Genomic DNA, 261,772 nt, shown 5'->3' with positions numbered 1-261,772 from the left:
GATAGAAGAGGGGTTTCAATGAACAGGTCAACTCAAAGTTACATCATTCTAAACTCTTTAGTGTCTCTTCACAGAGTTAAAAGCCTTTTAAAAAGTGCGCACTCTATTATATGAGAGGATTTTTGGGAAACTACTATAACACACCTGCATGCACATGCTTGGGTTTGTGTCGTAGGAATATTGATTTTGCAGTCTTGTAAAAGAAATAGTGATTCATTTTATAATGAGTGTCAACATATATGCTGTTCTTTTAAGTAAAGTGGCTACATATACTTTTTTTTCATGAAAGAGTTTCTCATGGGAAATTCACCGACATCAAGTGTTTTGTTGACAGCTACAGAGCAATTGTGTTGATGTTGATGAATTGACTCATTCTAGATCAAAAGACCAGGTTATCCTCTCCAACAATCTTTTTGGCAGGTGGGTGGTTGCCATTAACATTGCTAATAATGAACTATAATCTTACTTGAAAATTACTTTTAGGAAAATCTAATTTTCTTGCAATGATGGTGGAAAGCATCCAGTGTGACCCTGAACTGCCCTGCGTTTAGCCTTTGTGTGTGTCGAGTTCGGAGAACCTCCCACACAATCCCAGAGTGCCTTGCTCTTGATCGGAGGTGCAGTGTGTTATTAAGACCGTCTGAACCTATGATAAAGGAGCTCCTGTTACAATAAGTGGGAAGTTGTTCTTCATCGGTACCCATCCACCATCCTCGTCTTGTAGTCGCATTGATCAGACGATTGTGGGCATGAGAGCATTGGCTCTGACCTCTGTATGACAGTAATGATAGCGCCTTGACCCCAGGCTTTTTTTGTCAAAGTGATGAGGACCCTGCATGTATTTTAGTGAGACATGGAGAAGCAAGTTCTAAGGCAGAAGTTTGGGTAATGAGATGCACAACACACCGTGTGTATGATAAGTAAAAGAATGGTTTAACCGTTAGGGATATGATCGAGTTTCACTCACCTCACCCTTGTTGTTCCCCTCTCTAACGTTACCCCTGTGGACTGTAGGCCTACTTTAAACCAGCAGCTGCGCTTTCAAATCTCATATCCCAGTATGCACGCATGGGAACTTGTCCTTTTTCCCCAGCAGTTCCCCCTCCTTGCATCCCCCATCAACTTCCTGCTATCTCCAGGGCCAATCTAAAGCTGTGCTATTACGAGTCCTGTACTCAGTGTGTTGGCGGCCGATTTAGAACATCAACACCATCAATCAACCCGCCGATGGGGCCAACCAGCTGGCTGAACCATCCTGTCCCACTGCCGGACAATTTGTCATCCAACGAGGCCAAGTTGCGTTCATGTAACTACACCCAAACCTTTCTCCTCTCTGTCTCTCCCCTCGCTAAAAACCTCTCTTGATGACTTTTTGACTCGCCCTTTTCATCTACTTCCTTGAAGTCTCGGCACCTCAGCTCACTGTGGCTTCTTTACCAAAAGCTTTACAATTGTTTTCACTCTGTCGCCTCATATGAGGACAATAAACACTTATAGACAAAGCTCACTTTGGTTTCTCTTGACTGATGGTTTTGTTTTCTGTTCACAGCCTGTTTTATTCACAGTTTTTTGCAATTACTTTAGCTGGAAAAGAAGCTGTGCATTGGCCATTACAAATGTTTCCCCTTTTGCTTTATGTGGTTTGCAGAGGTTGGTCATTATGTACCAAAATATATGGCCAATAAATAAACAAACAAATAAACATGCAATGGAGAAACCATGAGTCATTGTCCTATAAAACATTGGATATGGCTATCCTGCCTCACTATGCAAACATTTGATTTTATGCATGTTTCCTGTGTACTTGAGCGATAATAATAGAGCAGAACAGACTTTATGTGTTCATAAAAGTCGTAGACATGGTCGATTAAAGGGGAGGTTTTTCACAAACTGATAAACAGAATCAAGATTTATGATCTAAATTAATTTCATCAACTAATATGCAAAAAAGGAGACACTGCGGCTTTTTGGTAAATAAATAAGAAAACTGAATTACTGCAGCTATACATGCAACAAATTGGCTTTTTAAAATTTGATTTAACAATGATGTCATAGATTCCTCATCACACCAGCTCCTAACACACACACACACACACACACACACACACACACGCACACGCACACACACACACAAGCACACACTTCCCCTCGTAATTGCTCAGTGTTCACTGCTTTGCCTTATTACTTGGTCGCTCTCACTCTCCAGGCCAGCTGAGAGGCCCCTGGGGGCACTGTGGGGGCCTTAGAGTTGTCCAAACACCCCAAATGAAGGTCTGGGGAAGTTCCTTGCTCTTTTGTCTTTGTCGTCTCTTCCAGGGAAACAAGTGCAGCACAGTGCACAGACTTGGGAGTGTGTCTGCTGGGGTCATGATATGGCTGGTCGGCGGTGCCTCGCAGTCACGCTACCATTTCTCCTCCCAGCACCCCACTGCCCTGACCAGCCAGACAGACAGCCCCAGCTGCACAACTAACTGCCCTTTACCAGCTCAATCAGCCAAGGTCACCAACAATCAACTAGTGATGATGCACATCTGTGTCTGTGTGTGCTGGAAGAAAGGTATCCAGCAGCATGCCTCCTCTGAATCTTTGAAATATAATGGTAATGTATCTCCCACTACACACATACTATTGTTATTGTTGCCATCTGCAGAGAGCTGTGTTACATTTAGATGAGTGTGCAAAGGATTAACAAGAGTCTGCAGAAATTTACAGGCCACAGTGAAAATGATTTCTGCTAAACAGAACCATACATCAAAACTGGGCGGCTTTTTTCACGGTCTCACGCAACTTTATTTGCCTGTAAATAATTTTCCGACATCCCATTCAAGAATTGGAGCTTTTGATTTCAGTTTTATGAGAGCATGTTTTACAAACCCTACGCAGGCCAAGATAAACTTTACCTGGCAGTCATACTGAAAAAGGCTTTCCTCACCTTCTCTCTGTATTAATGAGCCCAGAAAACAGCTCGGATCCAAAGCCAAAGTAGATTACATAGAGTGCGAGGCAGTTGCCAAACAAATTGGATGACAAACATTGGTGCAAATGCTGCTGAAAAGATGCAGAACTGGATTCCATCACATTAGACGGAGACTGAGAGAACAATTCATGTTTAAAAATCAAAGTCGAAAATGTATATTAACATTATAAAAGCATTCCTGCATTGTGACGAATCTGATATGTTTGCATGTAATCACATACTGCCAGTTGCAGCTTGTGTGGTGTTCTTTGGTTACCTGGAAGAAGAATGTGTTGAGGGGCATGGGGGAGCGATTGGAGTGAAATTGTAACAAGCATAAATTGGACCCTTGGCATTGGCCTTTCTTTGAAAAGTCTTAATGACAAATCACCACTTTCCCTTTCACCTCCTAGTGTTTCATCTGGGCTTTACCCAGGGTGCTTTGCTCCCCATCCTAAGCGTCATTGGTTGAGCGATATTCTCAAAAAAACTTCTGTGCTAAACCGACATTTACTGTTACCACTGGCTGTTACCGCAATTTGAAAATGCAGACTGGCAAAAGTATGTGGGAACTGTGGTGATTTTGTTGTGGTGCGAGGATTGATTCTGTGTCATTAATACTTCTTGCAGACATTATTCCTTAAATGATATATCATACGTGTCTCAAAATATTTATTGCTCCTCTAATTTTTATGTGAATGAGAACCAAACTAAGGAAACTTTAAAATAATTATACATGTGTGGAGTATATTGTAGCCTTTCCTCTCTCTTTAATTTATGTTTATTTTCTCTTTTCCCCCCTGAAACTTGTGAAATTGACGATGAACAGACACACTGTGCATCTTTGTTTAAAAGTCATTGAAGGAGAAGAAACAATTAAGAAACAGTAATTACTTTAACAAAAGTGTGTGGGGGGGGGGGGGGGGGGGGGAGTTCAATGCCTACTCTTGCATACCTTCCTCTCTGTTTTATCATTAACTTCACCCATTACAAATAGCAATACATGTGATGGGAATTTAAATTGATACCAAGGGGGTACAGTTAACAAGGAATGAGAATGCCTAATTAAAATCTTGTGGACAAAGTGGATTGCAAACATGCAAATTCAAAACACACAGGATTGTTTCCTGGTTGTTGTGGTTAGTGGTAATAATTACATATTTTTCCCTGACCAGGCTAAACAAACACACAACCTTTAACCTTCTTGCAGAAGAGTGGATTGTGTCCCATTCACAACCTGAAACCACAGTCAGACCTCCAGACCTGACGGATGGCTGCGCGATGCTGAAGCTAAATCCAAACCCAGGTGACCACCAGCGGTCCCTGTCTGCAGCCCTCATTTTGAGGGTCTAACTACTTAATAAGTGGCTGTCCCAGGTTTCCTGGACATTGTCCAGACCCTACAGAGGCCCCCTTCGAATGGACGCCCAAAAGCATAAGGAGGGCTTCATTTATCAATCAGACCAATCACAGACTTTTCCGGGGCTAGGGACGGCCACATGTTGGGATTAGGCACACGGAATTCAGAACAACCAAATTGTGGATGGTTAGTCAGTTGGAGATTATATCAAATCAACAATGAAAAGCGTTGGATTACACTACAGTTGCTCGATCGATGGGCTGTGGGTATCACCTATCAACATAAACTCAAGACACAGGCTGCAAATAACAATAGTGGGTAATGCTAAAGAAGCTAAGATGCTAAGCTATTGTAACAGTAGTATAAAGTTACGTATATGTGGCAGAATAAATATACAGTTATTTGCAGTTTAAAATGATCAAACATGGGCTGACGGACTTTCTCCCGCCGCATCCATGGCATCACAACTCAAATGTCAAAGTGAGTGTGACATCACTGCATCACAAATAAGGTTCATCTGAAAGCTTCAGAGTTGATAATTATTGTTACCCAACCAGCACACGAGCCGTGAGCCGTGCAACTGATTGAGAAGCCGACGGAGAGAGGTGAGCCGTCAACATCACCTTCGGCATGTTGTGTCACTCCTGCTCATTTCCATCTCTGCACACAGATGACAGATGAGGCCCTGACAGGTGTCACACCCACCCCCACGACCCCCGCAGTGTGGGACATGCACACTTTTATATACCGTGACTATAACAAGAAGGAGAGGTAGGTGTGTCTGTTTCTGTGTGTGCTAGATAGAGAAATAGAAATTTACTGGGGAGAGGAAAAGGAAGAAAAATGGAGAAAAGAGACACATGGGTGATGATAGATAGGGAGGCATAATGATCCTCTTAAAATATCAAACAGACAAAAACATTGAAGGATAATAAAGTCTCAATCATTTGGAGAAAGCTACATACTTTTTAAAGAAAAAAGGTTAGAAATTCAGGTCGCCAGCATTTCTCAATGGACATCTTTCACAAAGCCCTTTTGTGGTGCTGACCTTGGGACACGTCACAGCACAATAGATGCAATTCAGGCCCAAGTTAGCAAATGCTCAAAGTATGCAGGAGAGAGAACATTAATCATTCTACCTTAGCCTAAATAAAGAAAATTAGAACCACATTGCCATTCAATTATTTTATTTTTCATGTGCAATTCTGAAACATCACAGAGCTCAGTCATTTGAATACACCTGAACATATATATTATGTAATATGTTATATCTGGGGCTAGCACTGTCGCCTCACAGCAAGAGGGCTGCGGGTTCAATCCCCGGTCGGAGCGGTCCTTCTGTGTGGAGTTTGCATGTTCTCCCCGTGGCAGCGTGGGTTCTCTCCGGGCTCTCCGACTTCCTCCCACAGTCCAAAGACATGCTGCAGGTTAATTGATCTCTAAATTGCCCATAGGTGTGAATGTGAGAGTGAATGGTTGTATGTCCCTACATGTGCCCTCGATGGACTGGCGGCCTGTCCAGGGTGTCCCCTGCCTTCGCCCTATGTCAGCTGGGATAGGCTCCAGCGCCCCCGCGACCCTAATGAGGATAAGCGGTATTGAAAATGGATGGATGGATGTTATATCTGAGCATTCAACTATTTAATTTACTTGTAATTTATTTGTAGCATTCAATAAATGTGTGTCAATTTACCATGCACCATAGCCAAAGAAATTAACAATGATTTTACACAGAGGACAGCTTAAGCTAATGACTTGGTGTCAGCATGAAGATAGACTTTGCAGATAATGGGTACTTCCAATAAGAGTGCTTTTCACAGAGGGGGTTATCACCTATGGTAAGAGTGTGTGAGTGCTTTTGACGTACAGTATAGGCCCATGGCATTGGACCATGGACACAGAGTTAGTGCACTATTAGCACACATTACTGGAAATAAATTAGCATGTCATTTTATAATTTTATTAAATTCTATTTGGAGGTCTAAAAGTTGTTGTAATTGTGATTGAATGTGTTAAACGGCAGGATTATCATGCATTTATGCAAATAAATTTCAAATCTAAAATGGTTTGAGTGGAATTTGTACCACCTCAGAGTTGGTAACAAATATTAAAAGTACATTAAGTAATATTAAATAATATCAGCAAATGGCTATTGGGAGTATTGGGAGTCATATGGTGTCTATTCCAACCCTATTGACAGTCTAGCTCCCCCAATAGAGGTGTCATTGTTCCTCAACTCTAGATTTCAACTGGGAGCTCAGGCAAAATGGAGCTGGACCCCCATATTTCATTTCCTCCCTCGCTGATAGCATTTATCAGCAGTGTCCTGATAAAAACAAAATATGCAACTTAAGCCCGAGCAGGACTAAGCCGCCGAGGTGGACAGGATTACCTGGAGGCTAGCCGGGACAGGCATCAGATTGTACTGTCATAAAGGGCCATTAGACTCTTGGCAAACTGTACCTCAAGCCCAAGATGACAGAGCTTTTCAAGACGGACAGGGGGGCGGGGGGGCGAATATGAAACTTAAATTCGTCATGACAGACATACTCAGTGAATGAGACCCACCAGAAAAATGGCTCTGTAGATCAAAACAACATAAAATAGATACTTTATTCTTATTTTCATTTGACACCTATGACAATTTAATTGATTGTATTGTATACAAGTTTGAAATAATCAAACATCCACTGTTCTATACTCGATGTAAGTATGTATATGAAAAGAGAGACTGGGTTTCCACACAACACCACAATGGAGTAGACTTACTGACTGGCTGGATTAAATTTAATACAGGATCTTGACAGACATATCCTGAATGCATATCACTCTCTCTGCAGATTTCCTAGAAGCAAAGCTTACATGTTTTTTCTTGGATTTGCCTCATTAATTGTCTGGTTAAGTCCCCCTAATCCACGATGATCACTTTCTTGTATGTTTTAGGGCATTTATTTAAGATCATCTAGTTTCATTGTTTTTAAACTTCACAGCTTTCAAAAGTAAATAAAGCTCAAACACAACGGGACCTTTGTAAGGCATGCACACGCTCAGTTTTCTGAGTGGCACCATAGGAAGCCTCCATTTTGAAGGCAGAGAGAATGACAATGCAAAGTGTAATTGTTGCGAGGAGTTGTCCAGACAAAGTGTCCGTAGGTACAGCGAGTATACATAGACGACTAAGCAGACAGCCGTGTGCCTTCATATGCGCTGTCACTTTCTCTGACATGTGGAAGAAGAGGTCTTGTCTGTTATCTCTGGGAGGGGACCTGGATTATTTGGTGACACAGACTTCTCCTTTCTCTCTTAAAAGTCCACCCATTTACTAACATCCACCTCTCACTGTGCACCGCCTCAAGGCCATATTATGAGCGGGGGCCTGTGATAGTGGCTGGGGTGATGGAGGGGGGTCAGACTGGTCAGGCCCTGTCTGCCCTGTCTGTCTCTTTCAGTGTACTTATAGCGGCTGTCGACCTGTCCTTTCCCAGTGTGCTTTGTGAAAGGACAGAAATGTGATGCTGCTACTCAGACACACGTTGCGGTGCAGTCTGTCTGCGGTGGCCATGTTTTATCTCCCTTCTAGCCCCCCCCCCATTTTTCCTGAGTAGAGAGACTCCAGGCGCCAGGCTCCGTGTAACTGCAGTCTCAGGTATGCTGGATGGACCGTTGCAGCCACTTCCCAGGGCTTCACCTGCACCTGAGACTGAGTGACGCGGACACCAGAGTCAGCTAGAGAGGGCAGCTCAAAGCAAGACAGGCTGTCATTCATAAATCAAGTACTCAAACGATGTAAATAAAATTGCCTCTACGGTTGTCACTTTATATTTTATAGCCTTATTATATTTGATTGCACCCATCATAGTGTCTTTAAAAAGACAAACTTATTCTGTTTTCAGAATATTGTTAGTCAGGCTCTGACAGCATCTAATCTATCATGGCTATCATATAATGGGTACTCTATTTATTGTGCAGCTAGTTCCATAATTGATTAATATTTTTTTAGCAAAAATGTAAGTAATGTCTTTATTCCAGCTTCTTAGTTGTAAGGATTTATTTGTCTCATGTGACATTAAACAGAATATATTTAGGCTTTGGACTATAACACAAGACATTAAAAGATAGGTATTTTTCAATAAAAAATTGTTTAATTCATTTAGAAAGTTATCTGCAGATTAATCAGTAATCAGTGAAACACGTTAGTTGCAGCCTGAACAATATCATTAAGCATTTAGGTCTTTTTTTCTTCATTCATTCAAAAGAAAAAGTATTTAGAAATGTTAATAAATTAATGGTAGACGTGATCTTTTGTTGTATGGTCTGCATGCATTTCTTTGTCTAACAACAATCAAGCTATTTAAACACAATGGCATTTACTTCCTAAACTTTCTCTCTATGTCTTGTTCCTCTTTCCTCTAAATGCTGTGGCATTGTCATGTGTAAAGGCTTAGGATGATTACAAAATAATTTGAAATAGAATAAGTACGTAGAGCCTAAGTTGAGGTTTGCTCCATCTGTCAACATATGACAGCTGCAGAGCAATTTTCATTGTGGTCCGAGTGGTTTTGTGGGAAATGTGCGCTCTCATTTATCTAAAATACATCCTAAGCTGTGGCTGCCGCTTCATTATTTGAGCAGGCCACACGGGTTACAATGTGCATTTGTTCCTAAACGTAAAATCTTTGCTGAAATTTGACTGACTTGTGTGCATATGTTTTGAGGACTGCACAGGGCTTTTGTGGTGGTGTGGAAGAGAAAGAGTGTGTCTAAGAGAGAGTGAAACATATAGCCTACAGGGAGAAATTCAGATGGGCAGAGAGAAATAGTTTTCTGTTTCCCCAAACAATATTGTTTAAGCTGTGCTCCACCCTTTCAATGTCAAACAACTGTTATTGAAATTCATATATGCTCAAGACAAGGAAACACGCAAACAGATGCTTTAGCTGTTGCTATATCTGCAATTTACTTTGCTGATGAAGGTATGCATGCTTTTTACAACAACAGTCATTAAAGAGTATTTAAATGATCATGACACCACAACCACATGGACCGGTGTAACCTCTGCTAGTCTTACATATTTTCATCAAATATTTTATTGCAACATCTACAGTATGACAAAGCCAGTAAACTGGTGACATCAGTTAGGCTACTGCACATCCAGAATTACTTTACTATTAAGTAGAGATGAGAGTCACATGTCATTAAAAATGATACACTATAATGCCCTCCACCATTTTATTAAGCTCATGATTAGTTACTGTATTGTATATTACAAATTAAAATAAAACTAATATCCCTAATACTACTAATATACTATTAATAATATTATGATATGTGTGTGTCCGTCTGTGTAAATAGTGTCTTGGGGATGAACGTGGTGGTTGTTTTAATACTCTCTCTAAGTGAAGCACATTGCGTTTCCATCTAGGCAAATGCTTCACTGAATGCTGCGCTTTTCTGCGCAGTCTGTAGTCGCTCGAACATCCTTCATCGTCCCTTAAGTCCTGCGATAGATAACCGTTCATTAACAAACAGCAACACAGCGCCAACACAGCTAACATGTCAGACAAGAAACAGACCGTGGACCTGGGCTTACTGGAGGAGGACGATGAGTTTGAAGAATTCCCAGCCGAGGGTAAATGCTACGGATGATGTTTGAAGTCACATTGCGCTTGTTTACTTCTCTTCCTGACACTGGGGTCTCTGTTTTTGTCGGTTTTGGGCCCTGCGACAGTGACTCAGCTAGCTAACCTAGCCGTGCTAGTTTTAGCGTGAGCAAGCAGGGAACTCATTTGCTCGTCACAGACGTCTACTTGTGCAGCTCGTTGTCTTCTGTTGTCGTGGACTGTAATTTAACTACTTATGTAATATCCATTACAGTGAGCGTGCATGTTATTCTGATAACTCATATACTGTATCTCCCTCGCTGGTGACAAGCTAACGACAGTGTTAGCCTTACGCTGTAGCTCAGTGGACGTTCACAATCAAATACGCATATTGTGTTTGAACGTTTCCTTTTGTCACCACTTCGAGGTTTTGACAGTACTCTGTTTTTCTCCTAGACTGGACGGGGCTGGAGGAAGATGAAGACGCTCATGTTTGGGAAGACAACTGGGACGATGACAACGTAGAGGATGATTTTTCCAATCAGCTGAGGTGATATTAACACAATAAAATACAGAACGTTGAGCTGCAGCCCGTCATATCCTGTCAGTGTATCTGATACAGCAGGTCAAACAATCAGAGGTCTAAAGCATCGCTTTAAGTAGTAGGGGGCGAAGTTATTGAAGTCAGTCTTGGTGTGGACTTATTTCTTACCTTTGGTGCCATAGAGGCCACATTATCTTACTTTAAATGCACCACATGAGACGCATCTCTTTTAGTTATTTGATTTTAACTAACTGCAACTGACCAACATTTGAAACACTAGTGACAGGCAGACCTTTCCTCCAATAACTTGCACCACAGCGAAGGAATGACAGGATACTGGTCCTTGAAAGATTTCCAAATATCATTGTGTATGATGAGCGACTTCGGTGACTGATTAAACTCAGGCCTGTGTGTTTTGAAATTGTTGTTTTACAGCATTAAAACTAGAGTTTTGGACATGGCTATATGTGTATATATATATATATATATATATATATATATATATATATATATATATATATCATTTGTTTAGCAGTCAACATCATAATACAGTTGTGTCTATGAGCCATAGATTATTTTTCCAAATTATTGATAGTAAAGGGACATAGTTTTTAACAAATATAAAATGTGTTATACACTCCAGATGATAAAGGAATACATTCAGTGTGGAGCTTATGGTCTCTTTAAAGTTGAAGGACGGTTTCTCCAATCTTCAGCTTGAATTGTAGGTCCCAGAACTTGCTCCTCCAAAAATGATGTTTAGGAAGCTTCTTATTTCAGATAGCCATTTGATCAATATTAATACATCTTGCAATTAAGAAACCGCCGGACGCCAACAGTGCGCTTGCATTCTTGGTTTCTTGCTTTGTATCTGTCCTGCAGCTTCTCTCTCTAATAGCTTTGATTGTTCATTTTGGTTGGCTGTTGCATCTTTCACTTGTTTCTGAAATTGTGCCAATAACACCATCAAAATTATCATAAAATCCGTCATACTTACATTCACACTTATTTGATAATCAATAACGGATGATAAATAAGTGGCTGGTCTGTTTTTGTTTGAGACAAAGCACTTACACTTTAGAACGTAATATGCTATTGTTTTATTGAGACCAATTATGATAGCCATGCTATTAAGTTGTTTCTTAAATATATAATTATTGTTAAAGGGCACAGCTGCCACATACATTTTTATATATGTGTAATCATCAAATCCATAGCTGCACATATTATGCAATATTTATGTATTTCTCACTCCCATCTCTTAATGGGTTCTTGCAATCAATAGCAGAGGGTACTTGTGCCTCTACCACCCACCTGTAATCATCTCCACTGACTTGATCTTTCTATTTTCCTTTTTCTCCCTGCAGAGCTGAGCTGGAAAAACATGGTTACAAGATGGAGACGTCTTAGCGGCTAACGAGGCCTTTCAGTAGTCGATGACATTGGATATGGACATTTATATTTGAATATTATTGGTTGACCCCACACCACCGGAAATAATTTGAGGATATTTTGTTTCTTTTTTTGTAAGAAATATTGATGGAAGTAAATTGTTTGGAGTAAACCGTTTCATTGAGTGTTTTTATCTCCTGACTATACTGCAAATATTTAGATGACATTTATCAATGTTTATAGATGTACTTTTGCTATATTTTTTATGCATTAGATTCAATTTATTTATTTATTTTGCTTAATATTATTTAATCTGATCTACAGACTGCTCGTAACTGAAAATAATGGATTGCATTTCTTTCGTAATCACCGCAACATTGCTGAAGTTATATTGGTTAATTAAAACATGATATTTGCCTTCATACCTCCCAATTCATGCCGCATAGTAAATGGCTATATTTAACTGATGAACTGGTGATTACCAGAAACCTAGCTCGCATGCGTCCATTTCATCTAGTCCTTGGATGGCTCTTATTCTTTGCATATACTAGATCCATCTTTGCAGTTATTTGTTTTTGTATGTAAGATGACACAAGGTTTGGCTAAAATATCCACAAATTACAGTCTTTGTAAGAGCTGTTGATCTTCACAGAAGCACACCTGCCAAGTCAACACAATCTACCTGTAATGGAAGGCTTGTTATTGCCCCCTGACACATCGTGCATTTATTTATTGAAATTGTCAAAGTGATGCTAGCATGACAGAGGAAGAGCGAAAACGTGTACATGGGGAAATGGAGATGTACATAAGCTGCGCGCAGTGGAAGTACACAGAATACAAACAAGTGTGTTTGTGGTGCATGCTGCACACACAGAGGCAGTTCCTCTGCACTGTGCTGTATAACAGCCCCCTTCCCTCTCAGCCCCATAGCGCTGGGCCGAGTCCCTGAAGGAGAGATTATCCACTGCCGTGTTTGTCAGAGGTAGGGAGGGGGGTCTCAGCATGGGGCCTCCCAGCTTGCCTTGCCTGGGCCTGCCCCTACTGCCAGCCAGGCCCTTCTCTTCCGCTTGGCACAGCAGGGACTTTCGTACTGAACCAGAGGCCAATTTATCCCCGCCACACTCCCCCGGCAAAATGATTTCTCTGTGTTTTGTCGACTCTCAGTCCCAGGGTCCTAATGAGGTGAAATAGATGCCAGTAAGACCAAGGCTGCAAAAGCAGCTTTCACCCTTAAACAACATTCATCCTTTGCCTCTAGAAGTAGAAAGCAACCTAAGTGTAGTAACTCAAGCAGTGTATTTACGTATAGGTTTTGTACTTGTTTGCGATAAGGTAGTTTTAATCCACTATATCTAATTTATATAACTACTAGTTACTTTGAATAATGCTTTTTTTTGTCATTCAGTGTACTGCTATCACATTAATGTTCAGACTCTGAAAAACCCAATTCAACCCCAATGGTCTGTCTATAGTCAAGTCTAAACATTTTTATTTCCATCTAAAATGAGTTTTAAAGAATGCCATAAAGTGGGCGACTTAAACTTGTTTCCAAAACAATCTACTTGTCCAAAGGATTTTCCAAAACTTGATCAGAACTTGACATATTTAGACAACTCCCTCCAGGAAGAAGTTGCTTTACTGTCTAGTATCCTCTTATGTTGCTGAATTATCAATGGGACATGCATCTGTTGATATTGGGAACCAGTCATTCTGCACTTCAAAGTGTTGTATTTAGAATTTGGCATTAAAGGCAGGAAAAGGTGGAAGTGGAAATCCGTTAGCTCAGGTCAAGCGTTTACATGTTGGCCACTGAAAGCACACTGACAAGCATCTGACAGTCTTGTGTTCTCTTCTGGGAAAATGCAACATCCCTGTTTACTATTATTTTCCCAATCAGCTCTCCTGGGCCCATATTGTGATTGAAAGATAATGCTCCAGCTGCTACTGATCTAATGTCAATAAAGAAAATAAAAATGTTGTTGGCAAGTATGCTGAAGAAAATAAAACAAGGTCACATGTCCATCAAGTGAACTCGAAGAGCTGTGACTCATACATGGTGATACTCAGTTCTGTTTATGCCCTTGAAACTAAGGACCATGGGCCAGATGATTATTCTAAGGGTTGGGAAGTCGGTGAAGTGAGAAAAATCGGTAAGTGAGAGCAACAGAGGAGGACCTGTGACCATTTTGTTTGTGCTGAGAGCATGAGATTGGTCCCTTGTGTTTGACGGCATGAGGGCCTCGATGGGCCCTCAATATTCAACCTTGCACAGACTGCCAGGCTTTTCAGTGTATGCATTAGTTCTTATTTGATCCCATTTAACCGTGACTTTAATTTGTGCAAGCATTTTTGTTGTTCCTTTGTGACCCACATGATTCCCCATGACATGTACGAGAAGGCTCACTGTGGCTGATATTGACTGGCGTACAGAGGCCTGAATAACAATCTGCTGGATGAATACTTTCACCCTATTGAAAGGTTTCATTTGAAATCTTTTATACAATGGATTACTATTTTAAAATGGCTATCCTTGTGTTACAGGTGGCAACGTTCCGTCTTCATACAGAAATCCATACCGTGTCAAAATTACATTCTGGATCGGTCTATATGGGAACTTTATTCTGTAAACTGATTCTTGCCTTCATGAAAGACTAGATTCTTCAAAAAGCATTTTCTTATTTGCAAATCATTTCCCCTCGGCCCACGCAGTTCCGAGACCACATGCCTCCATGCAAGAGAGCAGCCAATGGAACTGTGCCGAAGACTATTTCATAACACTTCATGTTGGGAGATGGCAGATCCATTGTTCTCGGGGCCTATGAGCCTGTGGGCGAGAGTCCCTGCTGTGTCTCCACCGAGGAAATACACCAGCCTCCCAGGCTATATTTTCCTCTCAGACACTCTTTCCTGCAGACACTGGAAGCTACTGTGACCATTCGAACCATCTCCCCACTGCTGCAGGCCCTGCTCTCACCACTTCTTACCCTCTCCAATCCCTTCACCACTGAGCCAGGGAGAAGACGAAGCTGTCTCTGCACAGCTAGGAAGCATGCAGCTGCTACTATAATAGCCCTAATTGCACGTTTCTTTTGTTGGGCTGAAATTAGCAGCGGGGCTACAATACTAGCCTAAAACCCCCCAAAACGTCCACGTAAAGATGGAGGGGAGAGAGGAAAAAAAAGACACTCAGGGTGCGTTCCCCAGTGGGACTGCCAACCCACTGCCGAATGGCCCACACCTGCACGCTAGCACCCCCGCTAACGTAAACACAGATAATAAGGTATAATTACTTTAGAAAATAATAACGAGGAGCAACCCTTCAGACCCCCTACTCTCGTTGACAAAGAACTGCCTGTTTATTGTCGGGGGGGGAAACAGCCCCAAGGACGATGGCGAATACCCTATCAAAAGACCTGAGGGCCCTACTGAGGGTCCCTTATAGGACAGCCATCAGTGTCAAGGAGGACTGGGGCTTTTAAGTCGCTTCTATCCTAACTGCCTCAATTAACCAGTATGGATTGACCACAGGCTACTTTTTCTGCTCTATTCATTCTCATCAAAATTATCCTGTGTTGTCTTGAATGGTTCTCCACCTTCTATGGGATCAGAAGAAACCCAGAATATGTATTGTCAGATACCATACCAATAATACCATGTGGTGTCTGTTTTCATGGATATTCTCAGAAAATAGATGCATTAAAATCCAGACAACATGCCTTTCTGAAGCCGTGGATATAACATGTAGTATAGAGTGTCATTGATGTTGCTATAGGAACTCCTGCATCCTTGCTATCTTTAGGGACTCAAATTTAAATATGTCTTCAAGTTTTGTGATTAGCGAAAGTTTAACATTTTGGGGATGACACTTACTCACTTTCTGATGGAGAGTTGCACATTGTTCTGTTAAATATGAAGCTACAGCCAGCAGATGGTTAACTTAGCTTAGCATAAAGACTGGAAACAGCAGAAACAGTCTGGCTAAAGTTCACCTTTTGAAATAAGATGTGATAAAAAAAATGTGGAAAAACTGATGTGTTGCAGGGCGTTATTGTCACACTTTGACTTGGCTTTGAGCAGTGCCCAGGGAACCAGTGAAGATACTAGGAAGTTATTGGTTCCTGCCAAAGAAATGTCTGGCACAGAATTTTCTTGTTGTTTTTTCACTATGTTTTTTGTCCGGATTAGACAAACCCCTTGAGCTTTAGAGGTGGATTTACCATTTGACAGAGCCAGCTGTTTCCCCTTGATTTCACACGTTGTGCTAAGCTAAGCTAACTGGCTGTAACCTTCCATATAAAACGACTAAATAAGGGGCCTCATTTAAGACTCTCCCCCAGAAAACAAATACCCAGAATTCCCAGAATGTTTTTTTAACTACCTTCCTCTCTTAAGTAAGCTAACTAAACTAATTTATAAACATGGCTGCAGCCCAGACCCTGCGCAGTAACTACAGATTCAGCACACATCATTCCATACTTAAATCACAAATTAAAAAAACAACACAAATTGAAACAACTGTCTTCAGTGAGCAAGAGCAACATACTTGGAAATGAGGATAAAGCCATTTGAGCATGTGGACATGACACTGGAGATTTGAGACACAATGGGATCACGCCACGGCCTCACCGTCAATTAAAACTGTCAGAGTTTTAACCCAATCTGACATGTTGGCATAGAGAAAGAAACAGATGGGTATGTTTCAGTTTAACGCTCTCCATGGTGGGTGAGTCACTATGAAAACACAAGGCTTTGGTTTGATGTCAGGACGGATTATGAGTGCCCTGTTTCAGTCGAGCAGTTTATGACATGATCCATCTCACAGGTCTTTGACAGATAACAGGCGAAAAACAGAGCACAGAGAATGTCTAGGACTCTGTACTGCCCTACAAATTGGATAAGGGCCATAATATGACCAAAAAACATTATGCTATAGAAATGTGTAATGTAAGAAACAAAAGTATAAATTGTAAGAACCACAAAATTAAGTTGAAAACCCAAACTGCTCTTCTCAGTTGGATAGCCTTACCTTTACAGCTGATCCACTTACCTACTTCTTTACTGCAATTGAAAAATGTTTTGATGCCCCAGCATCTTAGTAAGTGTGTTTGTTATTCCTCTTAAATAAGACACGTGTGAAATCACATCATGGCCGAACAAAAAAAAGTAACACCAGATAAATGACCTAGTGCTGCTAAAATGTTATGTAATATGAGTTATGTTGTAAACACGACACTGCAGGGACCATTGTAATATCCCAACAAAACTAATACTGCTTTATTCATCCATGAGCAACCGATTAGTCATAAACCAGGCTGATAGTAGCCGACAACCAGCGTACACGGGAAATAACACATATGTTGAAATTCTTACTTAGTAAATGTTTTGCATCTATTTAACACAAGTCTTGTGGAGTCTTGTACTTTTATCAACACATAGGGGGATAAATGCTGTGATTAAGGGACTCGTGTAAAGTGAATCAGTGTTGCATGTGAGTCATCCTCGTGCCATCATTAAACCACAATGTGCAACCAAGCCAAACGGCAGCGTGTTTTTAACTGTGACGTCTGTGGCAACAACACCCTCCTACTGCGTTTACTTCCCGTACACCCATGATACCTGGCAATTAGGTTGTTTTTTTGTGTTCTTTTTTTTTTTTACCCCAATCCCCTTCAAAACCTCCAATATTTAACACATCGTAATAGCCATCTACCTGTCCTGCTGCACTTAAAAGCATTGGACAGTGAGGGAAGAGAAAAAGAAAAGGGGGGCAGAGACTTTTTCCACCAGAGCAGTAAAGCACACTTGATGTTATTATCATCTCTGGTGAATTATCTGGTAATTAATCAATCATCAGGCTCACTCATGCAATCCCAATGAAACCCAGCATCACTGTTGATCAACCTGAGCAGGGTTGACCTATGAGAAATCAATGTGCAGCCATGATTCAAGGCAAACGCTTTAGAGCTTCTTTCACTTGGATAAAATAATTAGAGCACGGTAAATTACATGTCACAGTATCTGCATCACAAGGGAGGGAAACAATTGCAGTCCATTTAAAACCTTTAATATTGCACGAATAAATTTAAGGGAACATTAAAAGATTGCAGGACAAATCATCCCTTGAACTCACATCGATCATTTTCACCACATTTGACCAAAAAAACCTCACCACTTCACTGTGAGGCCAAGTTCAAAACAATCACATATGTTTAAAAAGAGAGTACAATGACAGACAAACTCGTAGAATAGGACATTACATTCTCTCTCTCTCTCTCTCTCTCTCTCTCGCTGTCTTTGCCTTTCATCACTCTCATCATAATTCACTCACACACTCACACACTCACACACTCACACACTCACACACACACACACACACACACACACACACACACACACACACACACACACACACACACACACGTCTGGTACGGCTGGGTGGGAGGCCTTGGCCCAGCCACAGTCAACTGGTCCCAGCCCCAACAAGGAAACAATTAATCATGTGTGAGCGGCTGTCTGAGTGTCTGCTTTCTGGACAACAACAACACTCAGCCATCTATCTCCCCTCAAGGCAGGACAGCCAGCCAGCACACCACGCAGGCATGCACTCTCTCATCCTCACACACTCACAGATGTGGAAGAACAAGAATAAAAGTGCAAATCCAAATTCCAAATACACGCAAATGTACAAAAATGTACCCATACAGGCGTAAAGACACATGCACAAACGACACGCTAATGCATGGACAACAGATGGGAATAACACACACACACACACACACACACACACACACACACACACACACACACACACACACACACACACACACACACACACACACACACACACACACACACACACAGAGACACAGAGGTGCTGCCTGTTTTGTCATCCTAATCAGATAGATGTCAGCACTTCCTAATGGTCATGATGACATATACAGGAGCTACATGTTGCTGCCTCACCAAATCTCTGAGATCAAAGGCAGACTAAAAGAACTCAACTTTCTTTTGTAATTCATTTGAGAGCAATGGCTTTTACCACGGTTGCCTTTGATTTTGCTGTTCATTACAAAAAAACAGAATGGAAGGACTGGGGTATTCTTCTTGCACTCTTCTCAGATGATGGAGCAAAGTTGAGTTGACAGTCATTTCATTTCAGGAAATGTAGTCCTTTTTTAATTTAACTCTTGGTCTTCCGACATGGCAAGGCAGTTTAGGAGTGAGGTAAAGCAGACTCAATGAATCGAAATAGGAAATGTGTCGTTCCATTTACATTGCTGCATCTACCTCAGACAGCGGGTGGTTTGTGAGTGTGGGCGTGTGTACATGTCGTTGAGTGTGTCCGAACATCATGTTAGTTTCAAAGTGCGTATTTTTGGTGTAAGCATATGTTCATCTGTATATGTGTTAGGGTCCAACCTGGTGAAAAAAAGGGCCCTAAACCTCAAGTGAAGCAAACAAAGAGGCCGGTGTGTGTTCCAGGATGGGGCATCTGGATGGCATCAGGTGAGACTGGCAGATTGGTAGTGACATAGGTTACTCCCGAGGTCCCTGGTGAGAAACACATCGCCGTAGTCGGCAGTGGAAACAGAGCTTTGAAGCGCCACCACGTAAAAGGAGGCTTCTGCATTTCAATGTTTTCATGTAGCTAGTTTTTTTTTATTATTACACCACCAACCGCTGGCTGAAGATAGGCCTCCTTCGCAGGTGGACCACAAATGACAGTTAGTTAGCAAATGACAAATAAGTGAAAATCAGTCAAGAAAAGAAATCAAAGATATGTATACACAGTGATGTCCATGCCCCAATCATTGAATGAAAATCCTTACAGTTACGTTGTGTGGGAATACTTCCATTTAATACATGATGGAGTGCAGTTGAGAGAGGAATCAGTATTTGAGATCATGAGTCATACTAAACAAGCACAGTTGTTTCAAAGTCCTAGTTGTAAACCTGCATCTGGTTAGCTTAGCATAAAGAATGAAAACTCTCTGTCTAAAGGTAACACAATCTACCTATCAGCACCTCTAAAGCTCACTAATTAACACATGAACTCACATGGAAAATGAAGTGAAAACCACATGTTGTTGTAGTCGTTGTCCAAAGCTAAGATGAAAGGCCAATGGCTGAAGCATCATTATTATCTTACAGATATGAGAGTGGTTTTGATCTTCTCATCTAACTCTCTGCTAGAAACAGTCTATTCCTGACACAGGTGTTAGTCTATAGATAGCAGAGTGACAGCTTAGCGTCTTGGATCAAGTGGGCTGTTAAGATGAACACCTAACCCAAATCTATACAAGAAATCCTTCAAAGACATTTAATCACACTATTCATGTTCAATTCTAAAACTTCCTGCACCAACTTGAACTTCAATTAAGTAATTTAGACGAATGCAACCATTCTCTCGCTCCCTCCTTCCCTCGCTCAGTCCAGGTGGCAGCTTGACAGGAAGAGTAACAGGAAAGGACTTAAAGATTTGCTGCTGCTCGCATTCTCCTTCAAAGACAAATGCCCCTCTGATCATTTCCCACAATGCTCCTTGCACGGAGGCCTCTGTGATCAGTGGTTATGAGAAAGCACAGGAAGCACAGGACAGATAGCTGCCTCAACTTGGGGAAGAAGGGGGAAAAAAGAGAGGTACGCCTCCTCTTTTTCTGCATCTACGACCTGCTCCCCCCGCCCTCATTCCATCAGCCTGGTCGCTCTGCTTGTGCGGGAAGCATCTGGGTTCATTTATCCCAACCCAGGCAAGCTGGAGGACCCCTGTGCCCTCTCGGGTTGCAGGGTCTGAGCATGTTTCAGTGTGGGTCCTTGTTGTTGTCGAAGAGAAGAGCTTGAGCCTGCCCGTTATCCAGTCTGGACCATCTCAAACCTCCCATCCACCCCTTTCTTTGCTTCGCCAGGCCCACGGCCCATCCCAGATGCCCCGGGGCATGGTTAGTGTAGCGCTTCATCTAAACTGAAAGATACTAAACAGATTCATGCAGAAGCTTCGGAGAAGACAGCCCGCCTTGAGGTTTAGGTTGGCAGAAGGAAAGGAGGGAGAATCTGCAGCGGAAGCAAAGCTGGTACTTCAAATAAATGTGTGTGTGTGTGTGTGGGGGGGCTGATATTAACGTTACGTGTCTCACATGTCTATGAACGCACACGTCAACATTTGCATGCATAACGAGCCAAGCGGATGTACACTGCATCCGCAATACGTGCACAGGAAATGCACTCCCATGTCTCAAGACCGCAGGTGAAATGCCCTGAGAAGGCCATTCGGCCCTACTGTTTGGTTTAATCCGCAGTCCACTCCTCTCCAAACGTCAGTCCAGGTTATCAATCTGCACAGATGAATGGAAGCAGAGTGAGTCTGGCTGGTTACTTAAAGTCATTGAGAAGTTGTTCAAACACCCAGTTATTATAGTGTAAACAAAAGTGGCTTGTCACACGCTATTACAGATATGGTGTTTACAAGAATGCCACTTTAATGCAGTGCATGTTATGTATGATGATTAAGGATAGTGTTTGACAACCAACTGATTGGAGAAATGAAAGTAGATTATAATAGACAGTGTTTTGTTGTTACACAGACAGCAGAGACTATGCAGAGGACTCTATTATTTTGCTAATAGCTTTTATGTATTAGCACAAATAATGTGTTTCTCATGAAGAGATAGTGCATCATAAAGAAGAACAAAAGGGACGTAAAACATCAGGATAGACATATTAATCACTTTTTTTGTCTTGGAAGTATCAAAAGGCTAATTTTCTCCCATTATTATTCTTCTCTTCTTCTTTTACGTTATGCAAAACAGATTTGTTTGAGTTGTACAATACAATCTGGGCAGTCCATCTGTGTGGTTATATATATATATAAAATAAAAAAAAGAAAAGTTCAACAGTTATATAAAATTCCCACTTGGGCAAGTGTGAAGTTTGCAATGGTTTGTGAAAAGGGGCGTTTTCATCTGTGTCGTTCAAATGCTGAGCACAACTGGAACGACTCTGGCATCAATCTTGGCTCTTAGATGAAACATTCTTAATTAGAGGGGAAGTAATGTGGTTATAATCAAGTGGTTGCAGGTTTGTAGCCACTGTGTCCATCAACAGCCATGTGTCCTGCTGATGTGTCCTTGAGCAAGACATTCAGCTTTTCACAAATGACAGATCAGAATAACAACGTCTGTTGAAATTGCAGCAAAACAAGGACCACCCAAATTGGGGACAACAAATTTGATGACACACTCTACTTTTAAATATTTTAATGTTGTACTTTTAGAGAATAACTCTTCTGTGTGTGCCCACAAACATGATCCTGTTTGCCTGAAGAATTTGACATGACTGCATACAGGCATTTATGTTAACAACCTTTCTGTTTTGTTCTACATATGCCACATTTTGTTGACTAATGTTTAAACAGCTCAATTTGATATTATCTTATATTATTCTAATTGTTAAAAAATCCCATAAACAAATGTATTTCTTTCAACAAGCTCGGCACTGTAGTTGTTTGCAAATGTTACAAGTAAACAGTGCATATGTTTGGGCCAATTTCAGCAACGGATTCACACACATTTTTTGCTTTAAAAAAACCAAACACTTTGCAACGGTGATCTGCTGTTAAAGTCGTTGTTTTCTATGGCAGGAAGAGAGGAAAAATTGTGCTTTTAGAAATATTCAGTTAAATCACATTGGTTAGTATGAAGGTGTCATAATACACATTTATTGGATTTTTGCACCACAAAAACAACACATTTATGTTAGGATGAGAGTGCAACAATATAATCTCAATACAATTGCTAATGACTCTCCATCAACCGATCAATATATTCCTCAGTTGTTTCCGGATTTGAACTCTTTAGCATGTATCTCCATCCCACACATTTAAAAAGGACGTTAGGAATAGGGAGAGTCAATGTGAAACTGTATTCTTGAGCTGTGTAAAACAGCCATTGCCACAATCGGCCTCTTTTTTTCAGGTCAAAAATGTTAAATTTTAATTTCATTACCATGTCATGAATACGTCTTTGGGAATCCATTAAGCCTCTCCTGACTAAAACTACAATAGGAATTCACATTTGACCAAAAAAAGCAAAGAAAGGGTTGGGAATAAGAATAAAGCCCTATCAAGAACATTACTGTAAAGCTGTTACAGCTCTTTCAGTCCACTTAAGAGGAGGCAGCAAAAAAAGAGAAAGATGTGAGTGACTGACAGATGATAGCAATAAAAGTAAGAACAAACTGGCCATTTTACTGCGGTAGGGCCATTTGAGAAGGGATTATTAACTTGTCAGCATTTCAAACTGAGACACAACTTTTTCTCCTCTAAAACACATCCCCATGTCTCTGTTACTTTTATTAGAAAGTCTTTAAAACCTTTTGACCCCAGAGGGCCTCCGTTATTGGCTGTTAATAGGGACTCGCTGGTCAGTGGGGAGAACCTAAGTGCCCTATTAATCATTTGTTTAGAGCTCGGGTCTATTTTGGAAGCTCTGTGTTTAGTGTGAGTTAAAAATAGGAGGAGGCAGATTGAGACAGCCGTCTGCCACTCATCGCTCACGCTGTCAGGACGCGTGGGCCCTTGGGGACGCGGGCAGGAGACCCCTCAAGCCAATGAAGTTAAAAGGTCGCAAGGTTTATCATTATTACCCACTTACTGTGGCGGCCGACAGAATCATTGTTTTTTTGATTTCTTAAAATAGAGGCCGGAAGGCTCTAAACAAAAAAATTAATTCCGTTGAAGGTACGTTTTAAAGATTATTTTCACATAAACAACCAAGAGTTGCATGTAAAAGCTGCTCTGCACTGTTGTTTACATGACACAAAAACATTTTGCCTCTCATGAATAATACTCAAGCAAAGCAAATGCTGTGACATGCTTCCTACAAACTGCCACAAGTAAGTGAGTTGTTTGCTGGCAGATTGACAGCGATGGGAAATAATATGTCATGGGATCAAATCATTAATCTTGTCAAATATTGTCATATGACAGGGGAAAATACAGGTGTGGAGATTGCATCCACTGATAAAACATTACTTACAGCCATTTTTCCAATAAGCGATGGACTCGGTGCTGTCAATATTTGCAGGGGATGCGAGGTATGCCCTAGCGAAGGCCATTTTGCGAAGAGCAGAGAGCCTGCTGGGAAAAATACAGTGGTTCATGCTGGGTCTCTGGGAAGCTGAAAAGCCACCGGCAAAAAGCTATGAATTATTTTGAGCGCAAAATACATTTTCTTTGAAGACTGTCGGGCCATTAGAGCCCTTTTGCTCCCTTTTAAATTGTTTTTATGCTGTGAGTAATGTTAACCTTTGCTTTTGTAGTCATGAAATTCTCTCTGCAGCTTTTTCCCTCCTGGCACAAAGCACAGATGGGCTAGAAGAGCTGGAAATAAAGTATAGGAACCATTTACGGCAACGAAAGAATAGGTAAAAGAAAGGAACTGAGGCTTTTATTCTGACGTCTATTAGACCTCTGTTCCTCAGTAGACTACTAGAGAGACTCAATGTGCATTAGAATAAATCCACACACGAGATAACCACGTTTAATAAAGTTTTAAATATGTTGCTGCTACTGGGGGACACAAATCAAACATCATAGGAGCTATAATTAAGAGCCATAACACAAGGACTGTTGATTTTGATAATGAGATTTTCAAGAAGAAAGTGTTTTTTTTATGTGATCACCGTGGATGGATCATGAACTAATGGGCACCAACACGAAAAAGGCCCCGTCCCTTCATACCAGATCAACCCAACACATTGTTTGTTGTTGCTTTGCAGGTTTTCAGCTGTATTTTAATGGTAAATCTTGGCTCAAATGTTGGTTGAATACCATTGAAAATATGATTTTCAAACACCCTTTTTCCTGATTTCTTAAAGCAGAGCGATTTCAATTTCTTTAATAGTTTTAATTCATGTTTACTGGAGCCTACTGGATTGACTAAGACTTGTCAATACTGAAGGCTCATGAATAAACAAAGTGACCAGAATGTCCTGATGATAAATGCTTATTACAGTCACATTGAACAGAGTCTAGACTTTTCCGCCCATAATGGTCACACATTCAGGGATGGGACAGAAGCAGATTTGAGGCATATTATTATAAACACAGAAGGATAGAATATAACTGAATAGGTCACGTCTAATACAAGACACAGGTACGACGGACACTTTCTCTCTATCTCTAAGCACAAGCACATATTATCGGATCAGTGGGTTTACCGGTGGCTCTGATACGCACAAGCCTCTGACCAGTTGACCTCTCGTGCCCATGCGCCACATGCTCAGCTTATCCTCCTTTCCTGTCGCTGCACCCGTGCGTGATCTCTGTGGGGACATCCTCACGCAAGAGGAAGTGTTCGGGACTAACTTGTTGACGGTGATCTCGATCCTATCATGGCAGCAAAGGTAAGCTGAGTTTTCCACTTTGGTTTATCCCCTTTTTTTCTGAGGGGGCTGTCTCCTTGGCGCTGGTGTGCTCGGACCCGGGAGTGTCTTTCACGGGAACTTTCCACAGGTCAAGTTACATGCCGGTTAGTCTGCTAAGAGGATGTGCTGGAGGTTGACACCGACCACACGACAATGACATCGGGTCTTTACTGTAGCCGGTTGAACCAGTTTGATGTTGTCGAACGGTTTCTAAGCCCCACGGACTGAACTGTCATTGCAACAATGATGCAAAGTGCAGCCATGACACTGTTGCTGCTTTTTCATCCCTGCTGCTCCACTGAGGCCCAGTCTCCAGTTCACTGCTGTGTCTCTGTCTGTAATCACAGGTAACCTTGGTTAGCAGCACGCTGCATGCTGTCACATCCAGGGGCCGCAACTTTATCCAGGCTATTTAAACATGACGGTGCTGTCATTGTTTGTATGTTTCAGAAACTGGTTAATTTCACTCTCTCACACGTCCCACGACCACCATTTCTGCGTAATTGTACAGTCCACTTTGTTTTCTATTTAATTTTTTTATTATTCACCAGCAACATCATTATCTTCTCCAGGGGGATCCCAACCAAGAGTTCAGGGCCCCCAAGTCGCCACAATACACATCTGAGGGGTTGCAAGATTATTATTAACAGAGTTGAAAATGACAAAAAACACATTTGGGATAAATATACAAGCTTTTTCTAGAGCTTTCTAAATCTACCGTCTTTTTCAGTGAGTGTATTCGGGATAGAAAAGCCCCATAGAAAACGCTAGTAAATTAACCTTGAGTTTAGATTTTTATAATAAGGTCAGGAATGAGTGGCCAAGAATTATTTGTAATTTGTAATTGTTGAGGTCTTTCTCTTTGCTTGTGAATTACTGGATAAGTTTACATCTTTATCCTCCCGAAAGTATTCAAATATAACGTTCTGAACCACTGCTGAACAGCATTCCTCAAACGATGCAGGATGCAAAGTGGGGCATTGTGTATGAAAGTTGTACTCACAGATGTTCACTTATTGTCTTGCAGGCAGTTCTGCCTAGGAGGGCCGAGCCCGCTGAGTTGAAAGCCATTTTTGAAAAGGTAGGTTTGCTTCGTTTTTCATCAAATTCTAAAGCTCAGCGTGCATCCTTGTGTCTGTATCTGTTTTTCTCTTTACAGTATGCTGCCGTCAAGAAGAATGACGAGCGCTTCATGTCACCACATGACTTTGTGAGCCGTTTCCTCCATGCCCACACAGACATCCAGCTTTCAGACGAGGCCTCGAAGCTGCTGGCTGGAGTGGTGGATCAGAAGAAAGATGGGTTGGTGTTCTGGTGTTTCTTTTTTAATATTCGGTGATCTGATGTTTCACACATGTTAAGGTGTTGGTACCCTGTGAATTTGGAGACGTTAGAGGGTGTATTTATGGAATAACTACCATTATAAGTGCAAGGATGGGTCACACATACCGTACTATGATAGATAGACGACAAATATGTATTCTTTTCATGAGGCTTGTACTGTTTGAAAATTACTGTGAAATTGCTATGCTGAGTCTCGGTTTAAGCCACACAACTATCTCTTCTCATTAATATCAAGCCAACTGCTAAGTACTAAGCTTATGAAAGACTCTTATCAAAGCTATCAGTACATGTATTATGTATGTCTTTGATCTTGTGCGACTCCCTTTCTAGTGGTATTTAGCATTTTATAAACAAACCTATGACTGCATCCTTTGGTGTGAAAAAAAATAAGAGAAAAATCACAGAAGGATGTTCATTCTTGAATTATATGGCAAAGAGACATCAAACCACCAAAGGCCTCTTTCAGGTGTTTCCTTCTTTGTAGATACACCCCCAATTTCACACTTACTCCTCCCCCCACCCCCATCACCCCTGTTTTTTCACATTAATATGTATGTATTTAATGATACATAATGATGGGTAATAAAATGTAAGGGTAAGTCAAAAAAGGCTTTTTTTTTAAACACATTGCCATGGTAACCACCTGGGCTTCTACAAAGAGCAAAGTGCACATGGCTGTGTAGCTTCATGTTATTACATCTGCTTTAAGGTCTGTGTGTGTGTGTGTGTGTGTGTGTGTGTGTGTGTGTGTGTGTGTGTGTGTGCACACACACACACACACACACACACACACACACACACACACGTACACAAAAAACACACACATGCACTGTAATTGCCCATGCTATTCAGGAGCACTCCGTTGCATTGTGCGGCTTTGGAGCAGGATAAATGGTGGCCGTGGCATCAGGGTAAATCTATTAGGAACCCATGGCCCAGGCTTTGTATCTAAACCTCATTTTGGTTTTGTGGAGGGAAATGGAAATGATATAGGGGTAAAACAGGAAAAAGTCTGTTTAGACCTAGTTTTAGATGCTATTCATTTTTTTTTTACAGTTGACTTTGTAAAGGCCTCATGATGTTCATATTTTGCGATGTGTTATTTTCCACCTGAACTTTGATAGATAAATGATTTGACGAGACACAGAATCTGGATGATTATTCTGCAAACCTGTGTCTCCTGAACACAAAACAAATGGATAGAACAAAGTAGAGATGTGGCAACATCAGCACCGTTAGTGGTAGCTGGAAACACAAATGCATTGTTTTTCAAGCGCGCATCTGTGAAAACCTTATGAAAAGAACCGGGCGGAAGACAAAACAAACCACTTTAGTGACTGTATTTTCATCCAGCTCGCCCCGATCTCATGCAAATATTGTGAACAATACGTTTCGCTTGGTACATGAGCGGAGTGTATTTGACGCTAGTGTGCCTGATGCTGTTTTTTGCCAGATAGGACTCCATTTCAACAAGATGTGTCAGGGGTAATAGATTTAGCAGGGGGTCGGATGGCAGCCAGCATGCTCGCTTACTTTTCTGTGAGTATTTGTGTGAGAGAAATCTGACTTAGATGCCAGTGTGTATGTGAGTGGTTTGTTGTGTATGTGTTGAGATGTAAACAGTGAAAATGCATTTGTCTGCCTATCTGCGACTGTGTAAATCAGGAGATATAGTGACAGTCGTAACAATCTGTTATGTGGAAATCACTTTTCTCCCTCTTATTCTCGCCGCTCCCAGTGAGACAGAGAAACAGATAGATACGAGGGAGACTTTGGAGGTGGAAGAGATGTCTCAATTTCCACGAATCAAATGTTTTGTGTATGTGTGCGCTGACATACGGAGCTACAGGATGGTTTGAAGATTTTCCTCTTTGACTCGACTTATTTATTTCCTCCTTATTCGCTTTTGACTTTCTCTGCATTCCTCTGCTCTCATGACTTTCTTTACACCCTCTCGCATACCATAATGCACTCTGAGCTTCCTTCATTTCCGTTGGACTGCTTCCGATTCCCTACCTTTCTGCTTCTCTATTCCTTTCCCCCCCCTGATATGTTGATAGAAGCATCTGTTCAAGTGTGAAAAACCACCACTTCAGTTTAAACCTCTAGGAGGTTTGAAGAAAAAAAAACTTTGTTAAGGGAGCGTGCTGGGAAAATAGCAGTCTGCCAGCTGCTGTGGGTATGCTGGATTTGTACTGTTGGGTGTCCACCGAACAGATACTCGCAGCTAGCATTCATCTTGGTGTGTATGTGAGAGAGTGTTTTTGTGGTGCGTCTGCGTGTGTCTTTTCGGTGTGCAAGGACGCTCTCGGTGGGTGGAAGGCTGTCAGTAACAATGCCAAGATGCCAGGCACAGTGATTATTGAAGCCCCTCTAGGCCCCTCTCTCCCACTACTATCAACGAAGGAAAGCTGTCTTCCTATCAGCCAGGCCTAAACAACACCATGCATTTATGTTACTTGTAAACAATGTTTCTAGGCCTGGTTTTCAGGAGTGTATTTAGATGCCTGCTGAGAGGAGTCAGAGATAAAAGCCAGGTGGCAAAGATAAGATAAAAACAAAAAAGATATATGGAATATAGGGTGGAGTTTTTATTCCAGACAGACGTAACGAAGACAGTTTAAATTGCATTGTATTGGCATCCTAACAAAAACATCATTCAGCTGTCATCTGCCGAGGCACTTGCTAGAATTAAGTCTTTGTTTATGTCTTGTGTGTTACATCTCTGGTTTGATACATGTCACGGATATGTCAGCGACTACTTTACGATTCAATAAAATCCAGCGGAGTAAAGCAAGTACACAGTACACTGAAGAGACGCCATGCGACAGTATCACATTAGCCCGTCTCCTAAAGTTCATCCCAGGCTGCATGCATGGATCGGCTAGCCCTGGACACATGCCATAACAGTTGATGGTTGGGAGATGCTGTTGGTTGATTTGATTATTGAGTGTCTCGTTGGGGTTGGGTCTGCATAGCAAAAACGATGGCTTCCCCCTCTCATGGTAATCATTTTGCAGCCGTCATGGCGCTGCTAATCAACCATCATAAGCTCCATCCTCGGCCACAGAGCTGTGTGTAGATGCTTACGAGCACGTGGAATGTTTTTTTCTCTTGTGTGTTATGGAGATGCCCCCTGGATCTTGTCTGGACTCCCTGGTCTAAACCTTGGTCCAATCCCTTCATGATCAGCAGCCCTCTCTGTTACACTAATATGCTGATTATCTACGTCTGGAAAAATGCAGACGGGAAGACCAGCGCGCATGTTAATTGATGTGTGTGAAAAACGAAGAAATATGCCTTTTCCCCTCAGTTCTGCCTGGGAACACTATACCACTATTGCTCTGTGAGTCCTCGCACTATAGCCGGTACCTGCTCAGACTCCTTTATAACCTCTCTGAGCTATAATTTCTGTGTGTACATCTGTCACAAAAGACTGATCATTATTGGAGCGTTTGAGAATCTTCCAGCAGCGTAAGCGGCAAAGGTATTAGCTTTGTTTTTAGCAGTGGATCCACGGTCACAGCAGTGTGCTTTTGTGCCAACTTCCACCTACTTGCCGTCAGCAGGCCCCCGCTCTTAAGCACCAGCTGCTTAATACAACCTTTAGTCGTGCCTTTAAGGCGACAGCTGATCTAATTTGCTACTGAGGAGAATCGTATGCTCACTTCTTTTGTCTTAGTATCTCTCTTGCTGTATCCATCACACATCTACTATTTTCGGTAAAGGTATTGATGCCATAATACCATTATGTTTTTGAAAGTGTTGATCTGAGCTGTTTATTTTGACTGTTTTGGTCTTTTACATGAATATCTTTGCAGACTAAAAAAGGCCAGTAAATCCTGCTTTTTTTCTTCTTTTTCTTTTTTAACCTTTATCAGGTTTCTTTGGCAGCCATGGTGTTATTTTGATAAACAATATTTTGTCAGTCTGATTTTGGACAGAAAGACTGATATTTTTCTCCTGGACGGTATTTTTTTCAGCACATGAGGATGCACATAAGCACATACAGATCTGAACCACGCAGATTCCAAACAAACACATCTAAATTTCATCAGTACCATAATTAATTAAAAATGTAATCATTGCACCCCCCCCTCCTTCTCTGTACTCCCCCCTTGGAAATTAAAACAGGTTTAATAGAAGGATGCACCAGGACCACTCATTAGCACTGACCCCTCCTGTAATTATCTGAGCCATTTGTGATATTCATAATGGTCTTGTGGCAACACTGAACAGGGCCGAAATAAAGGCGAGACTGCGTGGTCCAGTTCCCCGCAGCAGAACTCTCCTATGGGAGCTCTTAGTGGGTTCACACAATACAGATGTTTATGTTTATTTAGTTTGTGTTAATTATGCATGTAGGCATTTGTGTTTACTATTGAGAGACAGGAGATGAAATAGTATTGTTCAAAACACTGACACACTTGGAAGCGGAGGCAGTGGTATTTAGTGGTAATAAGACAACTGATCCGTTGTGTTTTACTTTCAACTCATAGCTTATATCTCAGTGCTGATGCAGCTTGGCTGTTCCACCTGACATTTACTAAATCGCATATCTATTGAATGGAATTGTATTTCCTTAAGTGTCTATACCAACTCCCTCCTCTCCTGTCTACTTGGTTTAAAATGGCCCACTAAAATTTAAACCTTCATATTTAATAATTTTTCTGGTTGTAAAGTTGACTCTCTCTCTCTCTCTCTCTCTCGCTCTACCAGCTGCCAGCTCAGACTGGGAACACACACTGAGCCTTTTAAGCTGTTTTATTTTCTTGCTGTCAGACTCAATGAGTTTATGACATTACATATGGAATAACATACTACTGGATAAAAGGCCTCTTGAATGGTGCGTAGCAGAGACTGATTGGTTGTCTAAGTGTGCTGCTTTGTCACCGTGTGGCAGTAATTACAATGGAGTTTGTATTTTAATGCAGTGTTACATTAGCTTGTTTTTTGTATTTAATATTTAATTTTATTAGTGCAACATAAGTTCTTCTTGACTACATGAACATCAAATACTCTGTCTCACATGTGTTACTGATAAAGTATTTATACAGGGCACTTGAAACATGAATACCACATTAATAAATCAACTCAAATGTCTAGCAGTCTATCACAGTCCGACCTATCTTTTCTTTCTCAGGTTGATCTCCTTTCAGGAGTTTGTTGCGTTCGAGTCGGTGCTGTGTGCCCCGGACTCCCTCTTCATGGTGGCCTTCCTGCTGTTTGATAAAGCAGGCAGTGGAATGACCAGCTTTGGTAAGTCCTTCATAGAATATGAATAAATATTACTGTAGTCATGTTTGCAGAGAGGGAGTCTTACTGAACAATTAGCATGTTATGTGCCCTACAAGAGACCTGGAATTATGTATTGATAATTGAGGAGTTCAAACCACAGAAACTCATGATCACGTATGTTAAAGAAATTTCGTGCTCATTTTCAAATATTGGTATTATGGTTTTCATTATGTCTTTCCTCCCCGCTTTTTACTTTTTTCCTTATTTAATCTCTCTTCAAAAATCAAGATTACTATTTCATACTACCTTCTGTGTGGAGGACCAGGGAAATAATGCGGAAATAATGCATATTCTTTCTATATAAAAAGGAAGTTGAGACGATTTGTCTGTCTATTTATAAGGCATTCGCAGGTCTATGTATTTTAATTGTGATTTTGTATGTATTTTATTCTATTAATGATTTGTACTATCTGGACCTTGAGTCTGAAATAAAAAAATTTAACTGAAAACTTTTTTTTAATTGATTTAAAAAGATTATTAACTTCACTGTTATTATGTAAGTTCAAGTCTAAACACTGCTTTTCTTTGCATTTGACATTAAACAAATACTCATGAACACACAATCCTGAGTGTGCACGCTCCTCTTAAATGCACCTCTGAAAAAGTTTTTACACAAACTCCTCGTTTATTATCTGAGGGTCTGACCTCCGCTCGTCTATTCTGTTATGGTTGCATCCACGAACAAAAAAAATCCTGTACGTGGTACGGTACCTCGTCTGTAGAGACGATAAGGTTAGGTTTGGAGGTGGAGAGAGCTGGTGGCAACTAAAGGATGGAGCTGAAGGTGGAGGAGGGGTGGGTAGCTCTTTGTGCACGATTGGCACCATCACTCTGATGCCTGGAAGCTCCGAGGTGAAAAGGGAAGACATTTGTACTCGTTGCTTATTTCACATTTGCCTAATTGATTTAAACAAGTCTAATGCCAGCCTTCTGTAGGTGTGCGAGGCTTCAGCACATTACGCTTGATTTGAAATGCAGCGCACACATCCCGCTAGCAAACAGGGAAGAGTAAGTGAATTTCATTTTAATTGTCGCTGTCGACAGGTTGCAAGATCATTGCGGGTGATTATATATGCACATATGTAAATTTTCATATTTAAAAGGATCAATTAGAGTGACGTTGTCTTGCTGGCAATTAAAAGGTCTGCTGTTTTCCTGCGTCTCCCAAAGGTTAATGAATATCCCAATGCCTGTGAATTATGAGACTCACACACAAGTGGAAAATTGCATGAAAAACATACCACACATCATGCCACGCACAAACACTGACTACAGTGTCTGCCACTCGCATCGCTTTACCTTTTTACCAAAAGCAAATAACTTGTGACTGAGATTATGGACTGGTTGCTTTATTAGAATTCTCCCCTTTTCCCAGATTAAAGAGCCTCACCAAGGCACAGAATAAAGAACTCTGTTTTATTACCTATTAAAAAACATTAATAGCTCAGGCTTATTTCGCATTAAAGGCCCGTTTGTTTTCCCATGTAATAAATGTCTGTACTCTGATTTCTTTTTATTTCATTTTCTATGAAGCCATTTTTATTTGATAATAACCTGAGTAATTTCTGTTAAGCACAGTGCTCCGATTTCTTGGCACTTAAAAAAATAAATGCATAATTTGGTGGAATGTTGAGTTCATAAAAATTGCAACATAACATGGCATATGAAATGTAGTTGTGCGTCAGCCAGAAAGACAAAAAAAAGACAAAAAACTAAAGAGGACTGAGTGTTGACAGGTCTATAAAAGCTGATAATATAAACGGCGGGTTCTGGAGCGGCCTCTCCTTTAAAGAGTTAAAGGCTGTATATTTATTGCCTCATTACAGTGTAAAAAAAACAATGCACAAGCTGTCTTCCCTCAGAAGGTAAGGCTGAGCTGAAGTAAATGTCACCTTTCTCTTTCTCTCTTTTTTTCCCTCCCTGTCTGTCTTTATAAAAAAATTGTTTCTTTCCTCCTTTCCTTTCTCCACTCGTTCAGCGCAGCTTGTTTGGTAATAAGAAACAGGTCGCTCTATTGGTTTGTTTTTGTTTCTTTAGTAAGGCTGTAATTTAGGACTCATGTTCAGTGTCTCTCCACTCTGCTGGCTGCAGAGGCTTAGAGGGTTCAGGCAGAGGAATATAAGTGAGAAGAAAAAGCTTTCCTTCTGAATACAGAGCCTACACAGCTCAAACTAGTTCTGCCATGTGTCATTCAAGACTGATTTAGAGTTTAGGGACTTAAGTCTCAATCAGAGCAGAATTGTGTTCTGGAGATTGACGTTGACGTTTTGTCACAAACAGTCACATGCATTTTTTTCCCCCCAAAATCAAATAATTACTAATGTTAACCGCCAGATAGGAAACACATGCTAAGACCTGACTCACAAGCCTTTGTAACGACAGATTTGAGATCTTTATTAGAGCAAAGTAAAAGAGGAAGAAGTATTTGATCATTGTTTGTTATGAAAACATGAACATACAGAAAGGAGAATATTGAAAGGATTTTAATGGAGGTGAAGGCCTTATTGATGGATTGTTAATGGATAGTCGTTGGCCTTGAAAGTGGCGCGTAATCTGTAAAATCTAAACAGAACTGTAATTTTATAGTTGTAAACGATGTGAGGAAAAACTGTTGTTGTTTTAGTCTCTTTGCTTGCTGATTTTTGTTTAAATGATCTATCTACATTCATCAACACAGCAAATCTGATTGTAAGACTTTGAACTTAGTACATTACTGTACCTGAGTACAATTTTGAGGTAATTGTGCTTGAGTGCTCTCATTTTATGTTAAGTATATCATACGGTGGAAATTAGCTCCAGCTTTACCAGCTACAGTAAAATGCTATTTACACATTAATGCACAAGTAAAAGATAATGTTGCTGATATTGCTTCAGTACTGTTACTTTAATGCAAGACTTTTACTTGTAGTACAGTATTGCGAGTGAAATATCTGAATGCCTCCCCTAATTCTGGTCCACTATGGCATGGAGTTGTTGCATCTTGTGATTAGGCTGTCAAATGAAACTTGTAATCACTCTGTTGTTATTAAAGACGCAATCTTGTCTCTTTTTTTTGCGCGTCTCCTCTGCAGAGGATGTGAAGCAGGTCTTCAGCCACACCACCATCCACCAGCACATCCCCTTTAACTGGGACTGTGAGTTCATACGGCTGCACTTTGGCACACGGAGGGACAAGCGGCTCAGCTACGGAGAGTTCACCCAGTTTCTCCTGGTAGGATTCATGTTGACCACCCGCCCCGCTCGCTCGCTCTCCTGCGTGCCGTTTCCCCCACTCTGCTCACATGAAATCACTTTCTTTGGGTCTTTGTTTTTCCTCTTTGTCTTTGTGCCTTTCATGTCCTTGGCCCTTTTTTTGTGTCGGTCTGTCTAACTAACTCGGTCTTACTTCCATTATCCGGTGACCATCAATGATAGTCAATAAATCCGTATCGACCGAGTTATGTGTCTGTACACACTGCCTTAACCTCACATATTGTTTACAAGCTGTTCCTACGATCCTGTCATCTAAATGTAATGTCATACTTATCTAAGCTCGGGCAGACCAATGTGTGCACATGCGGACGCACACAGGTTTGCCTGATCCCTCTCAAACACAGCCCTCCATATTGACCAGATTAGTTATTAATGAAACACTGAGCATATATATTATGGACATTTTTGGGCATTTGTTTTCCATTAACTGACGTACAGCTATAGCATTACTCCCCTCCACCTTTTCTGAAGCAGGTAGAGGTTCTACCTCCATAAATAGTATAGCTGGAATATTCCTAGTGTATTTGTGGTGTGTGAGCCATTTTCCAATATGATGTCTAGACTTAAATCAGGCCTAAGCAGGGCGAGTTGGTGGTGGGGGTGGGAGAGAGGGCCCGAGCTGTGCCAAGTTTGCATCCACACTCACCATGTATCTGAATGAGCTTTTTATATTACACTTAACTTAGACCAGATGGCTTACACACAGTGGGCAGCAGAGCAAGGATATTGAGACATTGTTATATGTACCGTGCGTCCTTGTGTGGGTATGTGTGTGTGTGAACATTCACTATGTGTGTCTGTACATTTGTGTGGTTCTGCGTGTGCATGTTTATCTTACTTATCTGCTTCACCCTATATGTGTGAGCAGTGGCATGCAAGCGTTGTGTATCTGTGTTTTATGTTTATGTTTGTGTGCTTGTTTGTGTGTGCGTGTGTGTGTGTGTGTGTGTGTGTGTGTGTGTGTGTGTGTGAGTGTGCATGCGTACAAGTCTGTGGCGCTGTGGCCAGGAGACGCTGTACTTTGCATTGACAGCGTGCCCAGTCCTCTCCGAGTCAGTCACCCAGTGGTTTCCAGCTCCTCACAGCAGCACACTCGTTGCTCAATATGAAAATGCACTTTTTCCTGCAAATGCTATTTGATAATTTCTCATTGCTTTTGATTCATACCTCAATAAAAGGCGGCACAAAAAGTGAATTTCATGTTGTTGCAGGGATTTTAAAATTCAAATTTAAATATTGTCCTGCTTTTCATCTTTTTTCACTTGGTCTCCAAAAATTCATGAACATTTTTTTATAATATGATAAAGTATTACATTACTATTATTTTGAGAGGTCTAATGCTTCCTCGGGTTCTATGTAAGTGTGTCAAATGAATAAGACACATTGATACCACTGTGGTGGCGTATTGCTTACTTCCGTTACAGGGCTTAGGTGCAGGTAAAAATGTGTTATCACCAACTCCAGTGACTGATGACAGGGTACAACAACATTTCCTGAACCAGAATTTAAACGTGTGCAATTACTACATACTTTGTGATTGTGATTCCACGACTACCCAACGCGACTTCTGTTAACAGACAAAGCATTCGTAAATGTCAGTCGGAAAAAAAGAGTTTGTGCAGCTATAAAAGTTATCAGAGAGTTGTGAAAACCACACAATGACTCTCTCTATCTCTCTCTCACACACACACACACACACACACACACACACACACACACACTATTCTGAATATTTTACAGTTATTTTATTTTTATAAAACACCCGGCTTCCCCCACCAAGAATGTTCCCATCCTTTATTTCCTCCCCTTCCTGCCGTACATGCATGTGTGTTTATTGTGTTTTTCTGCCATTGTAACCACGCCACTGCCAGATGCTCACAAGATGGGATTATCGGGGGAAAACGTTTTGCGCCGCATATTTCTCACAAGGGCTCTCTCTGGCCAATTACTGTCTTGATGGAAGCCAGAGATTCTCACCAATTACATGCATTTTTCACGTCTCACGCGTGGACGCTGGCCAAGGCTCAGCTCGCACTGTCGGCGTGGTGTCGTCTCTGGCAATGGCATTATAGATGTCCAGAGAAGTGGCACATACTAGTAGCCCATATTATAGATCCTGGCAAGTAAAGGGCTTGATTTACATGGGGGGGACACCACATATCCCACTTCTTTCCTCAGCACTTGTTTTTTTGGCATTGTTCAGATTTTAAAAGTCCCAATTATGTTTGACTCCAACTCCAGCTCTTAACATCACTATAGAGGGCCGACTGGCACATGTAAATGGACATTTGTGCTTAAGCTTCTCCTTGTATTGCTTTAGCCCTGTGCTGATAAGAAGCAGCGATTGGAAAAGAGAGATACCAATCCTGCTGCACTCATTTCTATTGTTTTGATGAGAGGAGGGGAAAGAAAGGAGCCATTGAAAACAAACAGAGGTGGGTTCTCATGTGTTTTTATTTTCATCCAAGGACAATTAAAGCAACTGCAAATGCCTCACTTTTGTTGGCTGCCTGCCTCATTCATTCCTCTCCCAAATAAAAACCATGTCCCTGAAACACACATACAGTTGCAACAAGTTACAGTTTTAAGAGGCTGAGAATATGAGCTACTCCATCCCCGGGGCCACAGTTGTGTTATTGCTCTATGTGGTTGGTGTGTGGTTTTCGAGTTTCGACTGGTCCAGAGAAACAGGATCACATTTCTTTGTTGTTGTCATTTACTGACGAACACAAAGACAAAGATAAATGCTCTTCCTTATATTTGCATATGCACGCAAAACATTGTGTTCTTCACTTTTCTTTTGTCTTTTATCTTGAAATATTCAGCTCTTCTCTTCCCTTTCCTCTTCCCAGTTTATTCCCACACCAAAGTGTTTTGACCTACTCACAACTGACCGAAGAAGTGAGTCGTGACACTCTGGATTGCGACATCAACATATCTCACCTTATTTACCATGGGAGTGTTTACATGTGTCAATCTCTCTTCGTTTCATTGCCTTGCACTCACTATACACTCTCCGGAGCCCCTGCGGTGCTCATAGGTGATACTGACACATGGCTGCTACATTTGCTGGTTTTGCCAATCTGAGTCTTTTGTTACAATGTCTATTCTTACTCCCCTTCGGTCTCCACTCAGCTTTGTCTTAATGTCACTCTTCCCCCGTCGTTTCTCTTGGGTGCTGCAAATGTAGAGTTCGATCAGTTAAGCTGTCAGTGAAATATCACTCAAACTCAACACAACAATAAGTCGAGGCCTCATAGGGTTTTGTGTTGTGGTATTACCCCTGAGTTCCATTTATAACAATAACATCTGAATCAATCCAATTGAATAATGCCATGCATGTTCAAGATTCAAAGAGTCCCGCTTCAACACTTTTTGATCCGACATGTGGCTTGAAAAAAGGATGTCCATTCTTCTTGGACATATTATTAATTGAACTTATTGTAAAACTACTTGCTTCAACAAATGTGATAACAAACATTTTCTTAATGAATCTGCATATGCACTTAAGTTTTACCTATTTCTTTTCTTTATACGTGTTCCTATTTGTCATGAATTGACTTAATATTAAGTAAAATGGCTTGTTAAATGGGAAAATAATTTAATAGTCTTGCATTTAATGCATGTAGAGCTGCTACTAATGATTATTTTAATTTTCAGTTAATCCACTGATTCTTTTTTCAATTAATTGATTAATCATTTGGTCTATAAATAACCAAAAATTAGTGAAAAATTCCCATTACAATGGACATGCACATTGACCTATGCATATTGATTCTTATTCAGTGCCCTATTGCAGAATCAAAAGACAGGCACACCATCTGGGAAAAGGGGACATAGTTAGAAATCTTCTTTCGATCCATTAATGGAATAATTGTTTCAGCTCTTCATATTTGTGTGAAAATTGCAAAATACAGAACGGCTTAGTTTCAGTTTAACACATTAATAAAAAAAAAGCTTGAATTGGTCATTCAGTTTGTTGGTAATGTGTCTCAATATGTCAGAAACCTCATGAATAGGAGAAGAATAAGACTTTCATTTATTTTTTTACCCAAAGACCATGATACACTGCAATCGTTGTGGATTATTATTGTTCTGATATCCCTGCATGTCTTTTGCTGTAACCAAGTTTCTTGTTGTAAGATAGAGGAAGTGACGCTGGCAGTGATTTGTTCCCAGCCTCTCCGTAGACTTGTGGTTGCAGGTACCGATAATGGCTGCTAATTTCAAAGGCCTTGTGGGACTTGTCCCCACCACCACCGCTGTTGTCCCTGTGGACCTCTGTGCGTATGTGTGTATGTGTGGTGTGTGTGTGTGTGTGTGTGTGTGTGTGTGTGTGTGTGTGTGTGTGCATGTGTGCGCAAAAGAGACAAAGTGAGCAGTGAGATGATTAGCTGTCTTGCCGTGTGTGCACATCTATGTGTGTTTGTGTGTTTGTGTGTGTGTGTGTGTGTGTGTGTGTGTGTGTGTGTGTCTGTGTGTGTTTGTATGTTTGTATGTTTCTCCCTCAAGTGGTTTAATGGGGATTTTGGGAGGTTGTGAAAAGCTCACACCTCACAGTAGGCGACACCTCACAGTAGGCAAGCGGCTGTTGGGAGAGAAGGTGAGCGTGAAAGCATGGCCAAACGAGGGCTCCCCTGTAACTGAGAGGGAGAGATGGCGCCAGGGGGCCCATCAAAGCAAATGCTGTGTTTTTATGCCACATGTGTTTATACGATGTGAGTTTATGTGGATTTTTAATTTATGAAGACAACTTAAAAAGGTGTATAACCCGCATATGTGTCCAATAATATGCATTACTGTATGATCTAACACCACCCCCCCCTTCCACAGGAGATGCAGCTGGAACATGCGCGGCAGGCTTTTATCCAGCGGGACCAAGCCCACAGTGGCTCCATCTCAGCCCTGGACTTCAGGGACATCATGGTCACCATCCGGCCGCACATGCTCACATCCTTCGTGGAGGAATGCCTCGTGGCGGTGGGTTTTTGTTTGGCTCTGCGGTTCCCTTCCATTTATTTTACTGTGGTCCCCGAGAGCCAAAGTAGGGCTGGTTAAAAATAGTGAGATCGCTCACTGCTGTTCACCTGCAGTAATGATACTGTGTCTTTATTGTACAAATAATGTAGACTTTATTCGGCAGCCACCTAAGTAATGAAATATTACATTTGGTAATTGCAAGACTGGGCTAATTTAATGTCACATCACAGCTGTTATTTTTTTTTAATCATGATACATCTATTGTCATAATGTGTTAGGGATGGTGTGCTATAAAACATTTTATTTATTTATTTTCAACCCAACCTTTGAATGGCCAAACGTAAATTGATGCACACGTTGGAATGCCAGAAACAAACACAATGTTAACGAGTGCTTGTACATATAATTACTTTAGACGCAATGTTTGCCACTGATTCAGTTGCCGATGCCAACTAGGAAGGCAGTCAACCTAACATTACTCTATTCTCCATTAAAAGGGTTAAAAGCAAGACTGTTTTCTTCCATCTCACTTCCTCTTTCTTGTCTCTTCTCTTCTCTGTGTTCATTTCTTTCTCTCACACCCCACAACCAAACAGCGTGGCTTTCTCTCTCCCTCCAGCTGTCCATCGCTCATTTCGTCCTCTTCCTCTTTACCTTTTTCTGTCACCTCTCATCTGTCCTCTCTCTTTTTTTTCCCCCCTCCCTTCATTTTTCTTTCTTCTTCCCTCTCTCCAACCGCACACTCTTTCTCTCCCTCCCTCCCCCGTGTCTCTGTCTCTCTCCCAACATGTCATTAAGTCAACCTCTCTGGCAGTGTCAAAGCCAAGCAGGCAAGCCGAATAGGAAGATAGAGACAGAGATAGATGGAGACTGGAGCTTTACAGTCCATCATCTTTGCCTACTGTACTCTGTTTTGAACTCTGAGATGTTTGTCTTCTTTTGTGTCTTGTCTTTTCTTTAAATGTGTAGCTGTTTTTGTTGAGCGTGTGCAAGTCTCGCGTCTGTGTCCATGTCTTGCCCCGATTTCATAAACACCTTGTAGACTCTGTCATTTTCTCCGCTGTGTTTACCTCACCGACCAGACATCTTGGTGTGCTGTTAGTAAATTCTCTCACACACACACACACACACACACACACACACACACACACACACAGACACACACACACACACATCAAAAACCCCATAAACACTGCAGACACATTAAAGGCGGTATTATAGCAGAACACAAACAGTGAAACGGCAACCTTTTAATTCACTCACCAAGATGGCAAATGATCAGCGCCACACTCTTTTCACCCAAATATTGTTCTCTTCTCCCCCTCTGTGAAGGCCTCTGTGTTGGCTATCGTGGAAGATCCATGCCTATGGCCTCATAGATATGAACAGATACAAAAGTGTCTCTCTGTTAGGGCCAGTTTCACCCAAGCCAGCGCTTCCCCCCCTTGCTGCAAACATAGCGAGCTGAAAGCGACCTTACTGAATGTGTCTGTAAAGCAAACAGTGCCATCTAGTGAAAGGAAGCTCGGCCTTTTCTGTTGCATGAACCTCAACACTGTGATACTCTGGCCTACGCTACCCAAAACAGCAACAACAACATGTATAAGATGCACTGAAATGCAGCGTTTCTAAACGGACAGCAGTTTGAGCTGCTCCTCTCAGCGTTTAAGAGCCTGATTTGATAAAGATGGGAAGCTGGTTCACATTAAAAGAGTTTGTGTGCAGTCTGGAATGTCCTCAAGAGCCCAGCGTCTATTTTTAATCCGTTACCTTTTTATTTTCTGTTCTTTAATCACTTCCTCCACCTCATAAAAGAAAGTTAATTAAACTCCCTAAGAGTGTTCGTTGTGTGATGGAAAAGTGTAGCGGTTGAGACAGGTTTACTTTTACCCGTGGCGGCATGGTGAAGAGGAACGTTGACGATTAACCACCGGTTTCCTTTTCACGTGTGATGTTTTTGTGCCTTTCTTCCGTTCTAACACATAATCTTAATATCTAGGTGCATTCATTCTGTTTTGAGTGTGGCGTGATTGTGTTTGTCAATGTGGGTTGTTGTAAGATTTCATTACATGTTTAATTCAATACGTGTCTCCATCCTTGTCCAGGTTGCGGGTGGCACAACCTCTCACCAGGTCAGCTTTTCATACTTCAACGGCTTCAACTCGCTTCTCAACAACATGGAGCTGATGAGAAAGATCTACAGCACTCTGGCGGGCCACCGCCGGGATGTGGAAGTCACCAAAGGTACACAGGGAGAAAAAAAAACACACAAAAAGGCTCATGCACTAACAAAATCAGATGCCCGTGCATGAGTATATATGCACTCACATTTAATGAGGTTCTCTGACATACAGGACACACACTCACAAGACAAATGTGAGCGTGTTCTGTTTGTTCTCAGATGCACAAACTGTTGCAGTCCTACACTTCAGGCAGTATCGTTTTCCAGATAATGTATTTACGTCTGTGTGTGCTTTGAGGGTGGAAACTTGTTTGTGTTTGGTTTTCTTCCTTCCCGGTGGCATTTAAATGGGCACGCTGGATCTGACCCAGCACACGTACTGCATACCCACAATCCCTGATGGAGCCCGTCTCGTCTCTGAGACATCCTGGCACTTATCTGAGGACCACTGCTTTTTTGTCTTGGGGGGGGTTTTGTTTGCTAATGAGATTTTCAACGATTCAAAAAAATGAGGAACGCTTTATTTGTTAAAAGTCATGCACTTTTCAGGATGAGGTGCTGTCTCACCCTGTAGATCAGTGTCCACGTTAGATAGTTACGACTATAGTATATGATTGTTCTTTACTCTATCATTTAAATTACTGAAGAGCAAAGTTGTAAAGCTACAAGGTGATGGAAATGTGGTATTGATCCGAGAGCCCTATTTTATTTTCTCTATTCCTCTCTGACTCCCATGGTTAGTTTCTTTAAATCGTTATCGCTCTTGCTTCCTTCCCACTTGCTGTCTCTCATTCCTTTCCTCAGTATTTGGCAAAAAGCCCAGTTAGCTTTTTCTGTCTCTCTACCTTTCTCGCTCTCTTTCTTTCTGACTCCCCCTCTCCTGCTCTGGTCGTCCATTCTGACCTCTCTCCCCATGGCCCAGGGCCACTAGTGTAGCCGTATGATGCTATCTGAAGCCTTATCAGGGGTGTGGACCATAGCCGACCCAAAGCAAGAACCCATATGCTCCCAAGCTGTTCCCACCATGGGTACACCGAGGCTGGGCTTGGCTCGACCTGTGGTGGCCCGTAGCAAACCAGACCTCCACAGCCACCACCCATCAACCCTCCACTCCCTGAGTCATTATGGCATCCTCTGGGACTGCAAGTGCTCGGACCCATGTAGCGCTGGTCGGCCAACACACACATACTGTACGCACACCCGCATGTATCAAGTGTGTGTGTATTTTGCACCGCCCAATTTCAAACATTTCTCACATACACACAAGCATTCAGATGCATTAACACAGCCAAGCATGCACACATGCGTAGTAATCCTGATTTATTCCGTATGTGCAACAAGGCCACTGTTTGCCTCGGGGACGCCATTATAGTGCTTAACGCCTACACAACAGCGAGTGCACACATGTGCGTGAGCCTTTGTGTGCGTACGTGCACAGGAGACTTTTACAGAACACCATTTTTATTGAGCCAGAAGTGCACACTACATGGCAAATAATGACCGTGCATCTTTGTGAACAGGTTAAAATCAGACATAATACTTTAAATCCATCTCGACTACATAGTGCCAGAACTGATGATATGTGAGCCAGTCCACTTCTGAAGGTCATTTGACACCACACCAATGATTGTTCTCAAATAAAGATTGCACTCATCGGATTTCTTTACTAGGGTTTCTTGACCATGTCACAAACTCAGGTTGTTTTTTATATCAGATTTGTTTCATTCCAGATGCCAGGAAATTGTTTACAGACATTCGCTGTCACTCGATGATGAAGCCTAAACTTTGGTAATGGCCGAACTTTCTGTCTAGCGCCACCAACAATTTGACATTTTGTAGTTTCAAATGTCTAAACAACTGTTGGATAGAGATCTAGTGAAACATTAATGTATTCCTCAGGATGAATTTTAACAACTTCCCCTGACTTTTCATAAAGTGCCATTATCAGATCTAAATGTAATGTTGATACTTTTGTTTATGACCAAGTACCTGCAAAGCTAATTCCATTTCCTATCAGCCTCAACTGTCCTTTGTGTTCAGAGCGAATCAGTTAATGTTTTTACTTGCTTTTCTGTAATAACATTTCATTGTTTTTTCTTTTATGTTTTAGGTGTTTGTGTGTTTCTTCTCTTTTTTTAACCAATTTGTAACGTGCTCTGTAAAAGTACTGTATAATTCACAATTCATAATATAATACTCCATCAGGCACTCATTAACAACAAACAGCTATTGTTTTACCAAAGGATGCTTTAGAGAGTTTACATTGAACAATCTCTCTTTTTAAGTGCTCTTAAGTTGTTAGGTTTCAAGATGGAATCTCAGTAGCAATGCCAACACTGATTTTATTTACTGAATATTAGGTTTATAGAGGGGAGTGGGTGATTTTTGTTCAGCTGACTGCTGCACAGGTTTATAACTTACATATATACTATCAAGGAACTAGACAAAGCAATTATGTGGGAATCTGCTTATCATTTAGTACTCTGTGGACTATACCACTTCACAGAGAGGCAGGTAATCATAAATGGGTATAGAGGTCAGTCAGGTGTGCGTGTGTGTGTGTGTGTGTGTGTGTGTATGTGTGTGTGTGTGTGTGTGTGTGTGTTGTGTGTGTGTGTGTGTGTGTGTGTGTGTGTGTGTGTGTGCGTGTGTGTGTGTGTGTGTTGTGTGTGTGTGTGTGTGTGTGTGTGTGCGTGTGTGAGAAAGAGAACATACCTCAGGGGTAAGCTGAGCCTTGGCGGGGTGAATGGCTCCAGTGTAGGACGACTTTGTCACAACCCCAGCCTGCTGCTCCTTTGAATAAAGCAGGTCAAACAATGCTGACTCCTCCACTGTAAGCCAGCCTACAGTCAACCTGTTCTTTATTCCACCAACAATAGATCCGGTCTTAAGTTACGGAATACTAAAGCTGCCTCAGAAGAACTCTTGAAGTCCATAACTCTCCACGGCCACATGTTCTATTCAGTTTTCTGATGATTAATTCAACATGCTTGACACTTCTCACTTGTACGTTCCAATCAGGTCACATACCGAGTGACAGAGCGTCAGGGAAAAATTAACATGAAAAAATAAAAACATTTAAAACGTCTTCTAGCAATAGGTCCTGCACGTTAGCAATATATGTTTACCTTCCTCCTCTTCACCTGCAGTCCCAAGAGCACAAATAACATCACAAAATGCAACATTTTACTTAGGGGCATTATCCAGTGTTCTAATGACCATTGACCTGACCTTTGATTCAAAGTAGCATGCACGTGATTTGTTTTTGGAAAACGCAGAAAATCAATAACTGATGTAGGTGTTTATCAGGCACCTTTGGGGAAAATGAAGAAAAAAGGACTTGAAGATCCGACAATGTATGCAACTGGAATTATTTTCCCTTTAAGCAGTACATTTGCAAATTGCACACTTATTACACGTATTATGTTGGTGCATTGTATGTTAACATAATATCAATTGATGTTACTGAGTCAATGATGCAGTATCATGAATGGTTCAATGTAATTATGAATCAGATAAGAATAAAAGAGATGTCACTCGCAAGAAACTCTTGTTTGTGATCACAGATTGTGGCTTTAAGTGATTCATTCATCTCAGTTCTACATATTTTGGACTTATTAAAAAAAATCACCCAGCTCATTAAAAATATCATGACAAAATGAACGTACCGACTGCAGATAGGTAATAAATGTAACATTTTGTTTACTCCAAGCCAAATGTGCTCTATTGCTTTAAACCAAAGCCCTGACAAATCAAGTGTTGTTGTGTAACTATGAATTAATTAAGTTCCTATGCCACAGCAATATCTTGATCCTAAACAAAAAATAATCTGGAATTATAAAATCTCTTTTATTGCGCCTTTATGAGAAGCAATACACATTCTGTATTCTTGTTGGAAACAGTGGACCAGCTATTCACACTTGCATGGAAGCTGCTGGATCAAAATAGAGTACCCAGGGCTGTTGCTCACAGCCATCCAGTCCTCGCTTAACTGCACTCTGAGCTTAGATCCGGATGACGGACAATTTCCTGCTTTGAGTTAAGAAATAATTGCTATCTTTACTTAAGTAGTTGATATAAGTAGATATAAGTTTGCTAGTGAGGGTATGGATAATGGAGCCTGAGATGGACAGCCAGATGGGTCTCCCCGTTCACAGTCTTGCGGATGTTGTACCCTTGTTCTCCCGTGGTGACTGAGGCTCCTGAGTTACCTATCAATCTTTGCTCCTGTACCGGTGGTCATGAGCTCTGAGTCCGTATCTGTGAGTTTAAATATTCAGAAGGAGCTCAGAGTTTGCGGCTCCTTCGCATTGAAAAGAGGCTGGTTTAAGTTGATCAGTGATCTGATCATGAGGCTCCCTGAGTGCCTCGCTGTGAAGGTCCCCAGACCCAGAACACACTGGAGGAATAATATAAATCCCATCTGGCCTGGAAATACCTGGGGATTCCCCAGATCAAGCCAGAGACTGTGGCTGAGGAGAAAGTCCTCTCGGTTGTTGGAATATCTGCTGAGTTTGCTGCCAAAAGGCCTTAAAAACAGATTAGCAGTTGGAAACATGGGTTTGCAAATTAGATATTTTTATGTTTGCATTTTTGCAAATGTTGGTCTGTATCTTAACGTGTGCTGCTTTCAATAGATAAATAGATATCTGTCTTTATTGTAGAGGAGTTCATTGTCGCAGCTCAGAGGTTTGGTCAGGTGACACCCATGGAGGTCAACATCCTCTTTCAGCTGGCTGACCTGTCAGAGCCCCGTGGGTAAGACACACACACACACACACACACACACACACACACACACATTAGCGATTTTGATAATATGACCGTGTTTTGTTAATTTTTTATCTTGTCACTGACAACAAGCAAATAAGTTCAGAATATTCTAGCTGTGTGACAGCTGTAATGGAGGAATAGCATCTCACAACTGAGTTCAAACTTAAGTCATTTAGCCAGGGAGTTGTGGTGGGACAGTCCATCCCACAGTTGCCCCCCAAAGTGCACCTTAAGTGCCAGGGTCCATACCTCAGAGAAACGAGCACTTTCTACCTCCTCAAACTTCTCTGCAAAGGATTCAAAAGAATCAGCCATGACTACGTCAGAGCCAGAGAATCCTCTTTCAGTCCAAAACCAATCCAAACTCCCATTTCTCTTTAAAAAAGGGCAATTCCAGCCCCTATGATCCGTGGCACACACAACTGTATGAGTTTCACATTCCCCCACTTCCTTTGCGTCTGCCTCGCGGCCCAACCAGTGCTCTCGTAATTCCTAACCCCGGCCTGAGACGCCACCTGATTATTATTTCTGGGCAATGGGATACTTTAATAGCCCTCTCCCCTCCCCTTGATTGGAGATGCGAGAGATAATAGCCTCAATATTCCCTCAGCCTGTGAAATCTGGGACCGCATAGAGATGCATGGAAAGACTCAAGCAAGGCAGTAGTTTTACATCCAAAGGTTACATATCTTTGTTATACTTGGATGACGGGATAAAGGAGTGGGAGTTGTCAGGTCCTATAAATCGGTTGTCTTACTCAATCATGCCAAGCACAGGCCTCGGTTTTTTAATGCCACAATATTCACATGGAACGATGGCGAAGTATCCGTAAACGTCACGTAACTTCAGACTGACAGATCGTGCTTCTAAAGGTCATGGACTTGATGATGCATTGATGAAATATTATACCTCTCACTCTCACTCTCTCCATTCTCTCTCTTCATCAGATGTGTTGGTTTAGTGGACATTGAGAGGATCGCTCCGCTGGAGGAAGGCGCCCTTCCCTACAACTTGGCTGAGGTCCAGAGACAGGTACAGAATATGAAGACTTGTTGATGTGTTTGGTTTCCTCTTCCACACTGGCGGCTCTTTTTCTTTTTCTTGATGTCAGAAGAATAAGATTTATAATTAAGGATAATGATATCTCCTGTTCACAAGTAATTAATCCCCCATTGATTTGTTATGTTGGATGAATTGCACAATTCATTCATTGAGACATTGTTTTAGAGTTACATGTCGGTAAAAGAAGAAAGAAATACAAGAAACACAGACAAGTTTAGTCAGAAATAAAGTAGAAAGTTTGCCCTCAAAACCAGTGTTTGTCATTCCTTCTCATTTCCAAAGGTTCATACCAAGGTTCAGACCAAGTTGTGTTCAAGTAACCTCCCATCACAGACTTAAAGCTAAAGAGACTTTCTTGAGAGTCAGTCTTCTTCCTGACATGTGTCTAAAAAAAAACATAAAGAAAAACTCACAAATCCAAGAAAATAAAGACAAGAGCCAATCATCGAGGCCTCGTGAACTTCAAATATGGTTCACGACGCAAAAGATTGATGTGAACAGAGTTCGCAGCAGCTAACAAGAGCAATTTGTAATGAAGAAGAGGATGAAGGGCAGCCAAACAGATGAGCAGAGCACTGTTTTCCATCTTTGGCTGGTCAGAGTTGTGTTGCCTGGTGGGTTCCAGCACTACAGAGAAGGCTTGGCCAGGCCATATTGGAGCAGGCGGGGGCCAAAGGGGAGAAAGCAAAGGGGCCCCAGCACTACACAGACGCCAGTCCCACCACAATGAGCCACTTTAGGGCCCTTGTGGTTTGGCCTCAGGGGCTGGCCGCCAGCTAGCTGGAGCTCTCTCCTCATCTTTTGCTGCTTCTCTCTATTTCCTTTTTTCATCTACTTTTTTCTCCCTCTCTCTTATTACTCTACATGTGTGTCGGTTGGCCTTTTCTCTCTTATGTCCTGGTAACTTCTTCCCCTCTTCTCCCTCAAACATCTTGACAGTTAGTATTGCTGAGTTGTACCAGAGAGGATGGCTGAGGTGGAGAAGTTTTGTGTATAAAGGAGACATTTGGACACTAAGAAAACCTATGGGGATGAATTGTAGAAGGGGGTGAGAGTTTACTCTGACAGGTGGACCTGTTCTAGAGACCCCCATCCCCCTCTCACACACACATACACACACACATAAATGCACCTACTTACAACACCCCACTCCCCACTCTCCCCAGGGTCGAGAGGCCAGTGCTGGGCATACCAGACAAGGCAACAGGTACCTCAGGTGGGGGAGGGGGGGGGGGGGGGGGGGGGGGGGGGGGGGCAATGTTACTGTCTGGCTACTAGCACTCTTCTGCTATTTGCATGTCATGGTGATGATCACATGGTTGTATTAAGATCACCAGTTGATTGCTCCTCTTACACATTACATACATTATTTATATATGAGGCGACTGTGTGTCAAGTGGTTAGCAGGTCCGTCTTTCAATCAGGGGGTTGGCGGTTCAATCCCCCTCCCTCATCGATGTGTCCTTGAGCAAGACACTTAACTCTGAGTTGTTCCCTGTAGCTGTGTCTACGGTGTATGAATGTAACATGATTGTAAGTTGCTTTGGATAAGAGTGTCAGCTAAAATGAAATGTAATGTAATATATCATTACACACCAGTGTAGACAAGCTTAGTTATGTGTGCTGAATTTTCTTATTAAAGTGAGGAATAAAAAATGTATTGCTTGTACAGGGCTTTGTGTTTGCTTTCATCAGTTATTGTATGTAATCCCTGAAATGATTAGTTGATTAGCTGAATCAATTTGTCAATTTGTATAATTAATTATTATTTTAACAAATTATTAAGTAGAAATCCCTGTCTAGTTTTCAGCTTTTTTGTTGTTGTCACAGTAAATTGAAAAGCATTGTGAGGCCATCATCTTGAGCTGTGGGAAATAATGGTGGACATTTCCCTCTGACATTATATAGTCTAGAAAATTAACCAAAATAATTAACACATTCATTGTTTAGGAAAATGATCATTAACTACAGCCCTAATGTTTGTATTAATATTATACTACAGGTTTATCATAATCAAATACTCAACATCTTGAGTGCATATTAAAACATTTTCGTATATTATGACTACTTGTTTATTTGTGCATTACCTCACCAATAACAACATTTACATCGTCTTGTAATGAGGTAGCTTTCCACTCTCTTTCTGGTCCGCATAGTTTTATTAATTGACCCATTATGCTATGTACCAGGGTCCATCATGAAATTGGGACTTGCTGTCCAAACACTATACAGCAGGTGTGACAAATGATTGATTTAATAGCTGGTAATTAAGCTTGCAAGGAGGTGGAATAAGATATGTGGCATGCAACGTTTTCTAAGAAACATTATTCAAGTGCATGTGCATTGGTGGAAAGAAATGATTGTCCGAAAGCAGTCGGTTGTCTCGTGTCATGTCTCACTGTTATGAATTAATTGTCTGCCCTGCTGCCCTAATGTCTTCATCGTCTCTTTCCCGCTGTGTGAGCAGCAGTTGGGCAGTGACGTCTCCCGCCCCGTCCTCGTCCAGGTGGCAGAGTCGGCCTACAGGTTCACCCTTGGCTCAGTGGCAGGGGGTAAGAGTCACGCCCTATTGGCTCTTTGCATACATTCAACCCCCCCCTACCTGCCCCACGCCCTCTGTCTGTCCTCATAAGAAAAGGGTGACAGAGAGAGAGGACAATGGCCCCTCTATTGCCCTATCCCTTGCTAACAAGAGCAATGGTTGCTCCCCTGCTTAAAGAGAAGTGCTCCCTCTCTCTCTTCCCTGCTCTTTGCCATCCCTCTGCCTCGCTCTGTCCTGTCTCTCGACCTCTCTGCGTGGCATGGGGAAAACTCTCCTCTGTGGATTCTTTTGTACCTGTGTGGGTGATCAGAAGAGAGGGTGGGGGTGAAGGGTGGGGCCTCGGCCTTGGTTTGTCTTCAGACTCCCCACTGTTTTTCGACTCCTCCTCCTCACTCCCTTCCTTCATTCCTCCCTTCTCCTCCTCCTTCTATCCCAATGGAGACAGCTTAATAAGGAGGTATGGGTCCTACCATCCCTTCTTCTCTCTCAGTCTCTCTCTAATTAAGTCTGTCGCCTTGGTCGGTTCTTTTTGTTTGTGTCCGTCTGACGGGCTGAAGACACTGGGACTCAAAACACTTTGGCGTCTTTCTTAACATTACCTCCACTGACTTCACCTTCCTCCTCCGCCTTTTCCTTTTCTTCCTCTTACAGGGTCACACAAATCACAAAGACATTATTTACTCACCTATCTTCATTGGTGTTTAGCAAAGCTAAGTAAAACATCATATTCATATCTAAATCGTTAAAACGTACGGTTTTGTTCGTACAAGACTTGCCATTTTTAATACCAAACTTTCTTAACGGGACAAATCGTACATCTTTAGTTGCACTTCACACAGGTCATTATTAATAGTTTCAACAGAAAAGGAAACTTTGAGTGATTTTCATCAAATAACGACACAATCATGTCTGTCGCATTTTTCAATGTTTTCTTAATTCTTTGTTTATTTTTAATTGTTGTCTTCACATGCAAAACACAAAGATGTAGGCAAATGGGTGGGAGGCAGTTGCTGGATAAGTTAAGGGGAAGACAATGGTGGCATGGTCATGGACAATACATCACTTAGGTGATGATGGATATTTAAATAAACAAAACGTTATAGCCATGAACTCAGTGTCTACATAATGGTATTATTCCCTGCAGCTGTGGGTGCCACAGCAGTGTACCCCCATTGATCTGGTGAAGACACGCATGCAGAACCAGAGGAGCAGTGGCTCCCTGGTGGGAGAGCTCATGTACAAGAACAGCTTTGATTGTTTTCAAGAAGGTGGTCCGCTACGAGAGCGTGTTCGGCCTTTACAGAGGTCAGTATGCACAGAGACAGATTTAAACCTCACACGTTTCAATGTGTAATGTCAAATAATCCACATACTGTTAGTAGTTGATGCAAATTGCTGCAGTTGATCTCATCTTTTGAGGAATGTGTGCCGCATTTATCCTGCAATAATAGTGCAGCAGCATACTGTAGCTTATACGTGCTATTATCCAATCAGTGTAATGCATCACTTGTACCTTCCGGATCTTTTTTTTCAGCATGTGGGAAAGCACTCTCAATAAAAGTATTTCCAAGATCATGCTACTTACCGTGGTTATGCAAGAGAGCAATGTACCAACGGTTTAAAAGAAATCCAAGTTGTATTTACAGGACAACTTTCAGGAAAAAGAACTCACGGGCAGTCAACCCCAAAAAAAAGGGGGTTTGAAAAAACAAAAAAGGGCTGAGATGTGAGAGAAGAAAGAAGAACTAGTGAGTAGTAGGGACCAATTAAAGTGAAGAGAAGGAAGAGCGAGAAGAAAAGTGTAGGGTGGACAGGAGGACTGTGTGAGTCACCTCTCTGCTGACCTGTCTCCTTTGAAGTGATTCCGGCTGGCTGGGGACTTTAAGAGTAGGACAATGAACGTCAGACGCAAGGCCACATACCTTTAGGCCTGTGTCACGATGTGGTGATGTCGCATGTCTGGACTTACACACTCATACGGACGCAGACAATGAGCAGGTGCACAAGTATGCAGGCATGCACACACGGACATGCAGGCGACTGCTTGGGCCTTCAGGTACGCACATACCAGGGCATGACATCCCTAATGACTACCTGCCCTGTCTTCAGAAACTGGGGTTAGGGTGTCTGTGTCGGTATTGTCGGGGTCGGATTGAAGATGGATTGAAAAACGGTCCCTCTGGAACAGCGGCAGGGCCCTTTTAAAATCCCTTGATTCTGATTGACAGCACCGGCTCCCGAGAGGAAACTTGAATGCTTGAATTTCTGAGGGATACACAAAGGCCATCAACAGTGCAATGGCTTCAGAGACACAGAGACAGACAGGTCTGGCTCCAGATAGATGGCCAGACAGGTATCCTGACAGACAAACTGTAGTTATGTAATATAAGTTGAAAGTGCCTTCACTGAAAACCTCGGGAAAAAATCTGCTGAGGGAAGAAAATATATTGTCACAGTTACTTATGCAACATAATGCAGGGACCCATGAACAAAACAGTACGAGAGAGACAGGAGCATTTTGACTCCTGTCTCTCTCGATGGTTTAGCCAAAATAAATGTGTATTTTATTGTATTTGTCCCACGTTGAGTCATGTATAGTTTGTCTTGAAGATAGTATGTCAAAAGAATTCAAAAATTATTTTGGTTTGCATGTTTATGAGGTCCAGGCATCAGATCCTTTCGCCAACTTCCTAATGATGTGTATGATTGTGTGTGTGTGGCCTCACTACACACACACTACTGTAGATCATTAACTGTGTTTGTAACTTGGAGGGTGTGTGTGTGTGTGTGTGTGTGTGTGTGGTGTGTGTGTGTGTGTGTGTGTGTGTGTGTGTGTGTGTGTGTGTGGTGTGTGTGTGCGTGTGCGTGCCGCTGGCCTTCGGGCTGGGTAGGGGGCCAAGTTTCATTGTGCTCTGTTGTGATTATTTTGTTTATTTTTATCCTGCCCTGGGTTGTAATTGAGGTCTGCATAAACTTTTGGTTGGTTTGTTTTATACTCTGCCCTTTTTTCTATTCTGGGAGGCAGTTTCTCTCTCTTCATCCTCTCTTACCCTTTCTTCCTCTCTCTCTCTCTCTCTCTCTCTCTCTCTCGTTGCTATACTCTGATGTCCCCACACTCCACATCAATAGATTTCATTAGCGTCTGGAGGATCTTGCCGGGTCAGACGCATGCATTGGGAAGCCACACATGTGGAGTGTGTGGAAGTGGTATATGTGTATGTATGTATGCGTATGTGTGTGAGTGAGTAGGGGTACCACAGCACTCTTTTTTTCTAATCATCTCGTCATTTTCTAATGATAGGTCTTGTACCACAGCTACTGGGTGTGGCGCCCGAGAAAGCCATAAAGCTCACAGTAAGTCACTGCAAAGAAAGCACACAGAGACACGGATGCACATTCACAAAGACGGATATCCATGATGTTCCTACATTGCTTTAATCTTCTTAATGGATTTATATAATTAGATTTGACACATATAACACAGAAATATATTGTGAAAACTTAACATGCACATAACCTGATTTATTCTGTTAACTTTCTAAATTGTTAGGTCCTACGTAAAATATTGTTAACAATGTATTGACTTCATATTTATATCATGTTCTACCATATACGCTTCAAAAAAATCCACTGCCTAATATTGTAACCTTTGTGTTTCCAGGTGAATGACTTTGTGCGAGGAAAGACCAGACAGAAAGATGGAAAAGTGCCATTCGGAGCTGAGCTCCTGGCCGGTGGATGTGTAAGTCCTCTTACATTTTGTCATGAGAACTTATTTGCTAGTAAAGTGTAAAACTAGGTCAGAGGTAACAACCTGGACAGAATTTATGACCGGTTCACTTTTGACTCTTATAATTCAGGGCATTTTTTTTCTTCATCCCATTAACTTTTAAAATATAGAAGGGGAATGAAAAAAAAGATATTAACATGCCTGTTTAAAATCCCTTTGTCAAACGCATCGCGTTACTCTCAGTATTTATTAAACAGCAACTTTCATATTTGAAAGTAAACGTTACAAGTATGGTGTTTGGTTCTCAATGTGAATACTTCATACTTAATACGTTATGGTTCATCACCGCTACAAACTGGAATGGAGCGTGGATCAGGAAATGCGCATGCATTAATACAAAGTCACACAAGCAAGAACACACAAGACACGCAATACGAAACTACACACAAGAGCACATGACCTGTTTGCTCGCTCAGTGAGTACAGAGCTGTGCAGCTTTTTTAAAGTTGGTGCTGTATTTCTGAAAGAGCTGCAGCTCCTCACATTGTGATGTTGCACTGATTTGTGGCTTTTACAGAAGTAGCTGATCGCCCAAATACAGTGTGTCAAAAATGGTATTGTACAATCTTGTGTGTCCAGTACGAGTCCACAGCTGTCAGGGAAACATGGAATGTATGTCCGAGGCTTAAAACAGGAAAGGTTCCTCACTCAGAGTCTCTGAAAACCCAAATCTCCATGAGAGTGTGGTGTGATGGTAATTTCCACCACAGTTGTCAGTATGATTATGGCCACAGATATTCACCATATTTGCAACAGTACGCAAGTACTTTGCTCAAATACAGTCAACATATTTCTTGGTTGACTTTCTTTTCCATAAAGGCCCAAACATTGCGTCTCTCTCTCTCTCTCTCTCTCTCTCTCTCTCTCTCTCTCTCCCTCTTCATCATCCTGGCTCCTCAAAGTGCACTGTGCTGAAATGATGCTGCACAGTGCACAGACCGTGTGTCTAGTACTAAGGCAGCATACATCTCTTAACTATGTTTACCGGTTTCCTGAGCGCCGCCCCTCTGACAGTTGAGCGGACAGACATGGACCTGTTTGGAGGCCAAAAGTCGCTGTTTGTTGATGGAACGTGTAAAGATCACACATGAAAGAGCGAATGAACTGTACACGCTCGCAGGAGTGTGTTCATGTATGACAAACAGAAGAGCATACAGGTGCACAAACATGCACACACACACACACACACACACACACACACACACACACTTTTCCAGGGAGAGGATGAAGATTGACAGCGGCTGCTACCTGAGACCCCTGCCAGTCCTTTACCTGCTACCCTCCCATCATAGGTTTTGATCACTGAGCTGTCACAGTCTACCCCCAACGCATGCACGCGCACACACACACACACATACACACACACACACACACACACACATACTGTGAGTCCACTAAGGCCGGCAGCTTTAGCAAATGAAAGAAGGTCTTTCACTCAGCCCTCGTTTGATGCTGATCACTAAAGCAAAGTATTTCAGGATACACAAGTCATTATGGGTTTAGCTCCACTCAGGCACATTCAATTGACTTTATTTGTTCCAGGAATATGTTTCATAAATGTTTTAGCACGGTACATTTGCTGTACATTTTGTGAGTGATGTTTTTTCTTTTGTGACAGAGAAAAATAAAAAAAATATCGTAACCACATGAAAGCAAATATACGAAGAATATATATATATATTGAAGAAATTATTTTCAGCACTGGACTGGGTGTGAAAAGTAGTGGTGGCTTTTTTTTTTTTTAATACAACCCATATGTATTCAGAAGCAGAACCATAACAGATGCATAGGCAGAGGAGAGGATAAATGTAGAGGAGAGGAGTGTGGATGGATGGACTTTTCCTCTTTTCCTCTGTGAGCCGTCGTGACAGCTCCTTTCATCCTGGCTGAGGCCCCAGTGTTAGTGCTGGCAATGCACTCTGCCTGCCACTTTATCTTACACACACACGCACACGTACACATACAATCACACACACACATACAGACATCGAACCCTCCTGAACCCTGTTTTAGTGAGGCTCCAGCCGCAGCACATGGAATCTGTTTATGTCATTTGGGAGCTGTGAAAGTGTTGGTTTAGACCACAGTGTCAGCCTTAGGTCCACAGTCTATAAAGCAAAAGATAGAAAGAGAGACAGACAGAGAAGACATTGGGAATAGTGAACGTATTTGTTCGCTTCCCGTTTCCTAAATGTATCGCAAAGCATTTGTATCTCCTCTTATGTGTCGTCTCATCCTTTTCTCTGCACCTCTTGTCTTTTCTTCCTTTTCTTATTCCTCTTAAACATGCTCTTTTCCTCTCCTCACCTCCTCCCCTTCTTACACTCCCTAAACCTGTGGCTCAGCACCATTAAGCTCCAGCGCGGGTTGCCAATTTCTAATGATTATTTGGTAAGAATGGCATGCTCCGTTGACTGAGCTGGCTGGATGCTTATCTGGCAGTTACTGGTCTGCATTTTAGGACTTGAGTTACACAAAATACTTACTGGGTCATTGCTGAGAGGGGAAGTGGGGTAAGAATTAGAGTCAAAATACAGGAATACTTTGTTCGTGTTCATTGTGAATGTAGCACAGTTTGCATGGTTGGTTTTGTAAGTCTTTGTAATGAGTTTCTTATTCAGGCCTGATGTGAACTATTTAAACATTATCAGAGAATCTAATACACACACACCCAACCCTGCACATGTAGCATGAAGAGTGTTAAGTTAAGTTCAAATGAATTGTTATTTATGGAGGGCAGCTAATGTGGTGAGTGTTTGGCATGTGTATTTATGTTGGGTGGGGGGGTGGGGGTGGGGGGTGGGGGGGGGGGGGGGGGGGGGGGGTGGTCCTCACACCTATAAGCTCTTCGTCTGCTCTCTGCAGCACACACACACACACATAGCCAGTGTGCATAAGGTGCTGACGTTCCAGGTTTCTAAGGATCACCTTGCCTTGTAATTACCTGGGAATCATCAGAGAGCCGCCGACGCTGTCACTCCATAATCACAACCCTCAACCTCTCTGCCTCAACCTCGACCTTCCTTCTCTCTCTTTTCTTGTTTTGACTACTCCTCTCTCTTGTTTCTGTCTGTCCATCTTTCTCTCTCTCATTAGCGCTTTCTGTTTATTGGTCTGATCCTCTTGTTTCTATTTGTCTCCCTCTCTTGTCAAAGTGGTTTTCCACAACTCACTAGGAACGTGATGAGGAAGCGCTGCACCATCACTCCTAATTGTCAGCTCATCTTTCTGAACAATGTTGTTATTTACTCTCCTTGAGTAAACAACATCTCTATCTTCTTCGTCTCCAGTCACATTAGTATCCAAATTGAAGCAGCCAACACTGCTAGGGGCCGGAACCAATAGCCTCTTGATGCGCACGCTATTAGCCAGCATGTAATCAATTTGGTTATTTCCATAAAACAAGTCATAAAGAGTTAGCTGTGAGATGTAGCAGCTTTAGAGCAGCAGCCCTCCTGCCTATTCACAGCCTCTCGGGTCTGGAAGGGAAGCTGTAGCCCTCTATGCTGAGGGTTATTTAAAAAGCGGCTGCACACACCTTCAATGAGACTATTATGATCTCTGTCTCCCCTCTCTTCTTGTCGGCAATATATGGTAACACTTAAATCTAAGGGGAATTGAGCCAAAATAAAAAGGCCCATGTTGCAGATTGGAGCTTGATGCCTTCCCGTAAGGCAGGAGGCGACAAGCACAATCCATCATTCATAACGAAGCGACTGAAGGCGGGGGAGAAAAGGAGAGAAACAACAAACAGACCAGGCCTATTTAGGACAGAAATGGCACCATGGCAACCGATTGCTATCTAATTGCGATGTGCCGCCCTTTTGCGTATAGCTACAGTAACCACTGGCAACCGTAGCCAGAGAGAGACAATATTAGAGAAGATGAGAGAGATCGTTTGAGAGGAGGTCAAAGCAAGTAAAAGGAGAGGGACAATACTGGAAAAGGCTTCGGGAGGGAGACAAACAATTAATTAAAGGAAAACGTAAGACAGAAGTCAGAAAATTCCCACTGACGCGCCAATATAAATCTTCAAACGGTGTAAGCACTCCTCCGTATCAAGACGCACTCTGAAGGTGCCGTCATGTCCCCCGACTAGACACAGTTAACCATTTGTCTCGCCACAGCTCTACCACAGCAGTTACCTCTTCTTCTACTTAAAAGCCCCGTCGACCTGAAAGGCAAAGGAACCGGTCTGAACTCGTTACAGTATTGTTGCCCTCACAAGTACAGGTTTGGGGAATGGTGTGAAGCGAGAAGTCGGAGAGAAAGAGAGAAGTTCGTGTCCCCGCAGGGTATTCTGTGATGAAGACAAACAGCTGACAGACTCCACTGCATCAGCTGGATTTCCCGGCACTCTCCTCCTCTCTACATGTTTGTTTTGCAGCTGGCTGCTGAGGTGGCGCTATTGTTAGGTTGCATCATTTGCAGTTGAAGCAAGCGATTGTATTACAATCATTTAAGTTTCATTTAATCAGTGTGTTATGTTGAAATGAACTCTTTGTCTTCAGTGGCTTTGAACAATGCACTCATAATCTCATATTTAACACAGACGAAATGTATGTTGAAGTGAAGAAATATGAACTCAGTGTTCATGTTTTACTTAAGTATCCAATCCATGTCTCTGTTCTTGAAGTTTATTGTTTTGATTTCTTGTTGTCCTTCTGTTCCTCCAGGCTGGTGGCTCCCAGGTGATCTTCACCAACCCTCTGGAGATTGTAAAGATCCGTCTGCAGGTGGCAGGAGAGATCACCACGGGGCCGAGGGTCAGCGCCCTGTCCGTCATCAGGGGCCTCGGCTTCTTTGGACTTTACAAGGTGAGAAACATTGTTGGGGTCAGAGGTGCATGTATAGTGCACATGTCCGAGCCGCAAATCCTTCTTCAAGTGCCTTTTTCACCCCTCTTACAGTATTTAAATGCCTGTAGACTGTTTAGATGTGTTGTAATATGCTTGCATCTTATCAGAGAATACAGACTTTTTGCATATATATATATATATATATATATATATATATATATATATATATATATGAGAGGGGCATTTTGTATACGAAATACAAGAAATTATGGTTGCATCTACTATCTACTTCTTCTGATGTGTTCATTTTGAACTGTTTCGTTAAGAGATATTAAGGCTCAAACCCCTCTGAGGTAAATCCTTCAGAATAAAGATAATAAAGATATGACATGGGAAAGTTTGGTGTATGTTACAGCTACTGAAGTGACACTACAGGTGAATAGTGTAAGAATGACAACTTCACCAGTTGATTACTTACATCAAGACAATTGTTTTTTACATTACAAGTGTTCTGAAATGTTATGTTCAAACGTGCAAATAAGGCATTATCCAATGGGAACTTTGGTGAATTTAGTATAAATCTATAGACGCAAATAGACAAAGTGTAGTGAAATAAACACCTATATGTGAATTTAGTCTGTAAGAAGAATAAGCAAAATAGCCCACAATCTAAAATTGATCAATGCATGAAAAAAAACTATGTTTCTTTTCTGTAGTGTAGCCCTAATTAGACATCAAGTATTCAGATTCTATTGTATTTTCATCAGCCTCACATTTTCACAGCAATCCATTATTTCTTATTACTGTTATGACTAAATAATATGTGATTTTCTATTAACTATTGCACAATTATACATTATTTTACCCCACATCAGCCATCATTTAAATCAACATTTCCCTGCGGTCTTCTGTTCAAGAACAAGAAAAAGACACAAATTATGCTAAAAGCTGTATTTAACCTTAATTGCCATAATTGGTATTTTTCCATGGCACAGGGCTAAAAATTGCAGCACACTGTTTGACCATATTAGAGTTGTGTGATATTATGCACCCAACACATTGTAAAGCAAGTATTATAGCAAGAAAGGTTATAGTGACATAAGGGACCAATATAAAACCTATTGGTGCATTCTAAAGAGTGTTTTCTGTATTTTATAATAATAATAATTGAAACTATAATCTTCTAGCATCAGTCTCTTCAAACCAGATGGTGGAGAGCCACATAGTGTTCAGACTTCAGAGGTATAGGAATCAATGAATGAGCTGTGGCTACAACGAACATTAGCAGCTTAACTGGCTACATGAGGACATTAGCCCGCAGGGTAAAACAGAGCATGTCTAATTAAATTACATAAATAAGTCCCAATGGAGCTCGACAGGGGACGTTCTGCTTCCACTGTAAACATAATCAAGGGTGAAAATGTCAATCTCATACCTGTGGTTGTTTTAATTTGCAAGTTAGATGATGAAACTTGTGTTGTCAAATTCCAAGTCGTAAACTGTTGAAGATCAAGTCTGCAGGAGACCGGACTTTCATTTTGCTTTACTCCACTGGATCGTATCACTCTGAAGCTGTGTCCAAAATCATTCCCTACTCTCTGTCGAGTGAGTATGGAACGATTATAGACCATAGATTATAGTGAGCTCATCAGCAAAATGAACAAACAGTTTCATACACTACTTGGGTTCTTTTCTATGCATCATGGTATATTGTGCTTGTTTAGTTACAATCGGTTGTACTCTACTTTCTAACATGTACTGTGGGGTAGCTTGAGTCCGCTATGTGGAGTATAATAATTATCTAGACATTCGGACAGCCTATAAAATGACAAACTAGTGGTGAGTGATTTCTCCCAGGTCCCAGAGTTTCCCAGGTTTGTCTGTGTGGTTTTCTTTCTGTCTGCTGATGTGACCACCTGTCAGCTCAGACAACTTACATGTCAATCTTGTGGGTCTTTTAATAAGGCTGTAACATAGTGTGGAGCCTCCTCTTGTCTCTGTCTACCTGCCTCTTGTTCCTGTGTCAGTGTCGTTATGCACTCACGCCTTGTAATTTACGACTATGTAGAAAGTGTGTGTGCGTGTGTGCGTGTGTGTGTGTGTGTGTGTGTGTCCACATATCGACTGTCTCCATTCAACTGTCTGCTCAATACTGTGCTACCCATAAAAGTGTGTGTTAAGCTGTGCATTCTTGTGCACATACTTCATTGTGTTCATCTCCTGGTTCATGCATAGAGAGGAGACAAAGTGCATTGAGAAAGCAGTAGCGGTGTTGGCGGTGGTGGTGGTGGTGGAGGAGGAGGAGGGGTGGGGGTGGTGGAGGTGGTGGTGGTGGTGGAGGAGGAGGGGTGGGGGAGGCGGGGAGGAGACGAGCTCCAGCCTGCAAACCCCAGACGGGCTGGCTCCGGAGGGGCTGCACCCAGGCACAGAGCTGCCTTTGTCAGGGTAATTATCTTGACGCTCACCCTCTGCTGGTGGAGCTACAGGCTGGTAGGGTGGCTAACACACTAGCGCCACCATTCATCACTGGGGGAAAGTTGTCAGTGTTGAAATATCAAACCAGATGCTTCACGTTCGTGGACCTATTGTATTTAAATTTAAATTGTTTTTGTATGCAGGAGTACATCAGAGGCAGTTTGCCTGTTCTTACTCAACTAAATAATATTTAAATAAAATCTTGGTGTAAAAAGATTGAACACACACTCTCTCTCTCAGCCGCTGTTCTGCCGGTGCATAAGCCAATCCAACGGCTTGACTCTGACATTGAGGCTTTTAGTCCCGGCCCCTGTGATGCTGCTTGTCTGTCGTGCCTCGATAGAATCTCCCAGCTGTCAGCAGCCGCTCGGCCCTCAGCCAGCCGGCAGGACGGACAGGCAAGCAAGTGCCAAAGGAAAGAGAGGGAAAGAGATAGCCCAGGTATCTGCCAACTCTCTCTGTTTGTGCATGTGTGTGTGTGTTGTGCGTGTGCACGCATGTGAGTCTGTGTAGGGACCAAAGGATTATCCCATGGGAGTTAAATGAAGCCTGTCCAAAACAGGGATAACCTGCCCAGCTCTTTAAATGTCTCCTGTTGACTGTAGTTGCCGTATCAAGAAGGTGGCAGCGAGCCAGCAGGATTTAAATACAGCGGGGAACTCAATAGGCCTGATGATATAGTGTTGTTTACAGTGGCGGATCTTCGTCAGCCAGTCTGTCTTTCGCCACTCTGCTTTGCTTTTAGGCCTGCCTCCCTCACCTGCTGCTGAGGACACAGGTTGTTTGCATATGGAGAGACATGATCTGTTTGGCATGTTGTGCATCGATATTTCACTCTGCTGTAAGAGTGGTAACATCAGTTGATGCTTGAATATTTGGTTTGGAAACAGACATTTACACTTTGTGGAGAGAATAAAACCCACCCACCTTGAAAGACCCGAGGCAGAAGTTACGGTTTGAATCCCCCCCGAGCGCCATCACTCTTTCTCTGCTCTTCTTTCTGTTCATGCTTTCTTTTTGTTTTCCCTTTTCGAGAGTTTGACTCTAAACCCGACAATATAACCTAAAACCTCGGACTCTTTCTCAGGGTTCCAAGGCCTGTTTCCTGAGGGACATTCCCTTCTCAGCCATCTACTTTCCCTGCTACGCCCACCTCAAGGCTCACCTCAGTGAGGCGGACGGGAGGATCGGACCAGCCAAGATGCTGTTTGCTGGAGCGCTGGCAGGTAAAATACTGCAGCCTTTATACTTCAGCTGAAAAAAAATGTGAGAATTAGTATCAAGTTTTGAGGCAAAGGTTAGTTTTAAGTTCCCAGATAACAATAATAAAAAAAAAAACAGATTTAGCAAGAATTGTACCCACGGGATCCTGGACTACAAATCAAAGGCACCGATGTGTGCTTAGAGCTTCTCTAAAAGTACTGAACATACTGTGTATGTCCACAAGAGGAGCAAGAAATGAACGCAAGAACATTTTGTAACAAATGATGATGTTTTTATATATAAATAGTAAAAACTAGTCTGAATTGGTAGTGTACTGCATCTGGCACTATTGAGACTGAATGTAGCCAATAAACACAATTTATTGTGTTTACCATAGTTGGTGTGTTAAGGGCAAGTAGGCCTATAAAGATCATTCTTTGTGGGTCCATCACCCCTTTTACATACTACAACTAATATACATTATAGCAGCTTTAAAGCTTTAATTGCGTTAGGATGATCTCGACCACCAACAGAAAAAGGTCTCTGAAATCTCAAACTCTGTAATTGAGTCTGTTTATGTCTGAATGACTGTACACATCTCTGGACATTACTGTCGGCATGAATGCATCTCCTGTTGCCAGGTGCAATAATCAACCATCTCACGGTAAAAATGTAAACGTTTAGTCTTTAAGAGTGCACCGTAATTTGAAAAACAGCGGGGTGTCTCGTGAAAATGTTTCACTATTCATCGTGAGTCAAACAGCTTCAGTATATATATATATATATATATATATATATATATATATATATATATATATATATATATATATAGCACGGACGTTTATGAAACTCTCCGGTCGGGTCCAGGTCTGAACTGCGTGTGAGAGCGGGTCTCTCTCTCTCATCTCGTCTCCACCGGCCTGCAGTAACAGTAGCTCAGCTCTCAGAGTGGAAGCGAGGCCTCTGACCGCAGGCTCCGTGGCGGTAGCTGCTAATTAGAGCGCTGCTCAATGATTGGGTACGGGGGGGGGGGAGGGGGGGGGGGTTTGGAGCTCTGTAGCAGGGAAGCGCCTAAGTTGCCTGCTCAGGCTGCCAACCATGCATGTGTGTCCAATATATTGGACACACATGCATGCACAGCAAGCATGCTCTATGCGTGTTCACCCTGCAAGAATGCAGAGAGGGCTGTCTTTAGGTTTGTCATGACAGTCAGCGAAGAGGGCAAGAAGACCAACGTCCACGGATGACTTCACAACTTTATCCTCTGCATGAAAATATGATCCAAAGCAGAGTCTGACTATTGGATTATCCCCAAAGTAAACACTAATAACAGACCGGCACTGCCCAGCCGAGTTAAAAGGTTTTAGAGCATTTGCATGAAAACCTTAATATTTGTTTTGAATCTTCGGAGATGTGTCAGCAGCACTTCTTTTTTTTGACGCAGAGGCACGGCACAACACGGAAAAAATCATAAATCCTGCCTCCCTTCTGTATTTTTACTGGTCTCTCACCACAAGACTGGCAGCCTTGGCCCACAGACTCCGAGCTGAAACGAGCCTCATGATTTCTTTCTTTTTTTCGTAACTTCGACACATTTATCCTCCCTCTTTCACATTTATTTATCAGCGGTTGCAGCATTCTGGCAATTAGTGTGTTACAGTCAGCACAGGAAATTAGATTACACGCTCAGTTTGCGCTGCATTAACTAGCTGGGCATTTCTCCGGTTTGTGACGCGCATAGTGGTGGCCATCTCGAGCTCGCACTAATTCTTTGTGTGAGTCTGAAATGTTGTCCTCATTGTGAGGTGTAGGAAGTATCCATGTTGTTCACTCTTTTGTCGTGTAAAGTTGAAAAGAAATCAGCCAATTCGTTAATTAGACGATTGACAGAAAATGTATCTGCAACTATTTGGATAATCGTTTAGTTGTTCAAGCCAAAATGTCTTATGTCTTCTTAAATCTTAGTGTTATCTGTTTTCACATCAGTGAAACAGAGTAAAGTAAACAGTGTTAAAGTTAAAATTGAATGATTATTTTGCTCATTTAAATCTGCTGTTTTTTTATATTTGCTTTTTGAGGGTCAGCATTTCTACATCAGCTTAAACATATAAGATAAGATAAATAATCCTGCTTTCCAGTGAAAGTCTGAGGTTGGAATTTCCAACTTCCGACCTCAAAGCTTTCCAGGTGCAGCAAAATGCCAAAACGTAAACAACAAACATGGTTGCCCGTGAGAAGCTAATGTTTCTTTGACAAGTATACACACAATTGATCTCTCTCAGGAGTAAAGCCTCTTTGCATATAGAAAGGAGTGAAAACATTGCAGAGGTGACAGACGTCATTATACATTTCATTTAAGGGTAGATGGATTTGCCCCGAGTTTAGGAACAAGGTCGTGATTGCACTTTTTCTTGGAGGTCGTAAATGTTCAAGTTGTCTAAAACGCAGCATCATCCTTGTTCCTCAACTTTTTGTTGACTCCATTAACTTATTTCCACCACATCTCCTCAAAAAGCTACAAAAAGCAACAAAACAAGCTCCTCTCCTCTTTCCTCTCTCCTCTCTCCTCTTTCCTCAGCTCAGTGCAGGTGGTCAGTCTCCACCGGTTGCCAGTCTGCTACCTATTGCTGAGTTGATTAGGCTTGCTGAATAGCTCGTTTGGCCGTTACAAAAACCAAGAAGTCAGAATAAATCGTCAAGAGGGCAGTTGATGGTAATGACTGAGCCATCAATGATTGAGCCCATTCATGGCTGAAGTGGCTGGAGTGGGGGCTTTGCCTTCAGTCCCTTCAGTCAGCCAGTCACTTTCCCCGGCACACGGGTCACAGTGTGCATTGCTCTCATTACCATCTATTGTCTGGCCCCGTTCAAACGGCTGGAGGAAAAGTAGGAGAGGGAGGAAAGGAAGAAAAAAAAGGTGGAGATTATATAATTGCCTAGCTGGTGGTATAGATTGGTTGGTGGTGAAGTGATAGAAACTGGCCCCTACTTGTGTATCGTGTATGTATGCGACAGACTTACTGCAAGATGGTCAAGATCCAAGATGGCGTGTATTAAAAGAGGGAACAAAGAACGCTGAAACCACTTCATCAGATGCAGTTACGATGATATTGCAAGATTTCATTCGGCCGCTGATGGCTGCTCTCTACAAATCATCTCATGTGTTTGGGGGGGCTGATGTAAAATGTCTGCTGTATTTAGAATCAAACACATCTGACTGTTTAAAAAAAAGAAAAGGAAAGCCTCACTTGACCAAATAGCTCTTCCTCTCCACAGGCATGCCAGCGGCCTCTCTTGTGACCCCAGCTGACGTGATCAAGACCAGGCTACAGGTGGCGGCACGCGCCGGTCAAACCGCCTACAGCGACCTTGTGGACTGTTTCTGGAAGATTCTCAGAGAAGAGGGGCCCCAGGCTTTCTGGAAAGGAGCTGGAGGTAAAGTTGGCTACAGCCGACATCCAATGATGGAAGTGGGATTGCACTTTTCACCTGTCAGGTTACATGCAGGTTGCTATGCAGTATGGGTGGACATTTACAGACATGTCATTTGAAAGTGTGTAGATCTATCTATCCTTTCCTGCAGCTCGCGTGTGCAGATCCTCGCCTCAGTTTGGAGTGACCTTGGTGACCTATGAACTCCTGCAGCGCTGGTTCTATCTCGACTTCGGAGGACAGTAAGACTCAGTTACAAACTGAGATGCCTGTTTTTCTAAGTTGTTACTGTACTTACAAAACTGTCCCAAATCTTCCAGTGAAACAATATGAATCACAGAGCTATTTCTGACAGAATATTACAGCTCGTTCATCTGATTATCAAAGACCACCTGCTCCTACAACAATAGGGTTAATCTCTACATACAGTAGTACGTGTCCTCCCTCCTCTACCGCAGAGAGAAAGAAATTCCACAACACCCAAAATAGTTTTCGTGCACGTTCGCTCTCAGACTGAAGCTCTCACTCAAAACTCTGGATGTGACAATTTTCTCAACTCAAGAGTTTTTGCCGCATAGTGATCAGGACAGGCAGCACCCATTTGACTTGCACATGTACTTCCTCCACTTCTGGGATTGAAACAAGCTCATTTTCCTCCTCAAAAATAAGTCCCTCAGGAACAATTCAGTCATTTTCTGAAGTTAAAAAGGTCCAGTGGGGAAGAGAGGTGGTGAACCTCTCAAAGGACTGAGAAGTGCTTCTTTCTATGGACAGCTGTGTTGCACATGCATGTATGTCATTGGTTGGCTCCCGACTTCTACATGTTGCTCCCTCTCTCCAAAAGACTCGCAGTGAAACAAAATCAACTGCAGATCCAAGGAAAACGTGGTGTGGTTTTGGGGCCAGTTGATCTGTGCTTTGCCGTTTACGTTGGCAGCCAATCACAAAGCACAATGTGAAATCAATGAGGGATTTGATTGGTTCTGCTGTTCCCCTTCTGATTTTTTATTAAGATGTTTATGTCTGCGGTGAACAGTGTCGAATATGATATTAATTCATGATTTAATAATGATAAAAGTACTGTCTGTGCACGCTCACTTTCGCCACTATTTGGTTACAATAACATCTTACACTGTGTTTATGTTGAGCAAAACAGTTTTTCCCTTTAACTCTTACAACTCCTCACCTTTTACTTGGTTATGCAACGGTCTCTTACTATGCCTCTTGGCTTCGTTGTCCCGTCTCTCTCTCTCCCTCTCTCCCTCCCTCCCTCTCTCTCTCCCTCTCTCTCCCTCTCACCTCACCACAGAAAGCCGGCTGGCTCAGAGCCCACCCCAAAGTCTCGGATCAGCCTGCCGGCGCCCAACCCCGACCACATCGGAGGCTTCAGGTTGGCCGTGGCCACGTTCGCTGGCATCGAGAGCAAGTTCGGTCTCCATCTCCCACGCTACAACGGCGGCGTCGGCAGCATCAGAGGCCCTCTCCGATGCGAGCGCCCCCCTGAACCTCCGTGGGTAGATGGGGGGGAGTGAAAGACGGGGCTTGTATGTTTTTACCAATTCATTGTAGTGTTATAAGTTATTATAAGTTACTTGCTTAAAGTTGTATATAATGTGTTTTCTTTGAATTATATACTGTAAACGGTAGTCTACATGCAACCGTGAGGATTAGTGAGCTGATTAGCGCGGGTACTTTGAAGGACTCGTGCAGTGTTTGTTTTCACCATTGATTGACATTGGTTTAGTTGTATTATAATGTGGTTTTTGTTTTTCATACAGTTCAGCTGGTTCAGTAGATTGCACACAGGAAGCAGAAGTTTAAACACACTAAACTGATGACTTTTTTTGAATATATCTTTCAAACACGACATACAGATTGCAGCTTTTTTCCAGTGTCTTCCTTTTATTGCTTTAGAACCAAAAGCACATTCCTCACATGATCATATAGCCGGTTAAAAAGAAAGGAATTGATCTGAACTTTGAACTGAAATGAGGGACTTAATATATATGAGAAATCCAGAGACATATGTTCATATCTATACAGATATTTGTGTCACAAGATGCTCATTTCCCGCACGAATATGATCAAAAAGAACTGTAAAGTAACATTCTTATTTACACAATGTTTCCTGTAAGATGTTTGGTTTCAGGTCTAAATGTATCCATATGTGTAAATATCTGAGACAGCTGGCATTGACTGCAGTTCTGTGTCACGACTGAGTATATACATTTGTACAGTACAGAGAACGTAGGAGATACATAAGGTGTGTAATAATCGTGCCTTACTGTGTGTATGGCAGCAACATGTGTACTAAGAGTAAAGAGAAACTTATATTAGTAAACTTAATGTATGCTGGAGTTTTCATTTTCATTCCAAGAGGAAAAGAGAGACACCGGGGCATTAGCTATGCTTTAATGGTAAACACAGCATGTTTCACAGCCAGTACTCTGCATTACAATAAATCTCTTGATAATTACCTGTTCATTAAAGATTATACAGTTGTCCTCTTTGAGAACAAAAGACACAGTGCCAACACTACACTTAATTTAGTTGCTGCCACCTTGAAACACTGACATGAAGCAGCCACAAAGCCCCACGTGTGGAAACGTCACCACAATAACTCCATGTTTATGTATCTGGTATATTTCAGGAATGTGTCGCATGCAGGCATAGTACAGAGAAAAAGAAGCACAACATAAAGTGAACATGACATTTTGTAAACAATACATGGCTAGTCTATGGACCCTGCATCATTGATGCGCTAGTGCAAAGCATCGTCACAGTACAGATATCATCGTAAGGCTTTAAGAGCCACTTTGTATGTACAGCAGGCTCACGGGCTGCAAGCGACAAATCACCTTAATTCATTGAAGAAGGAAATAAGAGTGGATCAATCAGTAGAGGTCAATAGTTTAACCTTCAGCAGTTTGCATTAACATGAGAGTAGATGCAAGACTACAAAACTAAATGTGGCCTAGTTGGACAAGACACCGAACGTGTACATAAAGGTGAAGAAACAAAACCGATTGAGACACACATGCTACAGTGCCACCGATAAAAAGCGCACCAGATGGGTGTACTAGGACGTAACTTCAACAGTGGGCTTTCTTTGCGACTCGTCAAAACCTAAAACCCCAATCAGAGCTAATGGGCATCATGCGTGATGGCTATCAGCTGTCTTTGTTAACCCATCTTCTTCATCAGGCTCTGTGCGCGTTTCAGTCTTCGGCACCAAAAGGGATCGATAGCGTGCCGCGTCCTTGGATAGCAGCGTAAAGCGGACCAGCAGCGAATCAGGAACCAGCATTACAAACTTAATTCAAAGTGGCATGTTGGGTTTTTGTGTGCCTTTATCATTCTTTTGGTGTATGGGTGATATGCTGTGTACAATTATTACCTGAAGCAAACGGGCACAAAAAAATTAGACGAGCAAGACCGGAGGGGGCCGGCTCCACCAGACTTCACAATGGACGACATGAAAGGACCTTCTGTTCAAAATCACCCTCATGTCCCCTTAAGGCTCCAGTGATGGCTGTGTGCAATCTACTATACTTATGACCACTGGGAATCCTATAAAGGAATTATACTTCATCTCGTGTGCAAGTAGACGTCATAATGATTATAATGAACTGCCAATGTCTGCAATCTGGGATTGTATAGAAAGCTTCTTTTATAGTCAGTGTGGGCAAAACGCCAGAGAACACGACGAACATATTCAGTAGTTCAGAGAGCACGAACAACCTGTTTATGTTGAATTCAGTATTCTTGCTTAGGTTTTCTAGTAGGTTCCTCATTCGTGTAATTTCCGCGGCTTGTTCGGTGGTAAAATTAACATACAGCTCACAGAGTTTGCATATATATATAACACGTATTCCTTCAGCTGAGAATCTTTATCGCTCTCGAAGAATATCTTCAGGAAAAGCCAGCGGATCTAATCCGTCTCTAAACTCTCTCCCATGACGAGAAGCTGTTCGCATTGTGGCACCGACGGGATTTTGCAAGAATGGGGAGAACACCATTTCCAAAAGACTTGAAATGTGAAAGGGTGGCGCTTTTTACCGCTGATTCTAATCCAAAACGTTGAACATATTCTCCTCCATAGCAGATTAAGTGGCCATCATAAATCACCAGGGCAATCTAGCCAGGTTAAAATAGAGCCACGTTCATGACATTGAAAACTTTAGGCTCAACATACCTCGCGAACCCTTTTAATTTCGCCTCATAGTACACCCCTCTGGTCTCGAATTCCCTCCTCTTTGGTTTGTAGTCCTGTTCTATGAAGCCAGCTCCATAGGCCCCTCCTCCTCGCCGTCTGCTCGGTTAGCACGAATCTCCATCAGGGTACGAGCGAAGCGCGCCCAGTCATCAGTGTGAGTCACTGACAGCTGTAAGAAACACAGGTGACATGGCATGAAGCTCTGGGTGGACACATCTGTATAGCTGCTACTCTCATGGCTTGTTGTGAAACACAAGAATCCTTTCTGAGGATGCATGAACATTTCTCTCTCAGGATGTATATTATTAATGATGTCACAGGGCACAATGATGGGAGAATAACACAAATAAGGTGGGACAGACTTGAAAAACACATGAAAAGATGCAGCTCTCTCATTCATTTGAATGGGGCCGGCACGTGTTCACTCACTCACAATTTCAACCTCACCCAGACTGAACCCCAAAAACGACATGAAATGTGTGCATTATATTTTAATCTGGTTGTTTTCAAAGCTTTCGCTTTCAATAGCCAACACTTAATACAGTACTCGGCCACTGTGTCAAACTTGGCCCCCCCTGACAACCGTCTGTTGGGTTAAGAAATTAGTTGCACGGAAACTAGTGGAAACTCACAAGTTTTGCGGGAATTACATTCAGTCATCAATGCTCGTCGTGTTAGGTCAAGTTAGGTCAAGTTAGGTCAAGTTAGCGGCCTTGGTGTACAAATAGACAGTTTGTGTCTGTAGCTGTATGGTTGAGGAGAAAAAGAAGGTTTGAGGAAAAATGTATAAACTCTTACTTCAGCGGACCCCGGGGGAACAAACTAAGTGATCTGGACACAGGTGGATTCAGTGCTCAGGGATATTCATGTTAGAATCAGAATCAGAATCAGCTTTATTGGCCATGTATGTGTGCACATATATGAAATTTGACTCCGGTTTCACGTACGCTCTCATCGTACATACATATTTAAATTACAAATGACAGAATAATATAAAGACATTAAAGACAACAATAGCAACATGTACAGTATGTACAATATAAACAACAACAGTAAATTGGGGATGTAGTGCAGAAAGTAGTTATTATGGGACCAGTCTCAGATCCTACGACTTCCTGTGCTAAAGGAAAAGTCAGAGGATCATCAAAATAATTTTTGATTCATCCTCTGGTGACGATGAATTATAACAATCCATTAAATAGTTGTTGAGATATTTCAGTCTGCTGCTAGCTGCACTGATCAAAGGGCTACAAGATGTCACACTAAATGTCCTTTAGGTGTTGAGCTGCAGTCCTACATTGTGGGAGTCAGAATGAGGGGGACAAAAGCTGCGGCTGCCACCCAAGCTGCCGGTAACCGCTTTGCGTGTCCAGGCTGTAATTAAACAGGAACCAGGGGGAGGGAAGCAGCCATTTTGAACCCCCCACAGAGCTGGGCTTGCCGCAGCAGGGGGCTCCACCAGAACATCATGTATATGGTGCAGTTAGCATTAGCAGCGTTATTTTTAACAGACTCCAAGAAGCTCAAGTGTCAAAGAAACGCTGTTGGATTTCGTGTTGTCAGGCTTAAAAAAGCAGCAGGTCTGAAACATGTTCATGTTTTTTTTTAATCTCATTGCAGCCATCTGAAAGACTTTTGTCTCTACAGATCAATACCAGTAAAGGACAAATCAAAACAGTTAAATAGTACTGAAATAATAGTATTTGTAATTCTGCTTTCCCTGAACCATCTCAAGGGTTGCTGTTGGTCCCATGCTGGTGTCTCTTTTTTAACATGCTGTTCCTCATTTTGGCTATTTGACGGGTGTTTTTAGTAAAGTAGATTCCCCCATCACCACCATCACATACACACTCCTCTTTGGAATCATAAAACCTTTTAAGCCTGCTCACTTTTATAATGGCCCTTCGTTACAATTCACCCAACGTGGAGGCCACCAGCTTAGCCGAGCCTCTCCAACTTACCACACAACAAAAAGATGCTAAATTTAGCCTAGTGGCTAGGCTAACACAACCTCACGTGGGGATCCTAACCAGAGCCCTCCAAACATGAGAGGACATACAGGCGCAGGCGGGTGGTTGGCCGCTTTGTGGTGATGATAAAGTCATGCGGAGGCCATTTTCACAGGGACACGAAAGAGGGAGGAAAAAAATAATCAAACGCATACATTCATGGCAATTCTGACTGTTGGGTAAACAAACGGAGCTAAAAGATCTCAAATGAATGGTTGTGGTGCATGTGGAGGATTTACTGTGAAACAAATACACTTATTTCTACTCCTAAAGTCCATGTCCGTCCCCAAAGCCAGTGCATGAAACACAACAAGACTCAGCAAATAGAAGTATACATTTGTAAAATCATGATTCAGTTCAAATTACATACACCTTTATTATTTTCAGCAGTTTTTCAAGTCAGTTTATTTTGGTAGCATAAGGAGTGACACAGGTATATGATCTCAATCTGCTGTTCTACAACTTAATTTTGCGATTTTGGTTATTGTAGTTTACCCATGCTTTTCACACATAGGGTGTAATTACGTCTTTGATTGCAAACGAGACCATCAGCAAAGTTTGGCAATCGTTGTATAGTTATCATTCATGCTTGTCACTGGGTACAAGGTCCCTGCAGCATCAGACAAAACCAACAGACCAGAAGAGCCTCTGCTTACAGTTTCACATTGAGTGGTACGTTGCCAAGTTGCTTGGCTGCAAGACATTTTTCTTGAGATAATTACATTTTTCATTTTGTGGTTTTGGCCGATACTGGGGAAGGGTCAGCAAAGAGAACATGATTGACCGCAGAACAAAAAACAAGCTAAAAGGTACAGTGAGCACGGATACAAACAAGAGACTTAGTTGGTCATTCAACGGATGGAGAGAATTGCAGGATTTGAAAGGATAAAAAAAGTATCCTGAATCGGTCCTCTTCCCCCAAGACTGGTATGTAATATGTCTGTTTTTTATTATATACATTGCTAATATTTATTCTAGGAATTTGTTCAGTTGCGGGGGAAAAGGATTTTGTTGTAGTACCTGTGTAACTTCTGAAACTAGTCCCCGGATGTAGACTGTGGGTATAAGACACTTCTTATCTCATGCTGCATTCTCTTCCCATATTGCTATCTTTTTTGCAAGAGCACCTTTACCTTTATTATTATATCTAAACCAGGACAATAATGTGAGCAGCCAGACCTTTCTTTAGCGCTGTGACACAGGGCTGGTTATGCGATACTAGGAACCCCCCGACTCGCTGCCAGATCAGCAACACTTATGTCTAGGTCTTGTCTCATATGTGGTCTGGGAAACAGGACGTTCATTAAATGCCTCATTTAACTTTTTTCCAATCTACTGTAGCTGTCCTATTTCGTGCCGCTGCTGCAAAATGTGTATAACAAGAACAAGAGTTTCCAAGATCTGGTTTTACATCAATTCATGAATTCACTTTGGTGGCTAGAACAAAGGTACCGAACTCTTTGGCTAAAGTTTGTTAAATGTAGCTACCTTTAGCAGCAATTGTTGCGTCGAGCAAGCACCACAGAGCTTTCTGTGCTTATGAGCGTGATGACCAACATGCACCAGGCAATCAACAGTAGCTTGAATAAATAGTTGAGAGCCTAGACCCCTGAACTGAGTGCATCTATATTATAACCAAGTTGTGTGCTCTTTCACTCGCACCAAAACAAATGCACGTGACGCGCTAACCAAATAAAAACCTTTGAGACACTAGTCAGTGGTGCTCATGGAAAACACGACCGCTTTTGTCCGCAGAGGCTGCCAATTGACACAAAATGAAAGTTCCCTGTAGTCGCTTTAACATTATACTGAATGAGAAACATCACTTTTTAAAACGTCTATTTTAAAATGTCAGCTATCATTGAGTAAGACTACACCTGAAAAAGAGGAATGCTCAATCCGCCCTTATCGCTGGGGACCAAAAGATCCTGCTCACAGACATGCAGTATGTTCCTGATTTACTGCAAATGTATTATGTGATTCATCCACTTTAAAATGACACAATCATTAACTACCTCTCCGGTATCGTAGATCCAGACTCGGCCCTCTGAGTCACCCACGGCCACCTCCTTCCCCCCTGACGACCAGCGTACCCTGTTGAGGGCCGAAGCGCCCTCGATGGTCACACTGGCAGTTGGTACCTGGTGGGTAAATTAAACAAATGTTACATTTTTGTATAAATATTGTAAACTTGTGTACATGTAAACTGTATAATTAACACAACGACAAGGAAGTGGTAAGACCTATTAGAGCTTACTAAAAAGCAATTATAAAGTCAAAGTGTAGCATGTTGAAAGAAATCCTAAGAAAGTCATAGTATAGTTTGAGAGAGGTTAGACTAACTTAGCTGTCAAATGTACAACTTCTTCAAATATCGACACACACAGTTCTAGTTACTGTATAATACATTAACTGCACCCATATTTGTTGTTGTGGGTGAGTTGTTGCTCTTGTAAGGAAACAGCAGTGCTCATGTTGCACCTTTAAAAATCCTCAAACCATCGACAGCGTTTCCATAAACTGTTCCCGACATGTGGCAGGCGAGTCTGACACATGTCACCAGTGGAGACAGAGGACTTGGCATCATGTCGCCTCACACACCGAGCTTCTGGGTATTTAAAGCAGCGCTAACCACAGACTGACTGCCATTAGCCTGCTAGCTTCCACCGCTCCGCCCGAGTGGATCTGAACTGAGCGCTTTAAATTGGCTGTATATGTCTCCGTACGTGTGCTGGAAATGAGAACCAGGCGCTGCACTGCTCCATTCGTGTCATGTGTGCTTTTAATGTGACGGCAACAATGGAAGTCTGTTTCTATTAGACTGACTGTGTATGAGTGAATCGTGTGCATGTGTTTGGTACATCCGTTTGTGTGTGTGTCTGAGAAAATGTTTCTCATAAAGCACATTGTTAGCCAAGTCAGGTTGTTGTTGGTAATGAACTTGTCCTCTGTGTAAAGGCCGCTGTTGAGGGAACCATGGGAAAATGGTCATCTGTGCTGCAGAGGGAAGACTGAATGCGATGGGATCAGAGGAGAGAGAGGAGAGATAGAAGAGAGAGGAGAGAGAGATTAGATGAGAGAGATGAAACTGAGCTGTAACATAAAATCCTGGGAGATAAGAAGTGCATTTTAGATGTGCTGGACAGTACGAAGGGGTCGCAAGACAATGAGAAGAAGTGTGAAATGGCATTACAAGAGAGGGAGGAGAGCATCTGTAGAGATGCAGACTTGTATTAAGGCTGAAGGCAGTGAGGGTGTTGTCTCCATGGAAACCAAGAGAAAAGGAAATTGGAGGATCCTTTTATCTCAACTTTTACCTGAGTGATCAAAGGTTTAGTTCCAACTCTCATAGCAGAGTTGGAATAAAGATATCTTTTAACTATAATGCAACTTGTTCTTACTTAGTTCAACATTGTGGGAGATACAGTGTAAATGTAAATCTCTTTAATAAAGAAGAAATTGAAACAAACGTATATGGGTTGTACAATCAAATTACCATAAGATCATTTAGCTAAGATTGCTACTGTTTTGGAAAAATAGGTATGCCATATATTGAATTTCATATTATATTTGTATTATATTTTATTCAACATTTTGTGTTGTATATAATGAATCTGAATAATAAGACAATATAATCTTTACTGGCCTCAAAGGCTCTCTTCTTAAAAATAAATCTTGCCCCACAGCACTGAGGGACTCAACTTTCTCCTTTTATTATTTCCATCTACAGCACGATTCTGCGGACTGAGGGCTGGGACTCTCTGCTCGTGGTCTCTTGCACATCTGTGCACTTCACTGATGGAACTGAGTGTGGGAGGCAGATGAGACGAGATGGTGGGGTCCTGAGGTTGCCTGAACGTCGGACAGAGGTTGCAGGAATGTTAGCTGGGAGCTGGGATGAGGAACTGTCACCCAGTTTCATTTAAAGTGAGGGCTGTGGGAAACGCCCACAGGGGAATCTTGAATCGTGTGTGTGTGTGTGTGTAGGGAGGGATGTGAAGGGGTTGGTGGTGGTGGTGGTTGGGGGGGGGGGGGGGGGGGGGGGGGGGGGGGGGGGGGGGGGGGGGGGGGGGGGGGGGTGATGGGAGGGGAAAGGCTTGCTTGGGTGTTTGGTTGTGCGGTTCGAGCAGAGGCCCAGCAACAGGCCCTGAGGACACCAAACACACACACGCACACATGCATCAACACACAAAGAGATGACAGAAAACACACCCATAATAACCTGGATTCACCCAGCAGTGCATACACACACACACCATATGAGCACAAACACACATACCTCAGTGTCGTTGTTGAGATTCCACAGGTCTAAGCGACCCATGCCATCCACAGCAGCGAAGACTGCAGGGTGTACGGGCGACCACTGACGTCATACACATAGTCGGCGTTGTCCTCAAATGAGTACAGAGGCTTGTTGTGCTGAAAGAGAGAAAAAGAGGTTATCTATAGAAGTGTGTATGGTGTGAAAAAGCACGGGCTGTCGAGAAAAAGACAGAGCGTTCGGGATTACAGAAGATGACACAATGGAGACGGAAAGAAAAGAGAGACAGACAGAGAGAGAGGGAAGAAATGGAGAGAGGGAGTGAGTGAGCGTCAGACAGAGTGGCGCTGCCTCAGCCTTGGGGCCTGTCTGGGTGCAGAGCCTAATTAAAAGCCTAGCACATTCACACAGCACCATAAAACCGCTGGGAGAGATGAAAGGGTGGGCCCCTCCACAAGGTGTACTGTAACCTCAACACAACAGCTGTCTGAGAGAGAGAGGGAGAGAGAGAAAGAGAGAGAGAGTGGAAATGGGAGGAAAAGGAGCGGTGGATAAGATCAACAGATATTCATCTTTTAACATTAACAAAAGTTATTTAAGAATTGTTTCCAAAAACGTACTGAATGAAACAAACCTGTCAGTGCTCTCTGGTGGACAAACCTTTTAAAGGGGACACTGTTTATAAATTGTCTAAAACTCGTTTTTAGCATTACATTTTGCAGTTTCTTGTTAGTTATCAACCGAAAAACAAACGGATGCCGATATATCTGTGATAATCGGATAATGATATCGATCTAGCCTGTTTATCGTTGTGTTTTTGGAGTTATGGAGCCCAAATGCCGGTACATTTTTTTTACTGAGTAGGTTATAGGGAGTAAAGGTCTTTTGAAATGTACTAAATTAGTGAGCACACTCTCGTAGAAAAGCAGCTTTTGCACCAACATCCTCCATTATATTGTGTATGGCTTTGTTTTTTTTCTCTAAACTATGACCTTGAGTCACACTGACTTTTGAGCAACACTAATGCCGGAAGGTTACCGATGTGCTGCAATTAAAGATGTTTGTGGGAATACGAGTGTATGTGTGTGTGTGTTTATGTGTGTGTGTGGTGTGTGTGTGTACGCCCATCTCTCAGAGCGGCTGTTAGGATTCAGGAGGCTCACAAACTGCATTCCTGACAGGTAGAGAGAGAGGAAGGGCTGGCTGAGAGGAGACAGGTTGGCTGGAAGAGCAAATGAAGGAATGTAGTCCTCTCTCTCTCTCTCTCTCATTCCTTCTCTTTCTCTCCATCAGCTTTACTCTTTCACTCCTCGGTTGCTCTGAAAGGTTGTGAGACCTGCAGTGCACACTCAAACCAAACACACACGCACAAACACAAACAAACAGAGCTGAGACAATTTCAAGCCTCGATTTAACCTGTTTTCCAGCCAGCGGGGTCACAGCACAGGTCATTTTCTCCATCTCACAGTTTCAGCATTCGATCAGCTGAGCGATTGCTGTTTATATTCTCTCTCTTTTTTTAGTTTGTGTCCCCATTTTACGTTGCAACCACACTCTTTTACTCATCCCCTAGTTCTTTTTTTCACATTGATAACATTTTCAATGTAATTTTTTGCGATGGACTCCCGGCTGAATAATGCTTCTTAATCTGGGTTAATTTTGTGAATGAAAACTGTCACAACCTTTTTCCATAACTAAGACAGGATGATAACCAGGCAGCACAGAAATCATTGATTGATATTTGACTAGATCGACTGAAATGTTCAATATGATGATAATGATGACAAAAAATACTAACGTGAAACTATACAAAAACGTTATGGTTTAACTCTAAGACTAAAAGGCCCAGACTTGTAGTCAACTAAACCATGACTAAAATAAACATGATGAGGTTGACTAAATATGATAAACGAACACGGATATTTGACGCAGGACTATGATGTTAAAAATGACAAAATGACATCACATTAGAAATGAGATGAATAAAGTCTTGTGTATGTAAACTACCATTTGACTGCAAGATGTCCGCAATCTTATCTTAAATAAGGTGATTTGGGTAAATAATCTGCAGCAACAAAAGCTTAAAAGTAATCTTAAAATGAAGCTTAATCCTTGTGGCGCCGCTCGTGATGTAACTGGTTGTCATTATCTTTCCTGTGCGGAGAAGCTGGGGTGCTTGTGGCACGTTTGAACTAGAAAACCATTCCTGAAACAATGAATACTGATAGTTAACATCACAGTGCAATGCCACGTGTTGATATGGAGAGATGCAAGTTCAGTTCAGCAATAAAAACTTGAGATATTGATGCTAAATATGCTTCTGGTTTGCCATAAAAAATAAAATAAATCCCAAACACATTATACAACCTATAAATTCCTTTCTAGGCCTACAACCAACACTTTTTTAGCATCTGCTGTCTCACAATAAAATATCAATAAGCGTGTCTTTAAACAAACACCACTTCAGCTTTCAGAGGGATCCAAACCATCTCTGCAGCCAGTCATATCATTTAACTGCTTCCAACCTGGCTGCATCGCAAATACCACACGAGATCAAAAGCTTCACACGGATTACATAATTCTTCAATTCAATTCAGTTTATTTTGTATAGCCCAATATCACAAATTACAATTTTTTTTTTATTGCCTCAGAGGGCTTTACAATCCACTCACTGAGGGGACTGAGAAGATGTCCTTACATTGCAAATTGTTTCACAAACGGTGCTGAAAAACTAAATCTTGAGCCGAAGACCCAGAGTACAGTTTCATTTTCTTTTTCACATGAACTGACTGTGATCGAGGCCTTTAATTAACTTCTTTAGAGAGAAAAAGTGGAACGATTATGCTCCATCCAATCGCTTAGTAGATGCTGGTTTTGGGTCAAGAGAGCAAGACTGTTTAAGTTATGCACAATCATAAACCCACTCCTAGCTGCCGCGACGTCTTTACACTCTGACCGACTCAAAATGTTTTCACTAACCACAATATTTGCACCGCCGGGTATAAAAACATCAGCATACTTCTGTGCAACGGCCTTTTTGAACTGTGAGGGCAAACGTGAATGCAAAGAGAATTCACTGCAATATACGTGTCTGTATGCTGCAACAGTTGGGTCGAAGGCAAACCTCAGGGGGATTTTAGGTAAGTAAAGTCGGCTTACTCAAGTGCACGTGAGGCATGTGTGTGTTTTTATATTTGCGCACACACACGCACACACATGTACACACACACACACAGTCAGGTATTCTGCCTGCCCACACAAATATCGGTTATGTGGGATAAGAGACAGACACACATTCCTGCGGTGTCCCTCAAAGGAAAGGGAATTCCCAAATCCTGAAAAATAACACACTTTTCTGATGAAAATCTGCAGAAATGGTTTAATATGTGTCACGGGACCCTTCGCACAAGATCTACGGACGAGCTGCATGCAAACATGAGCTAAAACTCATCAGAGCACTTTACTGCCTGTCACAGCCAAGTATGAAAGCTGTAACTGGATCTCGCATGAAGCTGAAGGTATTATGCAATATGCATTATGTATTTTCCTCACATTGAACAGGTCTCTCTTTGATTTTCCGCTGTGTTTGCTGTTTGACGCCCTGCTCATGTTGATCCCTCTGTCCTTCAACGTTAGCATCACCTCCATTATTAACCACCATTTTTTTTTGTCTTTAAAACGCCTGCTGGCACTTTTCCCCTCACTCTCACTCCCACTAACTCTTCTATCCATTTCCCTCTCACGATTTCATTCCATTCTTTCCTTCTTTCTGTGTCTACATATTCTGTACATAGTTGTGATATTTGATCTTGCTATCCCTTTACCTTTTGTAATTTCCACATAAGACAAACTTCATTCTTAACTTCCTATCTTTTCAATATTCCCCTTTCTTCTTCGGACAAATTCTTCCTCTTTTCCACGCCTCAATTATATGAATTTACCGATGAATAATCTCTGTTTATAGTCTTGAATTTCTCCTCTTGTGCAGTATCTCAAATGTCTCCTGCATCTCAGCATCATCACAAAAGTGTCCTTGAATCTATGAGCTAATTTTGCCATTCTCCAACACTCCTTTGGACAGAAACAGTTTTTTACTGCCACTCAACTTCTGCCATCACAGCGGTTTTAAAGGAGAACAAATGCCCTGAGTGGACGAGGTCACTCAAATACCACACACCTTTAAAGTGTGTCTGTGTCGGACTCCCTGAGTGCAGCTCAGGGAACGTAGCTCCCTGAGCTGCACGATGTTTAAGATCTGTGCAGACCGTCCGATGTGAGCAGCTGATCTGATTCACCTCCGATTCCGAATGAGCTCTGTGAGCAATTCTTTTCAACAATAATCAAAAGCTACTCGTAAATAAAGTGAATGAGGTTGTGATTTTGAGGGCAGAATTATGTATATCACGATGTACATTATGTTATTTCTCAATGAAGGTATTTATCACGATACAGCTTGCTTTCTGGTTATTCAATAATCAAATAGTCTTTATGCCGAGTCTAAATACTTGACAAATGAAAAGTACTGAGTATTTTCTCATAAGATTTGTAGTGCAGAATGAGAATTGAGTTAGTATGTGCTTGTTATTATCAATTTAGACAACATATGTGTACCATGATATCTTGATGTACGATTTCATCACAATATGATTCCATTAAAAGATGATACATTGAATTATCGGCCAGCATATGTTTTGCTCTCGGTTATATATCACAGGCATACCTTCCACTGTTCACCTGTTCTGTGCCATCTATAAAATGACGGCATTGTAAATCTTACTGAAGGTCGCACACAGACTCGGAGGAAACTGCCTGGCAAGCCAAATGTACGTAAAAATAATCAAAGTATAAATATCATAAAAGCTTTGTCTAACTCTAATGAATGAGAAGGAGATTTACAACAATGCAACCTGTCAGACTCTAATTGTGACACTCTACTATTGTTTGATGAAGCGACACACAGTAATAAAACTAACCCAACTCCCAAGGAGGAGACAGACAGATGCTTATACCTGTCGTACTCAGCTTTTCCTTCTTACTCACTAGTTTATTCTCGCTCTCAAATCTCTTTTACACATATTTTCTCTCCACAAGAGTCCACAATCAACACCCCACACACATCCCCTCTCTCCCTTCCTCTCTTGCACACACACAAAAACAGACACACACACCTTGGTACTCCAGAGTTTGACGGTCCAGTCAAAGGAGGATGTGATGAAGAGGTGGGAGAAGTCGACGGTGCCCACTGCGCCGTGGCAGCTGACGCCCGTCACCGGCCCCTGGTGGCCCTCGAACATCTCACAGATACCCGCCTTGCTGCGGAGTGAAGCCAAAGATGAGATGTTCTTAACCACAACTCAGCTCTGCAGGGTTTTGTGGTCCTAACTTGTGTCAAACTGAAATAAATGTACAGATGGCAAATTAAACAATTCATCGTTTCAAATATATTGATGGGAAAATCCTTCTAATATTACTTGTAATTCTTAGACTTTGTTCTCGGTGTCATTTGCTTTCTAAATGTGTTTTTCTTTGCTAAATTATTTCGCCAATTGTGATGTTGTAATTCTCGATTATCCAAGCAAATAAATGACGACAGTCCAAACATACTTGAGTGATCCAGCAAAGAAAGGTCTGTAATGTTTTCTCCATGTGTGTGTGTGTGTGTCTCCACCAACCTGCCGTGTCTGGATGCAGTGTACACAGTGCCCTCCTCACTCCCAACCACATAGTTGTTAACGTCTCCCGTGGGAAAAGCCATGCCTGTCACCGCCACGGGTTTGGATTTATTGTACACCAGTTCCATGGTCTCCTACAGTGTGCACACACACACACACACACACACACACACACACACACACACACACACACACACACACAGCAGGTAAAACTAATGTGAGCCTATATGCAACTCACACCTTCAAACACACAAACATGTAAATACACATTCATCAACATTTAAAAAAACAATACATGTGGAATACCAGATGCTTGACCACTGTGTGTTGTGTACCTGTGGCTGGGAAAGCATGTCCAGGCTCCAGGAGCACATCTTGCCGTCTGTAGACACAGTGATCAGGTTGTTGGCATTCTGTGTGCCGACCACGTTCACGCAGTACACTGGGTGCTGCACACACACACACACACACACACACACAACAACATGAGATGGATGGGGAATGCTCATTCTGCCTCGTATTATGATCACAATCATATATTCTTATTTGTCTCATTGATTAGAGGCATCAAATATTTCATTCATTTATTTAATATAATAAATATATATTAAGTGAGTTAGGAAGAAAGTAAGCATATTAAAATAATTTGATATGCTAATATTAATGGAATTTGATTCTTAACGGTGCGCCTAAAATGATAATGTAATTTTACCCTTAAAACATGAATACTTTGTACAATTGCAGCATGCTCACATGCCAGTGTGCAGTCGTTCCTTACAACAGGAGTGTGTGAAACCATTATGTCATTACTGGGCAGTAATTGATTTGTGTACTGGGCAGCACAAAGAATCCATTCAGCAATCAGCACCATGGCTGGAGAGGACTGGAGCGGAGGCCTCACATGTTGGAGTTTAGTGTGTGTGTGTGTGTGTGTCTCTACATGTGTTCTGTAACCGTGATTATAAACGGCCTTGAGTCTTAAGATATTACTGGTCAGTAATCTGTTGGGGTTCATTGACTTCACGAGAGTCTAAACTGTGCTGCCTTTTTAGTTACGTCTCGAATTTGACTGCTCCAGTCAAGAGTGTGTCAGTGTGTATGTGTGTGTGTGTCTGTGTGTGTTTCTATTGTGAAAATAATCAATGTCAAAGCTGCAGTGTTATCATGTAAAATGTGAAGCAGCAGTAATGTGATCTATTTTAATAAATATACATCAGAATGGTTATATATGACACATTTGAAAATAATGTTCCTACTTAATAATTTTCATTATTGTTTTATCAAACTAATTTAAACACAACAGGGAGCTTTTCATTTAGGTCAGAGCTTATTTCAACAGGTCTGCAACAATCATTATTGACCTTTTCATCATTGCTTTCTTAATCATAATTTCACAGGGCCATTGGTGACGTCTTAAAATAGAGTCCACCAAATCAACACTATCAACAATATGGAAAGATATTCAACTTGTAATCATATATAACAAGGAGTACTGGGATATGTTATGCTTTGAAAACTGGTGCTTGCAATAAACAATTTTTTTGGGTAAATGTGTCAAAACTGAAATAAAAACCCAGCTGTGCCTCACTCTACCAGAGTTTTGATTCACAGACTGGATGTCTTACAGTGTGAGCAGCAGCAGACAGAGGAGTCCTCTGGACGGGGGTCCGACGGTGACTGCGGTTGTCCCACAGGACGATTTGTCCCGAGTAAGTCCCCCCAACAACCAGGTTGGGATGAAACCTGGCGAAGCCCACAGATACTACGGGAGACTGAGGAAAGAGGAGGGGAGAGGATGAGAAAATAGAATCACTGCATAATATTCTGGTGTTTTATTTAACTCATCAACTGACAGAGCATGGTCAGATGAAAATGTGTAGATAAAACAGCAGACAGCGAGAAAACAGCTAAAACAAAGAAAGATATGAAGCGAAAAGCGGTAACGAGAGACGGAGCATGAGTGAGAACGAGTGATCAAGGCATCGTGATGGGTGGCAAACATCGGGAGAAAGACGGCGAGGGAGATGATGAGTTTGGCCATGGTGAGGGTCCACTGAGGAGAGGAGAGAGGGGTGACGCTGGGGCGGAGACCAGACAAAGAGGGGAATTGTAGTCCTCTTCCCCCAGCCGTTTCAAATTACAGCATCAAAACCCCAGCAGCCACTAGAGCGCTCACTGTAGCCTCCATCATGACAAGCGCACCCTTGAACTCCCTCCCTCCCCAATGGCGTGTTCATTGAGTCTTGGTTCCTCTTCACTGATCGTCCTATATGGGCTTCCCTCACCCAGAACCACTGAAGCATCCGTGCTGTGGAGTTATGAGAAAATGTTTCAGCATTGTATTGCTCCAGGAGGGTAAAGTGCTGTTATGCATTGTCAAGTTCACCCCTCCCTTCATCCATTCATCCATCTAGTGAAGCTGCATAATCCTAATTTACCGGCAGGATAAAGCCAATAGAGCATTAAACAAGTAGCTTTTTTTTTAGATTAATTTAAAATCAGTTTTTACATCACATACATGCTTTAGGCACAAGGCACTAATGTGCCAATATTCAATGTGGTCATCATGGCAGTTTTGGGGACCAGCTGTTACTAGATAGGGAGCAAATCTAACAATCGCAGTTCGTGTTCCGAAAAAGCTTAACATTCGTCTTATTTTTTCTAAATACCTCTCTGTCCCTGCAACCAACACCATGTGCGCCAGCGGCCAACTCCAAACCCCAGTTGTTTTGAAAGGAGACTGGAAAACAAATCAGAGGGAAAGAAAACCACTGCACACTTTTTCACTCTTTTTTTTGCTTTCTTCTGAGAATGGCTCGGGAGTCGCTCAGATGGTCGGTGGCTCAAAATAAACTGAACTTTGGCATTCTCTAAAGTTTAAACACGGTCATGTAACACAGGGATCTGGAATTTTGGATAATTAGCACCTTTAACACACAAGATTGGACGGCCATGAGGTATTATTCACATGACATGTTGTGAATGCTTTGGATTTCTTATTCTATACATATATATCATTTTTTGGGATTTATTACGTGCAGTAAAAGCACCAACAATTGCATTAAAATATAATGTCTACAACATAAATAACTGTCCAAAGAAACATCAAAGGAGTAAGACTAGTAAAACTTGCAAATGTACCCTTTTCTTTGGACAATTAAAGACAAATATTCCTAACCTGGCATACGAATACCAAAAGTTAAAAAAAAGTATTGCCAAGAAAGTTTTTAACAGTAAAACTACTTCAGGCCAAATGTCAAGATGAGAGCTCTCATACTTAAATACACATGGATGTGTGTGTCTGCCTCCAACACTTTATTTTAATATTCAAAAGTTTTGGGGATGACGGGCTGCTGTATGAAGTCTGCCCCCCCCCATCAGACTTCCATCAGTGGGTTAATGGCATAGCTAAATGTTTCTAATTCTGAAATCTTAAAAAAGGAAATACAATAAGATTACTAGCACTTTCACATGTGTTTATTAATTAATTAAAGGGTTTAGTGGCATCAACTTAGCTTAAAGTTTCTCCATCTCACCAGTCTTTATGCTAAGCTAAGCTAAATCAAGCAAAGTGTCTTTTTCCTCCATCATCACTTACTCTGTTAAAGCTTATCTTTATGCATAACGACATAGAAACCATAGGACTGCTATAAAAGAGTCATTTCTAATTTGAAGTTGATATATCTTAGTCTATGTTGTACTGAGACCTCCTCTCTTTGATCGTTGCAGGAAAAATGAATATGACCTTATTTAATAGTTTTTTACTATTAAACACCATCAAAAATAAACAAACAAATTCCACAAGCACACAGACACAAATAGGAAACATCCCTGCTCTCTTTATCAAGCTAAATAAACATCCCAACCCCACATGAGTAATGACAAAGAGAAGCCAAATCAAATCAAGAGCCCCCTCTATTCGCTCCATATGTTAGTTTAACTCCTAAGCCCTATCAGTGTCTCCATCTTAAGAGGAAAAATCCTGACTAAACTCTGAATCCACTCTTTAAGAAACCACACGTTATGCCATCATTCTCCTCATGTACTGTCAAGCTTAGTGAAAGAGCTACTGAAAATTATCCCGGCTTTGTCCCGGTAGTGTACTTTGAGGCGCCTGCCAGCAGCAAACTTGGACTTAACATAAAAGAAATTCTCCCTAAATGCTTCTAATCAAAATATCACATCAGCACATGTGTTTTGGAGTTCTATGTCATATAAATGTACGGTATGAAATAAGATCAATTTGTCACGCGCTATAAGGAAGTTTATGATTTAAGCTCAAGGGGAATTGGTTGACACTAAAGTGGATTCTCGATTTAAATGTCATATAGGAAATTAATGATTGAGTTTAAAGCTGAATTATGGAGGGGTGGCTTATTTCTGTCTCTCTGTTAACTTTCTATTCATCAACGATTCCCCCCTCGCTCACCACACCTCAATGACTCAAATGATTTTGCATAGATGCAAAATATATAATTGATCACACAGTGTAAACATGTCTGAAAAGCTAATATTCTGAATTAAAGAAAAGATTGACATTGAGAAAATAAATGAGAAACTATTCTCACGTCCGTGCGATAAATAGGGCGGTGAAGGAAGGAGTCCTAAAACCCGGAACATTACTTGTGGTTAACACAAGTTTTAAGAGATTTTCATGTTTTTGTTATGCGACATAAAACACTGTCGAGTGTAAGTGGAAAAAATCCCCATTGGCCAGGACCAGTTCCAGAAAGTACCTGGTCTGCTACACAACCTTCCAAAAGAAGGCCAGTTCTTGGTTTCTGTACTATCAAATTAGTTATATGCCAATTAGTGAGCTTTTAGAGGTGCTGTTACCTTGGTAACCGCCGTGCAAGCTGTTTTCCTGTTTTCAATCTTTGTGCGAAACTGAATCAGCCTGTTGCTGAATGAAGAGTAGCATCAATCTTCTCATCTAACTCTTGAATAAATATATATTTTCCCCCAAATCTCAAACTTTTCCTTTTAAATCAAACACAGCCAACACTCCTTCTATCCCCTGCAGCTCCTCTCATTTTCAGATTGATAGGTTTTGGACATATCAGTCACACAAGCACCACATCTGCCTAAATAACACCTCAACAACTCCCGTGTCAACAATGCTCCCGCATATCCAGGGCTGACTCGATACCGAGCCTGACATTTCATTTCCAAAACGCAGAGTGGCTCTGTGGATGGTTCTCATCTGACATGCAGCGCGGGTCAGACACCTGCCAAGTCACCTCCTGCCAGCCCAGACGGAGGGGATGAGGGGAGTGACAACTCCCGGAAGAAAAAGCAGGGGAGAGAGTCACTTCGGTGTATTAGGCCCGAGATAGATTGTGGAAGTTTTACAGGGAGACGCTCTTGCAGTCGGAACAGTGGGTTTCATTTCTTTCCCCGGGCACGGTCTGCTGTGTGTTTGTGTGTGTGCGCGAGAGGGAGAAAGTCAAACACACAAAGTATCATCTACCACATCTCCCATAGGCTCACAAGGCTAAGTGCTTCTGGCAGCCCTCATTATTGATGGGAAGTGTTCTGTAGAGGATAATACACACATGGTAGGCACTGATGAAAGATGGCACCCAGCAAGGGATTAGAGTGGTTCGAAGGAATGACAGAAAGAGAAAGAAAGCTGGAGGAGAGGCGAACACTCCCTTCTTTGTTGCCTCCTCCTCTCTTTCGTTCTTTCCTCGGGCAACAAACTGTTGCTTAAGTCGGCTTGGGAAGGCAGAAATGGAGCAATAGTGCTATGGTGAGAAGAAAGAGGGAGGTCGGCGGCTGACAGTGCACGCCAGACAGTATATCCTCTCAAGTAGATCCATGCCCCCCCCCCCCCCTCGCTCACCACACTCATCTGTTTTCCTCTCTGCCTTATCAGGACCAGATGGATCCGACTGTCTTCCCTTGCGTCCCGCTTCTCAACTTCCCCCCTCCTCTCAACCACCTTTCTCCTCTCTTACCTCCCCTGGCTTCACTCGTTTACGACACCCCACGGATTTTGTCACTCTGTGGTTTCTGGCAAACAGAGAGAAATACCATGTCGAGTCTCAATTTCAGCCGGCATAGAATGAGGGTTTGAGGGAGCGAAAGCATGAGGAGGAGGCTCTGGGAAGACAAACAGGCCTTTCTCTGCCTCGTAGCGCTCCAATCCCTTCATTTCCACATCTTGCTTGTTTGCTTGGCTCATTGTTTCACTGTTGCTGGTTTGTGGCTCATCCATACAGTGATCTATTCTATTCTGATATTGAGTTCTTCCTCATGTCGGGGTTCCAAACACATTTATATCAATCGCAATACTACCACACGCACCAAATTTCTCGATATTAGTGTCAAAACTAGACCAAAGATTCTGTACTGATACAATACTATATCAATACTACTTTTAATACCTGGTTTTGGAGAGTATGTGCGTTTTGGCTTTCGTGCCCGGCCACCTCAGAAAGACGATGTCAGAAGCCAGCCAAAAGACCAAAACTGTTTGTTCTTACACTGCAGTTTTTGTAGAAATTGAACCACCAAGATACAACATGTTAATTATTGAGCTTCAGAGGAGCTGGTGTGTTGATTACAGTGAGCAGTTTCCCTGCTGAATGGATCAGTATAAAATAAAGAACCAGTGGCTAAATGAAATGAAAATGTTCCCTGAATAGCTATATTTTGGGGTTTAATACCCAGACTCTGAGGGTGACACATAACAGTGTCTTCTTTTATAATGATTTAAATGTATTTCTATAATACCAATAAAAACACCTGTGATTAGCGTAGCCAAAGTTGTACAAAATAATAAATGTTCTTGCTAAATTCAACACTATATATTATAGTCAGTAGAGCAGGTCCCACAGTCTAAGCCCATGTGTTCAGCGGGCATTTACAGACTTCTGTGCTCAGCTTTCTGAACACAATGCAGCTTCATCCTCCAGTTTAATACCACATGGGTTCCCACTTGTAAAAGATATGTGAATAATGTCGTTGGACTGTTCTCTCTTCTCTGGCCTCGCCTTCCCTCCCACTCTCCTCCTTCTCTGCTCCTATTACCCAACCTTTCTGGATGTGGTAAAGGCCTAGGGACCGACGCAAGGCAGCAAGATATTAATAAAAATAGGACTGAGTCCAATGGAATATGACAGTAGCGGTGGGGGTTGTGACAAGGAGGCATGTGGTTTGGGGGGGTCCAGCAGAGGTTTTAAGTCAAACGGGCCCTTTAATGTGGTGTGACTTTGCCCACTTGAGAGGCTGGTGTGAAGTTACAAACTTGGACCCAACTGAGATGGGAGCGATGATGGGTCCAACTGCTGAGACGGGCCGTGATGAGGGGAGACACGCTCAACTGGGACCAGGATCCCCAGTAACGGCAGCCCCTTTACCTAAAGTACAAACCCAAACGTCACGCTGATGGATCACACACTTCCTCCACTATATTACAGATCAATGGCTCCTAAAGTGGGGTCAGTTAGAGGACCATGATATACTTAATTTGCTTAGTGCAATTTGTAATAATGAAAGAGTTTAACATAAACCAGATGGACATCATTTAACATCCCAAAGAACAACAAATAAATAAATAACCAAATATACCTGTGTAAAGTATATATATATATATATATATATATATATATATATATGTATATGAACACCTTTTTGACCTGATTTTGTAATGTCTCCAATGAAGCTAAATATTAAACTAAATCTGCAGTCAGTCAGTTTTTGATGCTCTTAATATTTTACTTTAGTAAACAGGAAGAAGAGAAAGAAATATAACATTAAATACATAACTGTCAGATGTGTTTAGTCCACAAGGGAACAACATTTGTCTTACATATAATAGTATATATAGTTAGACAGTCTAACTATATATACTACTCTGCTTCATTATGCCAAAAATGTTGGTGCACAATTCCTTGATTGTAATTGCCTAAAGTAGACACACCGAGACTCCTCCCAAGATTAAACCAACACCAAAGTTTAATGTTTTACTTTGAAGACAAAGAAATAAATCCAAACAATGCTATTCCAAAGTTTTAAGAAACAGCTGATTAAGAACTAATTATTGTTTAGTATTCAGTGCAAAACAATTAATAGCTAAAAAACAACAACAAAGGACAGGAAATAACTGATTATTATCAAAGCCCTGTCAGGAAAAAAAATCCCTGAATAAGAAGTTGTATTTTCTTAATTTTTTTAATGAACAGTGTTTTGCATTGCTCAGACCATTGACCAAGCTGCACACAGCCAGGCAAGAAATGTAGAAGCTTGACTTCACCAAAACCCAATGTGAAACATGAAGCCTTCTATAAGCCATAACCTTATACAATAAAGACCCTGCTGCACCAGACCTCAACCACAAAACCCTAACCCTCCAATACCGACCCAGCACTGTCATTCTTTTGTATACACACAGACACACACACACACACACACACATCTGCCTTTACACGTGTGTACGATACTCACAATAACACGTGCATACACACAAATATCTACCAACTACATCCACCAGATGGAAACTTGCAACAAATGCAGACAGAAAGCATGCGAACAGTTGGCCTCTCTGTTCCTTCAGCTGAGGATGGGGAGGTGGAAGGTGAAAGGAAAAATAGGAGAAAGTGGAGAAAGAGAGGGGGGAGGCACCCAGCCCTGTGGTTTTGGGGGGTTAATCGGCAGAACATGCTCGCACATTAAGAGCCATCTGATCCGCAGCTAACTAGGGAGTCGCGAGTTTTTTGCAAAAGACCCCGCAGAACGAAACAGCAAGAAAAAAAGTCTACTCCTCTTTCCTCTCGTCTAACCACTCCTGTGCGCCTTTCATCCAAATGCAACAGTGACAGGGGAAGTCATGGCTGATTCTTTCTTTCTATTTTGTCTCCATGTATCCTCTACGGTTCAAATGATTTATACGTCCCTGTTCATTTGCTACCCACTCTATCTTTCTTTCTCTGTTTTTCTGTCATTCACTTTTCTTTCTCCCTCATAAAGAGACCATGGCTCAGCCCCAGGCCACGCTAGCTCACTGACTAACATGGGGGCGGTAGGAAAGTGGGGCACTTGGGAGTTTCTGTTCTCTCTCAATTTTTCATCTGTCTTTTCTCCACTTGATATCACTTCATCTCATGCACATCCACTGTGTTTGAAGAAGTGGGTTGTATGAGTTGCAAAATCAAAAACAAAACAAAAAACAATTACAATTATGTTACAGATTGATATTTCTGTTTTCCAATGCAAAACTGGCGCCATTCTATTCCAGATCACATTTCCACTTGAGCACGTTCACCTCTGTTGTACACATTAGCAGCTGATAGCCCCTTTTTAATAAACTGAGCATTTTATCAGCTGCTAACACAAATATCCTTGTTCCCAAACGGCTAATATTACGCACTCATGATTCACAGATCAGCATGCTCAGAAACCACGTTGTTAATAAAGTCAAACATCTGACTTTATTAACAACGTCAGAGAACCGTATGGAAAACTACTGAATCGTACAGCTACACGACGCATCACTGTAATCTATGCGTAAGACCACATGGATTTCAGCAGCGGCATGAATTATAGTGCAGTGAAAGAACGGAGTGCTTTAAAAATCTATTGTGGCGCTAGACTTGTATGGCATGCTCCATATTGAAATATGTGCACGCAGCATGTGGTCTGCATGGATATGTGGTTCTGTATGTGTTTGAAAAAAGGAGAGAAAAATCTATTTCCGTTGTTTGAATGAAACTTCAAAATGTGAGAGTACGTGTTTGCATTTCTAAGATTATTTCTGAGCAGTGAGGTGAATGCCTTTGACATTAATACGAGTACAGGTGTATTTATACATTCACAGTGACGTGGTCGAGGAAGACGTGTCATTATTGAAAACACAGTGCGGCTGAAATTAGACGCAGCGTCAATGTGGGTGGGCTAACACACACATGTGGCAGCGTAGGATTAGGAAGTGGTTCGGCCACATCATTTTACGACAGAGACGTCTCTATGTGGCCTCGCCTGTCTCGTGGGAGCCGTGAAGCCCTCACACCCAATCCTTCCATCCCTTCTCTCCTCCCTACCGTTTTCTCAGTGTCACTTGATATTAGCATCTCACCCATCAATGTGTTTCTTTCCCACCAAGTTTCTTCCATTAAAACCTGCCTCCACTGGCAGCGTTCAGCTATAATCCAATCTGGAGGTCAAATGAACGCTCCTTCTCATTTCCCTTTCCTTCACTCTTTATGTTTCAGCCACAAAGGTGCTGTCATTATAGGGTGGAAAAGAGGGCCAAGATTACCCAATGGACCGCCTGTTGGGTTGCTATGTGAGGTATGAAAAGTAGAGGAGAATAATGGTGCTTTTCAGTGTAAAATTCTGAGACGCAACACTGAGAGGAAAATGGAAGATGTTTTGTTCTTTTTTTCAGCATGTAGCTCTGTGGCAGATGTTTATAGGTTCATGCGTACAAATAATCACCCACAACACAGAGGAAAAAACCAAAGAAGACTAATAGACTAGACTAACTACTATTCTATAGTTATGAAAATATGTGAGAGGTTTGATACGTTTAAGTACCTGACAGTGAAAGATGTATTCTGGTGTGGCCTTCTTAAATTTCATGTTCCATACTAGCGCAACACCATCCGGTTCATGAGGAGCATCTTCATTATTGTTATAGGAGGCAACCAGCAACTCAGGATACTGAGAGGAAAGAGAGAGAGAGAGAGAGACAAATGAAAGTACATCTTTTAATAGTGATGCTTAACATCTGCATAATTGGTGTCAAGATTTCAAATTTGGGAAAGTGTAGTTTTGGAAAATGGATTGTTATGCATTGTTTGAGTTCAAAGTGACTGCTGGCCTCACCTGAAGAGACCAATCCAGGCAGGTGATCACGCGATGTTTCGACCAGTGTTCGTCGTAGAAGAGTCTACTTAACGACAGACTGGAGCCGCTCCCCGAGTCTCTGAAAAAAAGAACATAATGTGAGATAACCTGCCAATATAACATAATATCCTTCTGTCTGAAGGGGTCTTTTGTGATCACTGCTAAGGTACCTCCAATCTGGATATTCACAAAGTGTACAAGCCACAGTAAGTACGCAGGAAGTGCAGCATCCATCCATCCATTTTCAATACCGCTTATCCTCATTAGGGTCGCGGGGGTGCTGGAGCCTATCCCAGCTGACATAGGGCGAAGGCAGGGGACACCCTGGACAGGCCGCCAGTCCATCGAGGGCACATGTAGGGACATACAACCATTCACTCTCACATTCACACCTATGGGCAATTTAGAGATCAATTAACCTGCAGCATGTCTTTGGACTGTGGGAGGAAGCCGGAGAGCCCGGAGAGAACCCACGCTGCCACGGGGAGAACATGCAAACTCCACACAGAAGGACCGCTCCGAGGAAGTGCAGCATTCTTTTTTTATTTAATGCATTGTGACTAACAGACACTATTTGCTGTTTCAATGACAGAGCTGCATTACACCTAAACTGATTGCTAAAAGTGGAATTTATGCATGTATCATGACATATATCAGAAATACAAATTGATTGAAAATACACAACTTTAGTCAAAAGTAGTTCAAAGTACAGCAAAGAAGAAACAAACAAGCAAAGGATGTGTTTGTGTCTGACATAGTATTTCTGAATGAAGCTCAGTGATTGAAATAAAATGTCATCTAATGTCCACCGTTTATGAAGCCTCACGTTTAATGAAATGTATTGGCTCTAGTCAGCCCCTAACAGCTCAGCATATTTAATTGACATCAGAAGAATCTGGTGAGAGAGCAGTCTGACCGGCTGTCGTGACTCAGTAGTTTCAGCCAACATGTTGCATGTGGTCAACTAGATCCTGTGCAGATTGTTCCGTCATCTCAGAAAGTTGTGTCATCAAAGTTTTGTCTTTGTGTCCAAAGTCAACTCAGTTACCAGACCTTCAGTTATAAGTAGATTCTTATTTGAGTGCTTATTACCAAAGATTATGTATACTAATCAGTCCAAATTATCTACTTTGTCTCCCATGCTATGTGAGAATTAATAGTGTTGAAAACAATGTCCGTGGAAAAAAGAAGAGGACTGATGGTAAGCACTGGGCCACGGCCTGTTTTAGACATCATTTCTATTTGACCACAGGCTTGATGCTTCTCTGGGGCTGCTGCAGTGGTCGAAGCCAAAGTGAGCTGCATTCTTCTATAATGGCAGAGCAGTATACTAAAACAGCGTTGCACTTATGACTCTTATAACTTCGACCAACACTTTGATTAACCTCCATTTGGAGGCGACTCTTCAGATGGCAAGACAATGCTCTTGTGTCAGTTCACCAGAGTTTTTAACAGCAGGAAGACGTGTATTTTGAAGAACAACGACGGTCCCAGGCCCTTCGATGGACACAGTTGGCATGAGTCAGTCTTTGCACATCTCTCAGTTTGAGGAAGTAAACACTCACATGTGATCTCATATCCAAACACAGACTCTTTCCTCTCTCACTCCTCCTGCCCCTCTCTCGCCCTCTCTCTGCTCACCCCTCTTTGTCCTCCAGGTCCCGGCCGCTGTAGTCAAAGAAGATGTTGCTGTCTTCAGCCAGAGCTCTCTCCATCACCCGGATGCTGCTGTCGAAGAAACTCTGAAACTCAGAGGAGTGCAGGATCTGCTGCCTCTCCTCCTCTGTCAGTTCCCGCAGCACTGGAAAGGAGCCTGGAGGAAGGAACATAAAGCATGTGAAACAGTCTTATGTGCATACATTGTGCACCCACACCTGGGTTTACAACACTTACTTTTTCATTATTGATTAATCAAACAAATATTTTCACAACTATTACTGTTTTCTAAAATGTCAGTGAACAATGCCCATCCTACTTACTTGAAGCCCAAGACGTCATCTACAAACTCGGCCCAGTAGTCCAAATCCCAAAGATATTGCACTTATTATAGTCGAAGAAAGGCAGCAAATACTCCTAACTGAGAAGCTAGTTGGGAATGTTTGGCATAAAAATTGACTTATATGAATAGATTATCAAAGTACTTTATTTCTGGCATAAGTTTCTTATTATAACAAATATAAATGGGCCTACATTGTTACGGTTCCATTTTCCATTGTTTATATTTAAAGTTACATTACACAAAGTCTTTTTATTTTTTTAGGTGAAGCTTATCTCTATTGTCAATTACATTATTTGATAAATTGTTTCTTGTTTGACCTCCATCCTGTGTGTTGACTGGACTGTGAGCCGGGTAATGACAGGGATAAAAGTACAGGTACCTCGCTGTATCTTGTTGTACTGTACGCAGTAATTGTCATGTCTAATTCTGCACAAAAAAAGAGAGAAAACTTACATCACGTGTTTCCAAAGTCCGATTAACATTCACTTCATCTCTATCAAAACCAGAATCCCATCCAGGACATAATAAACTACAAACAGCTCCTAATGCATCTTTTCTAATAAAACCCAACGGCAAGAACTTCATAAACAAGAGAAAAACAAAGCCCTTTGAGCAGGACGCCTCCCTTTGAACGTAATGGCTGCACAGCACGGCGTCCGGTTTTTGAAGTCACTGTCCCCAAGCACACATGCAATTTTACACACACAAGCATGCACAGACACACATATATCGACCTTTACCCTGCCTCTTGACTTTGATCCCCCCCCATCCCTTTGTATTTCTTACGAGTTGTCAGAAAAGACCCAGTGAATCGAGAGGCAGAGATCAAAGGCCAGACCTTCTAATAGGCCAGGATGGAGAGAAGACGGATGACTGTGTGTTTATGAGTGCGTGTGTGCATACATATGTCGATGTGTGTGTTTGAGTCACATTCAGTACAGAGTTATGCTTATGCGTGTGTGTCTGAATATGAATATGTCTATGAATCTGGGTGTCCATTGCATGTTGTGTGTTTACCCACTCAAGCTCATTTTTCTCCATATTCTACCACACTTCACCATCCACATAGGCATCCACAGACACACTTCACCATTCCTCTCAACTTTGAAGTGTGGTCGGGGGTCAAATGACAGGTTTTTAATCAGTGCTGACCCCCACATGCCATGGAGCTGATATGCTGGACCCGCCTTAACCCCCGTCGTAACCTACCCCCATTCCTCCATCTGATACACCCACTGACTGGCTGAGGGTGTCACACACAAGTGGCCGTGTTTCGTGACAGTTTGACCAGCAACATGTGAGAAGTCGAGAAGAAAGAGACCGGAAGATAAAGAATGGGACGTTTTTTGTTCGCAGTAATTGGGAGTACAACAGCGACATAAAGTATTGTCATGCAGGAGGAAACCTGAATTAATGAGGTGATATATATATAACAGCTGATAATTTTAACTCTCCCATCATCCATCAATTCTTTGTACCTTCTTTGTTTTCCCTGTTGTCATCTTCATCCTGCTGCTCAGATTCAGGGCCTGGCTTCACCTCCAGCATCTCTTCATCCTCCTCTTCCTCTTCCACTGAAAGAGAGTTAAAAAAAAAAGAAAGAAAGAAAAAAAGAGCACTCATGTTAATCAACAGCTGTTCCAATTTTCTTCGACCTCCCGCTGTGTACTGCTTCCCCCCCTTCTTAGCAAAATAATCACTGCCAGACATGCCCCGGTACACCTGACTAACTAACAGTTGGTCCAAATGGGTTTCATTTACAGACACACGCACTCAGATTTATATTTTCATTTTTCATTTTTAATAAACACAATAAAGTAAATACTTTATATTACTGTTGCTAATGTATATTAAGTATACATGGTCTTGGAAAAATAAATCCAACAGGAAACAAGCCTTTGCCCAAATCTGTGTTGAAGCTGTAGCATGTGTTCACATGGTCTGCATGTGTGGACATTGTGCATGCAATCACACACACACACACACACACACACACACACAGACAGCAGGAAATGTCAGAGTTGTGTGAGCTCTCCTTTTTTTATTTCACCTTTGACCCCAAGCAAAAAGATCCAATGATGTGTGTGTGTAAAAGGGGATTCCCTCTGCATTCCCTCCAATCAGGCTCTGCAATTACGCTTGCCTTTTCAGGATTTATTGTAAGTGTGTGCAGTGTGTGTGTGTGTGTTTGGAAAGAGGTGGGGTTCAAGTATGAAGGGTTACTGTCAACATAGGCACCTGCTTGTCAGCTACTGCCCCCCTCACCCCCCCAACCAGCCCCACTACCCTCAGGGTATGTGTTGGTAACCCTTGCCAACCTCTCCTCCCTTTTTCTGCCGATCCCTCCCTCCGAAACAGATGCCGAGAGTTGGTGGGCCTCTCAGAAGACCCCTTAACACCCTGACACCGTGACCAGACACCTGTGGTTTGCCAACACACACGCTACACACACACACACAGTCTGTCTTTCTCTCTCTCTCTCAAACACACACACCCGGGGCCCTCGCCTGCAGTGCCAGGGGTGGCGAGAGGTTAACTGGCGCAGGGTCAAGCTGACAACAGTCGCTCAGTCCAGCGGGAGGAAGTGACTACATCACACTCTCAGACTCTCTCTCACACACACACACACACACACACACACGTTGGGTGTGTTTAACTCAGCTGGAGGATGGCCCGGGGCACTGTTAAAACCACTTGCTCAAGAGTCGCTCTTGCACCGGATGAACTGTCCATTCATCCCTTCAACCCGCCTAAGCTTTTGATGAACTCACTGCTGCAGCTTTAAAAATTGGTGGAGCACTTCAGCAATTTCATTATGTCAATTGGAATCATTTCTGCCATTATTTTATTGATTATTTAAGGGTTCCCAGTACATCCTCTCTCTCCCTCTCTCTCTCTCTGTCTTTCTTTATTTTCCTCTCCTCGGTTAACGTTTTTGATTTATGACTTTCCTTTTCAAACTGTGTGTATATAATAAATGACTAAGCTAAATCAAACACACGGCGGCGAGGCTCAGTCCAAGTCGGTGGTTAACAGTCAGCTGTAGAGATCCAAACACCAGTGACCCACCAGTATGGAGAGGAAGCCAGAGAGGACCAGACAGGCAGACTGCCAGACTAGCTCGATGTCTGAGCTGCCAAAACAGACAAGCAAACAGAGACGCACAGGAAAACCCTTCTCTCAGGCGCTTTTGTCTCTCCCGCCATGCTTCAGTTTGTGAAGCTTTATTTCTCTCGAATGCTGTTTTGTTTTTGTCATCTATCAGTCTCATCACTCTTCCCCTCCACAAACTGTTGTCATTACTCAGCAAAGGCTTCAGGACGTAAACAATAAATGTGGGTCCTGCTAACCAGCATCGAGTAGATACATTACAAACTTCGATTCTTTATTCTTGACCTTGCGTGACCGGCCCGATGGTTGGAATGTGTGGCGACGGGGATGGGAGGAGCGTGAGTGGAGGAGAGAGACCACATTGAGGAGCGGTCAAACTGTCAACCCTCGGGACCACAGGACACTGGAGTAAGGCAGCGTGATTCATTGCTGATGGGTTACCTCACCGAGGGGAGACGGTCCAATTCCCGTATGAAGATACTGTTGATGTCGTTGCCAGCAGCCATGCATGCAAGTTGTTCTGTCGGGAGTCCCGCACCAAAACTGCCCAGACTATTTCCTTAAAATGGAAATGTTCAGAGATACATATCTATGTATGCAAGTAAAGCAAACGCTACTTTGAGGTGAATTATACTGGAAAGTAGACTCATGGGTTGAGAATAATAACATACAAAACTCTATGTAAAAAGGACACGCAAACACACACACAGAGGCACAACAGGGTTTCCTGTTGAGTTGCAAAAGAAGCAGGGAGGATAAATCAAAAGAGACAATCTTCCACAGTTTGAGAGTGTCTGCCTGCTACCCTGTGAGTATCTGCACACTGTCTTGTTTCCACCTCTTTCCAGTCATGGGCTGCTTTCTCTTTCCACCTGCCGCTTAATACCGCTCCTCGCGGCAGGACAACAGGTTAACTGGTATCCTCCCCCTTGCCGCAGACGGGGGTCCATCTCAATGAAACTCCGCTTGGGGGCTCCCGTTTTGGCCGGCTACACACCCGGGGTAATGATATCCTCGGTAGCCCGGGACCGCCGCATCTGGCTGCCTCAATCTTCCCCTGGCTGCTTACTCATGCTGACCATGCCCGGTCAATTCAGCACAACCCAGCAGACACACAGATTCACAGTGTGGAGATACAAACACAAGTACACACACACACACACACACGTGTAAAAGTGGTTGTAAATGCATATTCTCACACAGACATACACATAGTATGTCTGCAAGAATGTCTGAATTTGTGAAATTGTTTGGAACAAGAAAGGATGGAAGTAACAACAAAGCCTTTCATATACTCATAAGTACTATGCTAGAAATGGTCCAATATGCTGTCAGTTAGGTGAAACGCAATGCTATTTTAAAAACTGCAGTAATGTAGAAACACAAGTAATTGTCTCCACAAGTAATCTCCACTACTCAGTTCTTACATCCTTTTTGCATTGCATTGCAAATATACAGCAGCAACATGTGATGGTACTGTATCAAAATAAAAATAAAAATGCTTGTGATATTCTGAAATTGTGCTTGTTGTCCTGCCGAGAGTTCCTCCAAAGCGAGATCACTCTTAACCCTCTCAGACTGACAGGAAGGAGTTAACTGGCCATTACAATGCAACTAGAAACTGTATTGCCTAATTAACACGTTCTGATCATGTTTTCTGTGCAGGAGGCTCTTTTTGTTGCTTTTATGAACCAACAGAAGAGCGAAACCCTTCAAGAGTAAAGGGCTGATCTGTTTGTGGAATAAAGAAAACTTAATGAAGGCTGATACACCGCTGAGTTTTTCATTAGCTTAAACATCTTGTATTATTTCACAGTAGGCAGCTACTATCGAGCATGTGGAGCTTATAAATGATGTGCACTTCTGCTCCCCTTCGGCTAGTACATACAGCACAATGGCCTGGTGTGTCACGGCAATAATGTGTTAGCATGTGTTCTGTTTGGTGAGGATCAAAGCGTTCGCTAACCTTTTATTCTGAACCCAATCCACAGTAAGTGCCAGTGTGTTGAAATGTGTTAGCGCATGCTTGGAGCGATTGGCATAGTTATCAAAGAGCTGTGTGTGTGTGCGTGTGTGTGTGTGTGTGCGCGTACGCGTGTGTGTGCGTGTGTGTGTGTGTGTAAGGGAGGATGAGACCAGGCCCAGAGTTTGTCACTGACTACACTATAGGGGTAGAGCCGCAGACTTATCATACCAGAACGGAGGTGACTGCTAAACTGAGTCACGCACAATCAAAGTTGACAGAACTCATAATTTGTATAGATCTCTATTGTATTAATCACAAAGAAAGAGAGATACTGATATGATAGAGAGAAGGAGGCAGCGGAAAGAGGGACACAAAAGAGAAATCCAGCAGGACTTTGGGGGATCCCACGCACTGGGAATAACCCTACAACATTATATATGCATTCATATGGTCACACACTCACACTCACTCATACACACTCACACACACACACACACACACACACACACACACACACACACACACACACACACACACACACACACAGTGTGCAGGGGTTCTGGGAGGTTGGCTGTTGAGCAGACCACAACAAGCACTCTGCAGAGGAGTAGGAGGCTGACATGACTTGAAAGGCTGCTCTAATGTGGCCCTGACACGACACGCACACACACGCACACACACACGCACACACACACACACGCACACATACACTATACTCTTATTGTGAGAGACAGACCCAACACACGCACACACTACATCCACTTCCCCTCTCCATATTACAAATGACCCGAGGCATCCGGGAAATTTTGGCACATTAATTTGTCCCACCTCCAGTAATATAAACCTTGTTATCCAAGTTATCCAAGAACAAAAAAGATTTAATCAACCACAATTGTTTTATACGACTTTTATAATGATATAGATTACAAATACAATGATGCAAATGTAAGATAAATTAAATGTGATATGACAGGCCTATGACACAAACATGTTTAAAAGAAATACCTAGCTATCGAATAATTCTGGACGTATCTGGAGCACACACACTCACTCTCTCTACACTAAATGCATAAAGTAAACGGTAACACCGGGAATACATTTCTTTGGCTCTTATCTAACCGAATAGGTTCTCACACCCTTTCATTAACTGCAACGCTACTTTTGTCATGACGCCTGTCCCCTCCATGTGGGAGGAGATTTTGTACGTGGGCCATACTGAAAGACACCCATATAAATATGCCAATAGGATTAGGAGTCGTGACTGCCCCATGGCTGGATACTTTAGTGAGGGTCACAGTGCTAATGATTCCTTATTGCGCATAGAGGGCAACTTACACTTTGGTCATGGGGAGAGACAGAATACAGAAACCTAACCAAAGGGACGTATGGATCCATCGACCGCATGTGTGTCCTATTCTCAATGAAGATATTCTCTTTTCTTTGATTTTATTTCCTTTGTACAGCCTATGTTAAAACCTCTATGGGTACCTATCGTCCATAAATGATGTATCTCTTCATGGTATTTCATGTTTTCATCTTTCATGTTATTATGCAGGTCATGTGATTTCCTCCAATTGGTTCCTGCTACTATTGTAGGTGAGGCTACATCATTTTGTTTATGTTTGTTAAATGTCCTGACGAAGACCGACAGTGGTCAAACATTGTTGGCTTTTTAATGATGTAGCCATGACAATAAAGGCTTTTTTAAATATTTCCTTCCTCGTTGTTACTTTTTCAGCTATATGGAACAATTTCATGGACAATTTTGAGTATAGCCTCAGAGATTAAAATAAGCACTGCTCCACCTTATTGTTCCTGCCTTAGACAGTTACTCTTCGTACCCACTCAGTGAACTGTCTGGACAACCACTAGGTTTCGTTAAAACTCAGCTAGACTCGCAGAAGAATTCTCCTTCTGAACACAGTGAAACACTGCCAACAGTTTGGGGACCTCGGTTAGTCCGGTTGGACAGAAAATTGATGGGTTGGAGCCAGCCTTGCAGTAAAGTCGAAAAGATCATTTGCCGAGAGGTCAGAGGCCAAGAATCTCACTGATCTGTCGATGGTCAGGACACACAGGACAGATTGTAGAGAAAAGTGTCACAAAATGGCATAGTAGTAAATTGTATTCCCAAGACACAACACCACTTAAGCCTTCTACAAAGTCTGTCAAATGTTGAGTAATTGTTTGTTAAATACTTTTTCCCTAGAGTGGCCCAGGGTCTTATTCAGATAGCAGACAGAAGTAAAATGCATTAAATATCCACTAAACCCTTTCACTTCAATTTGTTAATTTTATTCATTTTCTTTCTTTCTTTTCCATTTGTTTTTAATAGAAAGTAATGCTTAAAATTCATGATGGTTCATCAAGTCATGATTACCACAGTGGGGGTAGTATTTGCACCCCCTCCCCCACACACACACACACACACACACACACACATTAGCAGCAAGACCTGATGTAAAACTGGTGAGGCTAAAACCCGCAGGATGATTTAGATTAATTTATCTCTTCACCGCACTTCCTCAAGTGATCAAACATTGTGTATTGTCTGTATTGTCTGTGTGTATGTACGTGTGTTCAAGTCTATGTACACTCGAGTCTACACCATATGCACACATGCATGCCCTCACATAATCAGCATTCGTTAATGCAGCCCATTGAGGTCTTTGGGAGTCTGAGGCCAGCCCTGCTGTGTGCTGTGGGTGCTGTCGGAGTAGATTCTCTCCCCATTTCCTTCTCTCTTTTCAGTTCCCCCCCTCTCTTTCTAGCAGTGCCACCCAGGCTTGGCCCCGACCCAGACCCACATCTTTAAGACGAGGCATCATGCCACGCTACGCCATGCTCTGAGCCCGGCCGCAAGACCCTGATTAAAACCCATGACTTCAAACTTTCCAAACTGTCAAAAACCCAGTCAGAGAGAGAGAGAGAGAGAGAGAGAGAGAGAGAGAGACCAACAGACAGAAAAAAATTGTACATAAAATCACCGCTGTGGCATCGACTCACTTTCAAAAAGTCATCGGAGCTGCATTTGTGTCACTCAGAAATAACGCTGTGTGTATGCTTGCATGTTTGTCAGTGTGTGTGGCTCGGATGGTGATTGGAGGTCTGTGTTTGCCACTTGGATGGCGATGGTGTTTCATTTTGTTTTAATGAGGACGGACGGACAGATGGGACTAACAGCTTTTATAGGCCTGCTAAACGTTGATGCTTGAGGTTGAATCCCTCTGGATGGTCCTAAAATAGACAAAAGTATTCACAGCAAGTCAGCAAAACTGTCAAATAAAATACACACAAAGTCAAAGAAAGCAGTTTAATCGACTTTTCTTAATTAAATTAAGACTTTATAAGCCAACACGTTTGGGATTAATTGTAAAACAGTTCATTAATACTACCATAATATAATTCAAGCTGATACTCATTTCTAATAAAAATCTCTTGACACTTTTGGTTGGTGAGACTTTGAGGGAGGCCTCAAGTATATGTGCCAAGAGTGCTCCCTGCTGTAGAGTTGCAGAATAGCATGCCGCACTGCAGCCAGACAGAACACCAGCATGGTTATCACATTTCACTTCAATCAACTGCCAAGCTATAAACTGTGATAACAATCTGGACATTTAAAGTTGAATTCAGAAAGTGAAGGCCTTTTAAATGTGATTACCAGGAGTGACTGACGAACAATTGAACACAAACGTATGTAGTACGTTGATTTATTTTGACTTGACTAGATTTATTTTGACTTGACTAGATTTTTAATTGACTGCCTGAGTTAAAAGGTTTGTCTGTAAATCTGAGAGTGTAACACAGTCAACAGGCAGAAACAAGCCAAACAAAGGGTTAACAGCCAACTGAAACAACTAAAGTGAAGCAGGGCTATGAGCTTCAGGCTAGCTGTGGCAGTGAACCGCTACCCTCTCAAATGAAAATCCCTGGAGAGTCGAAGGGATCTTGTACAAGTGAGACCACCCAGGCAAACGCTGTTTTACACACGCTAAAAGAAAATGCAACAAGGAGGGGGAAGAGGGGGCACACATGTCAAAAAGTCAAGTTCAACGCAATGCCAGCGAAAAGGAGAAAAAAGGCACACGTGAAACTGTATCCTTCTCATCTAAAGCCCTCATCAGATGGCAAATATTATTTTGGATGATGGCCATTTTGCCAAAGAGAGAGAGAAAGCCAGAGGGAGGGAGATGAAGAAGGGGGTTCATGTACCTTATTATACGGTGGTCATAGGGGAAAATTGCAATCATCTGTGACTCACTTGGAATACCTTACGCACTGTGAAAGACATTATTTCTCTCTAATACCAAGATTTTTTCTGGGTTTTCACTGCCATGACCGTTTTGACAGAAACCGCCTGGGACCCTGCATCAATTTCGTGAGTGAAACAAGAGAGAAGGCCGCGCCCTTTTGAGGGCGATGACGATGAAAGATGAACTCAGAGTTGTTTCATGAGGACAGAAAGTGAGAAGCGTTGGCCGATTATATGTGATTGCAGGAAAGACGAGGGGAGATCATGATAGGAAAACCCGAGTCTGATCTGAAATATGACTTTGTGTGTGAACATTCACACTTGGTTTAAATAGTATCCCTAGCTGCTACCTCAAGGCAATGACCCCAGAAGTCACCAAACTTCAATTATTTTCAGTGGAACAGATTCAAAGTAAAACAAACTTAGTACATTTTGTTCAAGACCACTGGGTACACTCACTGTGGTTATTCCCTCTTTGCCTTGAATTGTGCCTTGAAAACACACACACACACACACACACACACACACACACACACACACACACACACACACACACACTGGTCTGTTCCTGTCTGACTGGAACAACAACAATGTATGAGACAAGCACTTCCATATGTGCCTGAATACACACACATACACATATATATATATATATGGAACCACATTCCTCCCTCCAGGACCTTGAAGACTGCCCACAAACCCCTCAATCATGTCGGTTTCGTACAGACTGGGAGAGTGTTGCGTTCACTGTTTTTATTTGAATGCATCGTGCAAACTACAGACCCACGAAGAATTGACTGACCTGTGAGCCTCATCGCTGCCCAATACAATAATACTTTCCCTCCTGATGATGTCTTGAAGGACAAACTAGACAAAACAGCTACAACCAAGCACTACTTTGCACGAGCACAATTATATGGCGACTGCCAATAAAATAAAATAAAATAAATAGTGTCTTCTGGCTTTTCACACAACCTTACATTTTACGTGGTTACGATATTGACTGTATTGTTGACTCGAGCCCTGAGTAAACTGTCACCTACTACACTTCAGAACATGTTCTCTGACTTGTTCATTGACATTTTACATCTGATTATTATTCTATGACAGCACGGAGAGAGGATTTAGTGACTGGAACCTGATGAATCTAGAAGGATTTGTTCCAAAATGTCAAAGAATGTCAAAAACATATATTTTAGGTGCTAACTAGAACTAGCAATGTGGTTAAAATAATTATCACAATGTTATAATTTTTCTGAGATCAAAACTAATTCAACCTCAACATCACCTAGTGCACATCATAAAAGCACATTTGGATTCTTTTGAACAAAATGTAAATGCTGATGTACAATTGCCTGCTGATTCCTACATTATCAATGCCTGTCATGTCGATCAAAATGTATTATGCTGGTTCTCTGTTGAATAATCCTACAATATCTACATTTCATAAGTCATTACATGCAAAATGGCTGAACCAGTTGTCATAATCTGTCAAGCGTGATTTATATAGATTTATATTTTTCTAAACGTGTCCTGAATGGAATTGCTCTCAGGTGAATCTTGACTTTCACCAATATGAATATCTTCCCAATGTTGATACATATACATGAATACAAAAATCAACGGATGTTTCTGTTATGCAACACATCAGACAAACTGTGCAATGCAAACACTATAAATCATAACAGTGAAATAAACTATTAAGTCATTTAGGATCCTGAAGGACATTTTGTGTTTAACTGTTGATAAATACCTCTCAGTTTATGACCTGATGAACCATATGTAATATATTTAGAAGTTTGTGAAAAATAAACACAAAAGTAAACACTCTAATTGGATCAATTTGCTGCCAATGGTCAGGATAATTTCATAAATGTGTCATTTGGTTTCTTAACTACTCCATTATGGGATTATGTAGAGTTTAGGCTACGTTTGTGCTTGTGTGTGTGTGTGTGTGTGTGTGTGTGTGTGTGTGTGTGGGGGGGGGGGGTTGTCTGTGTGTGTGTGGATGCTTTGCCGGTTTGCATGTGTGCTTCTGTACAAATTGATGGTGTGTGCATGCTTGTTTATTCCCAAGTTTGTTGGTTTGCACAAGTGTGTTTATATTTATGAATCTGTATGTGTGTGAATACACTCACAAAACAATGTGTGTCTTTTCAGATTAGTGCTTGGAAATGGGTTTTCTCTTGCAATTAGAGGCCATTACCAGTTCACCACATGTCAAAAGAAAGCCACTTATTGCAGTAATATACTTAAGGAGTGAATTACTGACCAACTATATACTCAAGCTGTACAGACCCTGAAAACTAATGGGCCAGAAAATACTGGAGGGGGGAGAGAGAGAGAGAGATAGAGAGAGCGCGAGAGAGAGTCATTCACACATCATTTTGCATACAGATGCACAGACTTTAACCACAAACACTCCTGACCCCATGAACATTTAACCATAAGAAGTGTTTTGAAGTTGCAACATCAAATCATCACCCAAACACACACAGAGTTGTATTTCTGATGGCCTACTTATGGTTCACTGGAAACAATTACTGCTGTAATATCAGAACTGCTGCCTCCACTGCGTGTCTCCTATTTCGTTCTCTCTTGTTCCTCCTTAAACTCCACTTTTTATTCCCCAATGGCCAAAGATTTCTCTTCATCTTTTACTTTCACTCTTATTCCCTTCATTTTCTCTCTTTTTCCCTTGGCTACCTTTCCACTGAGGCCTATTACGGATCTTTTAAGGCTCCACTGAGAAACCAATTTACTCCAAACTGGGTCAGGCTACACTAATGCCAACCTGCACACATGTATACGTGCACAAGCACATGCACCAAATGTCTGCAATCCCCTTGACCGTTCCTGCTCTTGCCAACATCTCCAGTAAATGTGCTCGCACACACACACACACACACACACACACACACACACACTTGATAGTTATCTTCAGATTGGGATCGGTAGAAAGTAAAATAGTGTTTTTTTTGTCAGAGTCTAACATTCAGTCCGTTCATGGCCAAAAGGGATTGGCCGGGCCAGAGGAGGGATGCAGGGAGAAACAAAGAGAGAGGCAGTAAGGTTGCCCACATTTTGCTGAAAATATGTGAAATCTCACCACCTCCTCCCACATGAAGAGGTTAAAACTTGGCTCCACAAAATATTGTCAGATCTGAGTAAAAATTGGAGGTATTTCTGGTGCTGTGGTTAAATAATAGTCATAAGAAAGGGTTCACAGTCTCAATGAAACTCCTGAAATACTTCAACAGTGTCTCTGTTCAACCGTCATAATTACATGTTTTATTTTAGTACAAAATATAGCACAATTTACATTTTGCACAGGGAAATGTTATCATTGGATATATTTAAGGCTGCCACTGCACAGTCAAGTTATACTAAAGCCCAACAACTTGGGTCTAATCCAACTTAAATTCCATGAGCCAAAAACCCTGTAAATCCAGTGAGGGCGGTGATCCCAGTGGTTTCCATGACATGCTAGCTTTAGCTTTTAGGCACGGGAAAAAACGTGCATCGCCATTTTCAAATGGTTCCATTGACCCATCACCTCAAGATATGTGAATGAAAATTGTTTCTATGGTTACCTATGAGTCTCCCCATCACATACATGACTTATGATAATCCCATGCAGTTTCTTTTGCATGCAGTATAAATGTGTTATTTTTGCAGATTTAAGAAATGGTGTATTTGAATGTTTATGCACACTGAGCTCCCTAAACAGTGTTGGAATTGCATAACTTGGGTGTGATGGAAAGGTTGAGGTTAAGGTTTCTTTTTACTTGAACTGATTGGATGAAATGACCTGTTGTGTTCTAAAGGACAAGCACAGCCTCATGAATGTAGAACTTGTGCTACTCACAACTACAAAATAGAGACCTGGGGCTTTCAGAGGATGAAGAAGGGAGTTTCTGAACAGTTCCCACAACAGGAGCGCAAATGCTAGCAAACCAAAAATGTCTGCAACAACGTATGAGACATAAGCGAGCATGGGGATATATACTTATATCATAAATGTTCTAAGGCCTTGTAGACATTCACAATTCATATATTATATTCTGCTTTGGGTGAAAAGCACATATTTGAAATGCAACCACTTCTCTTTCTCAAGAACATGTCAACATGATTAGGCACAAGATACAGGCTTGAAACAGCAGCTATCCAACACACACACTTTGTTTGACCCTAGGTGGTTAGGTTACTATCACACACCACTTTATTTCCCTGCTATGTCCTGAGACAAAGCGTCCATCCCTCACGACAAGCATGTCCATTCATACCCATTAGGACAGCAGTAAATAGCTGGAGCCAACCGTGACTGGGGCTAATCCGATTGCCTCTCACAATGGACGCTCAGGACAGACAGATCAGTGAGCAGCCAATGGGAAAAGGAACATACATAGACAGCTACACATGACGATTATAGGAAGGCCATTGGACATGGAAATTAAAGGCCATATCATTAACTGGTTTAAATGAGAGTCACACACACAGGCTCAATGGGAGCTTTTAAACACAAACGCTTGTGTAAAAGATTAACAAAGTCATATCAAATGTGTACAATTTGATAAAGCTGTATTCAGTGTCCAACACACAAACTCCTATAAAGTTGTTCTGCATTTAACCCACCCTTAGGAGCAGTGGGCTGTTGTGAAGTGCCCGGGGAGCAACTGGGAACTGGGGGTTCAGTGTCTTGCTCGCACACACACACACACACACATGCACACACACACACACACACACACACATCAGCCACCTTGAGCAAAAGGGCAAATATAAGAACTGGGGAGGTCAGTAGTTCATGAGCAGAAGAAGTTCTCATTCCTTTCACACACACACACACTCATACTCACACACACACACTTGATGTCAATATTACAGTTTTAATGTGAAGCCCCCTTCTACATTAACAACCATCTAGTAAATTCAGGCCGTACTAACATTTGATCGCAATAACAATGAATGCCACACGTGACCTTTAAAAAAAAAAGAAGGGAAATACTAATAATTTTTGGGAACTTCTCTTGTTTGGCAGGTCAGTGATCTCAAAGTGATCACTTTTAAATGATCCTTAAACACAACATACTACCACTATCAAACACATACACAGAGGTTAAAAAACAGATATGCAAACAACTAAAGGTCCCTCCAAAGAGATTTATACAGCCTGAGACACACCACCATTATTTAGACAACTGATTTACTCTTCCGTTCATTCCTACAAAGCAACCAGCTGGCTTTCTGCCCACTAAATCTCTTTTTTCTCTACATATATAATATATGTTTAACATAACACAGAGGTAGCATTAGTTGCTTTACCGAACATTTCCAGATCAGACCCTTAGGGCAGAGAGGAACAGTAGGGAGGGAGAGACTAAGAATGTATAAGAGAGAAATGAAGACTGTTCTGTGTGAGTAGCCAAACTGTACAAGAAAAGGGTGATCAGGGAACTAAGGTGTGTTTTCATTACTTGCATTATCTAGATTAGGCTATAGGATAAATCATTTCAAGGTAAGGTTGACTTTGTTAGAAGAAAGACACTTTTAAATATGGTATGAATATAAAGAGTAGAGTTTATGTCTGATAAATAAAAAACAGTGACATTAATTAACTTTGTGCACACCCCAAACTAAATCACACAGCATTACCCTCGCCATGTCAAGTCAATCTGCATACAGCCATCAGAGTAGAGCCTTTGACTAAACATATGCATGAACAAACCACCAGGAGCTCAAGGTGAGCCTACTGGCTGCTTTAGCTCAAAGCTACAGACACACTTTTACATACCAAACACACACAACACTGAACACATGTTTGTGTCCAACTTTGCCATAAGTTGGACACAGTAGGATGTTATTAAATATGAATTGTTTTGCATCTTTTAACAAATCCACAAAGGATTAGCATTTAATAGTTTTAAGTACTCATAGTTATAAATAACTTGTAGGCAGAATGAGTATTTTACTCAAAAACAATTTATAGACTGTTAAAAAAAGAAAAAACTCAATCGTCATGTATTAAAACTACTAGAAGTGTGTGGAAGTGTCTGTATCCATAGATTCTGCTCTGATCCTTTTCTGTTCTGGCTTTGTTCAACATGTTCTGGGTGTCAATGTAGCGACTAGGTGCCTCATCAAAAGCACACAACCAAAGGGAAGCTACGAAAAGGGCCGACATAGCAACGAAAACAGCACAAATATAGTGAGCCGAAATGATAAGCGAATAAAGCTTGTTTCCAAAACGAGAGTGAATCTGGCCAACTTTGAATGTTGAGTTTACAAACCGCAACCAACAAATCCTACTTAATTGTGCCCTAAATATTTAACAACAAAAACATTCAATCAAGATTTAATAGACACATATAAATCATTACACATTATAAATGTGCGCAATTATGCACATAACCTGTAGTTGCAACCTGGAAATAAGATGTGTGCATGTTAGGCTCAGTAATCAACAAAAGGAACTGGCCTGAACAAACAAACAGCCCAAGTGCAGGCAGGTGCTACCATCAGCCTCCTTTCCTCTTTCTCCAGACACACAGGCTTTGTGGTAGTTTGCAAAAGGGTCTCCTCAGGCCAAGGTCACATCCCTGCAGACCACCATAGCTCTGCTCTGGTTTCCAGATGTTCTCTCACACACACACACAGACAGAAAGGGACCTCCGGAAAATGCTGTTGGAAGTTGAAAGACACGTTGTTTGTTTGTATACTGTATGCAGACTAACTACGGCCTATTTGCTTTGTGTGTGTGGGTGCGTGTATGTATGTGTTGTTTCGCTGTTCCATTTACTGGAGGTAAACTGCCTTCGAGAACAGGAGTTCTTGTACTAACAGACTTTTTTTAAGTGAAAAGCTGTGTGTGTGTCAAGTGAGTCAGTGCATTTGCACTTGTTGAATAAATGAATCTATTCCTGGGTCTGTCAAGGAAATGGGGGGAGTTGAGGCGTGCCATGGATGCTGATCAGGACAGAAGTGTGTGTATGTGCGTGGTGGTTTGCTGGTGGAGGGGGGCAGCGGAATCCACACCAGACCATCTATTATAATGACAGGAAGCAGGAAGTACAACCCCTTCACAGTCACATGGCTGCCAGCTGTCTTGACACAAAAAGAGGGAAGATAGAGAAGATGATAGGGAGTGTTTGTGTGTGTGTGTGGTGTGTGTGTGTGTGTGTGTGTGTGTGTGTGTGTTCTACGTGTCTGACAGTCAGTTTGGATGGAGAGTGTGTAGGTGGAGTATTTGTTAGTGCATTCCTACTCTTGAAGATAGAATATCTGCATTTAAAATAAAAGCAAAGGCTTGAAGCTCAATTTGACTGCAACTGCTATCCATCCAAATCTCCAATGTCCTTCTCCTCCAATAGAAAACTAATCAAATCTATATGCCTTGAATTTACAACCACCAATGTTATGCCAAATCCTGTGTCAGGACTAACCTCAATTTTCACCATATGGATGTGTTTAGTAACTGCAGCTCAGCCCACATGCGCACGCCCACTTGCAGAGACACAAATATGCAGATATACATTTCCATGTATGCACGTATAACCTCACATGCAAACTCACTCATACACACACACATGGACAAAATACACACATTTTTCTTGTGTACCATTTTTAGCACAGACCAAAATCCTAATGGAATGAATGCCAGCTCTTTCTCTTCCAGAATACTAAACCATCCATAATGGTAACGAATACGCAAAACACACATACACAAATGTACATCTTTGTGTGCATACAACACACACACACACACACACACACACAGCAAAGCAGGAAATAATCCCCTTGGGTAACTTTCATCTGTCAGGCTTTAAATTACTCCAGGTTTACAGGCTGTGAACTGGCTAAATGTAGTATCAAATTCAACCACACAACAACGACAATCATCGCAACCTGAGACTTTGTGTTGCTTCTTGTGAACTTTGGTGCCCCACGGACCCTAAAACAGCTTGAATCTTAGACTATGATATGGAGTGTCAAGAGAAGTTCCTCATGCCCACACACGCGCACACAAATACTCACCTTCAGACAGGTGGGCGGTGAGAGGCGTCTGTGTCTCCTTGCAGTAAGCCACCACCTCCTTGGGGAGGAAGTCTACCTGTGTGATCTTACAGGCTCCCAGCCTCTGCATCTTGCGCCTGGGTAACAGAGAAAAGATGTTCCTGTTAGTTACATTGTGCATTAACTTGATCTGTCCCATGAACAATTTACATTTGTTTCACGGTTTTAAGCAATGAATAACATGCAAAGCCTCGTGCCTGTAGCAACCACTATCTCAATATTCAGAAGGTCGCGTCAATAGAGTGGTTTACCCTCAAAATGGAATATTCCATTTGTCTCTTGGTTGTAAAGTGCCATGCAGTGCCGAATAAGGTGTATCGCGGTATCCATTTTTGTCAGACAGCAAACTAGAGAAGAGAAGGAACATGTACCCGAGCTCAGAATCAGCCTGCAGCTGCAGCACAGAGGGGTCTGTGTCCCACTGCAGCGTCCTGATGTCACCAACAGGGGGAGCAAGAGAGGACATGCATGTTTACAAACAGACACGTTATAACAAACGCACAGACATTGGCACAGGTGTCAGCGGCGCACTAACACATATTACCACATGTATGCACATACACACTCACCCACAGACCACTTATGTAGGGAACAGCTTAACACAGGGATTCCCATCGAATTTCATGCAAAGATGGCACTGTTAATGGAAACAATTCTTAGATAAGTGGACATTGCGTGGGAGGGCTAATAAGGAAGACATTATATTTCATTATGGTTTAATGTACTCTATTTATTTAAAGATCTCTGCTCATCTCTTGTAACATATTTCTTGGTGTTCTGCCAGGAATATATAAGTAAATACTGAAAGATCTATAGGCAGAAAGAGAGGAAGGTCAAAATTATTTCATTGTTTTCAGTGGGAAAACAATTTGACCTGCTGACTTTTAAATGCAGGAAAGCTCAGCAGAAATCTCTGTTTGGATTTGTTTTATTTTCTAGTCTTCGGCATCCAAATTTAGCAAATTGCATTCCATTAATCCACATTTGTGTGAGATTCTGTGCCTTGATGTTTCATATGCAAGCTTGTGTCAAATGATGTATGAAGTTTGCAAGAAGCCACGAGTTTATCCTGCAACATAATTTCCATCTCACACCTACAGTACAACATACATCATCTATGAATTGTCCATATTCACGTGACAAGTTTCAGCACGTGAAAATCAAATTAAAATGCATTTATAAAGATTTAGCCCGCTTGATATACATGACAACACACTTGCCATGTATCATCGAGTTTACCAAACATTGGGGAAATTGCTGAGCTCTTTCAGTGCATTTGCTAAGTTTATCTGCAGTAATACATTCCTTCAGTTTGGGGAGGGAGGAATAGTTAGTAGGGAAATCAAGCGGCAAACTAAAGAAGAAGAATGTAGAGTATAGAGTAAAGGGGGCGAGTAATGGTAACTTGGATGAAATCCCCCAACTGAAAAGAATAATGCTTCCCACATCGCTACACTTGCTGATGATACCTTTTAGAGCCTGTGAACATGCCCATCAGACCCTCGTCTTGTGCCACACAGCGTCAGGTGAGAGTGGCAAGGCATTTCTTTACACAGACAGACCGGCTGTTTTGCAGTAACAGCAATGACACTTTAAGCAGCATATTGTCAACTCTGTGAAGGCTGAAATGACTTCTGTGGCTCAACTCAAGCAAACAGAAATCTTTTGAGCTGATATTAAGGGAGACAGTCGGGCTGCAGACAGGAAGTCACCAGAGGAGACTCGAGGAATAGAGTGGCACTGTGCTGTTTTGAGCTTAAAAATCATGATGGGAACACATCGCTGAGACCACTTACAACACTGCGGGTGCCTCTCTGTGTTCACATAAGGGAGAGCTCAGCTAAAGACAGGAAGGGGAGGGGGGGTTCCTGGGTTTGACATGAAAATGCTTACCTTGAGCTCTGTGCTTGAGACTTGTTTTTAGAGATACCTGACCTAAGAAGGGACACACACATACACAGCCACAAATGGAGAAGCTCAAAATGGCATGCCATCATCTAGGGTGGATTTGGGGGGGGAAAAAACCTTCCATTCCAGGCAGTAGCACTAACTCACCAATTTGTAAAATCCAATTTGTAAAATCTAAAAAGAAACAAAAAATCGTATATAAGATAATTTATTTCTGCTAGGAACTGTATTGAGCTCCAACAACTTTTTATCCCCAATTCCACCCCTGGCCATACCAGAACAACACATCACTAAGGGCCCCTGAGGGCATTACTCACACACTGACCTCTACAATCAGCTGCCATAAAAAGCAAATGGGAAGCGCTTGATGACCACTATCTTCTTCAACAGAGCAGCCGTGTGCAGAACTCAAAGGTAAATAGTCGCTCCACTGGTCTGGTGTGTTATGGGTGTATAAGTATATGAATAAACGCAGGAGCATGTATAACACATGAGCTCATAATCACAGTGAATGCACCTTACAGGACAGTGACAAAAAGGTAAATGCTTACATTTTGTCACTTGTACTCAAATCATCTACTTTACAGGAAACCTATGGTTTATACTCGTTAGGCTCCATATTAAAAATATATTCCATTTACTGGCTCACCTAAACTCTGCTTTTTGAAAGTTCACCAAATGTGGTGCCTACTTGCACAGATAATATCTGTAAATTTGCATCTCTCACTATTTCCAAACTAACAACTCCTTTGTAGGAATGACCTGAGACTGACCTCGAAATCAAACTTGACTTCTCAAGACACGTTATGAGAATCAACAACCTGCACAGTGGTCATCAAAACACCGGATGGCGTGACAAGCGACAGATGCCACATTCAAAACCTAACAGGGCACCACAACCTCACCACTGATGACACCCATCCTTACCTAAACCTGTTGGGCCATTGACAAGAAAAGAAACGGAATATGTGTCAAAAGTGACAGTATGCCAAAAATGATCCACAGGCCAAAGCAACTCCACATTATCATCCGTTTAGGGCCACATTATTTATTTGTTCAAGTGTTAAACACCAATGTCTTTCACATCTTTAACATATCTTCTGACATGAAGTGTGTTAGCGGCCTACCTGCCTGCTGCTCCTCCTCCATCAGTTGAATCCTGGCTTCCCGTCTCACTAGGTGTGCTCACTGATTTGGAGGGTGAGACAGGGGTCGGGACTAAATAATGAAAAAAACATGAATCTAACATTAAAGGCTGCAAAGAATGGACTGCTCAAAAGAAATTTGGATGAATTGCAACCAAGTAAAACCAGGGATGGACAAATAAAATAAATGTTAAAAAGAAAGGGGAGGAAGGGCAGGGCATCAAGACATATTTGTACTCAGCTTCTTTTGAAGATGCATTATAAATAACCTAAGCTAATAACAGGCATAGCAGTGACCCGATTTTGAGGTGGTGAAGGTGTAAGTACAAGTTTGGACCACTAGAAAACAACAAACTGGGTATTTAACCTAGTACAGGGAAGATATTTTTGTAATATAGTTTTTCTCACATTTCAATCATATTTCAGAGGAGAATTAGCATTTATGTTTAGACACCCAATTACAAGATATGATACATTCAAGGTACACAGTGGAAGAGAAAGTCATGTTAAATGGAGTTGTTGTAGAACTGAAACATCAAAGTAATCAAATTCATCACAGTTCAACCACAAAGCACATATAAAATAATGGAATCAATTTAGGATAAAAGACTTATCTGATCGAACTTAATGAAATAGGCATGACATCAACGATAATAACAAACTAGGCAGAATTAGAATGATAATTTTCAGCACATTACACATGTGGATAGGTTGCTTGTTGCATCTCAGGTCTGCTCAAGGTCTGCTTAGTGAGTACAGTCTAATCATTAAAGTGTTCATTGGAGATGTTGGGCTGTAATTAATGAGGTTTGGTGTAGTTTTAGAAGCATCAAGGTAACTTCTACTTGAGTTATTGTGACAGTTTACTACTCCTTTCACAGTACAATCAAAAGAGAAAAGTGAAAGAACCTTGAAAGATACATTTGTTGTGTGGGGTGTAAAGCTTGTGTACCGAGTGGAGGCTCCGGTGAGATGCCAATACTCTGCAGCAGGGCCTCAGTCTCCCTGCGCTTTCGGTCCAAGTCTGAATCCTCTGGGGTGGCTTCTCTCTTCTGCTGGCTCTCTGACTGCTCAGGATACATAGAACAATATTAGCTTACTCGCCATGACTTAAAAAGACAAGCAAACACGTGCATGCACATTTTGATCAAAAATTCCAACACCAACCTTCTGCACAGACATAGATGATTGAATGCGCATATGGACACACACAACCTCAGCCTTATAAGTGTCCCGGCCTGACAAAAAGCAATCGAACACAGAAAACAATACACGCCAGAGTGCCGTACAGTATGAGTGCCAGTTGTGTGCATTTACTCACTTTTTTCCTTACCTCTTTCTTCTTCCTCTCCTCCTCCTTTATCTTTTTTTCCTGTCTGATTTGGGCGAGGCGCTGCTTCTTGCGCTCCAGCTCTGCTTTTAAGTCACTTTTGTCCGACATGGTGTCCTTCGAGTGAGAGGAACGAACAAGAATGAGCTACGCATGACGCTGTCACAATATGCTGGGGTTTCAGTATTACATGATACAGTATACAGGAGTATTGGTTTATTAAGTGAGCCTCAGCAATGATCCAGAACCCCAACCCCCACACCTTGGGTGTGGCAGTTATACATCCATGTACAGCAGATCCATAACCTTGCTGGCCCAGCAACCCACAACAAACTTCATATTGGCAAAACATACTGGGCCACATTAGTGTGACAATAGTACTTGTTATCCTAGTATATACTATAATTAGTTCAGTATGTGGAGACTATTAAACAGAGTAATCTAAATAACTCAACAGACCTCTTACAAGTACATTGAATTACTCTGTGATTCGTGGGAACGGTTCAAAAACTACCTCTATTGCCTCTATTCAAGTTTGGTATATACAGGATATACTAGTTTGATGGTTTTTTTCAAAAGAAACTGCATAAATGTAACCTGAAAGTAGTCCGGATCCTGAAAAGTCTGACTGAGAATGCTATGATTTATCACAGGAAGGTGGACCACCTACATCTATAGCGGTCTGCACCGACCCTGACCAGAGATTTAGCAAATGTGCAGACGGCACTTGACCAAGGAGGCTTAACAGCGTCTGCTAAAGCTATGTGGTACAATTAATAGGGAAATAACTAACATGTGCAGTAAAACCATGAAAGAAAACACAAATGACCTATTTAAATGTGTACACAAAAAACAGGCATTTTCTTAACCTACTAACATTGGCAGGGGAACATGCACTCGCAGCTAGCTAATCACAAATTAAGACAGCATTTAAACTTACGTACGTCAACGCGTTTAAGGCCCTCCCAATACTACAGTGAGTTCAGATAGTGATTATAATATATTTTTCTAAAGGGGACCATGTTATCGCACATAACAGTATGATGTCCTGTTGTTGTAACACTCGTACCTTGTCCACTCGTGCAGATAATGACGCGTCACCCGGTAAAAGATGCTGTCTCACTGCTGCACCCCAAAAAAAAGATAAATCAACACATAACGCTAGTCTACCAAACGTGGAGTCACAGTGAACCGAGGCCTCGGGAACCACCGGAGAGGTCGCTTAAACCTTTGTGTGTGACTACTGATGGCACTGGTCAAAGCGGAGCATCTCAGCGGTTGATGGCCCAGATAATACATAAAACAGGTGCGCCGCACGCAGACACATCCCTCGGAAGACTAGGAAGACGTTGAGGAGGAGAGGAAATCCCACCTCCTTTGACGCGCACAGTCATCGTTTGGAGGCTTCTGCAACGCCGCCATCTTCTGGCCGTTGGGAGAAGCGCGTTGGAGTAGAAAAAAGTAACACACACAGGTTTCACATTGGTCCGTGTCGGTTTGGGTCGTTTGTTTTATAGTTTAACATGTTAAACTATAAAACACAACATGTTAAGCAAAAACATGTTTTTTTTCGTTTTCCGTTTGATACCAAAAATGGAAAAGCACTTCCGTTTTCTCGTTTTTTCGTCTGAATTCCAAAACGAAAATACGACCAAACTCGAAAAAGTAGGCGATTTTTTTTTTTTTTCAAATCCTTTCTTCTTTTTTTCTGTTTTAGAGAGACGCAAAGCAGGGCAAGTGACCGGAAGTAAAAATCTATCAAAAATAAAAGTCCCTGAAGTACGAGTCTTTAAACATAAAAGCCAAGGCAATAGAAGGATTATAGACAAGTAATATACTAAATAAAGTAATTTGTTGTGTGCCGATATAATGTTGGTCAAATGCTGTGGTCCAAATAAAATCACTTGTTATTGCTGTTGAGATACAAAAAGTTTGACTCTAAAATGTTTTAAATGTGTTCCTATACTCTCACAAGACAAGAGCAAAGACCAGGTGAATTGGTTCTCTCTTCTTCTTTGCTACCATGTTACCTGTCTTGTGACCCTTCAGAGTGAACTCTGGAGCTGTCAGGCTGGAATTGGGTTGGGAACCAATGCAACAGATTACCAGCTCTTTAGCACGTTGGACAAACCAGCATGGCACTGTCTCGTAAAAATGAACTTCCCATCCAAAAACACTGGTCTGCAGACGCCTGCTTTAGGAGGAGGGCTGTTTAAAACGGTTAAAAACTACGACCGTAATCTAAGAGGAAAAAACATGTCCTCAGTTTAGTGATCTTGGAATGTAATTTTTTCCAGTGACAGTGATACATCATCATTTTGAAATACAATATTAGTTTCCTCTTTCGTTGTAAATTTGATTCATTTGACCTATCATCACGAAAGGTCAAAGGTCACATTTAGCCTGAGTATACTGTGCTGGTCTTTAAAGGAGTTTAAATGATCAGCAGGTGCTTGTGATTCTATACAGGCAGTAGGACACGTCTCCTTTGATTAAAAAGTTAACAAAGTCAAATTGACTTTTCTGTTAGGGCTTTATGAGTCTTCATACGCCGAAGATAGGAAAGCTACAAACAAATACTTATAGAGCACTATTGGTGTCTCCAAACTAGCTCACCATAATATCCTTTTTTCTTCCATTTTTTACCCTAACGTCTACGATTTCTCCACAGAGCAGTTGGGGGCAACACCCCTCTCCCTCTAACACATCAGTGGAGTTGAATTTGATGTGGTACTTATTTTGCTTTTAAGTCAATAAAGTAGGACAAACTAACACTTTGATTGTGTAATGCATACAGCAACACTATTTGTATAAGAGTAACTACAAATTTGAACCATATCTGATGCAATTTATCTTGTTTTGAACAATACATTCATAAATAACACTGCAGTTGAGCAGTTTCACAGGTTTTGTTTTACATTTAGCAGATAGATAGTTAGCAGACTACAAAACCATGTCCATTTAACCCCAAAAAAGAAAAGGCAGATTTGCATAATTTTTTCAAAATCAGTCCTAGTCAGTCAGAGCTTTGTGTGTTATAACAACCAGACAACGTGTGAGGAGTATAAAAAAGAATAACAAATGACTCGAAAGTACAACAGCAACTCACACCAAAACAATCTAGATTGATAAATAAATAAATGACTCAGGGACACAACATCACATGCAACCATTTCTTTACCTCGCACAAGCTGCGACAGGAGCTCATAAAGAGGAAGCAGCAATGACACGTCTGGGCTCCCACATAACTGCTGACTACAAAGATCATGCCTGTCAACTCTTTCAAGTGTTTGTTCACAGCTGACACGTGCCTGGTAACGAGTAGCATGTGATCTAGCACACATTAACCATATATGGTGTTTATATTGATTGTAAATAGGATGAAGTAAAAATTTGTTGAGTAATTTAACATACAATTGTTTGATTGTGTTGACTTAAACACCCCAGAATAAACAACAGCGGGCACGTATTGCATGCACGAGAGATCTTTGTCTCTTGCATCTTGCACCTGTCCTGCTTTGCATCTCTCTAAAAAAAGAAAAGAAAAATTGAAGGATTTGCAAACACTAAAATCGGCTTGATTTTTCAGTTTGGTTTTCTTGAATTTGCGTTTTGGGATTCAGACACAAAAAGGAGAAAACTGAAGTGCTTTTCCGTTTCCATGTTTTTGGTTTCAAACGGAAAATTAAAAAAATTAATGTATTTCTGTATTTGAGTTTTTAGACTAAATCGATCGGGTGGATCGTCGATAGGTGACGCTGTAATGAAAGCTTTTTGTTTTGATACAGCACTTCTTCTTCTACTACTGCTGCTTTTTCTTCTTCTTTAGTGTTTATTGGTGGTTGGCAACCCAACGTTACCGCCACCAACTGGACTGGAGTGTGAAACACGAGATTATGCAGGAGGTTAAATACATATACATAACCACAAATCATGAATGGCGACAATTTTAGATGAATCCGTTTCTTTAAAAAATATATATGTATATATTTTTGTATATACATATACGTGAATTATATATATATATATATATATATATATATATATATATATATATATATATATATATATAAAATTCACGTGAATATGTTATGTTTATTTTGCACTTAATATCTTAACTGAATGAGAAAATACCCAGCACTTTTCATTGGTCAAGTATTCAAATCACACAAGAGTATACAACATGTTCTTATGTATTATAGACTATATAAATATCGTGATATTGATTGTTTTCAATATATAAAATTACTTATAGCATGATAGAAAAAGTTGGTCATCACCCAGACCTATACCATCTTGTACATTTACGAGGATTTTTTCATTTATAATATCAGTTCTAATTGATGATCTGCCAGATATTATGCATTTTTAGTGCTGAAAAGCTGCCAGATGCAATACCGGTATTATCTATTTCTCTCTCTCTCCTATCCATCCACTGCAGAGCCAACAATATTGCCAATAGCTCTGTGGTATATACTCACAAATGGTCTGATACTCTTTTCTTAATATATGACTTACTCATTGGGATATGTACTGCAGCATCTGCACACCCTGGATCGTTGGAGCCATCTCTGAATATCAACACAGCGTCTGAAAGGGGACGATCCAATATACTTCTGGACTATACGCCATATTAGAAGCTGATCTGACTTATCCTTCAATGTATGCTGTATGTTGAGGTATTTGCTTGTCGCGGGGAATAGCCAGAGAGGAATGGAAAAAATATGAAATTGTGGGGCTGTACTGTGATTGACTTAATATATGCTTTCTGCCTTTGCATCACCAATTTGTCTCACTATGTTCCCAGCAGTTTGTTTTAATGCTCTTGGCAGAATGTGTATCATATTGACTCTGGAGATTAACCCATTAACTTCACTCTCCTCATCATCAGTGGCATTTCTCCCATTTCCACCTGCAATGTATATATTTTATATATTTGGCAGATGTGCTCAACTTGCTCCTTACTCCTGTCTTGGCAAGTAACAAAGTACATTGATGACCTTTTTATATTCTTTACTTTATCCAAATGCACATTTCATGTGAGCTCTGCATCAACTCAGACCCCAAGAAACTCATATTTTACTTGCTCAAGAAGTTGTTTGTACAATTTTAAGGAGATGGGTTTGATTTTATGATTGTTTTAATCCCAATTTACTTGCCCATTTTCCCACTTGCGGCTTGCATTTTCTTATTGACTTAAGATGCATTGTGGCCTCTTATCCACACCAACAGCACCATCATACGCTTTGTTCAACTTGAGAGAAGGTGTAATTGATCACAATGTTGGATAACAACAGACTACATGCACTACCCTGCTCCATGCTCCACTATATATACACTGGAGTATGCTGCACCTACTCTTACTTGTATTTTCCTGTCATAAAAAGTCCCTAACCCAAAGAGAAAAAAAACCCCCCCCCCCCCCCCCCCCCCCCCCCCCCCCCCCCCCCCCCCCCCCCCCCCCCCCCCCCCCCCCCCCCCCCCCCCCCCCCCCCCCCCCCCCCCCCCCCCCCCCCCCCCCCCCCCCCACCCCCCCCCCCCCCCCCCCCCCCCCCCCCCCACCCCGACCAGGGCGCCCATTGGCTGCGTTCCCCGTCAATCCCTCCTATGTCCCGCCCAACAACAACACTCAGCCCTCACTGTTGCGTTTGAAGGGCAGACGATCGACTGGTCAGGAGGCAAGGACGCTACTGCTGCGAGAGAGAGAGAGAGAGAGACAGACAAACAATGATGGCGAGCTCCTAGCCAGCAGCTCTGATATGCTCATTTAACGAGGGGGGGGGGGGGGGTTCCTCGCACGACGCTGAGCTGCAGACCCGCGAGCTGACGCTGCAGCGAGCTGGAGAAGGAGAGAACAGTTTGTCCACTGAACACTGACGGGTCTAGAAAGCACAGGGAAAATGAAGTTTGCTCAGTTTTTGCTGAAGAGCAGCTCTGTCGCAGGGATACCAAAACAAGTGGAGAGGTTCGCTAAGTTCTCCCCCTCGCCCCTGTCCATGAAGCAGTTCATTGACTTCGGTAAGTGTTTAGTCGCACATTGTTGTTGCATGTTATGTAATTCTTTAGCACACTCACGGGGCAGTTGCTCAACTCCTGACAGCTTGTCATTGTCGGACAACTGCAGCTCCTACTCGCAGAGTACACATGGGGGTACAAATGCAGATCTTGATATTGTATGTGCCACTTTAGGTTCCCCCACCAAGGCCTGATCAGGGCCACTGAACACATCCTGGACAGAGGTGTCCTCTACATGTTGATGTTCAGGAATGGTTGCCTGTTTTATTATTAGTGATTGGTTGGGGTCAAAGGTTGCATGTTTGCTGAGTGTCTCTGTCCCCTCATGTGACCGCAGGCTCGGCCAATGCCTGTGAGAAGACCTCGTTTGTGTTCCTGAGGCAGGAGCTTCCTGTCCGACTGGCCAACATCATGAAGGAAATTGATTTCCTCCCCGACAAGCTCCTCGGCACTCCATCCCTAAAGCTCCTCATAAGCTGGTGGGATCTCTCGCCTGCATTACATCATATCTTTCTCTATAATCTGTGGCATTAAAACTGTTGTCATACCAAACCCTGGGAATAGTTTTGTGTTATGTTTAGTCAATAAGTCTTCCTGCACAGCGCTGCATTATGAGAAGGGGCAACAGGGCGCACAGTAACTGGTGCACGAGAGGCCTGTTACACGTCTGTTGTTATTTATTTTCAGGGTCGCCAGGTTATACAAGGGCGTACATTGTCGTTGTTTCAGCAGGGGGTCGTTATGACCCAGTCATGTCTTGGTTATTCAACCTCTTTTTTTTGGCATTTCAGCCTTTGAATATTTGGCTTCAAACACAAAACCGATCCATTTCTGCAATTTGTCCTCCTTGAATGAAAACATTGTTGTTGACAGATGTTATGCAAGGCTTTGTCACTGTCTCTCACATCAAACTGCCTCGTCCCTAATCCATGCTGTTTGTTGTTTGTGCACCACGCTGGCTAGACGCCATTGATCTGGGAGCATATATGTCAATAGATAGACTAACGCACTGGAGGTCATGTTGTGTGCTATTCTTATGTAATATACAATAATATATTATGTATGCGCTCCAAACACAGGTCGGATCACAAAGATGCTGCACCGATTTTGAATTTTGAAGATTTGATATCTTGATAAGAGTAAATATTAGCTTGTGTGAATCTTAGTGTGCACACTGGTATTTACTCAGTGCTGCTCCCTGTATGCTAATAGGTTAAATACATATGTTTTCAGCTGTTCTTGGAGATTGTTTTTCCGTCGTAGTGGCTACTTCCTGATATCACCATATTAATATGCAGTATTCTACTGCAGACTTTACCCTGATTATAGACACAGTAACAATAACGGCACCCCGGCCCTTTACGTAAGAGCCACAGCTGTGGCTGTATTTGGCTGCGCACCTCGGACACACTGGCTTTCTTTTCTGTCTCTTTAAATTGGCAGCAAAAGTTGATCTGACACTCGTTTATGTTGTTGACGAGGCTGCTGAAAATACAAGTCTCAAGTCTATTTTTAAGATGCACATCCATTTGTATGATGGGTCATACTCCGAAGTGTGACAGCTGAAGGTCAGTTGAGGGACAAATGGAGCATGTGGAAATTATAGCAACCACACTGCTGTTCACCTCTCACCCAGTTTCTCGACTGAGAGTGTGACTCACTGAGCTCAGCACTTCAGTCTTCTGCATCCCCTGGCCAACAGATACACTATGTGATAACACAAGCATTAATTACCTCAAGAGGACAGAGTTATTATAATGCTCTTACACAGTTTTTAAACTGGTTAAGAAGATTCTTTATTGTTATCATGTCTGTCTCCAACAGAAGTTCACTGCTTGATAATTAGTTTGTAATGCTTTCACATTCATGTAGCCTAATCACCATTTTGATATACAGTAAATTAACTAGTGTGTTTCAGTATTTTCTTTTGTAAAATCCATTATTTTGTGTCCAACAGGTATTCCCAGAGTTTGTTGGAGATTGTAGATTTCTTAGAGAAGGATCCGGATGATAAGGATGTCCTGACAAAGTAAGTCATTTACAGATGCTTTCTAGTGCATACATATTGCTTATGTAAACCTTAAAGGCATTCAATTCAAACTTCAGAGCATTGGGGTACACTCACAGGCACTATGCACCAAACGGCTTGCAAGCCCAGAGAAGCAGATTACAACAAGTTGGTCCCCGCTATATTAATGCTGTGAATGTCAAACAGATTATTAATATCCCTGTCTACTTGTTCTGTAGCTGTTACCGATCCAGTGGGTAACGTTCTTCAGGAACTGCCAACACCAATCCAATAATTCAGTAATTACCTGTGAACTGCCAATTCTTAACCTCATGTTGCAAAGTTAAGATCAGACTCATGTCCTCGTAGCTCATCATGCAACTCCTGAAGGCCACTGTCAGACTTGAAGATTGATGAGTACTTACGGCTTCATTCAATTTCTTCGCCAACTGCTTCGCAAACATCCACCAAATAAACATCCTCCAAATAAAGAGGACCTCCTCATGCAGTTCAGTTCTGGTTTGCTCAGCGCATAATTCAATATTTGCATCTTGGGTGTAGACTTCTTATCAGATATAATTTGTAAGAACACATTTTGACTGCTTTTGAAGGGGCTTTCTTTAAATTCATGATAAAGTTATGAATAAGTTATATTTAGCACTGTTAACAGTAGTGTACATGTTTGTTGGAAGTAGCTCCGCTTCTACATGTTTGTAGGAAGATTGTGTTGTTCTCTCAAATCTCTGTTGTTAACCCTCACATACTCAAGCGACCGTCGTGTCTTTGCCCTCAGCTTCACGCAGACTCTGGTGAACGTCCGCAATCGGCACAACAACGTGGTGCCCACCATGGCACAGGGTGTGGTGGAGTACAAGGACGCCTTTGGCGTGGACCCCGTCACCAACCAGAACGTCCAGTACTTCCTGGACCGCTTCTACATGAGCCGCATCTCCACACGCATGCTCATGAACCAGCACAGTCAGTATAGCACTCTGTCATTGACTGTGAGTTAATCAACACAGTTGCTCACACTCAAAGCTCATGTCATTCAAGTAAACTCAATAAAGTGCTGATCATGTTTAAGAGCTTGCGGTTTGAAATGTCCCAGCACATTTTGTCCTTTTTTAATGTGATTATGTCTGATCTCCTCTTTAAGATTTAAAGCTGTAGAAAAGACACCCAATCTACCTTAATAGCTTGTCAGTAGTTTTATTCCACTGAATGATACAAGAGTGTGAGTGGCTATGTCAGCAATATGTGTCCAACGGCAAAGAACTCACTCACATTGGATACATGCTTCATATTTGACTTTATATTCACAAATGTACAACATCTAGTGACGTTGATTCGTGTATACTTTTAGTCACACACATTTATTGCATTTTGCCCTGTAGCATTAATCTTTGATGGCAGTGTGAACCCAGCCCATCCGAAACATATTGGCAGCATCGACCCCAGTTGTGACGTTGTGGAGGTAATAAAAGGTAATGAATGACTTCCTTCAGCTTCAACACGGCTGTCTACACACATGCACACACACGCTTTGGATGTGTTATCTATTTTTTAATCACACTTTGTTTGTAAGGATTCGTGACTGTTTGACCTTTTATTATTTGATATTTTTAGAGTAAGTACACACAGTAGGAAGTGAAAGCATGTCATCATGATGGACATGGCCTCAATAATACCTCTTCCGAATGTTAGTGTAAACTGGATCACTAAAAGATGGAAACCATGATGTCTTCACAGCTGATTTGATTTTCTGTTTTGTTTTTTTTAACTTTCTAGATGCCTATGAGGCGTCAAAGATGCTTTGTGAGCAATATTACCTGACCTCTCCCGACATGGAGATCACAGAGGTCAATTGTAAGTCTTACAAACAACCACAAGTTGCAGATGTTTCTTTTTAATCTGCTAAATTTTTACAAGGTACTCTTGTATGCGAGAGGATAGTTTCACTGGTGTGCTCTTGAAGTTGAACTGAACCTTCCAGTGTATATGTATATATATATATATATATATATATATATATATATATATATTTATATATTTAACAATAAAAAAAATTCAAGATGATGAATTCCTTGCTTAATTTAGGAAGAGTGGCTTTACATTTTTCCCCCAATGATGTTGATAAGGTCTGTCTTGTCTTATATCAGAGTTAATATGTTGTTTTTTGAAGCAGGTAATTGTCACAAACGTCTGCATTCACCCGCTAGTGTGCAGTCAGGATAGTTGACAGTGACACTTTTAGTTGTTTTTTTCCCTCATATCAGTATTATACATTTTCTTCACAGCCAAAAACCCTGACCAACCCCTCCACATTGTCTATGTGCCATCCCATCTCTACCATATGCTGTTTGAGCTTTTCAAGGTATAGTACCAAACACGCCTGAAAACCAGACGTATGTTGTTCCTCACCGCGTGATCATCTGCTCGCTCATTTCGTCATCCTTTTTTTCATTTTCTCTGTCAGAACGCCATGAGAGCTACAGTAGAGACCCACGAGATGAGCCTAACGTTGCCCCCGATCAAAGTACGAGTCTCACTGGGAACTGAAGACCTCACTATCAAGGTAGATTAGTTAAGACAGACTTTAGACTTTAATCTGTATGAACACAGGGATAAACCAGATTTAAAATTATACTAACAAACAGGTGTTGTTGTGCCATTCACTTCTGTCAACTGTACTTTATACATGTCTATGTGGACCGTGTTAGTATAAATAAAACAGCATGAACCGGTTTTGATTCCAATCAAATGGTAAATGATGAAGAGCTGACAAGTTCGCCGAGGCCAGAACAAGAAGAAGACCCGTGTAAATCTAACATACATCCCCTTTATTTTTTAGATGTCTGACAGAGGAGGCGGAGTCCCGCTGAGGAAGATTGAGCGTCTGTTCAGCTACATGTACTCCACGGCTCCGAGTCCAGTCCACGAAGACAACTCTCGCAATGCACCACTGGTGAGGCGACCCCGTCTTCAGTGTTGATGAGTGTCTTTGTCAGGACACAGTGTACTACAAGACTCCAAACTCGGGTTTGCTTTTTAACTAGGATTGAAAGTCAACCAGGTGGTAAATCTTCCTGGTTCTAATCAGAGACTCACGCAACTGAGCATGTTGCAAATTAGCTTATTACAAAGAGGATTGCCGTCAAGATTAAACTTGAACCATTAGCTAAACTGTAAACTTGTTACGACACAAACCCTCCAGATTATCCACTCTGTTGGAAATGTACTATTGTGGCAACTGGCCCAGGATAGGCTCACCTGTATTGATACTGTGACCCTGTTATTCTTCCGTCAGGCTGGTTTTTGGCTATGGCCTGCCCATCTCTCGTCTGTATGCCAAGTACTTCCAGGGAGACCCTGCAGCTCTACTCTATGGAGGGTTACGGCACCTCCGCCTGTCATATACTTGAAGGTACTCCACAACCCTCCAAACACACGTCAAAAACAACCTTCAAAGCCAAGTTGGTGGAGAGTTCAAATATACATGTTCTGTCAACTACACGGCCTGCATTGACTGAGTGGTGGCAGATGTAAAACAGGCAATGCACAACTAATGTGTGTCATGTTGTCAGTTATAAATCACCAGATGTCCCATGTCATGAGACCTTAGCTGTCTCTACTTAAACAGTAAATCAAGCACTGAGAGACAACCTGGATCTGACTCTCATTCATGCAGACATGTGCGATAAGGATGCAGACTAATAACTTGCCTTCTGTTCTGTATCACAGGCCTTGTCCTCTGAGTCCGTGGAGAGACTTCCTGTTTTCAACAAATCCGCCTTGCGGCATTACCAGACGAGCATAGAGGCTGACGACTGGTGCATGCCCAGCAAGGACCCAAAGAAACTGGGCAATTCCAAGAGGCTTCTGTGATGGTGGATGCAAGTTAAGGACATTTATATAGTTTAAATTAAATGATCATTGAATAAAAAAAGAAAAGGTCCATCTTGGAAGAAATGGACAAACCTGTATTGTAGTGGGTGAAGGCACAAAGGCTTTCAGCATGCTACTGGACCTGGACTTGTGTACGTGGAATGTGGATTCATTTTTTCAAGAGAGAAGCCTAAGACAGGCAGGACAATGCTCATTGTTGGTGTCAAGAATCAGATAAATGCACCGAAATAGCTGAACTGAACTATTACTACCAGCCTCAAGGCATTTTAATATAATTATATTGTACGATGATTACAGGCTGCTAATGGTAATAGAGTATTACTCTTCTTTTGCCACACTCACTTTTCAGTTATAATAACCTAGTTATACTTAGTAAGTAAGCATGCCGTTTGTGTTTATGTCCCATTTGTTTCTTTCAAAACATATCATTTAATAACCGTAAGACTGGAAAATTGTCTTTGTTTAATTAAATTACCGGGTAAAGTTTTCTCCTTTTTTTTTGCGTTAGATTAAATGTTTATGACGGCCTAGAACAACCCAGCCACGGCCAGCTTCAGTAGGGTCCTTTGAGTTTAAGGGAACACATTCAACAGCTCCAGCATCAAAACAAAGGGAGCAAAGTCTGTTCCTCCACCTTTCTACATGTCGCCGTTTCAGTCCTTTATGACTTCCAGCATTGCTTCACACAAACAACTTCTCTATTTCATTAATGCAAATACAGCTTTTCAGAAACACTAAAAGAAGAATTTGATTGTGTGTGGTGTAAAATTCCATCAATGTAAAATCAAGTGTTCCATTTCAGTCTTTTTAGCTTCTTCTATATGTGATGTTACCATGATTGATGGATGTTGAGTTCCACATGGCAAAATGAGAATGTGCCTTTCTGGAGAAGCATAATTGCTAAAACATAGTATTACAACATATTTTAAGTTAATACCTATGGTTGAACTGTGAATAATTATATTTGAACTGTAAAACTGCCAAATTAACCTTGACCTTTACAATAAGTATTGTCCCTTGTTGAAAACAGAATGGAAATACACACTTTTTAAAACCTTTTCCAAGACGGTTTTCAGTGTTTTCAAAGAGTAACTGTCTAGAATTGCTTGTCATTTGATAATATCAAGTGTTTTTTTTAATGATGCATGTGTTGTACATTTAAATGACTTACTTTAGAGGCTGTGAAGGCCTGTGTGAAAGGTTGAACTACAGAAGACTGTTTGAGCTTTCTGGGATGACACGCGGCACACACACACACACACAGATTTAAGAGTTGCTGACACATACGGTATGAACGTCTCAGACATGCTATGCAAGCTGTATTAATCTAACAGATATTGTTGTGTTTTCTTTATCTAACAATTTCATATAATCCATGTGTCTCCTTTAGCGGTCATACTTTCAAGGATACACTGTACTTCTCAATTATTTCTTCACCAAGTTTGTAGCATTTAGAATTGCCTTGAGATCGTGTTGATTAAAATATGAACTCACTAACTTTAGATTTTTATGATTTGTCCTCGTACCTCATCATCAACAGACACGTTGCATTTGATAGTGTGAGAACATCTCTCCTCATGGCCATGTGGCCACAGTCGAATAACCAGTGAATATAGAAAATAAAAATCTCACTTCAATATGTAACTAGACATTCTGCTGTTTTAACGTGTGTTGAGTGCACAGCACCGTGTGCTCGCTGCAACATTGCTGGAAGTTGTTGCTTGCTTGCCTTATTGTCCCCCCTCTTCTCTCCCCACAGCTTGTTTTAGGAAACTTTGCTCTGTTTGTCGGTCACCATCGCGGACACAGTCCAGTGGCTTTTTCCGTGGCTAGCTGCCAAGAGGAGTTTGAGAACAAACTGTCCTCCCCCTTCATCAGTCTCCCCACATGCCACATTCTCCTCTTGTCTCTCTGAATTCTGTTCTCCAGTTCATTCAGGTATGATCGGCATTGCGGCAATACAAACACAGCATTATGCAAGTTCTCTCTCAAAGATAAGAGGAAAGAAAATTACATCACTGCAATGTCAGAATCACCGCTGCGTTCAAGTTCGGTTAAACGCCGATTTCCCTTCCCGTTACTATAATGCATGGTTTAGGAATCTAGCCTGACATTTACTGCTCTATTTTAAGAGTACAAGGAACCAGACCTGACCCTTCAGTCATCCAGTCAATGTTCCCTCCACCGAGGATGTCTTGTACACATGCCGACCAAAAGAGCCACACCTGTTTACATATATGGCTGACACCATGAAGCTCAAAAGGCCTCTCTCTCCAGGCGGCAGCCTCAGTCGCAGCAGAGCTTTCCTCGAAGGTACACTGATAGGATCTCCACATGACTTAACACCTGGATAACATCGTCTGAGTCGCTCACACATTACAGCATGCTGTTGTGACTGGGCTGAGTGGCACGGGTCACAACTTTGAGACTTTCTAAAGTACTTTAGTGGTCTTCCTTTAGGTGAGAAACTAGAAGTCGGGATGGAAAAGAAAGTTGGTGTTGAGTTAATTATTATTCACATTCTCATAAAACGTGATATTAACTTGGTATTAAAGGTTCTCAATACCATATTCAGAGCATATCTAGAGCCTCCACACGGCTCTCGACATGACGAAGGCTGAGCTGGCAGCTTGAAGCCGACAGTGGTAACAACACAAACAGTGCAAACAAAGGAAATAGTACTGACACAGCGAACCTTGTTCACCTGGAGGGGGAACAGGACAGGAAGGAAACCGCTGTGTGAAAGCAGTGCCGAGCAGCGACGGTGAGCTAACCAGCTGGGCATGCTCACATGTACTTAAAATACAACACAGCCAGCTCCGCTATGTCAACATATAGAACAGAGAAGCTCGGATAACAACACACAGAAGGAGCAAAAAGTAGTTTGCTGCTTTACTAATGCACTGAATATCAAATCCAGCATCTTTAAATTACCATCACTGTTTTTGCAGAGTGGCCTCTGCTTAGAGGGAGAATTATTTATTTTATTTCTGGTAAACAAAAATTGGTCAATTTAAATGGCTTCATGTGCAGTCCACTGGAAAAATCAGCACTTGTTGTGGAGGGCTTTGTCAAGTGTTTGTTTAGCAAATAAAGGGGTAATGGTGAGCATTAAGGCTGGTTGCCGGGTAGATATGGAGCCTTTGAAGTATGTGGCAACACAGTGATAGAGAGACACCACTGATTGTATTTAAAAGACCAGTACCTCCTCTGTAGGATGTGAAATATATACATAATAAAAGGATTACAGAAAGAGAAGTTGTGGAGGTTGACGGTGCTTCCATGTGACCCAGAGGACAAAAACTCTCACTTGTCCAACATTATAAATTATTACTATTATAGTAATGAGCACAACAATTTTCCTCACTAGATTGCTATTTCTCAGATCTCTGCGTATGTCCGGATGAATAGTGAATCAACTCTCTCATATGCAGCCTCAAACCATCATCTATAAATCCGTTTTAATGTTCGTCATGTGATCAGAGTTCTACTCCAGCAAAGACATGTCAAAGAGGGATTTCTGTATGTTCCAGACAAAATCCTCTCGGAATGATGAGCATAAATATAAAAGACACACATGTTAGTACCAGCTCCAACAAACAGCATTTCCATAGTCAGCAGACAGGAAGTAAATGTTTCTGTTACACTGTCAGGTGACAGGCTTCATCAGTACAGTATCCCCTCAGGTTCCAGTAGTAAATATGTCTTCATGGGAGGTGGCAGAGGCAGCTGTGCTACACCTCTGTGGCAGAACCCACCCATGCTGGCTCGAATGGCACATCTGGTCAGGTGAAGCAGGCTGCGAGGAGTGTTGGTGCAAACAGCAAACACAGAGTCGTAGAAGTCTTTGTGTCGCTGAGTGAGTAAAAATAAAAACAGCTTACGTCTTCTCCGGATTGTAAATCATTAATAAGCCCTCACCTTTGATCTCTTTACACATCTTCTTAGGCCCTAACTAAAAGAGTAATGTTTGTCTTACTCATTGAACACATACTTCATGCTATTCATGAACAGTTTATCATTGTATTACCTTGTAGCAGTCATCAGGAATGGCAACTCTCCACTTATTTGTGGACTTTATGCGTTCATAAGAGTTGATCATGATTTCTACTGCTGCGGGGTAGTCGTAGCAGCTCTGCAACACCTGCACGAAACAACACGCAACATTTCATTAGACAGCGCAATAATGACAATGTGTCAAATATAATCTAAAAACATCCATCTCTATACCTTGTGGAACTGGAGTGGGTAGATCCGTGCTGCGTTATGGTTGAGCAGCAGCTGATAGCAGAGTTCAGGTATGGCCATGGGCCTGACATCAGTCACTTTGAGGACATACTGGATAGGGGCACAGCCATTGATGTCCATGGCTGTGGTGTTGGCTCCGGCCTCCAGCAGCATCTGCATCAGGACGTGATCACAGTTCCAGGCTGCCTTGTGAAGAGCGGTTTTATTGTCCTCTTCTCTGAGGTTGGGATCTTGAAGAGAAGGAAAATGTTGTAGAAAACAAAACCTAAAGCGTCCATGGATGGTACTCAATGTCAATATAAGTACAAAAGTTCCAAAACTCACTCGCCTGGTGGTCCAGCAAGAGGCGACAGACGAGATGGTGATGTTGGCTGTAGCTTTGCTCTTTAGCGTCAAAAGCCCAGAAGCATGCAGTCATCAGGGGCGTCTCCTGGAGAGAGTTGACCGCATCCACAGAAGCTCCGTTGGCCAAGTAGATAGCCACCAGCTCTGGGACGCCGAACCTGGCTGCTGTGTGTAAAGGTGTGTCCTCCTCATTGTTGTTGCTGGGCATATTGACGTTTGCACCTCCATGGGGGGGAAAGCAATGGTTATTTTGTATCACTTTCATCAATCTGCTAAAATCCATGCACCCTTCCCTCCTGACCTTTCAGGATCAGCTGCTTGGCACAGTCCACAGACTCCCTGGTGATGCAGTAGTGCAGGGGTGTGTGTCCGCTCAGCGAGAGGCTGTTGACCTTTGCCCTGTGAGCCAAGAGCAATGCGACACAGTCGCTGTTGGAGACCTCGCAGGCCACATGCAGTGGCGTCTTCCCATTGGGCATCCGGTTGAGGGCTGCACCTTCCTGAAGGAGTGCCAGTGCTGTTTCCACAGCATTGTACATCACACAAACATGAATAGCCATCGCCCAGGACTTCTCCAATTTGTAGCCTGGGAGCCAGTAACCTGCAGCAAATAAGACAACTACTTAATCACTCAGGTTCCCAGTGACTACTGGGGTCTTTAAGGTTATAGAGAAATACTAAAAAGGAGCTTTACAAGTAAAGGTCAAAGGTGTTTGTAATCTGACTCACACTAGATTTACATCTCATAATGGCTTTATTATTGCATTATGTTTAATCTCCAGGAGCCTGAGCATGTTATTGTAATTCAGCTATGGTAGACAGTATTTCTTGTCATATCCAGTTTTAGGATCTAGGGGGATTTAACACCACCTACTGGAAAACCAGAGAACAAGTGTTTGATGTTATGAAATTCAAGAGGTGTTTACACTCAACTTTTCTTTGCTTTGTTTAAACTATGATGTCTCACAATCTTGTTGTTCATTCTGGATACTTACTTGATAACTCATCTTTCAGACTTTAAAGCTTGATATAGTATGATAATCACACAGTATATCAGCGTAGATTTGATTGCTGCTGATGAAATGTGGCTTAATCTCATCCTCTTTTCTCCGTACCTTGTTTGTATGAGGCCAGCAGCATGCTCGGGTCCTCCACCTCTAGCACAGTGTCAATGTCTAGTTTCCCAGTGTGCAGAATCTGCATGACCTCTTGAGTGTCGTTGGCCTGCAGGGCCTCCAAGAAGTGTCGCTTCAGCTGTTTGACAGCCAGTTGTCTGGGGCTCAACTCCTCCATAAGCTCTGTGAAAGAAGGGCCTTGCTCCTCGTGTGGCACTGCCAAACCAGCTGGCTCTGACACTAACGCTCTCCACACAGCATGGAGGAGATTGGAAATAAACGCACAAATGGTAATAATAAAGGTGTCACTCTTACCTACACTGGAAGGCCTCCATAAGCCCAGCCATCAGATATGGGAGGGGTGTGAGGAAGAAAGACAAATGGGAAGAGGGGCAACAAGTGGGGGGAGCCATTAGAGAGACAAAATAGCCCTTAAGTGAAATTAGGCTGAGTATAAATAGAAAGGAGAGAGGGAGGGACTGGAGAGCTACAGCTGACTGGCTGGTCTGGAGTCAGTCTGGTGAGATGTCCATTGAGAGAACGGCATCAGGCAGTGGATAGGCACATGGTAAAAATAGCCGGCCGTGATGGCAGAGAAATCTGCTTGTTTTCTTCTATTGTATCTATACATGACTATCAGGTTTACCATGATATTCTAGACAGAGAAAAATGAAAAATCATAAACCGTTTAGCTGCATGGGGCAAATGTTTTTGTCTCTAGTGGGCAAAAGACCATGACAACTGTGCACAGGAAGTTAGACAAATGGTGGAAAAGAAGAAGAAACAAAAGCAGACTTTGGACAGTGACTGCACATTTTATTCAGTGGGACCCTTTCAAACTTTTCAGGATGCGAAAAAAAATAGAGCAAGGTAATGACAAAAAAGGAGGAGAAGAATAAGCAGTACAGCTTTTTAAAAGAGTTAAAGCATGGCTAGCAGTTTGTGGCGATTATCGTTTTGCTCTCTACACACATGAAAGACAAACCCTTCCGGACATGACTCAAACGCCTGCCAGGAGCACCAGGGTCTCATCCATACGTTGGGTTCATCACGCCAGGCGAGCGCACAGAAAAGAGCCAGAAACACATTTGGGCCTCAGGTGTGACCTTTAAGCTCCTCAGCCCTCAGATAAACTGTCCACACACACGCACACACGCACACGCACACGCACACACACGCACACGCACACACACACGCACACGCACACACACAATAGAAAACAAGGCTTCTGTAGGATTCTTTCAGCATATTGCTCTCAGTGTTTCACTATACATACAAAAGAGTCAAAAGAGTGCAGACGGGGTTGGGGGGAGGGGGGGGGGGGGGGGGGGGGGTATTCACAGAAAGGTTCAAGTGTTACAAAATATTCCACAAGAACACATCATAAGCAGGTTATTGGAGTTGCACTGGAGCAGCACTACGGTTGTTTTAGAGGAAAACCACAAGCACAGTATTTCCAAACTTGAAATCCTTCATTTGATAAAAAAACATTTGAATCTAAATCACTATTAATGAAATGTTTACTTATGTTTTGGCAATAGGAGGTAATCATACAATTCTGGATAAATCATGGTTAGGTGTTAGTAATACTCTTATTTTGAATAAGTTATCATAAACAGTAGTCAGTTGCTTCATTAAATACAGAAATAAATAAATAATAACATTAGTAGATCAGTGATACCTGTATTACTGTGGGATTGCACGGAGGTACTATATCTGTAACCTCTACTATATTTAATCAAATGCCAGTACACCAGGCAGGGCCCTTCAGACAAAAGGGAATTATTACCAAAGCTGCCTTCATTTTGATCACTGTGACACTGGCGTCTCTATATTTACTGTGAACCTACGGAATGATTCTTGGGAATGCTAAAGAATGAACACAGGGAACGTGTCTCTCAGTGAGCGTCATAATCCTAAAACAAGGATTGCATAAAGTACATATGTCAAAACAATTTCAAAGGTATATTTCTTTTATATCTAACAAGTAATTCAAAATGTTACTTACTGAACCAGTTTCTTAGGAAAATTAAAACTATATTGCATCTATCAGGTACAATTTCCAGTGTAACATCAGTAGTATCAAGCGTAATCATCTTTTAGACAACTTCTGGACTCACTGCATATGTCCTCCATCACAGAGATGACTTGTCTATATGGCAGCATTCCTAAATATTATTCAGAATTAAAGTAATTTGCAAGGTGAACAATTACAAATGTCTACTGTATGTTTGGACACTGAAGCGGGTAGAGTTCAGAAGAATTCGACTAGTCTAGAATTTCTAAAGGCAGTGGCGGGGCATTAAGAGAAAATACAAAAAGAGGTTCAAAAGCAGGTTACAAGCTGTGTCAAAGCAACATTAAGCATCTAAGCAGGAAGTTTAATTTTAACATTTTTTGTTTTGTTTTTGTGGTACAGGATTGGTTAGTTACACATGTCATGATTACATTGTACCTGAAGTCTCCATCAGAACCAGTCCAATGAGTTACAGTATGACCTTGTCGTCATTCATACTTTGTGAACTGCTTTAGTATGGTACATGTATACTGTATGGAGCATTGGACAAGCCAGTGCAGAGGTTACATTTACAGTGTTTGCACTTCCAGTGTTCTTGCAAGTACTAAGAGAGTTGTGTTTCTCCCTATTCAACTTGGTTCCCGCTTTAGTTCCTATTGGGAAGTTCCAGTGTTGCCTCCTTCAGTAGTTAAAATAAGCAGAATGGGGACACCCAGTGGTGGGAGATGAATACTGCTTCATTAATTACTATTCCACCTCACAGGCCAGACCTGTATGAGCTTCGTCAAAGCAGTAGAGCAATTTCACGGATCTATGCATCTGAACAGGATGTACATTAGTCTATTGAAATGGCACATCAGACGAATCTGTATCATCGCTGTACATGGACATGATCGTCTACGGGACCTTTCACGGGTAATGCAGACGGCTCTGAAGATGATATGGTATGAGGATGAGATCAACTTTTCACAGACTTATTCTGGCTATGAATAAATAAACCTAATGTACAGCAATAAACAGCAAAATAAATAGAACAGAGTAACATTTTAAATGGCCAAAAAACTCAGGATGGGTGTCAAAAGAGGCAAATGAACGGGGCAGGATCCTACTATCCAAGGACTTATTTTGGTTTACTTTGCTTGGTGAAAAAGTCCCTCAAAAGTCTCCGACAGTTGGGTGTGCGGCTCCACCACTGAGAACTATTGAACTACTGAGCAGGCGTCCCTCAGGGTTCATATGTGGGGCCTACTGACGTTCTGTTCCTCCAGATGCTACTTGGTGTGGTGCTACAGTAAAGCGGGAGGTCGGAGATCAGAGATCTAACAATTCACTTCACTCTGCCGTGCTTTCTTTGCGCGCCTCTTTCTGCTGCTGCTCGAGCTCTCGCTTCCGTAGCTTCTCACGTTGTTTCTCCACTTTCTCTCGGTTCCTGTTGGCCTTCTCCATCAGGACTTTAAGGTCTTTGATTTTTTTCTTGACCAGGGCACGGTCCTGGGAAGAAGAAACTCCAAGGGCCTGAAATAAATAAACCCCCATAAGCATCTTTCCTTCTTTATTCTAGAGCATTAATTCTTTGCTCCAATTCAGTTGTAATATATACATACATACACATATATTGTACATATACATACATACATATACAAATATACATATATAAAAATATACATATATATATACATATATATACAAAATATACATATATATATACACATATATAAATATATATATATACATATATATATATGTATATATATATATATATTACTTTATATAAGGTAAACCGGATTTATCTATTTGAGAGTATACAAAATCTGTTTACAATATATCTGCTGATATTTTTTTAATACTTTGTTTATATTATAAAACACATAACAGAAACAAAGATTTGTTTAAAGGACCCCTTACATTTATTTTGTGACATTTTACAGTTTAAGAATAAACTTGTCATTTCTCTCTCTAGGAGAAACCATGTAAAGGAAGCACTGTTTTCCCCAAATTCCCCCAAACATATGTTTGGCATTGCTATACTGCAATTTCTTGATCTCATTGTCTGACATGTATACTGATATATCCGCGTTCTCTAATATATATATTAAATGTGTGGAAGCATATGAATCACTTTGAACTCACCTTGAGCTCAGTGCTCTCCAGCTGTAGCAGCTGTTCTCCATCTATGTTTTTGGCAGTAAATTCTGGGATGTGGTGTTCTAAGTTGAGCCCCATTAACCAGCGAGCCACTTGCTGGGAGGTCCACTCTGTGATGCTGCGGTTCTGCCAGTGATGCTGCTTCTGAAGCTGTCCCTCGTCTAGGATCTGAACACAGACAACAGGAAGAGGAACAGAGGAAAAGAAGCGATGAGATGCAAATCTTTTCCAACTCTAACATAGTATTTTAACCGTGCACTACAAGTATATCTCCTACAGAATGCTGAATGATAATGTCTAATGAACACTTGATGAGCTCAGATAAATTCAACGACACATTCAAGACATTTCCCAAGTAACTATATTCTGTGGCAATACATATTACTTTGTGGGAACATCCTTCTTCACCATGAATGATGTGTGGGAATGAAACTCAGACAAATGGCTTCTATCCAACAGACACATAAAGACGTGCATGCAGTTAAACAGGTCTCACCTCATCATCTATCATATCCAGACTCTGAATGTGGCAGCATTGAAGTAAACAGAAGACGACTAGGTTGTTAACAGGGAAAACAACATAGCGTACTCTACAACAGCCTCGAGCAGCATTTGAATACAATAAGCATAAAATGGTGCATTGACTTAAAACTTGTTGTTTATTCCTGTAGGGATAATGCATTGCTGTCTTTAAAGAGATAATAAAAAGGGGCACAGACACAAATGCAAAAGTTGTTGTTTGCATTTAAATATATATTTAAAAATAGATTATTTGTACAACGTTGGGATTTGGTAGTTCACCTATTTTAAGTTGTGAGTCAAACAAGTGGATGTCATGGTAAGAGCATTTTGGCCACATTTGAACTGACAAGTAATAGTAAAAAAGTTATACTTGTATTAAATGTAAGCATGTACTCCTTTGATTTGGTGAAATCCATCTCAGGTACATCATTTGTTTAACTGATTTAGATAATACATTTTATCTGGCATCCACCTCTGCCAACGTCCATTAGAAAGACAATATGTTGTGTTGCTATGTGTACCTCAATCTGAGGAGAGCAACCAGTGTGTGAGAGCGTCCCGACATCTTTGCTTCACTCAGCAGGCCGCTGATCTCCACTGAGCTGCTGCTGCTGGCACTCAGATCATCGCTCAGAGACGGTCCCTGAGAAATCAAAAGCACCCTTATAAGACTGGTGGTGAGAGCCAACTGGAGTTTAATTGATTAGATGGAGGGCTTCTCTATTTCTGTTTCTTCAACAGAGGGACTGGAGGAGGAGTGAATGAATCAGAAGGATTAAGACTTTCCCAGAATGATCTATGTATTCTATCCTAATATTTGACGGTCAATAAAAAGTACATTCAACTTGATAGACTGCAGGACGTCAGGGGTTGTGCACATCCATCATTTGTAAGACGTTCCATTATAGAACAAACTGTGAATGTGATTATTGTTTGGAAATGATGTAGCTGGATGCTATCCAATTAAAAAAAGTTATTTCTCTCTCTCTCTCTCTCTCTCTCTCTGTGTCCTTGTGAGTGTGCCAGAGTGTGGACATTTTTGGACTTACAGTATTAAGATCCAAGATCTGTGCTCAAACATGCAAAGACAAGCTGCTGATGGGAACACAGACTAAAAAGAGAACAACTCAAAACTAATATATAGAGCAATAGTTTTTCTTACAGGCCTAATTTTGTATTGGTCCTCCGAATAAAAAACAGATGTATTGAGTGTTAAGAGCAAATTTAACATTACATTCATATAATAATTTTAATAAAGTCTATAATTTGATCTGACATTTAGCTTTATAGTGTAGCTCAAAGAGTTCTGTCTGGGGTAAAAGCAAAACTAATCTTAGACGTGCTGCTCTTTGGGCTGAATCATCACTTAAAAGCTCCTCATAACTACTTATATGAATATATTCTCATTGATTTATCTTCTGATGTGCACTCAAGCTAAGAAGAGCATGTCGTTGGAGAGAGAAAATGATTTGATTGGTGCAGGATAAAAAATAATCACCTTTTTAATCCTTTGATAACCACATCTGATATTACACAGGATTAGAAACAGTTTTCATGCAAGTTCCTACACTGTAACGAATGCCCATGTTCACAACTTTAATCCTTTTGTATCAGTACAACATCAAACTGATTCAAGGTGCATTATAAAACAAAGATTGGTATTTAATACTTAAAAAACAATCACATGATTGGTTAAAATGGACATTTTTACAGCTGAAGGCATAGAAAAAGATTATTATTACTTAAGATAATGTAGGAGAACACATTGATTTTCTTGGAATTAATAATGCAATTAAGCATTTTTTTAAAGTATTTATGATAGACCATGTTTACCTCTTAACGTATAAACAAATTTCAGTGGATTGAGGTAGAACTGAACAAAACACAAAATAATACAATACCAAGTAATATGAATAGGAGAAGAAGTGTGGCCATGTAAGTTGAGGTCTGTTCAACAGAAATAACACAAACACATCAAAGCTAAATGACAAGCAAACTTCATCATCATCTTCATCATCAAACTTACAGTATGGAGGTACTGCTCTGACTAAACTTATAATTACATTAAACATAAAGAGTCATTTGATGTTCCTCACTGTAAAATATCTGAAAAATGTATCATTATTTGCCCCAAGTCACCAAATCTCATGTACCTTGACCTTGAGTTTCTCTGGACTGTCCTCTGCTGACGGCTCTGAGGAGCTGAGAGAGAGAGCGAGAGAGAGGAAGATGACGTAGAGGTCAGTAGTGACGATTACTGTTTAAACACATTCATAAACAGTTTCTGGACTTCCCATTTCCAATAACATTTAGAAGGAGTTGTCCAGCATTGTTGCACAAAGTACGTTGTGTGTATTCTGTACACTGAATGTAAATAAGTCATCCATCTTCTCTAGTTACATTTCCTCATCCCTGGTACCGACTCGGACCATACCAATCCTTAAAAATAAGTTGTTTATAAACGCTTCATATGGGGGGGGGGGGGGAATCCTTTAGAGTCCCATATAATCACCAAAAAGAACAAGTTAATCAAACCTTAGTTGGACTGTTTACAACTCAAAACTAAAACATGGCATTCCAGTATTTATTCTTACCCCGGATCCAGAGCTTGTCTGTGTTCCTCCACACAGTGAGAGGGGCTCGACATCGCAGGAGACTGAGAACCTGAGGTCACAAACGCCCCACACGGAGATTACTCCTACTTCAAGTGACGAGTAGATATAGCTACAGATGTATTTGTGACCATTCAAACCTTCATTATGGGATGTGCTGCAGTGAGGGTGCAGGAGCGCTCACCTGCAGTGGACGGCCGGTGCTGTGTTTGTCTGGGGGAGCTTTCTTTGCGCTGCAGGGGCTCTGAGGACTGTAGCGGCTCCATCACAAGAGGCCACACTACGAATGGAACCAGGCCGACTGTGGGCTGGACTGCCGTGTCCTTCTGGGAGCTGAAGCCAGACGTAAAGGGACAAAAAGGGAAAGAGAAATGAAGCAAATGGAGGAGAGGGGTGAGATGAGGTCAGAAGATGAGAGAGAAAAAATGCAGAGAAGAAAAAATGCAGAGAAGAAAACTTGTCGATGGGAAAAAATATGAATGAAAGATTCAGAGGGCGGAAAGCAAAGGCTGAGAAAATGGTCACAGAAAAAGGAATAATAAAGTGCAATCAAAGTAAGAGTGATGTGAACAGCCAAATGCTGAAGACTAAGCTGAAAGAAGTCACTTGACATACTTTCAACATTTCTAATTCCTCTCCCTCTTTACCCCTGGAAGCTTCACGCTGCTGGGTTTTCTGTGTCCCTGCCAATTCTCATCCAGCTCTTGAAGTTGTTCATCCAATCTAAACTCATTCCTGCTCGAGCTGAGTTAACTGACAGCATTAGCCAGACGAGAGTCTTTCTTCTAGAAAAGACTGTGGATGTATTATCACACGGGGAGAGACAATAAATTGTGACAGCGCCACAGCCTCAATTAGTGCCAGCAGAGCAACACGTAGCCATTCATTCATTAAAGGAACAGAGCGGAATGGATTACGGCTAAAAAACAAATAAAGAGGCTGGACGAACACACACGCATTGATTAAATATGTATTCATTGTAAGAAGAGTCAAATAAACACGATATATTTCAACAGAGGTTGCACATTAATAAATCTGTTGGTCACTGAAAAAAGGAAAAAACAAGCAGGTGCAGGTGTGTTTTATTACAAACCTCTCCCTCTGTGGAGCTGATGCTGTCTCGGCTGATTCCACCGTAGCTCTTGCTTTTGCTGGGTGAATGAGGAGAGGGCCTCCCTCAGGTCTAGAGTCATGCAACACGCACACGCACACAAACAACTGGGATTTTAGCTTAAGTAAAAACAAATATACAGTATGTACAATATAATCCAGTTGTTCACTTATTGGTGTGTTTCCCTTTTTGTTTCAGATTCATTGACGGACACTTAATTGTCTTGAGACCCCCATTACATAATTTAAAGAAGAAAAAAAAGCGACGCAGTTAAAATAGCAAGTCTCCCCCAAAAAGTAACCACCAATTAATTAGACAGACAATTATATTGTTTCTGTCTCATTTCCGTGACTGCCTGCGGAGAGGGCTGTCGGAGCAGAGGAATCAAAGACTGAAATCAATTTAAAAGATTATTTCAGCAGATTCTGTCTGCTTCTCCCTCATGCTCGCTCTCTTTCCTTTATGTCCTGATCCAGCCGTCTCCCCCATGTTTAATATTGCATAATGGGCTGCGTCTCTCGGATCAGTGCAGATCCAATCACTCTGTTAATCCCGTCTGCACTGTAGAGTATCATATATTGCACTTATTCTGTGCACACAGCGTTCTGACAGATGCAGCCACTGAAGAAATAAAGCCAGCACAGCTTTAAAAGACTTGAGGAGAACAGAACCAGACAGATGAGCTTAAAAGGGATTACGAGTTTGTTTTTGTTTGCAGAGTTTCAAAGTGCCACTAGAGTCAGAGTTGAAAGTGTGTGTGAAGGTTGAGGCAGCGTAGGAGAGGAGGGATGTGTGTGGAAAGAGATCCAGGTGTGTGTGCGTGTTGCTTTGTGTGTGTTTGTGAGCCACAAGAGAGTCCAACTTTTCAATGTCCTTCACAGGGCAAGAGAAGTCAATAACCGCAAAGGCAAAAAAAAAAAGTAAAAGGCAATGTTGTAGAGGTGCATCATGGGTCATCCTTGGGGACAAAAACAAACAAACTAGGTACTTAGTTGCTTCTGCATTCAAACAATACATGCAAGACCCATTTATTCAGACCATGAATCCGCCATAAATGCGAGGAGATTTATGAGTTTATGAGTTTATGTTAACACATACTTCCCAATTTCAGCTGCATTCACTAAATGAAAATGTCTACATTTTGTGATACGAGCTTATTTGCTTTCTTGCTGATTGCAATATGTTCAAATCAACACGTCTCTCATGTTCAATAGGAAACTTAAACCAGGAGACTTGTAGCTTAGCTTAGCCCAAAGACTGGGAACAGGGGAAACAGCTAGCCTCCCTCTATTGATACGTTAGCAAAAAACCCACCAGCACCTCTTCAGCTCAATAACATGTCTATTTTGTTTCAGTGACATACATGAGAGGGGTATCGATCGTCTCCCCGAACTCTATTCTATATTTGTAGATGTAGAACATTCCTTTAAATCCATTTCATAAAAGACGTGTCCCGTCACAAACACACCTCTGGCTTGTGCTGCAGCCCTCTTGGGGCTGTGCTGCTGAGCGCTGTTTGCTGTTGTTGTTGTTGACCTGGATGCCGTTCTGCTTCATCAGCTGCATTAGCTCAGCTCTAATGTAGCAATCTGTAGAGGGAGGAGGAAGCGATCGATGTTTATTAGCCGTGAGCATCTTCTTGTCAAACTAAAGCACTGAAACAAAAGGGCCACATGATGACGACTTACATCATTCATCTTTTGATTCCGCTTTAAAATGTGTCTGCGTCTTATGGGTGTTGGTGCTGTGCAGCATGAAAAGCACAAGTAAAGTCAGTATAGTTAAAGCATGACCCTCTTGTCTTGCTGTCGTCCCAAATTACAGATGATGCTGTTTTTCCACCACGCTTGTGCCACCACTTCCCTATTCACCAGTTACAATGCAGTGCAGTGAGAGAATGAATGAATGAATGCTCACTGTGCAGAATAATACGAGGGGACAGTTGGGTTGACTGCCCACTCAACTGTGGGGCATGGCCTGAGACTTGAGCAGAAAACAACACAACTGTCATGTTTTAAGACTAGGAAAGCAGAAGATCAATACAGAGTTTGACAATGGAACCAACCACAGGCCTCTGGACACCAAGTCCATCTGCCGCCACTGTGTCAGGACGAGAAAACCTTCATAATGTAGCAGAAGTGGCACAGATACCCTTCAGGCCGTGTCAAGTGATGGAGTGACGTTACTGATCTTTTTCATCAAGTTGATTCTCAGATTTAGATTTCATTCCTCTTACACATTTACAGCATAAACAAACGGACGTGTTTATTAGTTTACTTTCCTTTTAGGGTTGTTTGGAGGCAGATATGCAGAATTGTGCAACTAAAACACAGAGGGGCAAAGGGAAAGATGGAGGTGAGAGATACACAGAGTGTTTTACCCTGACTTGCAGTCCCTGGATCTCAGCCAGGTGAGCTTTCTCAGCTTCCTCCAGCCGCCTCCTCTCTGCATCCTCCTTCTGGACAAACTCCACCTCTCTGGAGTGATGAGAGGGAGGTGAGATGTGGTGAGTAGGCGTGAGCTGACAAGATACAATTATGTGCGTGTGCATGTTTCACCACGAGTGACGAGTGCCTGCCTCTCGCATGAGTGTGACTGTTCATAGTGATCACACACAGACACACAACACATAGCGATAAGCGACACAATAAAACACACATTTGTTTCCATCCCTAAGAATACGTAATTCGGCCGTTCCCTCATGCCTGCTTTGTCCTAGGTCTGTGAGCTCTCTGTCCCTGCTCAGCATCGAGCGCTGGTTTCATCAGTTAACTTCCATTTGGCCTGCAGGGCCTGAGCCAATTAGAGGCAGTCAGACCGGAGCGGAGCCGGAGAGGTTGTGAAGGGACTGACCAAAGAGGTCAACGTACTGAAAAGCAGGAGAGCTGTGTTGCATGAGAATGGATGCTGGGCTCAGACTAGTGAAATGTGGGAACACTTTGGCTATGAAAAGACGCCCTCTGTCATCAAAGATTATTTATTGAAATGTACATTTAATGGAAGGATTATAACAGTGTATTAGGGCCATTGGAGGTAAAGAATAAAACTGAGATGAACCTAAAAAATATCTGACAACAAAAAACTGTGTTATTCTCTGAGATTAGAAAGTCAGAAATTTGGGACAAAAAATAAGAAATTGTCTGAGATTAGAATTACAAATTATAGAGAACTCTTTGTTTTTTTTGTTAAGAAACCACCTCACTTCACCTGGCTTAACCTCATCATGCCACTTAAACACTGCAAAAGCTGCAAAATACATTATATTACTATTTATTCATGTTAAAAGAACACAGAAAGAATATGAACGAAAACGTATATTTATCTCTCAGGAAGGTAATTCAGACAGTGGCTGGCGTAACCATGGTTTTCACAATCTTCAATTTCTTTCTCATGTTTATAAAATTTTTTTTTTAGAGAAATGTATTTCTTGGAATATTGCCACCCTCCCCCGGCTCCATAATTCAGAAATGTTTAACCTACAATGGCCTTAATGCTTGAAGGATTGATGCATAACCTCATTACAGCGATGGCTCAAGTGAAGTAGTTATAGACATATCATTTCATTCCAAGCTGTTAAGTGACTCTTTAAGCGAGTTATGGAGACAGAGTTGGTTATGGAGTAGACGTTTCTGATTGCATTATCTGCATTAAACTTTGACAACCAAAGCAAAAGACTGGTCTGGTCTGAACTCAGAAGATACAAGAAGACTAAAGACTCATCGATGGTCAGTTCAGGACAAGCTGCCGGGGATCAACATCTAAACAGGTCAAAGAGCTCAAGGAGGGCCGTTCACATCAGAACAGAAAGTCCATCTTCAAGCAGAGCCAGGCTTTAGGATCTTCCCCTGGCCTACATGTATGGCCACCTGTTATCACATGACCAAACTTGCATCGCGTGATGACAACTGAGCTATTTTAGTAATACAATGTTATATAAGGATATGAATGATATAGAAACAAACCCCCTTGAGAAAACTTTCAGAGTACAGATTAGAATGAAATTGGGAAGTTTGGTGTATGCAAGTGTTACTGAAATGGATATTATTGGCTCACAATGTGAGAAACAACATTGAGAATAAGGCCTTGAAAGCACATTTTAAATTCATGGTCATGGAATATGGTCAAAGGAAATTGTGAAAATGTGCAAATGAGGAATTATCTAAACTAACTTTTGAAGAAATCTACAGATGCAAGTAGACAAAGTAGTACTTTAATACACTTAAATGTGTATTTGGGATTTTTTCTTTCCACTATTCTGATACACAAGCAAAATAGCCGAAAATCTCAAAATGTATTACTGCATCAAACGATATTTTTTCAGTGAAACAGCGGCCAACAGGAATAATCTGACATATGCTATAATCACAAACAGATTCTTCACAAAGTGGCTTCATATTGTTTTTCTGTATCTCTGTTAGTACGTCATGATGAATTATACTGTTGTTTAGGGTAGTCGCGTTCAAAGTACAACTGGGGACCTTCTGTGGTACTTCTCTCAACAAAACTATGACATTTCAAGTAACCTCAGTTATTGTAACTCTGGGCTCTAATCCCACATCCATGGCTTAGTACTGTTAATAATCATACATTTTCAAACTGGACCAACAACAAAAAGGCAGCTTAATTGAGGTCAATTTTGTAAAACTCTTTATCTAATTGTGATTTCACTGATTGCTACAATCTTTCACATTCAGAATATATTGCTCCCTCATTCCCTTCATCACAGATTAGGATGACCAGTTTAATCCAGGTTTACTCACTTCTGTTGGAAGTCTTTGATGAGTTTCTTGGCCTTGTTGTACTTCTTCTCTAGAGTTTGGTACTGGGCCTGCGCCTCCTTCAGGTGTTCGTTGACCGTGTGGCAGAGGGTCTGCGCTTCGATCCAGTAGCTTTCCAGCTTCAGCATCCTCTCCTTGTTCTCCTCGATGCTGGCCTTCAACTGGTTCTTCTCCTTCTCCCAGCGCTGCTTCTCCCTCTCCACTGACGCCAACTAGACAGGGACCAAAACATCTCCCGTTACAACACGGGAACTTTTCCCAAGAAAAGTACATATTACTGATACTGAGTAAGGAATCCTCGACTAAAAAATTTTATGAAATAAAAGCTACAATTGTTACCATCTTATACAGTTTGTCTCTCACACCAAAGCATTAGTCGATGTATTTATACCGTCTGCAACTACGTGAAAACACTGGAGGTGATGAAAACACACCAGATCTTCAACATCTGTGCACATCACACAAAGCTGGTCAAAGGGAAACGCTACAGAACAAATCTTCTTTGAACAATGTTTGTATTCAGAGTACAAATTGAGAGAATGTATTTCTCTATAAAAGGGGTCTTCTCTTATTCATAAAACAAAAGCTTTTTAGGCACCGCTTCTCTGATGAATTTCAACATTCAATACACTAATCTGATAATTATTTTAATTAGAACATTAACATTTGACAGAGCACATCAATTGTACACTTCAGATTTGTGTATATAGGTAAACATACACGCACACAACTTTTAGAATTAAGCAGAAGCTCTACAACGTGCTCTCCCTTTCGTACCAATATTTGTAAAGACAAGAAGTGCATCGAGCTTGATAAGATTCCTTAATAGCCACTGTATTAGGGAAATAATCAACTTCCTACTTCCTACATCTATTCTTAAAGCTTTCCCATCAAACATGAACCCTGGCCCCTCTGTTGTCTTAACATGAGTCCCACATCCATTTACAAATTGTTTGTCTCAGACAAACTTCTCACCCACGACAGCTTGCGCACTGAAAGTTTGAATCTCTTACCTTGTTTTTGAGCTTCTGTATCTCGGCCTCGGTCACTGTGTGCTTGATCTGGAGCTGTTGAAAAGAGAAGATAAGAAACAAAAGAAAAGAGAGGGCGGTCAGATAATCAAATGCATGGCTGCGCAGGCTCTCTGCTGTCGATACGGCGTGACGGACAGAGGCAGCCGACCCCGTCCTCCCTTGACAGCATCGCGGCTCCAGCACTGACACACACTCTCAGAACAGAGGAAACGCATAGATAGAGAGATAAAAGGCTAGACTGTTTTAAAAGTAATTAAACATAACATTAAATCTAAATAGCCCTTTTTTTCACAAAGCAATGTCTTTTTTTGTTTTTATAAAGTCTGAAATGTTAGATGGATGGCGTTGGAAATGGAGAGAGCAGTAAAGGAGTTATGCATGGGAGTTGAGATGAGCAGTTATTTACAGGCAGACAGAGAGAGAGATAATGAGTACAAGAGAAGAGGAGATGGAGAGGAAGAGATGAGGTAATAGGAACAAATGAGAGCTATAGTAAGTGAGGTAGAAAAAGAGAAAGTGTTACATTACTAACAATGACCTTATACTTTCTTTTACCCTTTGAAGCCTGAGTTTAATTTCACTTTAAAGGATAGGTTCCCTCAAAGTCCGCCAACATTCACCCATATGTGCATTATGCACTACAGCTGTTGGTTGTTGCTCTTTACTGGCTGTTAATACATCTCCTCCTAATACGCCTCCAATGTGAGAGGACAAAAATCAAGTCATTGTGTGGAGAAATGACTTGAACTGCAGCCTGGTAGGGAATAATAATATTTCTTAAAAAGGATATTAAGATGATAAAAAAAGTGGAAGAAAGATGTATTCACTGTTGAACTTTGCACAATTTTTTTACTAGCACACCTGTATTTTTTAAAGGCTTGTTTCTCAGCTGCTTGGATTCTTTTTTTCTTGAGTGTGTAAAAAGCAGCAACGAAAGAAAAGGGGAGAAGTGGACATGGGAAAGCCCTTTGAACGAAAAAAAAAAAGGTACACGCTGCATTCTGGGAGACAGCTAGAGGTCCAAGATACAGAGAAAATGGAGCAGGAGTACATCCTGTGAGCAGGGCTTGCATTATAGTTTTAATCGATATCCCCTGCGATGGCTGCAGTGCCGCTGAAGCGATTTATTAAATATGTCATCCAGCTATTGTGGCAGTCTACAGAAAGGCATCAAGTGTTTTAGTGCCAAAGCAGCAGTGTAGCCAATCAATATAAGCAGCTTCTCCGCGGTATTCAAAAGAAGAAACGAGTTAACAGCCATTGAATTAATTTTACATTTCATAGTTGTGGAAGTTCATTGACAGCGACGCCAGAGAAAATGTAACTAAATATGTTTCTTTCCCCAGAGGACGGCCGTGTGAAGAGTGGCCAAGATCAAGATACAAATCATTTTAAATACAGGTTTAAAGTGTTAGCCCTCTCTCTCTCGTCTGTGTTTTAACCAAACATGGGTAATTAAAGATGTAATGAGCATTGGTCTTTCATCGCTTTTGTATTCACGCCTCTAATCATCCAGATTAGGAATTAGGAAGGGTAAGCGGATCTAAGATTCTGCCAAGTAAAGCAGTAGTGCTAGATTCCATTGTGTGGTATATCTTTTGTTGTATTATTGAATCAGATTTTCTTCTTCGTCTGTGGCTAAGTTACCCTAGTGGGTGTGTGGGGTGTATTCATTCTTTAAATGTATTCTTTAAAGCACTGACAGAGACGATGTGGTGGCTCTCCCATCAATTGAAGAGTGGGGATTGAGCCGCAGATGTTTACCTCTCTGAACTTCTGGAAGAGTTTGTTGGCGTCTAACTCGGAAGGAGACAAGATTTCCTCTGACTCTGGCAGATCAAACACCTCAATGTTTTTGTCCTCGCCTGCGACCGCGGCCCCCTCCTCCTCCTCATCTGTGGCGTACTCTCCTGTCTGCTGCAAGAGGAAACGCAAAGTCAGTCATTCATGTGGTCCCCTTTTCTTCAGGGACTCTTCATACAGCCGGCACTGTGTACAGATGGGAATGACGTCTATCTCCTCATTCAGGTAGCTGGAAACACACTTATATAACACACCACAGGCCCACACTGACCAGGTACTTTTCTTGACCCCCATACACTTGTAAATCTTTTATCACAGTGACCAAGCACAACACGTGAAGAGACCTTATGTTTTACTACTCTTTAAGTTGTGTCTCTGCAAATACGAGCTGTTAGTGCCTTCCACAATGTTTAAGGGCAGGACAAGATAAGAAGCTATCGTGTTTTGAAGATGCCGTCTTGCACCAGTTTAAGATAATATGATACTCACCCCCTCTCGGATCTCATTGTGTACAAAAACTGGCCATTTGCTTATTCTTTCGGCTCATTTATTTATTTGACTGTGTTGTGAGTCCCTTTGCTAATGCTGAATTAAATGTACAGAATGTGCGACCACAAATACTAACAAAAAAAGAACGAAAAAAAACCAATGCAAGTGATTTAGTAAGGTGATATGTAATTTCTGGCTATCATCTTTGTTTGAATCAGGAAAAGGTAGCTCAATATGTAAAAAAAAAAGAAGTTTTATTCATGGTGCAGCAGACGGAATATGTATTCATCCAGATGGTTATAAAGGCAAACCATATTTAATAGTGAGATGCTTATATCTGGTTTTTCTACCTGTGACTTTGTGTAATGGTAATAAATAAAAAAGGCACAGACTGGAACTAGCTTTAGTCTCTGAGCACAATGTCATGGATGGAGCATTAAAGACCTGTTTTACAACATGTATGTTTAAAAATGAATCAGCTGAAAACATTCAAAAGTTAATCAACTCATAAAGTTGGCACACGTTAATTTAATTAACTGCTTGCTAGCTACATGTATACATGACTACAGCTGATCAAATCTGCAAGTGACAGTTGTCATTTAAGACGGGAAATGAATCAAAAAACACCTGCTTTTGTCCCGGAAGCAGGTTTACTTATTAATAATATGGAGTGCAACAAGCTGCAAAACAGCTCTCTAACTCTCTCTGTCTTCTTACATCTGTCCATCTTCCCCCCCTCATCAAAGCTACACCAGTCAGAGTGCCTCCAATTTGCGTGTCAAGCACTCCAACTCATTTTCCTCATGCCACCCCTTTCTTTTCCATGTTCCTTTTTATATTAAGTAATGCTATTTTAATGCTACCAGTTATATAAGAATGAGGTAACACAGCACGTTGGCCAACACTTTGTCAAGAATAAATTGGTTTGACAGCCTGGTCAGGCATTTCTATAAAGAGAAGCTGTACTAGACACATTTCAATGTCTCTTTATATCATCTTCAAATATTAGTCACCATCACGACTCATGTGTAAGTAGGTTATTGGTCAAAACTAGTGAGGTTTGAGCCTGTCAATGTCTCTAATTCTGGATGTCAGCAATCTCTTGGATTTATAAAAATCTCTGACTAATAAAATCTCCAGATATCAACGTATTATGGATCGAACATTGATGTGTGCCATTGTGCTGCATGTATTCTAGGCAGTTTTTCCTTTCTCCAATTCTGCAAATATCCTATAATGAATGTTGGCATCAGCTATTAGGCTATTGGATCTAAATGGATCAGTCAATTCACTGTTTGGCTGATGACCAACAGAGCCAGATCTTTCGAGTGAAGCCATTCTGTGAAAACTTCTCTGTCTTCCACATCACACACGTGTTCTGTCCTTTCTAATGTCCACTCCTCCTATACAAGTTGTTGAATAATTTTTTTTTTATCTACATATACATAGTTATGTCACTACTCTCTCTGTCTCTCCACCTTGTCTAGTCTAGTCTATCTATCTTTCCCTTGTTACTTTACTTCAGTCTTGATCTTTCACACGCATGTACTACACACACACACACACACACACACACACACACACACACACACACACACACACACACACACACACACACGGTCTCATCTCCTCTCATCATCTTGGCCTATATCTTCTCCTCATCTCATTCCCTCCATCTATCTCCCTCCCAGATAACAGTGCTCAGGTCTGATTGGTTTCCATGCATGACCAACATAAGAGTTATATTTCCATAATAGGCTTGCCTGTTGCCATGGTACCAGCAACCTACATCAACACCCCATTCACTGAAGGTGGAGTTAACCAGTGAATACATGGCGGGTCAGTCAAACACCAATTTGCATATGATAAATGCATCACCTCCCACCACACGCATGGAGAATCAGGAGAGGAAGAGACCATTTAAGGAGAAATGTTGCTAAGCGTGGGATGAGCTGCACCATGAATGTCTATTATGAGGAGCATGTTGGCATAATGGAGGAGGAAAAGGGCCATGGGCTCCTTTGTGTAGAGGAGGAGCACACGTGAGCCACTGGGCACAGCCTTGACTTTGTGTGTGTGTGTGTGCATGCTGTGCACTATTGTTTTGCTGGAAATAATGTTCTATTTTGATGACTTGTTGTATATCATATTTTTGTTTTTAATTCAAGGTCAATAAACTAAAAACTACGTTAATGTTCATGTCATGCGAGTTACCATTAAGTAATTGTAAATACCGCTCACATCAACATCCAAGTCCTCATAACAATTGGGAAGCTGAGCTCTGATACAACTCACCTGGATCTAAATAATATGAAAGAGCCTGAATAAGCAAATTACATGAATGCCTTACATCCTGCCAAAATCCCTGGTTCAAGATAATGAAACCCAAATTTGATGGAAGTAGTGTTAAACAAGTCAGTACACTTCATACTTCCTCCCAACACCAGTGATTCAAACACTCAACCATCCACCCTCATATGTAAACGTGGTGTGTGTGTGTGTGTGTTCACATGTCTCCATGTTGGTACTGGCATGAATTGATCTGTCAGCATGGTGATGCAAATCATAGTTGTATTCATTCTTGATTGATGCGTTTCTTTTTGTTGACTTTAGTGGGACAATGAGCCTTCTATTCTGCATCTATACATGTGTTTGTGTAAATAAACTGCATATTCGTCAAGGGCATAATGAGCTATTGTTGTGGAGACTAATTTTTCTTTCATTAGGTTTTCATCAAATATTAATAAAACACAGAATACTGATGACCACAATTTCAAAGAGACCAATATTCAAACCCCAATTAATTAAATTTACAATCATAGCAATTAAAGTGAATATGGGAAGAGATTGTGTGCTTTCTTCACATGTTTGCTGACAGATGTTAGATTACATACAATCAAACTCTAAAATGGCAAGTGTGTGTGTGTGTGTGTGTGTGTGTGTGTGTGATGTCTATTGCTAACTGAAGGAGTATCTCTTCCTCTTGGGATGGGAAGCTCCTGCACCAATACAGAGCTGTCTGTCAGATCAACCCAGGCAGCTCTCACAGGAAGAGATAACCTCCCCCCTTCCCCACGTGGTGAGAACTCATTGTACTATTTATAAAGATATTAATAATGATGAGTTTCTTTTATTGCCCCATATATCTCTGTAATGGTTTTGTAACTGTTTACCCTATCTGCAGTTATGTAGGGAGTTATGGATGGCGTGCTGCTCAACAGTGTGTTTTAAAGCGGTTAGTAATCTATGTATGGATTAACAATTTTAATACAATCACCATCCTTATGTGTATGTGTTCCTTCTGTGATCTGTGGCACATTAAAAAACGCGGAAACTCAAGTTGCTCTCCTGAGTTTTGTTTGAATCATCACATAACCAAGATGTGAAATGATGACAGGCGTGTTTAAATAGACTAGTGGCTGAATTCTCAATTCTCTAAAGGAGATTTAATAAGAGCTGGAAGCGTTAAATGTGGATGTTGCTTTGGTAATGGGACCACTGGGATCAACTTTCCGGGGGGCTGGCATAGAGTTCTTTATGCATGAAGGCTCTCCATCCACCAGGAAAGGAAAGAGCTCAAACAACACTGATGAAGACAGCAAGAGAGGAGGAAAGAAATGCCTGGGTGAGTTTTTGTCTGCATGTAAATCTACGCATGGCTGCAGCTGTTCCTCTGTGTGTTATTGAGGGTGCAGTATGCATTGATTTATGTTACTTCAGTGTGTGATTACATGTGTATGTACAGTGAGAGAGTGCCTCCATACACACAGATAGCATGAGTTGCAGGGCCTTGAGCTCCGTGTCTGGTGGATTAGTCTGATTAGTCTGGTGAGTGATGCTTTCTCCTGGCATTCTCTTAATGTGTGTGTCTGTGAGAGAGTGTGTTTTTTTGTGTCAGCTTCAAAGTCCCACTGTCAGTCAGTTTTGTGGAGGTAATAAGCTAAATCTTCCAGTCATGTGCCATGAGAAGGGAGCTGATTCACATTCACTGGCAACTGGAAGCCGCAGTGTCATGTGTAAGAAGTGAGTTTACTGACAGCGGGTGAACTCTTCAAATAAATATAGATATAATACGCTTTGTGATAATCTTACCCTGTTGGCACATCGGAAATATTTTAAGATCCACACTACAACATAATCTCATATGTATGTACACACGCTCCTGTACAATGGCTAGGGTTGTGTGGTCGTTACCTCGTCATCATCAGCATCATACTGGGCGTACTGCTGCTCCAGCAGCTCTCTCTGTCTCCTCTCTTGCTCCAGGGTCTGCTGGATGAGCGTGGCCACCTCACTCTGCTGGCCCGGACGCTCCCGTCCAATCACAAACCTGCAACAACACACACAGTAAGAGACAGTCCTCCTAGCAACACACACACACACAAACAGAGTCGACCAGCCTGTGATTACATAACTGTTACTGTACATTTGGACAATGAGGATTTCATGAATAAACATTTGTAAGTACAGTTTTTTAAATCATCATTAAATCATCAGTTGTCTCTGGCTTCTATAGCAGAAGGTTAAAAGGTTAAAATCATAGACTGTGTGCAAGAAGTGGACGTAGTCACCGTGATGTCACTCATTGGTTTGTGGACTACTGTTTCTGAAGCTTTGAGTTTGTTATTTCGACCATCAGCAACTTGTATTTTTGCAACCATATGTAAAAAGAAAGGGTGGAGCTAATACCGAATAAGACATTTGTAGACAACCAAATTGTTTCAGTTAACTTTGATGAACAGAAAAACACACTGTGAAAGGATTGAAGTTCTAATATGAAAACATTAACAACTCCCAGACTGGACAACGATCTGTCAATCACATGGTAGCCACTTCATTGTCTATTTCACTCTAAATAGGACTATACTTTACGTAATGAACATCATGCTGTATTGATAAAGACTTGAAACTAGTGATTGACCATACACTTATGTTCACAATATTTACTGACTTATGGTCATTTTCTCATTGACTTCTATATAATCAGACTTCTTTTTGCAACCACAGGAGTTGCACTCTTCAGGGCGTGAGGTTGCCGCCTGGTTAAAATAAGTTGTGAAAGGCCTCACGGGAAATTTAGCCTCTTATAAATGCTATATGAAAAACTCACAGATTCTTAGGTGTTCCCAGTTTGTCTAAGCCTTATTAATGGTAACAATACATTTTACAATGTCATACAGAAGTAAAATATTTGGACAGAAAACATCTTTACATAAAGGAAGAAAATGCTTATTAATGTTTTTCCTCTTTATACGGATATTAAATTGACACAAACTGGTTTAATGCACCTCATAATAGTTATGTAATTTTAAAGGCATATACAAACATATTTACTATACTTCTGTTCCAGTGTATTGCATATTTTTCTCGTGGTGGTGTGTATTTGTGCAGGGAAATGGCTGCAGCAGGCACTGTGTGAGATCAGCAGAAGCCCACAGCCACATAGCAATGGCCGTCATATCTGCTGACGTATCAGGGCAGGGCTGGGAGACGGGACACACATAATAATACGAGAATACATTCAGCTCAGCCAAGAAGCCTGTTATTAGCCTGGAAAAGAACTAAATGGAGAAAGCCACAGGCTCTGCCTCCGAGCTACTGACTATACCGCAGTTACACATGGGACCTACCTACAATACATTCTGTATCAAATTAATATAACATCTCCAGTGTATTCTTCTCTTAACTCTGACTAAATCAAGCAACGTTGTATAAGAATTGCTCTCAACTATTCCAGGAAACCTCCACGCATCCACTCATAAATGGTGACAGGCCGGTCCACCTGCAGTGGATAACTGGCTTTAAATCATCAAGGAAATTCACGAGGTGGAAGACTTACTTTCATACTATAAACGATTTAGACAATGCAAGACGGACAAAATGGATCCTATATTTGTTGGAATTAGCGCCGGTCCTGTCTTCTACAAAAGTGTGTAATTTACAAGTCAGTATCGTTGTATGGAAACATACACTTTTCGAACACTAGGCTCGCCCCGCTCATCCTCTCTGCTTATAATGTTATTTACCTTCCCTTTCACTGTCTGCATATATCTCATGGACATATGCACATTATAAAATGCTGCCCATAATCCATAATATAGGATGTCTGTTATCCGGATATTGTTAATGCTATAATTCCTGGCATTGTCGTTATGTACTATTGTTTTTGTCAAATAGACAAACTAAAAAAATCCCCAAAAATCCCAGGCAAAAATAAATTAAGAAATAAAATCCATGTGTGTGTGTCTGTGTGTATTACTCATGTAATCTATTTACACAGTCACATTGTGTACCGTCACATTGTGGGGTACAAAATGCATTTTAGCGTAAAGACTTGGTTTAAAGTTAGGATAAGGTCTAGGATAAGGCTCAAGGAAATCAATGTAAGTTGACGTAATGTCCTCTAAACACAATGTCTGGAAACGCAACTTTGTAAATGTGTGCGTGTGTGTGTGTGTGTGTGAAGGAGAGAGAGGGAGAGAGAGAGAGAGAGAGAGAGAGAGAGAGAGAGTGATGGAGTGCATTGGAGATAGGGCCTAATCAAGTGAATTCAGTTCCTGAGAGCTCTTTCACATATTTCTAAAGGCGATGTAGAAAAAGGCCTTACGCTCCAGCAGAGAGGCGTATTTGATCTACATGTGAAGGAACAACTGAAGGGCAGGACGGAGACAGAAAGTTATCGGGGAAAAAAGAAAAAGGAAAAGAGAGAAGGACCGGGCTAAGCTAAGTAGTGCACTGGAACAAGCCTTTGGACAGCAGGGAGGCCTGAGGAGCAGCTGACCTGGAAACAGCCTTCCTCCTCACGCATGGGGAGTCTGCCTTGGTCCCTCCTTACCTCTCACTGTTCTGGGGCCGCCACACACAGCGGTGCTACAAATCAACTGTAGAAACCGTCACTACTGATCTCATTTACTCAAATGAATGCAGGCACGGCTCTTGTTAGAAATGCAGTATGGTGTAGGAACATGAATGGACTACAGTCTTCCTCATTAGGTAGCACTGAGTTGACATCGTCAGCGTTCACACATTACAGATACTGCATATGACTAGTCGGACATCATGGGGACATGGAGAGATTTACTCTTTTTGTTCAACTTATCTCTCTGTAGGTTGTAAAACATGGGTGCATCATAACATAAATAGGTAAAGGAGGGTGTTATTCTATACTTTTCACCAAATTCCAATAAAAGAAAGAAAGTCCGTCAATATATTCAGCCTCATTTGTTGCATTAAAGTCCAAAAAGAATAATAGTAGCAAAAGAAGAGTAAGAAGTGCATTTGGGGTTAAATGTCGGTGGAGCCAGGGATCGAACCACCAAATCTTCTGATCAAAAGACAACCCCCTCTTACACTGAGCCACAGATGCCCACTCTGGTCTAAATTTACCAACTCAATCTCTCTCCACCTACATCATATTTTGAGTGAAATTCACTTGCCAAAACGGAAAGAAAACTGACTAGGCATGGGACGATATAAAGATTTCATGTCACGATTATGTTGGCCAAAATAATTGCATTTCATTATATTATCCCAATATTCATATACAAAATATGTACTTCGAAAATCCGGCTCTATTTTTCAATTCAGACAGCTTTTTCAAGTCACTCATGGGGTTATATTCACGATTATTAAAGACAATATATCAAAAACAACTTCTTGTGAGTGTTTTTTTTCCATAATAAAGTACTACATATGGTTGCCTTCGTCTTTATTTTCTATAGATATTGAGGATTTGTCTGCATTAATTCTTATGGCCAAGATAATATGAGAATGTGACAGCTCTATCATGTTACCCAGTGCGTATTACTCTTGTGTTTTCTCACAAGAGATTCATAAGACAGGGCCTTTAAATCTGTGTTTTATACTGTCACACTGGGGGGAACTTCTGACTGAAACCTGGAAGATTTAGTGCTGGAAGTCAGGGTTAAATATAGCTAAAATGGCAAATCTAGGACAGTTGGCCATAAAACCTCTGGTGATCAGAAAGAGAGAGAAGGATTTAATGTGGATGAGGAGGAGGAGGAGGAAGAGGAGGAATGAGTGGGTGAGACATGATGGCGGAAGACTGAAATAGAGAGAGAGCAGTGAGGAAGACAGAGTCTGGTGATAGAAAAAGCAACAACTGTAATAATCATATATCTGTGTATAATTCACTAATTGTATTTCTAGATCTTCAATAGACTAATTACACTGAACATCTTTCGTCACTGGACACTTTAATCTATTTATCATTGCTAGATCGATGGACAGGTGAGAGATGGAACCTTTCAAGGCCGCCTCACCTAGTGTCACATCCTGGTATGGGCACAAAAAAAAGCATGTCAATATTAGTTCAGCAAACAGCATCTGTTCTGATATTGTTGGACATGTCTTTGTTCAGCCACCAGCTTGTTCCCCTGGGCAAGGTGCTCTCCACAGTGCACACATCTATCTTTCCACAACTGCCTGAGTGAACATGGCGACCAGAATAGTTGAAATCCCCACTCAGGCTGTTGGATTATATAATAATCCATAATAATAGAATAAAAGTATATATGGATGGATGCATTCATGGATCAATTAATGTATACAAATTGAAGCATGACAAAGTAAACAAACCCTACTGGGAAAGAGAGGGTGAGGTGGGGGCAGCCAACCCGTCCTCCCTCCCATCTCATGACACCGACACTTGGTCAGTGCCCCTCGGCGTCTGATACCGACACACCGAGGACCTCATTTGCTTCTTAATGCGACATCTCTCAACCTATTTAACTAACTCCAATGTAAACCCATCGGCGCCATTATAATCAAAGCAACTGAAGTAGTATAAAGTGATGGTGGGGATGATGGCAGATGGTTCACACAAACACAGGACTTTCAACCAGAAGACAGCCGTTTGTGTCCGGTGTGAATGTAAAAGCCAATGTTGAGTAATTTGGTCACGTCAGTCACGCAAGTCGTCAGTCAAGTTAACTCCAAGGAGGCTCTTCTCCTAAACCCGGTTTATAGAGGGGCACGTAGAGCAGCATAGTTTGAAGCGGAGGACCACTGACCAAGCGTCGGTGTGTGACAAGTTGGGAGGGAGAACGTGTTAAAACAGCAAATGAGATGAGAGGCAAACACCATTGCCAAGAACAGCACTGGTTTTCCAAATCAAAGCCTTCCTGCTATGCTCTGTGTGTGTGTGTGTGTGTGTGTGTGTGTGTGTGTGTGTGTGTGATCTGCTCCCCCACTGCTCTTAGTGAACCCCTGCCAAAAACAGCTCGACTGTCAAACACACCAGACTTTTGTCACGTATTGTGTTTCCACATCCTCATATCTCAGATATGGTGATGACGTGAAGGGACCTGCCAAACTAAATCTCATGGCTGCTTCAGCGTCTGTTTTGCAACTTTTGCATCATGACAGCAGGACGAGCAGCGATCCGAATTGTCCTCGCTGATCATCACAGAGTTTAAAAGGAGGTTTTTAGAGGCTTCCGTTTGTTCGTAATTATGTCTGACACTGTACGATGGTACGTCTGGTTCTTGGGGCTGATAGCTGCTTGACACACTTCTATAATCTTATGGTAATCCAAAGATCCTCATCAGCGGGTGAAAACCTACAAATCTAATGTGTGAATGTAATAAATAAACAATAAATTAAAAAAAACAAATTGATCAAGCATCTTTACATACATATTTTTCTATTTGAATGATAATTAAATCCCTGACATCACTCTGTTCCGTTTCTATTAAGTCCGAAGACGAAGTAGTAGAATTGTTTTTGTAATCTAATACTATATGTATGATAAAAAAAAAAGATTACATATGGGATTAATAATTAGCTGGGTATTTGTTTAAGGGTTGTACCTGACGACTCCTGATGTGTTCCTGAGGACGGTGGCGGCGAAGCTCTGGGTGACGCCCACCAGACTGGTCCCGTCCACCTCCACGATCTGGTCGTTCACCTTGATCCTGTCGCACAAACACGGACGAAAGCATCAGTCAACACTTTGTGCAACAACAACTTTGAGTTCCATTAACCGGTGAGTGAGTTTGAGTTCCCGATGTGTGTGTACATGTGAGCTGAAGTAATCCGGATATGGCCCATACACAAAGTCCCCGACTAGTCTTCAAAAGTACATTACGACTTATGCAGCAAAACTACTACAAGACGCACAAGGGACAAACGAACTGGCCTGCAGATTCACATTATTTTCCAAATAACAAGAATGTCAGAGTTTCTCGCGGTCACAAATCTCCACTGCGATAGCTCCAGACTGTTGGCCGACCAAGAGACAGAAGAGATGAGGCTCAAAACCAACTGGGAGGGCTAACGAAGTCGCGGAGGTCAGGGAGCCTTTCGCTCTGAGCTACACCACAGCCGGAAATTCATCTCTGGAAACGATGAGAGGTCCGCTAAGTTCATGATCTGAAATAAAACTCCTGATGATCCACTATTCATGATGGAGGAGAAGAGAAAAAGAAGAGACGTCCTTGCTAAATATTCCATTTAAACCCACTTGGAAATCTGCATAAAATCCAGACTGAGGATTATTCCGAATAATTGCTTCGCCATATGAATAAAACAATAACTATCTCTCATTATTCTTTAAGAAAACGTTGTTCTAATAATTTACTGCTTGAACACATGCATCATTTGCTTCTACAACAAACCCACTGTAGAGGTCCTGCTTTGATTTGGTCCAAGTCATAACAGCATGCAAATATGTATGACTTCAATCTCTTCAATGTGGTTGAATGTAGACAATTTAATTACACTTTAATCTAGTCCAATTAGCACATTTTTATGATTATAAAATGGTCAAATCAAACCAAACTAACTAGACTGGAGCCTAATCACTCTCAGGGTAATTGAGAGGATAATGAGTTGGTGTTTCACAAGTTTTATTCAGTTCTACAGAGATCAATTAGCGTGCACCAAAGAAATGCTGCCTCATGGACAATTTCTAAACATATGGAGTTCATTCAAACAAGCTGACTCTACAGTATTTTGTGTAAATGTTTATGAATGCTGGAATCTGAGCACCACTGACCGATGAAAGCCTAAGAACTCAATCCTTCTTAGTTGGCATCATGGAACAACAATTGAAGGGCCTAATAAAAAAAGTAAAAGGTTGCATTTCTTCGGGACATGTATTGTTGAAAGAGTACAGTGAATGATCCTGCCTTCAACTTCAGGGACTCACAAGACAGCGATCAATCAACGGGTGGTCAAAGTGGCAGAGGCTGAGAATGGGTTCAGCTCCCAACTCCACACCGTTTACTTACTGCAAACCTCTGCAAAGTGGAGTTTTTGAACAAATTGCCTGCAAAGTCAAAATCTATATTAAGCAATGTCCTCTAATGGTTACATCAGCAACTGCAGTTAATAATGTCCTTTCTGCTCCTTTCTCAGTCTGTCACAAGAGTCAGCCGCTGCAGAGCGGGGTTTAATACAACCGAGACACCCAACATATCAACCAGAGCTGTCATGCGGCTGTAGAGACGCGTCGGCTAGACAGGTCGACACAGAGTCGGCAGCTCGGACACTTTTCTGACCTCCACGGCATTTAATGTGTCAATTTGGCTTTCGGTGGCCGAGTCTGGTTGACATACAGCAGCTGAGCACAAAGCGACTGGAAAACAAATAAAAACAAATTGACAACAAAGTAAGATTCATACGAATATAAGAAAACGCACACACATAGGATCATCTGCGCCAGACAATACAGCGTGTGTGTTTGTGTGTGCGTGTGTGTGTGTGTGTGTGTGTGTGTGTGTGCCTCAGACCATTAAGTTTGACTCAGCAAGAGACAGAGCGAGCAATCCCTACAGCTGGAAAGGGTAATGATGGAAAGAAATAAAAAATTCTGGCTTGTGACTCCTCCCCTAAATGTGTGTGTGAGATAGCACTTAGAGAGCAAATTAATGTGCACAGGCTATCTAGTAATTATTACGTATACCTTGAGTCTTTGGTTTATTTCTCTGATATTGTGATGAAGGTTTATTGTGAAATCCATCACGGAGACACAGGCAAAGCTGCAGATTCACAACAAAGGATGATTCTGTTTCCACAAGGGCCATTATCATGCAATGTGATGTTTGAACACTGCTCTAAACTAACCTACACTATTAAAACACAAGATAAAAAGAGGAAGTATTCCTCCTCCATCTCCTGCTCTTTGTTTGTTGAAAGGTCAGCAGCAAATGGGATCAAAGTTTAAACTGGCCAAACTAAACCTTTTGTCTTTTGTTAGACGACATATGAGATGGAGAGATAGTAACCCTTCAACATCTGCACAATGGATTAGGGATATGTTGTATTCTATCAAGTTGGAGGTATAGTATCGCTACGGTAACATTACTTAAGCCATGTTGATGCTTTAGATTCTGATGAATTTACAGCTGAGTAAAGTCATTGGTATATTCAGTATGTGTATAACTAGAAGCGTAGGAAATAGGATTTGGAAAGGCCCCTGATTTGTTCTACTTCCTTCCTGTGCTTGTTCTAAGCATGTCAGTGCCCTAGATGAAAGGCTGTACTGCTCGAGACCCCCAACAATCTATCAATATGTATCTATTTTCTTTCTTTAACTATGATTATCTTATATTATTTGTATATTGATGTGTATTTTTTCTATTTTTCTATTGTTTTCTCAGTCAGTCTGACTGGTGAACTACACCCCTATCTGTTATACATTGTAAAATACAATACACACTGTTTTTAATACCACATATATATATATATATATATATATATATATATATACATACATACAAGTCCACAACTGTTTCATCTGACCACTTTTTTTGTTTCGTTATAAAAACCAGTTGAAGGACACAACAATGTTCATACACAAGAGTCCTACTGTACAAGGCGAGTGTCCATTCTAATCCAAATATATAAAAAGTGTGCATGTTTATGTATTTAGTAATGTTTTAAAACATATATTCTATTAATAGATTATTTGTGGATAGGTGAGGTGATCCAAATAGGACAATGTGGGGAGAGAAGAAGGAGTATGACACAACAAAGGTCTCTGAAACCAACCGAGAGACATTGCAGATGTATCGTCCGAACCATAAAGCCATCAGGACACCCATAAATTAATGTCATCGTGCCAAAAAAATTTCAAGACTCTTTTGATTTTGAGTCTGTAAGAATAATTGACACAACATAAAAACACATTGAAAAGATTGTGGAGGACAGTAACATTAAAACTTTGTTCAGTTCAAATAAATGAGAAAAAGGATCAAATATGCAGGCTCAGAATTGAACCTGAGCTTTAGCAAAGCCTTCCTCTGATCTCACAGAGGGAAATGAGACTTAACAGAGTGCAACTGTCATCTTGGAACAACTTCTCTCACTTTTGAACAAGATATCTTTTCCTCACTCGATACTTCTCTCCCCCGTCTCTCTGCTCGCTACATATTAACTAATCTCACTCTCATGTGTTCCTAAAAATGGCAGCCCCGCCTGCTACATGAGAGAAAGAATTAATCCCCAAAGGAAACGCACCTACGCAAACAGCCCCAGTGCACCAGGTTTCCCAGTGTGTAGTTTACAGTGCATATTGCTCTCATACTGCACGGATTGGAAGTGCCTATCAGTCTTTTAATCTGTTTATAGGGAACCTGAACCACACACACATACACTAATAGGTAGAAGCTGGCGGTTTAGAGGCAAATAACCACAGCTCGCCTGCTGGGGAGCAGTCATCTCCTCTGCTGCTGGCAGAGTGCTTACTCTGCACTGTTCACACTTTATGGTGCACAAATACACACAAACGCATACACTCTTCTCTCCCTCGCAACAACAACAACACACATCATCGAGGGCCACAGATAGAGACACACTCAATGTGGAAGTCTCCACAAAACAGACTCTCATTTTTTTTTTACAGACTAACTTTTGCAAACTTGCACAGAAAACATGAAATATAATACACTAATGCAATGCGTCTGTCTGTCTCTCACACACATACACACACACACACACACACACAGTCCACACATCCCAGACTGTGCCTCTCCCAATAAGTCTAATCCTAACCCCTGCTGCTAAATCTGACAGGAACAGAGTGTGACTGTGCGTGTGAGAGGGAAAGAAGGTGCTGGGAAAGTGGAAACAAAACCGCTGATTAATTGATGTGTGCATTTTTATACAATAGGTGTTAGGTGCAACTTTGGTCACATGGGAGCTTTCCTGCCGTTCTAATCTGCTTTGTGCCTCCCCAGACTCACCTATCATCGCTCAGTGATATGTGTGACGTCCAATAGTAAAGCAGATCTCACCTGGCGTCTCTCTCAGCGGCTCCGCCCTCGATGACGGTCTTGACGAAGATACCCAGTTTCTCCAGTCCTGCGTCAGCGCCGACACCCATCCCGATGATACTGATCCCCAGGCCATCTTCATCTAGGAACATAACACACCACATAGTTAACGTGTGTATGTTTGAGTCTCAATCAGTGTGTGACGGCTTAAAAGCTTCTATTTCCTAACTTTCTAATAAGCTTGGATCAAACCCAAAATGGCTCAAAGTAAACTGATGTCAGGTAAGAGTGAGGGACACAAGGAAAACTGGATAGATGAGTTCACTCAACAGAAGAACATTTGATGTATTAATGGAGAAGAGGAGGAGGAGTTTACTATCGGCAAGTTCACATGAATGGGAAATGTGCTGGATGGGAAGTTCCCTCACAGTGTAGCGTTCAACAGTCTCCATCCTGCATTAATTATTCATGAGTTGTTAGGGTTACGTAACAGCTAGTGGATGGGGATATCTTATGATGCAAAGCAATTGTATTTCAGGTCATTGGTGATATTGAATTTCAACACAGAAAAACCTCAACAGGAAAAAACAAGTGAAGAGGCTCATGCTTTGGAGTTAGAAGAAGCTGTACATGACAATATATTGAATGAACTAATCAGATTTGTAGTGAACTTCTGCATTGAAACAGGATGGTTTTTCAAATAAGAAGCCTCATTGTTAATGGTTGGCCTAGAAATTCAAAACATTCATTCATAATGAGGGAGATTTGATGAAGAAATACTGAAGAAATTGATGAGGAAACAACCCGTATAGAAAGACAAAAAAAGAAATATCACTCCTTTTGATAAAAAAAGACGTGACATCCTGTATGTGGGTGGTTCTGTCTACTGGGTAAAATGGGTAACTGACAGGATCCACCTCCTCATTGTACGATGTTCTTAGATTTTTTCACCCACCTTTCTCCAGCTCCACGGGAAAGAGCTCCAGTTTCTCCACCCTCTTCTCCAGCTCGTACTCTGCGGAGGAGGCCACAGGATCCACCTCTTCGTTACGACGGTCATAGTCCTCGTTGGAGTAGGTGTGGAACACCTGCAGAGGGAGCACAAGGAGTTAAAGAACATGGGCACACAATGTCAAATGAAAATGTCTCTGCGTGGGACTAATAACGGATAATCTTATCTTATCAAATAGAGCGGTTGGGTTACATTACAGAGTAATATAGTTCCACCACCTCAACAGCATGATGCTGGATGTTTTATAAGGTTTTATGAAGCAACTATTGTACCTACAAATATGACAAAACACTTATATTCTTTGGCGATAAAAGTGATTAATGCTCCTTACTTAGCAAGTTAATGAATGGCTGTAAGTAAGCACAAGCTTTTGTATTCCCAAACATTGCATCATCTGCACAACACAGCTGACAAACCTTTGGTAAATAAAGGCCCTTATAAAAAAGCCTCAGCTACAACCACACAATCAGCACATAGCACATCAGAAACATAGTGTGGCGATGGAAGATAGGGAGGCCTTTCTCCTCCTCTAAGCAGTGTGGTCCTCGCAGGAGCCTCTCCGCACACCAAGAGTCGGCCGTCACTTCTCATCTCATCCCGGCCAAGCGCTCCCGCTGCTCTCTGCAACGAAGAGGAGGGGGAGAGCCGTGCACAAGCAGACTCGAAAGTGCATGCTGTCTGTAGTGCGGCGTTCTGCAGAATGCTGGCGCCAAATAAAGGGGTGCAAGGGTATGCAAAGTGTCTTTGCAGCTAGTCTGTTTCTCCCTGACACCCACCTGCACACACCCACACTGATTTCGGGTGCTAATATTTAAATCTGAGAAACTAAAGCCACTTTGTGCTGTCTCCTATAAGTAAGGTTTTCGGGATATCACACATTTAGCTTAATGACGTCAACCAATCAAGTTATTCACAACGCTGCATGAGCACAGAGCTTTACCACAACCAGCCGGCTGCACTGCCACCGATCGAGTCAGTCACTGCCTATTTCAGTGCCCTGACCTCTTTGAATTGGGTGAAAGAGGAATATCTCAATAGAGAGATCAATAAGGGGTTTTGTCACATCACATCTATTGATCTGGCCTGTAGCCTGATTTATGTTGGTCAATACGCAATGCTGGCTTCTGTCATCAACATTTTAGGAATGTTGGAACCATAAAAGTTCCAAACATGCATGAATATCGTTGGTCAAGATATTTGTGTGTTTAGTCAAACGTTGTTTATGCTGGAGGGGATGTGGCATGTGTTTGACTAAAATAAATCACATGATAAAGACACACCAAAGTACAGTGAATAAATAAATGGCACTCTGTTTAAGAGACACTGTGCTGGTTGTATGCACAGCTTGGGCACATTGATGTAGCGGGATGCTGCCAGGGTTGGTTTTTTATTCTTTCCCCTGTGTGAGCATGCGGGAGCTCTATGGGTTCTCCATGACCCTGTCATCAATCATTCAGTGTGATCAACAGCCCTGCATTATTAATGCTTGCATATACACACACACACACACACACACACACACACACACACACACACACACACACACACACACACACACACACACACACACTAAAGAAATATAAAATAAAATATATAGGCACAGACCCTCAGCAATAAGTAAGAGACACACACACACACTCATAATAAATACCACTGCACAAACACACTGCTGACGAATGCTAACACCAGCACTGTCCTGTACGTGATGCTACCATTAAGTACACTCTAATGGCCTCTCTCAGCCACTGTGTGCTCTCTACAAACACATTAGCATGTGGCCAGTCACTTGAGAGAGCCAGAGAGCAAGAGAGAGGTCACGGAGAGTGAGGAGAGATGATAGTCAAGAGAGAAAGAGAGAGAGAGAGAGAGAGAGAGAGAGAGAGAAAGGGGGGGATAGGAATAGGTAGTGAAAGAGAAACAAAGGGACAGACCACACCGTCAAATGGAAAGCATTCACCCACAAGATAAAGAAACCTGCCGGTTGTCAAGCCAGGTTCAGTTAATTTGGTGCATATTGAGGCACCCAAAGGAAAATATATGAAGGTCAACCAGAGCAGACCGATTATGAGTCAAGCTAAGTTTCTTCTCTTCGATTAGACGAATAATCTTCATGTTCTGTGACAAGAACTGGATTTTGTTCGGCCAAAAAAAAAAACCTTTTGAGGAAAGATAAGGAAAAGACAGAAAGAGAATAAGTGAGAGAGTACAGTAATGTGTGCGACTTTGTTTGACCTTGACAGTATGGCAGGAGACTGCTGCCTGCTGCTTGTTTTACTATAGTGAGCGGAAAGATGGCCAGAGTTCAGGACTAGGCCTGCAGCTGAAAACCACAAGTCTGACAGCTGGGGAACAGGCAGTTATGACTGCAGCTAAGCACACATGTATAAAGGCTGTACTCAAATTAAATTGACATTCAAATTGCCACACGATTATATGTATATGTGCTGGCTGCATGGCTCTAGGCATGGTACAGTATTGCCAAATATATTCACAACTAATGACATTCCCATCAGCCTCGACTAATTTGTTTTGTGCTAATTAGTAATTGCTAGTATGCGATTACACTAAAAAGGGATGGTATACATGGTAAAGATTAAACCTGCAAAACTCAACATGCTTGGATTGTCATAGTCAACATGCTAATATGAACATTGAAAGCAACTCACACAGCTGGTAGCGTCGGTTACTCGTTGTGTTTTTAAGTCCAGTTTGCTTTGATACGGTTATTATCGGCCTTGACAGGAATTACATTTTAAGGCCGACAAAACCCAACACTGGAAAATTAATCTTGACAGCCGCACCAAACTTAATATGACGCATATCAATGCGTTGACTCACATAATCCAATAAACAGATCTCTGGGAACAGCAATGTCAGAGCATTTCACCCTTATCTGCATTAATGTGTGAAATCTATATCCTCATGTCAAACGCCAACAAATGTCCATTGTCAAGTACAGTTGGTGTATGCTGAGGCAGGTCATGATGCTCAACTGAAATTCAGTTTTTATTGAAGAAGCAACCACTGAATATTGTATGATGATGGGCCATCTCCCCATGTGGTGCCTACCTGGCATTGGAATAGTCTTAGGAAGGATTAAACACAACACACAACCATTTACATGTAAATATATTCCTCTCGACTATCTGCAATTTCTTTCAAGCTGAATTCACCACTTTGGATGAAGAAAGTTTGTGTCAACAAAAAGTCAAGTTTTTTTAATTGCCTTCTTTGAAATAGCTGGCCATATATATTTAAAACCCTGCAAGAGTTTTAAATAGTTTTCTGGACTCTGAAAGGTAATAGCACTGAATACATCATGCGGGCTAATCCTTAATATAAAACGTCTGTTCATAATATCCTTTTAAGATGATAGTAAATGCAAAACGTATTTCCTTGTAATATCACCTCTTGTCCACCCACAGACAAATACAAGCACACCTCTTTCTCTGAGATCTAACATTCACACAGTTAACTGGCATTGACTACCTCTCCTGTCTCGCTGTTTGCCAATCTTAACAATTTAAACCAATATCTCTTCTCTTCTTCAGCTTATCCTCGTCTCTAATCCATACAACACACTGACTAATGCCGCCGACACCCAACACACTGACACATGTACATGTTGCCAGTCATGAAAAACCCTTTACAATGGAGATACTGAGACTCATCAGTTCTGCTTGGGTATCCACAGATTGGCAGAGTTGTTATCTGATATCCAGGTGGATGAAGGGAGTTGGGTTTGATTCTTCTGAAATGCAGTTTACTGTCATTTATGTATGCTGCTGCAGCTGCTGTGAATCTGCAAATGCCCTTGGCCACCAAGTTCAATAAAGCTGAGCCCTTTCAGTCGGCACAAGTGTCTTTGTGGTTAGGTGAGTATGCTAAAAATGCTAATCCGGCATTTGAGTGATAACAGTATAAGTGTGCATGAACGCTTTGCGTGCATGAGTGTTTCATCACATACATGTCTGAATAAGCATGCATATACATGTCTGAATAGGCATGCATATACATGTCTGAATACGCATGCATATACATGCCAAGCTGGTGTCCTGATTCAAGATTCATCTCACGATGACAACCCCTCAGCAAAATAATGTCTGTCAGTCAGTCTGAATAGCTGTTGGGTTGGCGTCAGGGAAAGAGGAGCGAGGATTAACCAAGGGCTCACTAATCCACAGGGGAGGAGAGAGGAAGAGGGAGCAACAGAGCATGGGGTAAGTCTGGACGAGATAAAATAAATAAAAAAAGGTAATAACATTTGAATCGAGAGGGAAATGAGAGATGGAGACGATGCACTGGCACAAAAATAGGAGGACAAATGAGGGGACACAAGAAGAGATGCAGGAAGCTTTAAAATGATGAGATGGATGAGTAGTGAATGAGCAGGAAGAACTGAGTTTACAGAGGATGGGACGCAATATCAACAGAGAGAGAAACTGAGTGACTCTTATGATTCAAGGGTTAGAGCAGCAGCAGGCAGTCAGGCTATTGAAGAGTGAAACAGCCAGTAAGAAAGAAATAAAGAAAAGAAAATGTGAAAAAAAAAGAAAAGCTGAGGAACGAGTGGGGCTTGGGGTAATTTCCTCCAGGGTTGTATGAGCCCCTGACTAAGATGTCGCAGCATGGTACCAATGCCCAGCCAACCGCCTCTGATGGTATTAAACCGGGCCATTGGTGTGTCGGTGCCAGTGCCGCCGCCTTCCCCCTGTGCCTTCCAGACAGTGGACGCTGCCCAGGGCAATAAGAGGCTAGAAGCCCCAACTGGTCCTACTGCTGTGGCACGAGCCCAGCAAACCCTGCAGTGGATTAACTGCACGCTCACACACGTAGACACACACAGTCTGCTCTGCAGCGACATCTCAGCACATCTGCATTCCATTACTTCTACCTGTGGCCACTCACCCACAATACCGTGCCAGAGAGCTGACAGGTGCTGAAGAAAGTGTCTGGATGCTGAAGGACGAGACAGTTGCTGATGATGGAAATGAATTCATGTCTTGAGAGAGCAGACCGAGAGAGACTGACAGATAAAGAAAAAGTGGGCGCAGATGAGAAGAAGTGAGAGTGAGAAAAGAGAGAGACAAACAGTAACATTCAGTAACCCGTTCTGTATAAAGATAAGGGAGAACGTACAGATTGCACAGTCAATTGAAGGCCAAGCTTTTTGTCATCTTGACATACATCACCACTCGTCTAAAGGAAGTGACACTGACTTTTGACATGTCGGGGAATGCCAAAATCTTAGTCAGCATTTCTTTTTTTAACTGGAGTACCTTCTGCATACAGAGTAGACAGAAACTACTCACAGTCTAGTATAGATCTTTGAGAGAAATACACTGCTAATATGTACTATTTTTCAAAATAGTGTAATGAGGATTTAATTTCCGGGTAGCTTTAAAGTTTTTTCAGCTCCTGTTTCTGTGGCTGGCTTCTTTTTCCCCCTCAAAAATGCACTTCAGTTCGCTGTTTATGGCACAATACCACCGGGTGCCATGACTCCCACCAACAAACCAAGTCCCTGGCCAACTACAGGACGAGAGCCACAGAGAATGAGGGAGAGAGCGAGGGGCCAGCTTTAAACAGGGGCAGAGCATAGTAAACAACTCTGAATGGCTGCAGAGTAGACAATGTCCTGCTTTATTTCATGTCTTGGTCATATACAGTATGTGGGAGGCTGTGATCAGAGAAAAAACACCACAACAACATGTTGCTTGTTACAGTATGGCTGGTCTACTGCCTACTATCTACGCCATGTACTTCATTATGCTGCAACAATGACTTGGCAGAGTTTGGGACCACACAGCATAATGACCGCTCTGTGTGATCTGGAATAATTCTGCTTGTGGCACAGATCTCAGGATAGAAAGCAGTCAAAAGGGTTGATATCTCAGCATTTGAAAGAGTTTACAACCAGACAGTTCACCTTAATCCTGTTCCCGACTCACTACAAACAAGGGCAGGGTGACAGTGCAGCAGTCTGAACCGTCCTCAGCACCAGCTTAGCAAACACTGAGAACATTGTGTCACTGAGACACAATGTTCTGTGCCGTTCTTTACTGCAATAAAAAAAAACTGGCAGTATGTTGATGATATCATTAGCAGGGGACCAGATTGAATTGGGTTTGAATGGTGGTCCCTGACATAGTCCACTGTATGGCAACGAACCAGCCTCAAAAGCCGCAAGGCACGTCTCGCCTTTCCTGGATCGTTAAAAATGCATCCCTACGGGAGGATTGGGTTGCACCGAAACAAGCAAACAAAAAATACACTGCATTAATAATGGAGTGACTAAGGTACATGCACGCACACTACGCACATACCCATCACCTGAGTTTAGAGTAGTTGTTACCTGTCAGAAATAAGAGAGGAAGGAAAAAGCCTTCCAGTCCCGATGATGGGTTTTACCACATATAGCTGGGCTACAAAAATGCAATCATTTTGGGCTGAATTTTCATCTATGATATCTACAAATAAGTTACCACACAAGAGTTTCCTACTCCACTACTACACGATCCGTAAGAAGTCTAGTTGTTCGTCAAGATTTCCAATTTAGCTTCCATAAAAGAAGCTTAATCAAAATACCTGACTGAGCTCAGCTGCTGTTTTTGCTGGTCTAACCTAAATGTCAGCTGTGATATCGCTGCTGTACCAGTGTTGGAACTCTCTCCCAACAAAAGCCTGCTTTCTCCCATTATACCCAGTCACAGATTGCATAATTAGGCTGCCAGCCAGCTTCACTCCAGAAAACCTCAGAATCCAGAGCAGAAGGGAGAGGATGCTAAAGAATGTCAAGATAAAATATCATAAAATAATATATCAACACCATTTAGGTGTAGTCAATCAGCGTTATGAATTGTTCTTTATTGAGAATGACTGCAACAGTCTTAAATGTCTGCAGAGTGGATCTTTAGGTGAAAAGGCCTCCACTGCAACACTAGACTATATTGAAGGTGGCTAAGCTGGAGCAATGCTGCTGCGGGCCTTAAATACTATTTACAAATGACATTGCCAACATCCATGTCAATGCTGTTTCACATATACGGTCATCCAGAAAGACAGACTGCCCTTAAGTAGAGTAATCTTTCCATCAAAAATACGGTCAGAATGTCCCTGGCTAAAAGCCATCTCATTTGAGCTTGTGAAGCATAAGACCAGTTGATGCTCCAGATAAGGATGATCACATATGTTTTCGGTTGATGAATGTACGTTGGATTTAAACAGTCGTGTACAATAGGGAGAATCTGTCATGTACTGTATTAAGGGCAGTCCAATGAGCTCACAAATGTCCAAAACCATCTGGCAAGGTGGGTGCTAGCTGGCATTTTCTCTGTTTTTAAGCATCAGCGACTTTGTCTTCATGTTCTTTCATGCTCCAGCACGAGCGCAAGATGAGTCTCTGAATTGCTTCGATGTATTGTTGCCTGACTTGCAAACCTGCATTCAGCGAACGGATATCAGTCGGAGGCAGTAGCGGGTTTAGAAAGGATATAGCCAGACTGAGGACACAGTAAAGCGATTATAGCAATAATTCACTGTATATTATTAATAGTTAGATTGTTTATTCAGTAGATAATGAATACCAAGTAAACAACTTTATATATTCCAATATCAAATAAGAACAATAAATAGCTCTCACTCCAAATAGCCTGTAGCCATGGAGAGATTTTGAGACAATAGGTCCGTGGACACAAACATGTAAAATGTCCCTCACTCCATCTTTATAGGAGGAAGACACCCAGACTGATAGACTTTGTTGTAATTTGGTCATTTGATTGACTCTCCAAGAATAAATGTTAATCACTTCATACAGAGGCTCCGCTCACGTATCTAGTGGGCCTGTGCAGTAAGATATCCATGATACAAAAAAACCATCAATGTCTGACCCTTGTAGGGGCGGCCAATCAGACTCCTAGTGGGGAGCATGTGACACTGCTCTGGTTCCTGTCCATGGTCTGAGGCAAATGAGTCATCCAAGTGACCACATATTCCTCAGTGTTGACCTCACATCCCTTTGAATACATGAACTAAATCTCAAACAACAGCAGTATTTACAAGACATAGATGTGTATTCATCATAGAAAGAGAATGGACACAACCATCCCTGTTACAGAACAACACAACTGTCAAAACATCTATAAAAAGACATGCAAAAACCACTGCCAAGAGGACCAACACAGATCTATCATATCGATTATGGCTGTGAGCTCAGATTCATGCTACTCAGCGTTCCACAACGGTGCAGCAGCAGAATATTATGGACAAAACGCCAGTGAAAAGTGAAGGGGCTGATTACAGTGGCCTGTAAACTGGTGCTCCGCTCATCACATCTACTTAATTCCATAAAGAAATCACGGTGTCTCGAGTGATGAAAATGCAGCTGCTCTATAGGCACAGAAAGCATCATTAAAAAGATGATCTAAATGCTGTTCACGTAGAGAGTGAGAGAGGAAAACCAGAGGAGACTGACACAGCAGACGGCGTGCAGAGGGAGGAGACTTCTTCTGTCAAACTCCTGGTGTGCGGTTTGACAAAGAGGGAAAGACAACACATTGCTTGCAAAGAAATCTGCAACTAGTGTGACATGGTTAAAAGCTTTTGGGATTTGCTTGCGATCAAGGCTCAATTTTTTTAAACCGTGAGAGAACCACACAAGGGAAGTGAACACTGGCTGAAATGCAAGCCATAGCGTCAGATCAAACAATGTATGCTCAATGTCATATCAGCTGCACAGAACAACAAAGGTGTGATAGAAGACTGCATCTACTTTCATACATGAGTCTATATGCCTCTGACTGAACAACCAAACGAGAAGTTCTAATGTCAATGATAAGACTGGTTGCTTGAATGAACATGAGATCTGACTCTCCTCTGTAGGTCAGTGCCTTCAGGAGAGCTGGCTGCCTTCGATTCGGGCAGCTCAAAGCAGTCACTTCCCACTGGGTCAGTCAGGATGTTACAGCTGAGTGAAAGGATGTGGAAGTAATTATTAGTTAAAAACAAAAAAAAATTGTATTACAAGAGTTTCTGGCCTCTGCAAGGGGGTACAAGTACTATAGGCACAGCAATAGTACACGCTCACAATGACATTATTGTGAAGCATAATGTTCACCATCTTAGTATAGCGTGTTAGCGTGCGACTTTATTGTCTATTTTACTCTAAATGGGACATTCATTTACTAAAAGACCATCATGCGGTATTAAAGAAGACTTGAAACTAGCGATTGAGACCATACTCTCATGTTTACAACATTTACTGAGGTAATAAATCAGGTAAGAAGTAGGGTCCTTTTGTCATAGACTTCTATACAATCAGATTTATTTTTGCAACCAGAGGAGTCGCCCCCTGCTGGATATTAGAAATAATGCATGTTTAAGGCACTGGCTTCCACATTGGCTTCCCTTCAAAGTCATTAGAATGAGTCATCTGAGAGCAATGAATGTCTGTACAAAATTCAGTGCTAATCCATCTTGTAGATTGAGTACGTAGCAATATTTCAGTGTAAGTGAAAACTTGCTGGTGGCGCTAGAGGAAAGTGATTAAGCTTTATCCCCTGTGCACAATAAATGTCTGAACCAAATTTTATAGGATTCCATCCAATAGTTGTAAATTGGATACCCTACCTAGCTAAAAAATGGCAACCCATTGTGGTGCTAGATCAAAAGACAGAAGATCACCGGTCAGTAGGATTCATCCTCTGAGGACCACGATTGTACAGACAACCCATCCAGTGGTTGTTAAGATATTCTATGCTGGACCAAAGTGGTGGATGACCTTACCACCCCAGACACAGACCCAAGCTGCTAACATTGCTATATACTCAACACTAGTGAAGTCAACACAATAACGGGCTTCTTTGAGCATCTGGATCTGTGAATCGTCTTCTCAAATAGAAAGCACGCCAAAACTGTATGTCATCTTCTCCTTGTGGCTGCCATGATGATTTGTAAAATTAATTAAGCTTTCAAAGCTGGAATGTTGACATTATTTATCCGCTTTACGGAGCAGGACCAAGACATATTACATAAAGGGGAGAGAACGTTAAGTATTAGATTATAACACAGCAGTTTTTTTTTAAGGTCTTCTCTGCCGTCTGCTCCTACAGGGGTCAAGCTGGACTCATGCAAGGCTGAGGGCTGAGAAACTAGCTTTGTCTCTTCCACCATATAGCCGAACAAAAGACAGAACCCTGTTTGTTCCTCATGTGCTGAGAGAAGGGGGCGGGTGATGAAGAAGTGGGAGGGGTGCATGTCTAATTGTGCATGTGCATAAAGGGGGGGCAGCACCTCACTTGAATATTCCATATGATGAACGAGCGTCTGTCCTTTTCATAGAAAACCTGAAGGCTTGAAACGACAGACAACAACAGAGGAGTGTATTCCCGCCTGTTCGACCTAAATGGGACAACAAGCTTTGTTTTGCTCACTTTCACTGTATGATGAATGGACAATTTGCTAAATTGATCTCAATAAAATTATTTTTTGAAATGATCAAAAGCTGATTTTTAATTTTTTAGAAATGACTAATAATAGTATGTTATATAACACAATAACTGCGATTGTGTGTGTTTTCATGCATGTGTGTATTGAGTCCTGAGGAGGAGGAAAAGAGAAAGATGCAAAAGGACACACTGCAGAGGCAGCGCAGGATAATTAGTGAGCCAACATCTCGTTTTCTCCTCAGAATAACTGGGCTAATTGTTCTGGTTCGTTACAGCATGTTAATAGGATTGATCTTCAACTTGTGGAACATTTTTGTTAGCTTCAAATCTCTCATACATACATCTCACACATATCGCTCAGTTGTATGACAAGAACCTGAAAATCTAAAAGAAAAAAAAAAAAAGTTTAAGGGTAACCTAAAGCATGTTGTTTAGTATTGCAAATGTTAAGCTTATGGATGCTAATGCTTAAGGATAAGACTGGAACATATTTCCTATAATCTTCCCAATCCACAAACACTGGCTGCATTGTGTTCAACTTAGCACAGCAAACAATATCATAATACTTTATGGCAGATGATGCAACAAATACTATGGTACTTATCTTTCTATTAATTAAAAAAAGAAGTTAACGGGGAAATTAATATCTGTGGGAACTAGACATTATAGATGTATTTTTACGAGTGAAACCTTATTGTGGTGTAATTACTGTGGGAAGTCTCTGTGGGATGGATTGTAAACACATATTTTTTTGTATTACGGACAAAACAATATTGTCCTACTCGTGACACACATATACACTATGTTGGCTCTATTCTGTATACAGTATATATTTGACAGATTAATTCAGATGCAAAATGTATGCACCAAATATCCTCATTTAAATAGTTCAACGATGGCTCCCTCATTTAAAAGACAGAGATGGGACAAGCACAGCATCATGTGTGAAAACTGTGTGGGTGCAGAACCAGCATGACTAACACATGCACAGATGTTCTGCTCATGAACACGTCAATTTCCCAGAGGGCGATGCTTTGACCCTCACGCTCTGCATCACAAAATAACAAAATGTTATCTCCCGTATCACAAACCGTATTATAGGAAGACATTGTGAAATGACGATAAAGGTCTTATGAGGATATATAAAGATTCCTGATGTCAGATAATTTCATCATGATCATATGACTTCATAAAATGTATGTGAAAACTAAAACGCTACCTACAACGAGTGGTTGAAAAGTAACGATGAATACGGGTCTCTATAAAGGGAGCTCTGAATACAATATTAGCTTTCTGTTGTTTTAACCTACTTTTGATAAGAGCTGCACAAAGCCTTTTATGTTGGATTGTTTACACAATTAAGGCTTCCACAACAGTTTTGTTCAGTATCCAACTTACTGTAATGGGGGCAGTGCTGAAACGAATCTTCCTCTTTGGGGGGACGTCCTCTTTGTTTTCGTGTGACAGACCAGGGATCTCTGTCAGATCGGAGCCAGGGTCGTAGACAATATCCTCATCGTCTCCGTAGAGGTCATCCTCAGGATCTGTGCAGCTCTCCCCCCAACCCTGGTAACAGGCGTCCCCGTCTGCATTAAAAATCACCCGCTCATTCCCAAGGTATTCCTCATCAGGGTCTTCCGGCTGGTCTTTGGGAGACTCAGAGGACTTCTCTTCTCTTGAACCATCCCCATCCTCCTGTCTTTCTCCATCTGGAGTAGTTGGGGTTGGCAATGGCTCAGGGGTTGTATCTTCAAAAGCGTTGTCGGTAATCACAGGACCATCTGTAGGTTTTGAAGCTTTGGACACCCCTAGATCCTCAATCTGTTTTCTTGTTTCGGAAGGTTTCTCCTCTTCTTCACATGAACCATTCACCTGGCCTCCGTTGGTGGTGACCCCGGAAAGATTCCGCCTATCTCTGCCCGTGAGCTCAAATTTGTCTGCTTTGTCTTGGGCTTCTTCCTCTTGTGGTACTGGTTTCAGCTCTGTCTCAGTCTCTGTCCCAGGACTGGCGCTCAGAAGGTCCTCAGAAGACGACGATGTGGGAAACTTCCCACCTGTCCTGCTCTGGTAGCTCCCACGAACTGGAGATTGTCTTGAATCATCTTCGCTGACATCACCTCCAGGGCGTTGGCACCCATCTGGTGAGTAGAGGGCCCGTCTGCTGACTCCTTTGAGGTGCGCACCATGGTTGGGGTGGTCGACATTTTCAAAAACAGCACTCAGTTGACTGACAGTTGGCGAGCACGCCTCCGTTCTTGAGCAAAGTGAGTCCAAGGAGTCTGTGCTGCCGCGATTAGACCGAGCACCTCGCCAGTCATCTAGATGCTCGTGGGAACCTCGTTTATCACGTCCGCACGGAAAGACTGGTGATTGGGACTGGTCACGTGACTGCTGCTCAAACAGCTTCCTGGTTTCAGAGAACTTTGCTCCAGCACCTCCAACCCTGTCAGCTGATACGGAATGCTGGAGTTTTATCACTGATCCATCGGCCTTGTTGATGAAGTTGGTGGGCTTGACCATCTTTTGTGGTGAGGAATCATCACAACCCTTGGCCTTTTCTGGCACAGTTTCTGAGCCCATCTGCATGAACATGTCCTTAATGCGACTGACATGGCCGCCAAACTGGCGACCCCTTGGCTGTTTTACACGTTCTAGGTCCCTGGGCTTGGAGTCTCCATCTAGCCGAGGCTGGTCAAAGGCCTTCTTGAGTGCCTGAAACTCAGCCCGGTAGGCATTACGGTGGGGGGAGGCACTCCGGAGGCTGGTCCTCTCCCCTGAGGCCTCCGTCTTCAGCATGATGATTTCTTAAGATTCAAAGGGGATGTCAGCATCGCCGTGGCCTCATTAGAATGTGGAAGTGAGGAGTCTAGTTTGACCTACCGCAACGCTGCCTTATCAGATCCACCCGTTGTTATAGTTCCTTTCGGCCCATTCATACCTTCAGAGACAAAAAGAGGTGTTATAAAGATATAAACATTTTGTATGGCATGATAACATCACAGAAACTGAAAGTGGCTCTTACTAATCTAAATTATGATGACAAAGCTTGAAAAGAGATCATTTCCACCTTCCATCAATAACACTATTCAGAAGCATGGGAGCCAAAGATGGTGATTTATAATATAAAAGTTCTTAGTAAGAGGACTAGATATGAGAGCCACTCTAAAATCACTCTGATTATGTTGTCTTTTCAGCACTGCTGCACTGTTTACCTCCTCAAAACGAAACATACAGGTCGGTCTTTATGTTTAAACTGGTACTGCAGGGAATATTATTTTTTTATGTTCTCTTCTTCTATTTTCTCTCTCCCACTCCCTCTGTTTTCTACAGTAAGCTATGACCCTTGTATGCTGCCACATCCTGCAGCTCTCTAAACCAGCACTGACATTATGCTGGTTCTTACTAAATGTCAGCCCTAAACAAAGCATTGCAAGGTATTTACAACCTTTACTGCACAGAGAAAATGCTGTTGAATGCAGCAAACATGTGTTGATATCATTCAAAAGAGAAAAATTCAAAAGATTTCGTAAACTGAAAGACTCGCATTTTACCCACCATTTCAATAGCACAACGTTAAAGCAGAGGAGCAGGCTAGTTAAATATTCCATACCTACAGCCATTAATGTTTAATCCTATTTGGAAATGCATTCCACAAAGAGGAAGATGACACACACACACAAACATAGAGAATCCATTAATCTCAGTTGTGCTGAATTAGATGCAGCAGCAGCGGTTGAAACCCAAATGCCCTGGTTCAATATTCATTATTCACCATGCTGGTACATGACAACACCTCTCAATGTGAAATCCGCAGAGCAAAGCCGTTTGAACTTGACTAGCATCCTATGCTGCTTCGGAGGATATCGCAGAAATAAAGTTAGAGGTTAAAGATGAAAGATGAAATAGAGTCTTCAACATTGTGTCAATGGGATTAGATAAACAGCCACACAGCCGCACACAACATGACAGCTCAGGTTTCCCCCGTCCGACTCTGTTAAACGTGTTTATACCTACATGTGTTCCTCCCTTGCAGATGCATGCATGGACAGGACAATACATGACTGACCTCCCGTTATGAATACTAAAAAGACTAAGTTAACCACAAAACCACAGCGACGCTGCGCTTCAATGTTACAAAAACAAAAGAGTCAGACTTACATTCATGGCTCCCCGGCTTCGTTTGACGCGTGATTACAAATAAACTGAGACCCAGAGGCTGGAACTCGTGAACAGAATGTGGACGCTCGTGATCCCAAAAAAAAAAAAAAAAAAAGAATCTTTAGAAAACAAACATGTTTTCTATCCCACGCTGGTAAATTGTCCGGGACGGAATCGCCACTACCGAAACGCTGGGACACACTAGAGCCGCCTCAACGCCATTGCAGGCAGTGGGCGATGCTGCCAGTCGCGCTATGGGGGGGGGGGGGGGGGGGGGGGGGGGGGGGTCGGTGCAATCTGGCAGCTCATCTCTCCGGGAGCTGCACCGTGGAGGCGTTTTGCAGGGGCATGTCCGACAGACGTCTGCCGTATAGCAAAGTCAACACACTATACGCTGTAATGGTGGCCGGGGATTTGCAGATGTAACGCCTCATGTGACAGGTGCTCAAACCTAAACTGCGGCAATGGTTTGGTCCGATAATCTGCTGCGCGGAGGGGGTTTGAGTGAGCCGCAGTCTGGCATAAATACCAGCACACAGGGGACGGTAACTTCACTCGTTGCTTGTTGGTTATCGATGGGGTTTTGGGTTGGGGATGAGAGAGTCAAGGACCACTCCGGCTGTGCCATGAGTGTGCAAATTTAGGCGTCTCAAAATGTGGTGTGAGGACCACCAGGGGGCCTGAAGGAGTTTACGGGGAGGTAGAGCCCCCCCAAACAAATTAGGTAAAGTTTGATTTCACTTTTAAGTTAGTTATTAGAGGTCAGTCTGCTGAGGACACATAAGGATAACTGATTTACAACTGTTATCAATCTATGCACAGATGCAACTGAGTATGTATTTAGTCAGTGGGAGACATGTTAATTTAGCCACATGTAATGAAAAGAAAGCCCCTATATATTAAAGTTGGCCACTGAAGACTATCTCACACATACACTAAAAAAATGTCTGGTTCCTAAAGTGTGCAGTTTTTCTCCCCAATTACTCTGTTTGCATTAATATGTTAACAGTCTTATAATAAAGAAGATAAGAAGGTAACAATTCTGCCTGGCTGGGTCACACGGGAGCCAGCAGGAACGGCCTAAAGCATGAGACTGAATTCATGTGATAAGTCACGTGAAAGGAAGCTTTGTCAAGAAACGAATGTGTGATCATCTTATCCAACGGCAATAATGCCTAATACGTGGCATTATTGCTTACATACATACTTTGTAAGCGCACATTACAATCTTTATTTTATAAATTACATTAGAATCTAAGGATAATCAGAATCAATTATAATGTAATTTAGTAGATTGAAACATGCACATTCTGCACAAAGCATATGTATGACTTTATTTGTTACTTTCTCAAATCTCACAAAGTAAATCTAATTTTTACGCAGTCATATAATCTTCCAAAACTTATTATGTAACCATTTCATTTGATACTGAACTCAGCGTATTTGTAGTACAGTATACAGTATTGTGAGCCTTCACATTTTCAGTTCCAGCATCTTGAATTTAGTTGGTAAAACATGTTATGAAACAGTCTTTGACATGAGGTGTGTTGTATCTGCTGCACTACAATAAACAGAATTGGACTGATATCAATCCATATCAGGACACATTTATCACATATCAGACACATTTGGCTGCTATAGGCTTGTGTCAAGAGGGAATGCTGTATTTTCCAAGTCTTCATTATACCACGCATCTTAGCGCATGCACATACAGCGATTGTTGCGATACACTCATACGCAGTCCAATCATTGGCTATGTGAAGATGTTGCTAAGCAACCTAAAAATAATCTTAAGGAGATAATAAAAGGGAGGGTGAGAGAACAGAACAGCCTCGCACTGCAGAGCTCAGAGGATGGATGGCATTGTGTTTATCACCACAGAGGAAGCCATGAATCCAGTTTCAAATACACCTTTATCAAACAAGAGCCATGCAGTGACCGCTGTCAGCCCGTTAGCCAGAATTAGGATCCTTTTCTGCAGGATCAAAGTGCTCTCTTAGCTGTAGCCGACATCAAGGGAGCACAAGGGGTGAATTAAGGGTCCCACAGCCCTTTGACAGGCCTGACTTGGTGCCAAAGGGCCAAAACATGGCCATCTGTCTACTAGGACGGTCTCTGCAGGGGGTCTGGACAGATTGGAGTAGACTTCTCAAAACATGTCTCTTTCCTCTAACAGCTGGGCGTCAGAGGTCACGCTCTGATGAGGTGATGGTTGATGAGGTGATGGTTTGTGTATAGACCACGTGCGTGTGAGTAAGAAGCTGAATCTGTCTTTACTTTAACAAATCACCAAGCTGATATAGACTGAACGGTAATCAAAGAAGCCTCTATAGTAAATGTGTGAATTCAGCAAACGATGAAAACATGCTTTCAGACAATAACAATGTGACAATGACACGACGTGTTCTCCTAGATCAGAAATACAGAGGGCAACAGAAAAGCAGCAGTGACTTGTTGTGTTGGATATTACAATCCCCGTTTAACTCGATCACCATCCAACAGAATGTAGGCGTATCGCTCCTATTCTGAATTACACCGTGTTTTGCCCTTTTTTTTATACGAGACTACCATCTTTTTCCATCCAGATGTTCAGCCAATGAGAAGTCGTGCGGTTCCCAGCGAAGGAAGGAGGCGGAGGAAGGAAGGAATGCTGCAGGATGCTTATTATCATCATGGCTGTCAAACCCAGTGGCGATTAGATAACACATCCTTTTTAATGCGAGATTTACGAGGATGAGAGGCACCATGTCCGCTGCGGCGGTCGCGCTGCTCCTCGCTACGGGTACGTATCGATTAAAAACGAACCGGGAGGGAAAAGAACCGGGCGTTTTTTTCACGCGGTTGCCATTTGATGCGTTCTGGTTAGCTCGCTGGTTAGCATGCTGCTGTGGAGCTACTGGGCTCATTTTGCCCCCCCCCCTCCCCGTAGGGCTGAGGAGGAGACGCGGAAAACATGGCTAACAGCAGTCATCTGCACCGCTCTACGCGTTCAGTTCAACGTGTGTGTGTGCGTGTGTGTGTGTGTGCGTGTATGTGTGTGTTTGCGCTGTTCGTGAACACAACACCGCTGCACACGTCGTCTCGCGAGTTGTGTTTCCAGCCATTCATTCTGCTTTAATTAAAGCGCCGTTACCTTTGAGGATGCAGCACACTTCTTCCTCTTTTCTGTGTGCACATGAGGACCCGCAGCTGTGCTGTGAATGCCCAATTAGGTAGCTAATGCTAGTTTAGTAGCTCAGTGGTACTGGCTGGTTTATCTCTGGTGACGTCTTCAGTTGCCAGTTTATTAGGTGCACGCAGATAATAACTGATGCAACAGGACTGCAATAACTCCCACCTTCATAAAGGTTGTAATGTTAAGTTAAAAGACTCATGTCTCAGCACGTCTAAATAATGTGGCTATGCTTTAATTTAGGGGTACAACTAACAAGTACTCTAATCACCAGCTATTCTGTTTATTGTTTTCTTTACTAATCCATTATTTGTTTGGTCTATAAAATAATTGTAATAAATGCCCATTATTTTTTCCCACAGCCCAAGAAAAAAAATCTCTTTTTTTTTCTTTTTTTTTTTTACCCACAGTCCAAAACCAAAAGATATGAAGTTTTAATATCATCTAAGACAAAGAAAAACATCAAATCGTCACGTTTGAGAAGCTCTCCGTTTCTATGCACCGCATAACATAAACTTGAGTTCATTCAGGCTTCACTTAACTTTTCTGTTGGCCACTGCTTTTCATTAAGTTAATAACTCAGACTTTAATGTCTGAGCTTGGATGAACTTGAATATGAAAACATTCATGAAAGAAGACTGCATTAGTTTTAGCTGGTAATAAACGGGCAAATAAATCGAATGTATAGCTCTGAACGTCCTTTAAACACACACTTGTTCCATTCATTCTTTTATTCATTGATCCAATAGTTTACATTGTGCATGCCTATGATGTCAAAAACACTGCGTTTCATGAGAGAAATGCCCATATGGAGCGATCCATGGGCTCGAAGCAGAGAACAGCCCTGAACAGAGATGGTGAGTGGGTGTGTGCAGTGGTGCACTTCATGTGTTGACCCGCTGTCCCCTCCCCCCTCTCATAACACAGTGACCTGCTCAGCTGGTTCCCCATTAATACTGGCATTATTGTTTTCAATTGTCTGCTGTCCCACAGACGTGGCCCACTTACATAGTCTACCGGATTTAAATTGTCTTACTTTGTCCTAGCTAGAAGTAGAATTCACCCTAAATCATTAACTGCGAGACAAAGGGCTATATCTTCTATTTAACATGATGCTGGAACACTGTGTCACAAACAATCGGTTTGGACAGATGACTGATTAACTTACCTTTTTTTTATAGAGCACTAGAAGACTGAGCTGACTGTCTCACATCCACTCTGGTCCTTAATGCCAGACTTCTGCTTTTTGTTACACTGACTGCTTTCACTTCCCGGTCTGTGTTTATTACAACGGGGATCAAACTCATCCGTGCTGCAATACCAAAGCTGCAGTCCAAACAGTAGCAATCCTTGTTGCCGGTGCTTCCCCGCTAAACACCAAAGAAGCACATGCATCCTCCCGACCCAGACAACATGCACACACAAAGCTGATTCGACAGAACTGAAGGAGATCCCTCCCTTGCTTCTTCTGCCTCAGCTAGCTAGAGGCATTAGCTAGCTCAGTTAGCTCGAGCCATTCGAGGGACAAGGGTGGTTTATTCTCTCTGCGTCGCCACTGGCATTTTAACGCATCACTCCTGAGACTTCAGCCAGTCCAAGGTCAACCCAGAAAAGCATAAAATCTGGTTAGGCATTTCCACCTCCCCCAAGACCTGCCAGTGATCCAGTGATCTAGTGATCTACGCATCCAAGTGTGTCAGTTCTTTTATGATTATGTGTAATGTATAGATAATACTTGAATGTTAGTTTGTATGTGAGCCCACCTCTCATGAAAGTGTAGCTTGTGGTGTGTATCAGCATTCACATGTCTGTCTCTACATGTGTTAGTCTTCCGTGGACGCTCTAGTAATAACTTTAATTGGTGATGTATTATGTACTGTTGGAGCGCTGCAGTCTATCATCTCGAGAAGGCCTGGCAGAAAGTCAGCCCGCCACAAATAAGCAGATCTGATGCTATTAGCAGCTTAGTTAGTGATCTTTATTTACACTGGCTGCTGTCTGAGTGGAAGTGACTGCATTCAAAGGTGAGGGTTAAATATGGGCGAGACCGGCTAACATAAGGCTGCCAGGAGAGTGTGTTTGGCCTAAACGCTTGCTGTCGAATCGAAGCTTTAATGTTGATGGGCCAAAACACATTTCAAATCCCACAGGTCATTTCCTATTCCTCATACCATTAGCTGAGACCAGGCCATCTGGGCTCTCTTGTTTGTGTCATCTGTGGACGTTCCTCAAATGTTTATGCCACAACCAGTTGGTCTTTGAGCAGGACAGAATAGCCAGCACTTGACCTTGACCAGGAGGGTGTGACTGTGGTTCTTTGTGCGGTGGAGAATTGATGAGGCCCAACGTGTGGGGTAATAGAAAACGAGGGCGCGCATTCAGAGTGGGATTTACAGACCGACTCAAGTCATCACCGAGGGCGCCACTGGTGTGCTGAACCTGAATGAGGTTTTATTCTCAGTCTCTGGAAAAACCTAGATCCTCATGTCATGAGTGCAGTTACAGAAGGTGAGAGAAGCTGTGGCGTGGATTAGTCATGCTCAGGCGGTTCCCTTAATCTGCTTTTGGAAAGAGATGCGGTGGATATAATAACCTTAGCTTTCTATAAGTAACACCACATTCAGTGGCCGCTAAATTCTATTGATTGTATGTAGCTGTGACGGAGCCCTTGGGGATATCTGACATATGGCCAATTCAGCGTCGCTGTGGCCACAGATGTAAGGCAAGGCAAGGCAATTCAAAATGCTTTACATAAAACCATTAAAAGCATCAAAACATAATGCAAAGGAAAACAAGATTTGAAAACAATTAAGCACATTCATTAAAACATCCAAAAATCAGTCAAAAAGCAAGAAATAGAACAAAAGAAATAAAACAAGACATATGCAGAAATTGATTGATATCCTTGAATCTGGTTCAATTAAAGGCAACAACAGAAAGTCTTCAATCTGGATTTAAAGGAGACGAGGGTCTCAGTTTAACATGCACACAGGACCGTTTTATAACACTTCCTGCAGCTCATCAGCGTGTTTAGATTGCAGTTCGGGATTTGTGCCTTGTAGATGTGGACTTCCTTAGTAATCTGCAGCTTACTGTGCCACCTAATCTTCTATAACCCCTTTGTGCACCCGAGTAATAGATAACGCTTAACAACCAAAGATCACATACTGACTTCCTCTTTCATGGACACAGATTAAAATGTAAATCCTGCTTTATTACTCTGTTCAGCGGAGTCTCTCCTTGGAAATCAGCTTCTGTCCAAGGAGAGGGATCACAGTGCAGTGAAAGAGACCCACGTATGTCATGATACTGAAGATATATTAAGTTATATAGGTTTGATGGCTGCTAAATGCAAGATAAAGCAGGAGATAAACAATGGGGGAAATCTGAGACATTTTGCTGGCGGGAAGGCCCACACACAGCTTTTGCACGCCAAGCTGCTTAATGTGTCTTGAGTTGTGTGTCTGCGGGCCAAAGCAGTTCAAACTCTCTCGCTTTATCTGATCTCCCTCCCTCCCTCCAGAGAGAGATGGAAACCACTCGCTCTTATCATGTACAATTAGAGTTTGCTTGGCTGTTTGCTCCACTGCATCCTAATGTGAAGCAAATGCATTCACATTCAAGGAAATGTGAAAGCGAAAAAAGTGGACAAATCCATTATTGTGAGCGGTATTGATTCGCAAAGCGTGAAGTAGGTTAGCAGGTGCTTGTAACAAACGTTTGCTTTATTAACGCCTTCTTATCTTCTCTGAGTGCTGCTGGCAGGTCGTTAATGATACCCCAGGCACAATTGAAAACGTTGTGCTTTTAGGAGCTCATTTTGTTCTTTTTTCCCCTAACAATCTGTGTTTCAGTGGTCACCATCTTGTCCAGAGCACATGCGGATCGTAACGTCTACCCATCTGCAGGAGTGCTGTTCGTCCATGTTCTGGAGAGAGAGCACTTCAAAGGAGAGTTTCCTCCCTACCCCAAATCCGGTATAACACCGTCACATTTGAACATTCTGCACTGATTGAAAGTGTTGACGTTTCTGATTACCCAAATGACTGAAGCATTTGTATAGTAACAATGTTGCTGCAGCCTTCGTATCAATGCAGCCGGCCATTGTCCATTTATCATATTTCATAAATGCTTAGGTGTTGTTGGCGACACATCCACTATTCAGCTAATGGCTCTAAATGTGCATTACTAAATTGGTTCTGAACCATAACAGATCATAGGGTCACCCCTCATTAAACGGCTCTGTCTGCAGGTGATGCCAGCAGTGACCCGATCACTTTCAACACCAACCTGATGGGCTACCCCGACAGGCCAGGCTGGCTGCGCTACATCCAGAGGACCCAGCACAGCGACGGAGTGCTCTATGGCTCCCCCACTGCAATGCATGTCGGCAAGGCCTCTGTCATAGAGGTGGGTGTTTGGACCACTCTCAAAGGGAAGAGAAGGAAGATGAAGGCATTTGTGATTCTGTTTAATATGGCATGAAGGATGAGTGTTGCGCAACATGAACGCGTTAAACTGAAAGAATAGAAAATGGACGACAGCATTACACATTTGTAGTCTTAACCTAAAGGCACACATAAAGGTAATGGAGCAGTAACATATTTCAATTTAATTCATTTAGTAGTAGCATAGTCCAATGTTACGCTATGAGTCTTCAGACTTCGATGTAATTATGTTTCTATGCTTTCTTTGCCCCCCATAAGCTACTGTAGAAATTCTTTTCCCAGAAGGCTTAGCGTTCGCAGCGACGCAACCTCTTTACGGCGTCTCAGTTGGGCACATAGCCCGCATAGTGTATCTAGCTCAGCCTTGTCCAAAGGGCTGCTGCCATATAAGCTGCACTGATCTGGGATTAAACTTTCACCCCTGTGTGTTGCAGATTACTGCCTATAACAGACGCACTTTCGAGACGGCACGGCACAATTTGGTCATAAACATCATGGCCACAGAAGGTAAGAAGTGAGCGTGAGAGCCAACAGACATCAGACTGTGCAACTTCTCTAGATCTAACCATGTGTTCCATAAATACAATTATAGACAATTATCTATTGTGTTGAGGAAATGTACTACTATAGTATAAATGTATACTCTCTCTCTCTCTCTCTCTCTCTCTCTCTCTCTCTCTCTCTCTCTCTCTCTCTATATATATATATATATATATATATATATATATATATATATATATATATATATACTGTAAGCTACTGTAAACACACAGTTCTGCTTTAGTACAGTAAGTAAGTTAGTGATGGTTATCAATTATTACGGTTTATCTGAGTGACTGCGCCTCACATCTGTGCATCTTGTTGACCAGTCATGGGACATGCAGTTCAATGTGAACTCAGTTGGGGGAAAGCTCGGCAGATGTTCGCTGCACTATCGTGACATCACTCTACCTTTTTGTATGATGTCATCTGCCATCTAAGCCCAGAACAAAGTCACAGACAAACTGGTGAAAAACTGGTGAAATCAGTGTCAACTATGCAGCAGTAGCAAAGTGTCAGTGATGTGTCAGTCAGCAGAACACCACCCTCACGTCTTCTTCTTCTTCCCTCATTCACCTTTTTCTCTTCTTCATCCCTTCACACACAGAGTTCCCTCTGCCCTACCAGGCGGAGTTTTACATCAGGAACATGAACGTGGAAGAGATGTTGGCCAGCGAGGTGCTGGGAGATTTCCTGGGAGCTGTGAAGAACATATGGCAGCCTGAGCGCCTCAACGCCATAAACATCACCTCGGCGCTGGACCGTGGCGGCCGTGTGCCCCTGCCCATCAACAACCTCAAGGAAGGGTGAGGATTTTTAAGGTTTGGCTGGACTTGTATTGCATCGGCTGTAAAAACACAGAGTGATTTTCATACTGAGTGAAAGTGGATCCAGTTACGGCTAAATAACATTTTTCTTTTATTATTTAGATAAAATTCCATGATGTTTAACAGCCTTAAATATTCTCTCCACCTCTCTCCCAATCAAACAAATTGCTTATATTTTCAGCCCACTCACATCATGCTGACATTTTATTTAATTGGGGCCCTGGGGATCCACAGTTTGCTGTGAACTAGACGAGTTCAGCACGGACAGATACTGTCAGTCGGACTTGTTCAGAGGGGAACAGCCCACACAAACTGCCATAAGTTGTGCATCAGAGATTCATGCTGACGTTTTGGAAGATGAAAGCATGTAGTCAGTGGAGGAGAAAATGCTTTGACTATAACAAGCATCAGCGTACACATGTAACATGGGGCTCCATCTTCTCTTCTCGTCTCTCATGCCTCCTCCTCCTCTCCCTAGAGTGTATGTGATGGTTGGCGCTGATGTTCCCTTCTCGTCGTGCCTGCGAGAGGTGGAAAGCCCACATAACCAGCTGCGCTGCAGTCAGGAAATGGAGCCCGCCATCAGCTGCGACAAGAAGTTCAGAGCTCAGTTTCACATCGATTGGTGCAAGATCTCTCTGGTAAAGGTTGTCTTGTACAGAGTTCCCTGAATTGACAATTGCTTTAATGTTGAGTACACCGCTCGCTCTTCTTTGTGCTGCATCAGCAATGTTTTTCACTTAACGTTGTCAATGACTAAACATATTTTTTCACGAATGCTGAATTAACCACAACCTATTTTTTCAGGTTGACATCAAAAAAGTGGTCCCGGTGTACATTACCCGTCCCGACCCGGGAACCGGGATCCTGCCTGAATTTGGGGAATACAACCCCCCTTCCGAGACTCTGATGGGCCGGAACTACTTTTCAGATTTCCTAATCACACTGGCTGTTCCCTCCGCTGTGGCACTCGTCCTCTTCTTCATCCTCGGCTACACTATGTGCTGCCGACGGGAAGGGGTGTAAGTGTGCTTGGTCTTGTATTTTTATGCAAATATTACACCAGACGCCCCAACAAACATTTGGGAAAGTACATAAACTGTTACTTAAGTACATAAGAACCAAATGGGAGACAGGATGGATAGTGCAGGGTATTTAGAGAATAGCAACAATCTGGACCGGAATTGCAGCCTGTCATTACCATCTAGTTGTACGGTCATTTATATTATGTTCCTCATGCATGTCTGTCACAGCTTTTTGTTAATTCCGTCACGTACATCTTGATGTTTTGAAGCATAGTCATGGCATCGATAGACGTTCGTCCACAATAAATCCTTCCATCATTCTCCACCATTTACAGGCTGGGAGAGACGTGCCCCCTTGTTCAGCTCAATGTTCCACCCACCATCACCATTTCCATTCTGTCTTTACCCGGCAATCCATTCACTTGTGTGTAGATGTCTCTTTAACTATTAATATTAGTATTTAATTCATCCATTCTGTTTTGTTTCTAGGGAAAAAAGAAACATGCAAACACCAGAGTAAGTGTTTTACCTCTCCTGTGTTTAGTTTTTTTATTTTGGGTCTGTTTTGCCCCCCACTCTCTTTGCTTTGCAGTTTTGTCATCTATGTTGTCATTGACGGCTTTCTCATAACCATTTATGTTCTCATCTGTGTGTTCACATCCATTCATCCAATGGGCTGCTCAAAAACTCAATGGCCAGTTGTAGGTTATTAAAGCTGTTTAAAACACATACATCTTAAAGACTAAGAAGTTATCTCCCACTTAGTCAGACGAGGTAAGGAAGTCGGAGGGATTGGTGAGGTGAGGGTGGAGGTTACATTGCTGGTGTGCATGCATGAATTGAGTGAAAAGTGTGTTTCGGGTCAGACGAAATAACCCAGGCTACATTACATGTTGTCTTCACTGCCTCTGCAGCATCCAGCTGGTTCACCACGGCTCCATCCAGAAGTCCAGCAAGGAGCTGCGGAGCATGTCTAAGAACCGCGAGATCTCCTGGCCCCTCTCCACCCTGCCCGTCTTCAACCCCGTCAGCGGCGAGGTGGTGCCGCCCCTTCACCCAGACAACTACGAGACCACCAGCATGCCCCTCATGCAGACACAGACGTGAGTTCAGATTGTTTCGTTTGGGCGGAGGGAAATGCGCGTGTGTAACGCAGCCCATGAAACAGACATTTGTGTGCACGTGAAATGCACACATGCTCATTAGCAGGCAAAGAGAAGTATGGCTTAAAGGCGTCAATATATATGGGAAATATGAGTAAACACAATACCATTATTGTCTAAGCTTGTTTCCAGTGCCTCTAACAGAACCATGTTTACAGCTAAAGCTGCGGCAAGCCAAGTCTTTTAGAAAAGAAATATGGCGACAGCTTAAGAGGTTCAAGCTGTCCCATGATTTTTCCTAATGGGCTTGAAACTTTGAAAAATGTGCCAATATAAGTACAACACATGATACTAAAGACTCTGTCTGTTTACCAGAATATCTTTGTTAATAATTTCAGGAATCTACAAAACCAGATTACGATACCACAGCAACGGCCATCAGGTTAGTACTCCCTTCAACATTTACATAGTTGTAGAGCACCCTGAATGTGCAATGATGTGTGTTTAATTAATAAATATAAATGCGCGCATTGGCTTCAGTTACAGGAGCAGATGTCAGAACAACATTTAAGATATGACAAGATATGATGCGGGTGTTCTGACATACCTCCACATTGAATAAGATGACAAATACATTTTGGAGTCAATGTTTTTTTTATTTTGCTGTGTTGCTCACAACCTCCGTTTGACCTCCATCACTGTAAAAACACAAGCATCCAGACCTCATTCAATTGGACACAGATTATTGAGAGCAAATAATTTTGGTATGGCTCCACAAGAAATCAGGCGTGAGAGCTTTACTTCCTGTCGAGTGGCGTCTTGCCGCCTGCAGCTCCGGTGTTGGTGTGTGATCGCCCTCCTGTGTACATGATGTTCAGCTGCATGACTGTTCAAGCACTGACCTGCTACTCTCTCTGTTCACTGCTAACAAAGGAGATAATTATGTCATGTCAACATTTCGAAGGCTGGAGGTAGGTGCTGCAGTCTGTTTTTAAGTTTGTGTAGAAATAATTCATGCTGATTTGAGTTTTTTAAAAAAAAGTGATTTCAGCTCATTTCTTCTGCTAAAAAAGGACTTAAAAGTGAGTACTTGTCAATAAGGTTCAATATATATTTTTTCTTCATATTTATTGTAGGTAAATGGTATTCCTGAGGAGAGAAAGGTGGCCGAAGCACTGGATTTGTGACCAGAGACGACGGGTGTTGGAGGCCACTTTAATTTCATATCTATATCTTTGTTTTTTCTAACACTTGTGCCAATCTGCATGCCTCAGACGTGTCTTTACAAAGATGTATCATTCATATGCATTTACACCTTGAAGAGTGTGTGTGTGTGTGTGTGAAAGAGATCAAAGGAGCTTAGCTGATTATAAAAACATATTAGAATATTTTTAAATATTTGTAAATGTAAAAACTTCTACTTGCTTTGCACAATGGACCTCTTAGAGGAAAAGGGAGTTTTACATGAACATGCTTTAGTTGTCATGTATTATTAATTATATGTATTGCGTCACATAACAATAAATGCTTTTACAATAAATTTTCACTGTAAGTATCTTTGTTCCAAAAATAAACAAGACAATTGTAAAACCTTAATGACATGAAAGGAATATGTTTGTCCAAAACCAATTTTATGAAGGTATTAACAATGTACAACAGAATAAAGGCATTTATAAATAATGGATACATTTCACATTTTTAAGACGTCACAAAAAAATGTACATGTAACATATTTCAAAGAGGCCCTGCACAGGAGTATAAATAGTTGTTGCTTTTATGTGACCAAAAGGATCTATTAAGGCCTGAAACAATTACCAAATCTATAGCTGTTGATCAGTAATAGACAAAAAACTGATCAGTAAACTTCACATATCAACGGAAACTGCAACATGGAAATGCCATTTTCATCAATACAATGAGGTGACTGGTTATAGAAATTACAAATTTACTTCGCTCTTATTCAGAGAACACAACCGAGGCCGCACATCAGACAAATAACAAGAGAAGATCAAATCGTTCCACCGTAAAGAAGAAATTAATTATTTGGGTATTTCTTTGAATCAGAAGCTACATAAATGTGTAAAAAACGATTGACAAAGCAATCTTTTACGACCCCTTGGCGAAAGAAATTTTTTGAAATCATAAGCGATGTAGCTTAGATTGTATAATATACATTTGCCAAGTGACTGACAAAACATGTACCTCGTAAAAATGTGCTTAAGTACAGAAAGTATCTGCACTGGTTAAACATTGTATTTTAATGCAAAAATGTAAAGAAAATGCAGGTCTTAAAATGAAAGTGCTAATATCTCTTAAATGTCTGTGAGGATATAGATAGGCAAAGAGACTGACAAAATATACACAATTTTCCTTGAAGTGACCGTTATGCGTCTTCTCAGCTCATTCAGTGTAGTAGTTGTTTTAAAAGTTGAGCTAGCCCTGATGCAAAGTGCCTCCAGGCTACATCGCAGATGTTCAGTATGTGTAAGCCACATGTTCGAAGGCATTCACTCGAAGAAATCTCTTTTTCATGTATATTTAGCGGTTATTCCTATTGTACAATAATATGTGCAAGCCAGTGCATTTTCCACCAGAGCTAGTGAGGCCTGTTTTTAATGAGCATGAAAGGAGGACTAAAAACCCGGCTGAAGCCTTGCTGTATAAAATAACTATGTCATACAAATATACACGGAATCCGACGTGAGCTTATAGGACCGACGCGAGTCAAACCGTAAAGGCTCGACCTCCGCAATGTGTCTCTGAGGCAAGTGATCATCTATGAGATGCTGGGATGGGTACAAAATTATCCATGTAATACTTCCTTCACAAACAGCAGTCATGAGCGCAAAGTACAAAATTAAACTGAGCCCCCAAACAAAACCTGTATAAAATATAAGCTTAATTTAAATCATTAAATACTGTACATATCACATAATTTCAGAGCTACAGCAGGTGACCACGGTACCCTTCAGCAGAAAGGCAAACATTTCTAAAATCACTCACAAATACATTAGCAAAAATATGTTGAGGGATAATCCAACTTTTCAACCAATTGCGATCCAAATTTTCATTTTAGTCTCAACAGTTTTCAATCACCCAAACCAGTTGTTGGTCCATATTTTGCATATTTAGATATCTACACTATTTTATTGTCCCCAGAAATACTGTACAAAAAATGTATAGTGAAATGCAGCACAGTGGATTTAAAAAAAAAAGTAGATATCTGAATATGTAGATTATGGATCCTGAGTGAAAACACCTTCAACTGTCACTATGGACGGAGTGTGTGCCTACTGATCCCTTCCAGAGTGAGATTATGATAGGAAGTTCTGCATGTGAGAAAATAATGTCTGGCTAAATAGAAGCAACGCTGCAAATATCCACAGCAAGCATGAGGTCTTAAAATGAAGAACCTCTTTTTGTTTTACATAACATGTAATGTCTTCTCTGCTCTTCTATTGAATCCAGATTATTTTCTATCTTGCAATTTGCCCTGAAAGGAGCATTTCTCTTTTATTCAGTGTGCGACTTTCACAGCAGTCAAATAGTACAGTCTGCCCAAACATGGCCAGCAGAGAGACTGCTCTCCCACAGCTCCCTGTGTGGTCACTCAACACAGTCGAGGGAGTCTCCTGTGGCCCCCAGTAAGCTAAAACACCGGGCCTGCTCCTGCTTGGATCTGGACCTCATGGACCTCACCTCAACCTCAGCAGGGGGGCTTGGCAGGTCTGTTGTGCTGTGCTCCCCCTCCCCTCCCTCCCCCCCCCCTATCAAAAGGTGTCCATCAAGCACCGGGTATGGGCTGGCTGCCCCTGGCCAGCAGTAACACAACTAGACTGAGGAGCCCAACGGCCCCCAGTCTTTTCAGCAGGGCCACACTGTCTTTGGGAATGACCATCTGGGCCAGATCATTGGTGATGAGGGAAATCTCATGAGCCACACAAACAAAGATGAAGGTGCTGACCATGATGTTAAGTGAAGGGTTTCCTGGGATCAGGACCAAAATTCCCTTGGTGTCTGCTGCCAGCCAGATGTGGTACTGGCATATGAACAGCTGGGGGAGACAAAGCATATTTAACAGTACGAATATAATATATAGGGGGGGAATGAACATAAGACAGAGCTGCTAAGGGCAAGTTTCTTTTATGAATGTTGCTTCCAGACACATTTTATTACTGTGACGTCATCTTCGCTAAATTAGTGATTTCTCATTTCTCTTATTGTTTTATGGTACACTTTGCAAAGCCCTTTATAATAGATTTGTATGTAGGACTACATCAAAACAAGCTTTTAATACATCACCACAACTTTACTGCCAGGCCATGTCTTACCTCCAAGGAGATCTTTCCAAACCATGCAAAGAATGAGCTATATATAGAGCGAGCGTAGCCAGGAATGTTTCTGATGAGAATGAAGGACAACATCTGAGGAAGAGATCACAGTACTATTATTTAGCAATAAAGAAAGGCAACTCCCTTGTTGTTACACACAAATGATCATGCGATTATGACATCTCAAGATAACCAAATTATAATTACCACTGGGTATTACCCACAAAACAACATAAGACATGTTTGCTACAAGACCACACCAGAACAAAAGGAAAAAAAAGGGAGGAAAAATAGTGATAGACGGATTAAACAAATAATAATACCTGGACCACAGAGATGTAAGGATGCATCTCGTTGCACTCGGCTTTGGTTTTGCAGCTGCTGGCCCATATCGAGTAGGTCTGGAGACAAAGGGAAAATGATAATTTAGCATGATTTAATCTTAATCTGCAACAAAGACAAGGAGGGGGGATCATTTAAATTAGACCTCGACCAAAGCAGATGTGTAATATACGGGATTCAGATCATTAATACAGCATCAAATTACTGTGAGTAATGTCAAACTGAACAGAGAATAAAGTCGATAAACCTGTGTGTTCTTTTATCCAACCTTTTCCTTGTGTTGTTGGCATAGCAGGGTCGGCCATGCAGGCTTTTATTTCATGTTTGTGCAGATTAGTGTTGCCCACTGGCTAGCTCACTGGCGCCGCTCTGCACTGCTCTCATATGGCGGTTACAGCTGATAATATTGTTGCAGAAGCATAGCACCCACCCTCCAGTAAATACTATTAGCACTTTTACCCTAGTTAAACCGTCGTCATGTTGAGAGGTAATCCTCACAATCTTGTACATAGCACCTTTAATGTAATTTCTAACTGTTTTGGAGGAGTCAAAAACAAACAAACAGAGAGCTGCTACACAGTATGTCATCCATGTGAGGTGACTAGATTGTCACTTTGCTAAGTTCATGCACATTCTGCAGACCTTTCTCAATACAAACAAGAACTCTCTCAAGACATACCTAAAACCTTTAAGAGCAGATGATTGTGTTTGTCGAGGCAGCTACTTTCCTCAGTAAACATTTTGTTCATTTAGTAAAATAAGATTTGGAAAAAGGATCTGAAAGATGACAGCAATCTAAAATAATAAAGCTAAAGCCTAGTACTTTACAGGACCTCAACTTCTGTGTGTGTGTGTGTGTGTGTGTGTGTAAACCCAAGTGTGAAGAGTCTTACTATGAAGGAGACGACAGAGAGGAAGATGAGCAGGTTGGAAATCTTGGGAGAGAAGAGCGCCTCTCCTTTGCCCTCCGACAGCACCTGGCGCTTCTGAAGCACCAGATAGATGAAGGCAAATAACATGCCGTGTATCACCGCCTGCAAGAGAGCCATTACCACAGTTGAACTATCTTACACAGTATGGAAAATGTGCTCCCACTTAATTAAAAAAGCTTCTGCATTAACACATTATTTGACTTGTGACGTGGCAAAGACTGACTACTGTGGTGCAACTGGAGTGAAACACATTTGACTTACAAATCGGTCCAGCTTCCATCTGAACCACCACTCGTGGATGCTTCCGTTCAGCTCAAAGAGTGTAGAGATGGGCCAAATAGAGAAGATTCGCTCAAAGAAACCCTGCAGCAAAAACACTAAATATGAAGCACGGATAGGAACCAAACTATACATTTGAGTAAAAACTATGACAGAAGTTGCATATGCATATGCATATCATATGCATATTTGGCTATTTAGCTACATTCGGGCTAAAAATCATAAATGTTATCGGAAACAATCTTGTATTTGAAAGTATGTTACATTTGTTCTCAAATTGTGCTGTGCAAAGACATAACATCAGATGAAATGAATATCAAAACTACTTACAAACTCAAAATTAAAGTGAGGTTGCAATTCTGACTGATGGGATTAAAATATTTTAAATTCACCAACCTGGGAAAAGGCAAAGATGCAGATGAACAGCAAGAGGCCGAGTAACTTCGCCAAGACCCCAAGGTGCCACAAGCCACTACCTGTACAGAAAACAAAAAAAGCCATTGATGAAAAGGTGCAACACTGCTAACATTTGTGACAGGCATCACAATTATTGTGTAGAACTAATCTTGTATATTTATTCACATAGTCCATGACTTTTTCCCGAGGATATGGTGCATGCGAGTGAAACAATTTTTTTTTTATTGCATCAAATCTGACACCTACCGTTTGCCTTCTTCTGAAGGATCTGAGGCCACATGGCCATCGTGGAGTAGATGACGACAAACCAGAAGGTGACCAATGGGACAAAGTAATAGAACTGGTAGGGTCTGTCCATTACGACACACAGCACCAAGACCAGAAAGTTGAGACGGAAAAGTACCTGGAGTGAAACAAACGTGAAAACAGAAACGTACACAGATTAATCAATAAAAGCATTACATTGATCATAGTCCAAACTAAATAACTGCATTAGTTTTGTTATCAATATGATAGTATTTTACAAACATATTAGTAACAACCATAGTCAAACTCCTGAAACATAATTAGAAGGCTTTTTCACCCTTAAACAGACAGTCTTAAAGTTAAAACAGTGAAAACATTCAAAATATAGCGCACACTTAAGTTTAAATTTGTAGGTGTCTAAAATGCATTTTGCTGCTGTCCCCGCCCACAGCACTATGGATATGTACCACATAGAACCAGATTTGAAAAAAAATCCAAACTATGCCTATAAGTCTCAATGCCGATAAGTTACTACGATAAAGAGTGATTGCATGATCTTGGTTAAAGTATAACCGACTGTATCCTCACCTGGCATACTCTATACAGTCCAAAGTCTCCTTTAAGCCAGAAAAAGGAAAAGTGTCCATAGCCAGTCTGAAAGAGGTACGCTGCCACCAGCACCCGCACATGCATGTACACTGGAATGAACTGAAAGACAGAAAGAAACATTCTATGCATTTACATCAAGTATAAATGTACAGAGCTCCAAAGCAGATTACTCTCAAATGTTTGTGTGATGACATGATGACTGTGGGACTCACAGCGCTGGCTCCAGATATGTGATAGATGAGGATGACCAACTGCATCCAGCCTTTCCACTCGTCTGTTTGCTCACGGTTGAGTAATTTGGTCTGTTTGAAAAAGACAATAACTCAAAATAAATATATATATAAAAATAATATATATATTTTTTTTTTTGCAGGGACAATGCACACCAATCAACAGTTGGACTGTAAGTGAGCCAGAGTTAGCCAGAGAGGCTAATTTCCATCTGCTGTCCCTGGCCAGATGTTTTTAAGGCAGCCTAAAATAACAAAATCTCAAAATAAAAATGGAAATAAAATTCATAGACAAACTGACAACATATAAACAAAACCAATACACAGCAAAAAGAAAGGGTACAGCAATAGACCAGAGACATAACGGGCTGCAGCATGAATCAGGCAGAACAAACCCAGCTACAATACAACATACACATAAAAAACAAATGCACATATAGCCGAAACAAGCATCAGGCCAGACAGCACATCAATGACTGCACACCTGATTGGCAACAAGCCATTCCTTCAGGTTATGCTTGAACGTGTTGTACGTGTTGTGTGCACGCATGTGTGGTGGCAGAGCATTCCACGAGTGACCTGCCTTCACTGAGAATGTAGACTTGCTAAACGAGCTTGACCTATATGAAATGAAACAATCACCTCTTGTAGCAAATCTAGTGAGTCTGCTGCTTTCACTGCTTTGTTTAACAAATTCACTAAGCAGGGGCGGAGCCATACCATTTAAAATTTTAAAAACCAGACACACATCAGTGAATTTAATGATGTTCTCCCAACTCAGGATGTGGTGTTTTGTGAGAATATTACAGTGATGGTGGTGTTTTTGTTTTTTTATCAAGTATTTTGATGGCTTGCTTATGGAGAATGGGAATAGATTTTAATGTTGTGCTGTTGGCTTGTGCCCAGCTGGTTAAGCAGTAGGTCAGATGGGGGACAATCATTGCATTAAAATACAATTTTACAGCCCGCATGGTTAAACAGTGTCTTGTATATCTAAAATTCATGAGATTAAATTTCAAGACCTTTGTCACATGGTTTACCTGTTTTTTAAAAGAGAGATTAGAATCAATAAAAATACCTAAATATTTAAAATATGACACTACCTGTAGCCTCTCACCAGCAACATAAACGTCTGGCTCCGGTGACACTTTGCAAGCCCTCTTTGTGAAGAACATACAAACAGTCTTTTTAACATTCAGATGAAGGCAGGAATTTGCAAGCCATTTAGTTACATTAGTCATTGTGGACGTGAGTTTGAGTGCAGCTTGTTCTTTGTTCTTTGCATGCACATACATCACTGTATCGTCAGCATACATTTGAATATCACACCCATCGCAGACGTCCGGCAAATCATTAATGCATAAACTGAAATCATTAATGTATAAACTGAATGTATAAACTGAATTAATTAATATATTAATCATTACAATTTCAAATTGTTGGGGAATATTACTACTGTACGTTTCTCATCTTAAAAACTCACGGATGCCTTTCTCTTCATAAGAATGACAATCACAACAGGTGAAAGAATTAGAGACATCCAAAAACTGACAGAACTGGTCTAATCTCACCATACCGTCATACCACCTTCACACATGAAAACATCCAGCTGAAGGATGAATTTATTTTTACACCAAATTAGAATGTACTGGATTTAATAGTATGTTGAAGTGAGACTGTGTTGTTTAAAGCTGTAAGTATTATTTTCCCAAAATAAAAAGAATACAAAAATACTGCATTCAACAGTCTGCTAACTCACCTCCTTGCTGTTCTCATTGTAGAACACTCCCAGGACAAATATGTAGATAAGCGGGATGAAGAACGTGGAGTGGGTGTAGAACTTTTGCTCTTTCATGAACACGTCTGCTCTGTCACAAAGGTAAAAATAGCTCATGATGATGCCCATCCTGCAGAGGGCCTGGAACGGCGCCTTTGGACCCAGAGGGGCAGCTGCAGTCGCTGGCTTCTTCTCCTCGAGGCTCTCTACGTCTGGAGGCCCAGGTCGTCGGTGATGGTTGTTGCCGAGGACATGGAAGATCAGAAAGACCACGGCCGAGCCCACGAAGAAACACGCTGACAGTTTCTGCAGGAGGTTTGGGGGTGGCAACGTCTGGCAGCAGGAGCCGTCAATGGGCCTGAGTAGCTTGTTGCACAGAGAGTTCATGAGCACCATGGCTCCCTAACAGGAGGATCACAGAGTGGTAGTGGTGAGTGAGGTAAAGTTATCCTTTACTTAAGTACACAAATACCAACAACACACTATCACTGTTATACTCTACTACAAATCAAAATCTAAAGTCAAACTAAAAAGTGTGATCAACTAATTTAACTTACGGTAACTTAAGTTAATAGGCAGCAGAATGGCCCATGTCCCTGTTTTATATTATTGGATCCGTTTTGTAGATGTGTAAGAAGCATTTTAATGTTGTAGTTAGTTCATTTAACTGCTGTATTTACTGCTTTTTAAAACATATAAATATGTATTATAATATTAAAAAGTAGGGACAACAAATGGCAAAATGTGCACCCCAAAATAATATATTTTAAAATATTTGTTGCATTGGTGATATTACAATCAGAACCAGAACTAGACAACCCTGCACATGAATTGGTGCATTTAGTGGCAAGCTCAAATATATCTGTTTTAGAGAAAATGGCAAAGCAAATGAAATTATTTTGTCTCAACTAAATACACTGATGTCAAATGTCCCCTGTAATAATACTTTTCAATATGTGACTTATGTTGTGCGCCTTACCCAATAACAAGACCATATATGTTATTCATGCGTGTGTGCCTTGCTGAATGGTAACAAGACCATATGTGGTTCTCCTCTTCAGCAGAATGTTTAGGTTAGGTTGTACAGACGTCTTAGCGAGGACTCTTCTGCCATTGTACACGGCTCCTCCCCACTTTGTTATGGCACATCAAAAAGAACCACCTTTCTCTCCAACTGTTAGTGAAATTGCAACACTAACTTACTCTGTTAACCTCTCTCGTGCCTGTCTAACATCAGACAATTGTTAGCAGCTGACCTAGGCTCATAACTCCTGTTGCTACGTTAAAAAACTAATACACAATACACAGAACACCTGCGTTCACACTGACATAGGACAGCGATGGAGCCCCCAAGACCATGGCATCCTTTTAGAAAACCAGGACTATGTGGCCTCAGAGGCACAATGTGTAGTTTACTGTTTTTAGCATGTGAATTGTTACTGCTGATTTATCCAAATGGATACTTGTGTATTGTTGAATTTGTACTGCAAAGCATATACAACATACACATGACATGTATGTGTGTCACATCGTATTATTAAACTGATGTTTAACAGCTTAGTATCATAATCAGCGAGTATATTTTCAGTTTCAGCAAGCACACACTGACTGATGCCTGGTTGCCAGCTTGGAGACCACAATTAAAAGTTAGTGTTGAGCCCTGTGTGTCTTGATCTTATAAGTAATTAGGCTCAACATGAACACCAGGATACCATTCCTAGGTACAGAAAAAGACTGTCCGGAAATGAAATACAGTACACTTTAGAAAAAGGTGGAGAGCTGGAGGAGCAGGCTCCTTAGGTATCTCACTGAAGTGCTCATGTTAAAATAATCTTTTAATAACCACACCGACTTGGCCAGTTGCAATCGTGGAAGAAGTACTCAGATCTTTTACTACATTTAGAGAAGCAATACCACAGTGTGGAAATACTCTGTGACAAGTAAAAGCAGGGTTGAGCTATAATTCAGTATAATTTTTACTAGGTGGTTATTTCCCATAGACACACATATTCACATAACTACCAGAAAATTGGTATTGTGATATATATCGTTGCGATATGAAAAGATATATAGTAATGGCCGATTTAGGTCAAGTAGCTCTAATTAAAAAATCCTGCATTAAATATTCTACTTAAAAAGGTAAAAAAGTATTTGCATCAAAATATACTCAAACTAAAGTAAAAATACTTTTTTGCAAAATGTTCCATTTCATAATTTATGATTGATTGTACTTGTGCTTTTGTAGTACTGTTTTCCGGCAATGCATCAAGATATTATTTTACACATGTAGAGGAACATACATGTGTAGGTATTTGGAATCGATCAATCTGAGCTTGCATTATGAAATTACATGAGTTTGGGTGCATCATCTCCCATTCGTTGTGCTTTGGGCCTCAATAGGGGCATCTCAAAAACCCTATAGCACTTTGGGGGTCTTCCCTCTAGCCAGTGTTGTAGTCGGGACCACCTAAACCGAGACCAAGTCATGACAAAGAGTGTATAGGAGCCGAGACAAGACAGGTGAGTCCCACACTGTTTGACACACTTACAATAATATGTCAATAATATGTAACCAGAGGCACTCGTCAAATTGATCTAAAAGATCCACATTCTAATAAAATCAACAAGAGATAAAGATTTTTATGTGTGTGAATATTAATTGTTTGTCATGAGCAATCAAAATAATGATCAAATAAATCAGACAATGCACAGGCAATTTAGTGCAGTTGTGGTCTTGACCAGTCTTGAAATACCTGGGTCATCTTTGTCCGAGGGTAAAAATGTGGTCAATTGTGAGACCATCAAAAGGTGGTCTTGAGACCAAGACAGATCTTGAGTACTACAACACTACCTCTAGTCTAGATGAACAGATGGGAGTAAGGAAATGCAAGGGCTGTGCTGCTACAATAGCTGAAGCTAAACCATTGAATAGAACAACCTAATAGCCAACAAATAATATTAAATGAACACAAATCGTGCCTACCACATTCCTGGTGCTCTCAGGCAGGTGCAAGCCGTCGTCTGACTGGGTGATGGTTTCCAGTGACGCCTGGCGTGATGCAGCCAACAGCTTGACCCGGGACCTGCTGTTACGCTTGCTGCTGTTGAGCACGTCCACCGCCGCGTCATTGTACAGCTCCAGCTGTTTATTGGTGATCATTTTCCTGTTCTCACTCAACACCTGCTCATTAACTGGTTCTATTGAGATAGAGGCGTGATGGTGTTTTGTGCAGTGGGAAGAGGTACAAAGATTTGGTTTAGAGGGTGCATGCGTGAGAAATTGATATTTACAAAATCCTAAAATCTCACGTGAAATCTCCAATTATGTTAACTTTTCCTTTTTTTAAAATACTACTTGGGAAATTAGGATTTAGTGATGACACTGTAGCGCCTAAAATACCCTGAAGCCCCCAACCATTATATCTGTGTAAACAATGCTTCAAGCCATCAAGTCGTTGTTATGGTAATGAGGTTTGAATGCAATGATCACATCAGAGACGTGTCACTGTGGTGATGGGGACAGGCAGTAATACTTTACTAACCCAACAGAGATGACAGATCACAAAAAGCTTGAAGCTGAGTTTACCTTGCACGACCCAATAGACCTCTCCATGGTCAGCCAGCTTCTCCAGATGCACAGCAATGGCTGTCAGGTTGACTTTGTACTGCTGTAGCGTCTCGCTGCTGCCACTGTGCAACTTGATGGACCACTGTGGACAATAGATTCATAGATGAGATTATGGATTGACATAACTCAGCCACCACCTTGTCATAAAATTAGCAAGCATTGCTAAACACTCATTTATAAGGCTTACTGTTGCAGCTCCAAGGATGACAACATCTGGCTTTGCTGAACCTTCCTGCACCACACGAGATTAGTTACAATTAGAAAAGTCAATCCACGTCTTATTCACGAGACAGTCAAGTTTAGAAAACTTCCTCTGTTAATAATGCTCCTTACTTGTTAACAGCAGAACTTAACATTTATACTCACGTGTGTCCATGATATCAAGCGCTCCTTCATTGAATTATTTGCCTCTGGATACCACAGAAAGTCCTACACACAAAGAGTACGTAGATGTTTTATCAGAGTCTGTTTTTATAGATAAAATAGATAAAAACATATCTATAAATAGCTTACCACATTGACAGAGGAACCATCAAATTTAAAAGAAATATCCTCGTGCTTCAGACATTACATGCGGATAGACAGAGAGAAAGTCTGTTAGGCAAATAGCGTTCCTCTTTTTTCCGTGCTTGAGATCAGACCAACAATAGTTACAGCTGCTGCATGATTGCTGTGCATTCCAGTACTGCATTTTTTTGTTGAGGATTTTTTGACAAACCACTTCATATTGTTTTCTCAATGCTACTTATTTCAGGGGTTCCTGCTGGTGTATATTATAGAACTCAAAGACCAAAAAATTAAGAAGAAAAAAAATCACTGGGGCTATTTCTCACATTAAAGGCCATGAGGTAAGGTTGAAGTGTTTCAAGAAGCAAGTAACATTAAATCAATTACAAGTGATGGGACATTTTTTTAACATGAATAGATCGTTATGCCTTACATCATCAACTCTTGCTACCTCTTCCAAAGAAAAACCCTGGGTTTACATGGTGCTTCTTCGCATAACTACCTTGTTTCCATCTCCTCTTTGCTCAGGGTCAATAATTTTGATGAAGGCGTAAAAGAGCTGCCTGATTCGTGAATCACCGACAAAGGCCACTCGCTTTTCAGCAAGGCAGGTTTTGGCTTCACTGGAAGACAAAAATGACGGTGAGGAATCTGAAAAGGTTAAATCCCAACAACTGCAGATAACTGAATGGTTCATTGCATTTTCTAACCTCTTTAAAAGCAGATTTTATTATTACCCCTCATAGACACACACATAATATATCACAGCTACACCCTTCTTTGTTCATCTTTGTCTCAAACATACTGTACATATAGTGCCCATGCAGTTACTCTGACTTACATGCTTTTGTATTTGTGCATCATGCAGCCATATGGCTGCCATACGTTCTCTCCCAAGTAACGTCCTGTGGACAGCAGCCGTTCACATGAGTCTCCGCCTGGAGGCATGACACAGAAACCCACAGTCAGACCAAACAAAAAAGATTCCGCTCACATACAGTATTTCTGTGACTGAAACCTGTTGTCTCAATAGTACCCTTGTTTTTCATTCAGTGCTGTCCAAAGATTAGGAAACAATACAGGGCTCTGCTAGGGGCCATAGTACAACATAAAACCATCAGCAGTTTAGCTCAACCAAAAATCTCTCCAGCTATTAATTTGTGTGCAAAATGAAAGGAGCCATCAGCAACTGATCTGCGGGCTAGCGAGATACGTGGACAACGCAGCCGCTCTGTTTGCACACGGAGATTTGTTGGTCCTTCTCATGAACAAAGTCCAGTCGAAGATGGGAGGCGTGTGTATACCATTCTAATATGTCATAACAATTAAACTCTGGTATTTGTGCGATCATTGACCGTAATTTAGGGTGTGGAACAAGCGAAATGCGATCCAGCGGGTTGACACATTACGCCAACAAATCAGTGTGCGTCTCGATTTAGCGACAAGCCAAACGTGTCAAATACCAGAGGCAGCAAGCAGGCTGCTACAATACTGCTCAGAAGCACTACAGCTGGAGTGTGTTAGTGCTACTCCGCCACATTACTGCCAAGATGAACTGATAACCCAGCGTGCAGCTGTGTGATGTCAGTTAACGGAAACGACATTAACTTACATGCGATATAAACAGTAGTTAACTCCTAATATACTACTAAACCCCTCTGTATATCGGTTGATAGCTGCAACAACCTCCCATGCAGTAACCAAGCGTGTCCTGGCAGGAGCACACAAACACAGCGTTAGCTTCAGCTAAGCTAGCCGCACAAAGCCGATTTAAGTTCGTGCAGTTAGGTAACCGTCGGTAAATTTAGTCAACATATGCAACCGTCTATCTATCTACATTGCCCCGGGCTCGCCACGTGTGACGTTATGTCTCACGTTTTAAAAGCACCACCGGATAACGACACTGTACCGAGGCGTGAAGGGACACGAACAGCTACCAGATAGCTCACGTTAGCGGTAGCTGGTTGCTCTAGCAACAGTAACCCCACGAAGAAAAGGGAGACCACTTACCTCCATAGTACCGCAAAGCTGTGTGAAACACGAGGAGTAAAATGACGACTACCAGTGATATCAGTTTGGCATTTTTGATGGTGAAATGATGATTTATTTCTCGTTTGCCCAGGCTATAGGCCAGGACCGCCATCTTTGCTCCTCCATGACAACAAGCACCTGTGCAGTCTAACAGCCGCGCTCCGCCCTGTGCACCATCTGCGGGCTCCGCCGCACGCGACACCGCCCCCTTCTCCATCACGGCTGCTCAAATTGTCCGCAGATCAAAATAAGTACAACTAATCAAAAGAATACGTTGCGTGTCCTAGTTAATCAGTTAATCCAACAACTAATTTGGAAACTTCAGTCACTTTAGGATAACGTGTCGGTATCCTTCAAGAGTTTGAATACGAAACTGATCACCGCAAAACTATAACGACATGACATGATAGAGAGCTAAAGGCCCTCGACAGTGAGCAAAACACAGATGGTAGGCCTATGTAGTTTTGCGAGTCTTATACTTCACCATCAGGTTGACTTGCTGGACTTGTTTGGAGCCGAACAACCCTGCATGACGAGTTACGTCAGATGTTTTTACCTCCCGACCAAAGTGTAACTACATGTTGTGGACTAACATTGTCAGGGTTTACTGGACTGGAAAGCTGTATCATGCGCTGTCTGGACAGTGATTTCATTTAACTACCCTTAATAAAAACAGCAATCTGATTGCTTACGTTTTAAATTGCAGTGTTTTTTACGACTATTTTCAAATTCATTATTTGTTTGTTTTTTATCTTATGGAAATGATTGAAGTTTAGTCTATGTTTAGGCAGAATGAAAACAACTCAAAACACCAACTGAAATCTGCCACTCTGCACTCTTCTGTCACATTATGTTTAAATACTCTTAGTTGATTTACTTGTATTTCTTCATCAGACAAAAGTCACGTTCACACACATGTTAAGAAAAAAAAATTAGCAGGGTTGGACTGAGTCAGAGGTGGAGCCAAAGGAGTGCCCAACTTAGGGTGCATCAGAATTCAATGCAACATTTTAACGTCAATATATCTGAACTGTCTGGGGTTGCATTTTGTTCGAATGCACATATAAATGATTTCTGCAAAGTTTTGGAAAAATTCATTGAGATTTAGAGGTGCAACACGGCATGTGAAATTTTGAACATTTGCATTGTGGGGTGTTTTCAGAACTCCAATTGACAACTTCACAAGGCTGACATCAAAATGCAAGAAAATGCCTCGAACCGTGACAAGGCTCCGATAGAACTGAGTCGCTTGTCATGCAGTCACAGTTGTCATACACGGATTGCACGGCATTGCTGGTAAAGCTGCTGTGCGGTTGCACCTCTAGATCACCATGGATTGCAACAATATTTTGCATGTGTTGTAACAACATGAAGTGGAACACTTTTAGCACCCAGACATATCAATATGCTGGAAATGTGTATTTTGATGCATCCTAACCCAACTCCTTTATTTAAGTAAAAGTAGTCATAGGCTACCGTAGTGTAAAAATACCGCTTTCAAAATGTTATTTAAGCAATAAAAGTGTACTTAACGTATCAAAAGTGAACGCACAAAGTATTCTGCATGGTATTATTTGATTATTATTACTGATTCATTTTCATGTAAACAGGATTTTAATGTAGTTGGTCAAGAAAGAGCCAATTGTGACTACTTCATAGCCTACTGTTGAGCAAGGCTGGATTTTCAACTGGGCAAATATTGCCCTAGACCCCCAGCAGCCCCAGGTTCACCGCGTGCCAATGGATTGTATGCAATTTGATTAATTGCAACAGGACTTTGCACCACTAAACTAGAATATCTACATAATAATTGTGAACTGTTTTGTTGAGGTCTCCTGTGTTAAAGCCTAATTTTGATCAAACATCATTTTAGTTTATACTATACACATCCCTAAATAAAGATGTATTCATTACGGTCCTTATTGCAACAGGCATCCCAGTCTTTGCCAATCCGTGGTCAAAGATACTCTATTTCTATTTGATAAAATACATTGCACTTTCAGCAAGGATATTAATAACAATATCCCATACTGCTCTCTAGTGGTTATCAGAAGTGCTGCATGTGAATTGTAATGCATTGATGCCTTCATGAGGAGGTATAATTAAATCAAAATGTTTAGAAAGCTGGCATATCCCAGTTCCCTCAACACACTGAACTCACGCTGATTCTCAGCGGATTCTCTGACAAAGTGACAAAACAAGTAATTTCTGCAGTAATGAATCTACATTGAATCTAACAAATATCGGTGCGCATTTATCACTGCAATTCAAGCCTTGATCCAAACCACAGAAATTTATTTGGATGCAAAAGCTGTATTATGCAAGGAAAAGCAACATCAGAGGATGCATATTTACAAGACACAATGCACGTTAGTAATCATACATTGGCATGGACAGTGTCAACAGAAATTTACTGTACATTAAAATCGGATGTACCGTTGAGAAGCATGAAAGAGGGGGAAGGTAAATACGATATGGCTGTGCTTCCACAGTAGAAAGATGTTTAAGTTATTGATGTTACCATCAGCCAAACTAGAACCAAAATACAGTGACAAACCTTCAATGGTGTCATTAAAACATGAAAGCACTTAAGTCACTGAGTTGTAAGTGTTTTGGAACATTGGACATGCTTTATTTCAGAACTTTTCACAATTTATTTAAACATCTCACATATACAAAATAGGTACAATAGACTTTGTGGTTTCATTTTTTGAGAGAGAGAGAGGCCGCCTAAAAAACTTTCAGAATTGGATGAAATGTGTGCTGTCAATATGAACACTCAATGTGGGTTATTGAATTTTAAAAAGCCTGAACAAAAAAACAAAAAAAAACTTCTAGACAAAACAAAAAACCAGACATCAGAATTAGAAACATTCCACCTGCTTAAAGTGGGGGAGCATCAGGGGACGAATGCAAGACTCCTCACATGTCAATACAAAGTAATACAGTAAAAGTGGTTAGCTCCACAGCTGCATATTAGCACCATAGATCTCTGCTTCAAGTAACTGAGCACCTTCCGATACAGCTTGAAGCATTAGAAGTCTTAACATCTCGGTTGTGGACCCAGGTTTTGTCAAAAGTATTTTCTTTAGGTACAGGCATGAGGTAGCTTAAACCTTTTTTTCATGGAAATTGTGGTTTTAAACCTCCTCTTTGGAAGATATACAAAGACCACAAAGTGATGCATACTTTCAGCGTTTTTATTACACTTCTTTTATTTTTTACAAAAGGATGACATGATGTCCCACAACAAGCTGTTTTCCCGCGTCCCTTTGGGTTGCTGTATTAATTTGCATTGCACAAATGCAAATTCAGTCCATTCAGTCCTCTCAGATAGTTGCCCATCTTAAGCAAGTGGATGTGCAGAGAGAAATCAGCATTCAGTATAAAAAAAAACAACACAGAAAGAAGGGCAGAGATTTTGTTTTTTCGTTCTTTCTCTCTTTTTCGTTTTTAATTTATCATGAGTCTATTTATTTGAAACAGACTGGGCCAATGTCCAAACCAAACTCCTGGTCAGCTCCACCAATGTCCAAAGGTGCAATGTCGAGGATGGGCAGGCGAGATGGTTTATTTGTTCTGTACTCAATCACTGTCTTGCTCCATTCACCAGTGTGTCTCTGCAGGCGTAAAAGGAAGAAAAAGAGAGACCAAATGTTAGAATAACGGCAACACAATACAAATCACACAGCTGTGAAACAAATTTGCTCTGTCTCATGACACCAAAAACTGCATTAATGTAGCAATTTATCAACAGAGTCATTTCTTCTCCATGAGGAAGAATGAAACTGAAGCGATGAAGGTGACAGTAATGACCAAAGAGCAACTCACAGTGCAGCCATCCTCCAGCACGGAGAAGGTGAAGCGGCTGTTGCCCTCGGCTCTCAGTTCAACATCGTTGGAGCCCTGGATCACCACAGCCTTCTTCAGGTTACCGGTCTCATCACTCATGTAAGCATTGCTGTTCTTGCAGTGGTAGGTGATGTTCTGGCTGGCCTGGTTGGACAGCAGGCGCATGAAGGCAAGCTGGGTGGCCATGCTCTGGGGGCTGAGGGTCTCATCATTGTAGGTAAACTGCACGAAGAAAAGAATATAAAATATTACATCTGTTTTTACTGTTATTTCCTGGACTTGTGTGCTTGTGTGGTGTTTAAACCTCTTTTATTTGAAATAAAGTAAAACATGTTTCCTCTCTGTAGAAGCTCACCTCAGTACCACCGTTGATGGTCTCTCCGAACCAGACGTGCTTCTTGCCCTCGGTGCTTCTGAACCAGTTCTTGCGGGCGATGCTCTCGGGGTGGGCATGGATGCAGGTCTCACGGGTGGTGAAGTCGCAGAAGACCTTGATGGCGTCATTGATGCATCCCTGGTTGGGGTCAATCCAGTAGAATCCTACAGAGCAGAAAAAAGAGTGTTTACTCTACTGCATATGGGCTCCAAAAGACATTGTAACCTTAATAAATGTAAGTGGTATTAGGCCAACAGTGCTGTCAGATTAAGTTGAGTTTACCGTTGCTCCATTCGGGGTGGCTGAGCTTGATGTCACGGCAGGTGCGGGCAGGGTTCTTCCTGGATCCCTCAGGGGTGAGCAGGTTCTCGATCTGAGTGTTGAGGGACTTGATGGTGGCATCGACCTCGTAGTCCTTGGCTCTCAGAGAGGGCTGATCAGCTCTGTACTCATCGTATCCAGAGACATCATATCCACCACCAGCGGGGCCGGGAGGTCCGGTCAGACCGGGAGATCCAGCAGGACCCTGATATGGATAAAAGAGAGGATTGTTATGTGGATCCCAGCAGCAGTTGTCAACTGTCTGGTTTACAAGATTCTAGATTTGCTTACAGCAGGTCCAAGGTATCCAGGGGGTCCACGAGCACCAGGAGAGCCAATGGTTCCATGGCCACCGGCTCTGCCATCCTTACCAGGGGGTCCGTGGGGTCCAGCGGGTCCCTGAAGAGGTTATCACATGACACAGTCAAACTTTTGTCTTTTTTGGAAATCCTGGATTACATATGACTGTACGTTACTGTATGTCCTGCATTTGGTGTTTTAGTGATCACGAAAAGAACACAATGCAACAGAGAACATTGAGATGGTTATTAATTACTAGCTCTGAATGTGGTTCATCACATTACAATGAACACTCTCTCTGTCATGGTATCTGGCACACTGACCTTAACTAGCTCTGCTAATTACTCGCCTTTTGATTTTTTTTAAATTTGTGCCTCGATGGAGAAAAGTGGAACAAGAAAAACACAGGTGTATTGTGGGTTATTAGGATTCCACTCACTCTGGGTCCGGAAGGTCCATTTGATCCAGCAATTCCAGAGTCACCGGAAGGTCCCTAAGGGGAGACAACGTGCATAACTGAGTGACATCATAGAGAGACATTGTAGATAAGTTAAATATCAGCACATATGTTGTGTGCATTATGACAGTATGGGTCACTCACAGAAGGTCCAGGCATTCCCTGGAGACCAGCATGTCCACGCAGACCCTTCATGCCTCTCTCTCCATTGTCTCCACCAACTCCCTTCTCACCACGGGTTCCAGCAGATCCCTATAACACACAGGCGCGTGATACATCTGTGTACTTTTAGGTGATTAACTATTCTATGTACTATTTCTATGACTATACAGGTTCATTGTACTTACAGCGGCACCTCTAGCTCCAGCTGCTCCAACAGGTCCAGAGGGACCTCCTGGGCCCTAGAGACAAGAAGAGACATGATTGAAATGATTAGTTCTGTTTGGACGTGGCCTTAAAGTGAATTCCGTGAATGCATTGCTGTTTGTACATACAGACTCTCCACGGTTTCCAGGTCTGCCGGAAGCTCCAGATGGTCCATTAGGTCCAGGGGAACCAGAAACTCCCATGGAACCTGCAGGTCCGGGCTCACCACGGTCTCCCTAAATACGGTGGAAAGGTGTAGATGTGGATCAAAGCACAGCATATGTGTGTGCTCACAAGTGCTTCAATGTGTATGAACAGGCATTCATTACCTTGAATCCAGCAGTACCAGGACGTCCAGGGGGTCCATCGTTACCAGAGTTACCCTGTAGATGGCAAAGAATATTACAGCTTACATCAAAGTTTCTATCTTGTTATCAGGGTCCATTTTTTTGTTTAATCTACAAAAGTAAATCGGAGTTACATTTGAAACAAGTCATATTTCGATCAACTAAGAGTACTTCTACTGTGATACTCTCTCCACATTTGGTTACCACTACCAGGTAATTGCAGTACTTGTTATGGGCCAGATCAATCCTTACCTCACGTCCGGCCTCTCCCTGAGGTCCGGTCATACCAGGCAGGCCAATGTTGCCAGAGGGACCACGAGCTCCAGCGGAACCAGGAGGTCCAACTCTACCAGGCTCTCCCTGTGGTAGGATGCAGAGAAAACCACTGGGTCAAATACAGTCACAGGCTTTATACTGTATGTGATACAATAGGTATGGAATTAATGTTTGACCCTCTGGTAGATCTTTTCTTTAGCAACGGTGCAGTTGTTAATTCAAACCATCCTGGAAAATGGGCATGGTGTCTAAAAAACTATCCACAAATTTACCAATCCACCAGCACCGCCGGGTGTACCACGATCTCCTCTAGCACCAGCCAGACCAACGAATCCTTGGAATCCAATAGCACCACCGGTTCCAGGAGTACCAGGAGCACCCTAAACACACACAAGCCACATATTAATGCATTGGCGATGGATGTATATGGATCTATATGTCCATAATATAAATGTATACTCATTTATATTTATTTTTCAAACAGTTGTTGCTGTTGTCAACATTTCAGTGTTCCATGGTCTAACTTACAGGGGGACCAGACTCTCCAGAGGGTCCTTTCTCTCCAGTGAGACCAGCGGGTCCAACCATACCCTGCTCTCCAGAAGGACCACTGGGACCAGCATCACCACGGAGACCACGAGGACCATCCTTACCAGCGGAACCGGGGGAGCCAGGGGGTCCAACAATACCCTGTGAGGAGAAGAAGAGCCAAATGTGTTCATGTCAAGTGCTCACTGATATGAGAAGATGATCTGAAAATGTTACTTAAGTAATTCAATGCATTGAATGTGGGCTTGCATGTGTATGTGTTAACTAATGTTATGCAATATAAGAGCAATACTCACAGCGGGTCCAGAACCACCAACTCTGCCAGCAGCACCAGGGAAACCAGTCAGACCCTGCCATTGGAAACACACAACATCAAAGGTTACACAGCATCAATCATGTGTGGTGTGTCTGTTTGTGTATGTCTATGTGTGGGTTTGAGTGGACATCAGAGAGGTAAGATAAAGATTTATTCTGGCCATGGGGCACAGATGAATAAATAATAAAAAAATAACAAAAATGTTCAATTTGGCTTTCCTTGAACTTTTGTCATTTCAAAAACATGGCTTTCAGTTCTGCTGCAGCTATGATAGATTTAACAAAAACCTCATTTATCTCAAAGTCAAGGATTTGTGAGTTTGTGGCTCAAGTGCTGCAGGAAAAAGCATTTTCATAGTATTTATTGTGGAAAACTGAGAGTTACTTAAAAAACAGTGGTTGTCCTCTGACATTTTCATTTGTTAAAAATATAACTTTTTAGATTAAACTGGCTCTTTAATTTAATTATGTTAATTTCCAGTCACTAAATGCTCTAGTAGCCTTCACTTGAGTTAAAGTGAGTGTGTGACTGTGACAGGTAAAAAAGTGATTATATACGTGTTTATGTATACTGTTTTTAAGGATCTTAAATGCTTATGGATTTAATAAACGTATTCAGGAGGAAGTATTTTCAATGTTTTAGTACTCACAGGAGGTCCGTTGTCTCCACGACCACCAGTAGGTCCAGCAGGTCCAGATGCGCCCTAGATAAACAAAAATAGGACACCATTCACATTACTCCTATCTCATGTGAGTATTTAAATTGTCAATGGAAGTGCTTGAATGTCCACTGTAAAGGGTACTAACAGGAGGTCCAGACTGTCCAGCGGGTCCAGAAGGACCAGATGGGCCAACTTCTCCCTTTACTCCACCAGGTCCACGCTCTCCTCTTGCTCCAGTCTGACCGTCAGAACCCTGCAAACAGGAAAAGTAATGGGGCTGGGTCAATATCTGGGTGTGCATGTATTTGTATCATCGTATATAATATTTTGATGATCAGCTGCATGGCTTACAGGGGGTCCCGCGAATCCGGGAGCTCCAGCAGGTCCAACCTCTCCACGCTCTCCCTGTGGAGGACAAGCAGTGGGTCAGAAAAAACATTTTTTTCTGCACATAAAAGCTTTATGTTGTACTTAAGTCTTTGTCTGATATTTGTAATTTATGGTGAAACAGGTTATAATGAAGGAAGTCAGCCACAGCTACTTACAGAGGATCCACGAACTCCAGCGGGGCCGGAAGGTCCGAAGCCACCGGTCTCACCCTGGAGGAGAGAACAGTGAGTGTTTCATTAGCTTAGTATAGCTCCAGCATCTATCCATCAATCCATTATCATCCACTCACACACATGATACCTTTTTTGCCAGCAGCAGCATTGGTATAAACAGACTTTTATTTATGACATAATGCTAATGAAGTGTCATTGTTTTTTTTGGTCCAGAAATATAGGCAAGTGTGCAGTTAACAGTTAGGGAAAAGGCTGCTGCAAAGTTGTGCATCTGCCTGCTGCATTTATTATGGTATCACCTATGCCATCCTAAATTAAGCTGTCGTTGAGCCACCAGGTGGCAGTGTTGAGGTTCTAGCACCAGATACAATGCTAAAGTGGGGGTTCTCCTACAGAGGAATGTGATGATCAAGGATGTGGATTTGGGTTGGTCAGCCAAGAGATCATTTCTGACTGTGATTTGATCTCAAACACACGTCTTGATGGTTTTCTTCTTTAGGTCACTGGTACGAGAGTCTTCCATCCATCTTGAATAATGTTGGAGGCAGCCATGTTTTAGCTCGTTAATAAGCTCCTTAATATTAATTAATCTGTGTTATGTTGTTCATCCTCAATGTCCTCATTCTCATGGTTCATGTCAATATTTGTTTTGTGGTAAATAATATCCACACATCACCAACTTACCTTATCACCATTGGCTCCAGTGGGTCCAGGAGGTCCAGCGGGTCCAGCCATACCCTAGTATGAGAGATGAGACACTTAGACCAAGCTCTGGTTGTTACACTGTTTTATATCAAGTGCCTCCAGAAGAATTAGAGTTGAACTTACACGGCTACCATCTCTTCCAGCATTGCCGTCAAGTCCTCTGTGTCCACCCTCTCCCTAAAGGAGAGAGAGAAGGAGGGAATAATAGAGAGGACATTTTTTCAACAGGGATCACATATAACAAACACAAACTTTAATACTTAAATCCGATGCATTATACAGAGATATAGTTAAAAGCTCATTTTCAGGCAGGTGATCAATGATCCAAACAGCATATACATTACATAAAACAAGTATTATAAAATAAATACTATTCACTATCTGATTATTAACCTCATCTCATTAACAAATGTGTGTTATTTTGAGGGCTGACATCCCCCTATATTTGCAGATGTAGATTTTTGGAGTTTACCTTCTCTCCCTTGACTCCAGGGCCACCAGCTGCTCCACGCTCTCCGGGCATGCCACCAGGTCCCTGGTGTCCAGGTCCACCTGCAGCTCCAGCAGCACCAGGCTCTCCCTGGAAACAGACATGACAAACTATTGTTTCTTTTTGCATAAAACACACATGATTGTATAAATACCTTAGCTCCCATATAAGCTGAGCACCAACATATTCTGATTATATGGGATCATTTTACTCAGAAAAGCAGATAAACAACCTTTTTTGGCAATATTTTACCTTGCCACCATCGGTTCCAGGGGCTCCAGCGGGTCCACGGGGTCCAATGGGTCCCTGAGCTCCATTAGATCCGGCAGCACCAGGGTTACCACGCTCTCCCTGCAGGAACACACATAGGGAGTCAGTGTATTGTCTTCAACTGGTTGTTTTATTATATGAATGCAAATGTAATCTGCCACAATGACGGAGCTATACTGTTTTTTCATCATTTGCAAAATCTGAGAGGCTACTCGAAAAATAATGGGTCTTGGTTCAGTTGAGGTTTTGAAAGGTAACTCATCCAGAATATTTAGTTGAAACTAAAAAAGTCTCTGTAGGACATGAACAGGTAAACTTACCTTGACACCAGCAGGTCCAGCAACTCCATGGTCTCCAGGCATTCCCTGTAAAGAGACAAGAACGGTGGGTTAGAGATGTACTGCTCATTCTACAATATGTGTGGTTGGACTGTACAACATGTTGTAAGTCAGTGTGTGTTACTTACTCGTTCTCCGGCCTTGCCAGCCTCTCCAACACCTCCAGCGAGACCGGGCAGACCCTGAAAACATCAAGCAGCAACATCAGGACCAAAGGACTCAACAGTTCTATTCATGCAGACACTGCTACCTCAAAAGTACACCTGAGGTGCATGTTATATGTCACATGTTTTCCTAAACCTCTCAGGAAAATATGTTGTGAAGCTACCAAGATGATATGGCAATTGGACTGAAGTTGCTCTGATAAATGGACTTATATGTTTTTGAATATGTTTTTTGTATTTCCTTTTCTTAGCTCTGTTTACAATGAGCAGGAAATATAATCAGATAATGGATCCGAACCTGGAAACCAGGAGCTCCAGAAGATCCCTGCTCTCCCTTATCACCAGGACCTCCCTGTAGCAAAAGAGAAAGAGAAAAGAACAGTTTTAAAAACGGCACATACATGGTGTCGGTATTTGTCTGAAAGGGCAATTTATATATATGCATATGTAATAAGGATACTTACAGCAGGTCCAGTGGCGCCAGAGGCTCCATTGTTGCCATCAGGTCCAGGAGCTCCCTAGATAGGAATATGATGACATGTTATAACAACTGACAATGGAGCTGAAACAACCATGATAAAAGGTGCTATCAGTAAGTTACTGTATTAAAAACTTGCAGGTTATTTTTTGACTTACTCTCAGTCCAGTGGGGCCAGAGGATCCCTTATCTCCGGGCTTGCCACCCTCACCCTGACGGAGATAAGAGGTAGGTTAAGCACAGGTTATGATAAACTTAAAATTAAACTCAAAATAGAGCTCCAAATGCCTATCGTTGCTTCTACTTACAGAAGGTCCTTTGGGTCCAGGGAAACCAATGTTTCCGGGCTGGCCTCTAGACCCAGTTGGGCCGGGAGGTCCAGAGCGGCCATCTTGTCCAGCTGGGCCCTGGAGGGGGAAACGGAAAGAACAGCAGGATGTTAATAATGAATATCAAAAACATTACATAATGAGATTGTGTCCTTAAGTAAAATGTTGGGATATTATGAATAGATTCCTAAATTTCAGTGTAAAATTCAGATTTACTCACAGCAAGTCCCTCCTTTCCTGGGGGTCCGGAGCTTCCAGGGCTTCCTGAGACTCCCTGTACATGATAAACATCAATCAATAAATCAATCAATCAATTAATCAAACTACATTTAAATCCCTTGTCCCAACTACCTTTCAACAGTATTGGGTTTAATCATGCACACAAGTCAAATTAATTTCACACAATAGCCTTTCACTAAAATCATTACAGCGCTGCTGCTCCAAGCTAGAGGCCTTTTCTCTCTTTAACCTAGACTCAGAGAACTAACATGGAGACCAGAAGAAAAACAAACTTAGCAGAAGACTCACCCTGAGACCAGCTGGGCCAGACTCACCGGCACGGCCAGCATCTCCAGGGGGTCCACGAGGTCCAGAATTACCAGTGGAACCACGGGCACCAGGCATGCCCTATGAGAAGGAGACAAAGAGGTCCAAGAGGAATGAGGAGGCAGTTCCACCTTACGACTGAATGTTGACTATATTTGGAACCAAAACAGAACTTTATTTCTGGCTTCTCATCAGTGTAATTAAATATAGATTTGCGCTATAGAAATAGCATGTTAGGGGAAGGAGATTTGTTCACTGCATACTTACAATTGGGCCAGTTCTTCCTTCACTACCACCCATACCACGGCTGCCAGGGCTTCCCTGTAAGAAAGACACAGGCATCAGCAGGTGATCCAAGAAACGTGGCTCTGAATATGGAATTATATGGGTTCAACGCCACCCATCAGAGATGGTCTGGTACTCACTCTAGCTCCACGGCTTCCAGCAGGTCCAGAGGCACCGAGCTCACCATTGGGTCCTCTCTTGCCCTCCTCACCCTGAGGTCCGGGGCTTCCCTGAGGTCCAGAGTTACCCTGAGGAAGGCAACAGAGAAGTTTGAGCGACAACAGTCTTCAAATTCTGTGAACTTTTAAACTAAAAGATCAGGATGTAAGAACTTACAGGCTCTCCTTTGGGTCCGCCATCTCCCTTGATACCCTGAGCACCAGGATCTCCCTAAAACAGATAAACAGACAATATTGGACTATTTACACTATTATGTGTACATCTGCATACTTTCAAAAATAATATGTTTTTTTGGCATTGTTTGTGTGTTTGTTGTGTACTCACAGAGAGGCCTCTCTGTCCAGCTGGACCCTGAGGGCCCTGGGGTCCAAGTCCTCCTCTTGGTCCGGGGAAGCCAGGAGCTCCAGAAACACCAGAGGCACCCTAAATAACAGCCATGACAGACAGGTGATCACTAGAGCCTATCTTGAAACATTGCCTACATTTGATCATGATCTACTTTTTAATAAAATACTATTTTATGTTCAGTTGTAATAGCAAAAATAAACACTGCATCCTGCAATTGGCCAAATTAAAATATGTCAAATAAAACAACCACATTATTGATGTGTTATCATGGGTTGCATTGGCTTTAACCTCTGTGTGACCCTAACTGACATTTGACCTTCGCATGCCCTAATAGTACAACTTGAGTACTTACAGCAGGTCCCTTGGCTCCATTCAGGCCATTAGTACCGGGGTTTCCCTGCAGGAAAAGAACAAGAAATTAGGGAATCTTATTAAAACACTCATTATGAACACCTTGCTACAAAAATGTGTACATTAAACTTTCTTTTTAAAGATTTAAAAAGTGCACTCTAAAGATATGGAATATGTTATAATATCACACAAGGTAAATAAAGTAAATGACAATCAAACTGCTCTGTAAAGGATTACGTTAAGGGAAATGTGGCAGACAAATCAAAACAAATCATAGAAACATATTTTACAATAAATGTCAATGGAGTTTAGGAATTAATCAATATAGTCTGGAGCAACACAACAATCAAGACAAAATCTAAACAAAAGACATAATTTTGCTTATAATTTTTTCAAGAAGGTGACTTGGGAGTCTGAGTGGTAACAGCTTTGTATACGTACAATGGGACCGACGGGGCCAACAGCTCCATTGACACCGGGCTCTCCTCTAGGTCCTTGACCTCCAGTTGGGCCATTAGCTCCACCAGGTCCAATCTCTCCCTGTTAAAGACGGAGATACATTCATAATCAATTAATGAAATCATAATGAGGCTGTTTCTTAAGGTTGTGTTGGAATTCTGAAAACATATGGTCCAAAGTGGCTGAGGCTGTTACATGTCTGAACTATTCCCATGGGGATAACCACAAAAAGCTATTTGGATTGTGAACATTGACAGGTGGTTAGGTGGAGTTCTTTTGTCTGACAGATGCTGATGCTGTATGCTGGTGAGAACCCACTCCGTTTGTGACCCTACACATGAACATCTCTGTGAGGATGTGTTGCCAAGGAATAGTTAATGCCACAGAAAGTAACATCACAATTACCTTGGGTCCGGGGCCGCCGGGGAAACCTGGGGGACCAGCAGATCCGAGAGGACCCTGGGTAGAAGAACAGCACATATGACATCCATATATATGCAATAAAGGTCAAATCTCACATTAAGTTTGTCTAATATCGGTGCAATAATATTCATATAATAATATTTAGTAGCATATTTATCATTCCTCTGATATTATATTACACATTTATACGTTACGATATCAATCACCAAGTACAATCTTGATTGGTATCTTGAGTTCAATATACCCAAAATGCATTAATCTTACAAGACTTTAAAAGGCCAATACTCACAGCAGGGCCAGAGGGTCCAACATTGCCATCAGCACCACGAGAACCAGCAGGGCCAGCAGAGCCGGGACGGCCTCTCTCACCAGTCATACCACGAGATCCCTAAAGAGAGAATACACAATAGAAGTCATGACAAATGTGTCTTTACTGCAGTCATGTAGGAGCAAATGATGAATAATGGCAACATTATTATTGTGGCAGGGTTTGTTAAGGTAACTACGGTTTTGTGCATAAATGGTGAACTCGATCAAAAACTTACAGCCAGTCCAGGACTTCCACCAGCTCCGTGGGCACCAGACTCACCCTGTAGGAGAGATGGGAGAGGAGATTAGGTATCTGGATTGAAGGGACTCAATGTCAGAGGTGAAAACCCTGTCAAAGTATTGGTAACACTATATATAATTGTGGTTTGTGTGTGTGCATTTTATATCTAGTTACACTAGAGAAACTATGTTAAATAAATGCATCCTTGCAGAAACTACAATGATTACTCTAAAGTCTAACCCTAAAGGCTGACATCAACATTAACACATGAGGAACTGGGATCCTAAATCATTTAGTACTCATTGGGTGCCCTCCTTACCTTGGCACCGGCACCACCGTTCTCTCCCTTGCGTCCATCCAAACCAGTGTAACCCTGTAACGCAGAAAGAGAGTGATGATGAAAGATGTTTGTGAAGGGCAAATAGACATCACATGACAGCCTGTGGACGATAAAAAGGGATAAAGAGTGCTATTATTACCACTATTAATTGGAACTAAACCGTGCTACTTCAGAAACAAGTAAGAAGAGATAAAGGACAAAGTGAGGAGTATGTGGCATGCTTGTTCGAGCTCTCATAAGAATATATACTGACAACAAGACATCCAAAGTGTCATGTAAGACATTCAGGAAGCTTGTCTATTTTTGCAAAGGTGGTTTTACTAACTGGCTTGATCATTTCTTATGCAAAAAAGGGACTGAACATCCTAATTGGCAGCCATTAAGCTCTGAATTAAATCTACATTGCTCGTCAGGAGGCAGGAAAATGGAAGTTATTTCCATAATCCCTCCCAGCGTAACTCGTTATGGGGCATGATGCTCCAACATAATTTAGTCCACACAGCACAGGTGTAGTTTTTCCACCATTTTGTGTTTGTTTTAGAGCAGTTCTGTCTGCCAGTGGGCTTCAGGTGATTAGGTGAACCACGCAGTCAAGTAGAGGACAAGATCAACACTCACTCTGTGTCCCTTCATTCCTGGAAGTCCGGGGGTTCCAGGGAATCCACGAGCACCCTGCCAGTCAAAATAGGGACAATATTACTGAGACATGCTTCATATTTATCGTTCAGATGTCTGTTTTCTATGTGTTTGTTTTTATTCTCCTTGTTTGGGAGAACATGTCTTACCTGTGGGCCGGCGGTACCTCTGTCTCCGGGCTTGCCAGGTCTGCCGTTGTTACCCTGTGAGTCAGCAAAATAGACGTTTCCATTGGACTTTGTCGCTGCTTTAGTCTTTACACAACTTGTAAGCTAGTAGTGCGTGAAAAGTGCCTTTAGAAACACAAAGGTATACGTACATCCTCTCCAGATTTGCCAGGGGGTCCAGATGGGCCACTGGAACCAACATGGCCCTTGGGAAGGAAAAACAGAACATTTAGGATCTCAAAGACAACAAATACTTTTAGGATTGTGGCATCACATGGATGAGTCTGACACAGAAATGTGCCCAAAGCAGTTCTAAACACATGATAATTTAATGAATTGTATTTTGGAGGATAATCTTACAGTCTGTCCAGGCTCTCCGGGCTCACCAGGGTGTCCAGTGTGTCCCTGAGGTCCCTGTTGAATGACAAGAGGCCGTTATATATAGTATAGAGTCATATGTACATTATAGCAACAGCAGAATTAATTTAGATTAGGAGAGGGTGTGTGAACTTACAGGGGCACCAGAAGGTCCAGGAGGGCCTCTAGCGCCAGATAGACCCTGAAAAGGAGAAATACGTTCATTAAACACCTCATTCATCATCAATAAATGAATCTACGCTGGTGCGGTTTGTCATGTGTGTGAGGACTGGAGTCATAATTGCAAGGTGTGAGATACGTATCCTACCATAGCCTATAAAAATGTATGTGAAGGCTAGAATGTAAAGACAGAGATAAGTAATAGACAGCTCAGGTCCACGGAGGTCTGGATCTATTGAAATAAAGGTTGGTTTGTAGGAAGATAAAGGTGTGTGTTTATTTATGTGTGTGTGTGGTAGAAAGAGAGGGTCCCTCACCATGGGTCCAGGGCCGGGATCGGGAGCTTTTACACCATCGTACTGAGCAGCAAAGTTCTGAGAAACAGAAGAAAAAAACATGACAGATTAATCAGTCATATTGTCACTATTGAACAAGCAGAGCATAGATCCAGTTCCAAGCAATAGCACTGGTCCCCGTTTCCAGGAGTCCATGTCTATGTTATTAGCATTACACAACAATCAGCCATGAAAAAATACTGTAACATACAACAGCTGAATGTGCTTTTTTAAATTGGTCCTTTTTGCACCTATACACTGATTTACCATAACATGGAAGTGAGCACCCTTTATAGTTCAGGGGTTGAAATCTTAAAACAGATTTAACTTATAGTACTAAAAGAAACGACAAAGGGTCAAAGGTCATGGAGTTATGACAGCATACAAAAAAGCAAAGCAGCAGGGGTGATTATTAACGTACAGAAACGTGGCCTGCAGCCCCGAGTGAGCTCAGACACACGACTCACAGACATGTTGCAATGCTCTTCCTGCAGTTTGCATAATGAGGATCATCGGAAGTCAAACTACTGCTAAAAGTGCATTATCGTTTTAGTTACTTACTCCTCCGAGTCCAGGGGGGCCAGGGGGGCCAGTGGGGCCATCGAGTCCGGGCTTGCCATCTTTTCCATTTGGGCCTTGAGGACCCTGTAAAACACAGATGATATGTGAATAAACACAGTTACTGAATAAACATATGCTGATGGGATGGTTTCTTGTGATTCTTTGATTGTTGTATTTCATGAATGAACAGAATCAAGAGATAAATAGATAAAGCTTTATCAATGTTGTCGCAAATTGTGTTATTATACGATATGATGAGCAGACTTCAGTTGAGTAACAATGAGGGGGAAAAATTGTATGTATCTGCTCATAGAATAAATGAGGGAAATATTTTAAATAGTACCCATTATATCCATTCGCATCACTATTATTGTCCCTAAACACTAGGGCCTATGGGTGATGTGAACAAAGGGGTGTGGCCTACTGAGGTTAGAGGGTCAAAAAATGTCAACAAACACAGTGTCAAAGATGCATAAAAAATGCACCACATTAAGTGCATTAAATTCATATTTGGTAACAGTTGTTTGATCAAAGGAAGCAGAGTTTGGCTTCAGCTTACCCTGTCACCTCGAGGTCCTTTGTCTCCTCGGGGACCCTGCAGCAGAAAATCACTCAGTCAGACCAGAACACAGAGCGGAATACTGATCTTAAATATTCTAATCTGAAATACGCTAAATGTAACAAAAAGCTAATCAAAACCACATAGGAATTATATTAAAAACAATCTGGTATGATAAATCAATAAAATGTGTATGATTTTCCAGTGAGAGGATAAGCAAGTTAAAAAACAGTGATTAAAACAGACATCTGAAAGATGCCCTCTGACCTTTTCTATTCTAAACTACTCGTTATGTGTCTGATATGCCACATTGTAGGTGCTAAATGACACATAAGAACCACATTATGTGCTCACCATGACTTTTCACTGAATAACAAAGAAGATAAATGAATGTAAGACTTATTTATTTAGTCTTGTCAGGTCATTTAACATTTTAAATTCAGCTCTCTTGTCTTTTGCATGATGATGAGTGACCAATGTAAGAAACAGCTAAGCATGCTAAATAAGATGTGGTACTATAACAAGGATAAATTAAACATGCTCATGCTGATACAGGAGTTACAATGAAAATGCAGCCGAGCAATGTGCACTTGATACAAATAGTCAAGGTGTGCACAGAGACGCTAAAAGGATCGTCCCAAACCTCTAAGGAATATGTTAGTCCATGGAACAAATAAAGTTCTGAGATGTTACCAGAACCACACAGAGCATACTGCACCTTTAAAACATTAAACTGATAAAGGCAATCTCAATTATGAGCAGAGTCATTTAAACCAACCCTTGTCAGGTTATGTTTGTCTTACATTAGAAGGGCCTCATTCTGATGTATAACAATTAAATAATTTACTATTTTTAACTTATCCAAGCTGAAGACCTCAACCTTTCCTAACTGGTCTGAGATCAGCTTTCGTAAATCAAAATCAAATTCTAATCAAGGAGCAGGGGACGACTCCAAACTGATCCAATGCCAGCTGTTAGGGGTAAACCTCCCTCTGCCCCTCAGAAAGGATCCTTTGTACCAGGCCCCACGGGTACCTCAGAGCTGTGGTTTTAGCTTTCATTGACACAAACTTTAGCCAATAGGACCCTCACCTATTCATAGACAGGAAGGGAGAAAACTGAGAAATAACTTGGTTCAGGGGCAGAAATTCCTCAAATTAAATTCTCTGCCATCGTTGAGATTCATACGGTCAAGACCAACCGAGAGGTCCTGCTTTCATGGGATATTTCACAGCGTTGGAAGATTAAAACAGCAAAGCGACAAGGTAAAACTATCATTAAGACATGTGGCTTTCATGATTTCATGCATGTGTACTAACCGAGTCTGTGGCGTTGGAGAGATGAGGAGGAGGAAGAGGGAGAAAAGGAGGGTGGGGAGAGAAGAGACTCTGTTAGAACATGATAAGCATTTTGAGAGCAAAACAGTCAACTGAAAAAGAAACAACGTCATTTCAATCCATCTCTAATCTTTTTGATTGCTTTAACCTTTTTCCTTTGGGTCAATGAAAAGAGTTCCGTTTAAACAAAAAAATGTACACACTAGACTGCAACGACACTATGCAGAAACAAGACTGGATGCATTCGTGTAGGATGTTAAAATGCGCAGCAGCACCGTTACACTATAGAAATATCATATTCAAATATGACTTGCAAATGTTCATCGTAAAACAGAAAGCTGCCACGCCTGTGTGTTTTAAAGGAGTTCAAGACTGCGAAATACAAAATGACATTTATCACCAGAATCTCGAACTGTTAAACAAAACCTTCTGTCAGGCTGAACACGTATGGCTCTCCTGCATTGGTTATTTGCTATCATTCTGTATACTGTTGCACACGTCTCTGCTCATGTGTGAAAGTGTAGCTGAGGTCCATCTCTGCATGCTAAACGTCTTCACACTGTCTAACTCTGCATTGAATGTGAATCTCAGTGTTCAATAGCATTCCAGAAGGATCCGGCTACTAACAGGCCTGGACTGGTAGTTTGTGCCCTTGGGACATGAAAAGTTAGACTGCTCCTGCAAACAAGATACCAATTACATCACTTGGGGGGAAGATTAACATAAATTATTTATGCTGTTATGATTTCTGTTGCTATATTGTTAAAAAGTGCATTTTCGGATTTGGGGTAAAAAGAGGTGAATTACAGCCCAATTAGATTGAATCCTCCTCCTATTCAAAATAGTAAAAGCAGTTTTGATTTTCTGATGACTCCATACTGGCCAATGTTCATGGCTGATGCATCTCTCATCCAAAATTTGTTGCAGGTGGACATCAGCTGGTCATGGCTGGGCTTGGCCCAGCTGGGACCTCCCCATGAACTTTAACATGTCATGTCCAATCTACACCACAAGACGGCGCACTTGGACATGCAAGGTGATGGGAGACTATTTAACTCCCTCTACTATAACAATACAAAAGTTACCAAGAAGCTTTAACTGTAATGTATACGTTGTGGTCAATTCTTTAAATCGTTTTTGGCCTAATTAATGATACATTAACTATAACTATAACTATAAAGAAAGTCATTGACAAGTTATGGCACAAATCTAAAACGACTATAATCTGTTAGCATTTAGTCTACTTTCTACTTAGAAAAACTACACTAAAACAACCACCAGATGTGCCTCTCCTTGGAGAGGAACAATCTAATTGGTGCCAAGTAGAAGTTTCCCCTCATGGCCACCAGGGGGAGACCTTGCTGTTTCCTATAATAAAGCCTCATTAGCTGGGCGTCTGGATGGAACAATATGTACAACGCCCCACGAAGTTTTTCATGTTGAAACGAAAATTCACATTTAGACTATTTAGATGACTCCACATGCATTACACGTTTTGAAAAGTCCCTAGGCCGATTACTTTAGAGGTACTTTTCAAAGCGAGAAAACGTTTTTCAGGAGTGCAACTTCTCCCTCTCGGAAATTAATGAAATATAAAATAATTGTATCCTTGGGAAAAAAAAGGTGAAGAATCCTCTGCATGAGCTAAATCCGGTTATTCTGCAGAGCTTTGAGCTGTCTTCAGGTTGACCTTCATGTACGTCCCAAACAAAAGTCAAAGCGCAAGATCCTCAAGCAGTGGGACCCAAGAAAAAAATATCCATCACAGAAAAAGAGCATATATTCAAACTTACATTGACATGATGCTAGGTATGAAGTTACTGCAAGCAGCAACAGAATCCGAGTATCCACAAAGCTGAGCATGTCTAACCAGACATGCAGACTCCTTGTGCCGCTAAACCCCTGTTTTTAAACCACCTTTAAGCAGGCATACAGTTGTGATGACACGAGTAACTCCAAACAGAGCGGAAACCTGCTGCCGTGATGCTAGAATAATAAAGTTCAGTCAGGCCTATTTATACGGCAGGAGGGTCCCTCGTCTGCGTGTCAAAAGTCAGCCCACCGGCCAATCAGAGAAGAGAAACCCAATCGGACTCCCATCCCTCTCCAGCTCACACTCAGTCATGTGGTGCTGCATCTCCCAGCCTCCTCTCCACCAGAACCCGCTTGGCAAAGCTTTGGCGATGATGACGAGTGCAACGTTTTAATTAGATCCATTCTTTTTGAGGACGTGGACAGCGTCGAGGTTTTAAAAGGGAGAAGAAGGGCTACGTTTTTTCCTTCTTTTACGGGTTGCAGGGAATCCGGAGTGTCAGTACTGAGATACGGGCGCCTGGAATCCAACCTTTCCACGTAGTTTAGGTTTGCGCGTAAAATGTGCCCGTTTTGGTGCCCATCGGTGGGCTTCAGTTGCCACCAAGAGTGCCCGATTCTTCTCTTTTATGAAGAAAACTTACTTTTACACGCAGTGTAGGAATATCTTTTGAACTGTCTTTGATCTATTAGAAATGGATTGGAATAGACTGTTAGTTTCCCGTTTTTACGCACGGATTTCTTTGAAACTCGTTTCACATCTCTGCCTTATTCTTCTATTGTTTATGGCATTTTCATGGCAACCTTGCTATTTTGTGTATTGTGTGGCTACCAAGAATGTACATTATGCAGTCAAGCAGCTCTGTGTCGTATTTCATACTTTTTCCACTCAAGTGCAAATCACATGCATTCATAATTTCCTATATAACTTGTGTGTTAAAATAAAATCATATTTATGTTTCTATATCTGTGTAACGCTTAGAAACTCTTTAGATTAGTTTAAAATTGGAATACAAATGATTTACTCTGCAAAAGCTTATCAGTGGAATGCAGTGATTCACATTCAACAGAGTCTGCTGGAGCTTTAGACTGACAAAAGACAGGTGTGAAGGAGAGATCTAGTTTCAACCTTTCTCTCTCTCTCTCTCTAACCTGCCCACATGACCAGACATGTCATATTTTCTCCTTCCACTATAACAACAGTCAGCGTGGCTCTCATGCTGCCTTATATTACACGTCCACTGTTTTTTCCAGTGAGTAAAGCACACATCATGAACATATTCCTAAAGTATTACAGTGATGCACTCAGTGTTTAAACACATCTCATCATCTCACATTTACATTATTAACCGGACTCAATCTATTCACCACTAAAACAAATGTGTGGCACAGTGCAGCAGTGCGCTGGCTTAAATGATGAGCTCACACATTTTCAAGTCACAGGAGGAATAATCACAATAGGAAAATGTTCTAATGGCACATGATGACCGTTGAGAACCTATTCTTTAAATGAGAGACAGTTATGAAGGTGGTTATGAAGGAATAAACCAGTAAAATGTGTTAATGATTTCAACCAGTGAGCCATAGAATTACCTCCCTATTCCTTCTCATCCTATTCTGCATCTCATAAAGGATATTTGATGCACCATATATTCAATATCTTTCTTAAATCATCAAGACATATTTTCCAAATTTATTTTATGGAGCTGGATTCGCCTCCATAAACACTAAATATGTAAACTAGTGTGTCTGTCCGGCAAATATTACAGGTGGAAAGGAAAAGGATCTCCACTTTGAAACTTTTTCGGTGAGTCTTTTCGGGGTACTAATGGTAAAAAGCTTGTTGTTTCTGAATGACGTTATCATTCATTATGTATTATACAGTTGTGTTTTGCAACATAGTAGGTGCAGTAATAACTATTTAAGCCACTCTAAAAGAATATAGAGACAATATAGAAGGTTGCATCCTGGTTCTGTTATATTACAGTTTACTGAACTGAAGCTCTTCTTTGCCTCCTGCACCCAGAAGGCCCGTTCTCTTTCGTCCCCCCTCTGTGCCAAAAAAAAAGTAATTGTTGGACACTCCCGACAACTTCCCTGAGTCGAACCAGAAAGATAGAAAGATAGAGAAAAAAAGAAGGGAGGGGTGACCGAGATGAAATGTGTTTTAAAGATGGCAGAGCTCCCACTCGCTGCAGAGTTACATTCTCATGTTTGCTGAGGAGCTAAAGCCTTGAAGTAGCCGGAGAGACCAGACAGGCGGCGTAGGAAATCAAAGATGGCTGCAAAGCTCCACATCATCAGACTTTTTTTCCCCTCTTGATTCAACCACGTTTCACATGAAACAGTCAGTTGTGTTGTATCCTTATTATGTGCTCTTTGAGGACATTCAAACACATGATTAGCTTTAAAAAGTAAAAATAAAACACTTTTTGAAACCAACTATTGAACATTTAACCCGAATAGCAAAGGGTCATGAACATGGCCGCAGATGCAAATAAAAAAACAAAAACAATTCAACCTTTAAGCACTTCCTGTTATCCAGTCACCATATACTGAAGATGTTTTAATTGGCATTTTCAGGAGCCAAAATCTCTTTTCCAAAAGATTGTGAGGGTGTCCTGTGGGTCAATTTATCAGTGGGGGTAGACAGCTAGTTCACGTTATCTATATATATATATATATATATATATATATATATATATATATCTATATTCCAAAACATGCCAGTGTGGGAAATACAGACATAAAAATGGTCCCGCAGTCTTCACTTCTGTAGTCTCCCAGTTCTAGTTAAATGTTGTGCTTGAAAATGTATTGCTCCTTTAAATCTTGCTTTTTAAAAATGAAATAAGAAGGCTCCAATGGCAAAGAGTATAATAAAGTGAGCTAAATTAACATCAAACAATTTTATAAGATTATTAGATTCATAATGTTCCACTCCTGGAGATTTCTTCTAAACCCTTCAGCCATTTTGAATCTCACATCTTGCTCCTCTCCTCTGTTTTCTCCCATAGTGCTGCCAGCTGGGCCCACAGACAGATTCCTCCAGATGTGCTCTGCTCCGATTGGCTTGTTCAAGTCGTTTTCTCACTGGCCTCATCTCACTGCGGCTCATATTTCCATTCTGATGCGGAAGAAAGCGCTAAGGATTATGGGTGGAGTGGATCCTCTCATGTCGGGGGTGACTGTCCACCTGCCAGCCAGCTGGTGAGGAAAAGAGCACACAGCCAGTGGGATGTGATAGGCTGCTGTATGGAAATGTAGAACTATTGCATCCTTGATAAGGAAATGCCAGAGTATATCTGATGTTATCGTGTCATATCTTAGCGAGGAAACACAGAAAAGATCAGCTGGTAACACTTAAAATAAAAAGATGTGAAGCATGAAGAACATCTACTGAAATGTGTTTATTTTAATACACCTCTATCTTAGTCTCTAGATCTTGCCTACATTGACCAAAAGTTGTCTTTTGGTGCCTCATTTGCATATTTAAACATAATTATAGAAAGGTTTCATGGTGATATTTCTTAGTTATTTTTTGCCCTTCACCCGCAATCGTTTATTGTGGCTTCCCCTTTATTGTGTTGTCTTTGTTCATACTGTACCACACCTTTCAGTAAGAGCCATCTCAGTGAGAGTTAACAGAGTGAAATACGTTATCAATTTCAGGGTGTCTCATATTGGTATTGGTATATGTGGCCCACACACACAGACACCGGCAGCTGTCTGTCAGAACATCTCTGTTTAGAGATGGAGCAGAGAGAAAGAGAGAGCTAGTGATTAAAGAGGAGGGGCGCACACACCCCTATAATCCTGTAACAGACTGAAGCAAAGAGAGAGACGACAGAGATGAGAAAAGATTGTAAAAAATGGTTGAAGGAAGCAGAGAGTGATGGATAAAAAGGTTCAGACACACTGCCCTCTGTGACACTCACACACAGATAGAGGCACTAATAAAACAGTGCATTGCACACACACACACACCTACACACACACACCCCCACACACACAAACACACACACAGCAGACATGCAGGGGCGGTTGAAGTTTCCAAATTACAGCCTATATTCAGTCGGTCTTTCTCTGAAAACTTGCAATGGACTTTTTACACATAAGACACTATGAAACTCTGCCTCTCTATGAAAACAATGTATATAATGAATTGGCACTTCTAAAATGTGGAGTGTAGGGTGGTTCAACTGGGAATCAGAAGTTGCTGCAGATTTCTTGCATCCTGGCACCAAATAGCACAACAGAGTCCTGGGCCACCAGCTTGATTATGACAGGACAGCAGCAGGTTAGCTTAGCATAACAATTGAAGGCAGGATCTGTTCAAAGCTAACAATCCTCTCTACCAGAACCTCTAAAGCTCATACAGTAATATGTTATGTCCTGTTTGTCTGAAAAACTGTAAGTTTGTATAGTGTAAAAATTACACATTGTAGTTTTGTCGCAAGTGGTTTTGTGCCCTTTCTTGCTCGTTGTTTACTCCTGTTTCCAGTTTGTTGTGGTAAGCTAAGCTATATGGCGTCTGGAGGTAGCTTAATATTTACCACAGAGACATGAGAGAGCTATCCATCTTCTCATCTAACTCTCAAAAATGTCTAACAATTTCTTTCAGTTTTTTTAAAATAAATTGATTTCAGACTCAACTGTCCATCCATCCATCCATTATCAGCCGCTTATCCGGGGTCGGGTCGCGGTGGCAGCAGGTTCAGCAGGCCGACCCAGGCTTCCCTCTCACCCGCAACACTTTCCAGCTCATTCTGGGGGATCCCGAGGCGTTCCAAGGCCAGCCGGGAGATATAATCCCTCCAGCGTGTCCTCGGTCTTCCCCGGGGCCTCCTACCAGTTGGACGTGCCCGGAAAACCTCTAATGGGAGGCGTCCAGGAGGCATCCTGACTAGATGCCCGAACCACCTCAGCTGACTCCTTTCGACACGAAGGAGCAGCGACTCGACTCCAAGCTCCCCCCTGATGTCCGAGCTCCTTACCCTATCTCTAAGGCTGAGCCCGGCCACCCTACGGAGGAAGCTCATTTCGGCCGCTTGTATCCGAGATCTCGTTCTTTCGGTCACGACCCAGAGTTCGTGACCATAGGTGAGGGTTGGAACGTAGACTGACCAGTAAATGGAGAGCTTTGCCTTCCGGCTCAGCTCCCTCTTCACCAAGACGGACCGGTACAGCGCCTGTTTTACTGCTGCAGCCGCACCGATCCGCCTGTCGATCTCCCGCTCCACCTTACCCTCACTCGTGAACAAGACCCCGAGATACTTGAACTCCTTCGCTTGGGGTAGGCAGTTTGCCCCCACCTGGAGGGAGCAATCCGCCGGTTTCCGGCAGAGCACCATGGCCTCAGATTTGGAGGTGCTAACTCTCATCCCTGCCGCTTCGCACTCGGCTGCAAAACGCCCCAGACTCAACTGTATATAATTTATTTCTGAATTAATAAGATCATTATCTTATCTTAGAGTGATGCAGGATTGAGTCATAAAACCTGTAAATGAGACAGCAATTGTACATTTTTTGTTACCAAAAATAATAAAAGTAGCGTTAAGGAAATCAACGCTCTGACACAAAGCCACATCTAAAGTTAGCTAACATTAGCAACTAGTCAATATCTATTAGCTCCTGGTCATACCAGACCATGTGACGCTTCGTCAATTCATTTGCTAAATGTGTTTAACTGAACAATTATGTTTTATATTGCTTATGAATTTAGCTTAGCATTGGAGAATTGTGTAAATTCTCCTTTCAAAAGTTACATAATCTCACTTTAAGCCCGACTAAGACGTGCTATAATTGGCTGAACCATCCTATGGAAGAGAAATATTCCAGATGCAGAGTGCACCATTTTATACGCCTCCCTTACATTCAGCTCAACATATTGGGTATCTTTTGAAACTTCAGTAATTCAACTAGAAATTTAAATAAATTTCTCGGGGTTTGAACAACATCCGGATGAACATCATGAGTTTGTAATGACTCGTCCACCAGAAGGTCAGAGGGGTTAAACAAATCAGGCAGCAACATCAATACTTCTTTATTTTGTTGAGGCAATAAGCAGTGAATCATTTGCAGAAAGCAGCAACAGGCAACAGAAAAACACTCAAGCATGCAGATTTAGCGCCATTTAGATTGAGAGAAGAACCTGGAAGCCGCTGGCACTCACTCGAGTCTTTAAGCACAACGATCAAAAAGAGTGGCTACGTCAAAGAATTCTGCTTTCTTGTTGGCTCGACAGGCCTGAGCGCATATCAGCATGCTGAGGCCACCGGCATTATTCACCCTGCTGACTCTGTAGCACCCAGGAAGGAAGGAACTGGGGGAGGACTAGTAAAAGACAGGCCAGGGTTTTTTAAGGAGCTCTCATTTGCTTTAAGTGCTTCAAATTATACTATACGTAACACGCTCTCTCTCTCGCTCATTCCTGTCCTTCTCTTGCTTTTCCTGTTCTCCCGTTGTTTCTCGTATCATTTCAGCGTCTCTTCATCTTTGCCTCTCTTGCTCCCCGTCTACCTTCACTCCCCTGTTTTACCATATCTGCAGGCTCTTTCCAGTGGAACATATTTCTTGAACTTGAGCTGAGCTGAGGGGAGGCGGGGTTATTGAAGAGCTGCTCTAATGTCAGTTTGGGGATGGGTGCATGGAGGGAGTGAGGGGTACGGGTAAGGGAGAGTATAAATATGTGTCAGGAAACACAAGCAAGCATGGTGGAGGAGTTGAGTCACAGGGAATATCTCTTCCACTGGAGATATGCTTAATCCACGACAAAGACTTTTCTCTAGTGAAAATGGCTTCTTGCGTATTTATTGCGTACTTTAGAGGGTACATCAACATTTAAGCAAAGACAGTCCTTCAAAAAGCTTTTCTGTCAATGAAAGAGCTAAAGTGATGAGAAAGAACGTGAGAATTACAAAAAAGTAGAAGGCAAAAAGGAAAAAAATAAAAGGAGGGAACCTCCCTTGGCTGGGACTAACACATGGTTAGATATGCCTGCGTCCACATGACTCACAGTCTGGTCAGCAAACGCATAATAAACGTGACAGAAATATCCCCACACAATGTCACCAGAGTCCATGGCAGGCAGTTAATTGCTAGATAGAGCTGAGCCGTGGTTTGAGAGCGGAAAAAAGTCCAACTCATATAAGTGTAAAGCAAGAGAATGTCCGTATATGTATTGTTTTTCATTTATTTTTAAAGGCTGCATAAATATGCAAAAGAGTCGAGTTGATCTCTTGACAGAGTTCAGTCGAGGATTTGGTGGCCATATTCTCTAAGAGCAGAATAATTCAATCTGAGGAATACAGCTGTGTTTTCAGTTACTCTCAACATTTTATTTATTACAGATAAATATTGTCTCTTCAACTGGGATTTTATATGCATCCACAATGTTTAAGTAACTAAAAGACACTAAACAAATAATTAATTTAAAGCAAAGCAGAGAATAATTCTACATTGTTAAAAGGAGTGCATCACATTCACATTAATATCCACATCCAAATATCAATGTGTTGATCCCCAAATCACAATCAAATCACACTTCATCTGGTGCAAGAAGTCAAAGATACATGTTGTGTCACCCAGAGGCAGCTGTTAGCTACACTTGCCACGCATGGCTCAAGGGAGGCTACGGTCAGCCGGTTGTCGGTCCAGAAAGAAATATCTCAACATTTATTGGCGGGTTTGAAACTTTGTACAGAATTCATGGTGCCCAGAAGATGAATCCTATTGATTCCTCCAGCGTTACCAGCAGGTTGACATATTTGTCGTATTTACAAACCACCATCCTTACGAACCAATACAACCTTTATCTTTTAATCAAGCTCCATCATCAGGTCAAAAGTTCAATGTGTCATATGACCAATAGGCTACCTCCAAAACTAAGCACATTCCCATCAGCTTCAACTGTACCTTATTGATTTTAGTGATAGTTAGCAAATGTTAGCACACTAACACACTAAAATAGGATGGTAAATATGACACCTGCTCAGCATCAGCAAGTTAGTGCTGCAGGAATGAGTCTTCCCTCGTCTTGAAGTCAACAGGGTTTTGAATGTGTTTTTTTTAGTGCTGGGCAAAGGTGAACAAGCTGAATCGATTATTAAAAAAAATCAAGAATGAATTAAAAACTAGTGTATTACACGCTTTTAATTTAAAGTAATGTTATCAGAATAATATAACAAGCACTCTCAGAGTAACAGCAAGTTAATATACAGAATATAAATCTATTTAAAAAAACAATTCTGAACAGGTCTAGCAAAAAAAAGAAAAAACACAGCTGGAATTTACTGTGCAGGGGACTTTTTAGTCTGTAAAGCCTCTGACAAAATAAACACTTTCAGTGATGCAGGTTGAGCAGTTACACTGACCCCGCCGCCATTTTTGTAGTCCGGTCAGTTTCATAAAAATCGTGTATCCTCCTTACGACGGTGCTTCTTGAGGATCATACGCGCCGTCTTTAGTTGCGATTCTAAGGACGCTCCTCAGACGACCTCTTCCACGACAGGAATCGGCCTGCAGTCCGTTGCTCTCCACTTGGCCGAGGCATGTGTTCATTGTTCCTGCGTTGGTTTAAAAGTACCTTTCTCCATGTTCTCGGTTAATGTGTGCAGCAGTGTTAAGCCCCTCCCAGTGCAAAAACAAATAACGCCGTTAACTCATGATAGAATTTTTTTCTATGATACAAATTTTGTCAGCAAATATCCCATTAGTGAATTTTGAAGCTGTAACGAGTGACTAAATGAGACTACAAACGTGCTCACGTTAAAAACTATGCCTTTAACTGTGTTGTTGGCGTCATGCAACAGTAGTGTAGTACGTTCATAGCCTATAACGTGTTATGTGTCTAAAATCATATAAGTTAAGTCAAGTTAAGTATCATAAATTTGTTTTCAAAATCCAGTGTGCTTCTTGTCAAGAACTGCAGCACTCTTTTTTCATTGGTGGAAGGTTAGCATGCTCATATTAGCATGTAGCTCTAGTGCTGCTGGTCCAGTCACAGAATTGAGTCTTGTTGAGGTATGCCGGATGTATTTGGCACAAAGAACATTTTCAGCAAACCCAAGAAGGAAATTCACCCGATCAGACTCTTCCTATAAGTTACAGAAGGCACAGCAGACCTATAGCGTATTGCTTCGCCCTTTTAAAAACATACACGCTTACAGTTACATCGTTTTATAGGGGTTGAAGTGAAGTTTGCAATCTGACTGTACAGTTGTGTGTATGCACATTTTATGATGATAAAAGATACAGGACCTGCAGACAACACTAAACAGGAGCATGTTGGCTATTTAAGGGTTAAGCTGAGCTCGGTTATGGTGAGCAGAGGAGAGAGCGCTGAAATCTTTTCCATATTACTGCACACACAAGGAACACATTTAAGTGAGTTCAGATGTCTGGAGTCTCTCTCTCTCTCTGTCCCTCCCTCTCTCTCTGGCTGGTTAGGGGCGAGTTCAACACAGCCGTATATCATTACACATCTGGGAAAATGCACTCAGAGCCCCGGTTGACACACCAGAGAAAAAAGAGACACTGCGCTCCATCCGTAACTAACCTATGTGGTAAACGACGAAGGAGAGTTTTAAAAGGAAACAAAATGTTTGAACAAAAGGTTTCTAATACAACAGCATGGATCATAAAACTAAGACTTTGTTTCCATAAGAGCCAGGACAGAGAGCGTCAGGGTTGTGATGAAGCCAATGACATCCTGACACGACGAAGCCCTGCAAAAACACGACAAACCGTGGCATCGATATTAACACAAATGGAAATCTGATACATCAACTTCTCTCCTGACGTCACTTCCCTTCAGTAACTCCACCTCTTTAAAATTGCTCCAGTTGCTGCAGTTTTATTTTGGTATGATGGAGGTAGACTGGTCCCACTTTAGGGAGGGAGGAATCTTACAGTTATTTTTTTTCCTGTATGGAAACTTTTCAGTCCCAGGTCCACATACCACGATACTATTGCTTCCATGACTTCAGCTGCCTCTGAGTGTTTCTCTCTGCAGATGCTATTTGGTCAAATAAATGGATAAAATATATTTTCCTCCTTTCTTTTTCTTTCCATCCTGTTTCTGTCTTCCTCAAGACACTAACAAACACAGACGGTAGGATCCCTGCAGTGAGAAGGATGGGTGGCAAACAAGAGTTTATAGTGGTGAGGTCAAAGTTGAGGGAAAAAAACCCTCCACGCATCACTTAAAAGCCCACATATGCCACCCTCTCATGACTGACCTCAACTCTTCCATGTCCTGTGAAGGAATTGGAGAACTCCTTCATCTTCTGTGACTTTTATTAATTATTTTCTCTCGTCGACGATTTTTTTTTTTATTCATCAGCTTTCACAAAACCCTTTGTAGTATTCTCACCCTAATGCCAAGGAAATTTACAGTCATTTCATAATCTAATTTCAGTGAAAGCAAAACCATTCAACATGTTGATACGTGGTGCCGGTATTGTCGTCTCAAAGGAAACAGATTTGAAAGTGCAAAATGTAAAGTCTGCACCCTTTTCTATCCCTGTATCCCATAAGAGCATGTTTTGGTGGTGGCGTACATTCAAGTTGAAAATAATTCATTTGAAATCAGCTTTGCTCACAGAGTCTTTAGTGAGGAAAAAGTCCAGCGCGTGGCCTTTCTGGCTTTACAGCTGCAGTCGGTTTGACAACAAGGAAGTAAAATGACTCCTCCAGACCTCCTCCGCACTTGAATGATTTCACAGATGGGAAGGAGGAGAACGGTTTACGAAACAGTTGGATCTTGTAAAGCCAGGCAAAGCTTCTGATGCAGGATCAACACTTTTTTTTACTTTGGTGGGATATTTGATCTTAATAATGCCTCTAATAATTTCTATCAAAACAAAGGACGGCTGTGCTTGCAATACATTTTTTAACGCTGTTATCTCAAGATCCCAAGTTAACCATTTGGTTATCTCCATATAACCAAAGCTTGAGATAGCAAAATGGATAATACATTGCAAACATGGCCTCTCTGCTTTGGTAATTCTTTTATGTCGTACAAGTATGATTGACTGAAGGATTTGACGTGGCACAGACGATCCTAAACAGTAACACCAGCTGTGGTACAGCAAGTAGACCGAGGCTTCAGGGTCGAGTTAGACTGGAGAAGAAGCAGTTTTCATTCGAAGAAATCACATGAAACTATAAACCACAGATACTGATTTTACCAAAGGCTCTTCTTTCTCTTCTGAAGGTGTAATGATGCAAGAATCAACCTAGTAAAGTTTTTGGTTGTATTGAAAACATGCCTATTCCTCCACGGCACCATTGGACATCAATACCTTAGAGGAAATACTTACTTAAACCATGGATGTATAAAGAAAACAGGATTCAGCATTGGAGGCGGCGCCCCGTTCATTTCAATGAAAGCTGCTCAGTGGCACATGAAGCACAAAATGTTTGACTTTCAGGAATAAAATATACCCAGATCTTTCACAATATAGAGCCTCGTTCTCCAGCTCTTTCACATGAACAGAGGAAGGAATATAACTCTGGATTCTGCTGCATGTGTACGGGAAAAGTCTTTTTAGGGCCCCATGACATCACCTGATGGACCCAGTAATTCCATCGTTTGGCTACTTTGTAATATATGTGTGGAGGGTAGGGGAGGTTTGACTTAGAAATTAAGATCATTGTATCTGAACTAAGACCAGCTCAATGTGCTGTAATGTCCCTCTATGACTTGCTTCTCTGTGCAGGGATTTTTAATTTTCAAATTGATTGCGGCCTGTCTTTTTCTGGGTTACAGACTTAACTGAGCACTTGAACTGTCTGCCACCTGCCACCAATCAAACCTTCACCTGCCACATAAAACACCTGGTGGATGCTTGCTGAGGGCAATCAGCCTTTTTAACTTCCCTGAGATTGTGGTGCAAATGATGCAGCCTGAGGACAGAGAGAGGACGACGCTTACTGCTGAAAGTCTGTTGATTTGGTACATGGTGGAGAGTTGTAGTTGTCCTAATTCTTTGTTAAAAATCCCAATCTTCTAAAATATATCAGTGTACATGAACAATTAGTTATTTAGCAACTTCAGCAAATAGATTGCTACAATCAGAGCAGAGACTGTCTTAGAGAGAGAGTGTGTGTGTGTGTGTGTGTGGGGGGTGGGAATACCATCCCCCATCCGTCTCCACATGTTCCATAATGTTGTTGTTTCGTAACTGAACACTATTTAGTTAAGCGTTTGTGTTTCACAGTGAACAACAGTGTGTTTCTTTATTCTGAATAAATCCTGCTAAACTAAATAAAGCTCTGCGATTTCTTTTGTCTCCATTTGATCACTGTGTCTGGGAGCAGCCTACCTCCTGCATTTTGCTTAGCTGCTGTGTCACTCTTTCCACCGGCTAAGCCAGAGGGAGGAGGGCCGCAGCAGGAGAAAGCTAAAGCTATGGGTGGAAGACATCTTCTATCGGCAGCAGAAAAAACACGCCGACTTAAATCCAAGATTTAGGCAAAGCTAACTGATTTTGTTGAAAACTATTTCAAATCAAACTGAAATAGTTTTAGTTTTTATTTCAAATAGCCAAAAAAGAGGTACATTTTAAGTTTGATGACACTGTACAGTAAGTAAGTACTACAAGAAGTGCAGTTTTTAAGGGTCACAGGAATGAAGGAAGTGAGAAGCTTCCCCAGACCTCCAACACACACTCACAGCAGGAGGATAAGACCACGATGCTGTCCTGCAAGAAGGAGCTGGGATGGAGAGGATGCTGATTCCAAAGCAAAACATATAAAGTAGTTTAAAAGAGAAATGAAAAGGGAAATAAAAAAACGGGGAAAAAGCTCAATGAAAGACAACACCTTTGATATCAAACAGAAGTTAGCCTCATTTAGGTTTCATTCAATTAACAGTCTCCTAATCACGTTGATTTCATTAAACTGTTTTTGCTGAGCACTATAGTTCATGATTCTGCTTTTCAGTTTATATTAAATGCGTTTGTTGATAAAACAAATTCACAAATTAAATATTCTTTAAACTGCTAACTGAAAAAAAGTAAAGTATGTCTCTATTACTCACAGAGATGAACACACACACACACACACAATTTTCCATTTTCTGCCTTTTTCTAAAAATCCTCAAGCTCAGTCTGACTCTGAGTTTCACAAGCTCCACATCATCACTTCTCCTCCTCCTCCTCCCTCTCTCCCCCAATGCTCCTCACATTCGCTTTTTTCTTCTCTGTCTGTAGAGCAGCTTGTCTGGATCCATGATTTTGGATCGCAGTCCAAATGTTAGGGTTTGCTGTCCAGAGAAAACACAGTGCAGAGCTAAACAAAAGGAGTAAAAGGGGAAACTCAAGTTTACCATTTACCAATTGAAGTTACTGCAGGGAGCAGTTTTCTGTGTCCTGTGATACTGTTAAGAGATACAGATTGGAGGCACTGCTATTTGCATTTGATACGACCGTAGAGACAGGACCGTCTATCCTCAGTCCACATGAGAGGACCCAGAAGTAAAGCTGCAGGGTCCATGTGCGTTTGAATAGTTTGGTATTTAATACAAAGTGTCAGAAACGACAAAGGGACTCGTAGTTTTGTTTTGTCCTCTCTGCCACCATTAAAATACTTTGCTGGGAGAAGAATGGTCGACAGCTTTCAGTTCGCAGTTAGCTTTAATTCAGTCTCTGCAAACCTCAGCAAGTTTCTACAACTTCTAACTGACTGTTTCTGAAGCAACTCCTTCCAGCGTTTCCAGCTAGCGGGGAGGACAAAACAAAAATGTATATATATTTTTTTGTTTCTGCCATTCACAAAGTAACAAAATGTCCACGATTCGTACAGTGCCTTGTTAGTGGCACAAACACCCAGAGGGCTAAGGTACTACAGGCCGACGCCACAAGTGAAGTTTATGAAATATGGTATTATTTTTGATTGGCCCTCAGAGTTTCAGCAGTTTAGACAAATGTTGCATATTCTTACCCTGCTGTTAGTTAGTAGTTGGCTTTTATTACACATTTCCCCTTTAAATTACGATACATTAATCACAATGGATTTGGAGCACTTCATTAAGGAAAGTACACTAATTGGTGAAAATGCGGCTTGCTTCAGGAAATCTCCAGGTGAGTTTGGAAGTTAGTGGCTGACAAGGTATGTTTATTACATTCCTCATATAGTCAGCCTGACCTCATGGTGGCTTTGTGGTTTGTAAAGGTGAAAATGTTACACATCACTATAGCACAAAAAATAAGATTGACATGAAAAGGAAGTGGCCATTGTATTGATAATGTAAACATGAGAAAACCACAAACATCACAGCACAGTATTAAATGTCAAGCCTTAAATGATCTTTGCTCATGTGTAGGCACTGTATAAAACACTGCAGAAGATAATTAGATCCATTTATAATTTCCATGTATATAAAAATAATAGACCTTTATAAAATGAAGGCACCAGGAACAGCAGGACACCATATAGAAAGGGATCAAGTTTAACTTGCTAATTAGTTCATGCAAGTTACAGATTGCTCCACAGGAGCTTGTAGCTCGGCTTGAAATGCTTTGTTTCCTGTACAGTCCCTATGCCAAAATGTACTTCATGCAAAAGAAGTGATGTTTGATGTGTGCAGAACTGGTGAGATCACGTATGCAGGCATCTGTTTGTTTGTTTCTGTATACATGCATGTGTGTGAGAGAGTGAATACATTCAAAATTAAAAACTAAAAGCCTCTGCCACACCTGGAATGCATTACATCCTTATGGAGCCATGTGGCGGGCACAGTCTTAAAGTTGCAGGGGTAGTCTTTCCCACATTACAGTCATTAGTAAAGTCCTCACCCCCCACCAGTCTTGCCATTTGGACTGGCCCGATGACATCATCACAGAGGTAGACCCCCTTGTTGTGTTTTTAGGGTGATTTAATGTTGTTAGTTACCTTTCTGTCCCCAATTACAGGTCAAGGTGTCATCTAAGGCAAAGAACAGAAACATAAAATCTTTTAAAAAATACCATCTTTCTGAATTAGGATCTTTAACCGTGAAGGAGTGATGATTTTCTCTTTGTGCGCATCAAATAACCTACAAGCATCTCCAGAATTAGCTCATGTAGTTTTGGTTTTGGGAAGTCTTCCTTATTTAAGTGTAAGTAGGGTTTGTGTTGATCTATACTAGTGTATAGGCCACCAGATCCACCAGACTAGTGTGTGTGGACCTCCTCTGCTGGTTACATTTGGAGGTTTGGCTCACGAAGGAAGAAATTCCATTTGAAAATTACAGATGTTTTTTCTTCTCAATTTCTTTTGTCAAGTCCCTCCCCTCTCTCTCTCTCTGTCTGTGTCTCTCTCGTTTCTTGAGCGCTCAATGGAAAATCACCATCATAGCAAATGCTCGCCTGTGTGTCTGTTCAACCTCACTTAGTCAGACAAAACCTCGTACCCTGTACATCTGAGTTTTCATGAGACCAGTTGCCCTGTCCTTTAAATTTGCCACCTTACTTATTACCAAGACAAAATTCATGACCAGCATTTATCACAACAACACACAGTCCACATCCCCCTTTTTGTCAGACGTCTATTTATGCAGTATGTGGAGGAGTCAGAGCAAGAGCAACGGGAGATAAAGAGAGGGGGGGTTAACTGGGTTTAGAGAGGTTGAGAGAAGAGGGGTAGGTGAGAGAGAGAGAGGTTAAAAGAAGTATAGTGAGGGAGAGAGTAAAAGAAGGGGGAGGTTGTAGGGTAGAGCAGGCAGCCCATGACATAGCTAAAGCATGAGTACATGCCTGTTGGCTGACGTCCACTGTGAAAGTTCTGCATCTGGTAAAAATCTACTGCTGCTTTCCTCCCTCTACTTCCCTGCTGCTTCTTTTTCTTCACTTTTCATTTTAATCTTATATCTTTTGTCATTTCATTCTGCGACTTATCCCTCTGTTATTTGACTGTTATTTCCCTCTTCGTCTTGATGTCTCTGTCCACAAAGAGGAAGGAAACAAAGAGATGGAGAGAGAAACAGAATGGAAGCAATCTGAATGTTGATGTTTCAGGGTTGTTTGGAGGAAAGATCTTCGCCATTTTGACATTTCTTCTTGAAGAACCAATTCAAATTCATTAAAATCTCTACCAGGAGAAGAGGCGGTGTAATTAGGCTAGCAGATGCAATGTAAAGCTAGAATAGTTTGACATTTTGAGCATTTTTGCTTTTAGTTGAGAGCTCAACTGATAACACTCAGGTTGTTATGCTCAATATGAATCTACTGCCAATAGACAGTTAATTTAGGTTAACATAGCACAAAGACTGGAAACAGAGGGAAACAGTGAGCCTAGCTCTATGCTAAAAGACTACAAAGTAACACAATGTATCTTGTTTGCTTTATCTGTAGCCTACACAAAGTACATCTGTACACTGAAGTGTAAAAACAATACAGTGGGTTTGGGTTAACATACATGTACATTTGATTGTTACCTTTGGACAGAGCCAGGCTAGCTGTTTACCCCTGTCTTTATGCTAAGCTAAGCAAACTGGCTGCTGTGGTAGCTTCATATTTAGAACACATAATTCTCTGTAACAAAGCAAGAATAGATAATACATGTTTAGATAAAGAATAAGACAATTAGATCATTTGTTGCTGTTGTAACTCAGAAAGTGTGCAGATAGACTTTTTAAACCCAACTGGTTCATATCATATGTTGAGAAAGGAAGTGTCTCTTTCACTATCAGCTGACTAACTCCAGTACTTTCCTTGTTATGCAGGAAAGTACTGTCTCTTTTGTATTGTGTCTCTCTCAAGAGATAATTTACCAACAAAAGGAAAATAACACTTGAATTCTACTGAAGTATGTAAGTTAACACAGAAAACGTATGTTCACCAAAGCAGAAATATTGTAAAACATTTTTTAAGAGAATCAGTGATACTCAGATCTACTATAAAGCCTTACATTGGCCAAGACTTACAATAAGTATTTTATGCACAAAGAAATAGCAAAAGCATGAGGTATTTGGTGGGCCAGCTGAGCACTGCTTTTATAACGACAGTAAAGACTAATGGATGAGACCACTTGTTAAAACAATGAGGTTGTCCCGACTCTCGTGTTGACTCCCAGTCATTCCAGGATTTTCGAGGGACAGGTATGGGCTCGTCTCACTGCCTCTCTCCTCCTCACACACATTTTCTTCTCTCCAGCTATCTGCAAATCAACTAAAAAGCCCCCCAATATAAAGAAAACAAGCACTGAAAGATTTCTATTCTTCTTCTGGTTGTTTTCGACATACGTATTTGATGTTCAAGATACAGATTTATTCATATCATTATGTAAGGAAAACAAGTTTAGGCTATTTCTTTTATTCCCTCTTTGCCGTCTCTCTTTTACTTTACTTTTCCTCTGTCTTTTCTTTTTGTCAGTAAGATAAACACATACTTGCCACACACACTTCATAGCTTCAGGGCGTGTCCACACTTCCCCTCTTCACCCCGTTCAGTTTGTTGACCAGATGATCGACTGCAGCCAGTCTAATGCAGGGGCGGAGTCTGATTTTACAAAAAAAACTTTTCTTTTCCTCCTCTCCGCTTTGTGCCTTTCTTTTTTTTCTCCCTCCTGAGCCCAAAACCTCATGTTGACCAGAATATTCTTCCACGTGTCCACAGCTAGATTTGGATGGAGGAGGGGAGGAAGAGAACATGTCTGGTTTTCCTGCATTTCTTTTTTTTATTTCTAAAATATTAACAGTTGTTTTGGGGGCTCAGTGCTAAATATGCACATACACATACTTACACCAAAGCAATAGGAAGGCAGATAAAGAAAACCCAGCTGGATGGCTAAAAAGAATAACTGATATGATAACTGATGATGATGGTCCGAAACGTGCACAATGTGCAGTTTATAGAAAAACATACCCAACATGGAAAAGCAAGAAAACTGTGAAAAGAAAATAGAAAACAAGTATTGTTTTTGCAATATTGTTTGCAAACAAACATTGTTGTTCTTTATTTTACATTAATCCTTTAGTCTGTCCAATCTTTATAGCATATTAATATGACAAAGTAGCTATATGCTAGTTTCAACAATGCTGTGCAGTTGTGACCTGAGTTACCCGGTCACTGAGAGGAGGGGAGAGCGGTCTGCCTCGGGGGTTAGAGAGCAAGGGAGAGACTCTGAGCTGAAGAGGCATGCCCTGACTCGGTGGTGGGGGAGAGAGAGAGAGAGAGAGGCCTATCCTTTCGTAAAAAAAGGATGTTGAATTAAATAAAGTGTGTCAAAAGTCATTATTACAACTCATATACATTATTATAAAATGTTGCAAAGAAAACTTATTACATGGCTTAACAATGGCCTGCTGGCCCTGGGCAAGTAAAATGCCACGTCAGGATAGTAAATCTAACAACTCACTTGCCCAATCGGGTGTGTGGTAAAAAATAATGAAACACATCCCCTTTTTCTAGAGCTGATGATTAAAGTATTAAGGAGTGAGCCATCTCACTTCCTTCTCACTCCGTTGAGTGTTGCTCATGCACAGCATCTGCTGGGACTGGTGAGAAAATGGTGGCTGCAGAAAGACAAGTGAGCTGAAGATCAAGCGAGCATTTCAATTATCCTGGAAACATGAGGTTAGATGGGTGGCGCTATCGAAGATGGGAGCGAAACTCCAACTACACATTGCAAGTTGTTGAGCAAGGAGGTTTAGACAATGACATTCAATCTGTGTTGCCATTTGATAGTCAATAATAAATAAAACTATTTGTTATGGAGCAAGTCAAATTTGACTTCAGGAAGTAGATTTCAGATAAATTGCCCCGACCGGTCAAGTAAAATAAAAATCATTAATGTTGAACCGTGTGGGTTGTGTAATACGTTCATGTCAATTCTGCACCTTTATTTTAATGATCAGTTTCTTGCCACTCCAAGCGCTCTTCATCACATCTATGTCCATATTTCAGCATGGGAAGTTTAAGTCTGAAACTCTTTTAAGGGATACAGACTGGGGGAGATATTTGGGCCCTTTATTTATCAAAGGATTTACCTGACTGTAATCAGAAGTAGCCCCAGGATCTATTTTCATCTCATCTTCTGATTGGATTAAAAAGCAGAAGAAAGGACTTTGAAGCCACAGGTAGTTTAGGATGGCACCCTATTATGATCTAAATAAGGAAATAATAACACTGTACCTGTTGGTGGGCTTTCATCTTAAATACATGTCTGTTTCCTCTCCAAACAGAAACACCCAGAAGATTATTATTAAAGATGCTCAGTTAGGTTTATTTATGTTTTCTCATTTTAGATAGAGCAACCTATAAAGCTATATATATATATATATATATATATATATATATATATATATATATATATATATATTCAATACAAACATACATTTATATATGGAAATAAATAAAGTGATCGATTGCTCATTAATTCCTGACCATTATCTGTCCAGCAACCATTTATTATTCTGTGATGTTTGAGACTGACCAGGCTGGAATTAGAGATGTACTGAGACTTTCTATGTGAAATGGGACACCTTGCTCTCCCTCAGGCACAAAAACACAAAAACGCCCAACCATGTTTTCCCTTCCAAAACATAAACATGTGACTAAAGTAGCTTACCATATTTTCATCTATAATCGATACAACTATACTTTTAAATTAATGAATGTAAACCAATCCCATTGAGGTGATGAGTATGGATAGGCAGTCGGACTATCCAACTACAAACCTGATTTAAGTTTAGTTACACCAATGTTTCAAAGATAAATTTGAATATTTGTTTTCCTTCTCTATCATTTGAACTAAAAAAATAAAGGATTTATGAAGATATGTGAGATGAAGATATATGAAAGTAATACACATTATTTTAATTCAATAATAGTTTTTGTTTTCTACCTCATCGAATATTGTCATAGTGTAGAAAAGGCACACTCATCCCAGCAGGGACACGTGTATTCGTCTGATATGACAGCAAAGTATTCATTTAATTTTAACGGATGTCTTGATCAACAAGGCCAGAAACTGAGTCCTCCATTAAGACATCAAACGCACGCCAAGTGATGAACATCATCCACTTCAGGTTTCATACATTAATGTATGAAAACAGACACACACACACACTAATACACACACTCAGGTGAGCACGTCTGGTGGGGAGGTGCACATGTTGCTGTATTTTCTTAGCCGGTGTCAGACAGGATGAACACACTGAGCAGGAATCAGGGGTGTTTCCTCCAACCGCTCCCTGGGGTCTTCAGTGTCAACTCACACACTCATTCTCTCTCTCTCGAACACACGCACACATACTTTTTTGATACAAGTTTGTCATTTCTATATAAGTGTGTGTTTGAGAGATATCTCTCTTTCTTTTACTTTCTGAGACATTTTACTTTTCCATTCTTTCTTTCAAAATGTAAATTTTTTTTTAACTAGTCAGTCGTTATTTCAAACGAGAATACTGAAGGTTGTACTTTTAGTAAAATTACTGAGAATATAATGAGAAGGGTTTTCTTGCACGTAGTCTGAGCTCTAAATCTGCAGCCTCCAGCCTCTCAGATCTGGTATTCTTCCAACATGGCAGGAGAAATAACTCTTCTTCTTCTTCTTCTTTTATTATATTCCTTCTGCCTTTCCTCTCCCGTGTCTATTGACTACTCCCTCTGAGGCAATACTTGCATTTGAAACCCTAAGCATTAGCATTTCCTATTATGGTCCAAGGTGTTTTCTGTGCAGTATATTGGATTTGTGTCTTACATGTCTCCAGTAACACTGGCTCATTGCAACCTACCAGCCTGCAGGTAAACCAGTCACCATTATAAACCCATGCCATGTTCAAACCCATCAAGCTTTATTTAATATTTCAAGCACAAATCCTAAAGATCCCACATCTGCCTGGTGAATCTTGGGGGTACTGTGTACCAAACAACCTTTCAAAAACATGAATACATTTGATGGAAGTGTGCAGCAATAAAAAAATCATCTCAGTCAAATAATGTAATAATATTCAATCCAAAGAATAAATTTTTTCTAACAACCTTAGACGGAAACTAAAAGAGAAAACTGTAAGGCAGCAGGTTTACACAGTTCTATGGAATGCATATTCTTTCCTCCTTTGATAAAACAACTTTGTTTTTTTCTAATGATGTGGTGATGCACAGTGATCATTTCCCTCCACGCAGACCTGGAGATGACGTGGCTGGGTCAGGCTCCTGAGACGGTGTCTGCCTCTCGTGGCTCAAACCAATTTCTAAAAGAGAACAGGGAAAAACAATCTTAATGACAAGCCCTGGCGACCAAAGGGAATCGAGAGCTGGCAGCGCTGCATTGCATTTCTCTGCGTCTGCCTGCCTGTTGTGGAGAACAGTCAGTGTTTAGGAAGGGCTGTCTCCAGCTTAGAATAACATGGCATTAAGCTCACGGATGACAATTCAGTCTCTTTTCCCCCCATTCTCTGCTCATCTGTCACCGTGTAAACTTTCTGCTAACGTATATACTGTATGCGCCTCTTTTTTAATTTATCGCTCAGTTTCTCCTTATATCTTTCTTCTTCATTACTACTGTATTCTGATAAAGGCGCATGGCATCTAACAGACGTTTTAAACAAACCCTCCACACCTTATAACTGTCCTAAAGGAAATACGTGTCTGCTCTTTTCTCAATCCTGTTCTTTTCTTTTTTCTTCCTAACCAGATGTGTTTCTCCTCTGGATCTCCCCCGTGCAGGCCCCCATGATTCATTTTCCACAGACATCTTAAAACAGTCCAAAACTCTCCCCTCCCCCATGTCTTTTTCCACCACTTCCCTTTCTCTCTTTCCCTGAGTTCAGACTCCCACTGCTGAATTGTCTCAGCCTGCAGTGCTCATCAGAAACAGTGGAACCAAAAGTCAAAGAGGGAAGGAATGACACTTGTATGGAATCTCTATAGCCGAAGGTTTGCCGTTTGTCTCCCCTACCCTGGTGGTCAGAGGGGGAGTTGTGACACGTCTGCCCAGGTGCTGTTGTTGGGTGTTGTTGGGTGGATACCTTCAGGAGGTAAACACACCTCCAGTGTGATGGGAAGTATAGTAGGTGGAACGCTTTTCTTATGGGCTGCATTAGCCTACTTTCACTGATGGAAGGAAGAAAAATAGGAGAGGGAGAAACCTGCACTCGCAGCCACTCCTTATCCTCCTCCCTCCTTCTCTCTGCTGCCACGCCACATTATATTATATTCCCACCCTTTCCCACTCTTCCCGGTCCCACCCAGACACACTCGTTGCTTTCTAGCTCCTTACCCAATCCCTATATTTTTTTATGTTATTCCAAGGAGGATTTCCCAGCTGGGATCATTTTTTGTCATGACCTGGTTGAAAATGCATTAAGTGACATGTTTGGAAATACGTTTAGCTTTCTTGCCGAGAGTTAGATGAGAAGATTGATAGGACTCTCATAATTGTCTGTTAAATATGAAGCAACCCGGAGACAGTTAGCTTAGCTTAGCATAAAGACTGGAATCAGGGAAACCAGCAAGCTTAGCTCTGTCCAAAGATTAAAAAAATGCTGCCAACACATCTAAACATCTAGTTTTACAGGGGTAAAATTTTACTTGGGCAGGAGTACCACCTTCCTGATTTCTACAGTGGCTGCCACTGCATTGTGGGGAAGAACACAAGAGTGACATCAATCTTCTTATCTGAGTTTCTGCAAAAAAGCGAATAATAAACTGTTTATTGCTCAATTTGGTCAATGGTATGATCATCGTATCTTGCAGAACTTGTCTAAAAACAATATAAATTCCAAGCATGTGTGTAACCGGTGGGCTACTGCTTTGTGTTGGTTAGTAAGGAAGCAACATTTCCATGTCAGTAAAACCGCCCACTCCAGCTCCAACACGAATGAAATAAATAAAAAGCCAAGATGAGCTAGTTTACCAGAGCTTTGAGCATTGTTCAGCTAGGGTAAGTAATGTACTCAACACACTTTTGTTTGTTATGTTTGTTTAAAATTCTCTTTACATCCCATCTTTACATTTTTTGTTTACGTTTACAATCATGACAATAGTAGACAGCAGTTGTACACACACCTGTAAACCGCAGGCCTGTTTCTGTGAGGTGACCTGTGTGAAGTGTGCCTGCAGTACCTTGTCTTTACAGCCACGTGGCCTGTGATTGCATGTTAAGACACTCTCCCCATTTCAACAGCAATAAAGTGTAAATTGAAAGGTGGACCACGAAGTGAAACCTTCAATTACCTGCCGTCTACTCTGCAGAGCATCTATATTCCCTCAGTGTTACGAACCTCACATGAACACATCAGTCCCTTTTCTTTCAAATGTGTTGAATTGGAAGTTGTTAGAGATTTTATCTATCGAGTCTTCCCTGCACCCAGGTGCCCAACGGTTTTAGACTTTATTCCCTTCAAAGAATCCTTTATTGTGATATCGCTTCTTGGCATTCGCAGGTATCTTAACTAAGTGTTAAAGTCTACACGGTTAAAAAGTTGGAATTGTAAGCAACATGGATAACAACAGCTTAAACAAGTCATACTGCAAAGGTCACACTGCCTAAATAATGTGGTTTCTTCACTGTTTGGTAAGGATTCTGATATATCTGAACAATCTTCTTCAGTATGCAGTGACCTTTGAGAGGCTTCTGATTTATTCAACAGCTAAATTGTCCTTTCTTGGGTGTAAACAGGAAGTTCCATTTAAATGGGGCAGCCTGATCATTATGATAAAGTCTGTCTGCGAAGAGAAAACACTAAAAGAGGAGAAGATTGTGCTTCGGACAATAAGCTTTGTCAAACCAAGTGATCCTCTGCTATTACATGAAGACTATGTTAATTTTGCCCAATATTAAACTGTATTTAATGCTGTGAGTGTGTGGCACCAAATAATAAGTGAAAACTGAATTGCATGATTGCAAGTCCCATCAGCTAAAGTGCAAACAGCAGTTAGAAGAGTTTGAAAGTTAATGACTGTTTAGTTTCAGCACACGAATGGTTATGCAGAGCTCTCTTCCAGCACACATCCTCAGATGAACCCAGAGTCCTATCATCCCATCCACGGTCTACATGGGACGAAACCTCCTGCCACGTTGTCTCTCCTATTCTCTCTCCCCTCCCTGTCTCTCCCCCTCTTCTCTCTGTCTCTTCCTCATTCCCCCGCTCTACATTTCTCACTGGGATTTTTTTCATTTCTTTGACTATAGGCAGCTTTCTGTAGCCTCTCTCTCTCTCTCTCTCCCCCTCCCTTTCTGATCAGACCTCTTTCTTTTTTTCCTTTCATATGATGTGGTTCTTGCAGGGATGAAGGGAGGGTCAGTCCAGTCGACTTGTTTCCTGTGCTCTTTGCAGTCTAAACGCCAGCTTGGTGACCACACAGCATTGCATGATGGGTGCAGTGATGGTTCAGCTGCTGCACCCCTGTCACAAGCCATATTCACCAAGCTGCACTCTCTCATTTTATCAATCCTCTCAGACATACACACAGTTTCGTGACATGAGCCTCCACACACACACAGCATGTTTTATCTAAGTGCAGTTGACTTGAAAAAACAAGTTTTCGTGCTCAATCGATTTTCTCGTTTTTTAAATTTACCAAGAAAATCTGCAGTAGATATTAATTTTACAGAACTGGTATTTCTTGAATCTACGCACTGTCTGGGATTTATTTTCGAGGACAGGGACAGTGCAGAATTAACTAATTTACATCTGTAGTCCCTGCATGGATATGTAACAGAACAACATATCTGTTAAAAAAATCAAATATATTCTTAAGAACAAGTCTGTAAAGAAGACTTCACTATTCCATGTTCCTATATCCCCCTCATATTCAGCTGTAAATCCACATGAATGTGAGTTTTTCAAAGCTAAGTCCCCAATCTACCAGCTTCACCAGCCAATTTGCGAATAAGTCTTAACTGAATTGATAGGTCAGTGATACAGTATGTGTCAGTAATGTTCTACACAGGCTGGGTCCACAAGGCCAGACTGTGCCTGCTCCTCCTCCACAAATGAAACAGCTAAACTCCTGGTTAATCTGGACATTCCACTTTAACTCATAAAGTCAAACAATTTCCAGATTTATCACCTAAAATATCAGGTGATAAGTTAAAAAAAAGAGGTTTGATCAACTTTAACACATACTGGACAACTGGTGCACCGTGTAAACAATAGATATATGCATATAACTTACATCTGTAGGTTACATTAATGTAGGATGTGTGTCTGTGTGTGTCCGACTTACATTTGTTTAGATTTGTTTAGATTAATGGATATTGACCAGTGATCATCAATATGCACCTGAAGGCACAAAATGACAGTTCAAAAACTTAATAAGTAAATGCATTTACTTCACATACACGTTAATCAACCCGTTCATCCCAGTGTTGGGTGTCTAGACTGTAGACACTAAAGCTCCAGACAGCTATAGTGATCTAAACTCTAGTCCTTTCTACCTGCTCATTACACCATTTAAACATATTTTACAGAATCACACTACCACTTCACCTCAATCGCCTCTTGCAACAGACATAAAGCATCCAAATCCTTTCTATGCACCGCGCTGACCATCTGCAGACAAGAAAAGAGAGAGAAGACAAAAAACTAACTGCTTTCAAAATGAATGGCGAAAACCAAACAAAAAAAATATTTAAAAAAACAAAAAAAAGGAGGCAACCTGATTGTTTGCATCCACTTTTCTTTTAAAGCGCCATCCAGTAATGTGGTACTTTAAATCTAAAAAAAGCATTGTGTCAAACCAAGTTACTATATTAACTGTTCAAACTGTAACTGTAATTTTCTCTTTTGCTTCTTGTTTCTGTTATTGCCAGACAAAGACTTCCAGCACATACAGTTTATTTCTGTCCCTTCATGAGTGAGAGAGCAGCATCCTCTTCTGGTTGAAATGCTCAATAAACAAGACACTCCCCATGTTGGCCTTCTTTGCCTTTTCTTCTTTTGAAGCACAATGGAACTGCCACGTGGGGAAAACTGTACTTCTACTGTAATCTGCACGGATACAATGTTGTGCATAATGGTTTTAACTCTGTTAATGCAACATGGATGGAATACGTTTTGTATATGCATATTATGCATATTTCTTGCAGGAAATAAAGGATCAAACTACTGCTTAGGACATCTGTCCTCCTCACACAGAGCAGCTGAAGCAAGCACGGCCACATTGTCCACTGGAGGGTGCTACTGCATCACATACTCTACCACCAACGAGTGTCTATTCCATCAAATCCAAACCTGCCCAGTGTATCCACAGTCTGATCTGATGGTCACTAAATCCCCACTGGAGCAGCCAGAGATTAAGAGCCTTGCTCAAGGGCACCCATATTTATTCTGCCAATTTGGGGATATAGGACTTCATTTCTTTTTTTAACAGATTTGCTGCGATTACATAATGACTTGTATGTATACTAATTTTATGTGTAGTCAGTCCCTTAATACATCAAGTAATTTTGTTCAAAGGAAAACAAAAGCAAAAAGATGCTCGGTTCATCTCGTTTCTCCACTTCCAACTCAAACGACCCCGGCATTTTAAAATCCTTTTTAGAAGAACACCATTAAAGCCATTTGTAGTGCAGATCGATATTGTTGTGTTGACAGCTAAAGATATGTTGGGTTTGTCTGCGGCCAAGCAAAGGTGACCCACGTCTGCAGCTGCTGCTGATGGCACTTCCCGTCGTGCTGCGAGGTGCATCATTTTCTCCTCTGAAAGTCAGAGACACATCGAAATATTTCTTTGCAAGCTTCGTGAACTCTTTGTGACCACCACAAAAAATAAATACAACTTCAGAGTGCTGCGTGACCCAGCTGTCAGCCAGCAGAATAAATTAGGTTTGGATTTTCTCCTGCGGCTGTGTATTTGCCTGACGATGCAGGATGACAGACGGGTTGCCCGAATTGCCCAATGAATGAGTGATCTGTTGGTCCACGTTTAGAGGTAACATATGGCAGCAATAAATCATTTTCTCAGTTATTGTAGCAAAAAAAGAGAGACAGGTTTAAAGTAATTTGAGAAAAATAAATTGAGCAGACTGCATCTGTAGTGATTTACATGTTCAGGGTATCGAAGCAGTTTAAATCATTGATAAAAGCGTAATAAATAAAGCCAGAGGCGTAATTCCAACAAAATCACGTTCCCATAAAACTTAACTACACTCTCCATTACGTTTCGATGCAATCATTTTCTTCATGATTGAACGGTCACAGTTCTAAACAGTTTCTAACACGTGGTTATTGAACATTTTTAGCAAACAAGGCTGCATGCACCCAGGACTAAACAGCAGGACACAGTTGGGACTCGCTGGTGAACATAGGAGACCATGTAGCAGCTGAAGAGACATACATGGCCCTTAAGAATTGTTAGAGACAAACTGTCATCTTTATATGATGTAATAATTCTATGAAATGGATGTTATAAACGAATAGCACTGGGCATTTTGCAATTACATCTGAACTGACTCGCTCCCTCTTTTTCTTGATGTCCATTGTGCAGCATAACATTGATTGCCATTGGATTAATGTCATATTCACTGAGGCATTGCCTCGGAGGGGTTTTCTCAGAACATATTACTATAAGCTTTTCTTAGGTGCAATATTCTCTCATAATATCGCCTTAAAACCTCGAAAATAAAGTTGGAACCGGCTCCTTTTTTGAGTCAAATAGGAATAGCAACATATCAGATTATGATATACTATAAGGAGATGCATGTGGTCTGTGGTCTTGAAAGCAAAACTAACGTTGTCCGATGTCAATTTGTTTCTCTGGGTCGTGTCTAAATCTTGCCTGACGTATGATACGATGAGAAAGACTCCTCCATGTTTGCTTCTCCTGTCCCAGCTTAGCTACATAACCAAAGGTCTCCTTCAGTCATTAAAGAGTCACCAGGAGACTCAGTGGGGAAATGAAAAGCCCAATCTGCATGCATTAGAATTGTAAATGTAGTTGGTTGCTCATGACAGCAGCCATACATAAAGATTAGGTTTAATAAGAGACATAACTTCATAGAGAAGCATCAGAGAGGAGAGAGAGAGGCAGAGATCAGCGGACTAGAGACAGATGGGCCTTCAGGAAACATAATAATCATGCATAAGATAATTGGCTCTGTAAAGTGAAAATGTGCCCTTCAGGAGAAATAAAGAATGTGGGGGCACTAAAGATTGTATTGAGTTTGCTGGGTAATGGGCAGTTTAGTGGATATTTTGTTTAATTAATAAGCAGAGGAACTGCAAGGCAGCAGCGTTTGAAATAATCTACAATCAAATACTATTTCTCTCCATGTCTTCCCCTCACACAATTGATCATTCTTACTGTCATAGCTTCATCTTCTAAATATATAATGAAGAGTAATACCTCAAATACCAACATGATGTTAATATGTCATGCTTATAATAATAGTCAGTTAAATTAGCGTAATCACATTTTCCTCAGTCAAAAATATTGTCTCTTGAGCTTAACTTGAAGGCTATGTTACAGCTAATGATGCTCCAGTAACTTCCTGTTTACACTGTTCATTGTTTTTGATTAACACATTTCTGAAGTCTACGGTATTTCACAGGTTTTAATGGTGTGACCCGAATAAGTAAAGCACTAGTTTAAAAAGGGCTAATTTAGTAAGTAATGCCTAACTAGTGCAACCTGAACCTGGCTTCTCAGCAGTAGTCATTTATTGTTGTAAAACTGAAACTACTCGTTCAGTTCAAAGTATCTCTCATGCTCATATATTTTCAGCCTGCCAGCAAAAGACCCTCAGATTACATGTCATTTAGCTGACACTTTTATCCAAAGCGACTTACAATCATGTTACATTCATACACCGTAGGCACAGCTACAGGGAACAATTCAGGGTTAAGTGTCTTGCTCAAGGACACATCGACTAGGGCGGGAATTGAACTGCCAACCCCGTGATTGAGAGACGGACCTGCTAACCACTGACCCACAGTCACCCCCATAGATGATGACTGTCAGTAAACATGTCGGTTCATATTCTTTGCCTGACAAGCAAGCAACAACAAGGTCTTTCCATGTAATTTCACACCCTGGAGCGAAACACAAATAGCTGTGTGTCCCAAAGCGCCTCAGAGTCCTGTGCCCTGTCCAGATGATGCACTTATTTATTAGTTACGGGTCCAGTCTACAAGGAGGTCGGCTGAGTCCACCAACACTTGATTATCTTACTGGAAGTCCATGGCACATCCAAGATTCCATTGATCAGTGTTGATCTGACACGATGACCCTGTGTTCTCCACACAGCATGGGGTGAGAAAACCAATTTGTTAGTAAAGCTGAGGTTTAACTGCAAAAATGTCCAAACTTTGTCACGAAGCAAGGATTGTGTTGCTTTTTCAGTTATATTTAGCAATAAGCAATACTCAGTCTATTTTATGCATTATTATTATTATCAAATTACAATCACGGTGTAATCCGAGCACACCAAACACTTCAATTTATTTACTGAAAGACGCACTATTAATGTGTAAAATTTCCCAGTAAAAGGTATAAATCAGTCAGCTCATAAGTTTTGATGCACATGGTTTACAATCGTATGAACCAACTGTCTTCGCCGGTAATATAAACAAAGCGATGCCCATGTTCACCTGTACACCTCCGTGCCCCCATGGGTTTCATTCACAAACAAAATGTCAACTTCATATTTATAAATCAATATGCTTAAAAAACCAAATTAATAAAATGAATAGTGAATATTTGGCAAGCGCTATCTAAAAAGTAGTAAAATGTGGTAATTTCTTCCCACCTCTGTGTACATATCTGAGGTGCACCACATTTAAGGGACTGTTGGTTCATACATAACATATTTGTGCAGTATTACATTTCCCTGAATGAGCAGCTGACAGTGACAGAATCAATCATGGGGTTTTACATGTACTCACCACGGAGCCGCCCCACTCTGCAAAAATTATGGCTTTTAATGAAGGCTAATAGGCAGCTTGGTTCCAGAAACCAACAGTAGACCATCTCAGCTTTGTTTGACACCTGGCACTGACCTGAAAACCACCTGAGTAATGGAGATAAGCAGCTGGTAAATGACCTTCCAAGTATAGAACGTCATAAAAGGCTTCATGAGGATACATATGCAGGCCTAAATATGAGGCGATCACAGGAGAAAGATCCGGCATAGTCTAGTCCAACAATTAAAATCAAACCCCTTCTAAACAATTACCGCTTTATATCTTCACTCGGTTGGTTATTTCTATTAATTTAGCTGCAGAAGAAAATTGTTTGTGTTGATTGACAAGAATGCGTAACAGATTTGCACAAACCCACAGAAGTTTCACTAATCACTCCACAATCCTTGTCTCCGTTTCAGTGGCAGCAAAGGATAACGCTGTCAGTCAAAACCAGCCGTATTGATTTTTCCTTTGGCGAAGCTAATGTCATCTCGCGTTTGTATGCTGTTCTGTATCTTTCTGCTTTGCTGTTATTCTTCATGTGCATCGTCTGTTACTTCAAAGCTGGGTTTTGTGACACATTTGAATGACAATCCCGTGACTGAATCACAGAGACAAGAGCGTGAGATTAGGTACAGTCGCTTTGGTGGCGACACATGGAAAAGGCCCTGGATTGAACTGTTCAAAATTCTCTCACACACTATGGCGTAAGCAGCATCTGCCTCCACCTTGTTTACTAACATTACCATCAACCTCACTGTGAAGCCTCTGACCAGAACCTCACCTCAACTTTACCAACCCACGCTGCTGTATTTAAACACAAAGCTCTCCTGGGGTGTGGTCGTGTCCCTGAGCCTGCGGATCTGAAGATGGCATTTAAGTCGAGGCACACAAGAGGACGGTGTCACCGAAATCAGGGGCAAAACAAAAAGATTAAAAGGGCACGAGCGCTGAAGAGAATGCAAATCCGAGTTCAAAGCTTGGGGAGAACAACTAAAGACAGAGGGAACAAAAAGAAGCATTCCTTTATGTTGCCGATTGCTATTCTCCAACACGCATTCTTGCATAGCCTTCCATATCAAAACTCACGGCACACGGTGTTACACCTCAAATTACCGCGGTGGATCTAGTTAGCACAGGTCGGCTTGGCGAAGGGGTTTTAATGATGAGTTCTTGTTTCTGCTTCCGTTCACTGAGCAAATCATCGGAGAGACAACTCACTAACCTCTCAATCAAGACTCCTTCCTCGTAACAGAATTTAAATCACTTTTCCTTATGCATAAACAGATTAGGGTGGATTTATTTTGGGGGTCTCCAGGATGCACATTAAGCATTCTATTTTGCCTGAGAGTCACTTAACAGCTGAACAAACCCTGGAGGCCTACACGGTGTGCATGCGGAAAACAAAATGAGACGGAGGACGGCAAGTTAGAGGATATCATTTGCAAGGTGTCTCCTGAGGAATTAGCAACACTGGGAAGAGCTGACCTCAGTCTAATTAGGATGTGGCTGTCTAAATAAAGTCTGTTTGTGTTCATGTCCAACTCTTTCCACACATATTTGATCAACCAAGACATATCAGGGAAGGTCACTAATGTGTTCCTGATAGCATTATGTTGATGTGATCTGCTCTGCACTGACACAGCAGGAAAAGACAGACCAATCACTCATGATGTCAATCCATCTAATTATATGCCTTATCATTTAGGGTGAATGTTCCTTCAGAGCTCAGACAGTGAAGAGTATCGCTCTCATACATTAAACTAGGGGGCACTGTCGCTCTTCTTTCAGTCCTACTACTGTTGGAGAGAGATGGAAAAGTGCTGCAATCAGTGACATCTCATAACCAATCAGGATATTAGTAATAAAAGTGCTGTGATGAATACGTAATTAAACCCCTCAGGTCTTACACAGTCTACTTTAATAAAAGTAGGGTTTTGATTATGACACTTGCTACATTCTTTAAAAGATAACTTCAGCTCTGATACATGGCCTCTGGCTTTAGATTTCTATTATCTTAGCTAAGACAAATTTCAAAGATTCACAGTCACTATTTTTACAAAATGCTGCAGCGCTAATACCTGTGCTGGCTTTTATAGTCAGATTACAGCTCATATGGTCCGGAAAGTGGGTCAGGATGTAACAGAATGGAAAAGGCAGCATGGGACCCAACTGTTCCTCCCACTCTTGTTTTCTCCTTTTGGAAGATACCGGGTGTCTACAGAGGCTGGTGGCGTGAACTCAAAGTCACTGTGTAACTTTAGAAAACATATGAAAACTTTGATATTATGTGCTGTGTGAAGCCATTAAACATAAAAAAGACCAAAAAAAGAAGGAAAATCAAGGTTTCATTGAGAATCATCAGCGGAATACCAGTGTAAAAGTGAAATTAGTACATCTCTTAATTCATGAATAGCTCTGTTCCTTATGTATTGATTATGATGCTTTGCAATACAATTAGAAAACTTAGTGGCATGGTTTTACTTAAGCTGTTATAAAAAGATATTTGCATATCAACCATTGATCCAATTACTACATGTAAAGTGAAAATAATCACTTGTGAAAGGAATAAGGTAAGGCAAGACAAGGCAAGATAGGAAGAGATAAGATTATGTTTTTTTTAATTATTATTAAAACAGAGGGAAATTAAGAAACAAAAGTAAGATAAAATGCTGTAAATATCTGGCTACCTTGGCTCAGCTGTGCGCCTTACTCTTGACTATAGTGGACATTAGAGCAGCACTGCAATCTGTGGCAATGTGCCAATAAGCACAACATTTATGCAGGGCACAGAGCACCGAGGTAATATTATTCCTATAGTGTTACAAGAATAATATATAGCAATAAGCAGGCTGTAGTTCAGCCCATGCAATATAACACATTGCCAACTTTAGCAAATTACTATGCTCTTCTCTGTGTGAAATGTGCAAACAAGCCTCATTATGTCCAACACATGGTTCATCCTTTGTCATGCACATCTGCCACTGCAGTAATTAAGCAGGAATTTGCTCTCCAATTACTTCCCAAACCTACTCCTGGCACCGCCTGGACATACACTAGCTGTACCTGGGCCTGGCCAGCTTTGGTCACAATATGTATTATACAAGCTCAACAAAACAGGAGGACTGCCATTATGCCACATCCCTGAGGAGAGATTACTGTAAAGAAATTCATAGCGCTACTCAGCAAACTATGAATTACTTAGCCTGTCATGCAGAGCACCAGGGGTATAAGAGGGTGCTGGAATTGAGCCCTGGTGATACCCAATTATAGCAGGACAAAGGCATGCAATGCCGTGATATATTATAGGGAGGAGACGTGCAGCGGACCAAAGCTTTGGTGACATGAGGGACACAGCAGTGCATAACATTGCGATTATGTTTTTTGGTGTCTCGGTAAGCCTTTCAAATGGAATTCACATCAGGGTCGGCTTTGTCTGGTTTACTCTTTCGCAGAGAGAAAAAAATGTCCAATCCATGACGGCTAGAAAGCTGTGAGGTCTGTGGCAACAAGCATATGACTCAGCGGTGTATCAACACGTCCGCGCGGTCAGTTCCAAGACTTTCACCACCATTAAAATGGAAAGACTCCCATATGAAAAGGAGGCCGGAGCAAAACCAGTTTGCACATTAATGCTCTTGTCTTGAACGCGTTGAAATGAAAGCGCTCCACTTGGCTGCAGGAATTAAATGGGACGACCGAAATGTTG

At 41.6% G+C, this 261,772-nt stretch overlaps 8 protein-coding genes and 1 long non-coding RNA gene across 11 annotated transcripts; 4 read left to right on the top strand and 5 right to left on the bottom strand.

Moving 5' to 3' along the window:
- Positions 1–9,803: 9,803 nt before the first annotated feature.
- On the top strand, positions 9,804–12,029 carry LOC117739595. Its single transcript, XR_004610186.1, has 3 exons — positions 9,804–9,945; positions 10,373–10,466; positions 11,828–12,029. It is a non-coding gene; the product is annotated as an uncharacterized LOC117739595 (long non-coding RNA).
- A 13,212-nt stretch (positions 12,030–25,241) lies between these two features.
- On the top strand, positions 25,242–67,938 carry LOC117739037 (calcium-binding mitochondrial carrier protein Aralar2). The gene is given in 20 exon segments (XM_034545295.1): positions 25,242–25,253; positions 26,302–26,355; positions 26,434–26,576; positions 31,762–31,877; positions 34,988–35,127; positions 40,002–40,148; positions 42,254–42,392; positions 46,995–47,088; positions 48,051–48,135; positions 50,633–50,717; positions 51,852–51,874; positions 51,876–51,965; positions 51,967–52,012; positions 54,009–54,061; positions 54,369–54,449; positions 59,174–59,314; positions 62,859–62,997; positions 66,251–66,409; positions 66,558–66,648; positions 67,716–67,938. Coding segments are annotated over 20 exon segments (2,061 nt in total).
- Positions 67,939–68,812: 874 nt separating this feature from the next.
- On the bottom strand, positions 68,813–117,310 carry LOC117739533 (cytoplasmic dynein 1 intermediate chain 1). Its single transcript, XM_034545996.1, is given in 18 exon segments — positions 68,813–70,791; positions 74,647–74,772; positions 76,911–76,996; positions 76,999–77,050; positions 82,061–82,205; positions 82,565–82,698; positions 82,900–83,013; positions 84,190–84,336; positions 93,104–93,229; positions 93,395–93,494; positions 95,057–95,228; positions 96,893–96,988; positions 112,778–112,893; positions 113,188–113,247; positions 114,710–114,751; positions 115,852–115,942; positions 116,822–116,936; positions 117,191–117,310. Coding segments are annotated over 18 exon segments (1,953 nt in total). The 3' UTR covers positions 68,813–70,680.
- Positions 117,311–122,822: 5,512 nt separating this feature from the next.
- On the top strand, positions 122,823–129,981 carry pdk4 (pyruvate dehydrogenase kinase, isozyme 4). Of its 2 annotated transcripts, XM_034545824.1 has the most exons (11): positions 122,823–123,217; positions 123,552–123,693; positions 125,172–125,243; positions 126,016–126,200; positions 126,617–126,706; positions 127,011–127,088; positions 127,520–127,596; positions 127,699–127,797; positions 128,074–128,187; positions 128,530–128,646; positions 128,964–129,981. In XM_034545824.1, exons 1-11 carry the CDS (start codon positions 123,100–123,102, stop codon positions 129,105–129,107), a joined length of 1,236 nt encoding a protein of 411 aa, XP_034401715.1. In that variant the 5' UTR covers positions 122,823–123,099; the 3' UTR covers positions 129,108–129,981. The 2 variants fall into 2 exon arrangements, with proteins under 2 accessions (XP_034401715.1, XP_034401716.1); XM_034545825.1 differs by lacking the exons at positions 127,011–127,088; positions 127,520–127,596; positions 127,699–127,797; ... (1 more) ...; positions 128,530–128,646; positions 128,964–129,981 and having other exon boundaries at positions 126,016–126,226; positions 126,617–126,696.
- A 2,813-nt stretch (positions 129,982–132,794) lies between these two features.
- asb4 (ankyrin repeat and SOCS box containing 4) lies at positions 132,795–135,885 on the bottom strand. Its single transcript, XM_034545469.1, has 7 exons — positions 135,875–135,885; positions 134,837–135,156; positions 134,023–134,322; positions 133,701–133,943; positions 133,359–133,606; positions 133,159–133,272; positions 132,795–132,983 (listed from the first exon to the last, which is right to left on the bottom strand). Exons 1-7 carry the CDS (start codon positions 135,883–135,885, stop codon positions 132,795–132,797), a joined length of 1,425 nt encoding a protein of 474 aa, XP_034401360.1.
- Positions 135,886–136,170: 285 nt separating this feature from the next.
- On the bottom strand, positions 136,171–184,515 carry ppp1r9a (protein phosphatase 1, regulatory subunit 9A). Its single transcript, XM_034545468.1, is given in 21 exon segments — positions 136,171–138,368; positions 138,984–139,166; positions 139,495–139,516; positions 140,042–140,163; positions 141,674–141,722; positions 142,115–142,184; positions 142,317–142,362; positions 142,364–142,465; positions 143,226–143,308; positions 144,712–144,758; positions 144,760–144,819; positions 145,610–145,720; positions 148,004–148,233; positions 149,035–149,088; positions 150,820–150,972; positions 155,542–155,677; positions 161,178–161,282; positions 165,606–165,726; positions 166,540–166,672; positions 178,440–179,979; positions 184,333–184,515. Coding segments are annotated over 20 exon segments (3,408 nt in total). The 5' UTR covers positions 179,838–179,979; positions 184,333–184,515; the 3' UTR covers positions 136,171–138,185.
- On the top strand, positions 183,817–193,854 carry sgce (sarcoglycan, epsilon). 2 transcript variants are annotated; one of them, XM_034544676.1, is made up of 11 exons: positions 183,817–183,981; positions 188,226–188,348; positions 188,624–188,781; positions 189,254–189,326; positions 189,967–190,165; positions 190,665–190,827; positions 190,994–191,208; positions 191,701–191,727; positions 192,126–192,314; positions 192,713–192,756; positions 193,451–193,854. In XM_034544676.1, exons 1-11 carry the CDS (start codon positions 183,933–183,935, stop codon positions 193,465–193,467), a joined length of 1,257 nt encoding a protein of 418 aa, XP_034400567.1. In that variant the 5' UTR covers positions 183,817–183,932; the 3' UTR covers positions 193,468–193,854. The 2 variants fall into 2 exon arrangements, with proteins under 2 accessions (XP_034400567.1, XP_034400565.1); XM_034544674.1 differs by having other exon boundaries at positions 183,844–183,981; positions 193,248–193,854.
- Positions 193,855–193,924: 70 nt separating this feature from the next.
- On the bottom strand, positions 193,925–208,075 carry casd1 (CAS1 domain containing 1). Its single transcript, XM_034544673.1, has 18 exons — positions 207,623–208,075; positions 206,454–206,550; positions 206,115–206,235; positions 205,619–205,663; positions 205,472–205,534; positions 205,293–205,337; positions 205,064–205,187; positions 204,461–204,675; positions 201,460–201,879; positions 199,683–199,772; positions 199,450–199,569; positions 198,862–199,018; positions 198,595–198,674; positions 198,181–198,282; positions 197,881–198,021; positions 196,969–197,046; positions 196,646–196,738; positions 193,925–196,368 (listed from the first exon to the last, which is right to left on the bottom strand). Exons 1-18 carry the CDS (start codon positions 207,858–207,860, stop codon positions 196,099–196,101), a joined length of 2,499 nt encoding a protein of 832 aa, XP_034400564.1. The 5' UTR covers positions 207,861–208,075; the 3' UTR covers positions 193,925–196,098.
- A 2,176-nt stretch (positions 208,076–210,251) lies between these two features.
- On the bottom strand, positions 210,252–228,397 carry col1a2 (collagen, type I, alpha 2). Its single transcript, XM_034545340.1, has 50 exons — positions 228,209–228,397; positions 226,398–226,402; positions 225,079–225,114; positions 224,520–224,603; positions 223,941–223,997; positions 223,601–223,645; positions 223,447–223,500; positions 223,239–223,292; positions 223,069–223,122; positions 222,902–222,955; positions 222,263–222,316; positions 221,939–221,983; positions 221,683–221,781; positions 221,376–221,429; positions 220,953–221,051; positions 220,513–220,557; positions 220,137–220,235; positions 219,969–220,022; positions 219,773–219,880; positions 219,615–219,668; positions 219,330–219,428; positions 219,022–219,075; positions 218,781–218,879; positions 218,631–218,684; positions 218,459–218,512; positions 218,293–218,346; positions 217,959–218,012; positions 217,813–217,857; positions 217,475–217,573; positions 217,205–217,312; positions 216,856–216,909; positions 216,712–216,765; positions 216,010–216,063; positions 215,816–215,869; positions 215,610–215,717; positions 215,453–215,506; positions 214,784–214,837; positions 214,467–214,628; positions 214,211–214,318; positions 213,915–214,022; positions 213,645–213,698; positions 213,444–213,551; positions 213,297–213,350; positions 213,094–213,201; positions 212,932–212,985; positions 212,484–212,591; positions 212,154–212,397; positions 211,851–212,035; positions 211,475–211,717; positions 210,252–211,263 (listed from the first exon to the last, which is right to left on the bottom strand). Exons 1-50 carry the CDS (start codon positions 228,276–228,278, stop codon positions 211,117–211,119), a joined length of 4,059 nt encoding a protein of 1,352 aa, XP_034401231.1. The 5' UTR covers positions 228,279–228,397; the 3' UTR covers positions 210,252–211,116.
- Between the last annotated feature and the right edge of the window lie 33,375 nt (positions 228,398–261,772).

The sequence above is a fragment of the Cyclopterus lumpus genome, chromosome 11 (assembly GCF_009769545.1).
Source record: "Cyclopterus lumpus isolate fCycLum1 chromosome 11, fCycLum1.pri, whole genome shotgun sequence".
NCBI classification, from domain to species: domain Eukaryota; kingdom Metazoa; phylum Chordata; class Actinopteri; order Perciformes; family Cyclopteridae; genus Cyclopterus; species Cyclopterus lumpus.
Note: the sequence above shows the minus strand (reverse complement) of the source record. Positions and strands in the feature narration are given on the sequence as shown.

Coding starts and splice junctions, on each gene's coding strand:
- pdk4 (XM_034545824.1), top strand. CDS start 123,100: ATGAAGTTTGCTCAGTTTTTGCTGAAGAGCAGCTCTGTCGCAGGGATA. Junction 123,218..123,551: donor GAAGCAGTTCATTGACTTCG/GTAAGTGTTTAG, acceptor ATGTGACCGCAG/GCTCGGCCAATGCCTGTGAG. Junction 123,694..125,171: donor CTAAAGCTCCTCATAAGCTG/GTGGGATCTCTC, acceptor TGTGTCCAACAG/GTATTCCCAGAGTTTGTTGG.
- asb4 (XM_034545469.1), bottom strand. Junction 133,944..134,022: donor CAAGCAGCTGATCCTGAAAG/GTCAGGAGGGAA, acceptor CCCCCCATGGAG/GTGCAAACGTCAATATGCCC. Junction 133,273..133,358: donor ACCCACTCCAGTTCCACAAG/GTATAGAGATGG, acceptor TGTTTCGTGCAG/GTGTTGCAGAGCTGCTACGA.
- sgce (XM_034544674.1), top strand. CDS start 183,933: ATGAGAGGCACCATGTCCGCTGCGGCGGTCGCGCTGCTCCTCGCTACG. Junction 188,349..188,623: donor TCCTCCCTACCCCAAATCCG/GTATAACACCGT, acceptor CTCTGTCTGCAG/GTGATGCCAGCAGTGACCCG. Junction 192,315..192,712: donor CCCCTCATGCAGACACAGAC/GTGAGTTCAGAT, acceptor TAATAATTTCAG/GAATCTACAAAACCAGATTA.
- casd1 (XM_034544673.1), bottom strand. CDS start 207,860: ATGGAGAAGGGGGCGGTGTCGCGTGCGGCGGAGCCCGCAGATGGTGCA. Junction 204,676..205,063: donor GGTCTATTGGGTCGTGCAAG/GTAAACTCAGCT, acceptor CTATCTCAATAG/AACCAGTTAATGAGCAGGTG. Junction 197,047..197,880: donor TCTCTGTCGTCTCCTTCATA/GTAAGACTCTTC, acceptor CTTTGTCTCCAG/ACCTACTCGATATGGGCCAG.
- col1a2 (XM_034545340.1), bottom strand. CDS start 228,278: ATGCTCAGCTTTGTGGATACTCGGATTCTGTTGCTGCTTGCAGTAACT. Junction 215,507..215,609: donor CTGGACAGTCTGGACCTCCT/GTTAGTACCCTT, acceptor TTGTTTATCTAG/GGCGCATCTGGACCTGCTGG. Junction 214,629..214,783: donor TTGGTGGTTCTGGACCCGCT/GTGAGTATTGCT, acceptor TTCTCCTCACAG/GGTATTGTTGGACCCCCTGG.